Source organism: Hyperolius riggenbachi, chromosome 2 (genome assembly GCF_040937935.1).
Source record: "Hyperolius riggenbachi isolate aHypRig1 chromosome 2, aHypRig1.pri, whole genome shotgun sequence".
NCBI lineage: Eukaryota > Metazoa > Chordata > Amphibia > Anura > Hyperoliidae > Hyperolius > Hyperolius riggenbachi.
This window is the reverse complement of record NC_090647.1, coordinates 221618640-221906997: the sequence shown is the minus strand read 5'-3', so window position 1 is coordinate 221906997 and position 288358 is coordinate 221618640. Positions and strand designations below refer to the sequence as shown.

Sequence of the window (288358 nt, the reverse complement as noted above, 5' to 3'; positions counted from 1 at the left end):
GATTCACTAACCGACGCTAAGTGATAGCGCCGGAGTGAACAGCCGCTTAGTGCCCCCTAAGTAGCTTTGCGGGCACTAATAGTCCCGCAAATAGTCATCGCGCACAAGACCACCCACATCGCGTGCAGCGCAGCGGGACAGTAATAGTGTGCGGTGCGACAATAACGTCGCACCCACTGCCTTGTACGTCGCATCAGGTGCCCCCGCTTCAGGGGCACCCAATGCGTCGTTTTCGTCGCACCAGCTGCAACATTTACAAGGCAGCGGTTGCAACGTTATCGTTGCACCGCGCACTATTACTATCCCGCGATGTGGGTGGTCCTGTGGGCGCAAACACCTAACGCTGTGGTTTGCGCCCACTAACTGTTAAGGCCTCCTAACCGGCTTAGTGCCGGTTAGTGAATCAAGGCCATAGGATCTTGAAGCGGATTATGAAACGGATTTAGAGCCAGTGGAGGGAGTTTCATAGGGGAGTCGTGGAGACATAGCGGTGGGAGGAGTACATGAGTATGTCTGCTGCATTCATGATAGATTGTAGGGGGCAATGTGGTTCAGAGAGAGACTTGTTACAGTAGTTGGAGGGTGTTGTAGTAGTCTAGGTGGGAGATGATGAGGTCATTGACGAGACGTTTGGCAGTGTCCTGGGGACAGGAAAGGCTGGATCTTGGAGATGTTGCATAAATGGAAATTGCAGGCCTTAGTAATGATTGTATGAGGGAAGTAAAAAAGAGGACTAAGTCTAGAGTGACACCTAGGCAGCAGGTCTGTGTGGTCAGGTGGATGATTGTACTGTTGACAGTGAGATGCCCGCAGGGGGTGAGATTGCATGGGGTGGGAAAATTAGGAATTCTGTTTTTTTCCAGTTTTAATTTGATAAACCTGGTTGATATCCAGGATGAGAGGCAGGAGGATACCTTCTCCATGGTGGTGGTGTAGAGGTCCTTGGTATGTCGGTAGACGAGGATGTGGTCTGCGTATAGGTCCTAGTTGAAGCCCAGGGGGGAGATAAGTTTGCCGATGGTGGCATTGTAAGTGCCAAGAACAGAGCCTTGGGGGACCAGAACCGAGAGGGGGTGGAGATTTTGGAGGAGAGACTGAAGGGTGTATTTTAGGAACAATTTGACAGGTAGGATGAGAACCAGCCTAGGGCAAGGTCTTGGATGTGTGCAGATTGCAGGAATTGGAGGAGCATGGAGTATTTTTCTTCGTAAGCTGGATGAGAGTGAGGGGTCGAGTGAGGGATTTTTTTTTTAGCAGGGGAAGTATAGTGGCCTGTTTGAAGTCAGAGGGGAAGGTGCCAGTTAAGGAAGTTAAACAGAGAGGTGAGGACTGTGGCCGGGACGGAGAAGTGTGGATGGAGGATGTCGGATGGGACAGGGTCCAGGGGGCAGGAGCTGGCAGGGAGGTCACTAGGAGCAGGTTAACTTCATCTTCCGTGATGGGAGTAAAGGCAGTAATGGGAGGGTGGGATGGGGGAGATGTACGAGGGAGGACTTATTGGTGGAGTGAAGGCAAGAGATTTCACATCAATTGGTGGCCGGGACGGAGAAGTGTGGACGGAGGATGTCGGATGGGACAGGGTCCAGGGGGCAGGAGCTGGCAGGGAGGTCACTAGGAGCAGGTTAACTTCATCTTCCGTGATGGGAGTGAAGGCAGTAATGGGAGGGTGGGATGGGGGAGATGTACGAGGGAGGACTTATTGGTGTAGTGAAGGCTAGAGATTTCACATCAATTGGTGGCCGGGACAGAGAAGTGTGGACGGAGGATGTCGGATGGGACAGGGTCCAGGGGGCAGGAGCTAGCAGGGAGGTCACTAGGAGCAGGTTAACTTCATCTTCGGTGATGGGAGTGAAGGCAGTAATGGGAGGGTGGGATGGGGAGATGTATGCGGGAGGACTTATTGGTGGAGTGAAGGCAAGAGATTTCACGTCAATTGGTGGCTATTTTGTTGTTGAATTGGGTGAACAGATCTGTGGCTGAGAGGGTAGAGTTGGGAGGTGGAAGGGTGGCGAGAAAGAGGGAGTTGAAGGTAGCAAAGATTAGAGGCTTGGGAACCAATCAGGGCAGCAACGTATCTTTGTTTGGCATCAAATAATGTAAAAGTCCACAAGGTCGGAGTTGAGGCAGGATTTCCTCCATTTGCATTCAGAGGGATGTGTCTGTTTTTGGAGGTTGCGAGTGTGGGTGTTGTGCCAGGGTTCAGGATTGGTGGGATGGATGGGGCAGAAGAGGGAGGGGGGGCTGCAGTGTCTAGGGCCATTGAAAGAGCTTGATTGTATTGGGGGGCAGGTTCAGGCAGGTTAAATTGGGGAAGGTGGCAGTGAGGGAGTGGAGGAGGTTAGCTAGTACAGTCAGTTCAAGGTTACACAGAGAATCATGAGTGACTTCAGCATGTGTACAGCACCACTTGATGCCTGCTTAAGAACGAGCTTGCCGGATCTTCAATCCCTGATGCCAGAGCACTGCCCAATCGCATTGTTCTCTGTGCTCCCCTGCCTGCAGGAATCTGCTCCATTGTGCACTGCTCAAAACATGGTCCCAGGTGAAAAGCAACATGACAGAAGAAAGCATTAAAAAGCCACTTCAGAAAATAAGGCAAACTGTTACAATGCTCCCTGTATTTGATCCAGATGCCGTGTCCAGTTGCTTTTAGCAGTGTTGTTCATGGAATTGCTAACTTCATTATCATTTGCTGCCACAAAAGTTGTACATTTGCTCACAGTCTGTAAAAACACTTCCTGATGTGCAAAATCTTGGCAGTTCTTCCAGGATTTTGTACCTATTGCTCTGTCTGTCTGTTACCTAGATCCCTAGTGATCTGTTTGATATGACTCTGTGAGTAGTCATTCTTGTTCCCGATCCAGCTTGATTGACCTTAGCTTTTCTGAGATTGCATCACTGCGGTGAGAATGCTTCCATATGGATGCTTTACACCAGCTATTTGCCATCGCAGCACAATTGTCACATGTGAAAACAGTGCTTAGCCTTTGTCCAATTAGCTCTAACAAGTGCATTTATAGCCATTATTCAATACTAGTATGAAACATATTATTAACTACTAATAAATGTGTATACTTAGTTGTAGACACAGTGCTAGTCAAAAGTCAACTACAGTATATGTTGTGCTGAAAGCTTACTATACTGATAGCTAGTCCATAAATGGTATCAACCTGATTTAAAAATTTCTGCCTGAAACAATTTCTATATTTATACATTGCTGTATATTTGTATGTAACCCCGCCCTCCCAGCAGTGGTGCTTAGCCTAGGTGGTGATATCATGAAGTTTTCACCTCCCAATGCACTTTGGGATACCAGGGCCCATATGCAATTAACTTTTTCTCCTGCGTTTTATCCTAGATGGTATTTTTAAACTTGTCAATAAAATGCATTCTAAGCCACCAGCAAGCTAGAAAATACTCAAAATAATTTTTATAGTACTTTTTCACCAATTTTTCAGTACTTTTTCAGCTGCAAAGGGCTAAAAAGTTACTTTAAATCAGAGATGGAAATTATCAGTACTCATGAGAAATGTATGTTTTTAAACTTACATACAATTCTCAAAATCAAGATCCGAATCACAAAATATGTTTTCAGTTTTCAATCTCTGTTTATTCAATATATTGGATTTTCAGGTGTAAAGAAATAATCATTTCACATATAAAGTTGTATTACCAAGATTTTTATAAATCCAATTATTTTGAGTAAACCATGCATAACAATACTATTGACATACTGAGCGATTTTGCTGATGGTAAACTGCTGAAGCCTATGTCAGCAGAACCCTCTGGTGTTACACAGTGCCTACAATCCATCATGCATTATAATGATCCAGCTGCTACAGAAAATGCACAAGGGCAAAGTATTTTGTGTGCAGATAAATTACTTTCTCCACTTCCACTGTATAAATAAAATGCAATGCTTGAGCAATTTGAAAGAAATTACATTTATGTATGTTTCTATATTCATCTACTAATGTGGGTTAAATAAGTTGACAGTTTTATTTGACCACATACAATGTGGCTATAAACTATGCATTTTTATTAGCAAAAGCGATTAAAAATAGAATTAAGGTTCTCTTTGTCAGTTTTCACTATTTACACATTTATATACACTTGGGAATTCTAGCACAGTTGTTGTGACAAAATGAACAAAGGCTTGGAATATCTGTTCTATGCAATGCAGCCCCTTTAATCACCCTTGACAACCGTTCAATAAAACAAAAAATTACTAGGAGATAAAAATGTGGCCAGTGTAATGCAGTTATAGGCAACCATGCTAGTGGGTCTCGGCAGATTTAATTTGCTGCAGTGCTATTTCTGAACAGCAGCTGTGTTATAGAAAATGTGTCACACTACCAGCCAAAATACTGGCAGAGCAGGCTCTGCTGCCACTGGGTGCCGGGCCCACTAGACTTCCCTTCTGATGCTCCCTTGGTGGCCGCCATACAAAGTGTGGAAAGAAGTATGACTTTTATATTTACCCATCACTTGGCACTGCAGTCCTCTACCATACTTTAGCATGCTATGCTTATCACACGCCCCCTGGTGGCCGGACTGCACAATGCCTTCCAATCAGTTTCAGCACACAGACCATCCAATCTCGTGGACATAATCTATGAGCTGAAACCACTGGAATTTTGGCAGCAGACAGACTAGAAGGAGGTGTGCAAACTATAAAACCCAAAATACTAGGCTGCCGCCATCTCTTTTTAATGGGAAGAGCAGCCCCCTCTGACTGACTCTAAGACCTGTGGAAAAAAACGGTTAAAACACACTCTGTTCTGGCTAATAACAACACTTCTCAGTAGCGAATCTTCAGGAAGCTAGGATTTGTTCTGTGTGGCTGAATAGTAGGTGTAGCTGAGCAAATAAATGACTTTAGAGTCGTTTATTAATAAATGCAATATAAATAATTAATATATACAGAAAATCATTAAAAGTAACAATTAGATAATGATAACCCAGTGTAAAAAATAAAAAGGGAAGAAAATAAACCAATACTTAAGTCAGGTGAAAATGTCCACTTTGGAAAAGAAATGGCTAAGTCCTTGATTTCAGAGTCAGGGGACTCAGCGTCAAAGTCCAAACAAGACGGATGCCAGCATTTCCTCAAGATGGCAAGGATATAATCGGGATGATGTTTCAAAGTGTAGGACCCCTCCCCCCTGTCTGAAGCTTGGTTTTATGGAAGCCAATTTTGGGGTGGGACCAAGCCTGCCCCCCTCCTGTTTAAAACCAATCACAGTTCACCTCCTTGGAGAGAGATTTTTAGGTTTAACTTTGGACCACTGCAAGTCAGAAACGATAACTGCCATATTTGTGCCGATGACAGATTAATACAGAGTGGATCCGGGGGATCATACAGAGATCAAGAATCACGAGTCTAGCCCAATTGGTTGCTCCAAAATTAATAACTTAATAAATAAGGAAAGAGCTAGGAACTTCCACAATATCTTAAAACGTGCGCAATTTCAACTGCTCCTAAATGAGTTATTATCGTAGAGATAGTCAGTGGCATTCTGCTACAATCTTACCAAAAAATGACTGGCTATATTTTCACATTGTGCTGTGCATACTAGGGAGTCATGCTGGGCCGCTGCTGTGATTAGAGATGGCCCGAACCTCTGATTTTAAGTTCGCGAACTTCCGCAAAAAGTTTGGTTTGTGCGAACTTACGCGAACCGCAGTAGACTTCAATGGGGAGGCGAACTTGGAAAACTAGAAATATTTATGCTGGCCACAAAAGTAATGGAAAAGATGTTTCAAGGGGTCTAACATCTGAATTTTTGCATGGATGAGTGGGATAGACGCCAAAAGTCCTGGGGAAAAATCTGGATTTGACGCAAAGCAGCGTTTTAAGGGCAGAAATCACGTTGAATGCTAAATTGCAGGCCTAAAGTGCTTTAAAACATCTTGCATGTGTATACATCAATCAGGGAGTGAAATTAGAGTACTGCTTCACACTGACACACCAAACTCACTGTGTAACGCACCGCAAACAGCTGTTGGTGTTGTGATGACCGTGCTGGACTGGTGCGCACCATGGCGAGAGTGCAGGCGATAGCGGTTTTCAAGCTCATATGGTCGCCAGGCTGAGGTGATTGTCCAGCTGATCGAATTTGGTCTGTCCACAATGAAGTAACGACCTTATTATCTTGGGTGTGCCCCCCTTGAGACACTCATATAGCCGGCGGTCATTGCTTCATTGTGATATGCAAGCCCCTTCACCGAGGCAAGTTAATGATCACGAAGGGGAATTGGCACATGTACATGCCTTTTTGTTTTGTTGTTGCAGCCGCAGTGCAGCCAGAAAAATTAGGCAGGCATGTACACGCACCAGAAAAATTAGTATAGCGGCCGCTGCTAGCAGCGGCCTTAAAAACTCAGGAATCCGCCTGGAGTCCTGGACCCTGTTGGTGGTGGCGGAGAAGGCAGTCGAGCGGCCTGCAGGCTGAGATGCTGTGTGGGGAGCGACTTATGCTACGTACACACTTGAGATAAAAGTCTTTGGAAAAAGCAAAATCACAGACCAATTTTACCACCTTCCATGCAGTATGAGAGCCCTACTCTACACAGTCTATTCTATTGAGCTGAACTCCCCATCAGATAAAAATCTTTGCAAGATGCTGCACACAAAGATGCTGTACACATGCAACATATCAGTATCTGCCAAAGATCTGTTCCTGCAAAAGATCTGTTCCTGCAAAATGCATTCATAGTCTATGATATCTGCAGATCCTCATACACACCTTGTTTAACAGACATTCATCTGCATATCTGACAATCATCTGCAGATCTGAAGATCCATCCTGGTCGATCTGATCTGCAGATGATAGTCCATTAAACAAGGTGTGTATGAGGATCTGCATATATCATAGACTATGAATGCATTTTGCAAGAAAGGATCTTTTGCAGGAACAGATCTTTTGCAGATAGTGATCTGTTGAATGTGTGCAGCATCTTTGTGTGCAGCATCTTGCAAAGATTTTTATCTGATGGGGAGTTCAGCTCAATAGAATAGACTGTGTAGAGTATGGCTCTCATATTACATGAAATGGGGTAAAATTGGTCTGTGATCTTGCCTTTTCCAAAGACTTTTATCTCAAGTGTGTATGTAGCCATAGTCTATGATATCTGCAGATCCTCATACACACCTTGTTTAACAGACATTCATCTGCAGATCATCTGCAGATCAGATCCACAAGGATGAATTTTCAGATCTGCAGATGATTGTCTGATCTGCAGATGAAGCGTGTTAAACAAGGTGTGTATGAGGATCTGCAGATATCATAGACTATGAATGCATTTTGCAGGAATGGATCTTTTGCAGGAACAGATCTTTTGCAGATACTGATCTTTTGAATGTGTACAGCATCTGTGTGTGCAGCATCTTGCAGATTTTTATCTGATGGGGAGTTCAGCTCAATAGAATATACTGTGTAGGTGTGGCTCTCATACTACATGGAAGGGGGTAAAATTGGTCTGATATATTTCATTTATCTTTCAAGTGTGTACACACCATAACTATCCTGGCCGCAAAATTCCTGCCAGGCTTTCCCCTCTGTAAACTATGCATGCTAAAGTATGTCCTTTAAACGATGTCTTTCTATGTCCTTCCTCCTGGCTTTTTAGCAGTTTACATCTGTTTCACTAGTATTGGCAAACGCCCTAATCCAAATGAAAGACAGATAGTGTTGAGCTTGAATTTCACATTATTCTAATTTTACATCCAAATTTGCAATTACGCTGCAAATTCATAATGTGAAATTTTGCTTCTAACCATAATTATGATCCATAATTTCTCAATTGTGGGCAGCACAGTGGCATAGTGGTTAGCGCTCTTGCCTTGTCTGTATATATGTGCACATACACTACCCCGGGGTTCCCCAACATTTTTAAGCACGGGGACCGCTATCCAGACCAAACTTTTATCTGGGGAACGGGGGGGGGGGGGGGGGGTAGGGGAGGTATTTGGGGGAAGACACAATAAGGGAATGTATTGGTAGTTAGGTAGCCAGGTATAGGTACCCACTGTATCGGGTATCTAAGTACAGTTGGCCCCAGTATATGTAGCTAGTATCGTTGCCCCAGTATAGGTTAGCTAGGTAGGTGCCTCTAGTATAGGTAGCCAGTATAGTTGACCTCAGTATAGGTTAACTAGGTAGATTACTCCAGCATAGGTATTCATTATAGTTGCCCCCAGTGTAGGTTAGCTAGGTAGGTGCCTCTGGTATAGGTAGCCAGTATAGTTGACCTCAGTATAGGTTAGCTAGGTAGGTGCCTCCTTTATAATTAGTCAGTATAGTTGCCCCCAGTGTAGGTTAGCTAGGTAGGTGCCTCTAGTACAGGTAGCCAGTATAGTTGACCTCAGTATAGGTTAGCTAGGTAGGTTACTCCAGCATAGGTATTCAGTATAGTTGCCCCCAGTGTAGGTTAGCTAGGTAGGTGCCTCTAGTATAGGTAGCCAGTATAGTTGACCTCAGTATAGGTTAGCTAGGTAGGTTACTCCAGCATAGGTAGTCAGTATAGTTGCCCCCAGTGTAGGTTAACCAGGCAGCATAGGTGAAGTGGCAGGGAGAGCAGGCATAGCACACTCACCTTCCACGATCCTCACAGCCTCATTGTAGTGGCAGGGAGAGCAGGCATAGCACACTCACCTTCCACGATCCTCACAGCCTCATTGTACTTCTTCTCCTCGGGCCAAGCTCAGCTAATTGAGCAATAGAGGAGGGGGCCAAGTGCAGTGATGGAGGGGGTGAGACTGGAGGCTTCCGGGTAGCGCGATCACCGCGCACTGCACAGCAAACAGCCGCAGCTGCCAGTGAAGTTATTTAGAGCTGCGGCTGCACTACAATGAGGTAGGGGACCGGGCCCGGCACAACTTGTCCTGTGGCCCAGTTTTGGGCCGCGCACCGGTGGTTGGGGACCCCTGCACTACACGATAAATACATAGACTTAAAGAGACACTGAAGCAGAAAAAAAATTATGATATTATGATTTGTATGTGTAGTACAGCTAAGAAATAAAACATTAAGATCAGATACATCAGTCTAATTGTTTCCAGTACAGGAAGAGTTAAGAAACTCCAGTTGTTATCTCTATGCAAACAAGCCATTAAGCTCTACAACTTTCAAAGTCGTGGAGAGGGCTGTTATCTGACTTTTATTATCTCAACTGTTATTGAACTATTTACTTTTTCTCTGCCAGAGGAGAGGTCATTAGTTCACAGACTGCTCTGAAAGAATCATTTTGAATGCTGAGTGTTGTGTAATCTGCACATATTATAGAATGATGCAATGTTAGAAAAAACGCTATATACCTGAAAATAAAAATATGAGAATATTTTCTTTGCTGCTAATCTTCTAGTAATTATTCATAGTACACAACCAATTCACTATATCATATTTTTTTTTTCGCTTTAGTGTCTCTTTAAGACTATGGTAGGGATCAGATTGTGAGCCCCTCTGAGGTACAGTTAAGTGACAAGACAATTTATACTCTGTACATCGCTCCGTTAGATGTCAGCGCTGTATAAGTACTAAATAAATAATAATAGCAAATAACTAAATAATTACTCGCAATTATGTGAAAATGCAAAATTTGCTTCTTTGGGAAGTCAAAATTAAAAAAAAAAAAAAGAAATAAAAAGATAGAAAAAATTGTTCATTTTGCTGCAGTACACTTTTAATATATAGAGAGTTCCAAGTTCTGTATACACTTTGTACATTTATGAAAATGGACTGCATGTTGTCCCCCATCCCAAGCCTCTTTAAAGAGACACTGAAGCGAAAAAAAATTATGATATAATGATCTGTATGTGTGGTACTACAGCTAAGAAAAAAAAACATTAGCAGCAGAGACACGAGTGTAATATTGTTTTCAGTAAAGAAAGAGCTAAGAAACTCCAGTTGTCATCTATGCAAATTAGCCATTGAGCTCCACGACTTTCAAAGTCACAGAGAACTCTGCCAGACACTTGAGATAATAAGCTTTAAAAGACAATGGCCTCTATTCATAAAGCATTCCCCCATGCGGTAATGCTCAAAACAGCTGACTTTCCCGACCATTTAGCAAAGTGTCCATTCATAAAAGCTGTTTCCGCATGAAAAGCTACAATTCCTGAGCAGTGCGGGAAATTACCGCCTTGTGCGGAGATTATCACAACACATGTCACTGAAGGTTAATTCATAAAGATTAGAGCAGGGGGAATGGGAACGGAGAGCACAGACAAAAGGAGATACAAAAGGAGATAAGCCAGCGATAACAGGCAAGATAATAGGCAAGCTAATGTGGACAGACCTCCCAGGCAGTTGCACTGAGAGCAGAACAAAAAAGGTATCCTGGAATACCAAGGCTGTGTTTTTTAACCCTTGGGTACCTGTTTTCAGATAAATTTCACATCAGAAAGACGGCATATGTAACATTTCTTGAAGTTCTTCCAAACTGCAGCAATTAAATAGATTGCTTAGAAAGACTATTAGACAGATTCAGCGCAGATTCAGGGCAAGGAGAGCGGCAATTTTAAAAAAAATGCACATGTAAAGGGATGCTGGGGCTGCCTCCTTTATACTAACTGTCTGCACAGAGAAAATGTATCAACTCAGCAGCACCACCACTAGTTTAGTGCGGGAATTCCCAGACCTATTATTGCAAGTGTAAACTTTTTTATGAATTAGCACACAAAAGTCTAAAATACTGATGCAGTATTTTCCCTCCAAGATTTTTTTACTCCGCAAATGTTTTATGAATAGAGCCCAATGTATCTTTTTTTTTTCCTCTGCAGGGAAGATTTTGCAAAGCAGGCTAGTGAACTTTTGGACCCATTTAGAATGCTGAGTAGTGTCTAAACTGCAAATATTAGAGAATGATGCAATGTTATAAAAAACACTATATAACTGAAAATAAAAATATTACAATATTTTCTTTGCTACTAAAATTCTAGTAATTATCCGCATTACACAACCAATTCATTATATCATAATTTCTTTTTTTTCGCTTCAGTGTCTCTTCAACCCCTTGTTACCCATGCAGGCAGGTATAGCCAGAATTCGGATCCTAGACCTCATAGAGCTCTGCACCCTGAGCTTTACCAATGATGTGGGGGGGACTTTGGAAGAGAGGGGTGGCAAAGCCTCCCCCCTTTCCCCCAATAGCCCAAGGCTATTGAGGGAATAGGCAGCATTTCCCCATTCTAATATCTTTTAGGGAAACGCTGCGTATTCCGCAGCAGTAGAAATAGGCCCTCTTTATCAATTCATTCGAAGTGTGAATTTAGTGGTTTGGTTTAGTTGTTTAGTGGTTAAGGGAAAAAAGTCAACGATATGACTAATTAATTTATACATGGAAGCCTCTAGTTATTTTTGGTAAGTCTAAGTCATGTCTTGGCACAGCGTTACTCCATATATTTTTCTGGATAGACATTACATAGGAAACAAAAATAGCTCGGGCAGACTAAAATAATCCACAAGACCTGTGTACGGAATGTCTTCAAACTGCATAACTGCTGAGGGAATCTTTTTCACTATCGTATTGGATCTCAGGCCTTTTCAGGGGGCTGGACACCTGCTATACTCTTTATGTACTCTTCATTAAGTTGCAGATAGGCATATTTAACTTTAGGCGAGATGGGGAGTTGTATTGGGTTACACTGCGTGAACAGAGTAGTGTTACATCAATCACTTGCCTTCTCCTGTCAGGCAGGTACTTTTTCCCTGCCACTCCTGCAAACTATCAGTTAGTGCAGGTTATGAATGTTTTATGTCCATGAATCTTCTTGCGAGCTGCAAGGGAAGTGCTCAGAAATCTTCCCATTGTTCTTACCTAGGAGAGAGCAGGAAGGGAATGACAATGAGAATATCACTCTAACTGACAGCTAAGGCATAGTCTGATTTTAGACTCAATAACCACCTGTTTGCTTTTTTACAAAGGCTCTCCTGTATCCTTATCTTATATCGAAAATAAATAAGTCAAATCCAACTGTATATTTTGAGCATTTCAGAAGATGCGTACCCCCAGTCCAAGTAATGTCCTCAGTTCAAATGAGGGCAGGATTCCAGTTACATGTGATTATTTTCAGGTATATTTATCTTCTTCATTGATTTTGAAATCTCAATAAATGTTGCTTGTCAAGTTGTCAACAAAATAAACGTAAATATGGCAACAGCCCAGCATGCAGCAAAGTCAATGTACTGTAGTTAGTATCAATGTTTGAGGTACTTGCTATTAAAACTATACAGTTTTGTAGTCATTGCAAATAAAATGAGTTTTTGATTGATTGGACAAAATTAAAACCGCTCCATGCTATTCTTTTTTTTTTTTTATTCTTTTTTTAAGTTTTTTAGGAGTGTATACCTACTTAGAAGGGAGGAGGGGGGTTGGGTCAGGCATTCGGAAGGATTGTAGATTCGGAATGGGAGGGTTTGGCTAGGTATCTACGATTCACTACAAAGGGAGTACACAATGGCCCTGTATCTGGAGAGGCTACACCACTCTAAAGACAAGCAGACTGTGAGCAATAGCGGAGCCGCCGCCACGCAGGGCAGCGTGGCGGCGGCCTCCGCATCCCAGCCGGCGGTTTCCGAAACGCTCACGGAACCGCTGGCACAGAGCAGGGCGGGCGCCGCCGCGGCTGACAGGATGGTGGCGGGTCCCACTGCTCAGCCGGCAGACTTCCGTGTGCGGGCGTGCGCTGACCAGGGACCTGGCCTCTCAGTGATTCAGAGGCAGAGGGTCATGCGCACGCGTGCGAGGTGGCAGGAGCTTTATTCGCTGAGGAGACAGGTTAGCTGATCCGGCGATCAGCTGACCTTAGCCAGCCAATCACATGCTGACTTCAGCTCCAGCCCCCTGAGCGGGCTGGTGGAACTGGGCTTCAGCATTTAAGCCCACAGATGTCATTTGCTCACTGTCTGCTGTCGTGAATACTTAGGTGTAAACGCTCAGACCTTAGCTCAGTTCCCTGGTGTTGATATCAGGGACATCACACCTCAGTCTAGGATTGTATTGCATATTTATCTGTGTCTTGACTTTGGCTATCCCTGACTACTCTCTCCTCTTCTCGATTTTGTACCTTTGCCTATCTGATTCTTAGTTGCCGACCCTGGCTGTTTAACGGACTCTGAATCAGCCTTCTGTTCTTGTACTGCTACCGTCTCTCTGTTGCCGAACCTCTGCCTGTCTGACCTTTCTCTTTTCCCCAGTGGAACGTCTCCCACTGGTGGGATATCTCTGAGGCTTGCCTCTCCGAGACGCCTGCCGTAGCAGACGATTACTGCCAGGTGCTGAGATCCCAATCATCACTTGGGCCGAGGATCTCACACACGGGGTTCCCATTCAGAGGTAACCACATCTCTGAGGAATCAGTGTGGTGGATATTTCCACAGTCTTGTATATTGCATATGTTGATTGTTATTCCTTCTGCTACAGTATCCAGAGGTTAGTTACGCTTGCATTATTGGTGATTCTGCAGATCATCAATAATCGAGTGACATCTGCATTGTTGGTGATACTGCAGATCGCCAATAATCAGATTCTCTCTGCTTACTAACACCGATCATTACAGAACAGCAGACCACTAGTATGGATGCATTATGCCGTCAGATCGAGACTCTAACCACCTCACTTAATAACCTCATTGAGGTGGTTAATTCGCAACAGACTCAGATCAACCAATTGGCTGGGTCTGTACGGGTCTTGCAGACGACTGTGGCCACCGTGCAATCCCCTCCGGTCACAGATCTCCGTATGCCAGTGCCCGAGAAGTTTTCAGGGCAAAGATCTGACTTCCAGAACTTCCGCAACCGGGTTTTATCTTATTTTGAGTTACGGCCTACTCAGTCAGGTTCTGAGCAGCAAAGGGTAACCTTTATTAAGACCTTTTTGTCCGGGGATTCACAAACCTGGGCATATGGTCTTTTACCCGAGGATACGGCCCTGACGTCAATTGAGGAGTTTTTCAAAGCAAAGGCTATAATTTATGATGATCCGGATGCTTCGATCACTGCCGAGAGGAAGCTCAAAACTCTCAGGCAGGGTCGAGACACGGTTGAGGTTTATGCGGCAGAGTTCCGAAAGTGGGCTGTGTCATCTAGGTGGGGGTCTTACGCCTTATTAGACTGTTTTCTGTCAGGCCTATCAGATGCAGTCTCTGAACTAATGTTAGGGCACCCTGAATCAAAGTCCGTCGAAGACGCCATTTCCTTGGCGATTCGGGCGGACCGCAGGTTACGCTATCAGCGTCAGTCGAGGGGCAAGAATGCAGTAAGAGCTCTCTCTTTGCATCCTCGTCACCAACCCCTCCTACTGATGAGCCGATGCAAATCGGACATTCTCGGTTGACTCGGGCCGAGAAAGAGCGCAGAAGGGCTGAAAGACTTTGTCTATATTGCGCAGAGGAAGGCCATATTGCTCAAAATTGCCCCAAGAAATCGAGAAACGCTGCTGTCTAGGTGTAGTTAGAGGTAATACCCTAGACGCACAGAGCTTACCTCTCAATCAGAATAATCGGTTACTTCTCCCATGTTCCATTTCTTGGGGGAATTTGACTGTTTGCACTGAGGCTTTCATAGATTCTGGGTCTGCGGCTAATTTTATAGACTACGAGTTTGTGAAGAGGCTGGGTGTTCCTTTACAACTTTTAGACCGACAAGTAGTCGTTACCGCTGTGCAGAGCAGGGACAAGGTCCTCAGCACCCAAGGCTGAGACACCAAAGTGCGCCCCTCCATCCCTCCCACCCCAGCCGTCACACACTGATTGCTATTAGACTAAGAGGGCCACAGGGCCCACAACCTCCCCAACACCTTAATATCTAGTTATCTGGCTTGCAGTCACTGCCACGTATCCCCTTTTCTTATTTCTTTCTGTTTCATACACAATTAGGAATGACAACTGAATAAAATGTGCGCCCCCTCCTACACTGCGCCCTGAGGCTGGAGCCTCTCCAGCCTATGCCTCGGCCCGGCCCTGCCGCTGTGGATGATTCTCCTTTACAGTGCAGACAACCTCTCTCTCAGACACCCATGTTATCATGCACGATTGGGGTTTTACACTAAGAGAGTTTACAGTTTCTAGTTTTGCGCATGGCAACCTCCACCGTAATCCTCTGTATGCCCTGGTTACATCTCCACTCCCCACAGATAGACTGGGCATCAGGTCAGCTACTCAGTTGGTCACCTTACTGCCACAATCATTGTTTGGGGAAAATTGCCTGTTGTGCTGCCAAGGTAGAGGTTAAAGGGGTACCAGTGCAATACGCGGAGTTTGCGGATGTGTTTTGTCCCAGGTCCGCCGATAAACTCCCACCACATCTAAGTTTCGACTGCCCTATTGACTTAAGATCTGGTTGTATGCCCCCCAGAGGTCATCTCTATAATTTATCAGGACCAGAAAAGCTGGCAATGTGGGAATACATTAAGGACAACCTGGCAAAAGGATTCATCCGTCCTTTCCGGTCACCGGCCGGGGCAGGTGTTTTCTTTGTCCCAAAAAAAGATGGTGGTCTTAGACCTTGCATTGACTACCGAGGTCTAAACAAGATCACCATCAAGAATCACTATCCGATTCCTTTAATAGACGATCTCTTTGCCCAGATTACCAATGCCAGTATTTTTTCAAAATTAGACTTACGTGGGGCATACAACCTGGTGCGCATCAGGGATGGCGACGAGTGGAAGACGGCCTTCAATACGCCTGACGGGCATTACGAGTACCTCGTTATGCCCTTCGGGTTGTGTAATGCCCCGGCCGTCTTCCAAGAGTTAATAAACGACGTATTCAGGGAGGTGTTGGGGAGGTTTGTCTTGGTATACCTTGATGACATACAGATTTTCTCTCCAAACATTGAAGAGCATCGTAAACATGTTAAGTATGTGTTGAAGAAGTTGAGATAGAATTCACTGTATGCAAAACTAGAGAAGTGCCTCTTTGAGGTCACTCAGGTTCCTTTTCTGGGGTATATTATTTCTACTTCGGGTCTCTCTATGGATCCAGAAAAAGTTACGGCTGTCTTAGAGTGGCCACTATCAGTAGGTTTGAAGGCACTTTAGAGATTCCTTGGTTTTGCTAACTACTACCGGAGATTTATCAAGGGATTCTCTTCGGTAGTAGCACCTCTGACTAGTCTTACCAAAAAAGGGGCTGACCCATACCATTGGTCACCGGAGGCTCAGTCAGCCTTCGACATCCTAAAGAAATTGTTTTGCTCTGCACCTATATTAAGACATGTCGATGTCACCCTTCCCTTCATAGTGGAGGTGAATGCCTCGGAAATTGGGGTGGGGGCTGTCCTGTCTCAACATTCTGGTTTACAGGGCAAGTCCCATCCCTGTGCCTACTTCTCACGTAGATTTTCCCCTGCTGAAAGAAACTACGATGTGGGTAACAGGGAGCTCCTTGCCATCAAGTTGGCCTTTCAGGAGTGGCGTCATTGGCTGGAGGGGGCAGAGCATACTATTGTTGTGTATACTGACCATAAGAACCTGGAGTACATTGAGGGGGCAAAGAGACTTACCCCCAGACAGGCCCGTTGGTCCTTGTTCTTTTCTCGCTTCAGATTCATGATCACGTACACTCCAGGTTCTAAAAATGTCAAGGCAGATGCTCTTTCTAGATGTTTCGAGCCTGCGACAACTCAGTCAACATGTCCAGAGGGTATCCTACCCTCCAAGGTGGTGTTAGCTGCCATTGACACCTGGGAGGATTGGGCAGCTACACTAGCTACTTACCAGTTAGATACCCCGGAAGGGAAACCGGAAGGGGTCCTCTTCGTGCCACTTCCTTTCCGATTACAAATCATGCAGTTATTTCATACCCATAAGAACGCAGGTCACCCTGGGGTCGCTCACACTCTGGATCTGCTCACTAGGTGTGTGTGGTGGCCTTCATTGGCCTCAGATTGTAGGGAGTTTGTGAGGGAGTGTGTTGTCTGTGCCAGGAGTAAGCCATCCCGCCTGGCTCCGGTGGGCACCCTACAATCTTTTCCAGTGCCAAATGAACCATGGACCCATCTGTCCATGGACTTCATTGGCGAGCTCCCCAGGTCCGAGGGCATGACAGTCATTTGGGTAATCGTAGACAGATTCAGTAAAATGGCACACTTTGTTCCACTTAAAGGATTTCCCTCAGCCCAGGAATTGGCCGACCTCTTCATACAACATGTCTTCCGGTTACATGGTATCCCGGACGATGTGGTTTCAGATAGAGGAGTCCAATTTGTATCGAAATTTTGGAGGGCCTTTTGCCATAAGTTGGGGATGAACCTGTCTTTTTCATCAGGGTATCACCCACAAACCAACGGGCAGACCGAGAGGGTTAATCAAGCTCTGGAGCAGTTCCTGAGATGTTATGTAGCGGATGCACAAACCGAATGGGTTAGGTTTTTACCCTTCGCGGAGTTTGCACACAACAACCTGAAAAGTTCATCAACAGGGTTGTCCCCTTTTCTGGTTGTATCAGGAAAATCCCCTAAGTTTTCCCCATTTCCGGTGTTCCTCTCCCTTCCCGGCCCTGGAGGATTGGCAGAGGACTTTAAGGGAACTTTGGGGACAAGTGAAGAAGAATTTGGGAGTGGCCTTTCAGAGACAAAAAAGACAGGCCGACAAAAGACGCTCTGTCGAATGGCACTTTACTCCAGGAGACAAGGTGTGGGTGTCAACCAGACATTTGGCACTCAGACAACCGTCCACCAAATTGGATCCCAGGTTCATAGGGCCTTATCCGGTGGTCAAGAGGATCAATGATGTCTCTTATGTTATTGATCTTCCAGCCAGCATGAAATGTGGGAGATCATTCCAAGTCTCGCTACTAAAGCCGGCAGTGTATGTTGATTCCTCTCCACCCCCCTGTGGTAATAGACGGTCAGACGGAATATGAAGTTGAAAAGATCTTGGATTCTCGCCTAGTGCAGAATTCAGTGCAGTATTTGGTCCATTGGAAAGGGTATGGTGTGGAGGACAGGTCCTGGGTTCCAGAGGATCGCATGCATGCTGAGAGATTGAGGAAAAGATTTCATCAGTTACATCCTGAGAAACCGTGAAGGAAGTGTCCGGAGTCCACTCCTCAAAGGGGGGGGTACTGTGAGCAATAGCGTAGCCACCGCCGCGCAGCCTCGGCATCCCAGCCGGCGGTTTCCGAAGCGCTCAAGGATTCAAATCAGAAGGAACCCCATTGGTCTGCTAAGGACCAATGGGGCTCCTTGCAGCCCAAATACAAAGATGCTTTAGAGAGCTCTGAGCTATATAGCTCAGAGCTCTGTCGGGTGAAGGACGCTAAGTCCCCGCCGGCTCCGCTGCCCTCCCCGCCTCTCCCACATGTCACCTATATACATGCTGGCACCCATGGGTGCCAGCATGTATATGGGTGACAGGTGTGGGCGGAGTGGACGGCGGGAGCCGGCGGGGACTTAGAGTGTATGCGGCGGCCGGCGGGTGAGCGGCGAGTGACGTCGGGTGCGGTGGAGTTACAAAGTAACAAAGTTGTTACATTGTAACAACTTTGTTACATTGTAACTGATTAGTATATTTTCGAGGATATTGCGTGGGAACTGGTTTTTAAAGGGACAGGTAAGTATTAATGGTTAATTAAGAATATTAAAGGACTTTTTTCGTGGTTATGTTTTTTGTTCAATTAAAATACTTTTTCTATGTGTTTGTGTGTTTATTTACTTTTAACTCTTAAAGGAAATGGGTAAGGGGTACAAGTACCTCTATACTCATTTCTCCTGGGAGGGGGGGTGGGCATCTGGGGGACCCCTTTTTAAAGGGGACTCCCAGATGCCACCATGAACCCCCCCCCCCGGAAATCGCGGCCTCCACCTCCACCGCCCATCGGAGGTGGAGAAGAGCCCCTTGTCCTTGGATTGGACAAGGGCTCGGAGGGGGAGGGGAAAGCTTGGCTGCCCCTCCCCTTCCGAGACCCCCCAATCCATGGACCATGCGGGCTGGTATAGTCAGGGTGCGGAGCCCCACGCGGCCGGTGCTCCGCATTCTGGCTATCCCAGTCTGCATGGGGGACAAGGAACCCCTAAAGAGGTCTGGGAGGGGGGACCCCACGTCGTTTTTTTTTAATATTTCCCACACTCAGAACGAAGTAAGTAAAACTCTTCCCACTTGGGGGAATCTATGAAAATAAAACACTATTGTTACCTGTGCAAAAAAACCTGACATTTTCCGCATTTAAAAGACATTTTTGCCCTTGAAACTTAAAAATCGATTTTCTCAAAAACTATAAGGTCTTTTTGAAAAAAAATTTTTACCTCTTATTCCCACTGATCCCCTTAATATACCCTGTGAATTTGGTGAAATTTTTTTTCCCTCTTATTCCTTCTGATCTCCTTAATATATTCTCCAAATTTGAGGCTCTTAGCACTTAAGGGGGCTTTGCTATTAACCCTTAAAGTCGGCGGCTTTTTTATATTATACGGGAGCGTAATATTACGCGATTACGGCAGACTGTGTCATTTTAATGGGAGTTTACTGTCTTACGCGTAATTTGTTACGCGTAATAACGTAACCTACGGTCTACGCGTAATTAATTACGCTTAATACCGTAACCTTACACGTAACGCTTACGGTGCATTTGTAGTGGATTACGATGCGTATCTACGCTAATGCGTAATTTCGGCCCAGCACTGGTCTGACCTTTCTCTTTTCCCCAGTGGAACGTCTCCCACTGGTGGGATATCTCTGAGGCTTGCCTCTCCGAGACGCCTGCCGTAGCAGACGATTACTGCCAGGTGCTGAGATCCCAATCATCACTTGGGCCGAGGATCTCACACACGGGGTTCCCATTCAGAGGTAACCACACCTCTGAGGAATCAGTGGGGTGGATATTTCCACAGTCTTGTATATTGCATATGTTGATTGTTATTCCTTCTGCTACAGTATCCAGAGGTTAGTTACACTTGCATTATTGGTGATTCTGCAAATCATCAATAATCGAGTGACATCTGCATGGTTGGTGATACTGCAGATCGCCAATAATCAGATTCTCTCTGCTTACTAACACCGATCATTACAACACGGTTATTAGTTAGTGTACTCTTTTTTGTTTCTGCAATAGGCTTGCTGCTTAAAGAGAAACTCCAACCTAGAATTGAACTTTATCCCAATCAGTAGCTGATACCCCCTTTTACATGAGAAATATGATGATTTTCACGAACAGACCATCAGGGGGCACTGTGTGACTGATTTTGTGCTGAAACCCTTCCCACAAGAAGCTCTGAGTACCACGGTACTCTGGGCAAACTGCCACAATGTAACAATGTTCACAGACAGGAAATGGCTGTTTACAGCTGTCTCTAACAGCCAGAACAGCTAGAAACAGCTACATAATCTGCCCACAGTAACAATGTCACCATGTAATACATGTCAGAATGTGAATCTGGGAGAGGAAAGATTTTACAATGAGCAAACACTGACTAAATCATTTATACATAATTATGGTAAAAAATGAAGCACTTTTTTTACTACATTATTTTCACTGGAGTTCCTCTTTAAAGGGAAGGTTCAAGCAAAATAAAAAAATGAGTTTCACTTACCTGAAAAAAGGTAACCAGTAATGCGTAAAATGTATGTGTTAATGTTCCTGCACCAGCGGGAATGCGTAAAAATGTATGCAATGCCGGCCCGCCGACCTCCGAGGTCGGCAAGCTGCCAGCGGGGGACTGGAGCAGCAGTGAGTGACTACAAGGGCACAGGATGGCTGCATGGGGCTGGTAGAAGCCCCAGGTAAGTGAAACTCATTTTTTTATTTTGCTTGGAGATTCCCTTTAACAAATTTATGGACAATATACTTATGCCACTGATGGGCTGCTTTCTTTATTTTACTTTAGTTCTGCTTTACACCTGCCACTATAACTAAACAAAGTCATCTACTTAAAGTGGATCCGAGGAGAATTTTTACTCATTGCATAATTGTGTTCCTTTCCTATAGTTTATAGGGCATTCCTCAAGCCAAATCCTTTTTTGTTTTTGTTTTAATACTCTAATTCCCTATAAACTAAATACAATACAATAATACAATAACATTTCTATAGCGCTTTTCTCCCATAGGACTCAAAGCGCTTAAGCTCTCTCAGATTCAGTAGTTAGTAGGATGAAGTATTCACACAACAAAAGTTATATTTCTGCAAATGCCAGACTGAACAGGTGGGTTTTCAGTCTGGATTTAAACACATCCAGGGATGGGGCTGTCCTGATCTGTTGAGGTAAGGAGTTCCAAAACATAGGGGCAGCATGACAGAAGGCTCTGGGACCAAAAGTTTCCAAGTGGACTCTGGGTATGACTAGATTATTAGAACCTGTGGATCTGAGAATGCGGGGATTGCTACGCAGCTGTAACATATCTTTCAAGTATCCAGGGCCTAGATTATTCAGGGATTTAAATGTCAGTAGGCCGATCTTGAATAGGACCCTCCATTCTATAGGTAGCCAGTGAAGGGAATGCAGGACTGGCATTATGTGGCAGTGACGGGGTTGGTTGGTTAGCAGTCTGGCAGCAGTATTCTGTATCAGCTGTAGGCGGTACAAGACCTTTTTTGGAAGGCCAGTGTAGAGAGCATTGCAGTAGTCCAGTCGGGATGTGATGAAGGCGTGGACTAAGGTTGGCAGATCTTCTGGGGGTATGAGGTGCTTGATTTTTGCAATGTTCTTCAGGTTAAAATAGGATGATTTCACCACCGCAGAGATTTGAGTTCTGAAGTTTAAATCCCCATCAATTAGAACTCCCAGGCTACGCACATGATCAGAGCTGCGTAGATCCGTGCCTCCTATTCCCAGTGGTGAAGACTGCAAGTTAAGTTGTTTTGTTATCATGCTCTGCCCTCCAATCAGAAGGACTTCAGTTTTGTCTGCATTTAGTTTCAGCCAGTTGTCATTCATCCATTGCTGTAGTTCACGTAAGCAGGCGTTTATAGTTAGAGTTGGGTCTGTCACACCAGGCTTGAAGGAAAGATATAGTTGGGTGTCGTCTGCGTAGCAGTGGTATGTCAGGCCATGTTTTTGGATTAGTTTTCCCAACGGTAGCATGTAAATCGTGAAAAGCAGGGGAGAGAGGATTGAGCCCTGGGGCACCCCATACTTAAGTGATACAGGGGTGGACAGGAAGGGCCCCATAGACACTTTGTGGGTTCTGCCACTCAAGAAGGATTGGAACCACTGAAGAACTATGCCATCAATGCCGCAGTATTCCTGTAGCCTGTTTATCAAGATGTCATGGTCAACTGTATCAAAGGCTGCAGAAAGGTCTAGCAGTATGAGGATCGAGCACTCTCCTCTGTCTCTTGCCATGAGCAGGTGGTTGCATATTTGGATGAGGGCAGTTTCAGTGCTGTGGTGTTTCCTGAAGCCAGACTGGAATGGGTCATAACTGTTATTTTGTAGGATTCTGGCTTCTAGCTGGAGGTATACAGCTTTTTCAATTAGCTTGCCCAGAAAGGGGAGGTTAGAGACAGGTCTGTAGCTGGTCATTGCATCTGGGTCCAGGGAGGGTGTTTTGAGGAGAGGCCTGATGATTGCTTCCTTCAGTAAAGCAGGAAATATCCCTGATTGTAAGGAACAGTTAACAATTTTGAGGAATACCGGTACGAACAGGTCGGGGCAGTTCAACATGAACTGTGTTGGGCCAGGATCCAGGTCACAGGTAGTTAGGCGGACGTGAAGGAGGATGCTTGATGTGACTTCTTCATCAATTTCTTTGAAGTTTGACCAAGGTGTTACGTTGTCTCTGCTAATGGTCTTCGGCGCTATATTAGGCTCAGATGCTGTAAGTTGGATGGCGGACCTTATAGCGGAGACTTTGTCTGTGAAGAAATGGGCAAATTGGTCACAGAGGTCCTTTGAAGACTCGATATTAAGTTTTTGACATGCTGGTTTGCAGAGTTTTTCCACTGTGCGGAACAGTTGGGCTGGTTTGTTAACTGCATTTGCAATCTCTTGTGATAGAAAGGATGATTTTTTTCCCGTGATTACCTTTTGGTAGCTCTTCAAGTGGAAGATTAAGGCATGTTTGTCTTCTGGGGACTGAGATTTGCGCCACAGCCTCTCAAGTTTTCGGCCTTGTCTTTTCAGCTCTTTTATAGCGTTATCAAACCACTGTGCATGATGGTGTGGAGTAAGATATTTGGTGCGCAGAGGAGCAATGGTCTCAAAGGTGGAGGACACACATTTGTTGTATTTAAACACCAGAGTATCAGGGTCCAAGCTGGAGTCAGTCAATTCATCAAAGCTAAGGTTATCTCGGATATGTTGAGGTGTTAGCCCTTTTAAGCGGCGATATTTTATTTGATTCTTGACCTGGTGTTTGACAGCTGGTATTGAGAGGGAGAAGTGGATAGTGTGATGGTCTGACCAGGCAACAGGATTAATTTCCACATTGGCTATTGACAGCCCAGTATGGAATATAAGGTCCAGAGTGTGACCTTTCCTGTGAGTAGCAGAGCTGATTGATTGGAGGAACCACACCCACAGGTTTTCATAAAGCCTTGGCAGTAGCAAGGGCTCATGGGAGCTCAGTCTGGGCAGGAGGGGGAGGAGGTGTTACTAGCCATTGATTTCAGAGGCAGAGGAGAGGAGGGAGGAGGGGGGATTCGTTTTTTTTTTCACAGGCTTGTGGTGGGCATACACGGTGCGATCCGGTGGCTCGAATAGCCGCCGGATCGACTCCCGCCGCGTACCTGCACGTCCGCTCGTGCGCCCGAATCGATTACCACACGTCCCGCCGGCGCCGCTTATCTTCCTCTCGATTCCCTGCCATTGTCCGCGGGCGGGAATCGAGCGGGGAATCGATCCATTCGTGATCGGACCTGTCGGATATTATCAATCGAGCCCATCAGCAGCTCAATTGATAGGAAAGAAACGCACCGTGTATGCCCACCATTAGTGCTCAAGATACAGATAAGCCTGCCTCTGTGTAATGTTTACAAACAACATGGCTGCTGTCATTATATCACAGGAAGAAATAATAATTTTCTATTAAAGCTGTTTGCAGCTAGATTTACTGTGTAAACTATCTAAACTTTAGATATATAGACAAGTTACTTGTTATAGTTAGTTTTTCATCTCGGATCTGCTTTAAGTATTCATAGGTATTAATGTATTCATGTATGCATTATTGCTCGTTCCAATAGCTGTCTCGTGCACATGTGTATAAATTTGTTTATTGTTCGCCTTGGCTACATAATTTAATGTGGTCACAAACACAATCAAAAAACATACATTTAAAACCACTACCTGGCCAGGAGTGCCTGCTTTTTTTAATTAAAGGGACCAGACCCGTAATTCAGTGCAGAGTGATCGCCCAGCCTTGGCCTATGCAAAAAACGCTGCACCATATGGGTCAACTAGGTCCTCACCCACCACCGTGACACCATGCACACTGTGCGCTCGATAACCGCGCGCTGTTGCGTTCCTCCTAACGCTTGCCCGCAGTCAGGTCCTCACAGTTGAAATAGAGATGGATATCGGTTTGCATATGACCTCTCTGTCCCACATAGTACACAGCATCTGGCAAAACTCAGGCTTAGCAATATTACAGCGGCACTATGATGGCTTGGAGTACTTGCGTATTGTGATGGCTGCTCCGGTTTCCAGACCTGCAGTGCACTGGGTCACATTTGTTGTTGCGGTTTTCCGGGAAGGCCTCAGCCGTCTATACCTCCATAGTTCTTTGGCTTGGGATTCTACGGAAATGTGTCAAGACGGAAGGGGATCTCACATTGCGGAGTATCGCTCAGCGTGCCGGCGTTTTCACGTGGAGGGCCAGCGCGAGCACTCCGGTGGTAGCCACGCCTACCGACGCGTTTCGCCCTGCCCACGGGGCTTTCTCAAGGTAGCGAATAGCGGACGGTTCAGTTGTTCCTCCTCTTATACCTGATCTCAGCCGCTCCTCCTCCAGCTTGGGTTTGCCATGGTAACAATGCCTCCATATCCCCATACGTTTAGGTAGCGGTGGATTCAAACGGTAAAGAGGTTGTTAGCAATTTTAAACTCATTGATTTCTTCCTCATTTGTCCCAAGCTACATAAAAGCAATGGCACTGCTGATGCAGTTCTTTTTAAGTGGCTTTACACCAAGGTTTTTTCCACATTAGTGGGAATATTCTGGATAACTAGAGAAAGTAAGCCAAATTTAGATCTGTGTTCAATCCCCTGGGTATGAACGTCCCCAAGCGATAGATCCATGTCTGTTCGATCCTATACAGATCTTTTTCAATGTCTCCACCACGAAAAGGTACTCGTTGCTTTAATATGCCTTGGAAGGTTAAGCCATCAGGTTTCCCATCATGGTGATCTCTAAAATGTTTCCCCAAGGGGCTATCAATATCTTGGTTACGAATATTTCCCACATGGTCCCCAATCCGTTTGCTAAGCCTGTTTTTTGTTTTTCCTATGTATAGGAGGTTGCAAGGGCATTAGATGGCGTATATAACACGCGTTCAGTTACAATTTATGTTTTCACGTATATCAAAGGTCTTAGTCCCATTGAAATTGGTGAAGGTTTTTCCTCTTTCCACATATTTGCAGTTTACACATGACCCACAGGGGAACATCCCTTCCCTCATTGGATATCTATCCAGCCATGTCGCAGACGACGTGGAGTGGTACTCAGACCTCACCAAATGGTCTTTCAAATTCTTTGCTTTTCGTGCAGTCATAAAAGGTCTATCACCAACACGTTTTTTTATTTCACTATCCAACATGAGTATATGCCAATGCTTTTGAAACGACTTTTGTAAATCGAACCAATGTGGACCATAATCTGACACAAATCTTATTACATCATTAGAGCGAGAGGTATTTTTCTTTTTCTTATTTATCATTATTAGGGAATCCCTTTCTCTTTCAGCTACTGCTTCAAATGCCTCCTCAACTATTCGTTCAGGATATCCCCGTTGGCTGAAGCGGTTTTTTAGTTCATCCGCCTCTCTAAGATAATCCTTATTCAGGGAGCAGTTACGCTTGATTCTTACAAACTTACCCTTAGGGATTGCTCTTTTTTGTGATGGAAGATGGAAGCTTGAGTAATGTAGCAGAGTATTTCCTGCAGTGGGTTTGCGGAATGTACAGGTTGTTAACTTCCCGTCTTGTTTCCTAACCATCAGGTCCAGGAAGGACAAAGCCTCCCTGTCATACTGATAGGTTACACGTATATTTCCTGCATTGGATTGCAATCTGTCCACAAATTCAGTTAGCTGTCTTTCCGTGCCTCGCCAGACCAGGAGCACGTCATCTATGAACCTCAGCCAGAGCACAACATGGCTCTGGTAGAGGTCCATGGGGTAAACATCCCGCCGTTCCCAAAGCCCTAGATGTAGGCAGGCATATGCTGGGGCGCAAGATGCCCCCATCGACGTGCCCCTGATCTGGCGGTACACCCGACCATCAAAAGAGAAGCAGTTAAAGCTCAACACCAGGTCCAGAGCATCACAAATAAACTGATTATGCTGTGAGGATTCTGGAAAATGCTCATTCAAGAAGAATGCTGTGGCAGCAATCCCCACTTCATTGGGGATTGAGGTATAGAGTGATTCCACATCGATACTCACGATGTAGTCACTCTCACATATTTCAACTGTGCTTAATACTCGTAGGGCATCCCCAGTATCTCTTACATATGATGGCAATTTTTCTACCATACCTTTGAGCTTGAGGTCAAGATATCTCCCCAACCTCTCCAATGGTCCTTCATTACCCGATACGATGGGGCGACCGGGGGTGTGTGTAGGATTTTTATGAACCTTAGGTATTGTATAGAACACCGGTATACGGTATGTATCAACACAACAGTAATCATGTTCATTCTTGGACACTTTTGTGTTTGTGACCACATTAAATTATGTAGCCAAGGCGAACAATAAACAAATTTATACACATGTGCACGAGACGGCAATTGAAATAGATTTTGGAAGCATGAAACATAGTAGTTGGTTGCTGGCTCCTCATACAGTAGCACAAAATTGATGTGGTGGCTCTCCGGGATTTGTAATTTTTTGAATGCTCGTTCCAATAGTAGCTTAATTATATATTCGGACCCAATCAGGAAATTTGGGAAATAATCTACAGAGCTCAGGTTTTTCAGTTATATCATTATCCAGACACTAAAGAGTTAACTTTGCATCTGAGCTTCTCTGACAGGAGTTTGTTTACACTTGGGAAACAGAGTGAGGTCAAGCAGTTAGGCAGCACTGTCGACTCTGCACAGAACTCTTTAGTCATTCCAATAGAGACTCCTGAAAACAGCATACATATGTATGTGTAGAACTGTCACTGTGAGGTGAACCCATCCATACATTAGTTTGCAATTATGTGAGTTCATATATGCAGAAAGAACAGTATGGTATATTTAAACCTATTGCATTAAGACATAGTGTAAAAAGATATTTTGTTTCTCTCTCTGTCTTTCTCAGTACTGTCAGTGGTGATACTCAGAAATGCAGTAGCCCAGCCTCTGGAGTCTCCATCAAAGGGTCAAGCAGCAGCTCAAGTGAATCTGACACAAGCTCTGAATCAGACTCAGAGACTGAGAGCAGTTCCAGTGAGAGTGGAAGAAGTAAGCCATCCGCCTGCACCAGCCCTGAGGTAAGGAATTCTGTCACAAAGACGAGACAAATCTCTGTATACTTTTCCATTGTTGTGGTTTGGTATAAATCTGGAAGTCACAAGTGTGAATTCTTTCACTGTCATATGAAAATTGCTGATTTTTGAAGTTTAGCAGTGCTACGGGGAAACCATAGGGCTTAACTTCTGTGCCACATAACAGATTACTGAATAGCTGAACTGTCTCAGTGTCACTTCCATAATGCTGGGTACACACGATGAGATTTCCCGTTCGATTCCCGGATCGATTCGATTAAATCAAACATGTTCGATTGGATTTCGATCGTTTTTTCCGTCGATTTTGCATACCTATCATGAAAAAATCGATCGAAATCCAATCGAACATGTTTGATTTAATCGAATCGATCCGGGAATCGAACGGGAAATCTCATCGTGTGTACCCAGCATAAGACCTGACAAAAAGACTTCTACTGAGACCAGTACCAGGTTGTATTCCATTGCCTGTGCTGCTAAATGATCAAAAAATAACAACCCCACAATGCTAGCTTTCAAAAGAAAAGACAAAGTGGACATTATGGCATAGGACATAGGTCATACATATCGCATGTCTGGAGATTGCAGCAGTTATTCTTCACACTGTGATTCTGAATAATTTTATGTATCAGCTGCAACACGTTTTTTTTTATTTAAAGATATAAAATATGCAAGGTAAATCCCTACCAATAATTTAGCATACTTACTAGTTAATAACTAAAACAATGGGCCCGATCCAATTCACTTTTTCTCCTACAGGTGGCCACTAATCATCCAATTTCTAGCGATAAATTGTTCGAGCGATCAGATAATTCTGATCAGAAGAAAAGTCGTTCACTAAACCATCAACAAACCAATCTTTGCTTCCTATATATCACAACCAACAAGAAAATCCAAATTTTGGTTTGACGAAAATCCAATCAGACTACCATTTTTATAATTGTTTATAATCGATTGTATACTCGATCGAATACAATCAGAATTTCTGATGACTCTAACGATTTTTCGCTAGAAATTGGACCGTTAGTGGTCAGCTTTAGTCTTATCCTAGGAGATCATTTTTCATATTATGTTTAGAATAACTTTTCAGCACTCTGTAATTGAAAAAGTACCAAAACGGAGGTAAAAAAAAAAAAAGTGCTGTCAAAATTATTCTGAGGATTTTCTTGCTGTCTGGAGGTTTAAAAAGCATTTTATTTATAAGATGAGAAAATATCACATAGGAGAAAACTCAGTAGAAAAAGTGAAACGGATGAAGCCCAATATATCTACACGGGCTATGATCAGCCGTGCAGTAGTTACCTGTGCACCATCCCAGGAGAATATATTAGTTAACAGATTAAACTGCTAGGGAAGGGAGAGCATATGGAATTTTACATTAGGGTGAGTTTATTTTGGGGGACCAGTACAGTAATTTTGAGCCATTGTCAAAAACAGACTTCTGTCCACGTTTTCCTATTTCTCAAGTGGGCAATATTACAGTTTAGCAGTGTGCTGACCCGGAAGCTGTTACAAGGATGGAGAATTCCATCAATTACGGTGGACAAACAGGGAGGGGAGAAAGAGATTAATGAGTAGACTACATGGGAGGTAAGTATGACGTGTGTATGTTTATTTTGACTTTTAATTTTTAGTTCAGGTTAGTGTATTGACAGTTGTGTGATAGCAGTCACATGATCACACCCACAGCTATAATCACTTTAAATACAAGTACAGGTTTGTTAGGTTATGTGTACATGGCTGCAATTGCACAACTGCGACTTCACTAATATGTCAGTTGCAATCAACATGGCCCAATATGAGCTAGGGTCATGAACTCATGTCATCTATTAGGCCCAGATATGCCTTAGTAAATTGCACAACTGTGACTTCACTAATATGTCAGTTGCAATCAACATGGCCCAATATGAGCTAGGGTCATGAACTCATGTCATCTATTAGGCCCAGATAGGCCTTAGTAAATCAGGCTCATATTGTAATTCGTTTGGCCCTTTTGTATATTCAGCAATAGCAGTGCTCCACAATATGTTGACACTTTATATATAAAAAATAATAATAGATGCTATAGCAATTATTTTAATTGTCATGATACATTTGCTAACAAATGAGTTTTTCAGATGTTTTGTAGAACTATTTCCATATAGAGGTCGTTAGTATGTATGTTTGATAGTAAATTCTCACAGTGGTCACATTGGTATGATTTGATTTTCTTCTTTTTTTTTTTTTTTGCAGCCGGAACAGGCAACCTCAAACAAATGGCAGCTTGACAAGTGGTTGAATAAGGTCAACCCAAACAAGACTGCTGTTCTTAACCATACACAGAGCGTGAATCCCAGCAGGACACATGAGAATAAGCAGAGCTGCACAGAAGAGTCAAAAGACTGCTATTTAGATCCTGGTGGTTCAGATGACCAAAGCCCCAGCAGTAATAATCGGAGCCAGGAGACGGTTTGTTCAGTTCTTGGGATTCGAGGTGTAAATCTACAATCATCTCCACCCACTGCGCGTGCTGCTACAATTGTTGTTGCTCTTCCTGCTGAAAACACGTCTGCAAGTAGACCTGTATGCAGAAAACTGACAAGAAGGACAGAGAGGACATCTAGTGGTGATAATCTAAATTGCCACAAGTCAGATGGGACTCCCTTAAGTCAAGCAATTCTAGGGAACGAGATACTTGAACAAGCTAAAAATAGGTTAACTTGTAACAGCAAGGGGTCTCATAAGAAGGAACTGCGGCCTGGGCTTTTAGGTTGTGAAAATAGACGGACTCGGATTACAAGATCCGCTCCAAAATCTAAGGAACTCGTTGAGTACTCAGTTGAACCTCTGGAACATGGCTCAGAAACAGAATTAGATTTATTGCCTCTTTCTAAAATTTCTTCAGCTTCTCCATCTGAAAATAGCCACAGACTGAAGGAGTGCAGTAGTGACATCTACAGCACAAACAGCTGTGTTAATGCGAGGACTAGAAATCACATTGCATCAGAGTTGGAGGAGCAGCTTTACACATTAGTTCCCTTTGGAAGGAATGACAATGTTTGTTCTTTAAAGGGCAGTGAGGAGATTAAATCACTGTGGGTCCGGATTGATTTAAGCCTTTTGACAAGAATTCCACAAGGCATGCCCCAGGAAAACTACAGTATGAATTTCAACATGGACAAAACTCTGTTATCATCTCATAATGAAGGATCACATTCAACGACAGATAATGGTTTTTTGAAGATGCGGCGAAAGCGGAAGGTACGCACCAATTGCTGCTAATGACACTAAATAATATTACAGTATATAACACTGATATTTTCCACTGCACCTTACAGGGTACATCATATGTTACTGTCCAAGGAAAATGCAAAGGGTGGCCAGTGACCCTACCAGTTTATTTTTAGGGTACATTGAAAGGAAACTCTTGCAAACATGAGAACATATGGCCCATGTGCAACTGACTTTTTTCCTGAGTTTTCTCCTAGGTGATATTTTCACACCTTGTCATAAAATGTCTGTGAACCACCAGCAAGCAATAAATTGCTGAAAATAATTGTAATCGTACTTTTTAGGTAGCTTTTAAATTGTAAAATGCTAAAAAGTTAATTTAAAGCACAGGTGTTGAACTCTCCGAAGATCCATGCCAGTGTTTAGGATGGACTGAGAAAGAGAGGAATGTGTTGTTCCTGATTCAGACACATCATTCAATTTGTGCTCTGTCAAAAATATGTGTGGACCTCGGCCCTCAAAGGACCGCTTTGACAACCCTGTTCGAACCTCTTTAAGACCGCTCCATGCCAATTGGCATGAAGTCCTGGGGCAGGGTTTTGGAGGAGATTGCGCGCGTCGATGCGCTCCATCATCAGTTTCCCAGTGGTGATCACCGCTAGGAGACTGTTAGACACGAAACCGCTGTCTATTTACACTGTACAGTGCTGCGATCTATGGCAGAGCTGTACTGGGGACAGCCGTGTGACACGGCTGTCCCCCTGGGAGGCACAAAAGGGTACATTAATTTAAAAAAAACAACAAATAAATATATAAAAAAAATTAAACAAACATGCCGGCAGGGATCAGAGCCCACCAACAGAAATCTCTGTTGGTGGGCAAAAAATGGGGGGGGGTCACTTGTGTGCTGAGTTGTACGGCCCTGCAACGAACCCTTAAAGTTGCAGTGGCCTGAATTGTACAAAATAGCTTGGTCACTAGGGGAGTGTAAGGCTAGGGTCTTCAAATGCTTAAAATGTACCCGAGCCGAAGCAGGATCCTATTGAGGCTTCCCTTGCTACTGCATTGTTCCCGTTGCTGAGCGCGCCCCCTTCCCCCCTGAAGATTAGCGGCAAGGCTTTTTCGCTAATCACATAGGGGCCGCGCAGCTCCTCTTACTAGATTATGGCCCTTTATGTTTGGGACTTAATAGCTAACCGAGCCCGCCCACGAATGCACAGTAAACTGGAGCTGCGGGCTCTGTGCTACTGTGCATTCATAGGTGGGCTCACACGCCTAGTGCACGGCCATGATCCAGGAAGAGGAGCTGCGGGGCCCTGATGTGAAGGGGGCCGCACTCAGCAACGGTGGGCTTCTGACTACTGAGGGAAGCCTCAATAGGATCCTGAGGCTTCCCTCTCTTCTGATTTTTAACCCGAGCTTCGGCTCAGGTTCATTTTAAAGAGAAGATGAAAATTATCTCCTAGGAGATAACTCGATGGACGTATGTCTTTTTTCAACCCAAATAACTATGTAACTATGTAACTCAGGAGAAAAAGGTAATTCCATTTGGGCCCTTGTCATAAAGTGCCTTTTAACCACTTGAGGACTGCATTTTTTCCACAATTGACCACTGCAGCTTTAAGGCATAGCTGCAGGGTCGCACAACTCAGCACACAAGTGATTCCTCCCCCCCCCCTTTTTTTCTCCCCACTAACAGAGCTTCCTGTTGGTGGGGTCTGAATCATCCGAATCATTGAAAAGATCCGGACTTCCCAGGATAGCACCAAGAGCCTCATAATGCGGCTCAATCTGACGTCCAACTTCAACACCACCATGCGTTGCGTTAGGGGCACGTTACGCAACCTTAACATCCCCTAAAACGCAACGTCTTGGTGTGAAAGAGGCCTTAAATAGAATATAAATATAAAGAGAATATCTCGTAGAAGATAACTCAGGAGAAAAAAATTATTGCATATGGGCCCTGCTCAAAAAAAGACATAAAACCAATCTAAAATATAGACCATGGTGCTAGTATAATAGGCTCAGTTTGAAGGTTTTTGTGTAACAAACAACAATTTAACTAACTCAAGATAACTCGTACCAGACAGTTTTGTTTTGTTTTTTCATTTTTCAGCATTCTGTTATTTTCCTAAGATTCTCCTCCTCCTCCATGTTAAGCAAAGACCATATTTACTTATACAAATTCTACCAGTTAATGCAAATTTTGTGTAGCAAAATATACGTTATACTCTCTCTCTCTATATACTGTATATATATATATATATATATATATATATTCATAGCATTTTTAATGAAAGCGGAATTATGCTTTTTTTTTACGTAAATATTAAAAGCAATATAGTAGGAGACATACTGTATAAGGGAGACATCTGTATAGTCCTGCATTATTTAAACAGATATCTATGTTGTATAGTGTGAAAGTGAACAGTCACAGGAGACGAAGAAGACTCACATTGAAAATGGAGAAAAATTACTATTCTCAATGGACAGCTGTGACTTGACGAACTGTCACAGCACAGATCTCAGCAGGTATGAATCTTCCCTCGTCCATGTAAAGTATATACAGTATCTCCCAAAGTGAGTACTCTTCTCACATTTGTGTAAATATTTTTTATCTTTTTATGGTACAACACTGAAGGTATGACACTTTGACACAACGTAGTCAGTGAACTGCTTGTATAACAAATTTGCTGGGTGGGACAAATGACGCGCTCAAAACTCCACCTCCCAATCAAGTGGTGTGGAAACAAGATAGCAGATAAACTTCATGGAATGGAATCCACACTCTTGTGGCAAGAGAAAAGTCTAATTTTATTAAGGCACAAACATTGTAGCAAAAGATTAAAATTGGCTAACATGTTTCGGAGATGCAGTCTGAAACGTTGGCTGATTTAATTTTGTGCTACTCTGTAACTCAAAAAAAGTGAACTCCATTACTTGCAGTAAATTTGATGTCCCATCAAAATAACGGAACACACAGCCATTAATGTCTAAACCGTGTCAACAGTGAGTATTATAAGTGGATTATGCCAAAATTCTGCCCAATTAGACCTATTCCCTTCCCAGGGTCACGTTACTTGTTAGTGTTACAAGGTCTCAGGCGTGAATGGGGAGCAGGTGTTTTCAATTTGGTGTTATTGCTCTCATACTGGTCACTGGAAGTTAACATGGCACCTCGTGGCAGAGAACTCTCTAAGGATCTTATAAATAAGAATTGTTGCTCCACAGAAAGATGCCAGGCAAAATAAGAAGAGGTAGGCAATGCTGGCATTCCTTTAATTCAAAGTGTGTCACAAAAGAAAAGTTTGTGCTAATAAACTCATAATGGTGCAAGGGTACAGGATAAAGGTGGTGGGTGCAGGACACTAGTAGCCTGATGGCAGTTCCGCACGTTGGCCCTCACAGCCTTCATAGAAGCGCCAAGTGCAAAATATCTATCAGGTTACTAGTGCCCTACACCCATCACCTTTATCCTGTACCCCTGCACCAGTATGTGTTTATTGCCACAAAGTTGTAATGATATTTTGCTTTTGTGACACACTTTGAATAAAAGGCCGACCTCTTCTCCTTTTGCCTTGTACCTTGCATGTCATGCTTCAGGTCTGAACATGCTCCCTTTTGCAATCCAAGGTGTGGGACTACTACCTGACCACCTCAATATGACATAGTGCCAGCAGGCTTATTTCTCTCCTGAATCTCTACAAAAAGATGACCTAGGCTATAAGAAAATAATGGTGAACACACAAAATGTTCAAATCCAAACACACTGCGCTGACCAACTTGAGAGTGACTATATATATATATATATATATATATATATATATATATATATATATATATATATATACGGCGGTGCGCTCCTTAACATTAAAAAAACAACTAGATTTATTAAAGGAAATAGCGCTCCTGTTGTGTTCACAGTTCTAAATGTGGTATATTCAAAGACCTATCGTTCCACTTCAATGCCATACTTGTTTCCCAGATGCATATGGAATGACCACCACCACCTCACCCTCAGAAGTGGGCACTCACCCTTAGAAGTTGACCCTCAGCTGGGTCACACTCACCTCTGGGATATTTTCAGGTAATCCCCCACCGATATTGGCTCCTCTTGGTGGTACTTTGCCCAACAGTGTATCCACAGCAATCACCTCAAATAAAGCACATAGTCCTTCCCATAGCGTAAAACCATATGAAAATTTTAATTATATTAAAAATGCACACTCACATTCCAGTAGAGATTGTTGAGCATAGAGTTTTTTAGGGCTCTACCCCTTCACGTTGGCCACCTGGCTGGCTCTCCGTGCTCACGTATGAGGACAGTCTAACTGGACGGTGCCAGAATAAAATAATAGGGTGACCGGTTCTGCAAACATGCATATTTATTTTATCTTTTATAGTAATTTGATCTCGCAGCGCTATTACCCCATATGCGTGCTTGCAAGGAGAAGAGTACGTATAGGGATATAGTTGATTTGTTTGCGCTCCATGGTGGCTAGAATGCGGAAGCGGCAGGAGAGCCAATTATTTTTAGTGGGCGGGACGGGTACGCGGCTATAACTATGCATCGCGGAAGCATCTGCGCATGCTCTTGATGAATCCAATGGGACGAAACTAGTAGGGCGTGGCTGCAGATGCGGAAGTGAGCCGGCGTGGCGTGCGGGGAGACCGAGGAACAGACTTCATACGTGAGCACGGAGAGCCAGCCAGGTGGCCAACGTGAAGGGGTAGAGCCCTAAAAAACTCTATGGTCAACAATCTCTACTGGAATGTGAGTGTGCATTTTTAATATAATTAAACATTTTCATATGGTTTTACGCTATGGGATGGACTATGTGCTTTATTTGAGGTGATTGCTGTGGATACACTGTTGGGCAAAGTACCACCAAGAGGAGCCAGTATAGGCGGGGGATTGCCTAAAAATATCCCGGAGGCGAGTGTGACCCATCTAGCTGAGGGTCAACTTCTAAGGGTGAGTGCCCACTTCTAAGGGTGAGGTGGTGGTCATTCCATATGCATCTGGGAAACAAGTCTGGCATTGAAGTGGAACTATATGACTTTGAATATACCACATTTAGAACTGTGAACACAGCAGGAGCGCGATTTCCTTTCATAAATCTAACACACAAAATGTTGATGCTTTGGGTGCAATTTTCGTTTCAAGGGTGTTTATTAAAGTGAGAACGCTAGTACATGAACATTTCACAGCAACGAAAATTTCCCCACGCAGGGGGAATAGCTTAAGAAACAGCATCAAAGATAGCATAGTTATGAAACATTCATGAAAACAATAAGAGAAAACACATTTTGTGTAATATATGACTACAGGAAAGGAGGGAGGAAGGAAGGGGAAGATAACATAGAATTAAACAGGCATGGAAGACCCATGGGTGCAAAGCACAACATGCCAATGGGTCATTGGTGTGGGGGGGGGGAGGGATATGGGGAGGGGGAGGCTTTCTCATACATTACCTATAAAGTGAGTGTTCATCTCATGATGGAAAAGGAATATAATGAGAGGGACCTATATACCCCAGGCGGCCAACCTATGTATGCCATGTCATGCCAGAGGGTTACAGCTAAAAGGAATGAAGAACATAACTAAGGCCATTATTATCCTGCCATTCTATCCAGTCATTCCAGGTTTTGAAGAAAATTTGTAGGTTATCCTGAATCTTTGCCATGATATGAGCAGAAAGCATGGCAGAGTTCAGATCTGAAAATACAGTTTCCGGCGATAAAAAGGAAGACTTCCACTTAGAGGCTAAGTGCCGTTTCCCGAGAGCAAAGACATGCTGAAATAGTCTATGAGTGGTATGGTTAAACTGTGATGGTTTGTTCCCAAGCAGAACAACTGACGGGTCAATTGGTAAGGAAACTTTAGAAATAAGACACAGTTTAGACCAGATTGTAGACCAGTATGCCTGTGCTACCGGGCAAGTCCACCAGGTGTGCCAAAGATCACCCCGAGTCTGACAACCTCTAAGTGTAGCCTGAAAATCTCGAGAAACTGGTCCTTTGACTGCCTGGAGGTTGAGGATCTCCTGGAAGTCTGAGAGCGATCTATATCATCGCAAGGAGTGGAGTTGAAGTCTCCAGCCCAAATGATGGTATCATAAGTAAGTGTTATCAGAATGTCAGAGAACACTGAGAGAGAGGCCGAAATTTTTTCAGGAGGGATGTATACATTAACTATACATATAGTTTTGGTCATATAGGTCCCTAGTAATATTAAATATGTACCATCATCATCAGATAGCTGTGATTGCAGTTCAAATGGGAAAGAGTCAGAAAGAAGAGTTAAAACACCTCTATGCTTCTTCTTTGCTGATGACATGTAGAACCTTTTATAGCTTTTATGGAAGCTCTTGGGGATAAATGTGTTAAGGAAGTGGGTTTCTTGGATACACAATATTTCTGGTTTGTGTTTCGCATATTCAAAGAAGGCCTTATTTCTCTTCTGGGGCGAATTAAGGCCTCTGGCATTATGTGATAAGATTTTAACTAACTGAGTTGCCATGACATAAGGTAAAGAGTATTTTAATAAAGTACAAAGTGGCCACCCGGGGGGACAAGGTCCTAGAGTAATCAATCATTATTTTATATGAGAGAGTAGGTGATCGTGGAGAGAAAAGGAGAAAGCTATCCAGGGAAGGGGAAATAACCAGCAAAAAACATTGTGCTATGGGGTGACCCATTATTAGTTGGGTGACCAACAAGCACGAGGCGGGGTACCAACATGGTAACACCTCACCAATTGCCATGAGATAATAAAAGGAGATTCAGCCAGCCATGTAAACTACGCAATGGTAGACAGACAAAAATGCGAACAAATAATAGTAGAACCATTGTCAGCAGTTTTAACCTAAGATGTGCAAGGGGAGTACTATTATAAGCAATCAAGTGACGTGTGTAGGCACATCATAAGATTAAAGGTAGCAGAATGTAAAGCAGATGAGTGTGCATCTTACGAACTCGCGGAGTTATCCAAAAAACCTATAGGAGGCGAGAGGGATTAATTATATAAAAAAACAGGCTAAACATACTATTAAGCGTATCACAGTGGGCCTGCAAGTTCAAAACAGGCAAACTTAACACCCGATTAAAGGGTGTGCAGTGATGAGATCAGGAACCAGCAACTGTATTAAAGGTCTATAGAGGTGCAGGGTTCCTGGGTCCCAGGTATACGATACTAGGTCTGTCTGCATATAACTAAAGAACATATCATAGTGAATTCCAGGCCGTAGTGAAGATTAGTCCACCGTGGTAACAAAGAGGAGGACAGTAAACTGGAGTCCTACAAGGAGAAACATAAAGAAAAATACTGATCAGCATCATAAAGTGATCAGGGATTGAGTGACCGGGATGTGGCCTAAGAGTTGCAAGGGAGGATCCAGGTGTAAAAGAACAGTTTTTAAGTGGAAGATTGGGGTCTTCTTGTCGAAGACCATACTCTGCGTATGCCGTTGGCTGTGGGCAAGCCGGAATCTTGATGCGAGTCCACAGGGAGATCAAAGGCAATACCAGCATCGTTCAGCGCGTCCTCCATATCTTGAGTGGTCCTGCAGGTGTAATTCTTGTTGTTAAAGCGGAACGATAGCCTAAACGGGAATCCCCAACTATAGCGTATCGAGTCACGTTGAAGAGCCAAGGTGTATGGTCTGAAGGATCTTCGTTTTTGGATGGTAGTAGGTGCCAGATCGGGAAAGATCTGGACAGACTGCGACAGGCCTGGAAGAACAGAGAGGTCTCGGGCTGCCAGCAAAATCTTATCTCTTGCGTCTTCGGTACAGAGCTTTGCAATTACGTCTCTAGGTAGCTCAGGATTTCTCGGTCTCACCAGTGCTCTATGTATACGTATGATGCGTAACATGGCGGGATCAACTTGAGTAAGCAGTGCACAGAACAAGTTATTAGCCACAGGTTCCAGATCGATAACTGATTCTGGAAGTCCCTTGATTCTAACATTGGCTCGCCTGCTCCTATTTTCAAGATCCTCCAATTTAGATTCTACAGTGTCCAAACGAGAATCATGTTTCTGAACTATCTTTCTATCAGCTTTGATGGCAGTGGCCATGTTGTCAGACTGATTTTCAAGAGCAGAGACCCTCTCTCCCAAATCCGTAATTTGTCTAGTGAATTCAGCTACTGCCTCCTGTAATTCAGCCCTGAACATACCTCTGATGGTGTCAATCATCTCCCTGTTTGAGATCCTTTCTTCTTCTATTACTGAAGATGGGGTGGAAGCTCTCTGTTCCATGCTGTTATAGTGCAGATGCGGAGATCCGGATTCAGAGCGGAGAGATGCAGGGGATGCAGAATTTAGGGTTGCCTTCGCTCTCCTGCCGCTCCCCTTTGAAGAAGAGCTTCCAGCTGGCGACACCTCAGGCTTCGTTGGGCGAGGCTCTAAGGGCTGCTCCTTGATGGCGGAGGCTGAATGTGGAGAACTGGCCGGAGAAGAGCGGAGGGATGCTGGGGATGCCGTTTTTGAAATTTCCTCCGGTTTCTTGCCGCTCAGTCCCACCGGCGAACTTGAGGCAGAAGAAGTATCAGTGTTCGTAGGGCGGGCATCAGCACCTCTCGGAGATGTACTTGGGGCTGAGGAATCAGCGTGACAAGTCTTGTTACCACTGCGGGGACCGACAGAAGAGCTGGTGTGGGCGGAGCTAGCAGCCATCTTGTTGGAAGCTCTCGTGTATCCCTGGTGAGAACTTTTGATTAAAAGATGCTTTTTACTCCTCGTGTTGTAGTCACTAGTGCCTCTTCTCATTGCGCAGATGTTCCCCTTGTCAAATATGATCTCATGTCCAGCTGAAATCAATCATGAAGTTGGCAATTGGTGACGGTGGTGTGGAGCTCACAGAGCACACATCTGCTCCTAGTGGCTGCACGCATGCGCCCCTTTGGGTGCAATTTTGACATTCTTTCCTTAGGGGTGTACTTTTGTTGCCAGCTGTTTAGACATTAATGGCTGTGTGTAGTTAATTTGATGGGACAGAAAATTAGCACTTTTATACAAGCTGTACAATGACTACATTACATTGCATTCAAGTGTCATATCTTCAGTGTTGACCCATACAAAGATATCATAAAATATTTACAAAAATGTGAGTGGTATACTCACTTTTGTGAAATATTGTATAGTGGCTTATTGGATCCAAGTATTGTTAATTGTCTGGGGGAGATTTATTTGTTTCACGCTTTTAGCATTGTACAACATTGTGCAGCTTGATGAATAGCTCTCCACCTGCTGCTGGGCATTGTACCAAAACAGGCATCCTGGATTACAACAGTGTGCCGATGTCTACCCATCATGTCATGATAAATCTGCCTCAGACATTCACATTTGTTACGGTGAATTGCAGACAAGGGTATAACAAATTCAAAACACAATGCAAGACAACACAAATACATTGCTACATAAATAAGTAGAAACTTGATTTTAACTTGCTCATTATATCCCCTTTCTTTACTTATTAGCATGTACAACTTATTTATAAAACTATGAGCCGCAGTGTACCCCTCTGCTCCGGCTGGCATCTCCACTCCTACTGCCGCTCAGTTCCGGGTCGCGGCTTAATGACCTCATCAAGCCGGGACCCGGCACTGAAGTCAGAGAGAGCGGAGATGACGGTGTGGTGAATTTTTTTGCAACTTTATCAGATTTTGCAACCGGTTGCACTTATTTATAGGTATAGCTATCAAAAAATGCAACCTAACCATTGATTTCAACCTATCTGTATCAGAAAATGCAACCCAACCAAACCCTATTCTCACACAGAACCCTCCACTCTCCACCCTCCACTCTTGCTCAATAACCCCCCCCCCCTTGAGGGAACAATCCCCCCCCTTCTTTGTCAACTAATAACCCCAAGCCATACACGATGGCTGCTGATCAATGAGGGGAGATGTCAGCTGTCATATAGAACAGCCACAAGTGCAGCGTAGGATCTAATAGAGGCGGTCCGGAAAAGGTTACATAGTTACATAGTTACATAGTTATTTTGGTTGAAAAAAGACATACGTCCATCGAGTTCAACCAGTATAAAGTACAACACCAGCCTTCTCCCTCACATATCCCTGTTGATCCAGAGGAAGGCGAAAAAACCCTTACAAGGCATGGTCCAATTAGCCCCTAAAGGGAAAAATTCCTTCCCGACTCCAGATGGCAATCAGATAAAATCCCTGGATCAACATCATTAGGCATTACCTAGTAATTGTAGCCATGGATGTCTTTCAAAGGTTCATTTACTGACTCTTTTTCTATTGTTAAGGCTTGATCACAGTTGAAGATCAGTGTGTTGTGTTTCCAGGACGTATTGTGCTGCTTAGCCAGGAATGGAAAGGGTGATAATTCAAGGAGACTGCATGAGTAGAATGGTTAGCAAGTTGCTTAGGCACAAGGATTCAGCACACCATGCCAATGTTTTCAGCAGGACGTGCTTGGATTGGGCATTATATTATTGGTAACATCTGTGTTAGAATAATTTGTGGAATTTATTAGCGCTGTTATGGAAATGTGGGGCTATCATTAGTTCCATGACATTATTAGCTGTCCATGGGGATTAGTGATAGAGGGTTGGATAGGGGGAGGTTAACGTTAGTTGTTATGTTTAGATAATTAAACTTAGACATTAGGAAGGGTTGGCATTAAGAGGGAGGTTTGTGAAAGGTGTCTGGAAATGATAAGGGGGCAGGTTAATTAACTGGGGATGTTAGGGACGGGTTAGGCATTAAAAGGAAATTTTCATTAACAGGAACAGTAAGGACTAGTTTGCAATGCTCAGTTGCATTGCAGAATACTTCTGCATGCCAGTTCACTGCCCATACAATTCTATAGGCCTATTCACATAACACGTTCAGTTACTTGTTCTAACTTGCTGCATGCAGACTATGTCCAGTCTCCATTGCAGTTCCCACTCATTATAACATGTGAGTTATGTAACAGACCACTGTGAATCCAGCCTTAGGCCTCTTTTCCAAATGCAACTTATCTACAGTATCCATTTGTGTGCTATAATCCTAATAATTTATTTTTAGTAGAGTAGAACCGCAGGTCACAGGTTACATTATCAGTCATTTTCAGTGGTAAGGATCTGTTTCCACTACACGCGGATTCTGGATGCAGAAAAACTGACTCCAATGAATGCCTATGGGCCTGTTTCCCCTAAACGCGATTTTCTGAAGCAGAAAAATTTTGGATGGCATGTTTCAGATTTCTGCATCATATTCTGAATGCAAAAGAGCTGATACCAATGATTGCCTATGGGCCTGTTCCACTAATGTTTTCATTGTATTATAAATAATGGGAAATCTGCAAATTGTTTTTAGTGGAAACAGGCCCATAGGCATTCATTGGAGTCAGTTTTTCTGCATCCAGAATCAACATGTAGTGGAAACAGGCACTAATACAGCCACATCCAGAAAGCTGGATGCAGAAAAACTGATGCAGAACTAGTGGAAAAAGGCAAAAAAAAAGAAAAAACTATGTTTGCAATGCTCAGTCAGTTGCATTGCAGAATACTTCTGCATGCCAGTTCACTGCCCATACAATTCTATAGGCCTGTTCACATAACACGTTCAGTTACTTGTTCTAACTTGCTGCATGCAGACTATGTCCAGTCTCCATTGCAGTTCCCACTCATTATAACATGTGAGTTATGTGACAGACCACTGTGAATCCAGCCTTAGGCCTCTTTTCCAAATGCAACTTATCTACAGTATCCATTTGTGTGCTATAATACTAATAATTTATTTTTACACAATGTTAAGTAGAACCGCAGGTCACAGGTTACATTATCAGTCATTTTCAGGGGTAAGGGTCTGTTTCCACTACACGCGGATTCTGGATGCAGAAAAACTGACTCCAATGAATGCCTATGGGCCTGTTTCGCCTAAACGTGATTTTCTGAAGCTGAAATATGTTGGATGGCATGTTTCAGATTTCTGCATCATATTCTGAATGCAAAAGAGCTGACGCCAATGATTGCCTATGGGCCTGTTCCACTAATGTTTTCATTGTATTATAAATAATGGAAAATCTGCAAATTGTTTTTAGTGGAAACAGGCCCATAGGCATTCATTGGAGTCAGTTTTTTTGCATCCAGAATCAACATGTAGTGGAAACAGGCACTAATACAGCCACATCCAGAAAGCTGGATGCAGAAAAACTGATGCAGAACTAGTGAAAAAAGGCAAAAAAAAAAAAGCAAAAACTATGTCACCGAGTCACATAACATTTTTTGACAAGTATCTTTTTTTTTCAGTCTTGCCATGTGTCAGCAAGCAAGAAGTGAGAAATGCATGTCTCCTTTGCTGTGCCTTCTTGAAGAGCCAACTGATGGATTCAGAAGTAATGGGACCATCTTAAACTCTTATCCATCTTGCAACCAGCACCAAAGGTCTGAGAGCCTGACAAATATTCAGCAGGTAGGCATATTTCAACTGTGCATGTGATGTGAACAACATAAAAAGCAAGATTGTGAGAAAACGCGGAAAAGCCGCCGCGTGCGCTCAGAGTAAGGCGGCTGTTTCCGCGTCCAACACGGCGGTCTGCACGCGTGGGCCTACATCTGCTAGTATGGCCGAACGCGGAGAAACCGCTGCATGCCTTGATAGCGGTGCAGCGGTTTCCGCGTCCAGCGCGGCGGGTGGTACGCAAGACATGTCTGGTGTGGCTGGGACTGATAGTCCACACAGGTTCAGAAGGACGCGTGCGCGCGTTGAGAGGCAGAACTTTTATGACAGCCAGAAGGGTGTCAGCTGACCAAGCCGGTCAGCTGACGATTGTACCAGTTCCCATTGGTCCAGCACTTAGGGGAGGCGCTGGAGAGCGCTGGGCTTTATATACTGGGTGCTGGTCATTCTCTGGTGGTCTGCCATTGCGATCACTACGTGGAAGCACTCAGACTTTATTGTCAGAATCTGTGTTATCATTCTGTTATACTTCAGAATAGTCCCAGGGTGTTGATGATCAAGGACCTCACACCCAAAGATTAGGAATCTGTGTTATCATTCTGTTATACCTCAGATTAGTTCCAGGGTGTTGATGATCAAGGACCTCACACCCAAAGATTAGGGACTTGTGTTACCATTCTGTTATACTTCAGACTAGTTCCAGGGTGTTGATGATCACGGAGCTCACACCCAAGACTAGGCATTGTTTATTATCTGTTATGACCTTCTGCTTTCCTGACCACTCTTCTGTTCACTGATTTGGTACTTCGCTATATCTGATACTCTGTTGCCAAACCCTGCTTGCCTTAGGATTACCGAATCAGCCTTCTGTCTTTGTACTTTGTATGCCCGTGTGTTGCCGACCTGGCTTGTCCGACCTTGAGAGCTATCTCCTCAGTTAAGAGATAGTTCACAGACCAGTCAGTGACATCCTCCTATTGGTGTCACTCACGCTCTGGTCCTTCCTCTCCCAGTCTGACTCCTCCCTACGGGAGGTTCTCAGGCTGCTAAAGGTACTCATCCTCTAGCAGTATTCCTTACTGCCTTTGTACCTGTCCTCCTGATATTGTTCTCAGAGTATTACTGTTGCACCAAACACTCATATCTCTCAGGTGTCCAGAGGTTAGTAATATATCTGATTATTGGTGATACTGCAGATTGTCAATAATCAGGTATATATCTGTATTCTTGGTGATACTGCAGATCACCAATAATCAGACCCTCTCTGTGTTACACTGATCGTTACACAAGATGATCCCATATGAAGGAAAAGTACACTCATAAAGGGCCACATGAAGGTGGAGGATAGAGATGACTTATGAATTATGGAGACAAATAATAAAGGGTAGAAGTGGCAAATCTATGTGTTGGCATGCAGGCAAGTGTTGTATCAATATCAAACAAGCTCTAGCCTCAATTCAAAGTTTGGTTACACTTATGTGACAGACTTCAGTGATTTAAACACAGTTGCCAGCGGGCAGGATAGAGGTACGTCAAATGACATGCTGTTAGATCTCCAGTGAGTATGCCAACTAAATGCTACACTAAATAAGCTGGTGAGTACCTGAGTATTAATAGGAAATACATATAGAGATAATGTTTAATCTATTTATCATCATTATGAATATGGCTTTTGGTTGCTCCCAAAATATTGACAAATAATTAAGATTCTGTATGTATCATATCACGTCACACCTAATTTTGTGTAGCCCTGAGCTGCGTGACTGCAGAACGTACCATCCAGCGATGTGTGACATGATAGGACAAAGGAAACTCAGAGAACAAGCCGAAGGTGGAGTGGATTAAACAGGCACACCACAAATCACACAGACTGGCAGATACACCCAACGACTTGTCGCGACCCATTTGCAACAGCAAGTGACATCCAAAACAGCCTGCCACCATAAAAGATTGAACCTGTGTGCAACCACACCATTACGGGGAACGCCACTTGCCAGAATGTAACAACAAGCATCACACCAGCCCAGCATGGGGCATCATAGTTTGTAGGCACCCGTTGATGGTGACAGGCTGTTTTGGATTGCACTTGCCATCACAAATGGTTTCAACAAGCTATATGGGGACTCTGCCTGTTTGTGCACTCTGTCGTATGACTCTTCAATCCACTCCCACTTCTGATGTTCCTGTGTCCCTATGGTGTCCCACATTGCTGTAAGGTACTCACATCGCGCCCCACAGGTGTGGCAACTGCACAAATCTTCAGATTCAGGTCACGCAGCTCCAGAATACAGTCTCACCTGAAACTGGGTGTCATGAGACCTGATATGTATGAATACTTTTTCATTTGCATATGACTCTGTTTTTTACTGGTACTGTGATTGCATATGGCTATGTGCATTTCTTCACGGTGTTGCAATTTCACTTGTGAAGAGTGTAAAATATCATATCCTCACGGCGCCCCTGGTAAAGTGCTAAATGTTGCGTGAGCTAATCCCCACGGGGCAAAATTTTGTGTTGTAAGACCCTGCATATTCTGGCGAGAGATAGCAAATGCAAATTTGCATGAGCACTGCCTCTTGATTATAAAGACTCTGTATTAAAAATAAACTCCCCTGGGGGGTACTTACTTCGGGAGGGGGGAGCCTCAGGGTCCCAATGAGGCTTCCCCATCCCTGTAGCTGTAGGCAATCCAGTGCTGGCTCCCCCGAAACCTGTCTTAATCCTCCCCCGACAAGCCTGACAAGACTTGATATATTTACCTCGCCGGGATTCAGCGCAGGTGCAGTAGTGGCTCTTCCTTCAGGTTAGGCGTAAATAGCCGAGCCCGACTGTATCTGCTCTACTGCGTAAGCTTACCAGGGGAGGGACCACCTCCTAGTGTTTCTTATTCTGCTGTAAGTTATCATATGATTGTGTACCAGTTTTGGTGATGTATCAAATCACACATCACCTACGTATTTGTATTGCTGGATGTCCTGATTGTACAGAGTTTTGAACTTCTCATGTATCCAGGGCCGGATTTACCATAAGGCACTGTAGGCACATGCCTACAAACGCATGATGATGGAAAGGTGACTCAATTCCCTCCCAGAGCAGAGTGCCTCCCTCCCTCCTTCCCTATGCAGAGTCCTGATGAGAGTGTAAATGAGAGGTTACTCATGCAGCTCTCGGCATTCCACTGATGAGACCTCCCTTCAGCAAGGGGCACCTCTAGCTATATAATACTGAGGTTTTGCTAACTACCTAATACTTAGGGGCCCCTCTAGCTACTTAATATTGAGGGTACTTCTGGCTACCTAATACAAAGGGGCACTTGTAGCTACCTGTGATGGAAAGGGAAGTAAGGGAGAAGGGACAGCCAGCACACTTGTGGTGCGGTTTGGTGGGGATTTATAGGTTTATGAAAGACGAAGTCCAAGGTGCTAGGACATCTGTGCCTATAGGCTACTGTGAGGTAAATCCGGGCCTGCATGTATCTATGCTCCCCAATATTTGTTTTGCATTGTGTACAGTGCTACAGAAGATGTTGGCACTGTATAAATAAATATAACAATACACACGATTTGATGTCTTTGCGCATGCATTCTCTTTTACATCCACATACAATACAATGGATGTGAAAACATGTGCTGACTGTATAAATTCTGCATTCTTTCAGTAGTTTTAATACATACTCAAAAATGCAATAGATGTGAACCCATGTGGGTCCATTGACTAACTGTAATGATTCCTCCTGTGGGGTGTTCTGTCCAAACGAACAGTTCTGGTTTGTCAGCCTGCATTCAGTTGTGCATTCACAATGAGTCACATTGTCATTTGCAATTGCTCTGCAGTTCTGGGCAGCTCAGGATGCTGTCATCATTCCACCAATGGAAGCTACAGCTGAGCTGCGGCCAGATAGCCCTGGATTTCCTGCAGGCATGTTGTTACATAATACTGCATGTATTTCCTATGGGAGTCCTTTGCATTCACAACCAGCTAGAAAATGGTAATCAAGCCAGCTCAGGATTGAATGATTACCACTCAGCTGTGTGGAGATTTGCATGTTTGCTTCCATTGGCTCATGCCAGCATAAAAGTCTGCCTCCCCTTTTAGACCTCACCCATCATAGCGTTTTACTCTCTTGAGTTGTCGTTGGGTCTATGCTGTGAAAGTTGTTATTGTAAATGTATAATGCCTTGCTCTGTATTGTCATGTCTGCTGGATGTTTGCTGACCTGAAGGGGCTCAGTGAAATCCTTCTGATCCTGATAGTTAGATTCTGCCAGCACCACGTTGGTGAATGGTAGTATTCCTTCTAGCCTTGTTCTTGAGGACGACCTATAGCAGCAGTTGCCATTAGTTCGCTCCTACCTGTCGGTCTTGTCTATCTCAGTTTGAATGTCGCCGTCGCTGAAACAGCGACTAGATTGGCTGAGAATTCCGTCTGTCTGTCTTTAGTCTGTCTTGTTAATTACCATTACTTGTGCTTAGCTAGTTCTTGATAAATATATATGCAGAATTGCTAATATATATTGATCCATTAGTTGAGTCATTTGTTATTTTCTTTATTCGAGCTACGGAGATTTTTCAATTACTGTGTTAGCTAGTCAGTTTAGCACGTTTCGGTAGGTTGCGCTTATCGTGACCACCCGTGCTTAGCTAGCATAGTTGTGTTGTTATTAGTTACATTCTTTCCTGTAGTCTTGCCTGTGTGGATGTGTGCTGGTGACTTGTTAGCCTGCTTGCTCTGCTTCTGTGGACGTGACTGTGAGCTGCGGTTGCTACTAGTTACGCTCTAATCTATAGTCCTGTCTTGTAGCTGGCTGAATGCTTGCTATCGCAAGAGCAGCGCAACATCACACTGCGCTGACATTGCATCTTATTTGTAGTGATATCGGAAGCCCGGAGCTGCAGTTGCTCTGGTCAGCCTGTGTAGCCTCTTCCATTATCCAGCTCTTAGCCTTGTTGTGCTTGGTGGTCAGAAAGTATGACCCCCCAGCATTACACTAACATAGGCTGTCAATACTAATGCATTTTCTGCAACGCATTACAATTAACTGTATCACACATAGGCGCTGATTCCCCAAACTCTGGTAAGATTTTAACATTACTACTGCCAAAAGTGTAGTGCCCCGCTGCTAATTAGGCAAGGAGCCACTACACTGGTGGTCATAGTAACAGTAAAACTGCTGTGTCCTCTGTGCATACGGCAATCTTACCGTAGGTTGGTGAATCAAGGCCATAGTGTGTACGAGTCTTAGGGAATCGGTCAGCTGTATAGAAGATAACATTCTGTGGGCAAACAGTGGGCTACTAACTGGCTAAAATGGATTGGGTTACCATATATTATATAGGTACCTGAAAAGGAGAGTTAGTAGGTTGTGTTTGATTTTGAAGGTTGATGGATGTCACAAATCTTTAGGGACAAAATTTCAGGGTACTGAAGAAGCTACAATGGTTAAGTACACCTGTCATTTTCTAAAAGTTCCAAAACAAGGACACTTGCAGGAATAACACATAAGGAGTTGGGATGAGCTTGAAAGTCATTATTGCAATCAAATTTACATTTTCGCCTGTTTTGATGTTTTCACAAAAATATAATGGCTTATCACAAAGTGTATTCTCATGTCCATTGAGGTCAGTTAATTTGTCAAAATGTATTTTCACATGCCTGTGTTTGTTTGTGACTGAAGTTTTGAATCAGGATGATACCATTTATTGGCTAACTTTAACTTAAAATAATAAGAGTAAGCAAGCTTTTGGCTGTATAGTCTTCGTCTGGGCTTCAATCCTACAGACTGAGAAAGGTATTCCCTAACCTCCCCTCCTGTCATATTGGCAACCACCCACTCTAAGGGCCAGTTTCCACTACACGCAGATTGGATGCAGAAAAACTGACTCCAATTAAAGCCTATGGGCCTGTTTCCACTAAACGCAATTTTTCTGATGCAGATTTTCCCCTAGGCATTCATTGAAATCTGCATCTATTCTGCATATATTCTGCATCCAATCTGCATGAAGTGGAAACAGGCCCTCAAACAGAACATCACCCTGCTGACAAAAAAGGTGTGGGACCTTCAGACACATTTATTCCACTGACAGGTTACCGATACCAGGCTCACAACAGGAGTAAAGGGTTCAAGGCACATTTTCCTGTGAATTCACCAATCAGGCATATCTGATCATGTGTGCTAAATGCCACAAAGGTATGTACGTGGTAGAAACTGGACAAACTCTGCGCAAACGTATGAACGGACACAGGCACACTATTAACAATCCTGAATCTAAACTCCCAGTTGCTACACACTTTCGTTCCAACAGACACAGCATGAATGATTTTCGTGTCACTGCCCTGAAGGGTGGCTTCATATTGTCAAAAGATAGATTAAAAGCAGAAAGGAAATGTATAAATTGGTTCAAAGGCTTGAAGAAGGACAAAAGTTTTTATATTGGTATGAGGCTGAGGATATTTAATGCCATAACTCTTTTTCAGCCTATATTGCATCCACTCTGCATGTAGGTAAACCTGTGAACTCAGAATTTACGATGCCTTGTGATAGTCTTAGTCCTAATTCTGTGAGTATTGTGTAAACAAGGAGTCTTCTCTCAGCTAACAACCTTTCACCCCTTTTAGATGTTCTGTTTCACTTAAGGCATCTTAATGACATGTATGTATGCTTGAAGACAATCGATGTGTCCCCTTTTGATGCTGCATATATATAGATGTCTGTTTCAACATCTTGTAAGCAAACAGGATTAAAGAGGAACTCCAGTGAAAATAATGTAATAAAAAAGTGCTTCATTTTTACAATAATTATGTATAAATGATTTAGTCAGTGTTTGCCCATTGTAAAATCTTTTAAATCCCTGATTTACATTCTGACATTTATTACATGGTGACATTTTTACTGTTGGCAGGTGATGTATCTGCTGCATGCTTTTTTGGCAGTTGGAAACAGCTGAAAACAGCTATTTCCCACAATGCAGCAGGGTTCACAGAAAGGAAACTGCCAGGAGTACGTACTCAGAGTTTCTTGTGAGAGGGGTTTCACCACAATATCAGTCATACAGCGCCCCCTGATGGTCTATTTGTGAAAAGGAATAGATTTCTCATGTAAAAGGGGGTATCAGCTACTGATTGGGATAAAGTTCAATTCTTGGTCGGAGTTTCTCTTTAAAGCCCGACGAAGGCTATACAGCCGAAAGCTTGCTTACTCTTATTCTTTTAAAGTGTAACTGTCAGGCATAAAATCAAAAATCAATTCTTTATTTTTATCTGGTAAACAAGTAATAAGGATGCTAACCAGGCAATCCAAAAGTTAAAAATCACTATTACTTTTCTTGTTGATAAATGATCATTCCCCAGTTTATCTGACTCTTATTTGGTACATTACCGCACAAAGGATGTTGCAGGGCATGCTGGGTTGTCTTTTTTTGCTTCTTTACTTTCCTCTCGGACTTAACTAATACAGCCTGATTGGTTGAAGCCTCTTTCCCTCCTGTTTTCCGCTGCCACATCTCTGTTCCTCTCTGAATGGCCAATATTTCTCTTGCTGAGTCAATGCACTTTCTATTGCAGAGCAGGTTGGGAGTGCCTGAAGACTGGGAGGAGGGCGGCCATTGTATAAACAATTAGGCAGAGAAGAGAAAGGTAGGAAATGACATCAGGATTGGCTTCAAGATGGACACAGTTAAAATTGAGAATCCCAAGAAGGATTTTCTTTTTTTTACTACAGAAAAATCACTAAAATCAAAATGTGGACCGTGCAATACATATGTTATGTAAGTAGAGCAAGTATTTATCTACTTATATATGTGTGTTTTTTTCTGAGATAGTATGGCTGACAGCTCCGCTTTAAGTTAACCAATAAATGGTATCATCCCAATTCAAAACTTCTTGCTCTTACTGATAGCTAACACGTTACAATACCCTACTGCTTTTTATCCATGTGAAAACGTGTTATCTCCTGCCCATAGACTTCAATGCATTCAGCGAAAATTACTTTTCTCATGCCCGTCGACTTCAATGCATTAGATAGCCATATATTACCGTGACTATTCCCATATGTGCAAAAATGTGGAACTTTCACAAAGATTACGGTGAAAAGAAAACAGCCAAATTCGCTCATCACGAATCAGGAGTGTTTTCAGTGCAAGCGTTGATTACTGTAGAGTCTAGATAAAGAGATATGAAGAAAGTAAGCTAAACTTGTGCAAGTATGATTTTGCTTTATGGCGGTGTATCTTTTTCCTGATATTCCCTAAATACAAAAGTGCATCATATTTGAGTAGTAGCATGCTGGCGTCAAATCTCTTACTGCAACCGACATTTGTGCAGCCTACCACGTTTCTTCCTGACACCAGTCTGGGGCTTAGTATTGTGCATAGTACAGCATATTGTTACAATAAAGATTAAGTTGTATGTTGTAAATTACAGTACAGTAATCATATGTTTATTTTTAGAGGTCCATTCCTGTTCCCTCAGAGAGTTCCATCACTGTCAGTTACAGAGAAGATCTCCAGTCAGACATGTGGTCATCCGATTTCAATGGGCACAATGGTTCAAGGAAGACTAAGCAGTCTCTGGACAGCACAAAGTGAGAATAACTGCCACTATACATTTTTACCTGTTACTCAGATCTCAGTGTGGATGCTATAGGTTTGTGATACATTGTATCGGTAAAACATTTCATTAAAGAGGTACTGTAAGGATCTACAGTGCTCACCACCTGTGTGTAGCTAATGTCCACATTATAGGGGAAAACCTGGCTTTTATTAGCATTTGTATTGTATTTATTTAGATTTCCCCCCTTTAATGTTGAAGCCACGCCCACCAGATCCTCAGCTCCGCGGCAGCATATTAATTAGCCCTAGCCAGATTGCCTCATGGGTAGTGATGTATGGAGCTGTCATAAGAAGCTCTTGCCGAGTAGGGGGAAGGAAAAAAAAGCAGAGGAAGAACGGATCCCTGCACAGCTCAGAATGCTCGCTGTCTGTGTGATCAGCTGAGCTGATTACTATCTCTACTACATGACAGGCAGACTTGCCCAGACGCTCTCCCTTCCCCCTTACTGCTAATTTATGAGCATGTCCTCCGTTCCAGCACAGTTGGATGTCTTTGTCCACTCTCTCCTCCTGAAGCCTGCAGCAGCGTCTGTCTCCCTCCTGCTTGCAGAGTTCAGTGTATACTTCTGTATATTGTGTGTATAATGTGTCGTTTCTCCTCTGCTCTCTAGCTGTCATCAGCTGCCTGGTGTATTGTACTAAATGCAGCTATAAAGCATGTCATTTGAGGAACTCTGCAGCCAAGCAGATTAGGAGAGTACACCAGGCTGCTCTGATGACAGCAAGTGAGGAGAAACGCAGGGTATGCAGGAGTATACACTGCACTTTGCAAATAGGACATGAACAGATGCTGCAGGAGGGGGAGTGCAATTGCAATTAGCATTGGGCAAGTAGGAGGGATGCACAATGGCTGTTAGCTGTACTTTATACAAGGAAGGGGGGGGGGGGGGGGGGGTTAAACTGTGGCCACATACATATAGGGGGATGGATCTCTAGAGCACAGGAATAGTTAAAGAGAACCCGAGATGGAGTCATATTGTGTACTTTGGTCTTCCTCTAGCCCCATGAGGTGTGGGGGGTCCCTCTTCAGCCCCTCCATTCACTTGTAATAGCTTCTGGTAGTGTGACCACTCGTGGGGTTCTGCGCATGCGCGTCATGGTGCACCTGCATCCTCTGTCATGCTCCTGCAGCCGGAAACCTGTGCCTGCGCAGTAAGGCTGCACAGAATGTTCCTGCGCACAGGAGCCTGTTGTGGGGGGCAGGCGGCCATGCCGCACATGCGCTCTACCCCACAACTGCCAGATTACCAGGAGCTATTGCAAGTGAACGCAGAGGACGGCAAGGGACCCCCACATCTCATGGGGTGGAGGAAGACCTAGGAAAGTATAAACACACCATATGACTCCATCCTAGTTACTTTAAAAGGAAGCATCCAAGTACATTAAAAAAGGAGATCTACTTACCACTGTTTGGTCTTCTGCAAATTGTCAGTTAGGAAAAAAAAAAAAGAGGAGGGTGTAACAACCTTCACTGTGGGCGTGTTTTCAACTGCTAGAGTGAAGAGAAAAAAAACTTGCTAATCCTGCCAGAAGTAAACAGGGATCCTCCCACACTGTCTATGGCATTTTTACAGCACTTTGCTATCAGAGTTTAGGAGATTTATTAGTCGCTTCTTCTTATCTATATACCTCAATCACTCTCATATACCACTTTTAAGGGAATATTTTATTCTGCTTACAGTTCCTCTTTAAGTTACAAACTTGCAGAATACTGGTTGTTTTATGTGAAGCTTAAAGGGGTTCTTTTGCGAAAAAAGTAGGCAGTTAAAAAATGTGACAGATGACAGGTTTTGGGCCAGTCCATCTTTTTAAGGGGGATTCTCTGGGCTTTCTTTGTTTTCAACAGCATTTCCTGAGCAACAGTTGCAAAATCTAACTGACATAATAGTGTGCAAGTGATTAGGGAGGCCGGCTGGTATCTTGCTATTTTGGCAGTTAAACTGCTGTTCAGGAAATGCTGTTGAAAACAAAGAAAGCCCTGAGAATCCCCCTTAAAAAAATGGACTGGCCCAAAACCTGTCATCTGTCACATTTTTTTAACTGCCTACTTTTTTCGCGAAAGAACCCCTTTAACCATCATACGCTGGATTCAAGCTGAATTCTGACCAAAATGTTTCTTTGGTATTAATAAGAGTTATTATATCTCTTTGACCTTTCCATCTCTGTGATTGTAACAGAGAAGACAAGTGCTCGGCTATGCAGTGGTCAAATGCCTTCAACCAACCAAGTTGTTGGGTAGGGGGTGGGCATGCAGGGGGGTGGTTATGGTTCGGCGGGGGGGGGGGGGGGGGGGATGACAGGTAAAGTGAGCCATGGGGCCGGCTAAGGTTAGGTGTGGTGGGGGATGGTTGAGGTTAGCCCTGGTGGAGGTTAAGGTTAGGTATCATAAAGGCTTTTTGCAAAATACACTACACTACATGATACATTCATAGACATAAGACTATGGTAGGGATTCGATTGTGAGCCCCTCTGAGGGACAGTTAAGACAATATATACTCTGTACAGTGATGTGTAAGATGTTGGCGCTATATAAGTACTACTACTAATAATAATTATCATAGTGGGAGGGTTCTGTGTGAGAATAGGGTTAGGTTTTGCTGTAGAGGTTTGGTAAAATTACGATCTTCTGCTATCGGCTATTCTCACACGCCTATATTTTCCCGCGCCTCTATTTCATGCACGTGGTGAATATAGCTTTATCCTTAGGAGCTTTATATGTGCTCATGATCTTCTCAATTTCCTTAAAGAGACACTGAAGTGGAAAAAAAATTATGATATAATGATTTGTATGTGTAGTACAGCTAAGAAAAAAAACATAAAAACATTAGTAGCAGAGATAGGAGTCTAATATTGTTTCCAGTAAAGGAAGAGCTAAGAAAATCCAGTTGTTATCTATGCAAATTAGCCATTCAGCTCCACAAAGTCGCAGAGAACTCTGCCAGACACTTGAGATAATAAGCTTTAAAAGACAATGGGCCATATGCAATTCACTTTTTCTCCTTAAAGGACTTACGAGGCGAAACGCCGAAAAAAAGTTAATCACTTGCCTCATCTGTTAAGGCACGGAGGACGCCGTCCGTGCCCTCCGTGCCGATCCGCCGGGTCCCCCGCTCATTAGCCCCCCCCCCCGGGGCGGCTGCCGACCCCACGGCCCGGGCCGGGCTCTCTCGCCTCTCCCAAGATGGCCGCATCCTTTGCCCGCGGCTGCGCAGTCCGCATAGCCGCGAGTGCGGCTGCGCAGCTCTAGGGCCAACCCCCCCCCGATCCACGCTACGTAGCGTGGATCGGGGGGGTTGGCCCTAGAGCTGCGCAGCCGCACTCGCGGCTATGCGGACTGCGCAGCCGCGGGCAATGGATGTGGCCATCTTGGGAGAGGCGAGATAGCCCGACCCGGGCCGTGGGGTCGGCAGCCGGCCCAGGGGGCTAATGAGCGGGGGGACCCGGTGGATCGGCACGGAGGGCGCGGACGGCGTTCTCCGTGCCTTAACAGATGAGGCAAGTGATTAACTTTTTTTCGGCGTTTCGCCTCGTAAGTCCTTTAAGGGGCCCATACACTTACCGATTTTCCCGCCGATACACAGCCGATTCGATCACTGTAATTGAATCGGCTGTGAAATCGTCGCGCAAATGCTGATCGAACGATTGATTTCCGTCCGAATTTGATCGTTCTCGTTGATTCCCGTAGTTGCTCTCCGTGCGGAAGATTTTCCTCGATCGCCGAAGGGTCGGGAGTGCGTCGATAGTGACGTTCGAATGCTCGTCGACCGACGCAATACAGCGTAAATAAATTACCTGTTCCGCCGGATCAAGTCCCCTGGTCACCGCTGCTCCGTCTCCACGCTGGGCTCCGAGTCCGGCAGGCTTCACTTCTTCTTGTCCCGGCACCCTCTACTGTTTAAACTTCCCCCGGCAGGAGGTAAAGTGAAGCTGGAGGAGCCCAGACCAGAGAAGAGACAGCGGAGACTGGGGGACTCGCGCCGGCTGGAGCAGGTAATGTATAGCTGGCGGGGGGGGGGGGGGGGGGGGGGAGGGGGGCGGCGGCGGCAGCTCCACAGATGGCGAATCGATTTCATGCTGAAATCGATTCACAATCTGTTTGCAGTAAAGGCAGCCATACGATCTCTCTCTGATCAGATTTGATCAGAGAGGGATCTATCTGCTGGACGATATGATGGCAAAACGACCAGTGTATGGCCACCTTTACTTTTCTCTAAGCTGATATCTTTAAACTTGTACATAAAATGCCTTTTAAGCCACCAGAAAGCAAAAAAATACTCAAAGAATTTTTATAGTACATTTTCATTTACTTTTTGGTACCCATATATTCCGGCGTATAAGACGACTGGGCGTATAAGACGACCCCGCAACTTTTCCAGTTAAAATATAGAGTTTGGGATATACTCGCCGTATAAGACTACCCCTCTTCCAACGCACACCAAATTTAAATAAAAATAATAAAATCATGTACTGGTGCTGTGTATGAACAGATACTGGTGCTGTACTGTATGTGTTACCCAGTATATAACAGTATATAGTCAATTGACTTGTTGCATTGGTCAACTCTCCTTAAGTAGACTGGTCAGCTCTCCTTGTCTACCTGTTTATCAGAGCGGTATGGAAGAATAGATTGCGCTTCCTCAGCTGGGAGATCTGAGAGGCGGTAACAGGATAGGGCGTATCACCCGGCATCAATGACACCCGGCGTATAAGACTTTTCAGAAGATTTTCAAGGGTTAAAAAGTAGTCTTATACGCAGGAATATACAGTACTTTTTTAGTTGCAAAGTGCTGGAAAATTATTTTAACTTGAAGATTATCTCCTAGGAGAAAACTCAGGAAAAAAAGTTAATTGCATATGGCCTAATGTATCTTTTTTTCCCTCTGCAGGGAAGATTTTGCAGAGCAAGCAAGTGAACTTTTGAACCCATTTAGAATTCTGAGTAGTGTCTAAACTGTAAATATTAGAGAATGATGCAATGTTATAAAAAACACTATATAACTGAAAATACAAATATTAGAATATTTTCTTTGCTACTAAAATTCTAGTAATTATCCGTATTGCACAACCAATTCATTATATCATAATTTTTTTTTTCGCTTCAGTGTTTCTTTAAGAAGTATAGTCAAAAACATTCCCAGTGTTCTATTTTATTTGGTTATTTCTTTATACTAAATATATGAGTTATGTCACCAAGTATGTCCTTATTCTCCTCATGTAGACCTCGCAATGCAGATTACTTTATGCAGGAAGCTAAACGGATGAAGCATAAAGCAGATGCAATGGTAAGAACTCTTTCTTTTCAGATTCAGCATGTTAAATGAATTTTGTGCTATCATTTTATATGCATGAACTTATCATCAGCATAAGCCACCAAACATAATTATAAAACCCATTACAAGCATGACTGGCTTTGTTAAATTAAGAAATGCATGTATCATTGAGTAGTTTTGTCAAACAATGACTCTAAAAATAAGCAATTAAATAATCTCATGAAGAGACATTTATTTTTACTGAATTATATATTTCCTGAGAGAGTTGCTTAGTGGTAAAATTAACAATCATTTGCTGGACAACCAACCTCGTCCTCCATCAAAAGTATTACCGGTACATTGCTAATGGCTAACCAAGCAATTCACCCCTTTCCTTTTACATCCCCAAGTCCTCCCAGCTGCTAAACCCATTCAACCAGTAAGCTGAAGTATAGCTTCTTGTATCAATGAAGAGGGAGTCAGGTGTCCTATGCATTATTTACTGTATTTTAGTTCATTCAGTTAATTTCAGAGCTTCCTTATGCTAGGTACACACGATGCAATTTTCTGTTAGATTTACCTTTTTTCCAACATATCCAATCTCAATTGCAATCGATTTTTCCCATCGTTTTTCCGATCTTTTTCCATTTTACTTGTATGGAAATCAATCGAAAAATCGATCGAAATTAAGATCAGACATGTTGGAAAAAAATCTATCTGGCAGTTATATCTAACAGAAAATTGTATCGTGTGTAACTAGCATAAGAGATGTAAAATTAATTGTGAGGTAATCCATGCCGCAAAGGACCTCTCAACCTTCCATACAAAGTATCTCCCACGTTCAGGCAAACACAAGTTTTTACATGTCCAATCTTGGGGGAAAGCTAGTTGACTAAACCAAATGTATGTTTAGGTGTGAGAGGAAGTGCCAGGACCCCAAAACCTGCCTGGAAAAAAATACTGAGAGCATATAGATGCAATTTGATCAGTTTCCAAGTGCTCCAAGTAATTTTGTCCCCAGCTACCATTAAATGTTTCTGCGATGCATGACCATAAATGTATATATAATAATCTTTTTTTTTTTTTGACAGTAGAATATATAATAATTTTTATTTGCCATATGCCCAACCTGAAAACAACCTTCTGTAATATTAATATCCTGTGGAAAGAAAGTAAAGTAAAGAGACCATTGTTTTTAACATAAGGACAAAGGTGCTTTGCAAGGGGGAAGAATTTTTTAATTTTTTTTTTTTTTTTGAAGTTCATGGGTTGTTATTCAACTCACTTTTTCTCCTAAGTTTTCTCCTAGGAGACAATTTTTCATCTTCTGTTTAAAGTAAATATGTAATAAAAAAAAACAAATAAGCTTCCCCTGGTACTTACCTCAGGAGGGAGAAGCCTCTGAATCCTAATAAGGCTTACCCGACCTCTTCATCCTCCGGGATCCAGCACTGGCAGCCCCAGAACACCACGTGCAGCAATATTTACACTCTGCGCCCCTGTGCAGCCGCAGTGTCAGATTTTCGATTGGGTTCAGGCAGAAATAGACGAGCATGATCAGATACACTCTACTGTGCAGGCAGTAGAGTGGACCCAATATGGCTTGGCTATTTCTGCCTGAGCTGATACTGCACCTGCACAGGAGCGCAGATTGTAAATATTGCCGCTCGCTACTGCACCTCCACAGGTGAAATAGTACTATCAAAATTATTTTGAATATTTTCTTCCTTGATGTGAAAATAGCACCAAGGAGGAAACTTAGGAGAAAAAGTGAATTGGATCGGGCCCATGGTGTCATAAATTGCTCTAGTATGGATTATACATCCCAATGGTCCAAACTGCCATGGTTCAATGGTTTCACATAGCACTATATATTTGAGAGTTTTAGCACACATGCACTATCACCACTTCCAATGTTCTAAGTTTCCTGAAAAAAAAAACACTTCATTACAAATGATTACGGTATTTCAAAGTAAAAAAAAATGAGTAAAATAACAGATCATTCTTTTTTTCCTTACAAGGTGGACAAATTTGATAAAGTTCTGAACTACACAGAAGCTGCTTTGTCGTTCATTGAGTGTGGGAATGCAATGGAACATGGGCCAATGGAATCTAAATCTCCATACACAATGTACTCAGAAACTGTGGAGCTCATAAGGTAAGTTACCTCATATAATTGTTTAAAGCACACCTGAATCTGTATGTAGTGATTGTCATGTCTAAGACAACTCAATGAGACGCATGTGATTTGTTTTATCAGCTAATTTGCAAAGCTCTGATTTGCTGTGATCACATCCTGCTTTAGCACATGATCATGACTAGGGATGGGCTCACGAGTTATCACCTTAATTGCAGCAGCTGTGCAGCTGGATGATAAGGGGTTATTCACCCACAATTCTGCCATCCTGCCTGCGTTTCAAATAGCTTGCACGCTTTCTATTGGCATTGCAAGTCTCACCACGGCGCACTTCCTCTTTCCGGGCTTGAAGGAGGAAATGCACGTAGTGAGGCTTGCAACACGTCCAATAGGACGCGTGCAAGCTATTTCATCTTCTCATTTACAAAATAATTTATAAAATGAATCAATAAGTCATTGATTTCATAACTGCATTTTTAAACACACATATATGGAACTTGAGATAATTATTCTCTGTTCCTCTGTGGTTGTTTAAAACATGGTAGTATCTTGTGCTCTAGAGTAGAGTTCCCCAACCCTGTCCTCAAGGCCCACCAACAGTACATGTTTTGCAGGAAACCACACACAATCACAGGTGAGGTAATTAGTGTCTCAGCAGAGCTGATTAACTACTTCTGTGGATTTCCACAAAACATGCACTGTTGGTGGGCCTCGAGGACAGGGTTGGGGAATACTGCTAGAGAATAAACGTTTTATTCTTCTAAGGTGACTAACTTTAACATAAAAGTCAACTCATGCAGATTTGAAATTACAGGTAGGAAAATAAAAAAATGGAAAACATTCAGTGTAACAAAACTACATCTAAATAACAGTTATGTCTGGAAGAAGAAAATAAAACAAAGGGAAGAGAAAAAGTTAAGTTTTTGCGTAAGATCCTTACAGTAGTTTTACCAAGGTAACAGATTTTCTCAAGGAGCAGAATAATAGAGGGGTGCTAGAACTGTGTGCAGTGATTAATGAGAGAGACCATTAGAACTGCTGTTCCCTCTGACGAGTGACCTTTTTACAATCTCAGGGTGCAACTCCTACCAAAACTGGTAAGCTGGAACATTACAAAAATGAAAGATTTGTTTGAGAAAAAGTATACAAAAGTAAATGTTTAAAAATGAATGTAAGATGCAATTACTCAACACATGGTCTGGTTTACTGATTATATATATTTTTCTATTATTGAATATTATTGATAAAAAAAAATCTTGAGTTAAAAAAAAAAACTTTCGTTTTCAGAAGTGTTGCTGTGTGACAAGGTTATATACAATATAGATGGATACTTAGAAGCTGACATCAGGTCCATTATAAGTACTGAACCAGTGTGTTGCTAAACCTTTTTTTATTTGACTTTATGCCCGTAAGGAAAACAATAGTCTATGTATGCACATACAGTATGTGGTTGTAATACATACATAGTATAGCTTGATAAAACATGCATATAATTAATTACTGGTATGTATTAAATATTAATCACACTCCTTTAGATTTTAAAATACAGCTTACTAATAAAATCAAAGATACATTATACTGAATTTTTAACTGTGCTAACAAATGAGAAGTTTCCAAAATGTCCAGTAACATTGGCAGCGTAACCTCTCAACATATTGATATTAACAAGCGAGCACCTTTTACCATCTACTCATACCTACACAGATTGACGATATACCGTAATATGCTCTTGAACTTGCCATTAAATTGGAAGCTTGGCAACATCTTGCAATCTATGGATTTATATTTTAAGTCTCTAGGTATGTGAAAATTAGTTTTTATAATATTTAAAAATATTGGCTTCTGCAGAAGACCAAACATGCGATGTAAAAATAACCATATATTAAAATGTACATCTTTGTTTGTTTCCATAGATATGCTCTGAGGATAAAATCCCATTCAAGTCATAGTGGATCTGTGCTGGACAAGAAAATTACAGCACTATGGTTTGTAAATTTTACATGTGTTAAAATGATTGCAAGATTTTTGCCTAGCTTTACTGCAGACATAGATTTTCTGCAGCTACTGCATTTGGTTGGCTAATGGCCTATTTCAACTGGGTGCTGAATCTATTTCCATATCGGACGCTGCATCTGTGCTGCTGCAAAGCTGCATCCGAATCGCTATAGCTGGGCCATGCACGGCTATAGGGATTCTGATGCGTGCTACAGAAAACGGCAGCATATCATTGATTGCACCGGCAAGAAATTTGGATGGCATGCTGGTGTCTGAATAGCCAGCGTTTCCCCATCCAGCTTGCATGCAGCAAAATGCTGCGTAATCTGAGATAGTGGAAATGGGTTCTATGTTACAGAATGCATTCCATTCGCATACAAGCCTGAAATATTGGTATCGCATCCTTCCTTTTTTAATTTATACTCATCCTTCCTTTTTTAAATTATACACATAGCCAAATCTGACATGACTGATGGATATTTTAATTTTTCTGCCATTTTTACCTCAATTCTGTTCTTACAGTTACCGCTGTTTAGCGCTTCTGTACTGGAGAATGTTTCGTCTCAAGAGGGATCATGCAGTGAAATACTCCAAAGCACTCATTGACTATTTCAAGGTAGAAAGCAACATATGTAAAGGCTTTTATAATTATACTTATTTCTGTTTCTTAAATAATCAATGACAGATGCTAGTTATTATTTTATTTTTACCTTATTAAAGTGAGTCTGAAGCAAATTTAAAAGAAAACAAAAACAGATACTTATAGTGTCCGGCATAAAATAAAAAAAATCAATTGTTTATTTTTATGTGTTAAACAAGTAATAAGGATGTTACCCAGTCAATCCAAAAGTTAAACATCACTCTTACTTTTCTTTTCCATGAAACATCATTCCCAAGTTTCCCTGGCTCTTATTTGGTACATATGTCGCACAAAGAAATTTGCAGGGCATGTTGGGGCTTCTTTTTTTCTTCTTTACTTTCCCCTCAGACATAACTAATGCAGCCTGATTGGCTGACGCCTCTTTCCCTCACATTTTCTCCTCCCACACCTCTGTTCCTCTCTGGCCAATATTTCTCATGCTGAGACAATGCATTTTCTACTGCAGAGCTGGATTGGAGTGTCTGAAGACTGGGAGGAGGGCAGGCAATGATACACAAACAGAGTAAGGGAGGAAATTATGTCAGGATTGGCTTCAAGATAGGCACAGTCAAAATAAACTTTTTTACTATAGAAAAATCACTAAAATCGAAATGCGGACAATGCAATACATACTGTATGTTATGTAAGTAGAGCAAGTATTTATGTGAGGGTTTTTTTTTTCATGAGATAGTATGTCTGAGGGAAGGCTCTGGGTTCTAAATAACCTTCCTGTTCCTCTCGCGGCTACCTCGTTCCAGTGCCGGAAGATGGGTGGCTCCTTACTGCGTGAGCATGCTCTCTTGTGTACTCATGCATGCGTAGTAAGGAGCTGCCCATCTTCAGGAGCAATCTGGCTCCCGAAGACTTTCAAAGCCTCCCGTGGCAGGAGATTGGAATGGGGGTGACAGCGCTGGAATGAGGGGAAAGTTAGGGGAACGGGAAGGCTCTAAAGGACCAAGAGCCTTCCCTCTCTATAGGTAAGTATCTGTTTGTTTGTTTTTAAACTCGCTTCAGACTTGCTTTAAGAGGATAGATCACATACACATAACAGGGACTGATAGCTAACCATTTACTGCTAGCAAAAGGAAGGACACTAATGCACAAAATATATTAGAAGTTTATCCAACTACATTTAATGCAAATTATTTTCAGAAAATTCCTTAAAGGTTTGTGTTGGCACAGTAGAGCCTTCAGGTGCCTTAAAGTGGACCTGAACTCATGCACGGGACACAAGGAAAACACTGATTAATCCACCCTGTTAGTGTTTAGAGAGAAGAGCCTGTCTAATTCCTCTTCAGCAGCAAGTAATCACAATTGTAATTTCAGCTCTCAGCTGTGTAGCAGCACAGGAAACTTGGCAGCCTCAGCTAATTTGTAAACACAGGATGTTAACCCTTTGTCTGCTTCCATGAAAGCAGGAAGTAGACACACTGCTGATTTATTCTGTAAGCAGTAACAAAGAATTGCTTATATTTTAGGGCAGAGAGGAAGTTCTGAGTTCAGGTCCATATAACATTCCTTTACCTCCATTTTATTCTGTCAGATGACTCTCTTCCTTTCAATACAACCTACTCAGCCCAACGTGTTTTCTCTGTCTTCTCCACAACCTTTCTTCTGCTTTATCTAAACTGTTTATGAACTTAAAGCCCCGTCTACACGGGGAGATGTTGTGGCGATCCGGCGGCTCGATTAGCCGCCGGATCGCCCCTTCCGCGTCCCCGTGCGTACCCGCCGCGTCCCCGCTCGCCGCGCATGCGCCGGATTTCATTCCCCGCTCGTCCCCGCCGGCGCCGCTTATCTTCCGGTCGATTCCCTGCCATTGTCACGTCGCGGGGAGCGAGCAGGGAATCGGCGGAAGCAAGATCCATCCTGTCGGATCTTATCAATCGAGCCGCATCAGCGGCTCGATTGATAAGGAACATCGCGGCCGCATCTACGCGTGTAGATGCGGCTTTAGTCATATCCCACTGACTCTGCTTTCCAATGTCTTAAGTCATACTCAGTCAGAGCTAGTGCTTCGTAAAGCCCCGTCTACACGGGGAGATGTTGTGGCGATCCGGCAGCTCGATTAGCCCCAGGATCGCCTCTGCCGCGTCCCCGCTCGCCGCGCGTGTGCCGGATTCGATTCCCCACTCGTCCCCGCCGGCGCCGCTTATCTTCCGCTCGATTCCCTGCCATTGTCCTCTCGCGGGGAGCGAGCAGGGAATCGACAGAAGCAAGATCTGTCCTGACGGTTCTTATCAATCGAGCCGCATTAGCGGCTCGATTGATAAGGAACATCGCAGCCGCATCTACGCGTGTAGATGCGGCTTAAGGGACAATCTGAGGTCACAGGGCTTTGTGACCTCTGCAATCCCTAACTTGGGAGCTAATAGCAACTTTACTGTCAGTACAGTTCTAAGCTGTAAAGGGTCCCTTCTTCTTCTTTGCTAGGGCTTTATTTTACCTAAATGCGCTTCTGTACCCATCTCCTGTGTACGTTGTTTCACTCTCCTACTTCACTCTCTGTGATCAGTTCATGGAACACATTTATTTTGCTAGTCTCGGATTACTGCTTTTAGCTAGTTAATTACTTGATAATTATGCATCGCTAAATAACTTATTAGTGTTATAGTTCATAACTGTACTCAAGAATATAACTGTTTTTATAATGTTTTTTCTTTCAGAATTCTTCCAAAGCCCCTCGCATATCCTCATCATGGAGTGCCAAGGGAAAGTAAGTAGAACTTCAGAAAATGTCTCTACCACTTTATATAGTAAAAAAAAAAAAAAAAGTGAATGGAATTTTTTTTTAGTTAGTATATAGCATGTGGATACATACTGTATTTATACAATATAAGTGAGGATGAACTCTGTTAGTAGATGAAAAAAAAATACAACTATGTAAATGAGTGCACTTGTACACTGTTTAGTGGATAACATGCAAGAATATTTAAGTCATTTAAATCAATAAATACTGTTAGCACATATTTTATTTTTCCTTAAACTGATTTCAGTTTACATAGATCTGTGTTCACAAAGAGAAGATAGAAGCCAGCACTGTTGATGTCTGCTTTAAAGCAGTAGGATCAGCCATACTATGCCAGGGAAAAAACACACATATATAAGTAGGTAAATACTTGATCTACTTACATAACACATGTATTGTACTGTCCACGTTTTGATTTCAGTGAATGTTATATAGTAAATTACGAAAATTCTGTTCCTGGTGGGGGCCATGTCTTTTGCCCACAGTTAAGGCTAACTCGTGATGTCATTTCTGCCTTTTACTTTTTTTCTTGTCTCCTCCAATCGCTGAGTCGCCTAAGCCTTCCTTGTAAACACAAGTGATTAGGGCATTAGGTTTCAGATAAGAAGCTGGCAGGGAAATAAAGGGAAGAGGAGGAATAAATTATAGATAAAAAGAACCCTCAGCATGCAATTCTTTGGCACGACTACTAAAGGGCCAGTGTTCCTTAAGTATGTGATAACTCCAAATCATAACAGCAGAAAAAGTTTTGAACGTTTTGAATGCAGGATTAGCATCTTTATCACTTAATACACTCAGACCAGTTGCTGTTGAAATTTGATTTTTATGGTGACGATACCACTTTAATAAACATTTGCAAATACACTACAAACATCACAATGACTGTGTGATAGGCAGCCTCTGTAGAAGCGCAGCAAAATGGCTGATAGGCTTCAGTTCCCAGCACCCACCACCACTTGACATCTTGGTTTAATTCTGGTACGTGACAACTTTCACTTGAACACAGTCATTGTGATGTATGTAGTGTATTTGCAAGTGTTTATTAAAGCAGACATCAGCAATGCCGGCTTCTATCTTGTCTTTGTGAACACAGACTGCTTACTATAGCCAGAGCACGCAGGACCCTATTGCTGGAGTACCAGGTGGACAAATACCCCCTTATACCACCACCAATTCACCGTACACATCACTGTAGTGCAAGCATTTCCCTTTGAGCTTCTACCTGAAGTTACATATATCTGTACATCATAATAGGCTTTTTTGTGTTATGTATTTCTCAGGACCTCAACTACTTTATCGCCCATGTCTCCCAGTCCATCTCCTGTGAGCTCTAGCGGAAGCAACTCAAGTACAAGTACTTCCATCATCAGCATCCCTCAGCGCATACACCAGATGGCAGCCAATCATGTCAGTATTACCAATAGTATACTGCACAGCTACGACTACTGGGAGATTGCCGATAACCTCACCAAAGACAACACAGGTAGGTTATATTTAAATTCTTCCACAAACTATCTATGGGGTGAAATCTTCTTCAGAAACACAATGCAGTATTATCTGAAGACAATTCCTTTGAAGCTGCCCACTAACTTGCTGATTGGTCTGCTTAAGACTACTCAGCAGCAGGGATGCATACTGTATCTGCAGTGTTGACCATTCATACAGATGTTGGAAGCACAACAGCTCTGAGCAGACAGCCTAAATTATTATGGAGAATATAGAAAAATAATTGAATGATTGCATTTCCTAACCCTGAATTTTTTTCTCCCTTAATGTAAAAATTCTGATGTTTGAAACTTTTATCATGAGTTTTCTCTACTTATCTATTTCTCACCTTCTTTATAGAGTTCATTTTCAGCGCATAGAGTACAGAAGAAATAGTCAAAATAAGATCTCTCTGATTAAGTTTGATTTCACTTTTTCTGACCTTATTTGTACTAAATTTCATTTGCTGGGTGCTGAAAATCACATTTGCTGCAGGGGTTTGAGCACTGTGCTTGGAAATACAAGCGTTATCAATGGGTGATGTTGGTAAAGTAAAAAAAAAGTGCAAAAGATAGGTATATGAAGGACAGGATTATGCGTGGGTAAGGAGGTTAACATCAAGGGGCATCGCAGAGAGAAGTTACGTAGTCTTTTTAGCTACAGATAATAAGTTAATAAGGTTAATAATTAAAATAACAATAATAAGGTTGGCATTATTATGAGAAAGGATAGACAAAGGAAAACATCCACGGAATCCGTTCCTGACATATAATCCTTGGTGAAAGTGAAGAATACACTTTTATGGATTCCAGTGTCAGGCAATCACTAGCAGGGCTTTGGGCGGGAAGAATCTTTCAGTCCATTCCTCTACTGGTTACAGTCAGTATGGTCAGCTTACCTCCGGTAAGAAACTTGATAATGAGATATGCTGCAGAAAGAACAGCAGGCTTTATCTCATGCTGCATTTCGTCAGACACTGCCAACTTCTTCAGTTAAAAAAAAAAAAGTCTAGAAGAATCATTGTATTGGAAATATAAATAAACACAAATATATATATATATATATATATATATATATATATATATATATATATATATATATATATTATATATATATATATATATATACATACATTATACAAATCATCAGCAAACTATGAATAAAATATATAAACAAGTTTAAAATATATTACATAAAGCATATATAAATATGACATTATGAATTTCATATGAAGCTAATTAAGTTCTCCTGAACCATCTATATAAAATGCATTTGTAACTAATCAATATAAATATTTTCTATTTGATATGTAACCCCAATGATCATTACAAGATTATACACCATAAATATGGGTATTTGAGAGCATGGAATAATAAAAGCATATAATTTACCCCTTATTACTCACTACTAAAAATGATTGCTCAAACTGATCAGTAGAGTAGCAACAAGTTGGTACAAATCGTTTTTTGTATTACCCTTTCTTTTAAAACACTATTTGATGTAGCTCCGTTTTAAATGAAAACCATAATGTTACCATATACGGTAATTAAATAATTATGCTAATCTTCAAAAATAGGTGGCCACAATTTCTAATTTCTAAAGTGCTAATACATCACAGGGTACTCACAACTTTGTTTTTTTATTTTTGTACCTGATCTATGGTTGCAAAGAAAAAATAAGTATAGGATGTAAGCATTTTAGAAATTGTGTAGCCCGATTGTTTAACCACTTAAAGGATACCCAAAGTGACATGTGACATGATGAGAAAGACATGTGTATGTACAGTGCCTAGCACATAAATAACTATGTGTGTTTTTTTTCTTTCTCTGCCTGAAAGAGTTAAATATCAGGTATGTAAGTGGCTGACTCAGTCCTGACTCAGACAGGAAGTGACTACAGTGTGACCGTCACTGATAAGAAATTACAACTATAAAACACTTTCCTAGCAGAAAATGGCTTCTGTGAGCAAGACAGAGATAAAAAGGGGAATTTCTTATCAGTGATGGTCACACTGTAGTCACTTCCTGTCTGAGTCAGGACTGAGTCAGCCACTTACATACCTGATATATAACTCTTTCAGGCAGAGAAAGGAAAAAAGGAACACAGCATAGTTATTTGTGTGCTAGTCACTGTACATACTCATGTCTATCTCTTCATGTCACGTCACTTCGGGTATCCTTTAAGGGCGGTGGTGATTGAAATCTACGCCCTGTTTCGATCCCCCTAATACCTGCCAAGGTGTAGATCTTCATATCACTGCCTCCACGCGTTCTTGCCGCTCTTGTCGCACCCACTGATCACGTCGCTCTCTGCCCGCTGCAACTCACTCTGACAGCAGAGCCATGTGGCAAAAAGATAGTCTCCGGGCCTCAGTATAAACACTGTGATACGGGGAGTTCCACTGGTAGAGAGGGTCATCAAACCTCCGAAATCAACTCCAGTACAAAAAGCATTCCATAGGAACTCTACCCTCAGCGGAAACATTTCCAATGCTTAGCTTTATTAATGCTTCATTGCGGTGTGCTGGTTTGTTATACTGTATACACCGCAATGAAGCATTAATAAAGCTAAGCATTGGAAAAGTTTCCGCTGAGGGTAGAGTTCCTATGGAATGCTTTTTGTACTGGAGCAGAGCCATGTGAGCAGGTCAGGAGCCGATTCCATTTGCTCCTGACCCTGTCGATCTATGTAAGCAACTCCCATTGGCTTACATTGTTCACACGGGCAGGAGCCAATGGAAACGGTTCCTGACCAGCTCACAGAGTTCTGCCATCATAAAAATGGGTGGCCTGAATCGACAAGTGTGCAGCGTGGATGGTGGTTGCGGCGGGTATGTGCGGCGATTTGTTGGTATCAGCAGTCTCTGGTCCTTACGGAGGCAGAGACCGCTGGTACTTACATGGTCAATCTTTTAACATTTTCAGCATTTTTGCGATAATTTGATAACAACCTGATAAACAAATATTCTACATTAATTTCTAAAGTTTACGATTTTATTTAGCACTGAAGTGATAATTTGTTGAAGCAATCATTTTGTAACAAGATTGCATCTTCACATATTTGGCCAGCATAATGCACTTGTTTGCGTAGCAAGCAGAGACATTGGTAGGGTGTCTGCTTGCAATGCGGTACTGCTGTATCTATGTGCAGATCATCAAAGGTGAGTATATGGAGCTGCATGCAAGCCACTGGATGTGGGGCCACGTGCACAACTCATCTTCAAAATACAGCTCAATGACTGCTTAGCAGCTTGCATACAATGACCACCATAAATGTGCAATTACTCTTCAGCACATGCGTCCAAAACACAGCCACTTCCGTCAAGTAATCTCAGTGTCTGAAATCCTTAAATTAGCCATACATGGACCTATTATGATGACATATGCAAAGCAGATCGATCATTACGTGATTGGAATTCGACCAGACAATGATTGACTCCTTCCCTACATGGTATGCTCAGTTCCAAAAGATTTTGGCAGAAGTCTATAAGGCGTAAAAACCACAAGCAATATACTGATTAAAGCTGTATGGGTCTGGGAATTGAACAGGAAAAAATACATTATGTTTTAGCCAATCTTACACGTTCCCTCAGAGAACTGGCCATCAGCCGTCCATGCCCCTGGTGGTGTACTTCTTAAGGTCCTTGGTAAATGTTCCTGCTGGCATCATGATTTAGGCCCCTGGAAATGTCCTTGGAGCTCTGTGCATTAATGTTTCTGGTGACTGTTCTCAGCACTATCTCAAATGCTTCAGGTTATATTCCTTGGTATTTCAATATACTGCCAATCACTGTGCCACAAGGGATAGTTCCAGGACTCTACAAGGGACAGTTAATATCTACAGCACCAGGACATCATGTAGTATGCCGCCAGGGACAGTAATTGTGAAGCCACCAGGGACATTAACAGAAACACAAACTACTGTGATAGCAGAAACACTGTAAGCACATTTTCCAGTGAAATTTTAGAGGATGTCTCTAGGAAAAACCTCAAATGACATTTCCTAGGGTTTCTAACATTATGCTGCTATTAACAATGTGCTGCTATCAACCATAAAGCCAGCAGGTACATCCACCATTACCAGTACATAACAGGACAAATCAACATTAGAAACCAGGAATATCAACCAGAATATAAACATCCTCAAGCGTACTACCAGGGACATTTCCAGAAACATTGAAGGGTATCTGAGCTGACATGTGACATAATGAGATAAACATGTGTATTTACAGTGCCAAGCATACAAATATCTAGGCTGTACTTTTTTTTTTCTTTTTCTGCCTGAAAGAGTTAGACATTCAGGTAAGCAAGTAACAGTTTCTCTCTAGTTAGGACATAGTCAGACCGTGGCGTAATCCTTACTGATACGGAATGACAGCCATAAAATTCTTGCCTGAAAGAGAACAGCTTCTGAGTGGTAGTTCCTAGATTTTGGTTTAAGCTCCGTACACACACTAGAGGAAACTCATCCTAGGTGGCTAATAGTAATGAGCAACGGATGAATTCCGAATAGGTGTTTATTCGGAATATATCCAGGAAATTAGCACACCTGAGCGGGGGTGCAGAAGGGTTAAACTTACCCAGGAGCCTTTTGCTTTAATCCGTCCCACGCTGCGTTCCAATTCACGGTCACATGACCACCGCACTTCCTCCTTTCGGGTTGAAGCAGGAAGTGCGGTAGTCACATAACCGTGAATTGGAACACAGCGTGGGACGGATTAAAGTAGAAGGCTCCTGGGTAAGTTTAACCCTCCCACGCCCCATGCTCTGGTGTGCTAATTAACTGGATGAATTCCGAATAAAACCTATTCGGAATTCATCCGTTGCTCATCACTGGCTGCCAACAACAACTGACTCTACACTCACCATGTGCATGAGTTTTTAGAACTGTCTCAGACTGCAGGGGCAAACCCAGGATTTTGAAGGGGGGGGGGGGGGGGGTTCCTGAAAGGTCTCCCTCAGCCACGCACAATACAGTATAATAATATGGTAGGACATCATGTTGGGTAAAAATAATGCAATTTCCCGTCCTACTGACAGGATCTGACAATTATTTCCTAAATGTCCGATCTGTTCCCAATCGACAACGGGATCGATCAGGAGCAGTTTGGATACAGATAATAATGAGGACAGTTGACATTGCTAATGGAGGGGAAAGTGAAGCATTCATATAGCAGGAGCACAGGGCTGTGCTCATACCTGACTGTTAAGTTCCCCAGAGCTTCTCCATGCTCTGTACACAAGTTGCTGCTCCATGCTCTTTACACACGCTGCCACTCCATGCTCTGTACACACGCTGCTGCTCCATGCTCTGTACACACGCTGCTACTCCATGCTCAACACAATGCTGCTGCTCCATCAAAAGTCAGCTGTGGCAGGGAAAGAAAGGGGGCAGTGCTGTGAGCTGCAGGATACCTGCAGATATTCTGGTTTCTCAACTTGTGCCTGACACTGCACCGGCCATGGTCTTAAGAAGGATTCTGGGCAGCTTTAATCCCCCCTGCGTTTGCCAATCGACTGAGTGAAAGACCGTGTCATTCAGCTGAGACAAAACCTTCTTTTTCAGCTTGTAAATTGAAAAAAAACTGTGGGTTATTTTTATCTCATAAGTTTATTTTCAGCTCATGGTCACTTTATCCACAACATTAGCAACGATAGAAACCATAATGGCACAACTCAGAACACTGACTTATCACCAGAAACACTATCACACCATGAAGTACATTTCCTAGGGCATTACTACTATACCACCATTGCCATTTCAAGGAACACTAGCTATTATAACACAGTAACGTAAGACCAGGAGCATTACCAGGGTTCTTGTCACAATCACCTGTCTTACAGGCTGTCCATATGTCACTCAAATCACTGTGTGCTACCCTACCCCCTCAACCTTTTCATGGCTTACACATCATTCATGCCCCAGTGCTAGACCATTTGCAATGCCTAAGGGGCACTTATGTGCTAGTCTTGGTGTATAAAGGGTAGCCTGAAGTGACATGTTCTAATTATTAGCAGAAAAAGTCAAATATATGCATTCCATGGGTATCAAAACTTAAAACAGCATCCAAAAAAGTGTTGCTTTTATTGGCTCAATATGGCAAATGTATACAGCAATTTTTGATTAAAGTGAAAACAATCAAAGTTGTTAAACTCTAATGTGACGTCCTAAAAAACTTGAGAACTAGATGATTTAAAAAAGCTGTATGATGTAGAACATGGTTGAGGTATGTTATTGTTTTCTAAAGAATACATTTTTCTCCTTACAGAGTTCTTTAATGAGCTAGATACATTAGTGGGTCCCATCACACTGCACAGCTCAATGGAGCATCTGGTTCAATACACGCGACAAGGACTGTCCTGGATCCGGCAGAGTTCACATCATGTTTTGTAGCAGGTTCTGACCATTGCCTTCCTTTCCACTGAACTTTAATTCTAGGCAATGGGCTCTGTAACCTTTGTCAATCTGCACTTCTTTAAATGTCTGTAATCTTTCTTCAGCATTGGGCAAATCACTGAACTCATTGATAGGACACCCAGGTATTACTTGATATCATTTCCATGCAGGCTACAGAAAAATCTCTGCTCATTCTTAATATACGTCCGTTTGTTTTGTGAGTCCTAAGTTATGCTTATTTTATACACAATGCAATAATTATGTGAAAATTGTAAGGTACCCATAGATGAAAGAGAAAGCTTTTCCATGTAATGTATAACTGTTTAGAAGATACTTCTTGCAGCCAGTGAGACCAGAGATATGCTAGAAATATTGCTAGAGTTATGCATCTCTAAAATGTAAGCATAGCAATATGAATCATTCAGTGCTTATACTTTTACAAATGCCCTCACTGAAGGTTCTGCATGTGTGCAGTTCACAATAATAATTGTCTGCCATTCAGTCAAGTTCATATGACCATTCGCAATTCTTTAATGTAATGTGTCCAAAAATATACAATATTGATCAGTCTGTTTGCTCCCTCAGGGCCCTTTCACACTGATGGGTTGCGGTGGCCTGGTACACCAATGAATGTCTATGGGGGCTTTTATACCGACGCGTTGCATCACAATGCGACGGAACTGATGTTTTTGCCGCATCTTCAATGCAAGTGCATACCTACATCACCATGCAACCTCTGCAGCGACCTGCAGTGGACCCAAAGTCATTTAAGTCTATGGTGACACGTTTTTAAAAATGACTGCCGCAAGTTTTACGCAACGTGCATATTTTAGCAATTCCGCGCACGTCATTAATTTGGGCACAGGAAGCGAGTGTCACCTCCTGCTCGGCCTGGTGCCAGACGGAGATTACCACGTACTAATGCGGTAATCCCTGAAGGCTGTTTTTTCCGGTTTGGCTCCTGGGCTATAACGCACCGCTAACACCAATATGCAGTGTCAAACTGGCCTAAAAGTTCTCAACTCTTGCATGAATGTGTTTGAACTGCCAATTTCTATAGTTTCCTTTAAAGAAAATTTAAGTCAAAAATCTGTTTAAAACCCTAATCCAGGCTTGTGTTTTTTTAAAGCATATTGGGCTTAGTTCACTAGATGGCAGTAACATTACTGTGCACAGTTTTACCAGTATGTACACAAGTAACGTAGCACATATTGCATACAAAGTGCTTCTATAGCAGCAATGCAAACCTTGTATACATAACATGAGTTGTGTTATATGTGCAATGCACGCTACGTTACTTGCGTTAATTCCAGTAAAATTGCTATGCTCTGTCTGTGCACAGTCATTTTACCAGGGCTTAGTGACTTAACCCCAATGACTGATAACAAAGTCATTTTTACTATTTGTTTTTTTTATAGGTGGCTTGTAGATTTTCATATTCATGTTTTCAGTTTTGAATGCTTGCCAGGTGGGATGTGATCACATGCTGCCCAGAAAGGAATACTGAACTGTGAATGCTGTGCAGGACTGCGAACTCCTCTGGCTTATTGCTCACCAGCAGCGGTCATATTAAATGAACTGAGTCTTGCACTACAATATATGCACATTTCTTTATATTTTGGCAGGCATCACAGTTCCTGGCTGACTTGCTACATGCACCATTCATGATATAAGTGATAGGTGAGTAGCAGCACAGCAGTTTAATGCCCACTGAACACTTTCTTTAAAAAAACACTGAGCACGCATGTAGTATGCTTAGTAATGAAAACCCAATAATTAAAAATGAAAACCCAATAACTTTAATCTTTACCGTGCAGATTTGGTGGCGTAAGAATTAAGTAAAAGTGCATGGGACTCTGGCTTTTTAGCAATACCAACACACATGGCTTTTAACATTGGCAGTTATCTATCAAGGAGCGCCCTAAAAAACATTCCCCCTGTGCAAAATACCTTTGTCTGAGTGTAAAAAAAAACCAAAGACTTTTCCATCTGGTGCCCAGCAGGAGAGGATGTAGTAGCATTGGTGGCTTATGGTGCTTATTTGTGCTTTCCGAGATGTTTTATATTTTCCCTGAGAAAAGATGTATATTTAAGAAGTAGCATTGCCAGCTATTAGATAACATTCATGTGGCCATTGCCCAGGAATTCATGATGTCATTGTGTGTTACATGTTTGTCTGCCCATAGGCCATTCAGTTTATCAAGCCCACAATTGGAATTGTTTCCCAGTTGTCAGTTAGCAATGCATACCACAGTAAGTCACCTCATTATACCCTGAAAGCTTCCTTTCTGCTCAGTATGCACATGCATGTCAATCTGCTGCATTATAATCAATGTGGTGTCCATCTGAACTGTGTTCACCCAGTGTTACGTAGTTCTATCAAAAATATACAAATGTTGTCATAATTTGACTTGCCAGGCCCCTTGCACACTGCCCCGCACTGTGTTACTCTTCCCGGACGCTTCCCCACCGCAAGCGCCATGCAAGTCTATGGGGACCTGCACATTTCATGCAATGCGATGCGGTGCACCGGAAATATCCCAATCGCCCCAATGCCAACACTAGGCCTGCAGTGCGTTACCGCATGAGCCGTGACTACTGCACAGATTATGCAATAATGCAAGTCAATAGTCTAAGCAGGCAGTGTGCATGACGGGATCGCAGTGCAATGCAGGGTGCGATGCAGGGTGTACGTCACTGGGGGGGGGGGGGGGGGGGGGTTGGCGCTATGCATTTGACCTTAACATTGGTATTACCTTATTTTGTATTGTTGCTATTTCCACCTCAGGGTAAATGAATATGCACAAACTGTTATTTATTTGCATATGAGAGCCACGGAAGATGCTGGCGCTATATAACACAAAAATAATAATAATAATAATATGAGTCTTAAAGAAGAACTATAGTGAGAACAGTGCAATGATTAATTACTTTTAACAATATATTTTATAAACGATTTAGTCAGTGTTTGCCCACTGCAAAATCTTTCCTTTCCACAGTTTACATTATGAAATGTACCACAGGTGGTGACATCTTTAGTGCTGATATGTGTATCACTGCAGAATGTTTGTTTTTGACTGTTCTGCAGACACCAAGGCCCATATGCAATTAACTTTTTCTCCTGAGATATCTCCTTGGAGATAATATTCATATTCTTTTTAACTTGTTGCTGACCACGTCACGCCGGTGGGCGTGGCCACGGCAGCAGCCCCAGGACCACCTAACACCTCGGCATAAAGTCCTGGGGCGGGGATTTGCAGGAGACAGCGCGCGCCAATGTGCACGCCTCTCCGCTTGGATGATCACCATCTATTTACATAGTACAGTGCTGCGATCTACGGCAGCGTTGTACTGGGGACAGCCATGTGACACGGCTGCCTCCCTGGGCGGCAAAACAGCGATCCGCTGTTATAGTCTGAAGCCTATGACAGCCGATCGCATTGATTGGCTGACTGTGGGAGGGGGGATTAGAAATACTAAAAAAAAATAGGTTTATTTATTAAAAAAAAAGAAATAAATATTTGTATAAAAAAATAAACAACCTGTGAGCGATCAAACCCCACCAACAGAAAGCTCTGTTGGTGGGCAGAAAAGGGGGGAATCACTTGTGTGCTGAGTTGTGTGGCCCTGCAGCAAGGCCTTAGAGCTGCAGTGGCCCAATTTGTGAAAAATGGCCTGGTCTTTAGGGGGGTTTAACCACTTGCCGACCGCGCACTCATAACGCGCGTCGGCAAAGTGGCAGCTGCAGGACCAGCGACGCAGTATTGCGTCGCCAGCTGCAGGCTGATTAATCAGGAAGCAGCCGCTCGTGCGAGCGGCTGCTTCCTGTCAATTCACGGCGGGGGGCTCCGTGAATAGCCTGCGGGCCGCCGATGGCGGCTCGCAGGCTAAATGTAAACACAAGCGGAAATAATCCGCTTTGTTTACATTTGTACGGCGCTGCTGCGCAGCAGCGCCGTAAGGCAGATCGGCGATCCCCGGCCAATCAGCGGCCGGGGATCGCCGCCATGTGACAGGGGACGTCCCGTCACTGGCTGCACAGGACGGATAGCGTCCTGTGCAGCCCGGATCTCCAGGGGGGGGAGCAGGTAGGAGAGGGAGGGGGAGGATTTCGCCGCGGAGGGGGGCTTTGAGGTGCCCCCCCCCCCCCGCAACACCCGCAGGCAGGAGCGATCAGACCCCCCCTGCACATCATCCCCCTAGTGGGGAAAAAAAAAAAGGGGGGCGATCTGGTCGCTCTGCCTGCACGCTGATCTGTGCTGGGGGCTGCAGAGCCCACCCAGCACAGATCAGCTACAACAGCGCTGGTTGTTAAGGGGGGGTAAAGGGTGGGTCCTCAAGTGGTTAAGCCCGTGGTCCTTAAGTGGTTGAAATAACTTTTAAGCATTTTACAACTGAACCACTACCTGAAAATGTACTACCAAAGTATTTTCTTGCTTGCTGGTGATTTAAAAGGAATTTTATGACAAAGTGTGAAAATATCACCTAGGAAAAAACTCAGGTGAAAAGTGAATTGCATATGGGCCCAGGTCTCCTAGTATGCTCTGGGGAGAGTATTCTGCATAACTAAACAGACCAGGCTAAACATATCTGGGAGCGCTGGGTTATATACAATATACAGCTATACATATATATATATATATATATATATATATATATATATAATTGTGATTATAGCCTAATCTCTTACTAGCCATAGTTCCCAGTGAGAGTAATTAATGAGCAGCTTTAAGGTATATACACACACACAATCGCCTGTAGGGATTGATACTCCCTCCCTCAGGTGATAGTTCAGGGCAGACAGTTCAGGGCAGAGTACTGTACATATGCAGCCTTAGTCAACAGCCAAGTAGTGTGTTATGTTGCTATGGAGGGGAAGGAGAGAGGGCAGTGCAGTGCACAACACAGTAGCTTCTGGAGGGCAGGGTAAGCACGGGAACAATGGGCTCAGACCAAAATGGTCCGGCTCTAAGTATTTTTTGGCAATGGATTAGGTTAGCTGTTCACATGCTAAGTTCTCGGCAAAGAAGACCACAACCAGCTGCCTCTGACAAGCATGTGTGTGTGGCTTTAGTCAATTGCTCCTGTCTGTAAATTTGTTTTTCAGTAAAAAATAGACTAAGCATAATGTTAATGGAAATGGCAACCTGAAACATCCCAGTGGTAAACTAAAGGTAAATAGAATGTCAAACATCAAATCAAAGTGCATATATTATTGCTTTGCACCGCAATTCTGTGTTTTTATAAAGACATTGAGTTGCAATATACTATTTTAGTTCTATAAAATACAACCTTTGCATTGACTTAATTTAAAGCGGACCTAAAGAGATAAAAAAAAAATAGCGTTTCACTTACCTGGGGCTCCTGCCAGCCCCCTGCAGCCGTTCTGTGCCCACGCTGTCCTGGAATAATCCTTCATTCCCACGCCACAGCTCACTTTTGTTCAAGTCGACATGTAAGTTGACATCTACTGCGCCTGCACGGCCCTGGCTGCGCACGTCCTTGTACGCTCCCGTGGTCAGGAGCATCCTGCGCAGGCGCAGTATGAGAAAATCTCTACTGCGCAGTGAACGAGGACGTGCTAGCCAGGGCCGCGCAGGCACAGTGGACGGTGACTGCCAGAAGCAAAAGCAACCTGTGGGGTGGGAACGGAGGTTCTTTGTAACTTTGCGGGCGCAGGTAGGCTGCAGGGGGCTGGCAGAAGCCCCAGGTAAGTAAAACACATTTTTTTTTTTACTTTTCAGATCCGCTTTAACATGTTTTCTAGCACTACTGGCAATTCATATGAATTAAGCCTGCTAATAGTAGTGCTATTCTAAGGTGGTGCCATATAGTTGTGCATATTTACTGTATATTATAATGCATTACTATTTCATTGCATAGAGGTTTTACCATAAAGATGATATAAAATTAATATTTAAAAATGTTCAAGATTTGTATCTGTGTTTTACAGACCACCTTGTCATGATCATCATATTTTATATCCCAGCAGCTGTATATACCCTTTGTGTGTCTTGTATATGAGTACCAGTGATCAGACAATATACCATAGTGCTGATGAAAAGAGGACAGAGTGTTGCACTGTGCATTGGTGTTTTATTTGTAAAGGTAACTCAATGTAGCACATTTTTTTTAGAATTGTAATATAACAAAAAGGGCCTTAATTATTATTCTATCAAGAAGCACTTTTGTATCGGAGAAGTAACTGTTAATTGCTCTGTAACAGATACTTTTTTTAATGTGACTTTAAAAAAATAAAAGCTCTATAATGACAATTGTTGTACTGGTTATTTCTAGACCTGGAAAGGTAAAGGACCTGCCCACTTACAATGTATTCTGCTTATTGTATTATCTTGCTGTCTTTCTTTTATAAAGCACCAACCTTTGATGTAGAGCGGTACAATAGATAACGGGCAGTTAAAATTACACACCTGTGTAGAGCACCGTGGCATAGTGGTTAGCTCTCTTGCCTTGCTGCGCTGGGTCCCTGGTTCAAATCCCAGCCGGGGCACTATCTGCTCGAAGTTTGTATGTTCTCCCCGTGTCTGAGTGGGTTTTCCCCTGGCACTCCAGTTTTCTCCCACAATACCAAAAACGATACACGATATAGACATATATGGTAGGGATTGTAAGCGTCTTTGAAGGACAATATATATAGTCTGTTTTAACTATCATCTGTAAGCAGATGACACCCAGATGTACCTCCACACCCCTGATATATCCCCCACTACCATGGACAAGGTCTCCTCCTGCCTATCAGCCATCTCCTCCTGGATGTCCGCTAGGTTCCTGAAACTGAATCTAGACAAAACAGAATTTATGATCTTCCCACCCCAGCAATCCCTGAACCTCCCAGATGTGCATGTCACTGTTAACCACACTACCATTCGCCCTAACTCTCAAGCCCGCTGTCTGGGTGTCACCCTGGACTCCGCACTCTCCTTCACTCCCCACATCCAAAACCTCACAAAGTCCTGCAACTTCCACCTTCGTAACATCTGTAAGATTCACCCCTTCCTGACCTCTGCCACCACCAAACTCCTCATCCATGCCCTCATAATTTCCCGCCTTGACTACTGCAATGCCCTTCTGTCTGGTCTCCCTTGACTCGAATTGCCTCGCTGCCAGGAGCGCCTAAAGCCACTGGCACTAAAGGCAGCTGCTTGGAGCGGCATAAAGGGGGGGCACGCTGCTGCGGGGAGAAACTGCGGCTAATCGCCGCTATTGCAATCAGCTGCAACTGCACTTGTTTCCAATCGTGGTTTATTTACACTCTGCCGCCTGTATGCACGCCCCCTCGCCCAGGTCCAGCCAATAGACTTTTAGCCAGGAACCTCTCACTAGAGTCCCACCCACTCCACCTCCTCCTAATCCCCTGTCCCGCCCCTCTCCCTAGCAGCAGCCGCACGATTTGTTTACTGCTGAGTGCGGTGCCGCCTCTAACTCAGCCCCCTGCCAGCCAGAAGTTCGGGACCCTGGGCTTCCCGCTATCTGACCCATCCACCAAGCTTCTCCTGTGCCCCCCTGTGTGACAAGCAGGCAGAGGTGAGGGTGAGCTGCAGGGGGGGGAGACTGGAATCAGCGGCAGCCAGCAGTGCTGATCAGTGCAGTGCAGAGTGAGCTATACGATGCTGATATACACCGCTCTGAGTAGCTCATAGTACACAGCTGCCTGTCCGGAGACTGACACTCCCCTGCTCTAATCAGCTCTGCTGCCAGGAGATCTTCACTCCTGATAAAAACCATCATTGTCCGTCACCTGCTGGGGGGGGGGGGGGGGGGGGGGAAGGGGAAGCAATAAAAAGCAGGATACATGCTGACAGTGGGGGGAAGGGTGGAGAAGTTAAACATGGGCACACAAGTTAGAGCAGTGGCGTAGCTAAGGAGCTCTGGGCCCCGATGCAAGTTTTACATGGGCCCCCCCAAGCACTCTATACATAACAATTGATACGGCGCACCAAAACCTGCCAATGGCAACTACAGTGTCAGAGGTGCAGGAAGGGGATAGGGAACAGCTTGTTAGTGATTACCACTATTCAAAGTATCTATATAAGTAATTATTATTACCACAGGACCAACAGAGAGCTAATACTGTGATAGCGAGTGGACCCTTCGGGGCCCCGATGCGGTCGCTACCTCTGCACCCTCTGTTGCTACGCCCCTTAGAGCAACTATCTAGGACTTTGCTCTGGGTGCCCATACATCTAGCCATGATAGGTAGATCAACCAAGAGACAGATTTCTCTCTGAACGAATCTGATCAGAGAGAGATCTGTCAGCTGCCCATACACCACAGGCTGATTCCCAGTCAATTTCATGCTGAAACTGATCAGGAATTGGACTTGTGATGCCGCATCTGACCGCCCGGCGCTATCCCCTAATGTAAATTGTGTCCCCAAGTGCCCTGTGCAGTATAGGTTACCTGGCAGTGTCCGTCTCTGCTCTGCCTCACATACATGAGCCCTACGTGGTTGCCGGTGTATACGTGCGTGTGTATGTGACATCACACAGGCACCCACATATACGCTGGTAACCACCCGGGGCATGTGTATGTGAGGCAGTGCGGAGACGGAGCCATTGGCGGACACAGACAGTGAGACAAGTAACATATACTGCACGTTACCATTATTTTTTGGTGAAAGATTGCTGCATTAAGATTATTTTCTGCTGAAACATTGCAGCATTATCATTATTTTATGGTGAAACATTGCTGCATTAATGTACCCCTGATGCCAGTATTTTTAATATGATTTCCTCCCTGGTGTTGTGTGACTAGCAAACAGCATCATCCTCCCACCTCCAGCACTCCGGCCCCGTTCTGACATCACATATGGGCAGGGAGGAAGTGGCAGTTCTTCCTCCCTTTGCCAGTCCTCAACTCAGCCCCTTCCACCTGCCGCTTTAGTTCCCGTTATGATCTGCTGCATACAGCACGCAGGGGAGCTGCGCTGTGTGCGATCTTGTGGTGATTGAGGTTGGAAGGATATCCGACCTCAGTAATCACAAGTGCGCACACAGTCCAGCTCCGCAGCCCGCTGTGTGCAGTGGTTCATAAGTGGAACTAGAGCGGCAGGTGGAGGGGGCTGCATTATGAACGGGCAGAGGGGACAAAGAACTGCCACTTCCTATCTGACCATATTCAACGTTCTGCCTCAGTCAAAGATTACGACTGAGCAGAATGGGGTCTACAGGGGGCACATGAGGGGGAGGTTGGTGCTGTGTGCTAGTCGCACCGCACCAATAACGTAATCAATATTAAAAATATCGTGACCAAGGTCTAAGTCAGGGGTACTTTAAGACTATTGTCATGGGGGAAGGGGGGGCACCACAGGAAGGGGGGGGAGGGCGCCACAGGTTTTCTTGCCTGGAGTGACAAAATGGCTAGAGGCGCCCCTGCCCGCTGCAGTCCATCATGAATGCGGCAGCCAGAATTATCCACTCCTCCCATCGCTCCACCAGGGCGGCTCCCCTCCGTGAATCCCTCCACTGGCTTCCTATCCAGTCCAGAATCAGATTCAAGATACTACCTACAGATTCAGACTGTGTCTGACCTACAAATTCGTCCACAAAACTTTTTCAACCTACATTTCCGATCTTACTCAGAGGTACACACCTAGCCGCTCACTCCGCTCCACCAATGAACTTCGCCTGACCGCCCCCCACATCACCCAGTCCCATGCACGCCTCCAGGACTTCTCAAGAGCTGCTCCAACACTATGGAACTCCCTACCTCCACCCATTAGGGCAGCCCCCTCCTTCAACATATTCAAGAAGGCCCTCAAAACTCACTTTTTCACTCTGGCCTACCACCCCTCACAAGTGCTCCAAACCCACAGTTGAACTCTGGCCCCCTACCTTTCGTGTCCCTACCTCTCCCTCTAGATTGTAATCCTTTGGGCAGGGTACTCCTCTTTTTGTGTCCTACCTTATCATGCACCTCCATTACTGTGAACCCATGCTATGCATTTGAGTGAACCTAACTTGCCTAATCTCCATGCTCCCCTCCAGTGACTGACTAAGCATTACCTTGTACTCATACTGTGCTCAGTGATCTGGTCTTTCTTGCATTCCTGTATTGTCATATTGCTGTATGTCACCCCTAAATATTGTATGTAACCTAAACTAATGTCCAGCGCTGCGTAATATGTTGGCGCTTTATAAATACAATAAATAAATAAATGTACAGCGCTGTGGAAGATGTCAGCGCTATATAAATACTAGATGGTAATAATAATAATAATTGACTGTGCTCAGTCAAATGTAAGATGAGGGGTGAGCAGGATAGAAGAGACTGAGGAAATAGGGCTGTGGTTAATTCATAATAAAGGGTTATAAAAGAGGGAAAGGATGGGTAAGCAAGCTTGAAGAGGTGGGTTTTATATGGAGGAAGGTTGAATGGAGAGTTTTAGACAGTGGGAGCAGGCCTAAAGAAGTTTTGAAGATGTGCACTAGAAAAGATTATGAATAGTACATTATTAGTAGGTCATTTGGAAGAGTGAAGAAGTTAATTTTGCCACAGCTCATTAAATCCAGTCCTTGACAATAGGCAAGCATTGGCTTAAGTTTTCCCAATATTCCAGACACTGTTGCTTAGCTTGGATGCCGGTATCTGGATATACATATAGCTGAAGCACTGGCTGCTAAGAATGTCGCCCTTGGATTCCTTTATACCAAGCACAAGAAACTGCCCAACAACTCATGAAACACTTGGGCTGGTTCGCACTGCAAGAGTTTTTTTCTAAGCGCTTGTGATTTTAAAATATCTTGCTAATGCGAGTTTGTTCTCACTTGAGATACAGTGGAGGAAATAATTATTTGACCCCTCACTGATTTTGTAAGTTTTTCCAATGACAAAGAAATGAAAAGTCTCAGAACAGTATCATTTCAATGGTAGGTTTATTTTAACAGTGGCAGATAGCACATCAAAAGGAAAATCGAAAAAATAACCTTAAATAAAAGATAGCAACTGATTTGCATTTCATTGAGTGAAATAAGTTTTTGAACCCTCTAACAATAAAAGACTTAATACTTAGTGGAAAAACCCTTGTTTGCAAGCACAGAGGTCAAACGTTTCTTGTAATTGATGACCAAGTTTGTACACATTTTAGGAGGAATGTTGGTCCACTCCTCTTTGCAGATCATCTCTAAATCCCTAAGGTTTCGAGGCTGTCTCTGTGCAACTCTGAGCTTTTGCTCCCTCCATAGGTTTTCTATTGGATTAAGGTCCGGAGACTGACTAGGCCACTCCATGACCTTAATGTGCTTCTTCTTGAGCCACTCCTTTGTTGCCTTTGCTGTATGTTTTGGGTCATTGTCGTGCTGGAACACCTATCCACGACCTATTTTCAGTTTCCTGGCAGAGGGAAGGAGGTTGTCGTTCAGGATTTCACGATACATGGCTCCGTCCATTTTCCCGTTAATGCGATTAAGTTGTCCTGTGCCCTTAGCAGAAAAACATCCCCAAAGCAAAATGTTTCCACCCCCATGCTTGATGGTGGGGACAGTGTTTTGGGGGTCATAGGCAGCATTTTTCTTCCTCCAAACACAGCGAGTTGAGTTAATGCCAAAGAGCTCTATTTTGGTCTCATCAGACCACAGCACCTTCTCCCAGTCACTCACAGAATCATTCAGGTGTTCATTGGCAAACTTCAGACGGGCCTGCACATGTGCCTTCTTGAGCAGGGGGACCTTGCGAGCCCTGCAGGATTTTAATCCATTGCGGTGTAACGTGTTTCCAATGGTTTTCTTGGTGACTGTGGTCCCTGCTACTTTGAGGTCCGTGCATGACTAAAGCCTGGTATGGACATTATACTAAAGCCTGGTATGGACATTATACTAAAGCCTGGTATGGACATTATACTAAAGCCTGGTATGGGCATTATACTAAAGCCTGGTATGGGCATTATACTAAAGCCTGGTATGGACATTACACTAAAGCCTGGTATGGACATTATACTAAAGCCTGGTATGGACATTATACTAAAGCCTGGTATGGGCATTATACTAAAGCCTGGTATGGACTTTATATTATTCTCAGCCCCCAAAATATCACCCATCCATTCACCAGTGATGTCCATTCGGCTTGGCTGACTTGAATGCGCTGTACTGTATATATAGTGAAAGGGGGTAGAAGTAGCAGCCAGAAACAAAGCAGTCAGCTGAAAAATCCCACTGTGGCTGATTGCTTGTCTCCCATTCTTATAAAAGCAAAGAAATCAGCAACCTCATACAGATGTCAGACTGAAGACCAAAGTAATAATAAAAACAATTGTTTCAGTTGTCGTTTTAAGTCTGTAAAAACAATAATGGCAGCCATCTTTGATAAGCAAAAAATGATCCTGACATACAGATCTCCATGACCAGGAATTAGGATAAAGCCTCAAGCTGCTGGTTAATAATGCAGATAATTGATGGATGGCTACTGACTGTAAATTTGCATTTTAAGAACTTTTTTTGCTCATCACTACTGGCCACACATGCATTAAACATCGTCCAACCAACTTAACTATTATACTCCTGCAAATATGAACTATAACCTGGCTATCTCTTCTGTGTTCTCCTCCCCTCAACATTATGCTCACAAAATCTAACATGGATGTTCCATGTCGACACAATTTGGCCTCTTCCAGTCTTGTTGTCTAGGGTCCCTCAAAAGATGATAACATTGTAAGGTAAGGCAAGGCACATGCACTACTCATATTCTCCCCAGGGCTGTGGAGTCAGTACAAAAATCTTCCGACTCCTCAGTTTATGAAACCACCGACTCCAGGTACCTAAGATGGCTCCGAATCCTCGATTCCGACTTCTTAGTCTAATACTTACCAGGGCTGTGGATTTTGTGCAAAAATCATCCGACTCCGACTCCTCAGTTTATGAAATCACCGACTCCAACTCCAACTCCGGGAACCCAAAATTGCTCCGACTCAGACTCCACAGCCCCTTCAGTTTTTTGGCACAACAGACACCGAACCTCACCCTTCTGACATACTGTGCTATGGATGAGGGCATGGCTACAGCACAAGGCACTGCAGGTCATGGCTTGTAGCAACTGATCCATTTAAAGAGGAACTTTAAAATGCCTCTTTAAATGGACTACAGAATATAGCTTAATGAATAAAATTGCTTATCTTTTACAATACTACTTTATAAATTATTTAGGCAGTGTTTGCCTATAGTAAAATGTTTCCTTGTTCTGATTTATATTCTGAAATGTATCACATGTTGTAACTTCTTCACTGCTGGCAAGGTGCATCACTGCGGAAAGTTTGTTTTGTTGTTTGTAGAGATGGCCGAATGGTTCAAACACAACGCGAGTTCGCGTTCGCGGCAAAACGCGAACTTTATGCGAGTTCGACCCGCCACCTATACTACCTCATTGGGCTAAACTTTGACCCTCTACATCACAGTCAGCAGACACATGGCAGACAATCAGGCAGCACTCCCTCTTGGAGCCCCCCCCTCCCTTATAAAAGGCATTATCGTTGGCCATTTTCTCACTCTGTGTCGTGCTGTATTACTGAAAGAAGGGAGAGAGGTTGCTGCAGAGATAGGGAAAGCTTAGTTAGGTTCTTATTAGCTTGCTCCTTGCTGATATTTATTGCTGAAAAGCACCCCAAAACAGCTCTTTTGAGAGCTAATGTTCTTGTGATGTGTTTTTTTTGTGTGTGTGGCCCACTGACACTGCATATACAGCCCTGTCTGTCGCAGCTGGCCCTTGCTAATTGCTATACTGTGCTAGGCCTAGCACATTCAGTACCTACCTTTTCACTGCACCTGTGTGACTGCTGCACATTGTATTATAATACCAGTCACTGCATAACTTTCACTGCATCTGTGTGACTGCACGCTGTTTTATATACCAGCAGTCAGTGCATCCATTTTCACTGCACCTGTGTGACTGCACATTGTTATACCAGCAGTCACTGCATACGTTTTCACTGAACCTGTGTGACTGCACATTATTCGACCAGCAGTCACTGCATACCTTTCACTGCAACTGTGTGACTGCACATTGTTCTACCAGCAGTCACTGCATACCTTTCACTGCAACTGTGTGACTGCACATTGTTCTACCAGCAGTCACTGCAGTTTGTTTTGTTGTTTGTAGAGATGGCCGAATGGTTCAAACACAACGTGAGTTCGCGTTCGCGGCAAAACGCGAACTTTATGCGAGTTCGACCCGCCACCTATACTACCTCATTGGGCTAAACTTTGACCCTCTACATCACAGTCAGCATACACATGGCAGACAATCAGGCAGCACTCCCTCTTGGAGCCCCCCCCCCCCCTTATAAAAGGCATTATCGTTGGCCATTTTCTCACTCTGTGTCGTGCTGTATTACTGAAAGAAGGGAGAGAGGTTGCTGCAGAGATAGGGAAAGCTTAGTTAGGCTCTTATTAGCTTGCTCCTTGCTGATATTTATTGCTGAAAAGCACCCCAAAACAGCTCTTTTGAGAGCTAATGTTCTTGTGATGTGTTTTTTTTTGTGTGTGTGGCCCACTGACACTGCATATACAGCCCTGTCTGTCGCAGCTGGCCCTTGCTAATTGCTATACTGTGCTAGGCCTAGCACATTCAGTACCTACCTTTTCACTGCACCTGTGTGACTGCTGCACATTGTATTATAATACCAGTCACTGCATAACTTTCACTGCATCTGTGTGACTGCACGCTGTTTTATATACCAGCAGTCAGTGCATCCATTTTCACTGCACCTGTGTGACTGCACATTGTTATACCTGCAGTCACTGCATACGTTTTCACTGAACCTGTGTGACTGCACATTATTCGACCAGCAGTCACTGCATACCTTTCACTGCAACTGTGTGACTGCACATTGTTCTACCAGCAGTCACTGCATACCTTTCCTTGCATCTGTGTGACAGCATGCTGTTTTTTTACCAGCAGTTAGTGCATCCATTTTCACTGCACCTGTGTGACTGCACATTGTTCTACCAGAAGTCACTGCATACGTTTTCACTGCACCTGTGTGACTGCACATTGTTCTCCAAGCAGTCAATGCATACCTTTCACTGCACCTGTGTGACTGCACATTGTTCTACCAGCAGTCACTGCATACCTTTCATTGCACCTGTGTGACTGCACATTGTTCTACCAGCAGTCACTGCATACCTTTCACTGCATCTGTGTGACAGCACGCTGTTTTATATACCACCAGTCAATACTTCCATTTTCACTGCACCTGTGTGACTGCACATTATTATACCAGCAGTCACTGCATACCTTTCACTTCACCTGTGTGACTGCACCTGTGTGACTGCACATTGTTCTCCAAGCAGTCAATGCATACCTTTCACTGCACCTGTGTGACTGCACATTGTTCTACCAGCAGTCACTGCATACCTTTCACTGCATCTGTGTGACAGCACGCTGTTTTATATACCAGCAGTCAATGCATCCATTTTCACTGCACCTGTGTAACTGCACATTGTTATACCAGCAGTCACTGCATACCTTTCACTGCATCTGTGTGACTGCAAACTATTTTATATACCAGTCAGTGCATACCTTTCACTGCATCTGTAACTGCACATTGTATTAAACCAGAAGTCAGTGTATACCTTTCACTGCATCTGTGTGACTGCACATTGTATTAGTCAAGTCAGTGCATACCTTTCACTTCATCCCCCCCCCCCCCCCCCCCCAATATGGACAAGACAAAAGGCATAGGCAGAGCAAGAGGCAGGCCACCCGGCAGGTCTGTTCAAGGTCATGCTGACGTGATTTTGTGCGGCCCCGGACCAAAGTATAGTGTTCAGAAGGCACGTGCCATCAACTCCCAAGATTGTCAGGACGTAGTTGACTATTTAACACAGACCACCTGATCTTCCAGAGCTGCATGATATGTTGGCGCTTTATAAATACAATAAATAAATAAAATAATCTTCCACAGCCACCAGCGCTACTACTAGCACCACATCTGCCCCAGCTCGCCAGCTGTTACCATACCAGCTGGTGGACTTTGAGGCCTTCCGAAAATTTGTGGCAATTGGGACACCGCAGTGGAAAATACCAGGCCACAATTATTTCTCAAAAAAGGGGATACCCAAACTGTACCGTCATGTTGGAAGGCAAGTGGTGTCATCTCTGGCACACAGCGTTGGGTCAAGGGTCCATCTGACCACAGATGTCTGCTCTGCAAAGCACGGTCAGGGCAGGTACATTACTTATACGGCATATTGGGTCAACCTGGTGACTGCTGGCAAGCAGGGAGTACATGGCTGTGCAGCGGACCTAGTTGTGACACCTCCACGGCTTGCAGGCAGGCCTGCTGCTACCTCCTCTCCTTCTCCTCCTCATGCTACATCCTCTTTGCTGTCGTCCTCCTCCTCCTCAGCTGAGTGGCAGTGCTATTCTACTGGTGCTGCGATTTCCTCTCCAACTACACCCCCCCCCCAGCTCCCCAGGGCCTATGCTGCATGCCAGGTACGACGGTGTCACACCATCTTGCACATGTCTTGCCTCAAAGCCGAGAGTCACAGTAGAGCAGCTCTCCTGGCTGCTCTGAACAAACAGGTGGATCAGTGGCTGACCCCACACCAACGTGGTGTGTGACAACGGCAGCAATCTCATTTCGGCTTTGAGTTTGGGAAAGTTGACACGTGTATCATGCATGGCACATGTGCTGAATTTAATAATCCAAAGATTTGTGTGTAAGTACCCAGGCTTACAGGAGGTCCTGAAGAAGTCCAGGAAGGTGTGTGGGCATTTCAGGCGTTCCTACACGGCCATGGTGCGCTTGGCCGATATTCAGCAGAAAAACAACTTCCCGGTGAGGCGCTTGATTTGCGATAGCCTGACTCGCTGGAATTCAATGCTCCTCATGTTTAACCGCCTGCTACAACAAGAGAAAGCCATCAACAACTATCTGTACACCTACGGTCAAAAGTCAGGCTCCGGGGAGCTGGGGATTTTCTTGCCGAGGTACTGGACACTCATGCGTAATGCCTGCAGGCTCATGCGTCCTTTGAGGAGGTGACAACCTGGTGAGTCGCAGTAAAGGTGCCATCAGCAACTTGATCCCATATGCTTTCTTCCTGGAGCGTGTGTAGAGTGGTGGATCAAGCTGTAGAGCAGCATGAACAGGAAGAGGAGGAAGAGTTGAGGGAACCATCACAACCAGAACAAGATTTGTCATCAAACCCTGCAGCAGGACAGAGGAGGGGGGAGGAGGAAGAGTCGTCTGGGGAAGAGAAGTCAGATGAGGAAGGTGTTGTTTTTTTTTGAGGAGGCGGAAGAACAACTGCAGCAGGCGTAGCAGGGGGCTTGTGCTGCTCACCTTTCCCATGGTATTGTTCGTGGCTGGGGGGAGGAGGAGAACTTACCTGACATCACTGAGGAAGAGCAAGAGGAGATGGATAGTAGGTCGGCATCCAACTTTGTGCAGATGGGGTCTTTCATGCTGCCCAACCTGTTGAGGCGCCCCCGTATAAAAAAACTCAAGGGGAATGACCTGTACTGGGTGGCAATGCTACTAGACCCTCGGTATAAGCACAAAGTGGCGGAGATGTTACCAAATCTCGGGAAGGCAGAAAGGATGCAGCACTTGCACAACAAGCTGGCAACTATGCTTTACAGTAGAGATGGCCCGAACCTTCGATTTTCGGTTTGCAAACCTCCCGCAAAAGTTCGGTTCGCGCAAACTTTCGCGAACCGCAATAGACTTCAATGGGGAGGCGAACTTGGAAAATTAGAAAAATGTATGCTGGCCACAAAACTGATGGAAAAGATGTTTCAAGGGCTCTAACACCTGGAGGGGGGCATGGCGGAGTGGGATAGATGCCAAAAGTCCCGGGGAAAAATCTGGATTTGAAGCAAAGCAGCGTTTTAAGGGCCGAAATCACATTGAATGGTAAATTGCAGGCCTAAAGTGTATACATCAATCAGGGAGTGTAATTAGAGTGCTGCTTCACACTGACACACCAAACTCATTGTGTAGCGCGCCGCAAACAGCTGTTTGTGTAGTGACGGCCGTGCTGGACTGGTGCGCACCATGGCCAGAGTGCAGGCCGTGGCGGTTTTCAAGCCCATATGGTCGCCGGGCTGGGGTAGCTGAATTACAGAACAGTGACTGTCCAGCTGATCAAATTTGGTCTGTCCACAATGAAGTAACGACCTTATCTTTTGTGTTCCCCCCCCCCCCCCCCCGAGACACTCATATAGCCGACGGTCATTGCTTCATTGTGATACGCAAGCCCCTTCACCGCGCAAGGTAATGATCACGAAGGGGAATTGGCACACGTACATGCCTTTTGTTTTGTTGTTGCAGCCGCAATGCAGCCAGAAAAATTAGTCAGGCATGTACATGCACCAGAAAAATTATTATAGAGGCCACTGCTAGCAGCGGCCTTAAAAATTCAGGAATCCGCCTGGAGTCCTGGACCCTGTTGGTGGTGGCGGAGAAGGCAGTCAAGCGGCCTGCAGGCAGAGATGCTGTGTGGGCAGCAACTTAGTCTTGGGGCAGGCAGTCACACGGCGTGCAGGCAGAGATGCTGTGTGTGGGGACTGTCTTTGGGCAGGCCTGACCGTGCTTTGCAGACCACGTGGTCAGATAGTCCCTTGACCCAACGCTGTGTGCCAGAGATGACACCACTTGCCTTTCAACATCACGGTACAGTTTGGGTATCGCCTTTTTTGAGAAATAATTGCATATCTTCCACTGCCGTGTGTGGATTTGCTTTTGTGTGCTGCATTCCCTCAGGTGGTCATCCCATTGCAGGTTGTGCTTTGTAATCATGTGCCTTCGTAAGGTAGTTGTCCCTACGCGGGTCTTGGTCTTTCCACGGCTCAATTTTCGGTGGTAGAGAGTACAGATGGCATTGCTCTCATCTGAGGCAGACACACAAAAAAAATTCCACACCGCTGAGCCCTGGGGTGATGGCACTTTGGTGGTGGCAGCCGACTGAGTGTTAAGTGGGGTGCCAGAATCAGAGCAGGAGGAGGAAGATATGTCACGCTTCCATGCGGAAGCTGAGAAAGATAAGGTGTTCTGTGTTAAATAGTCAACTACATCCTGACAATATTAGGGGTTGATGGCACACGCCTTCTTCTGAACACTGTACTTTGGTCACGGGACGCACAAAATCACAACCTCAAACAGACCTGCTAGGTGGCCTGCCTCTGCCTTTTGTTTAGTCCATATGGGGGGGATGAAGTGAAAAGTATGCACTGACTTGACTAATACAATGTGCAGTCAGTCACACAGGTGCAGTTAACAGGTATGCACGGAGTGGTATATCACACTGCGTGCACTCACGTAGGTAGGTGGGTGGACTGAAGTGAACAACAGGTAGTAGGTATATGCAGAGACGGGTATTACATGTGCACCTGTCACACACAGACAGTTACCGGATAGGTACAGTGGACACTGCGTGCGCTCACGTACGTAGGTGGGTGCACTGAAGTGAACACAACAGGTAATAGGTATATGCAGTGATGGGTATTACATGTGCACCTGTCACACACAGACAGGCACAGTGACACTGACTGACAGGGCTGTATATGATGCAAGTGGGACGGACGGACGGACGGACGGACGCACGCACGCACACACACACACTCTGTGTGCATGCCCACACCTCCCTTTCCTTAAAGTGATCCTTAAAGGGAACCTAAACTGAGAAGGATATGGATTTTTTCCTTTTAACATAATACCTGTTGCCTGACTCTTCTGCTGATCCTGTGTTGCCAATACTTTCAGCCACAGCCCCTGAACAAGCATGCAGATCAGATGCTCTGACTGAAGTCAGACTGGATTGGCTGCATGCTTGTTTCAGGTCTGCGATTCAGCCCTACTTCAGCCAAAGGGATCAGGACTGCCAGGCAACTGGTATTGATTAAAAGGAAACATCCATATCGCTCTCAGTTTAGGTTCCCTTTAAGTCAAATGGAAAAAATGAGATTTACTCACCTGGAGCTTCCCTCAGCCCCCAGCAGCCGATCGGTGCCCTCGCAGCTCCGCTCCGATGTCCCAGGACCAGCCGGCGAGCACTTCCGGTTTGGCCGTCACCGGCCGACAGCCATGGGAACGCGAGTGATTGTTCGCGTTCCCAGCCTGTATATCGCCCCCTATGCTGCTGTTGCGACCTCCTGGCCGCAATAGCAGCATAGGGGGAGATATACAGGCTGGGAACGCAAACAATCACTCGCGTTCCCATGCCTGTCGGCCGGTGACGGCCAAACCGGAAGTGCTCGCCGGCGGGTCCTGGGACATCGGAGCTGCGAGGGCACCGATCGGCTGCTGGGGGCTGAGGGAAGCCCCAGGTGAGTAAATCTCATTTTTTCCATTTGACTTAAGGTTCACTTTAAATTACTTATTTAAATGTTCTAACTGGAGGCGATGTGCCTGGATTTATGTGTTTTTTTTCTTGTTATGGACCCTTGTGGCCAGGGTTTTAATCTAGTGCACTCCCTCCTTCCGATTTGTGTTTTTTGTCAGCATGCACACAGTTTATGATGGTGTATGTGCATTGTGCGCATGGATACATTACGTTAGCTCCCTTGTGCAATTGGTATGACGCGCTTATCTGTCCCATGAGAGGACATCAGGATGTGTGCTCCTAATCCCTAGATAGGTTTAATGCAATGAATGTTTGCATGTCTGCACTATGCATGTTACAGGGCCAGAGTTAGGACACCTACGTTTACCTGGGTAATTCTGCGCAGTGTAGGTGACTATGCAAAAGAATGCATTCCTTTGTGAACTAAGACCCCAGCTTTTAATTTAGCTGTAGGGATAACAGTGGTGCCTGGATGAGTGAATCTGTGCATGCATTTGTTTGAACATTTGCATGCAAAAGTGCAAAAGGGTTACTGATTTTTGCTATTTTCTGGCCACACCCCCTTTAGCACCTCCCTTTCCTTAAATTACTTATTTAAATGTCCTAACTAGAGGCGATGTGCCTGGATTTGTTTTGTTTTTTTTGCCCCAAAACTAAGTCGATCCCCATACAGCATCTCTGCCTGCAGGCCACTGGTCTGCCTTCTCCACCACCAACAACAGGGTCCAGGACGCCAGGTGGATTCCTGAATTTTTAAGGTTGCTGCTAGCAGCGGCCGCTAACAAAAAAAATAATTTTTCTGGTGCGTGTACATGCCTAATGTTTCTGGCTGCACTGCGGCTGCAACAACAAAAACAAAAGGCATGTACATGTGTCAATTCCCGTTCGTGATTGTTACCTTGCCGCGGTGAAGGGGCTTGCGTATCACAATGAAGCAATGACCGGCTATTTGAGTGTGTTGGGGGGCGCACCTAAGACAATAAGGTTGTTGCTTCATTGTGGACAGGCCAAATTCGATCAGCTGGACACTCAGTCACTGTTGTTCTGTCATTGAGCTACCTCAGCCGGACCATATAAGCTTTAAAACCGCCATCGCCTGCACTCTCGTCATTGTGCGCACCAGTCCAGCATGGCCATCACTACACAAACAGCTGTTTGGGGTGCGTTACACAGTGAGTTCGGTCTGTCAGTGTGAAGCAGTACACTAATTACACTACCTGGATTGATGTATACAAACGCAAGATGTTTTAAAGCACTTTATGCCTCCAATTTAGCAATGCAATGTGATTTCTGCCCTTAAAACCCTGCTGTGTTAAATTCATAATTTTCCCCGGGACTTTTGGTGTGTATCCCACTCCGCCATGCCCCCCTCCTTGAAACATCTTTTCCATCACTTTTGAGGCCAGAATTAGTGTTTGTAGTTTTGAAAGTTCGCCTGCCCATTGAAGTCTGTTGCGGTTCGCATGGTTTGTGTGAACGCAAACTTTTGCGGAGGTTCGCATTCGATGTTCGCGAACCTAAAATCGGAGGTTCGAGCCATCTCTAGTTGTTTGTTCCAAAGTTACAGACTACCCAGCAAGCTTATGGTGAACTAGAACTTCGTAAAGTGTGTAAGGTGCAAAAAAAAAAGGACCAAAAAGCCCTCTTACTAAAATGTTATGCAAAACAAAAGTTTGTCTTCTTAAAGGGAAGGTCCAGGGAATTTAAAAATAAAAAATCTACTTAGCTCGGGCTTCCTCCAACCCCTTGTAGCTGTCCTGTGCCCTCGCCGCAGCTCCGGTGGCTCCTAGTATCCTCCGGTGCAGATAACGACCTCGCTACGCACTCCTGCCCGTCATCAGTAACGTCCCCTGCACTCTCCGCTATTAGTTTCTATGTGCACAGCGTGCTGCGGTACTGAGGTAATATAGCTCAGCAAAATAGTGTACTAATACATCTCCAGTGCTGTGTAATATGTTGGCGCTTTATAAATGCAATAAACAAGCTATTTCATTTATTAGGATGAGTTATATAATCTGTTCATAGAGGAGATACGCTTTCACATGTGAAACACTTTTGCATCTGAATCGGGAAAAAAAAACCCAGAGCCTTTGTACATGCAGGTCGAGGAAGGCGGGTAACTCATCCTTGTCACCGCCTCTGGCTGCAGTGCTCCACACCACGTTCAATCACTGTGATACTTCCTACCTCGCAGTCAGAAGTAGAAAGGATCATTAGAATATAGAGGGGCGTGGAGCTCTGCATCCAGATGAAATGTGAAGGATGAGTTAACTTCCTCTGCCGCAGCCTGCATGTGCAAATGCTGTTTCTGTTCCAAATCAGGTGGAACACAGTTTTGCATTGGAAAGCTCATCACCAGTTCATAGTATTCAAAATCTGTTATCCCTCTTACTACATGGAAGGGTTAAATTGGCCAATAATGGTTGGATGTGTGTACTGGCCTTTAGGCATGGCATGAAGAACTCCTGAGCAAAAGACATTTAAATTTTTCACATCACCTTGATCTCTCTTCCACTACCTATCTTCCCTTTTTATTGGCATTTGGAGTTAAAGAGAACCCCGAGGTGGGTTTGAAGAATATTATCTGCATACAGAGGCTGGATCTGCCTATACAGCCCAGCCTCTGTTGCTATCCCAAAGCCCCCTAAGGTCCCCCTGCACTCTGCAATCCCTCATAAATCACAGCCACGCTGCTGACAAACAGCTTGTCAGAGCTGGCTGTGTTTATCTCTATAGTGTCAGTCTGCTGCTCTCCCCGCCTCCTGCAGAACTCCAGTCCCCGCCTGCATACCTTCCCTCCCTGCTTATTGGAGGGAAGGGACAGGGGCAGGGACCGGAGCTATGCAGGAGGCGGGGGAGCAGCTGAGACTGACACTACAGATGTAAACACAGCCTCACAGCACGGCTGTGATTTATGAGGGATTGCAGAGTGCAGGGGGACCTTAGTGGGGTTTGGGATAGCAACAGAGGCTGGGCTGTATAGGCAGATCCAGCCTCTGTATGCAGATAACATTTTTTAAACACACCTCGGGTTCTCTTTAAGCACGACTTTGCTCTAACATGTTACATCAAAAAGTGTAACATGTTGCATCAAAAAGTATAATTGCATAGCAAACGCGATTATATTGTAATGATATGGTCAGATCAGCGCTTTAACAGTGCAGCGTGTCAGATTTTGTCAAAATGACGCAATGCAAAGCATGCAAGATTAATTGCAGTAACATACTTTTTATGTAGCATATGTGTCATATTGTGTGCATATTAGTACAATGAAACCTTTCCCCTCCATACTGATGCTGTTTTTCCAAGGAGTGCAACACAATGAGCTCTATTTTCAAAGACTTCCCGCATGCGGTAAAGTACATGCGGAAAGTTTGTGACCAAAACACCGTCAAGTTGACATTCTCAAAATGTTCTGCATGTTTTTTCCGCATGCGGAAAAAGTGCGTGATTCATGCGGAAAAATTTCCGCAAAAGTCAGTATTTTCCGCAATAAAAAATCAATTCTCAAAAATGTTCAGGCGCATCATTTCGTCCTTATTTACCGATTTTTTATCACCTACAAATAGTAGGTGATATATTCCGCATTCCATTGACTTTAATGAAGTCTGGAGGCTTAAAGGGGAACTGAAGAGAGAGGTATATGGAGGCTGTCATGTTTATTTCCTTTTAAGCAATACCAGTTGCCTGGCAGCCCTGCTGGTCTATTTCTCTGCAGTAGTATCTGAATAAAACCAGAAACAAGCATGCAGCTAGTCTTGTCTGATCTGACTTTAAAGTCTGAGCCACTGAAATACCTGATCTGCTGAATGCTTGTTCAGGGGCTATGGCTAATAGTATTAGAGGCAGAGGATCAGCAGGGCTGACAGGCAACTGGTATTACTTAAAAGGAAATAAACATGACAGCCTCCATATCCCTCTCTCTTCAGTTCCCCTTTAAGGGCTGTGCTTGTTGGACTTTAATTTTTTTTTAAAACACTTTTTCATGCGACCTTTTTACCGCATGATTCCCGCATGAATAATGGCTGTTTCCGCCAGGGACGGATCTAGACCAAGTTGCCCCAAGTTGCGCCTGGGGCAAGGTCAGGTTTTGGCGCCTAAACTGCCATTCCCCATCCAAAATTTGCCGCCTTTTTAAGAATTCAACAAACTGCGCCTGGGGCAAGAGACCCGCTTGCTTCCAAAACCCCCGATCCGTCCCTGGTTTCCTCATCTTTTTTCCCAAATGCGGAAAATATTAGTGAATGTGGAAAAAATGCGGAGTTTACCGCTGGCGGAAATTTAGCGGTAAAATTCTGCGGTGTTTTTGCCTCTTAGTGAATAGAGCCCGGAGCTAGTCTACTTTAGGGGACCCACCGCAAATCCCCATAGACAATTTCAGCTGGGTTGCAAAACGGAACAAATGTCTTCCGTTTGCTTGTTTAAACCTCCACAAGCCTTATAGCCTCTGGTAGCTAAGCATGCCCTCTAACGAATTTTGCGGGTTTCGGTCCAAAAAAAGTTGTAACTGACTGTACAGGAGCCGCCGAACGGCCGCAATTTCGGGTCCGTCAGCCATCTTGGTTCTACTCTGCAGGTCGTTTCTTCCTCCTCATTGGAGGGATTGTTGGGTGGGGGGGGGGGCGTGCCAGCTTCTGTCAGCAGCTAACAAACCCTCCAATGAGGAGGAAGAAAGGACCTGCACAGCAGAACAAAGATGGCCGACGGAACCGAGATTAAGGCCGTTCGGCGGCTCCTACACAGCCAATTTCAACTCTATTTTGACCGAAAACCTCACAATTCGTTACAGGATATGCTTACCTATCCATAGGTATAAGGCTTGTGGGGGTTTAAACAAGGTGAAAGCGGACATTTGTTCCATTTCTGCAGCCCAGCTGAAAGTGTCTATGGGGATTTGCGGTGGGTCCCCTAAAGTAGACTAGCTCCTAGAGCCCAATGCAGCAAGTAGCCTTTTTTCGGATTGAATGTAAATCTAAGCAACTACTTTTATAGTACCTCAATAAAATATACAAATATGAACAACATGAAGCAACAAAGAGGGACATTAGAAGACTAGAGACTGCAATCCCATGTGCTCTGCACTTTCACACAGTTGAAGAAGGTTTCCTGTGCTTTGCAGGTATGTCCTGTATTCTAGCATATTATTATTGCAACGTCGACCAAAACAGCCTGTCAGCCTCCAAGCGGCGTATAGTACTGCTATGCTACTGTTGTCTGTGTTCGCAGTACGGCGTCGGAATAAAGCTAGATGAAGCCGTGCCGGAGAGGGAGGGAGAGGAGGCAGGGGCCGGGGAGGAGGTGCACACACAAGGCGGGAGAGACACAGTCAGTGACACACACAGGAAGCGCTGCCTGCCTGCCTGCCTGCAGGGGGACACACACCTCCCGGGACCGCACACAGGGAAAGCTGCAGGGTATTTCCTGCCTGACACAGGCCGCCAGGCATAGCATCACCAAGGGGACTTCTAGTGACAGCGGCTGCCGCACCGGGAATGCTGGTCACACACTGGGAGGGAGGTGAGAGCGCTGGAGCGGTGTAACCCTGTAGTGACCGACATGCCTGCCTATGCTCCTGTATAGCAGCCCGGTATGCACTGTAGCCGGAGCGCAGGGTACGCGTAGCACATGACATGTCTGCAGGCCGGTGTGTGTGGAGCACGTCTGCTCTACTGCGGGAGCTGGCCTGGGATAACCCCCTCTACCCTAACGCTGTGTGCTACAAGCACGGCTGGGGGGCTGACCCCTCGCCTGGCTCCTCCCACTGGGAATGCTGCAGGGCCAAAACAATGACAAGAGCAGCAGAGCTCCCAGGCCGCACAGTGCTGCGGTGACATCGGCATGCACTGCACGGACACCGAGCCGCCGCTGCACTCTGCATTATGTTTACTCACATACTGTCGCCATTGCCTAACTCATGACAGGAACGTTTTATTTGTAACTAAACCATGGTGTTTATTATTGCTATGGACCCATCTGCATTGTTTTCTTTGTTATGTTTTATCTCTTGTACAGTTAATATTATAATAATGTTATAAATACAATAGTTATTGTCAGCTTGTCAAATTGAAACTACCCCTCCCATTTTATCACACGGGGAAGTTCTTCAGACACAACACAAGTAGGAACACAGAAGGGTAATTATTCATAATTCATCCATTCTCTCTTCCTCCATTGCTCCAGCAGAACTGCTTGGGATTCAGAGCACATCTTTGCTTTTCGCTATAATATAGCTGCCAGAGGAATTTAAAGCTTTATTCATTTTTTATTGTAGTAAACCTTAAACACCGAGTGAATGTGTCTAGTTTGTAGCACATACAATTATATTTTGTATAGTGTTTGTAGATATTGAGATTTTTAGAAATCACATATAGTATGTACAGTCTATGCTGGGTCCTCAATACATGGTACGCATACCCCAGGGTTACTTTAGTTGGGCTCGGTGAGTACTGGAACTTGTCATAGTCAATATATTATATTCAATTTTGAAGTTGAAAAAAAGGTACTTATCCGTTAGCCGGGCGCATCCGGCAGGTGGCGCTAATTACTATTCCCCCTCCAGGCCGACATGGATAGTAGGGAAAGATGTAACTCTGGTGGAGTTTTGTCGCCACCTGCCGGATGCGCCCGGCTAACGGATAAGTACCGAAAAAAATAATAAACCCTATATAAATTAACAAAAATATATATTTGTAGTTAATAAATGTTGTGCAAATGTTTGAAAAGCATTTATACACAGTACGCCTAAGCAATATGTATGAGTTAAGGCGTCCTTTAGATAAGTACTCACAACAGGGGGTACTTGGCCAACACAGTCATTAAAGGAAACCTTTGGCCCCCTGCCGTGGCTCACTTTTACTGTCGGCAATAGCCTGTCGCCAGGTCACTGCGCTTGCGTGGCCCTGTGTGTGCACATCCTCATTCGTGCTCCCTTTGCCTGGAACGTCCTGCACAGGGGCAGTACAAGGTTTTCTCGTACTGTGACTACGTAGGATGCTCCCGGCAAAAGGAGTGTGGCCAGGGCCGTACAGGCACAGGGGACTTCGACTTGCACGGATCGTTCCCGGACGGCGCGGGCACAGGGCGGCTGCAGGGATCTGACAGAAGCCTCAGGTAAGTGAAACTTTTTTTTAAATTTTTTAACTCATTACAGGTTTTTTTAACCTTCTTGGTGGTAATCCCGAGCTGAGCTCGCGCTATGCTGCCGCGGAGGATTGCTCAGGCCCTGATGGGCCGATTTGCATAATTTTTTTCTTTTTCAAATTTTTTTTCCCATCGCCGCCGATCCGCCGCTACCCGCTGCGAAAGAGGGCCACCCCCGCAGACCCCTTGCGCAGCCCGGCCAATCACGGCCAGGCTGTGCTATGGGGTGGATCGGGTCTCCCCCTGACGTCGATGACATCATCGTGATCGCCGCCATGGCGACGGGGGAAGCCCAAACAGGAAATCCCGTTCAGAACGGGATTTCCTGTTGGGATTATGCGCCAGCGGCGATCGGAGGGGCTGGGCGGACGCCGCAGGGAGGGGGGGAAGCATGTAGTGTCAAAAAAAAAAACCTCTCCCGCGGCCGTGCGCCACAAATAATCATAACGCCAGGGAGGTTAATAATGAGATACATTCTGTAATAATGTTGAGAAACACTGATCTACATGATGTTTGTATGTTCTACTTGTGTTCTCTCCTATGAAATCTGCTGGATATTAATGTTATTGTGCATTTATATACTACAGACATCTTCCACATCACTTTACAGAATCCATAGTTATGTCCTTCAGAAAAGCTCACAATCTAATCCATATCATAGTCTAATTTCCCTAACATAGTATAAAGGTGGCCATTAATGAAAGCACTTTTGCAGAGCGATTTGTTTTTTCACTTCCTGCCACAAGTCAGGAAGTGAACTCTTTGACCCGAAAAAGAATAAATACAATGGCCTCGATCCATAAAAGTGAGTACGGTAGTTCAGAGAAGGGCGGGAAATTACAGCTAGCGGTAAATGAGGGTTTTTGCAGTGAACTTATAAAAAAAATTCCGAGTGCGAGGTGATTGCGATAGCAGACGGTAAGTGTGCAGTGTGGTGCGGAAAGCTGTCCGTATAAGTTGCTCAGTGCGGTAGTTTGCCGCTGACTTCCTAATGACACGGTGCATGCTGGGTAGAAGTGGGCAGTTTTAGACACACGTGACTTATTTATTATAAATTTTATATATATATATATCTTGGAAGAGAAAAAGAGGCAAGGATCCGGGCACCTTCCGTCCTATATTTATTATGCAGACATCCCTCAAAGCGGTACAATGGATATCAAACCAATAATGCGTCCATCAATGGTTGTGGTGATGTGGTGGGAGTGGGGCTTGCAACGGCCGTTCCGCGTCTCTCCAGATGCTTGGTCACGCTGTGCACAACCACCCTTCCTCCTCTGTATCCTTAAAAATTCCATAACATTAAATTGAAAGGGCTCCATTTGTCACCTAAAATGCTACTGCGTAGAACAAACTCGCCAGGTCTTTGTTGGCGATAACCACACGTTATTTATCATTTCCTTACTCCCCCCCCCTCCCCCCCTTTTTTATGAATTCACTTTAGTTTACCGACATAAACAACGTTTTCATTACCACGGTAAAACAGGCGTAACATTTTCTGAATCCACTATCAACAACATACCGTGCGGTAATTTACCGCTTTGGCGATAACGCATGCGGTAATCGTTTATGAATCGAGGCCAATGTATTTATTCTTAAAAGCACTGGGGAAATCGCTATACCAAGCACTTTTTCAAGCGTTTTGCGATTCCCCTATACCTGCCACTATAGGGAAATCACCCCAAAAATGGTACAGGCAGCGCTTTGGTGGGCGGATCGGAATCGAACCACTCAGATGTGAACACTCTCATAGGGAATCAATGCACAAAAGCTTTTATGGTGTTTTTCAAAATCGCCAGCGCTAAAAAAATAAAAAAGGCAAAAATGCCCTAGGTGTGAACAAGCCCTAATGCTGGAGATACACGGGTCGACCCGGCAGCTTGATTAGCCACCGGATCAACTCCCCGCGGGCGGCCGGATCGATTCCCACTCGTCCCCGCGGGCGGACAATAGCGGGGAATCGAGCGGAAGATAAGGAGCGCCCGCGGGGACAAGCGGGAAACGATCTGGCCGCCCGCGGGGAGTTGATCTGGGGATTGAGCGGGGAATCTATCCGGCGGGTCATCGGACCTGTCAGATATTATCAATCGAGCCATCAGCGGCTCGATTGATAAGGATTTGTCGACCCGTCCATGCCCAGCATCAAAGAGGCGTGGTAACGAAAGATTGAACTTCATCCCAATTAATAGCAGATACCCCTTTTCCCATGCAAAATCTTTACCTTTTCCTACAATAGATCATCGGGGGGCCTTGTATGGCTGATATTGTGCAACCCCTCCCCCCCCCTTCCCCACAGTGTGATGTCAGCACCTTGGTCCTGACAGTTTTATGTCTGTGAACCTTGTTGCATTGTGGGAAATAACAGCTGTTTCAAACTGCAAAGCAACCAGTATCTCCCCCTGTGCATATGTATATCTATAAAAAAAACACAGTTGAGCCTATAGCATTGTTAGAGGATGTGGTTATAGATTATGGCAGTTGGTGCTGTATGTGTTTTTCATATCTGCCAGTAGTAAAGATGATGTGAAAAGCAAAACTGTACCAGCTTGTGTCTGAGAAGGGGGCCACCGCACAGTGGTTTAATTTACTTGGGTGACTTCCTCTTGCCATGGCATGCCATGTTGTGCTCCATTCTCTCAATACTTCCTGTTTCACAACTGAAGTTTCATCTGCGAAGCAGGAAGTGTAGGGAGGATGGAGCGCAGTGTGGAGCTCTGAGGCAAGTGGATATTGTCCAAGTTAATTAACCCTCTCTGGGATGGTTGCCTTTTTGGACATGAGTAGGTACATTTTTGTATTTCTCACAAAACTGGGCTCACTAAGGGCCTGTTTCCACTAGATACTTTGCTATGCGGAAACCGCAACGCAAGGAAATCGCAACCAATTCATGTAAATGGAGTAGTTTCCATTGACGTGAATTTACCTACGCAATGCGACACTGGGGAAATTATGGATAGCGTGCTGCAGTTTTTCGCAGCATGCCTCCGAGTCCCCATAGCTGCCGACGGGTAGTCGCATGATGCCGCATCTGGTTGTACGGAAGACAACCGGAAGTACTTTCGGAGGGATGCCAGACGATGTGGCGATCGCGTAGGGAAATGGACCCTAAATCTTGATCTTTAATGCACTCACTGTATAGAGCCCTTTTTTAAACTGGTATGAAAATCCTTTTCCCCCCTTATTACAGTATTTATTAATATTTGTTTGCACTGTATTTGTGTAAAAGAGTAATATAATAATATTGTGTTTCATCAGGAGCTGCAGAATGCGTCGAGGAGGGTGGAGGAATCGTGCCAGCGACCATGATGGCTGGGGTGCTTGGGTATGTAATTGGTAGAAAATAAGTGTTGGTAAGAGCTATGGACTTTTAGTAAGTCTAGAAATCTAGGGATCTCTGATCTAAAAATCAGCATAATAGCTGAGTACAGTATATGGCATTGTTTAACAGATATTGATTTCTGCAAACTTTTTCATATTTACTGCATATTCATCCTAAGAGTCTGTTTATTCTCACCCTTACTTTGCAGCTCATTTTCATATATATATTTTAAGGATTATTAAACCCAGAAGAATGGAAAATGTAGTTAGCTTAGCTTAACCCATGCAGACCGCTTATTCTTCCTGAGGAAAATTATCATTTTCCTCATGCAACTGATTTTGTATTCCTTTGAATGGGCTATAAGCGGCCATGTCTAACTTGTGCTTCCTGTCTAGGCTTAATCAAAAAGCATATCCAAGACTTGATCAAATGATTAACTCTACAGAGACTCCCAAATCTGTTACCTGATCAACTTATTTAGCAGAATTTCTCCTTAGGAACATTCATGGAGAAGCATGTGATGGATTTAACAATCTCTACATCAGCATCTTAACAACCATCATACCCTGCTCTGAGACTCTGCAGTGGCGCAATGCATAATCAAAAGCCCTTTTCAAACTGCAGGCTTTAAATTGTGCACGAGGTGTGCCAGGTAAATTGGGTGCTGCCATAGGCCACACGGTAAATTGCAGCGATGGTTGTACACACTGTGTAGTTTCTGTGCTGGAGGCACTTATTGTATAGCCAAACTCTGACTAGGGGCAGGGACTGCAGTGGTGACTCCATATGGAGTTCGGCTATTGTATAGCAGAACTCCAACTAGCGGCAGGGACCCCGGCCAGCGTGGTGCTTTGGGTATGTGCAACTGAGTGCCTTTCATCTCCAGTGGTTTGCTTTTAGTAATAAGGTGCTCAGCTATACTATGTACTATAGCTGAATGTTGGGGAGTTAGTTTCTGATTTTGTCATCCGGGTTTAATTACATAGGGAAGAGGTTAGTGTTAGGCTTAGGGAGGAATGTTTTAGGCATAGGTAGGGGAAGGTTAATGTATGGTGAACCAGAGACGAAGCACCCTCATCTATTTTACCATATATATCAGTGGGAACATTAGAGAAACCACCTACCCTGCTCTCTGATTCATTCTTAACTGCTTAGCCTGCTTGTTACCAGCCCTGATAAAATCCTTGACTGAGCATTCAGTCTGGCTTTGCTCAGGAATCATTATAGCTGAGTCATTATAGCAGAGCCAGAAGGGGGCAGGCTTGGGCTTGAAAAGACATCAGAGAAGACAGACTCAGCTATAATGATTCCTGAGCAAAGCCAGACTGAATGCTCAGTCTGGGATTTTATCAGTGCTGATTTGAAGCAGGCTGAGCAGTGAAGAATGAAACAGAGCTGGTAGGTGTTTTCTCTAATGTTCCCACTGATATATATGGTGAGATACATGAAGGTGCTTCGTCTCTGGTTCACTTTAAGCAAGTTGATAGTAGATTATTGATAACTTTACTAATATTCTACTTTTGGCAATAATTGCTAACAACTAATAAGTACCTACAGATGAGTTATTATGCTGTTTTTTTTAATAATAATCAGACTAAACTAAAAGGACCAATAGTTTTGCAGTGGGACCCCACTCATAGATCTAATAACAAACCATGTATACATTTCAGAAGTTAGTATCATGGCAAAATCAGGTAGTTGTACTTTGCTTTACCTGTAATCTTAATCATTTGGCAGGGTGGATACATGCCAGCTAAGGTGCATAAATTAGATGAGCAGTTCCGGCTGGATGCCCCAGCGCACCAAAAGAAAGAAGGAACATCATCAAGCATTTTTAATGGGGTTTCTATTTATGTCAATGGTTATACAGGTATGTTTATTTCTCTTCTTTTTTCATCTAAGCACTCAGATGGCAGCAATACAAGAGTCACAATTCATCTGTATTTAGTTTTTAGGGACAACTATGCTTTGACTTGATCCATTACTGCACACAGTTTTGTAGATATGACTGTGCAGTATCGGAGTATTTTACAAATAATATGGTATTTAGCATATCCTAATAGCGCCAGAGCTGTAGTGTACAGGCTACAGTCATCAGCGCATTAAAACATGCTGTTACTTCTACTTTGGTATCTTGCAGTGCTGTTACTGTTTCTACTTTGGTATCTTGTAATGGTGAGCACAGTCAGTGATGATGTATTCATGCTTACATTTTAAAGTAAACCCAAGGTGACAAGATGAGATGAAAATGTGTATGTACAGTGCTAAACATATTAATAACTAGGTTGTGTTTTTTTTTCTGGCTGAAAGAATTAACAATCAGGCATGCAAGTGACAGTTTCCCTCTTGTCTGACTCTTGTTGGATTATAACCTAACCCTCACTAATAAGGTATTACAGCCATAAACCTTTTTTTCCTGCGGAGAACAACTTCTGAATACAGGGGATAGAAAAAAGTTCAAACAGTTCATGTATTTGAGGTCTGGGACACTTAGGCACCGTTTACAGTTGGTACGCGTTTTTTTCCCTTCTCCATAGCAATGAATTGTGAAAAAGATTTCAGTTAAAACGCGAGAAAAACTCTGATCAAGAATTGAACTTTATCCCAATCAGTAGCTGATATCCCCTTTTACATGAGAAATCTATTCCTTTTCACAAACAGACCATCAGAGGGTGCTGTATGACTGATATTGTGGTGAAATCCCTCCCACAAGAAACTCTGAGGACCATGGTAGTCCTGGCAGTTTCCTGTCTGTGAACCTTGCTACATTGTGGGAAATAGCTGTTTACAGCTGTTTCCAACTGCCAAAAAAGCATACAGCAGCTACATCGCCTGCCAACAGTAAAAATGTCACCATGTAATAAATGTCAGAATGTAAATCAGGGATTTAAAAGATTTTACAATGGGCAAACACTGACTAAATCATTTATACATAATTATTGTAAAAAATGAAGCACATTTTTATTACATTATTTTCACTGGAGTTCCTCTTTAAAGAGACTCTTTGAAGCGAGATTAAAAATTGCTTTTTACCTTATATTCAACATGGGCATGTTTGCCCCTGCTAAAACGCTACTATCCCGCGGCAGAACGAAGGGCAAAAATTTGCAACCCTTGCCTGGGTCACACCGCTGCTGTTGGCTACGGGAACCGCACACAATGTGCAATATTATGCTGCAGTACAGCAAGTCCCCTCCCCCCCCCCCCCCCCCCCCCCGTGGGGAACTACATTTAAGTGTGAACAAACCCATTTAGTAACATGTTTCTTGACCACTGTATTAAATGGACTGGCTTCTGATTTAAGATTTCACTTCTTCAATTTTTATGAAACAAAAAAAAATGATCATTCTGGTGAGGATGGAAGTTCATCTAAAATGCCCAGAGCTAGAACTGGAGTACTGTACATTCATTCACAATCTTCAAGGCTAGTGATTCAGTTTTTTAGTGTGTATTCTGCATGCATCCAGCATGTGGTTGCTTAGCAACATTCACAGCAGTGCTTCCTGTGTTATTGCTCTGTCACAGCAACCTTTGTATTCCATGTGCTGATTCTGGATCCTTGCCAGCTGTAGTACAAAAAAAAAAAAAAAATCACACCAGAGATATTAAAAATAATTGCATGAAAAAAAGTACATTACTATTTATAACCTAGTGTACAAAAGAATGAGTATTTTTCTGCAGAAATGGCACATTCTTGGATCCCAGATGAAAAGACAATACTGATACATGAATCTGTTGCCGTGAAATATTGCTAACATCAAATATGCGTGGTTTTATTTGAAGCGATTGGGGGCTAGAAAGCAGCAGTTCTATATTGAGAGACATTCTGTTTTCAAAAGGACTTTGGCCTCAATTCACTAAGCTTATCTCCTGTCTCTAATAACTCTTCCAGAGTTGTTACCATGGTGATAAGGCATGTAGTATTCAGGAAACATTTTACCTCAGGCAAACCTAAAGTTAACTCTTCTGTCTTTAAGTTAACTCTTTAATCCTTAAATAACTCCAGAGTTAAAGACAGGCTGTTCATTAACTGCGTGTGAAAATAACTACAGAGGAGGTAAATTAACTACAGAGGAGGTAAATTAACTACAGAGGCGGTAAATTAACTACAGAAGAGGTAACGGAAGGAATGAAGAGATAAGATAACTCTCTTACTCGCCTTATTATCTCCAGCATGATCTTAGTGAATTGAGGCCATTATCTGAATCGCCCTTCCTGGGGCTAATCTGTTCTTACTTGGTGCTGAGCACTTTGAATGTGTTGATTGTAGGCACGTTTGGAAGTTGTGAGCACTTTAACAATGTTATCCAACAAGAATGCTATTTGAATGTTATGTCTACATGCGGATGCAGATGCAATTGCTCATGATCTCATGATAGAAAGGTCACAGCACTTTGTTTGGATTGTGAGGTGATATTTGTGTGTCTAGCCTATGTTTTTTTGTTTGGGAAGCATCATCCCTGTCGAGTAGACTGTGATATCAGTCCAGCTAATACCTGTTTTAACCCTTACAGTAAAGTGTTCTCAAATGAAAATTGTTTTATTTAAATTTGATTTTTTTTCCCATGTGTTTTAGATCCCACTGCAGATCAGCTGAGACATCTAATGATGCTGCATGGTGGTCAATACCATGTTTATTATTCACGCTCTAAAACAACACATATTATTGCCACAAATCTCCCCAACAGCAAAATTAAAGAGTTGAAAGATGAGAAAGTTGTCCGTCCTGAGTGGATAACTGATAGGTAATTCCATAATCTAATTATGTTATGTGTATTGAACCTGTAAGTTTCCTTGTGCAGGTGGTCCTGCCATTGTGTAATTGTTATTCTTTCAATTAAAAATGGTACCGGTAGAGAAAACAGGTTCTATATAACCATGTACAGTGTGTGATCATTTTAAGTTTATAGCTTCTTGTAATTGTTGCAAATGCTCAAATATAAACCAAGATGTATATTTTTTTTTTTTTTTGTCCCCATACAATAATGTATATGAAATCTCTATTTATATTTGTGTTAATGGTCTCACACATTTTGCATTAGAGTTTGCACAGTAACTGACATGTAAAACCAGGAGTCACAGCCTAACACTAGTTTGTGCATCAATCTGTTTGCTACTTTTAACACCTTGATTCATCCATTCACTAGTGGCAAATGAAAACGATGTAATCAAGATCCTAAATATTACCATATATTCTTGCATCATAAAAGCTACAAAAGGCTGGGCAGCGCCCAAAATAAAAGCTGAAGTTGACGAGCACTGATTCTTACAGCATCTTGTGTCTGTATAATTCAATTCCATGTATGCATGCATTAAGTCTGGTAGACCATTTTCAATTCAAAACCATGAGATAAAATCTTAAGGAGCTATTTTCTCTGCATAAATAAATGCTTCTATCTATAAGGTCTCAGGTACACGTCATCAGTTAGCCATTAAAGGTATTACTCTTCCAAAACTTTGTTTTTTTTCTACCTACATTGCTCACATCACAAATTTAAAGGGAACCTGAACTGAGTACAATTATTTAAAGTAAACCCATGATGTAGCTGCAAATAAATATTACATGCTTACCTCACTGTCAGTTCCTCTCAAAAGCTCACCATTGTCTTCTTACAGTGATATCTTCCAGTTCTGACAACATTTTGTCAGAAATTAAATATACCAGTTGCTGTCAGTTACAACTGAATGTGCAAGGTAATGTCCATGCTTCCCTATGGCTCAAGTGGGCGATATTACAGTTTAACAGTGTGCTGACCAGGAAGCTGTTTTGGGGTGATGGTAATTTTCAAAATGGAGGACAGAGAATTCCATTGGTCACAGTGGACAAACAAGACGCAGGAGAGGAGAAAAAGATTGATGAGAAGACTACACAGGACATAAAGATGACCTGTATATGTTTATTTTGACTTTTAATTTTCAGTTCAGGTTCTCTTTAAGATACGATACACTACTTTATTATTTTAAAACCGTGGAAACCTGAACTTGTATTTAGCCATACATGGAAGATGAACATTTAACAATAAATTGTTAGTGTTTAAAAACCTATGGCACCAGTAGCCGCTTAGACTGAACATTCAAGATGCACTATACCTTTATTGTCACAGGGCAATACAATGACGTATTGTTTGGAGCAATAGTAGATGCTTTAGATCAGTGGTCCTCAAACTAAGGCCCGCGGGCTGAATGCGGCCCCCTGAGGCTTTTTTTACTGGTCCTCCACACAGAAAATGTATTACTTATAGATGCTGTCAGCTACATCTTTAAGTATTGATGGTCCACATCTAGAATAGCAGTGCTGGCACCACCCATCCACATGGAAGCCAGAAAGCAGTCATTCACTGGTTTCCAATTAAATTCCACTTCAGGTGACACTGCTTTCCAATTGGACTTCAGGTTGTCACCTGGGTATGCTTCACTGTCTGTCCCGCACAGACATCATTTTATGTATACTACGGCCCCCCAGCAGTCTGAAGTATTTTGACCTGGCCCTCAACCCAAAATGTTTGGGGACCCCTGCTTTAGATCGAGAAATAATAGATATAAACGTAACTAAAAATATTACTCTTGTGTTCAGCCTCATACAACACACTATCCACTATCCACAGACATCTTGGCCAAGAGTGTGGCATGAAGATGGACCGCAGTCTGTTGCCACTATGGAAAGTATTCACTAATCTACAGCACTACCTGTGCACAGAACAGCACATGGCAATTTTTAATGGTACTTACGCAAGTCCAATGCATGCCTTGTAATGTAACGTATGTTACACAAATGGCATAATGTCGCTATACTAGTATGTGTGCATTGTGCACAAAGCGTGGGATGTGCAATGAGCACTGCGATACTTGCATAAGTACTAGTAAAATTGCAGTGTGCTATCTGCGCATGGCGGTTTCACTGTAGATTAGAGAATATAGCTCTATTAGTGCACTTTCTGAGCTATAGTTTATTACTATGTGTGCTTAATTTAAAGTGCAGGATGAACTATAATTTATCTGTTTACATGCTGTAAATGCTTGGAGTTGAGCCATTCGCGTTTTTGTAGAAATAAGATTTTAAAGGATAATTAATAAACAAGATTGTTTTTATAAAACACAGTGGCGTAGTGGGCAGCACACTCTCGCCTTACAGCGGTGGGTCCCCGGTTTAAAGAGGAACTGTCGCGAAAATCTTAACATTTAAAACGCATACAAATAAGAAGTAAATTTCTCCCAGAGTAAAATGAGCCTTAAATTACTTCTCTCCTATATTGCTGTCACTCACAGTAGGTAGTAGAAATCTGACATTACCGACAGGTTTTGGGCTAGTCCATCTCTCCATAGGGGATTCTCAGCATGGCCTTTTATTCTTTATAAAGACATTCCCTGAAGAAGATTTATACGAAGATGCTGCCCAGCCTCCCTGCTCACCGTACACTATTTTGGCAATTGGACGGAGCAACTGCCATTCACTAAGTGCTTTTAATAATAAAACCCTGAGAACCCCCCTATGAGAAGATGGGCTAATCCAAAATCTTTCAGTAATGACAGATTTCTACTACTTACTGTAAGTGACAGCATCATAGGAGAAAAGTAATTTATGGCTCATTTTACTCTGGAAGAAATGTACTTCTTATTTGTATGTGTTTTAAATTTTAAGATTTTTGCGACAGTTCCTCTTTAAATCCCAGCCAGGACATTATCTGCATGGAGTTTGTATGTTCTTCCTGTGTCTGTGCAGGTTTCCTCTGGGCACTCTGGTTTCCTTACTTTGATGTATGATTATAATTTGTTTATATTTTTAAATTTACAGATTGGTGAGCCACTTGCTCTGTCTTTTGTGCAACAAAAATTTTCATTTATAGCTCTTTATTTTCCTCTTCACTTTATTGTAACAGTATAAAAGCTGGACGTCTCCTTTCCTACGTTCCCTACCAGCTTTACACAAAGCAGTCCAGTGTTCAGAAAGGTTTGAACTTCACATTGAAATTCAAGACAGAAGATTCACTCTGTGGGTCCAAAAATGTCACTCAAGATCTCCTCAGTAAAGCGTAAGTGTTATGGGAGTATAACAGAACTGTCTGGCTCTCATGTAGCTCATATTCTCTCACTACTCGCCTGTTCAAGTTGCTTTGAGAGTAAGCACTATGTTACTAAAGTACACTTCCCACAAGAATCAGTATGGACTCGGCCACAGTTGATCATTTTAGGCCTCTGACAGTAATACTGATCCTCTGACTAGAAAACGTGCTGCTGGAATGAGTATAGTAATAAAGTGGCAAAATCTTCAAAAAAATTTTTTAGAATGTTTAGAGATGATTGAAGTAGATAATTAGTATTACATGCTGAAAACTAGAGATAAATATTGCTTCTCCCGCAGTTCACTCATGGTTAGAGATGAGCTTTGCTAGTTTTGCTAAATGTAGCATTTTAAAATTGGCACAAGATGGAGAATTCTTCCCTTTTACAGTCTACATCCTCTATAATAATAGGCAACTGTCCCTGCGTAGCAGGGACAGTTGTCTCAGTGTACCTGGGTCCATGCTTTTTGCTACTGCGCATGTGCGCAGCACTGACCCAGCCTCACACAGGGAGGACGAGAGGGACACAGCCAGGCGTGCGAGCGGGTGTGCGCGTGCGGCGGGCAGGAGCGCGCACGCGCGTGGAAGGCACGCGGAGACAGACCTAGCCCCTTTTTAAACAGGCTAAGGTCACTAGTAATAATAATAATGATAATCTAAAGTTTGTTAGTTATTTTTATCATTTTTATCCTGGGTTGAGTGCTCAGACATTTTTACAGCAAAGGTCCTCTATTTACTTTATTTGGGATGTAGCAAATAGCACTCTCCTGGTACCCTTGTAGGATCCTTAGTCAGCTGAGATCTGATAGCAAACTAGCCATAAGAAAACCACCATAAGCTTCATCTGTCCTGACTGGTGCTTCCTTGCTTTGGGTTCTACAGGGAAACTCCAGGCTTACTGTTAAGTACAGCACTATATCATATAAAACTATTCATAGTTTGTGTTGCATTTGAAGGTCTATTAGACCAGTAAGCAACTTATTACAAAAAACATTTCATTTAAATCAAGCTTCAACTGAGAAACTATTGAAATTACTGATTGTATATGTAATAACAATAGTATATAGAACCTCCCTGCAGTCTCATATTCCCATTTTCAATTCAAGGGGTTTAATTTCATCTCTGAAGTTTGCACAGCAGCCATTTTAGTATGACCAGCAATGCTGGTTATTTCAACGCCCCCCCCCCCCTCCCCCCCCAAAAAAAAGAAATAATGAATATTTAAACGTTTCCGCTCTCTTGTGTTATCAGCAGTGTATGTTCACTCTGACAAAACTAATTTGCTTCTGTCTACTCTTCAGGTCAGCCATGGCTGCTGCTTAAACGATTTATTTGCATACAGATAACACACCTCTATTAATGGTTGGAATGCAAAAATAAAATAAGAAGTGGCCACAGGCTGGTACTCCTCATGTCTTTTCTTGATTTCAAAAGCCGTAGGTCTAGCTCATCTCTGTACTTCCGCTGGTGGAATACAGTGATAAAGTGTTTGGGCTTTTTCCTCTTTTATGACTTTTTTGTTGTTGTTGTTTTTGTTTTAGAAATGACTCACTGGCCAACACTGGTGAAGCCAATGGACTGGATAGATTGGATGATGATGAGGAGGATGAAGAAAACTGTGAACAGGGAAATGAGGATTTTCATCTTTGGGAGCAGGAGGAGAAAATGTGTGAATACCGCACCAATGGATTATATAACCACAAAGGCAATACTGCAGTATTTAATGGACACAGCTGTAGCTCTAAAGGTGCCTTAAAGTCACTGGATATGTCAGTGCAATCTAGTGACTCTTTAACAAACAGACTTCACTCATTGCAGCAGGAAAAGCCTAGTACAGGCACTAAAGACTGCACTTTAGAACAGTCACAACCAAACAGTGGGCATTCAGATGTTCCATGTGATCCTCATAGAACTGCTTTAAACTCAGCCTCACCATCATATTTGCACAATAATAACAGACTCAATGGTGCTCACCATTCTCTCCAGGGGCCTTCAAGCACAAAAAGCACTACCTTGCATTTGCCTACCAAGGCGGCCTCTCCACAGCTGCCTAAAACAGCTGACTCTAATTTTATTTCAGACTTTTATTCTCACTCTCGACTTCATCACATATCTACATGGAAGTGTGAATTCACTGAATTTGTCCGGGACCTGCAGAGTCAGAGCAATGGTACTTTTTCCGGCCGCGAGAGGTTAAAAAAGATGAAGAGTGGTATGTTACGGGTATAAAAAAAAATCGCGTTGCATAATTTTTAAACTGCCTCCTAACCTTACAACATTTTTACCGACCAGCCAGCTACATTTGCAGTGTCTCTCAGCATACTGAGTGTGTTGAGTTTTGAAAAGTACATTATTACAGTGTACCCCACATGCTATTCAAACATGCCCAGACTTCATGGCCTGTCTACATTAACACTGCAGTCCCTGGTCATTTCAAGAGCTCCTTCTGGTGTCCCTGTAACTGGGAAAATAGCCAGTGCGTAGATCACTATCTTTTAACAAGAGTATATCTCTATTGGCAAATTGACAAGCTAACAAGCCTTTTTCACACTATGCCTTGATTAGGGCTATAAGTAGAAATCTAATTTATAATACATGTTTGTGAGAAATTATCACAACAATACATGTAGTTTCTTTTTCAAATCTGTTGGTTAGTAGAATCTGGTTATAGTAAACTCTGCTATAGTAAACCTCAGGATATAGTAAACTCAGTCCTCAGGTCCCGACCATGCGCCTGCAATGAATATACAATTTATGACCAATTCTAATGTAGTACACTTCTTTGCCTGGTCCCTTGGAGTTTACTATAAAGGGATTCTACTGTACATCTGCCCAGAGCTCTGATTTTCCTTATGATTTGGGTTATTACTAATATTATTTGTGGTTGTACAAAAGCTAAAACTACTATATACTACAGCATAGGTAGTACATCAAATGATCAGACATGTTACTGTAGCCATGGAGATGGGATGCAGGACGTGCAGCTGGAAAGAGATCCCAGCGTAGAATGCCGAGAGCCATGAACAACTCCTCCTTTTATTCTCCTCTTGTGGCTCTGCATGGAAGAAGGGAGAGGAGGGGACAGTCGGGGAGGGGTGTGAGCCACCTCTCCACCATCGGGGACCTGTAGGCTCAAGCCTCAGTGCCTTCATAGTTGATCTGGGTTTGTTCTCAGGTTGCTTACATTTATTCTCTTATGTGTTGGGGTTTTCATGGCCAGTCATAGCCTATATATGTCAGGTAAAATATTACGTTTATTACAGAAATATTAAAAGAACAGTTACATTAACATGAGTTTAAAAAGTTTCCATAAGTCCCGTCAGCATACATGTGCAATGTGCAGCTTAAAGGGAACCTTAACGGAGAGGGATATGGATGTTTCCTTGTAAACAATACCAGTTGCTTGTCATTCCTGCTGATCTCTTTGGCTGCAGTAGTGGCTGAATCAAACACCTGAAACGGACGTACCTAGAAATCCCAGGGCCCCCCTGCAAAAAAAAAATCCGGAACCCCCCACCCCACCTCCCTAGGAACTTTTGTGGGGCAGGAGGAGTCGCAGCATAAGAGGAGAGCGTGGCCGCAGATCGGTGGGGAGGGGGGACATTTCCCTCCCCCCCCTTCTCACCTTGGGCTCTCCTCTCAGCGCTTTCCCTCCTGCAATCATTGGTGGTAGCAGCGGCAGGCAAGCTGAACACATACCTCGTTCTCGCCAGAGGTCTTCCGATCTCTAAGTGCTTCATGTAACTTCCTGTGAAAACAGGAAGTAACATGTAGCTCTTAGAGATCGGAAGACCTCTGGCGAGAAGGAGGTATGTGCTCAGCCTGCCGCCACTGCCCGCCCGCTGCCACTAATGTTTGCAGGAGGAAAAGCGCTGAGAGGAGAGCCCGAGGTGCGATCTGCGGCCACGCTCTCCTCTTATGCTGCGACCCCTCCTGCCCCACCAAAGCCCCCCCTGTGGCGGCAGGGGTCGCATCCCCTATTGTTACGCCAGTGACCTGAAACAAGCATGCAGCTAATCCAGTCTGACTTCAGTCAGAGCACCTGATCTGCATGCTTGTTGAGGGGCTGTGGCTAAAAGTGTTACAGACACAGGATCAGCAGGAGAGTCAGGCAACTGGTATTATTTTAAAAGGAAAAATCCATATCCTTCTCAGTTTAGGTTCCCTTTATGGCAAGTTTCCTAGCTCCATGTAGCCACTTCTTCAGAGGCATAATATTGCAATTTCAGCGTTCATGAGCGTTAGGCTGCACATTATACATGTATACTGACCTGACTTATGGAAACTTTTTATGCTGTTAATAATATAATAAATGTTACGTTTTAACTACTATGTAGACCATCACTGGCCTTGAAAACCCTAATTTGTGTTGTTGCGATTTGACTGCTGGTTACATGTGAGAGGGCGGCCTTTTTTTCTGTCATATCCTGAATTTTCCATTAATAATCCATTGTATAATGCCGGTAAGCCAAAGCTGGATTTAAGATATGGACTGCATTTTGTTGTTTCATGGCAATCTACAGTTAACTACTCAATTTACTTTATATAGCTTATAATTGTATTTTGGTTATGTAAATTTCCTGATGTTGTGATGCTGTTTACTTATGTTTTGGATTAGTCAAAAAATACACTAATAAGTTGTTAAGATATTCAGTGGTTTACTTTTCGTCAGTATCGCAGCAGGTGGATACTGCCTCAACGTTTCTTGTTTGTAGGAGTGGAAAGTAAAGCTTCTACAACACTGGCATATATGATTGCAGTCTGGCTGCTGTTATGTGGCATGGATGGGCCTAGTCCAGTGATGGCTAACCTTGGCACTCCAGCTGTGGTGGAACTACAAGTCCCATGAGGCATTGCAATACTCTGATAGCTCTAAGGGCCCTTTTCCACTAGCAGTCGCTAGCGTTCGCGCTGAACGCTAGCGATTGCTGAATCGCAATTCCGCCGTTTTCCCGACGTTTGCGGCCGCGATTTTGCTATGCTATGCACTGCATAGCAAAATCGCGGCAAAAGTCGCTCCGCGGCGCGATCGCGATCAAGTAAAAAACGAATCGCGGTAGTGGAAATGACCTACCGCGATTCCTATGTTAAAAAGCAAACCGTAGCGATTGTAAAATCGCTAGCGGTTTGCGGTTTTGCGATTCAGCTAGCGCAAACGCGCTAGTGGAAAAGGGCCCTAAGCATAACTCCAGGAGGCAGAGGCATGATGGGATTTGTAGGTTTGTCACAGCTGGAGTGCCAAGGTTAGCCATCACTGGCCTAGTCCATTGATGCTGTATCAATACCAGCAAGTCAAATATTGTTGCCCTTTGGCCATCTAGTTATTTCACTTCAAACTGATGGACCTGAAATTTGATTGTTGTCCTAATTCACTTTTTATGTACTGTTTATAAGCCAGCCCCACTGTATTGACTTGCACTCAAGATGACCATGTTATTGTGTACTAAAGCTGGAATGCAGTCGCCCCTTGATTGGTTGAAAGGTTTTTTTTTTTTGTTTTGTTTTTTATCCTCTCTATCCAGTTTGATACTTGAGAATTTTGATTTGTACAGTAATTTTAGATGAAAGATGTGTTGAATAGACAAGATGCACAAGATTTGTATTATGTTCTGCTGGGGGACTGAAAATGCTTAAGGGTTGCAGCCACTTAGGGTGCACTTCATGGTCGACCAGGAACATTAAGGATCCTTGCCCAAAGACTCCTTACTGTTTTCTGTACTGGCTTGATTAGAACCTTGATCAAAGGCTCAAATCCAGCATCAAAGGCAACATCCTTAACCAGTACACTGTCCAGCTGACCAGGATATGCATAAATTGAAACCCGTTTAAATAATTATTATAGAAAAACAATGAAAAGGTAACTTTGTTTCTGCGCTGCTCTGGTGTCTTACTTACAATTCTTACTTGGGCACAATGTACATACATTTTTGTTCACCTTCATTTTTCATTTTTTTTCCTTCAGCGGTCAAAAAATAACTTGTAATTATTTTTTTATTGCAGAAATATACAATAGAATTTCTGTGGGCATGATGTGGTGTTCTTTTAAGTTCACTGTGCATTACATTATAAACTGGATGGAGGAGTGATATTAAAGGGAATGTCCAAGCAAAATAAAAAGAGTTTCACTTACCTGGGGCTTCTACCAGCCCCATGCAGCCATCCTGTGCCCTTGTAGTCACTCACTGCTGCTCCAGTCCCCCGCTGGCAGCTTCCTGACCTCGGAGGTCGGCGGGACGCATTGCGTACATTTTTACGCATTCCCGCTGGTGCAGCAACATTAACACATACATTTTTACGCATTACTGGTTCAATGCGTAAAAATGTACGCATTGAACCAGTAACGCGTAAAAATGTATGTGTTAATGTTCCTGCACCAGCGGGAATGCGTAAAAATGTACGCAATGCGGTCCGCCAACCTCCGAGGTCGGCAAGCTGCCAGCGGGGGACTGGAGCAGCAGTGAGTGACTAGGAGGGCACAGGGTGGCTGAATGGGGCTGGTAGAAGCCCCAGGTAAGTGAAACTCATTTTTTTATTTTGCTTGAACCTTCCTTTTAATGGTTTATTGCTGCCTGTAAATCTGTGTACTTCGTTACAATGATCTAATGCAAAACGAGTCACATCAATATCCTTGCCTGTTTCCACATTAGGTATGTCTGCGTCAAGCCTTCCAAAGTGCCAGAAATGCATTATACATGTAGATATGGATTGCTTCTTTGTGTCTGTGGGTATACGTCATCGACCAGACCTGAAAGGTAGCCACAGTGTTATATATGTTATTAAGAAATGCTTTATGTGAGTTTTGCGAGTGGTGCAGCAATGCAGTGCAGGAAGTGTTACCATATCTTGCCTCTATTACAAATCCAAAATTTTAAGCTCAGTGGGACAGATTTATCAAAATCTGCCCCACTGGTTTTGATAAAACTGGTTGCATGGCCTCTTTTGCTAACAACAGTGTATTACACTGCACTCACATTATACTTGAGAATATATAGTAACACAGGGGATAGGTACCGGGTGCATTTTGCCCTCTGGGACAGACACAATACAACACATGTCTGGAGAGTTGGGGACAGATGTAATTGTCAGACTCGCCAGTGTTAAATACTGGTGACTGATAATTAGGTGATGATAACATTGCCCAATTCAATTACTCTTAACCCTAAAAGGTGTTCTTTATACCCTATCCTATTGCACTTTTCATGGTGTCTGGAAACGATGCTTCTTGTCAGACATGAGCATCAGCTTAGACCTGCAAAAAGCAGGTCTAAACACACTAACACATCTTCCGCTGCTGCATCTGGGTGCCTGCTTTACTAAGGGAAGCCCCAGAACTCCCCATTCGTCCATGCCCGTTGGTCCGCAGCGCTGAAACCCCCTCCCCCTACCCTCACAGCTCATCTGGCAATGAAGTTTTTCTTTGATCCAGACAGTGGACCAATGGGGAGCCCCTGTGGGAGCTTCAAAGATGCTTTTTTGGTGCTCAAAGTCAATTACAGCGACAGGAGTTGCGGCAAGGGGCTGTGGATGTTCGGTGGTAAGTGCTGGCTCTCATTACGAGTTCGTGCGCATCTCCTGGAGGAGCGAGGCAGCAGTGCTGTGGTGCTAAAGGATGGCATCACAGCACAAAACTGGCTCCCCATCGCCGGGATATGGCAGCATCACCTGAGTAATGCTCCCTTATAATCAGCCATCACACAAGTGAAACCGGCAATAGGATTTTTTGGTAATCCTCGTGCGGTGGCCACGTGATAAGTTATGTGCAAACTACTTATCACCTTAAACTGCATCAGGTCCATGGTCTCTGTGATTCACCAACACCTGCATTTATTTGTATTGTACCAACTATATATGCAGTATTTACCTTATGTACAGAAAACAGGCCTCAAAACATAAACAAGAACCTTGTATCTAAACTTTAAATTTTAAGAGACCTCTCTGCAGGGAGCAAACCTACTGTTTATCTTAACATCAAAACGAACAACTAAAAAAAAAAAGACAAGCTAATTATTACAGCGCTCAGGTACCTTAGTTTATCAGCCTAGCACAAACCAGGTGCTTCCCAGTGAAAGACTGATTTGAGCTGAATAATGAACCTTTTAATCTACCCTACAAACATCGTTTAGGGAGAACAGCAATTCCTGGTTGTGGATCTGTTCTCATCTGAGTGCCTATCTCAGGGAAGAGGCCAAATCCTTCAGTGGTTCGTAAGCCCCATCTACACAATACGATTCTTTGTGCAATTCGATTACGATTCTATTTACGATCCGATTAAATATGAAATGTCCGATCGGAATTTGGTTAGATTCAATTCGATTTGCCATTGTTTTGCAATGGTGAATCAAATCCCGATCGGACATGTCGGATTTAATCGGATCGTAAATAGAATCGTAATCGAATTGCACAAAGAATCGTATTGTGTAGATTGGGCTTTAAAATGCTTGTGCAATCTGGGACAAATATGACTGCCACTTTCGCTGACTCTCTCCCTGCAACTGCCCCAATTTCTAACCAGCAATGTTTAGAACAACTAGTTATTTGCAGAGGTGTGCTGTATTTTTTTTTCCAACTGTAATGAAACTTGCTTTGCAATATATGAGATTTTGGTAATGTTTAAATGTGCAGTAATAGTTTGTGTGTGCGTTTGGGTATGTCTATAGCACACTATAATAGCATATACCAGTATGTATTTTGTTTGGCTCTGTGCAGGAAAACCAGTTGCAGTTACAAGTAGTAGAGGGAGTGGAAAAGTGTCTTCCCGTGAAGGGGCTAATCCTCAGATGGAGATGGAGTACTATCAGAGCAGGATGGTGGACAGCAACACTGGTAAGATTGCTTTGGTACTGGTACATATCCGGCCTGGTGCTATTTGTGACATATGCAACACTACACTGCTATTTGTGACATCTGCCAACACAGCACTGTATGGTTCTAGGGTTTATTTTTACAATCTATAGCCAATGAATACATTTTGTACCAGTATTATGCCCCATCTCATTCATTTCATTTAATCCTGTGTCTCCCACTGGAGCAAAGGGCCTCAACAAATATGTGCCACCGGTTTCTGTCCTGGGCATTTTTTTTTTTTTTCTATTTCAGTCCATGATGCCACTGCCTTCTTTACTTCTTCTCCAAGTTATCTTTGCCCCATCTACATGTACAGAAACCTCTCCAAATGCACCATCAATGAGGTTTACAATGCGTCAGTAAAATCTCACTGCGCATCACAATATTATAAAGTGCAGCCTGACGCGTTTTGCGACCACAGTCACTACTTCAGAGGCGTATAGTGTAAATAACGATCTCTGTAGATGTATGCTATAAACAGGCATCCCCTCCAATGATGGACTATGAACTTCCACCTTTGTTGCTTTAGAGAAGGACTTAACACAAAAACACTGAGATGCAATCTTATGGTGCAAAAATTATTTAGGAAAACCTTTGACACGTAGCAAAAAATATTAAAAAGGATTTAGGTTAAGAGGCCTCTAAACACACGCCCATAAAGGTTACAACCATTCAGCCAAGCCAAACCATAGCTATTGTCAATTCTATTTACTGGTGTTTTTATATACACGGTGGATTGTATGAAGACTGACTTTTTGATATTGAAGAATCCTTTTTAATATTTTTTGCTACGTGTCAAAGGTTTTCCAAATAATTTTTGCACCATAAGATTGCATCTCAGTGTTTTTGTGTTAAGTCCTTCTCTAAAGCAACAAAGGTTCAAGTGGGCGAGGTGGACTGCCCGTTAAAAAGGACTGTGCTTTTGATCCTTCACTACATAAAGGATCTTTACCCAACTATATATATATCGACTATTTCCACCACAGATGGGATATTCAGAAGGAAGTCTGCAGATAGTGCTGCATTCAGAGGGGGAGAAGTGGGTTTGTCTGCTTGCCATGCCAGGGTATGGCTGCATGAACCTCCCTCCACCCCCACATGCACCAATATCTGCAGACTTTCATGGACATGTCCAGGATTCCAAGTGGAACAAGCACACTGGGACATTCATTTGACTCTTCCTATGGGGTATTTACCCTTTGAAATAGTCTTTGTGAAAATATCCACCTGTGGTGGGAGTTCGTAGTCCTTCATTGGAAGGGATCCCTGAATATAACATACATCTATGGAGATGGTTATTTAGACTATATGCCTCAGAAGAAGTGACCGTTTGTGGTACGGAACATGCCAAAGGCTGCGCTTTATAATAATATTGTAGTGTATTGTGAGGTTTTACTTGTGGATTTGTGATTGTGAAAAGTGGGTTTTTTTTGGGGAATATAGTACCAATTTAGTAGGATTTGTAACATTCTGTGGAGATGCAGCTGCGGGCAGACAGGATTCCCCCGCAGCTGCTTCGGTTTCCCTGTCGGGCGTTTCGCCTGTCTCCCCGGCGTCTAACATGCCGAGGGGATTGTCAGTGGCTCTAGAGTGGCTTTGTCGCACACGTGCACACAGACAGGACCTTCATGCGGGGAGGAGGCGCGTCAGCTGACCTGCCGGTCGGCTGACGTCAGGGAAGACTTTCGGCAGCTCGAATTGGCTGATGGGCGTGGCCGAGGGGTCTCCTCCGCTTCTTAAAGAGAATCTGTATTTTAAAAAATGCAGCATAAAAAAACATACCTATGTGTTCAGGGAAATCTCCTATTCCCCTCTGTCATAATTTCGGCCCTCCCTGTCGCATTAAACATCATAAAAAACTGTTTTATATAGTTTGTTTATAAACAAAAAAAATGGCCGCCAAAACAAGAAGTACGTCAGTCCACTGGACATCTCAGCACGAGAGGAGCGTAGGTTACAGCATGTGCAGTATGCCCTCTCCTGCTGGATCGTAATCAGCTGCCTTCTCTGAGCCAGCTGTTTACATTACACATCCTACCTTCACTTATGTGGAGAAGGGAGGGTTGCTGTGGAGACAGAGAGTGAGTGTGACAGGCTGGGAGAGCCTGTGTAACGATCTGCAGGCTCCGAAGAACTAGCCTGTCATGCTTCATTGGATCACAGCGGCAGGGGGACAGATACAAAGATTATTCATTGTAAACTCACACGTATTGCAGCCAGACGTATAGTGTGAAGTCAGTATTTACCTTCTGTCCCCCTGCCGCTGTGATCCAATGAAGCGTGACAGGCTAGTTCATCCTGCAGCTCGTTACACAGGTTGTCCCAGCCTCTGCTTGTCACACTCTCTGTCTCCGCAGCTCCCTCACTCATCTACCTCACAGAAACAAAGCTAATAGAACGGAGGAGGTGCAATATAAACACACCACACGGGAGGGCATGGAAGGGGCGTGCATAACATGTCCTCATTACTGAGGAGACAGCCCCTTCCAGATAGAAGGCGACAAATCAGACAGAATGAAGAAACATTGAGTTGTTTCACAGAGGGGGCATTTAAAAAAGGTTGCAGTAAGCCAGATCACATTAGAATAGGTATAGGAACTTGTAGGATAGAAGAACAAGGGATGAAAATTTTGTTACAGAGTCTCTTTAAGCCTCCGGGAATCACTTGCAAACTGTCTGCTGTTGCGAATGCGAGCACTGTGAGCACTCAGACCTTAGATAGTTCCGGTGTGCTTTGAGGAAACCAGGGATTTCACACAAGACTAGGAATTGTTATTACTACTGTTATTATTGCTTGATTATCTGTGTACGACTCTGGCTCTCTTCTGACTTCTCTTACGCTATAAGATTCTGTACCTTTGCCCATCTGATCCTGTTGCTGACTATACCTCTATCCTCTATCCTTCTGCCTGCCGATTTTGTACTGTATCCTCCTGTCTGTTGCTGAACCGATCTGTCTGACCTCTCTACTCACCAGTGAGCCCTTGTCACTGGTGAGGTTCCTTACTGATAGTACCCACCAACTCCTCTGGTGAGGTTCTGCCAAACTAATCAGTATTACTGTGGCACCAAGCACTGTACACTTGCTATTACCTTGTTAGCTATACTTGCATTATTGGTGATTCTGCAGATCACCATATAATCAGGTATAGTGTCTGATTTATTGGTGATACTGCAGATCACACAGTAACCAGACTTCTGTTTGCTACACCAATTGTTACAGGATTATTTTAAAATATCTCCAGTGTTTTGTTTAATGCATAACCAAATATGTTAGTCTCTGTAAGTTCATAATGTTCATGTTCTTGATTCCTCCAAAAACTAGAGCAATCTGCACAGGTCAATGTGAACTTTGCACAGCCAAATGGACTTGTTCAGGATAATTGTACACCAGAGAATACAAACTCTGTGCAGAAGAATGGGATGGACCTGGATACATCTCAGCTGTCGTTAGCAGAAATTGCATCTTGTAGTTATGAAGCAAGGTAAAACCACACTAGCCTTACATCACTGATCACAAAGCAGTTATTTGCTCATATTACTCTACTAAGTCTTAAAGAGAATCTGAAGTGAAAATAAACTTATGAGATAATGAACTGTATGTGTCATACACCTATGAAATAGAACATTAGTACAACTATGAAACAGAACATTAAAAGCAAAGAAATAAGTCCTATTGTTTTCAGTACAGGAAGAGTTAAAGAGGAACTCCAGTGAAAATAATGTAATAAAAAAAGTACTTAATTTTTACAATAATTATGTATAAATGATTTAGTCAGTGTTTGCCCATTGTAAAATCTTTTAAATCCCTGATTTACATTCTGACATTTATTACATGGTGACATTTTTACTGTGGACAGGTGATGTAGCTGCTGCATGCTTTTTTGGCAGTTGGAAACAGATGTAAACAGCCATTTCCCACAATGCAGCAGGGTTCACAGACAGGAAACTGCCAGGAGTACGTACTCAGAGTTTCTTGTGGGAGGGGTTTCACCACAATATCAGCCATACAGAGCCCCCTGATAATCTGTTTGTGAAAAGGAATAGCTTTCTCATGTAAACGGGGGTATCAGCTACTGATTGGGATAAAGTTCAATTCTTGGTCGAAGTTTCTCTTTAAGAAACTTGAGTTATCTATGCAAAAGAGCTTCTCGGAGCTCCACAACCCAATGGGTCACTGATTTCTGGAGCACTGTACAAAGAAACAGTGACAGACAGCTTTAGATAAGGTTCAGTGAGGAGAAGTTAAAGGGTCATTAGCTCTGCAAACCACACTCTGTATTTTAAACTATAAAACAAAGCAAACTGCAAACATGACAAAATGAATCAATGCTATAAAAAAGCTATATAACTGAAAATAAAAAAATGAGACTTATTTCTTTGCTACTGATCTATTCCTTATACATACTGCACATGCAATTCATTATAGCATAAGGTGTTTTTTTTTTTTTCGCTTCAGTGTCACTTTAAATGGGAATTTGGCAATGTCAGTCGGAATCCTACATTTAATAGTATTTTGGGATGTAGGTACAATAGAGTGCCTACATGTATCACTTATATCTCAGAAATTCTGCAGAAGGCCGATATGTCCTTTCTCTGGCTGTGCTGCAGACCCTGTAATTTCAGCTTTGATATACAGTACTTTCACTTCTTGGCTATGCTGGAGAGTTGGGCATGAAGCTTAGACAGGTCTGGAGTCTTTAGAGTTTAATTTCTGTCTTAGTGGGGGGTATTTCAGCTAAAGGCTATGATGGCTGGCCACCCGATTTTTTTGATAGCAATATTGAAGGCTATGATGCTATAAATTATTTGTAACATATTTATTCTCTTACCTCACACATGATGCACTAAAGCATTACAATGGTGTAATGTCAGGTGAAATCATTTTTCCATAGTATTGTTTCTTAATAACAGTAATTTTTGAGCTTGTGACATAGCCTCACCCTCTTGACATACTGCCTGTTGAATGCAGGCTTGCAGTTATCTGTAGCTATGACTGTGACCTGCTAATACTCTTTCTTGAGTTGAACAAGCAAGTAAGCTAGGATAATGTGGGAGGGAATCCACATAACACTGAATTCCACTGGCTGATGTTAGTTTGCAGCACTGCTGACCATAAGGGGACAGCTGAAATACCTGTAGACATGTAGCCATACTGATTATTTTCAGCAGCGTTTTTCTGGAGAAAAGAGAAGATAACAGAAAGCAAAAGTACAATAATATCAAGATTTATTTTTTTGTATATACGGGGTTTAGTATGTTCTCAAATCATAATGATAGGCTACCTGGCTTTCTGCCTAAATTAGTCTTAGACCCGTTATGGTGAACCTGTCAGTAAATGAAACCCAAACCCACATATTTATTGCAAAGTGCAGACTCAACAATTTAGCCTAATTACCTAGTATAGGTAGCCAAATGACCCGACCCCCTAGTATAGGCAGCCAGATGTCATTGTCCCCAGTATAACCTCATAGCATTGACAATCAGATGTCAACCCCCCCCAAAAAAAAGTACGGTGTACTAAAAGATTTTAAAAAATTGAGCTCCACAGATAATAGATCCTAGCAAGGGGATCGCAGCAATTCAAGAGTCACCTTACTCTCACACTTATAGCATAAATACCAATATAGCTGCGCCTCAGAGTCCTTATATCCTCCAGATACGACCACCCTATAAAAACAAATAAAATACTTGTTTCCATAAAAACACAAACACCTCACGTTGCAGTCCAGGGGGACGTGCCGCCACCTTATAGAGATCAGGTGTCCCACTCCGATCCCCCCCCCCCCCCCCCCTTCGTGAGTGCACTCACCGGACAACTACTTGTCACCCAGCATATCACAAGTATTACTGTAGGTTCATCAGACGACTCCCAGCTCATAGAGAATAAAAGGATTGTTTATTACCACGATAGGCAGCTTCACATAGACTCTTCTCCCTGGCCGCGGAACTCAGAGAGTCACGTCCACTCTCGGCTCGCCGCTACCTCCCACAGCGCCAGTGTGTTCTCCGGCTCCGCCCAACCCGTTTCGTTATACGCGACTCTTTCAGGAGCGTATGACGAAGCGCGTTGGACGGAGCCGGAGTACACGCTGACGTGTACACCCTCCCCACACACACTATGGACAAGTCAGATTCCCCCGCTCACCAGGTATAGATAGCCAGAGTACACACCCCTAATATAGTGGAATCCCTTTAAAGTAAGCTTCAAGGGAAAGTAGCTTTCTAGGCCAAGTAGTTTACTATATCAGGAGTCGTCATACATTGTATATTCATACATGTGCATGGTCAGCACCTGAGGACCAAGTTTACTATAGCCAGAGCATTTACTATAACAAGATTCTACTGTATAAGCGCATTGTGCATGATGCCATTTCTCACTCCTTTGCAACTTTACCCTGGTCGATTACCCGTACCTCAAAACTGGCCACAGCACGTGCCCACAGAAGGCTCTGAGTGCCCCTTCTGGCACACGTGCCATAGGTTCACCCACCACTGCCTTAGACTGTGGTATGGACATTACAACTAGGGGTGAGCAATGCGATGCAAATAGTTCAGAGTTGATGGATGATTATGAAGATTTATGCAGCTTGAAAATAAAGTGCAAGGTGGAATTTGATTGGTCAGTTTTTAAGCTGCAAATATTTGCATTATCCTGCATCAACTCAGAATAATTTGCATTTCATTAACCATCCCTAATTAGGACATTAACCTGTGAGCTCCTCTAAGCAACAGTTTGTTCAGTGTATTCTTTTACGTGCTGTAGAAAATGTCAGTGCTATGTCAATAAATAATAATAATATTTTTATGTCTTGCCTGGAGCTACCATGGAGCCCCTTCCCACTGGCCAAGTTCAAATTCTAAAATCAGATTGGACTTCATATTCCTGTGCTTCAGAAATGACAGGGGCACTTTAATGATCAATGTAATTGTGGTGCCTAGTTTCCACTACAGCAATTTTAACCTAAGCGGAAATGTAGTGCATACTGCGGTTTTCCTAAGTTTGCATGTGCACGAAAACTGCATAGCAAGAGCAGTACTATGATTGTCTTGCAATTTCCCTATGTTGTATAAAACTCCTCTTATTATCTTCAGGAAATACCAAGCGTTAATGAGGATGAAAAATGATGCTGCAACTCACAGAAAATCACATTTATAAAATGGCTGCAAATCAGGTTGCAGTGTGTTTGCAATCGTAATCACCATTTTCAGTGGAAAAGAGCTCTAAAGCTATGTGGTGTGGATTATTCACGGTGGCTTATCAGAAAGAAAAAAAATTGCTATACATGTCAACTTTAGTGTCTTATCAAATCAGTGTCTTGAAAACATTTTTTTTTTTCTTCTACTGAATTCTTCATTTAAAAATGCAGTTGTGGTTACTAGCTCTTAGTTGACATGTAAGGTCAATTGTTTTGTGCAGCTGTATAATCATCTTGTCTCCACTGTTCTCTAGGCAGGCTGGGGTGAGAAACGGAATGATGTTTGGGAAAGCTAAACAACTATGCCCAGATTTGCAAGTTGTGTCCTATGATTTTGATGCATACAAGGAAGTTGCCATGACATTGTACAGAACATTGGCAAGGTAATTACATCTTGGAGGGGTACATTTAATCATCTTTTTAAAGCCCAGCTCTAGCTGAATTTTTCACTTTCATTTGGGCTTTGATTTGTGTGATTTGGTTTAAAAAAAAAAAAAAAAAAAAATCTTCCCTGATATCCAGGACCATTTTTCTTCTGGCCACGCTGCTCTTTCTCTTCGTGGCCACACTCCACTCCATGTACAAGCGCAGTCGCTTTGTGCAGGCATACAAACGGTCGCCCTTACCTGTGCAGAACCATGGAGAGCCGCTCTTGCCTGGGGAAATAAGCCATGCACAAGCGGCTCTGTGATACTGTGCAGCATGTGTACAACGAGGGGAGGGGGGCCTGCAAGCAATAGTCAACATAAATGTTGAATATTACAAAAAGGGTCCCAATGCAGAAATTGAGGGAAAACCTCTTGGACCATTCAGTGACTTCAAGTACCCTTTAAATCTTTATCTTCTATGATATTAAATGGCTGGGGAGAAATAAGATAGTTGTAGCATGTCATTCCCTGGCTGGAAGTAAAGTAACAAAGCGCTATTAATAATGGGACTGTAAACCGGTTGGGAACATACAGCCCTTTGGAAGAGTAATTTTTGAATTTAGAGCAGTTTCAGGTTGGTCCACAGGGTAAAATACCTGACACAACACATTACACAGAAAGTGCATCTCATCCTTTGTGAATGAAGTCCTGTGTGAATTTGGTTTCCATGAGGGTCATATCCTTACTTACATCTCTGTAGCTGACCTGCTCTGGTGCTGACCCTTCCTCAAGCTATAGAATACAGTCTGCGTTAGTCTCAACATTGTTGGTTACCTAATAATGTTTCAGCATTGATTGTGCATTACTCTGAAACATACAAATCTTGCATCTTTTTTGTGTGCTGATTCCACCAAAATGGTGGTGATTTCAGAGGATAACATCCATACAACTGAAGGTGTCCACAGCTCTATTGGAGCCTCCCTTCCCACTCCTTATCTAACAAGGTTGAAGCCAAACCAGCAGGACACCATTTATTGCTGGATTCAAATATCTGTGACATTTATGAAGTGTCACATCCTAACAACCATTTAAGGTATTAGAATACCTCATCCTTGCCTAGATAATCACTTACTTGGAGGTCATGTGACCCCACCCACTGACCAGACTCCCTGACCCCAGTCCTGGGATGACATGGTTTCATCACTACCCTTGCCCACAGCCTCCTGTAGAACAATCCCATTCCTGATTGCCACACTTTCCTGCCACATGATCTTGTTGTCAACATATCCTTTCCAGTGCTGGCTGAATTCAAGGAGTCTTGATAGTGACAGAAACATTTGACTTCTTTATAATCTTCACTTTGGACCCAGTGAAGATACCATATTCCCACTTTTTATTATAAGCTCTAATTTTGTATGGTTCTGCCTAACATTGGATTCAGCTTCTGCCTTTTCTGGATACGTTCTTCCTGATGGTCCCTTAAAGGGACTCAGAGCTGAATGAAACAAAGTTTTATCATACCTGGGGCTTCCTACAGACCCATCCGCTCGGATCGCTCCCAGCCACTGGAGAGATACGTAGTGGGTGCCCTTCTCCTGCATAGATTGGCTCCGACTGACATTAGTGACGAGATCCGTTTCCCGAAGCGGAGGACAGCGGCGTGGGAGCGATCTGAGCGGATGGGGCTGGAGGAAGCCCCAGGTATGTATAAAACATTTTGTTTCATTCAGCTCTGGGTACAGGGTACTCACAACTTTGTTTTTTTTTATTTTTGTACCTGATCTATGGTTGCAAAGAAAAAATAATAATAAATAAGTATAGGATGTAAGCATTTTAGAAATTGTGTAGCCCGATTGTTTAACCACTTAAAGGATACCCGAAGTGACGTGTGACATGATGAGATAGACATGTGTATGTACAGTGTCTAGCACACAAAAACTATGCGGTGTTCCTTTTTTTTTTTTTCTCTGCCTGAAAGAGTTAAACATTAGGTATGTAAGTGGCAGTTCCTGTCTTAGTCAGGACTGGGTCAGACCACAGTGTGACCCTCACTGATAAGAAATTACAACTATAACACTTTCCTAGCAGAAAATCGCTTCTGAGAGCAGAAAGAGCTAAAAAGGGTCAAAAGTTCATAGATTTTAGCTCTGACATACTTCAATTAACGTGTCATTGAGCAAAAACAAAAAGAGTAAAAACTTAAAAAGTAGATTTAAGTATAAAATAAAACTGTGGAATATCTTAAGTCTTTTTTAGAAGGAGGGTAGATACAAGTGTTTCTTTCATCAGTTTAGTTTCACCTCAGGTGTCCTGTAAAGAATTCCACCTTTTTCTTGAAGCAGTGGTTTGTCAGCCAAGCCCTGATGCACAGAGCCATGATACACAGAGCCACTGTTTAATTTATAGATGTTAGTAATTAAAGTAAGGAGATACATTGCTGTCAGCCACAACCTTAAAACGGCTGGCAATTTGTGAAGCTGATGTGTTGGAAGCAGTAACAGTAGCGAGCTTAAGGATCTGAGTGACTTTGACAATGGCCAAATTGTGATGGCTAGATGACTAGGTCACAGCATCTCCGGAATAGGTCTTCTGGGGTGTTCTTGGTAAGCAGTAATTTGTACCTATAAGAGATTGTTAAGGAAGGACAGCCACTGATGGAGTCTTGCGTCCCCCAGGATCATTAATGCACATGGGGAGTAAAGGCTGCTCCATCTCTTCTGATCTCATAGAATAACTTCTGTGGCACAATGTTTTGGGTCCTCAGTTTTAGTTGGGATAGAAAGCTGTATAGGTTCACAGATAGATCTGTGCTGTAAAATCAGTAGCCCTGGCTGTACAACTTTCCAATGAGAATGCAAAGGAATGATTTGCATGTCTTGGCTCACTGTCCTGGATATAGGTTTAATATATTGTGTTGCAGATTTAAAATGGAAGCGATGACTAGTAATTAAGTTCTGTTTCAAGAAAGCAATTCTGTACTATAAACACTGCAATTATTTCTGTCATTTTTGTGTTCTGATTCATTAGTTATACTCATGACATCGAGGCTGTAAGTTGTGATGAAGCCCTTGCTGATATCTCAGAAATCCTTGCAGAAACCAAACTCACGCCTGATGAATTTGCTAGTGCTATTCGTGCTGAGATTAAAGAGAAAACTTTGTGTTCCGCATCGATTGGAATGGGTTTGTATATGTTGCTTTCTTATGTAAGCTAGGGGTCCAGGAAATGTACATGTCCTAAATGCTCACATAGAACAATTACCATATTTAAGGAAGACATATGCAGCCTGGAGAGCATCAATGAAGATCATTAGTGAGGCTAAAAAAACACATTGCATTACAATTTGCATACGGCATCAGTTTGCAAACCTTTCGTTAGTTATATCCGGAGAGGACTGCAGATTCCTGCCAGCTAAGAATAAACAAGTTTTAATAAATCCAGAGCAATATTTCAGAATTATCATTATAGACAAGACTTCAGCAGAACCATTCTTGAGCCTGCAGCTGCAGATTTTGTACTGCCCCGTACAGTACTATGCAGAGACTCAATCAGGCAGTGTGGCACTCGTGGCCACACGTTTATCACACAACAGTGAAAAAAAAATGGACCACCAGAGGAGCTGGATCCAGATATAAAGGTGGAACATACCACAGCACAGATGCCAAACTTTCCAGTCTTTCACAACTACTGCCACTGAACCTGCAGGATGGAATGGGGACCTCAAGGAAATGAAAGGAGCGACCATGGATATTGTAAAACTGCACAAAAACATATTTATTAAATGTATAAAATCACAGCTGTCATCAATGCATGCTCTGTTTTTTATCCTATAATAACTTGATTAGGTTTCCTGTGTTTACTTGCCTCTTTCATTTTCTGGGGATCCTGGTTTCAGTCTGCTGATGGAGTATCAGTGGTTATCCCAGCTTGGGGAACTTGAGAAGTACTGTGGGAGCAAGTACTGTATTAGAAACCTTGGTGTCTATGCTGTGGCATACTACACTGAACCATATTCTGACTGCTCTTTAATCCAAGTTCCTGCTGCTTTTGCACCAATGTAGTTTTAGTGTGGCTGGGTTTGATGCCTCATTCATTGAATGGAGTGCCTGCTACCAAAGACAGATCCTGCAATGGAATACTGTGGCATCAGAACCATGTATTTCGGATTTGTAGTAAAGTAAAGGATGACCGGCACTAGATGCTGGAATGGCAAACTCCTGGGGGTTCTTGGGTGATCACTCACTCTTCCTCCGGCCAAAGATTCTACTGTCCATGCATGAAGAGCGAGTTCTGGGCACCAGCTTAGTTGCAAAGGCTCACCATTTATTTCATCCCCACCAAAGACAGATACAAAGACCAAGGCAAAGGCCTGACAGCTGTTTCGCAAGCACAAGCGCTTGCTTCCTCAGAGACCTATCTGTCTTTGGTGGGGATGAAATAAATGGTGAACCTTTGCAACTCAGCTGGTGCCCTCACCTCTCTCTTCTTGCATGCCATGTACTTCAGAGCAGAGAGTGTCCTACCACAGTATTCAGAGGGAACTTCACCTGTACTCATACTAGAATTTTATTCGAAACTATCACAAATGCTTGTTTTGTGCAGTAGTGCATATGTGAAGCTTTAAACCATTTTAAAGCGCAATGAAAACCAGCATTTCTTCTTTGCTCTAAAAAATTATTACAGCATATTATATACAACCAGCATTTTTTTTTTACTAGAACAGCATTCAAAGTATTACACACAGGACTTGAAAGTTCAGTGCAGAGAAATCTGGACGCATCCAAACAGTAGATAATGTTATCTTGTGTTTACTTGCTTGTATCAAGTGAGGAATGTGACACATTCTCTGACTGTGCAGAAGCTCCTGGACACAGACAGACACTCAGAGCATTTCTGCCTTCAATACATAATGAATAAAACCAGTTATAAATAAAATGCAAAGTCCGCTCACAAAGCAAAAAATTGTACTTTTGGGAACTTGTAATTTCTAAATGAATAATAATACTTATGCACAAAAGCAAATATGATAACCGTATGGCATATAAAAAGTAGGAAAACATGTTTTTATTGAATATTATGTCAGGGTTTTATACCGCTTTAAGGACACCGTGAATTCCCAGACCCCCTTTCACTCAGAAAGAAAGCAAAGTGGAAGTGCTCTTTGGAAATGCAAATCCAAAAAGGTGAATACTGCTGGTCGACAGTTTCCTTTGTTATGCCTCAACATATATTGTGCATTTTATTCCACAAATGGTGCTTGGCTTGGCGTGTCTCACAGCTCTGGTTGTTATTTCATTGTGTATAAAGCATAAGTGAAAGTTTTTTTTTTTCAGATTTAAACTCTATTTTTCCTTGGTTGAAAAAAGGTTGATAGATACGTTTTTTTTTTTTGTTTTTTTAAAGGATCTAATATTCTTCTTGCCAGGATGGCAACTAGAAAAGCTAAACCTGAAGGACAGTATCACTTAAAACCGGAGGAAGTTGATGATTTTATTAGAGGTCAACTAGTGACAACTTTACCAGGTAAATATATTCTTGTATTTTCTTATCAGTATTAACGATTACCTTTGATTAAAAAGGTGTATCGATATTATAGAGAATGCACATTTACATAGATCCTTAGCACTTTTTCACTTGCCCCGGTTACGTGATGATCTTGACTAAGCTGAAGCCTTACACTGGAATAACTAAAACTTGGAGGTATGCAAATGCCCTTAAAAGTGGGTAGAATGAAGTCAGTAGGGTAAGTAGACCAGTCGTGGTCTGGTTCTAGTTCTGCCTTACGTGTCCACTTACCTTGGCTTTCATACCAGTGTGAATGTGCCCATTCACACTGGCATGATATGCTACAAAGTAAGTCCTGCCAGCAACAATTTGATGTGTCATATACTCAGCACCATTTAAACATTGAATGGGACTGTACTGCACAACTTAGCAGTGCAGCTAGCGGCAGTCTGACAAGTAGTGTGCAGTACCCACCAACATGCAGGGTTATTATTCATGAGTTGACACATTTCTTGCAGAACTTCAGAGTTCACTCAACATTTCATGTCACTTTTTTTTGTTAGCATGACTTACAACCCAGCGCCACCAAACCTGCCATCATTTTTTTAAGGTTTAAGAGGAAACTGGAATAAAGAAAACTCACACAAATATGTGGGGAACAGTATTTAAACTAGAATCCTAGAACTAAAAGATGAGCGTGCTACCCACTTAGCTATAACATCAGGGTTGTGTGTTCTCTATCCGGCTGCTGTATAAAACTCTGGCTTTAGCTGAAGTGTTTATCGTCCACCTTTGTTTAAAAATAAGCAATGGTATTTTCCCCCCAAACTGTTACCTTTTCAATACATGAATTTAAATGCTTAGCTACTCCACATTGAGTTACCACAACTGTGGAAAATAAGCAGCTGTGTGCAGCTTGTTATTCTTGCAGAAAGAGGATCATACCTTGGTTGTTTGAACTGAAAACTAGTGCTACACAAAGTATAGGTTCCAGGCTAGAAAATTAATGCAATGTGGGCTGATTGTCAGCTTTGGATAGCAATGGCATTAAATTGTAAACGCATTTGTGCAGCCCGATATGTTTTTTTTTTTTTTTTTTTTATAGAATTTTAACCAAAGTACTATTTCACTTTTAGGAAAAAAGGTATTCTCGACTTGTGTGTAATAAAATACTGTAATTAAAATTTTACATTTTATCTTAAGCACTAATGAATATTTCACTTTTCCTCCTTGACCAATTCCATATAGGTGTGGGCCGGTCTATGGAGTATAAATTGGCATCTTTGAATGTTAAAACATGTGGTGATCTTCAGAATCTCGCAATGTCAAAGCTCCAGAAAGAATTTGGGCCAAAGACAGGTCAGATGTTGTACCGATTTTGCAGAGGATTAGATGATCGACCCATTAGAAAGGAGAAAGAGAGAAAGTCTGTATCTGCAGATATTAACTATGGTATCCGTTTCACACAGGTACATGTTGCTGGTAGATCTTGTTGCCTTTTTACCTTTGCTTTGAATTAGTCAAATGTTGCATGCTGCTTGACAGATATTGCATTAGGCCTAACTCAATAGAGTAAAGATTGTTGTCTTCATAATAATGTTGCCTAATTGTGTATTTTGCTCTTTTTTCTCCATTTCAAATGTCTGTGTTCTGAGGGACTGAACTCTATATTTACTGATACTAATAATATTACTGAATACACTTGGAAGATATAGTAAATGTAATTGCAAGTGAAATTCATTGTTTCTGGCCTTACAGAAGTTCTTGTTTCAAACTGTGCGACTGATCATGGACATTTTATGGTCCTTTTACACTGCATCAGTTACGTAGCAGAATAATGCATGTCAACTCACTGCCCATACAATTCCATGGGCCTGTTCACATTTCTGCTTTGTAACGGATCATGGTTTTCTAACTTGCTGCATGCAGGCTCTGAATTAACATCTATGTCCAATCTCCATTGCAGTTCACACATATTAATAAAGCATGTATTACGCAATGCACACAGTGTGAATCCAGCATTAGAGAATACTGGAGCTATTTACCATCATGCATGACTACATTTTCACAATGGCAACCAGCAATCAAGCAAGCCTTACTACTTACTGTGTTAGGCTGAGTTCACACTCGGGTGCTTTTTGCCCTGTGCCAGCGATCAGCAAAGCACTGCTAGATGAGTAATCTTATGGGACTACTCACATTGCAGCGATTGCAGCACGTTTGCAATTTCTGATGATCTCAAACTTGATACATGTAGCATTTTCCTGGCGATTGCGCCATGATTCTCATTCACTGGAAACTCAATCGCCGAGAAATCACTGAACACCACAATGACTAATCGCATTGCTGAGCATGAACTGGGCCTTAATATTTCAGTTTGAAGGGCTTTTGTTTTTAGTATTTGTAAATTCTGTGAAATACAAGAATTTAACTTAGCAAGTGCATTAGCGGTGCATTTGTAATTTATCTTATTAGTTGTTCATTTGTAAAAGTGCATCCAAAAATGGTCATACTTTTGGTTCTAATGTGTGCTTATCCGGGTTTAACCAAAGACGTTTGTCCTTAGCCCAGTGATGCAGAGGCCTTTCTGGTGAACCTGTCAGAAGAGATACAGCGACGGCTAGAGTCTGTGAAAATGAAGGGAAGAAAGCTCACACTGAAGATCATGGTGAGAAAAGCTGGAGCACCTGTAGAACCTGCAAAATATGGGGGTCACGGAATCTGTGACAATGTAACAAGGTAAATACAAACAAAATAAAAATATTGTCATGTTCCTTTTAATGTTTTCTGCATGATCCAGTGTTACACTATTTATTTTAGGGAATTTGTTTCAACAAATGAATGAAAATATACGACAGCCGGGATCTCACTCACGTTAGCAGCACTTTTTAATTCAACTTTCATAAAGAGTCTGTGAAGTAGCTTGGCTTTTCAATGCCCATAAAACTACTTCAGCTTGCCATGATACTTCTTATAATTGAATGCTTTGTAGATTAGTTATAATCCCCAAAGTCTTTTATATAGTTTGCATGGAAAGCCATTAGCACAAGCATTTCTCTCAATCTGGTTTGGTTATTTGTGTGCAATACAAGAAGCTACAAGTATCTGTTTGCATTTACTTTTCAGCCCTGATACCTAAAAGCTATTCATCTTACAAATACTGGCTTTCTGTGAAAGGTTGTGGGTCAGGTCACTTTCTTCAGCCTCCTGAGTAGATGTTGGTCTACTCTATACCATTTACAGTGACAGTTCAATAGCAATCTTGTAAAAGTTTGAATTGAACCACAATCTTTAAAGGTAGGTCACTTTAGCTACTGGTAGAAAACTATCTCTCTGGACCATCTACATCCCTACATTATGCACATATTCTATTAAAGAGAGCATGTAGTTGTGCACATACACCGTATAAAACTCCATGCCACATAAATCCAATTATGGCAAAGAGGGCGGAAGCCTGCATAACTTCAAATACCACTATTTAGGGCAAGTAGTTCTAACACACAGGAGGAAATAAGAAAGAAAGAAAGAAAGAACAGAGCTGACTTTAGACCAATCAGAATCAGCGTGGGGTGGGAACTAAGTCTTACACTGATTCTCCTTTCTTGTTTAGTATAATGCCCACAGTACCAGCAAGAGTGCTGTGGTGTAGGATCACTGCTGCACTGTGCTTCCCAAAAGTTATTATTATTATTATTTTTTATTTATATAGCGCCAACATCTTCCGTAGCGCTGTACATAATACAAACAAATAATGGGGAACAAATATACATAAGAAATACAAGACACTGTACAGTCATGACATTGTATAGAATAAATATAGATAAATACATAGTTGATATGTAGTTGGTACATGTACATATGTTAAAATAACAGCAGTATGAGAAACTAGGAGGAGGTCCCTGCCCTTGCGGGCTTACAATTTAGAGGGTAGTGGGGAGGAAACAAAAGGGAAGGAAACACAAGGATTAGTGGGTGAGCCAGTGTGCCTTCAGTGCTGCATAGAGCAAATTATAGGCTTGTCTGAACAGGTGTGTTTTCAGAGTACGTTTCAAGGTTTCCAGACTCGTGACATAACGAACCGGCTGAGGGAGGGAGTTCCAAAGGAGAGGGACAGCCCGTGAGAAGTCTTGGATGCGAGAGTGAGAGGAGGTGACTAGGCTGGAGGACAAAAGGGTCTCCTGTGAGGAACGGAGGGTTCGGGCGGGGAGGTATCTGGAGATTAAAGAGGAAATGTATGGAGGTGATAGCTTGTGTAGAGCTTTGTATGCAAGTGTGAGAAGTTTAAACTGGATCCTTTGGGCAACTGGTAGCCAATGGAGGGATTGGCAGAGAGGGGCTGCCTCAGAGGATCTAGAAGAGAGGTGGATGAGACGGGCCGCAGAGTTTAGTAGGGATTGGAGAGGTGCCAGTCTGCTTTTTGGTAGACCACAGAGTAGGGTGTTACAGTAGTCAAGATGGGAGATGATTAGGGCATGCACAAGCATTTTAGTTGCTTCTTGTAAGAGGAAGGGATGGATTTTGAGATGGAAGTAGCAGGAGGTAGTCTATGTGTTGATATGCGGTATAAAGGAGAGCTCAAAGTCCAGAGTCCAGAGTTACCCCCAAACAACGAGCTTTGGAAGTTGAAGTTATTGGGGTGTTATCTACATTGATTGTGACTATGGGAGGTGGAACAGAGAGCGAAGGTGGAAATATCACAATCTCCGTTTTGCTCATATTGAGTTTAAGGAAGCGGGATGACATAAATGTAGATACAGCAGATAAAGTTGAGCAGGTTCTCATGCAGTTTATACAAGCCTGTGTGAGAAAACGCGGAAGCACCGCCGCATGCACCTCTAGCAGGGCGGCGGGTTCCGCGTCCAGCGCGGCAGCTGATGCAACTGCTCACTCGTCTTTGTGTCTGCCTGAACGCGGAGGAACCGCCGCATGTGCTGGTGGCATGGCGGCGGATTCCGCGTGCAGCGCAGCGGGCATTTCACAACAAAGTTCTGGTATGGCTGGGAGCTGTAATCCACATAGGTTTAGGTGGACGCGCGCGCTGGGAGGAAGAGCTTTATGTCAGTCAGTGGGGGATCAGCTGACCAGGCTGGTCAGCTGACGCCAGAAACATTTGCAATTGGTCCAGCACTTGGGGGAGGCGCTAAAGAGCGCTGAACTATATATACTGGTGGCTGGGCATTTGCTGGTTGTCTGCCATTGCGATCACTACGTGGTAGCACTCAGACCTTTTGTCAGTATCTGTGTTATTTGCTAGACCAGTTTCCAAGGTGTTGATGACCAAGGAGCTCACACCTTAGTCTAGGTATCCTGTTAACATCTGTGTTATATTCTAGACCAGTTCCGGGGTGTTGAAGATCTAGGAGCTCACACCCAAGTCTAGGCATTATCGATTATTTGTTATGACCTTCTGCTTTCCTGACCACTTTTCTGTTTACTGATTCGGTACTTCGCTATATCTGATACTCTGTTGCCAAACCCTGCTCGTTTTAGGACTACCGAATCAGTCTCCTGTCTATGTACCGTATCTGTCTGTGTGTTGTAGACCTGGCTTGCCCGACCTCGAGAACTATCTTCCCTGTTGGAAGATAGTTCACAGACCTGTCAGTGACACTTCACCTTTGGTGTCACTCACTCTCTGGTCCTTCCCACTCTCAGCCTGGCTCCGCCCCTTGGGGAGCATCAGACCTTTGGAAGGAACCAGATCTCTAAGCAGCATCTCGTACTGCCTAGCACCTTCTATACGGGTGCTCTCCTCAAAGTACTACTGTTGCACCAAACACTCATACTACTCAGGTGTCCAGAGGTTAGAGATATATCTGATTATCGGTGATACTGCAGATCATCAATAATCGGGTATATATCTGTATTCTCGGTGATACTGCAGATCACCGGTTATCAGATCCTCTCTGTGTTACAACGATCGTTACAGCCTGACATCCAAACTCCAGTATTGCTATGGGGACAATTTGGGATTCATTTTAACAAGTACTCATAACCTTAACTCTCCAGTGTAAATACAACACGCTGATCATTGTATTTTGGTTTAGTTTACTGTTTTTGTATAATGCTGACTAAAGCAAAATAATAAAGATCTGTTATCTTGTATCAATAGTTTATGTTCTCCTTTTATTTGGTTGTTTAGGACTGCTACTTTAGAGCAAGCAACAGATAATGCTCAGGTGATTGGAAAAGAAGCCCTAAAAATGTTTCACTCAATGAAGTTGAACATCTCAGACATGAGAGGGGTAAGCAGACGCAAGAACATTGTTTTGTGTTTTGGTTTCCACTTTTCCTTTCTATATATGGTTTTAGCTCATTACAAGCGGTCAAGTCACGTTATTGTAACCACCTGTTAATATCCAGGATACTTGCCTTTGGCAACACAGACAACAGCCAGAAGTCAGGGGTCTCTAGAGCCATGCATTAACACTTCTGACAAAGGCCTGGTGGTGGAATTTAGTCATCAGACTTGTCAATCAAGATGGTTTCAAATGTGCTTGACTGGGTTAAGGTTTAAGCAGTTTGCTTAGACCTTGGAGAATGCAACCCCCTGCTAGTTGGTGCAAGTCCATTATTAGTACTTCTGTACAAACTGCAGCCAATTTTGTGATGAACCCTTTTAACCACTTGCCGACCAAGTGATTTCCTATTGATCTGGGCTGGGTGGGCTCTTCAGCCCCCAGCACAGATCGTGTTGCAGGCAGGGCGATCAGACTCCCCCCCCCCCCCTGCAGCGCTATTCCCCCCTCCCTCTCCTTCCCTCCCTCTCCTTCCCTCCCTCTCCCGGCCTCTGTGTGCGGTACAGGACGGCGATACGTCCTGTACCGCCTCTGATAGGCTTCAGCCTATCAGACTCCGGCGATCCCCGGCCTATCAGAGGCCGGGGATCGCCGATCTCCTTTACGGCGCTACTGCAGCGCCGTGCAGTGTAAGCACCGGGGATTTCTTCCCAGCGTGTTTATATTTCGCCTGCGAGCCGCGATCGGAGGCTCGCAGGCAGTTCACGGAGACACCCTCCGTGAAATGACATGGAACGGCCGTTCGAACGAGTGGCCATTTCCATGGAAACCCGCAGACAACCAATTTACGTCAATCGGTGTTAGCTGGTCGTCAAGAGGTTAAAGCACAATTGAACTGAGAGGGATATGGAGACTGACATAACAGTGCACATTCCCCGTCTCTCTTGCTGATCCTCTGCCTATAACAATGCACATTGCCTGTCTCTCTTGCTGATCCTCTGCCTATAACCATGCATAATGCCTGTCTCTCTTGCTGATCCTCTGCCTATAACCATGCACATTGCCTGTTTCTCTTGCTGATCCTCTGCCTATAACCATGCACAATGCCTGTCTCTCTTGCTGATCCTCTGCCTATAACCATGCACATTTCCTGTCTCTCTTGCTGATCCTCTGCCTATAACCATGCACATTGCCTGTCTCTCTCTTGCTGATCCTCTGCCTATAACCATGCACAATGCCTGTCTCTCTTGCTGATCCTCTGCCTATAACCATGCACATTGCCTGTCTCTCTTGCTGATCCTCTGCCTATAACCATGCACATTGCCTGTCTCTCTTGCTGATCCTCTGCCTATAACCATGCACATTGCCTGTCTCTCTCTTGCTGATCCTCTGCCTATAACCATGCACATTGCCTGTCTCTCTCTTGCTGATCCTCTGCCTATAACAATGCACATTGCCTGTCTCTCTTGCTGATGCTCTGCCTATAACCATGCACATTGCCTGTCTCTCTCTTGCTGATCCTCTGCCTATAACCATGCACATTGCCTGTCTCTCTTGCTGATGCTCTGCCTATAACCATGCACATTTCCTGTCTCTCTCTTGCTGATCCTCTGCCTATAACCATGCACATTGCCTGTCTCTCTTGCTGATGCTCTGCCTATAACCATGTACATTGCCTGTCTTTCTTGCTGATCCTCTGCCTATAACCATGCACATTGCCTGTCTCTCTCTTGCTGATCCTCTGCCTATAACCATGTACATTGCCTGTCTTGCTGATCCTCTGCCTATAACCATGCACATTGCCTGTCTCTCTCTTGCTGATCCTCTGCCTATAACCATGCACATTGCCTGTCTCTCTCTTGCTGATCCTCTGCCTATAACCATGCACATTTCCTGTCTTTCTTGCTGATCCTCTGCCTATAACCATGTACATTGCCGGTCTCTCTTGCTGATCCTCTGCCTATAACCATGCACATTTCCTGTCTCTCTAGCTGGTCCACTGCCTATAACCATGCACATTGCCTGTCTCTCTTGCTGATCCTCTGCCTATAACCATGCACATTGCCTGTCTCTCTTGCTGATCCTCTGCCTATAACCATGCACATTGCCTGTTTCTCTTGCTGATCCTCTGCCTATAACCATGCACATTGCCTGTCTCTCTTGCTGATCCTCTGCCTATAACCATGCACATTTCCTGTCTCTCTCTTGCTGATCCTCTGCCTATAACCATGCACATTTCCTGTCTCTCTTGCTGATCCTCTGCCTATAACAATGCACATTGCCTGTCTCTCTCTTGCTGATCCTCTGCCTATAACCATGCACATTGCCTGTCTCTCTAGCTAGTCCACTGCCTATAACCATGCACATTGCCTGTCTCTCTTGCTGATCCTCTGCCTATAACCATGCACATTCCCGGTCTCTCTAGCTGGTCCACTGCCTATAACCATGCACATTGCCTGTCTCTCTTGCTGATGCTCTGCCTATAACCATGCACATTGCCTGTCTCTCTCTTGCTGATCCTCTGCCTATAACCATGCACATTGCCTGTCTCTCTCTTGCTGATCCTCTGCCTATAACCATGCACATTGCCTGTCTCTCTCTTGCTGATCCTCTGCCTATAACCATGCACATTGCCTGTCTCTCTTGCTGATCATCTGCCTATAACCATGCACATTTCCTGTCTCTCTTGCTGATGCTCTGCCTATAACCATGCACATTGCCTGTCTCTCTTGCTGATGCTCTGCCTATAACCATGCACATTTCCTGTCTCTCTTGCTGATCCTCTGCCTATAACCATGTACATTGCCTGTCTTTCTTGCTGATCCTCTGCCTATAACCATGCACATTGCCTGTCTCTCTTGCTGATCCTCTGCCTATAACCATGCACAATGCCTGTCTCTCTCTTGCTGATCCTCTACCTATAACCATGCACATTGCCTGTCTCTCTTGCTGATCATCTGCCTATAACCATGTACATTGCCTGTCTATCTTGCTGATCCTCTGCCTATAACCATGCACATTGCCTGTCTCTCTTGCTGATCCTCTACCTATAACCATGCACATTGCCTGTCTCTCTTGCTGATCCTCTGCCTATAACCATGCACATTGCCTGTCTCTCTTGCTGATCCTCTGCCTATAACCATGCACATTGCCTGTCTCTCTTGCTGATCCTCTGCCTATAACCATGCACATTGCCTGTCTCTCTTGCTGATCCTCTGCCTATAACCATGCACATTTCCTGTCTCTCTTGCTGATCCTCTGCCTATAACCATGCACATTTCCTGTCTCTCTTGCTGATGCTCTGCCTATAACCATGCACATTGCCTGTCTTTCTTGCTGATCCTCTGCCTATAACCATGTACATTGCCTGTCTCTCTTGCTGATCCTCTGCCTATAACCATGCACATTTCCTGTCTCTCTAGCTGGTCCACTGCCTATAACCATGCACATTTCCTGTCTCTCTTGCTGATCCTCTGCCTATAACCATGCACATTGCCTGTCTCTCTTGCTGATCCTCTGCCTATAACCATGCACATTGCCTGTCTCTCTCTTGCTGATCCTCTGCCTATAACCATGCACATTGCCTGTCTCTCTTGCTGATCCTCTGCCTATAACCATGTACATTGCCTGTCTCTCTTGCTGATCCTCTGCCTATAACCATGCACATTGCCTGTCTCTCTTGCTGATCCTCTGCCTTTAACCATGCACATTGCCTGTCTCTCTTGCTGATCCTCTGCCTATAACCATGCACAATGCCTGTCTCTCTTGCTGATCCTCTGCCTATAACCATGCACATTGCCTGTCTCTCTTGCTGATGCTCTGCCTATAACCATGTACATTGCCTGTCTTTCTTGCTGATCCTCTGCCTATAACCATGCACATTGCCTGTCTCTCTTGCTGATCCTCTGCCTATAACCATGCACATTGCCTGTCTCTCTTGCTGATCCTCTGCCTATAACCATGCATATTTCCTGTCTCTCTAGCTGGTCCACTGCCTATAACCATGCACATTGCCTGTCTCTCTTGCTGATCCTCTGCCTATAACCATGCACATTCCCGGTCTCTCTAGCTGGTCCACTGCCTATAACCATGCACATTGCCTGTCTCTCTTGCTGATCCTCTGCCTATAACCATGCACATTTCCTGTCTCTCTTGCTGATGCTCTGCCTATAACCATGCACATTGCCTGTCTCTCTTGCTGATCCTCTGCCTATAACAATGCACATTGCCTGTCTCTCTCTTGCTGATCCTCTGCCTATAACCATGCACATTGCCTGTCTCTCTAGCTGGTCCACTGCCTATAACCATGCACATTGCCTGTCTCTCTTGCTGATCCTCTGCCTATAACCATGCACATTGCCTGTCTCTCTAGCTGGTCCACTGCCTATAACCATGCACATTGCCTGTCTCTCTTGCTGATCCTCTGCCTATAACCATGCACATTGCCTGTCTCTCTTGCTGATCCTCTGCCTATAACAATGCACATTGCCTGTCTCTCTCTTGCTGATCCTCTGCCTATAACCATGCACATTGCCTGTCTCTCTAGCTGGTCCACTGCCTATATCCATGCACATTGCCTGTCTCTCTAGCTGGTCCACTGCCTATATCCATGCACATTGCCTGTCTCTCTTGCTGATCCTCTGCCTATAACCATGCACATTCCCGGTCTCTCTAGCTGGTCCACTGCCTATAACCATGCACATTGCCTGTCTCTCTAGCTGGTCCACTGCCTATATCCATGTACATTGCCTGTCTCTCTTGCTGATCCTCTGCCTATAACAATGCACTTTGCCTGTCTCTCTTGCAGATCCTCTGCCTATAACCATGTACATTGCCTGTCTCTCTTGCTGATCCTCTGCCTATAACCATGCACATTGCCTGTCTCTCTTGCTGATCCTCTGCCTATAACCATGCACATTGCCTGTCTCTCTTGCTGATCCAATGCCTATAACCATGCACATTCCCGGTCTCTCTAGCTGGTCCACTGCCTATAACCATGCACATTGCCTGTCTCTCTTGCTGATGCTCTGCCTATAACCATGCACATTTCCTGTCTCTCTTGCTGATCCTCTGCCTATAACCATGCACATTGCCTGTCTCTCTTGCTGATCCTCTGCCTATAACCATGCACATTTCCTGTCTCTCTCTTGCTGATCCTCTGCCTATAACCATGCACATTGCCTGTCTCTCTCTTGCTGATCCTCTGCCTATAACCATGCACATTGCCTGTCTCTCTTGCTGATCATCTGCCTATAACCATGCACATTTCCTGTCTCTCTTGCTGATGCTCTGCCTATAACCATGTACATTGCCTGTCTTTCTTGCTGATCCTCTGCCTATAACCATGCACATTGCCTGTCTCTCTTGCTGATCCTCTGCCTATAACCATGCACATTTCCTGTCTCTCTTGCTGATCCTCTGCCTATAACCATGCACATTGCCTGTCTCTCTTGCTGATGCTCTGCCTATAACCATGCACATTTCCTGTCTCTCTTGCTGATGCTCTGCCTATAACCATGCACATTGCCTGTCTCTCTTGCTGATCCTCTGCCTATAACCATGTACATTGCCTGTCTCTCTTGCTGATGCTCTGCCTATAACCATGCACATTTCCTGTCTCTCTAGCTGGTCCACTGCCTATAACCATGCACATTTCCTGTCTCTCTTGCTGATCCTCTGCCTATAACCATGCACATTGCCTGTCTCTCTTGCTGATCCTCTGCCTATAACCATGCACATTGCCTGTCTCTCTTGCTGATCCTCTGCCTATAACCATGCACATTGCCTGTCTCTCTTGCTGATCCTCTGCCTATAACCATGCACATTGCCTGTCTCTCTTGCTGATCCTCTGCCTATAACCATGCACATTGCCTGTCTCTCTTGCTGATCCTCTGCCTATAACCATGTACATTGCCTGTCTCTCTTGCTGATCCTCTGCCTATAACCATGCACATTGCCTGTCTCTCTTGCTGATCCTCTGCCTTTAACCATGCACATTGCCTGTCTCTCTTGCTGATCCTCTGCCTATAACCATGCACAATGCCTGTCTCTCTTGCTGATCCTCTGCCTATAACCATGCACATTGCCTGTCTCTCTTGCTGATGCTCTGCCTATAACCATGTACATTGCCTGTCTTTCTTGCTGATCCTCTGCCTATAACCATGCACATTGCCTGTCTCTCTTGCTGATCCTCTGCCTATAACCATGCACATTGCCTGTCTCTCTTGCTGATCCTCTGCCTATAACCATGCACATTGCCTGTCTCTCTAGCTGGTCCACTGCCTATAACCATGCACATTGCCTGTCTCTCTTGCTGATCCTCTGCCTATAACCATGCACATTCCCGGTCTCTCTAGCTGGTCCACTGCCTATAACCATGCACATTGCCTGTCTCTCTTGCTGATCCTCTGCCTATAACCATGCACATTTCCTGTCTCTCTTGCTGATCCTCTGCCTATAACCATGCACATTTCCTGTCTCTCTTGCTGATGCTCTGCCTATAACCATGCACATTGCCTGTCTCTCTTGCTGATCCTCTGCCTATAACAATGCACATTGCCTGTCTCTCTCTTGCTGATCCTCTGCCTATAACCATGCACATTGCCTGTCTCTCTAGCTGGTCCACTGCCTATAACCATGCACATTGCCTGTCTCTCTTGCTGATCCTCTGCCTATAACCATGCACATTGCCTGTCTCTCTAGCTGGTCCACTGCCTATAACCATGCACATTGCCTGTCTCTCTTGCTGATCCTCTGCCTATAACCATGCACATTGCCTGTCTCTCTTGCTGATCCTCTGCCTATAACAATGCACATTGCCTGTCTCTCTCTTGCTGATCCTCTGCCTATAACCATGCACATTGCCTGTCTCTCTAGCTGGTCCACTGCCTATATCCATGCACATTGCCTGTCTCTCTAGCTGGTCCACTGCCTATATCCATGCACATTGCCTGTCTCTCTTGCTGATCCTCTGCCTATAACCATGCACATTCCCGGTCTCTCTAGCTGGTCCACTGCCTATAACCATGCACATTGCCTGTCTCTCTAGCTGGTCCACTGCCTATATCCATGTACATTGCCTGTCTCTCTTGCTGATCCTCTGCCTATAACAATGCACTTTGCCTGTCTCTCTTGCAGATCCTCTGCCTATAACCATGTACATTGCCTGTCTCTCTTGCTGATCCTCTGCCTATAACCATGCACATTGCCTGTCTCTCTTGCTGATCCTCTGCCTATAACCATGCACATTGCCTGTCTCTCTTGCTGATCCTCTGCCTATAACCATGCACATTGCCTGTCTCTCTTGCTGATCCTCTGCCTATAACCATGCATATTGCCTGTCTCTCTTGCATAACCTCTGCCTATAACCATGCACATTGCCTGTCTCTCTTGCTGATCCAATGCCTATAACCATGCACATTCCCGGTCTCTCTAGCTGGTCCACTGCCTATAACCATGCACATTTCCTGTCTCTCTTGCTGATCCTCTGCCTATAACCATGCACATTGCCTGTCTCTCTTGCTGATCCTCTGCCTATACCCATGCACAATGCCTGTCTCTCTTGCTGATCCTCTGCCTATAACCATGCACATTCCCGGTCTCTCTAGCTGGTCCACTGCCTATAACCATGCACATTGCCTGTCTCTCTTGCTGATGCTCTGCCTATAACCATGCACATTGCCTGTCTCTCTCTTGCTGATCCTCTGCCTATAACCATGCACATTGCCTGTCTCTCTCTTGCTGATCCTCTGCCTATAACCATGCACATTGCCTGTCTCTCTTGCTGATCATCTGCCTATAACCATGCACATTTCCTGTCTCTCTTGCTGATGCTCTGCCTATAACCATGTACATTGCCTGTCTTTCTTGCTGATCCTCTGCCTATAACCATGCACATTGCCTGTCTCTCTTGCTGATCCTCTGCCTATAACCATGCACATTTCCTGTCTCTCTTGCTGATCCTCTGCCTATAACCATGCACATTTCCTGTCTCTCTTGCTGATGCTCTGCCTATAACCATGCACATTGCCTGTCTCTCTTGCTGATCCTCTGCCTATAACCATGTACATTGCCTGTCTCTCTTGCTGATGCTCTGCCTATAACCATGCACATTTCCTGTCTCTCTAGCTAGTCCACTGCCTATAACCATGCACATTTCCTGTCTCTCTTGCTGATCCTCTGCCTATAACCATGCACATTGCCTGTCTCTCTTGCTGATCCTCTGCCTATAACCATGCACATTGCCTGTCTCTCTTGCTGATCCTCTGCCTATAACCATGCACATTGCCTGTCTCTCTTGCTGATCCTCTGCCTATAACCATGCACATTGCCTGTCTCTCTTGCTGATCCTCTGCCTATAACCATGCACATTGCCTGTCTCTCTCTTGCTGATCCTCTGCCTATAACCATGCACATTGCCTGTCTCTCTTGCTGATCCTCTGCCTATAACCATGCACATTGCCTGTCTCTCTTGCTGATGCTCTGCCTATAACCATGTACATTGCCTGTCTTTCTTGCTGATCCTCTGCCTATAACCATTCACATTGCCTGTCTCTCTTGCTGATCCTCTGCCTATAACCATGCACATTGCCTGTCTCTCTTGCTGATCCTCTGCCTATAACCATGCACATTTCCTGTCTCTCTAGCTGGTCCACTGCCTATAACCATGCACATTGCCTGTCTCTCTTGCTGATCCTCTGCCTATAACCATGCACATTCCCGGTCTCTCTAGCTGGTCCACTGCCTATAACCATGCACATTGCCTGTCTCTCTTGCTGATCCTCTGCCTATAACCATGCACATTTCGTGTCTCTCTTGCTGATCCTCTGCCTATAACCATGCACATTTCCTGTCTCTCTTGCTGATCCTCTGCCTATAACCATGCACATTGCCTGTCTCTCTAGCTGGTCCACTGCCTATAACCATGCACATTGCCTGTCTCTTGCTGATCCTCTGCCTATAACCATGCACATTGCCTGTCTCTCTAGCTGGTCCACTGCCTATAACCATGCACATTGCCTGTCTCTCTTGCTGATCCTCTGCCTATAACAATGCACATTGCCTGTCTCTCTCTTGCTGATCCTCTGCCTATAACCATGCACATTGCCTGTCTCTCTAGCTGGTCCACTGCCTATAACCATGCACATTGCCTGTCTCTTGCTGATCCTCTGCCTATAACCATGCACATTGCCTGTCTCTCTAGCTGGTCCACTGCCTATAACCATGCACATTGCCTGTCTCTCTTGCTGATCCTCTGCCTATAACCATGCACATTGCCTGTCTCTCTTGCTGATCCTCTGCCTATAACCATGCACATTGCCTGTCTCTCTTGCTGATCCTCTGCCTATAACAATGCACATTGCCTGTCTCTCTAGCTGGTCCACTGCCTATATCCATGCACATTGCCTGTCTCTCTTGCTGATCCTCTGCCTATAACCATGCACATTGCCTGTCTCTCTAGCTGGTCCACTGCCTACATCCATGTACATTGCCTGTCTCTCTTGCTGATCCTCTGCCTTCAACAATGCACTTTGCCTGTCTCTCTTGCAGATCCTCTGCCTATAACCATGTACATTGCCTGTCTCTCTTGCTGATCCTCTGCCTATAACCATGCACATTGCCTGTCTCTCTTGCTGATCCTCTGCCTATAACCATGCATATTGCCTGTCTCTCTTGCATAACCTCTGCCTATAACCATGCACATTGCCTGTCTCTCTTGCTGATCCAATGCCTATAACCATGCACATTCCCGGTCTCTCTAGCTGGTCCACTGCCTATAACCATGCACATTGCCTGTCTCTCTTGCTGATCCTCTGCCTATAACCATGCACATTGCCTGTCTCTCTTGCTGATCCTCTGCCTATACCCATGCACAATGCCTGTCTCTCTTGCTGATCCTCTGCCTATAACCATGCACATTTCCTGTCTCTCTTGCTGATGCTCTGCCTATAACCATGCACATTGCCTGTCTCTCTTGCTGATCCTCTGCCTATAACCATGCACATTTCCTGTCTCTCTCTTGCTGATCCTCTGCCTATAACCATGCACATTGCCTGTCTCTCTCTTGCTGATCCTCTGCCTATAACCATGTACATTGCCTGTCTCTCTTGCTGATCCTCTGCCTATAACCATGTACATTGCCTGTCTCTCTTGCTGATCCTCTGCCTATAACCATGTACATTGCCTGTCTCTCTTGCTGATCCTCTGCCTATAACCATGCACATTGCCTGTCTCTCTCTTGCTGATCCTCTGCCTATAACCATGCACATTGCCTGTCTCTCTTGTTGATCATCTGCCTATAACCATGCACATTTCCTGTCTCTCTCTTGCTGATCCTCTGCCTATAACCATGCACATTGCCTGTCTCTCTTGCTAATCCTCTGCCTATAACCATGTACATTGCATGTCTCTCTTGCTGATCCTCTGCCTATAACCATGCACATTCCCGGTCTCTCTTGCTGATCCTCTGCCTATAACAATGCACATTTCCTGTCTCTCTCTTGCTGATCCTCTGCCTATAACCATGCACATTGCCTGTCTCTCTAGCTGGTCCACTGCCTATATCCATGTACATTGCCTGTCTCTCTTGCTGATCCTCTGCCTATAACCATGCACATTCCCGGTCTCTCTAGCTGGTCCACTGCCTATAACCATGCACATTGCCTGTCTCTCTTGCTGATCCTCTGCCTATAACAATGCACACTGCCTGTCTCTCTTGCTGATCCTCTGCCTATAACCATGCACAATGCCTGTCTCTCTTGCTGATCCTCTGCCTATAACCATGCACATTGCCTGTCTCTCTAGCTGGTCCACTGCCTATATCCATGTACATTGCCTGTCTCTCTTGCTGATCCTCTGCCTATAACCATGCACATTCCCGGTCTCTCTAGCTGGTCCACTGCCTATAACCATGCACATTGCCTGTCTCTCTTGCTGATCCTCTGCCTATAACCATGCACATTGCCTGTCTCTCTTGCTGATCCTCTGCCTATAACAATGCACATTGCCTGTCTCTCTTGCTGATCCTCTGCCTATAACCATGCACATTGCCTGTCTCTCTCTTGCTGATCCTCTGCCTATAACCATGCACATTGCCTGTCTCTCTTGCTGATCATCTGCCTATAACCATGCACATTTCCTGTCTCTCTCTTGCTGATCCTCTGCCTATAACCATGCACATTGCCTGTCTCTCTAGCTGGTCCACTGCCTATATCCATGCACATTGCCTGTCTCTCTTGCTGATCCTCTGCCTATAACCATGCACATTGCCTGTCTCTCTTGCTGATCCTCTGCCTATAACAATGCACATTGCCTGTCTCTCTTGCTGATCCTCTGCCTATAACCATGCACATTGCCTGTCTCTCTCTTGCTGATCCTCTGCCTATAACCATGCACATTGCCTGTCTCTCTTGCTGATCATCTGCCTATAACCATGCACATTGCCTGTCTCTCTCTTGCTGATCCTCTGCCTATAACCATGCACATTGCCTGTCTCTCTTGCTAATCCTCTGCCTATAACCATGTACATTGCCTGTCTCTCTTGCTGATCCTCTGCCTATAACCATGCACATTCCCGGTCTCTCTTGCTGATCCTCTGCCTATAACAATGCACATTTCCTGTCTCTCTCTTGCTGATCCTCTGCCTATAACCATGCACATTGCCTGTCTCTCTAGCTGGTCCACTGCCTATATCCATGTACATTGCCTGTCTCTCTTGCTGATCCTCTGCCTATAACCATGCACATTCCCGGTCTCTCTAGCTGGTCCACTGCCTATAACCATGCACATTGCCTGTCTCTCTTGCTGATCCTCTGCCTATAACAATGCACACTGCCTGTCTCTCTTGCTGATCCTCTGCCTATAACAATGCACATTGCCTGTCTCTCTTGCTGATCCTCTGCCTATAACCATGGACATTGCCTGTCTCTCTTGCTGATCCTCTGCCTATAACCATGCACATTTCCTGTCTCTCTCTTGCTGATCCTCTGCCTATAACCATGCACATTGCCTGTCTCTCTTGCTGATCCTCTGCCTATAACCATGTACATTGCCTGTCTCTCTTGCTGATCCTCTGCCTATAACCATGCACATTGCCTGTCTTTCTTGCTGATCCTCTGCCTATAACCATGCACATTGCCTGTCTCTCTTGCTAATCCTCTGCCTATAACAATGCACATTGCCTGTCTCTCTCTTGCTGATCCTCTGCCTATAACCATGCACATTGCCTGTCTCTCTTGCTGATCCTCTGCCTATAACCATGCACATTGCCTGTCTTTCTTGCTGATCCTCTGCCTATAACCATGCACATTGCCTGTCTCTCTTGCTGATCCTCTGCCTATAACCATGCACATTGCCTGTCTCTCTTGCTGATCCTCTGCCTATAACCATGTACATTGCCTGTCTCTCTTGCTGATCCTCTGCCTATACCCATGCACATTGCCTGTCTCTCTTGCTGATCATCTGCCTATAACCATGCACATTTCCTGTCTCTCTTGCTGATCCTCTGCCTATAACCATGCACATTGCCTGTCTCTCTTGCTGATCCTCTGCCTATAACCATGTACATTGCCTGTCTCTCTTGCTGATCCTCTGCCTATAACCATGCACATTGCCTGTCTTTCTTGCTGATCCTCTGCCTATAACCATGCACATTGCCTGTCTCTCTTGCTGATCCTCTGCCTATAACCATGCACATTGCCTGTCTCTCTTGCTGATCCTCTGCCTGTCTCTCTCTTGCTGATCCTCTGCCTATAACCATGCACATTTCCTGTCTCTCTCTTGCTGATCCTCTGCCTATAACCATGCACATTGCCTGTCTCTCTTGCTGATCCTCTGCCTATAACCATGCACATTTCCTGTCTCTCTCTTGCTGATCCTCTGCCTATAACCATGCACATTGCCTGTCTCTCTTGCTGATCCTCTGCCTATAACCATGCACATTTCCTGTCTCTCTTGCTGATCCTCTGCCTATAACCATGCACATTGCCTGTCTCTCTTGCTGATCCTCTGCCTATAACCATGTACATTGCCTGTCTCTCTTGCTGATCCTCTGCCTATAACCATGCACATTGCCTGTCTCTCTTGCTTATCCTCTGCCTATAACCATGCACATTGCCTGTCTCTCTTGCTGATCCTCTGCCTATAACCATGCACATTGCCTGTCTTTCTTGCTGATCCTCTGCCTATAACCATGCACATTGCCTGTCTCTCTCTTGCTAATCCTCTGCCTATAACAATGCACATTGCCTGTCTCTCTCTTGCTGATCCTCTGCCTATAACCATGCACATTGCCTGTCTCTCTTGCTGATCCTCTGCCTATAACCATGCACATTGCCTGTCTTTCTTGCTGATCCTCTGCCTATAACCATGCACATTGCCTGTCTCTCTTGCTGATCCTCTGCCTATAACCATGCACATTGCCTGTCTCTCTTGCTGATCCTCTGCCTATAACCATGCACATTTCCTGTCTCTCTCTTGCTGATCCTCTGCCTATAACCATGCACATTGCCTGTCTCTCTTGCTGATCCTCTGCCTATAACCATGCACATTTCCTGTCTCTCTCTTGCTGATCCTCTGCCTATAACCATGCACATTGCCTGTCTCTCTTGCTGATCCTCTGCCTATAACCATGCACATTGCCTGTCTCTCTTGCTGATCCTCTGCCTATAACCATGCACATTTCCTGTCTCTCTCTTGCTGATCCTCTGCCTATAACCATGCACATTGCCTGTCTCTCTCTTGCTGATCCTCTGCCTATAACCATGCACATTGCCTGTCTCTCTTGCTGATCCTCTGCCTATAACAATACACATTGCCTGTCTCTCTTGCTGGTCCTCTGCCTATAATACTTTTAGCCATAGACCCTGAACAAGCATGCAAATCAGGTGTTTGACTGACGTATGACTGGATTAGCTACATGCTTGTTTAAAACCCGTGAGTCAGACACTACAGCAACCATAGAGGTCAGCAAAACTGCCAGACAACTGGCATTGTTTAAAAGTAAAGAAATATGGCAGCTTCCATATCCCTCTCAGTTCAGGGGTACTTTAAGCATGGGTACAGTTACCAGAACACTACACTGGAGCTCCATTAGCAACAGGATCGACATACGGTAATCACTTCTTACATGCATCTGGAAGCACTTTGTTTATTTGGATGGTGGCTTCCTCAGTCATAGCATGTCGATCAACTCTCAAAGCTGGCAATCATCGGGTTCGTGCTGCCTCACTGTTGCCTTATAGAGTTGTCAAAAAGGTTCCTTTGTCCACTCACGGTACACTTTAACCACAGCAGCATGTGAGCAGTTCATAAACGCTGCCATTTCTGAAACGCTGCCACTCTTGGCCCTGTATCCAGGGACCATGGCCTTTCCCTGTTTGATAAATCACACTTTTTCCATGCCAGCCACTGCTGCAATATTGGCCACTTGCTGACATCCCACCTTGTATACCCTACGAAGGCTGTGGGTGACAGGGTGATATTCATTCATTGACTGTCCATCAATGATGCTAGAGATAGCGTGAGGAAGCGAACTTCTGCCACTAGCACTGTCTATTTGTAGCCATATAAGGATAGGTATTATAGACGGAGGGTTCTGTGTGAGAATATGGTTTAATTCTGTAATAATATGTTGGTAAATGGTATCAATATTTTACCAATAAAATATAGCACTGTAAAATAGTAGAATATCAGTAAAATACTAATATTCTACTATCCGCTGTTCTCAGGCGCCCAAAATTCCCAGAGCCTCTATATCCTGCACACAGTGAGGAGTGTCAGAGAGGTGAGGAGGCATAGAATGTGGGTAGCTAAGACTTGTATTTGGAGAGAAAGTAAACAGTGGGGTGGGCGGCTAGGTTATGCAGCAAGTGAAAGGGTAAATGAGGAATGGGCAGTCAGGCGCTGGTCAAGGGAGGTGAAATGGGTATAGAAGGTTTGGGTTGGTAGGTGAGGATCAAGATAGGTAGCATGGGAGGGGTATAAGGATGCAAAAGGGTTGGGTAGGCAGGTGAGGCACAGGAGGACTTGGAGAAAGAAAAAGTAGGACAGTGTGGTAGGTAGGTGAGGGGTGGGTGGACAGTTGTGAATCAGAAGGGGCGAAACAGTAGAGTTGTAGGGACAGTCAGGTGACTGGGAAAGGGGAGGCTGGATAATGGAGCGGATAAGAAGGTGAGAGGGAATTGTGGTTGCAAGGATAGATTAGGGGTGGGTGAGGACTTGGAGCATAGATGAGTGAGTGGTAAGTGGGTAGGATAGGTAAACTTGGAGGTAGAGATGAGGGATGAGTAAGGGATGGTCACAGTGGGGTTGGGTTTGTAGGACAGTGTTGCGTGTATAGTGTGCAGCAGCAGTATCATACTCTTGCTTTGGAATGAGAATTAATAGATTTGAGTCAGATGAGGATCATTTAGACCACACACCCTTTTGTATCAACCCCACCACACACACACACCATTCTGATGCCATATCTTTTCCCTGCGCATTTCACTCCAATACAGAACACACAGACAGAAGGAAGCTCCATGCTTACCACCTACCCTAGTAGTAGGGATTTTTTTGTTTAGCTTTGCAGCATGACAAATGATGAAGACCAGATCAGTGTTCTCCCCAGAAATTTTTTCCAGCAAGGTGGCATGAAAAAGTAGCCGGGTGGGGCAATATGGGAGAATGCAGGGTCTGTGCTTCTGTGTGCAACTCTGTTTATAGCATTGGAGGAGGTGAGCCGATGACAGCCGGGTGCTCTTCAAAACTAGCCGGGTGTAACATCCGGCTAAAATAGCCTTGGGAGAACACTGCAGATGAATGAACATGTGTAGGCAAAAAAGGTGGGGGAGGGGTCTGTATAACAGGTGAGAGTGGTAGCATGATTACATCCTATTCAGTATTTTTAATTATTACAAGAATTTGGCAGTAGCTAGCATAGCTAGTAGGTTTTAGTTTTTTTTTGATGGCACATTCAGTATATTTACAAGCTTGGTGTGTTTGACATATTGGCTATAGTTAATTTTGCTTGTTCTTTTTAAGGTTGGACTTCAGATGCACCAGCTGATTCCAGTTCATGTATCTAATTTTGGCTCCTTGCCTCTAAAATCCGGCCATTTACCAGGGGGATCTCGCTCGCTGATTGACATGTTTCAAGGGCAGAGAAAAAGGAAGACTGCAGAAGAAGATGAGAACACAAGAGGTAATTTCATTAGTCTTATCTGATGATTGAAATACTCCCACAGTTTGAATAACAGACTCCTCTCTTTAATAATTACCGACACAGCTTCTGTAGTTGATTAAGGCCTGGTTACAATAAAAGCGGCTTTTTTTTTTTTTACATTTGGATATAGAGATAAGGGTTAGACTCAGTTTGTCAGTCTTGGCTGTATCTCCACCAATGGAGCATTCCCCATATTTCCTAACCCACGATAACCAAGGTTTCTGTGTTCTCTGAACAGTAAAAACTTGTAAAAAAAAGATTCTCCCTTTCTCAACAAGAAGGTAGCAGAGTCTCTCACATTTTTTTAAAGTGATTTAGTACTTTACACTTTTCCATTCTAAGGGTGGGTGCACACCTAAGCGGTTTTTTAGAAGCAATTTTTTTTTCAAGTGATTGGCATGTGCCTAGCAATTTTCTAGTTATGCCTAGCTATTTTTGGAGCGTTTTGGTGTAGAGATTTGTTTTGTTTTTTTGTACAGTTTGAGCCAGACATGAACAGCTTTTGCAAAAAAAAAACGCTTGGTAAATCGCTCTGATCTAGCATTTTTAGAGCGATTTTCTACTTTTCCTATACTTAACATTGAGGTATAATCACCACAAAAATGCTGCAGGACCCGCATTTGCGTTTGGGAAAAAAAAATCACATTGCTCTGGTGGGATCCATCCCATACAAATACATTAGCCAAGCACTTTTCGAAGCACTAGGTTTTTCAAAAGCGCTGAGAAGCACCCTTGGTGTGCACCAACCCTGAGAGAAATCAGAAAACTGGCAGGCTGATTTGGGAACACAAGCATTAAAGCAGTTTCCCACAGTGGTTCTCTCTTTATAGCAAATATAAACTCCTTCACTGGTAAAAAAAACAAAAACAAATTGTATATACTATGTTTATTAACAGTACACAATCACTTTTAGGTATTGAAGAACACCTGAACTGAGCGGGCTATTAAGGCCGCCGTATTTATTTTAAACAATACCAGTTAACTGTCAGCTATGCTGATCTTTTTGGCTGCTGCAGTGTGAATTTCACACCTGAAACATGCATGTGCCTTATCCAGTCACACATCTGATCTTCATGCTTTTCAGGGCTTTTTATAGCTACAATTGTTCGAGGCAGTGGATCAGCCGGACAGGCAGGCAATCTGCATTTTTTTAAAAGGAAATACATTTGTCAGTCTCCATATCCTTCGCAGTTCCGGTATGCTTTAACCTCCTTGCGACCACCTTATGCAATTGGCGGTCGCAAGGTGGCAGCCCCAGGACCACTCAACGGCAATTGGTGTGAACTGCTGGGGGCGTGTTTTGCTGGGGATCGCGCAAGCCGATGTGCGCGCATCCCCATTTGAGTGATGGAGCTCTGCTCCGTCATCAGTCTACCAGCGGTGATTGCCGCTAGGAGACTGTTAGACGGCAAAACCGCTGTCTATTTACATTGTACAGTGATGCGATCTACAGCAGCGCTGTACTGGGGACAGCCGTGACACTCAGCTGTCCCCTAGAGAGGCTCAGGAGTGATCGGCTCTCATAGGCTGATGCCTATAAACAAATACATAAAAAACAAACATCGCAGGAGCGATCAGAGCCCACCAACAGAAAACTCTGTTGGTGGGCAGAAAAGGGGAGGGGAGAAGGGAATCACTTGTGTGTTGACTTGCATGGGCCTGCAGCAAGCCCTTAAAGCTGCAGTGGCCAAAAGTGTAAAAAGATAGCCTGTTCACTTGGAGTGTACCTATGATCATGAAGTGGTTAACTTGCCAACTTTGACATCTATAGAACAGGAACCTTAACAGACCGAGTAGAAATTTCTGCTAAGGTGTTTCCCCCGAAAATAAGCACTAGTTTATATTACAAGTATGCTTGAAATATATGTCTTTCCCCTAAAATAATCCCTAGCTGTAAAGAAAATCGGATGCTATGCTAGTGTGTGGGGAGGTGTGCAGTCTCCTACCACACCTCCCTTGTGGCTGCGTTCCCCCTCCGTTCACCTGCAAACAGCTGCAGTATCCTAAGATTGTCATCGCCCTTTGTCCTGGTCACCGCACATGCACTGTATGCTGCTCCTTCGTGACCGTTCTCCCCTCTCATCATAATCGTTGTGCGCATGTGCTGATGTGTCCCCGGCGTGTTCACAAAGGAGCCAACCCAGCATACAGCATGTGTGCGGTGACCGGGACAAAGACCATCTTGGGATACTGCAGCTGTTTATAGGCGAACGGAGGGGGGTGCAGCCACAAGGGAGGTGCGGCTAGAGACTGCACACCTCCCGATACACTAACATAGCGTCTCCCTAACATACTCCTCAAAATATGACATCCCTGAAAATAAACCCTAGCACATCTTTCGGGGAAAAAAAATAATATAAGACTGTATCTTATTTTCAGGGAAACATGGTTATCCTGATTCCGTATTACCTTTCAGAAGAGCAAAGCATGGTGATCCCAATTCAATATTACCTTACAGAAGAGCAATAAGTTAACATTTATTGATATTTCTTGAGTCTGTGCATCGCTCATCCTAGGTGATACTAGAGTCATGCTTATATTGTGTGATGCAAAGGAGTGCCTGGATTTGTAATACCTTTATGCCTGTGCTTCATGAATAAATCTGTACTCCTGTTATAATCTACTTTATCTACTGAAGAGCTCAGCTGTTTCTCATTTGTCACAGCTTTGTAAAGACTGAATACCCACAATGCTCAGCACTCATCTATTCTAATTAAAGGGGAACTATGGCGAAAAATTGTAAAATTGAAAATATGTGCAAACATAGAAAAATAAGTGCATTTTTTTCCAGAGTAAAATGAGCCATAAATTTACTTTTCTCCTATGTTGCTGTCACTTACAGTAGGTAGTAGAAATCTCACAGATGCGACAGGCTTTGGACTAGTCCATCAGGGAATTCTCAGCAAGGCTTTTATTCTTTATAAAGAGATTACCTAAAAAGCATTTAAACAATGATGCTGGCCAGCTTCCCTGCTCGCTACACAGTTTTTTGGCAGTTGGACGGAGCAACTGCCATTCACTAAGTGCTTTTGAAAATAAATAAATCCCTGAGAATCCCCTATGAAGAGATGGACTAGTCCAAAACCTGTCGCTTCTGTCAGATTTCTACTACCTACTGTAAGTGACAGCAACATAGGAGAAAAGTAATTTATGGCTCATTTTACTTTGGAAAAAAAAATCACTTTTTATTTGTATATGTTTGGACAGATTTTAAATTTTAAAATTTTTCGCCATAGTGCCCCTTTAAGTAAGCATGTATATGTTCACTGACAAATAAGATACTACTCTGAGACTGTCTGCATCATTTGTATGTTTTCATTTGGCACCGTTGTAGTTTTTGTTGCTGATCTGGATGTTGAGATTTCATCAGCATTGGGCACATGTGCTTCAGTGTCTATGCACAAGAGTGAATCATCCAGCCAAGAACCAAGTACCAGCAAAGCAAATTCTCCTATGAAAAAAAATGGCCTGCACACTCCTGCAAGGGTGAAATCAAGAGTTAATCTCACTATTGAAGTGCCATCTCCCTCCCAGGTTAGTTGTGTGCCATCTTTGCTTGGCGATATTGGTTTGTGTAATAGCAATTTCTGTTATTTTGGCATTTGTACAGCTTTAGGGCCGGTTCACCCGGACACTTGGGGGCGTTTACCGCCAAGCATCCGGGACTCGTTGGTTAAACGTTCCCATTCAAGTAAATGTGAACATTTAACATTGCGTGGTTACTGTTGATTGTGCAAAGTGGCGTTCCGGTCCCGATTTTCCCTGTTGTTTCAGGCGACCCTGGACGCCTAATGCGGCTTCTAGAGTTGATTCACTGCCGCGTCTTCATGTCCCCATGTGGGGACAAAAAAAGCCGATCGTGACGGACACCAAGGATCGCTGCAGAAATGCTCATAGGCTTGAAGGAGTGTTTATTTATCTTTGTGTCAGTGGTGCAACTAAATATTTTTAATTAAAAAATTTTTTCGTTTGGGTCTGCTTTAATTAAAATAGATAGGTAATAGAATCTCTTATCCAGCCTGTTTTAAAAGAACAGGCAAAGGTTTGTGGTATTATGAGGGCAGCCGTCATCTTTTTGGTTAAAGGGAGGTGACAGGGAGCATGAGCCACAGTTCCAACTGTCCTGTGTCCGGATCACCTCTCCCAGTTGCTAGGCAATGAGAACAACAGCATCAGAAATCCCATCATGCTTTGCACAGCATCAAGGGGAAAATGCCCGGGCAGATTTCTTTGATGGGGCAGAGCTTAGCTTCTAAGCAGCTAAAAATTGGGTTTGGGTATGAAAAACATTCTGTTTTGATGCTGTAAACCTGTTAAAGTAACACCAAGCCTTTTCAGTGCTGCTGAGTAGATTTTTTAGTCTGGAGGTTCACTTTAAGAATGCACTCTGATTCTAGAGATTTGGTGGGTGAGATTGGGAACAGGAAAGGGAGAAAGCCAAGGAGGTAGCACTTGTTAAAAAAAACTGGGCAGCTAAAAAAGAACAGCATCTGAGCTAAAAGGCTCTGGAATGAAAACAGCTGTATGACATAGCCCTTATATCTAATAAAAGTTGTTGTTAGGCCTGGAACCCACTAGCAGTGCTTTTCTAAACCTTTTGTAAGCACTTGTGATTTGAAAAGCTCTTGCTGATGTAATGCTATGGGTGTGATCCCACTTGAGGGATGTGACTTTAAAAAAAAAAAAAATCCTCTATAGCATTACATTAGCAAGAGCCTTACAAATCACAATCACTTTGAAAAGCGCTGCTAGTGGGTCCCAGGCCTTATAGAGTACTGGTGAAAATCTCATCACATTTCTTCAATAAAATCTTTGATGTTTAACATTTTTCATGTTAAAGCATTTCATTATGATTGTATTTCCAGCTACAATTTCAAGTTCTAAAAGCACATACATTGTACACCCATGGATAAGCACCCCCACACATATGCCACCCCCACTTTTGACCTGTTAAAAGCTATGACCTGCCAGTTGGCCAACAGCCCACCCCCCACATGCCGCCATTGCCCCTGTGTAATGTCTGCATTGCAGAGTGCAGGCTTCAACATGCACATATTACCTGTCCCCGCTGTAGTTGCATCCTCCAGTGTCCCGTGCAGCTTCTGAACTGGACAGTAGAGCTCCAGGCTCACTGTCATGTGACTGTAGTGAGCCTGGAGCTGTAGCGGACATCTCGGAAAGCTGCCGGGAACAGATGCAAGCCAGAGTGAGGACAGGTAGCTATACATAGTGAAGCACTTTGCATATGCCCACCCACCTAACATATCAACAGTGGGATGTCGCCCAAAGATAGGTTGACCCCAACTTGACACCCAAGATTTGGGTGTCAAAAAGCCAGCCTATCCGTGCTGATATATGTTACTTTTAATTTAACTTAAATCGATTGTCTAAAGGGTTTATTTTCTTTTTGCAGTCACTTTAACTTGTTGCCAGCAACATTTAGAGATTTTTTATGTAATTTTCCAGGTGGACCCATCTGTTCTGGAAGCTTTGCCTCCTGATATCAGGGAACAGGTGGAACAGACGTTTGCTGTACAGCACAGGCTAAGCACTGCTGAAAGCAGAGAGTCAGCAGATGGTGGAGGCACTAAACAGCCAGTAGCAACGGTCCTTTTACAGATTCCACAGCTGTCAGATCAAAGTGAAGAGACTGACATTAATGTCATTGCCTTACCAGCCTTTTCACAGGTGAGGACTCTATGCTTATTGTCGTGCATACACGTAAATTAATGGAAACTTGTAGTGAGAGATACAGTTATGCTCATAAGTTTAGATATTCTGGCAGAATTTGAAAAGTGTGTTCCATTCCGTTTTTTTTGTAAAGCTACCCATTCTCCTTAGCAAAACGCATTCATATCTTGTAAATTCTTTGGCTGTCTTGCATGAACTGCACATTTCCAAAATGGATCAATTATATTGAGGTCAGGAAACTCTGATGGCCAATCCAGAACCTTAACTTTTTTCTGCTATGACCAATGATGGGTCATCCGATTTGGCCTTGTGTTTGGGATCATTGTTCTGTTGAAAAGTTTAAGAGAACCATGCGCACCTTCCGGGCTGATAAGTGCAAATTGTCTCCAGTATTTGCTGATAACATACTACACTCATCTTGCCATCAACTCTGACCAAATTCCCTTGTATCGCTATAGTTCACTACCCCCAAATCATCAGTGATCCATCTCCATGCTTCACAGTAGGGATGGTGTACTTTTCGTCATAGGACTTGATGACTTCCATAAAATTCAATTTTGGTCTCATTATTCTAAAAAAAAAAGGCATTAACACTTTTTTTTTGGTTGTCTAAGTGCTGTTTTGCATAATGTAATTTGTTTTGTGACATTTGCACAATTTGTAATTATCTGGTTTATCATCGTATGCTCCTTTTTATATTGCCGAAGTAGTCGTTCATTGGTTAAAGACTAAATTTTTACAATCATTATATATGAATGAGTTAGTTAGTGTTTTCCCATTGTAAAATCTTTCCTCTCCCTGACTTACATTCTGACATTTATCACATGGTGACATTTTTACTGCTGGCAGGTGATATCAGTGGAAGGAGATGCTGCTTGCTTTTTTGGCAGTTGTAAACAACTGTTATTTCCCACAATGCAACAAGGCTCCCACAGTGTGATGTCAGAATCATGGTCCTGACATCACACTGTGGGAGGGGTTTCACCACAATATCAGCCATACAGAGCCCCCTGATGATCTGTTTGTGAAAAGGAAGATTTCTCATGGGAAAGGGGGTATCCGCTACTGATTGGGATGAAGTTCAATTCTTGGTTACGCTTTCTCTTTAAGGCTGGACTTTATATAGTGTGTTTTTTCATACCCTACTTGGATATTACCAGACTGTCTACTTGAATAGGAAGCTTGTATAATGTACAGCTGTGGGCACTGCCTGTAGAGAGATAGCTGTACTTATCTCCTTTATGGCTAACCAGATCCCGTGACATCTCCTGTCCCCATGATGTTGCTGCCATAAGTTTGTACAGCTTTATCTCCACATTTTTTAATTGTCCAGAGTCCCAGTTAAAGCAGAGCTCTTGTACGGTTACGCTTTGCCTACACAAAATCGTTTGTAGCACATTGTCACACATATTGTTGGGTTGATTATGCAGTACACTAATTATAACATTTTGCTGTTATAGATAGATCCAGAAGTGTTTGCTGCTCTGCCTGCTGATCTACAGGAGGAACTGAAAGCTGCATATGGTCAAAGGAGCAGGCAGCCAGAACCTAGCATGAATACCAACTTTGGTAAGCCATCATTACACATTTATATATTGTTGGTAGCATACAGGCATTTCAGCTGCACCGAGATTTGAGCTTTGGGTTCATTTCTTGGAAATCAGCCAATATATTATTCACATAGTTAAAGGGTACCTGAAGTGACTGATAAAACTTAAGGTGCCCATACACTCGTCAGATTAGCAGCATATAGATAAGAAATGCATCTGATGATCTATCTGATGTGTTTGTAGAACATTTTTACCAGGATAGAATTCCAATAGATTTCAGTTTGAAATCTATTGAAATTCGATCTGATGGCATTTTTTGCCATCAGATTTCCATTAGGGCCAATGCAAAATGATAAGCAATCTCATCAGATCGACCTAGATTTTCCACCCTGCCAGTTCGATGGAAATCCATCGAAATCGGCCGTCGATCGGCCAACCAATTTGCAATCGATCAATCGATTTTGATCGGTCGGCCAGAAAATCGGCTGAGTGTATGGGCCCCTTTACTTACCTTAGTAGTGGGAAGCGTGTGGATGGTCCAAAGCAAAGATGACGAGGTGAGATTCAGTTATCAGCATGTTAGTGGGCACAGCAGAGAAGATTAACTTACCTATTTTTGCCAATACAATCCAGGCTGCTCTCCATCTTTTTGACCCTACAGCCTACACAGCCTGAAGTTGGGCTGTGAAGACAGAAGTGTTGGATAAATAAAAAGCAGCACATTGGCAAGAGGTGGTGACATACAGTAGCTGAGTTAAAGGACAATTGTAGCTAGAGGGATATGGATGCTGCCATATTTATTTCCTTTTAAGCAATATCAGTTGCCTGGCTATCCTACTAATCCTCTGCCTTTAATACTTTTAGACCACACAATAGCCAAGAACCGTACCAGGGAAAAAGCTACAAACACTTTAGTCCATATGGACAAGCCCTATAGGTACATAGTTTGCAAGCTTATAACTTGCTGCCTATAACAGATAATTCTATGAGGGAGTGAGAACCGCCAGAGAATGATTCCCAAGTAGGGTACTGATTAGATTCAATAGTGAACACTATACAATGGAGGTCTTCGCTTATCCCCCACACTTCTTAGGTATAATAGAAGTTTGGTGTAGCTATTCCACACAGTGTGCACAGTCAGACCCTGCTCAAACCGAATGGTGTGTGCTTGAACAAACTCTTCAATTGGCTAAGTAGTCCAGACTCAGAGTTGTCAGTATACAGTATACAGCACAATCCATTCAGTATAAACATACAAGAGGTATATACAGTAGTAAAGTATTTACAGTGCACCCCCCACCCTTGTAGAATTATCTGTTATAGGCAGCAAGTTATAAGCTTGCAAACTATGTACCTATAGGGCTTGTCCATATGGACTAAGTGTTTGTGTTTAATACTTTTAGCCTTAGACCTTGATAAGGTGTTTCTGACTTTGTCAGATCTGACAAGATAAGGCTGCATGTTTGTTTCTGGTGTTATTCAGACACTGCTGCAGCCAAATAGATCAGCCAGGCAACTGGTATTGTTTAACTCCCTCCTGACTGCCTAACTCTGATCGGCGGCAGGAGGGTGGCAGCCCCAGGCCCACCTAACGCAGATCAGCGTCAAGTCCTGGGGAGATTAGCGGGGATCGTGCAATTTGATAGTAGAAAAACCAGCGCTGTGCACCAACTACATCTGCTTCCAGTGATTTATTGACAGAAATATATACAGAGATTAAGCCAAGGGAGTGGTAGGTCTAACAGCAGTTTCACGGATAGCCCACTTCCTCAGAGCCCAAAGGACCCAGTTACAATGCTCAGTACCACTTATATAGATAACTCTATGTAGCATATATACTCATCCACCGCTGGATTTGCAAGAAAGACGCCCACTGACTCGCAGCGTGCTCCGGCAGGTTAAGCCACGCCCCTTCTGGGTATGTCATGCTGCTCCATTCAGCCAATCAATGCGCAGGCCGGGTTGTCACATGGCCGCTTACGTAGGTGACGAATTGCGAGAGAGACGCCAGGGGAAGGTTGCTTAGTTACTGCTGCCTATAATAAAGGCATCCTTGCAGTTTTCTCAGTTTGCGTGTTAGCGCTCCAAATCATCCCTCCTGGACATTTCAGATTATGGGGGACTGAGCCTGGATAACAATTCCCGCTGAGTGACGGAGCGGAGCTCCAACATCAGCATGCCAGCCCGCAAATGCAGCTAGTGGGCTGACAGAAATAATAATAAAAAAAGTTTATTTTGGTTGTACAGCACTGCAGCTTAGTGACAAAGCTGTCCCCTTGAGTGCCTCACAATGTGATCCCTTCTCATAGGCTGATGCCTATGAGAGGTGATCGTTGATTGGATCTGGGGAGGGGGGGGGAGAGGGAGGGATAAAAATAAAAAGAAAATAGCGAAATGTATTTAAAAAAAATCGCAGCAGCAATCAGAAGCCACCAACAGAAAGCTATGTTGGTGGCAAGAAAAGTATTCATTTAGGTTGTGAGCTGTATGGCCGTGCAGCACACTGTTAAAGTTGCAGTGTGCTGAATTGTAAAAAAAAATCGCGTGGTCACTAGGGGGTGTAATCCTGTGGTCCTCAAGTGGTTAAAAGAAAATACATTTGGCAGTCTCCATATTCTTCTCACTTCAGTTGCCCTCTCTGCAGCCCATGGTTCACTCACAGAGGACAGTTTCGCTTTTCACAAAATTGTTTCCCCTCATCGAGAGTCTTTCTGGATCCTCCTACAGCTCAGCGCGGAGACCCTCTATACCTATTCAATTCAGCAAATCAAATAGGTTTCTTCTGGCTGCGAGCACGGACAAGGACAAAAACATCCAGACTGAGCATGTGAGAGTAAGGTGCATTAGAACAAAGCACTTGTGCACCGAGTAAAACAAGTTGGGCATGTGTAGACCTTACTCGTGTAGTCCCGGGCAGGATGCAATCATCCATGGCCAGGAGCACAAGCAGATAGGCCTAGTGCACACCAGAGCGGTTCGGCTTGCGGATGTGGAACTGCTTGGGTAATGTATTTCAATGGGCTGGTGCACACCAGAGAGGGAGGCGTTTAGCAGTAACGCATGCTCCCGGGCTGCTGCAGATTTTGAATTGCGGAGGCGTTTCTGCCTCCAATGTAAAGTATAGGAAAAACGCAAACCGCTCTGAAAAATGGCAGTTCAGAGCGGTTTTGCAGGCGTTTTTGTTACAGAAGCTGTTCAGTAACAGCTTTACTGTAACAATATAAGAAATCTACTACACCAAAAACGCTTCACAAAACCGCAAAATGCTGGGTGAAACGCTACAGAAAAAGAAGAAAAAAGCGTTTCAAAATCTGCTAGCATTTTGCGGATCTGCTAGCGGTTTTTGGTGTGCACCAGGCCATAAAGGGGGACCCTGTGCTTGTAACAGTGGGCTCTACACAGGATTTGGGAAGCCTCTGGACCAGTCAGAGACTTCCATCTACTGATGTATGTATTTGACACACTACCTCAAATCAAAGATGGCTTTATCGGCATGTCCAAGATTCATACAGACATTGCCAAAGTAGAGTGAAATGGGGGACATGGAAGGGGATGGGGTACAATGGATAAGTAGTTTGTGGACAGTTGTTAGGTTCACAGTTATTTATGCTCCTCTCTCCTACTTCAGGTGTGCTTTAATACCTAGGTTCTCAACATGCGGTACGCGTACCCCAGGGGGTACTTCTGATGGGTCCGGGGGGTACTCAGGCTTGATATACTTAACCAAGAATAACAGATTTAGAGTTTTAGAGAATTATAGATCTTATTTAAACAACACCAAATTAGTATTTTAGCTAATTGAAAGCAATAGTAAATGCTTGCACATTGTTTAGAAGCAATTATCATGTACTACGATTAAATATATATTTGTCAAGGGGTACTTGTGATAATGTTTACTATGCTGGGGGTACTTGGTGAGTACAGGGTTTTAAAAGGGGTACATACCAATAAAATGTTGAGAAACACTGCTTTAATAGACAACTCCACATTTCTAAAACTAATATTTTTGTTGTTGTTATTCTTTTTTATTTCAGTTTCAAAAAACCCTTTGCTACAGTTAAAACAGCCTACAGTGAAATCAAAGAAAAAAAGCAGAAAGAAAATTCTTAGTCCAATAAAAAAGATGCAGAGTCCTTTGAAGAATAAACTTTTTAATAGCCCAGTTAAGCCCACAGGATTTAATGGGAGTCCACAGAAAGGAAAAGACGGGCCCCTAAAACAAGAAGCCATAACTTCTGGGCAAGCTCAGGTAATCCAGATTGTGTGTGTCAGTGGCCAGATCTGCTATGTACAATAAAGGCAAGCGTTAAATGACACCTTTCTAGGATAAACAGTTTTTATTATTAGGTAGAAATTAGAAAATGGGCAACAGTAACATTGTTCCTCTTCTATTAAGGCCATTCCCTTTCACACTTCTTTTGTAGGATTAATTCTGTTTATGTGTTAACTTAGCCCCTGAAATTGTGTATTCTAATGCTGAGTGGCTTTTACTATGCTTAGTCTAAACTCGAAGTGCATGTGAAAAATGTAAAAAAATAAATTTAAGCACACCTTTCTGTATTTTACTTTCCAGGTTGAATTAGTTCCTTCAACGTCAACTGCCCAAGGATCCCTAGTTGAAGGGTGCAGTTCCTATAGAGCAAAAGCTCCCAATTTGGCTGGTGCTATTGAATTCAGTGATGTGAAAACATTGCTAAAAGAATGGATTACTACAATCTCTGGTATACTATTCAGTTGTTACAGTTCATACTATCTGTTGCATTTCCACAACCATTAAAGTCCAGTTCTAGTCCCACTACTAAATAAGCCATATATATATGTTACCATTTACACATCAAGGGGGAAAAGCTACTGGCCACATTGATTACCAGGGGGATATATACTCACTGCACTGATTAAATCTACCCAGGAAAGTTAATGGCTGCACTTCAGGACCGGGAAAAACTCATGGTTGAACTTAGGGACCATGTGGGGTTAATGATTGCACTTGGCAGCTAATTAGAGCTAATGGCTGCAGTCCTGTGCAGTTGAACTGGTAACTCCACCTGGTCGCCAAGAGCAGTTATTAACCACTTCCCGACCGCCGTATTGACAATTAGCGGCCGGGAAGTGGACCCCGCAAGGACCGCCGTATTGACAAATGGCGGCGGTCCTTGTAGGGGCATAGGCGGAGCGATCGCTTCATCCGTGACGAGATTCTCCGCCGGCGCCAGTCTCCACTCACCCGCCGCAACATCCCGCTGACCATACGGAAGCGCCGGCGGGATGTTAACCCGACGATCGCCGCATACAAAGTGTATAATACACTTTGTAATATTTACAAAGTGTATTATACAAAGTGTATAATACACTTTGTAATGTTTACAAAGTATTATACAGGCTGCCTCCTGCCCTGGTGGTCCGAGGGACCACCAGGGCAGGCTGCAGCCACCCTATGTCGCACCCATGCACACTGATTTCTCCCCCCCCCCTGCCCCAGATTGCCCACAGCACCCCTCAGACCCCCCCCCCTGCCCACCCCTCAGACCCCTGTTTGCACCCAATCACCCATCAATCACTCCTTGTCACTATCTGTCAACGCTATTTTTTTTTACCCCCCCCTGCCCCCTCCCGATCACCCCCCCACCCCTCAGGATCTCCCCAGACCCCCCCCCCCCCGTGTACTGTATGCATCTATCCCCCCTGATCACCTGTCAATCACCCCCTGTCACTGCCACCCATCAATCAGCCCCTAACCTGCCCCTTGCGGGCAATCTGATCACCCACCCACACCAATAGATCGCCCGCAGATCCGACATCAGATCACCACCCAAGCGCAGTGTTTACATCTATTGTCTCCTCTAAACACCCACTAATTACCCATCAATCACCCCCTATCACCACCTGTCACCCATCAGATCAGACCCTAATCTGCCCCTTGCGGGCACCCAATCACCCGCCTACACGCTCAGATTGCCCTCAGACCCCCCCTTATCAATTTGCCAGGGCATTATTTACATCTGTCCTTCCCTGTAATAACCCACTGATCACCCATCACCCCCTGTCACTGCCACCCATCAATCAGCCCCTAACCTGCCCCTTGCGGGCAATCTGATCACCCACCCACACTAATAGATCGCCCGCAGATCCAATATCAGATCACCTCCCAAGTGCAGGGTTTACATCTGTTCTCTCCTCCAAACACCCACTAATTACCCATCAATCACCCCCTGTCACTGCTACCCATCAGATTAGACCCCTATCTGCCCCTAGGGCACTCAATCACCCGCCCATACCCTCAGACCCCAGCCCTGATCACCTCGCCAGTGCATTGCTTGCATCTATTCCCCCCTCTAATCACACCTTGAGACACCCATCAATCACCTCCTGTCACCCCCTAGCACATCTACCCATCAGATCAGGCCCTAATTTTCCCCGTGTGGGCTCCTGATCACTCAGCCAAACCCTCAGATCCCCCTCAGACCCCCTTCCGATCACCTCCCCAGTGCATTGATTGCATCTATTTTCCCCTCTAACCACCCCCTGAGACCTCCTGTCCCATCAATCACCTCCTGTCACCCCCCCTAGCACTCCTATCCATCAGATCAGGCCCAATACAACCTGTCATCTAAAAGGCCACCCTGCTTATTACCGGTTCCACAAAATTCGCCCCCTCATAGACCACCTGTCATCAAAATTTTCAGATGCTTATACCCCTGAACAGTCATTTTGAGACATTTGGTTTCCAGACTACTCACGGTTTTGGGCCCGTAAAATGCCAGGGCAGTATAGGAATCCCACAAACTGACCCCATTTTAGAAAAAAAGACACCCCAATGTATTCTGTTAGGTGTATGACGAGTTCATAGAAGATTTTATTTTTTGTCAAAAGTTAGCGGAAATTGATTTTTGTTTTTTTTCACAAACTTGTGACAAAAAATAAAATCTTCTATGAACTCGCCATACACCTAACGGAATACCTTGGGGTGTCTTCTTTCTAAAATGGGGTCACTTGTGGGGTTCCTATACTGCCCTGGCATTTTAGGGGCCCTAAACCGTGAGGAGTAGTCTAGAAAACAAATGCCTCAAAATGACCTGTGATTAGGACGTTGGGCCCCTTAGCGCACCTAGGCTGCAAAAAAGTGTCACATGTGGTATCGCCATACTTAGGAGAAGTAGTATAATGTGTTTTGGGGTGTATTTTTACACATACCCATGCTGGGTGGGAGAAATCTCTTTGTAAATGGACAATTGTGTGTAAAAAAAAAAAATCAAACAATTGTCATTTACAGAGATATTTCTCCCACCCAGCATGGGTATGTGTAAAAATACACCCCAAAACACATTATACTACTTCTCCTGAGTACGGCGGTACCACATATGTGGCACTTTTTTGCAGCCTAACTGCGCTAAGGGGCCCAAAGTCCAATGAGCACCTTTAGGCTTTACAGGGGTGCTTACAAATTAGCACCCCCCAAAATGCGAGGATAGTACACACCCCACAAATGACCCCATTTTGGAAAGTAGACACTTCAAGGTATTCAGAGAGGGGCATGGTGAGTCCGTGGCAGATTTCACTTTTTTTCGCAAGTTAGAAGAAATGGAAAATTTTTTTTTTTTTTTTTTGTCACAAAGTGTCATTTTCCGCTTACTTGTGACAAAAATTAATATCTTCTATGAACTCACTATGCCTCTCAGTGAATACTTTGGGATGTCTTCTTTCCAAAATGGCGTCATTTGGGGGGTATTTATACTATCCTGGAATTCTAGCCCCTCATGAAACATGTCAGGTGGTCAGAAAAGTCATAGATGCTTGAAAATGGGAAAATTCACTTTTTGCACCATAGTTTGTAAACTCTATAACTTTTACCCAAACCAATAAATATACACTGAATGGGGTTTTTTTTTATCAAAAACATGTTTGTCCACATTTTTCGCGCTGCATGTATACAGAAATTTTACTTTATTTGAAAAATGTCAGCACAGAAAGTTAAAAAAACATTTTTTTGCCAAAATTCATGTCTTTTTTGATGAATATAATAAAAAGTAAAAATCGCAGGAGCAATCAAATAGCACCAAAAGAAAGCTTTATTAGTGACAAGAAAAGGAGCCAAAATTCATTTAGGTGGTAGGTTTTATGAGCGAGCAATAAACCGTGAAAGCTGCAGTGGTCTGAATGGAAAAAAAGTGGCCGGTCCTTAAAGAGACTCTGTAACGACAAAAAGATCCCCTGGGGGGTACTCACCTCGGGTGGGGGAAGCCTCAGGATCCTAATGAGGCTTCCCACGCCGTCCTCTGTCCCACGGAGGTCTCGCTGCAGCCCTCTGAACAGCCGGCGACTGTGCCGACTGTTCAATTCAATATTTACCTTTGCAGGCTCCAGCGGGGGCGCTGTGGCTGCTTTCGCTCCGAAGGAGGCGGAAATACCCGATCTCAGTCGGGTCCGCTCTACTGCGCAGGCGCCGGAGACTTGCGCCTGCGCAGTAGAGCGGACCCGACTGAGATCGGGTATTTCCGCCTCCTTCGGAGCGAAAGCAGCCAGAGCGCCTGCGCAGGAGCCTGCAAAGGTAAATATTACGTCACCGCTGTACGGAGGGCTACAGCGAGACCCCCGAGGGACGGCAGACGGCGTGGGAAGCCTCATTAGGATCCTGAGGCTTCCCCCATCCGAGGTGAGTACCCCCCCAGGGGACGTTTTAACGTTACAGATTCTCTTTAAGGGGGGTAAAGCCCACGGTCATCAAGTGGTTAACTTTTCTGGGTGGATACTTGTCATCAGAAAATTCCAGCTTAAGATTCAAATATTGGGCTTGACTTGTACACAGCTTATTGCTGAGAATATATAGTAATTATTTGCATCTTGCTGCCCATCCCTAGCAGGAGTTAACATGTCTTTGTCCTACCAACAGTTCTATGTACATGTAATACTTCCTAATGTGTTGCAGTATATAGCCAGTCAGAAGAATGGTCACCAATAAATGACTAAGCATCTAAATGAGCAGATATGATACCCAACCTTCTCTTCAAACTGTGCCTGTAGTTGCTGACTGCTATGAGCTTTATTCACAAATACAATAAAAACTGATTTTGCCAACCCTATTGGGCTGATAAAAAAATTGTCTTATACAACACTTTATAAATGTTATACCATTTAGAATGTTAGTGCTATTTGGTGATGTTTTGTGGAGTAATTAAATGTAATTGGGTTTAGGCAATTGTTACAATTTTTTTAGTTTGGTTTTCTGTTTCCTTAGATCCTATGGAAGAAGATATATTGCAGGTGGTGAAATATTGCACAGACTTAATAGAAGAAAAAGACTTGGAGAAATTAGACTTGGTCATAAAATATATGAAGAGGTGACTAATTTCTCTTTACTAAATTACTTTTGCATGCTGGAAGAACAATGTTGATAAAAAAAAAACACACAAAGTTTCTCAAACTTGCACACTTCACCCTTGTTAGCTTTTATGCAATAACCTTGTGTAACTGAAAAATAATCTTAGATGTGCAACATCTCCCTCTTCATGCTTGCCATGATGCTGGTCACACATGGTATCATCTGGTCAGCCAACAGTCATATTTTTGATGTGAAATGATCATACATTCAGGAAACTTAATAGGATTTCTCGTTTGTGCAGCAAACTTTACTGGACTCGAAGGGGTTGACTTGTGAAAATCCCTCTGAGTTCTCTTGCATCTGTTTTACAGATTTTGTGATTAAGTCTTACTAAATTGAAGCCATGGTCTATAACAGGGGTGTCCAAACTCTTTAGGCCAAGTGCTATATTGTTGTTCTTGAGGTTGTGAGAGAGTTGAACCAGTACAATTAAACACAATTTTTGCTGACAAAAGAGGGAGATGCAGAGCGGCAGCACAGGTTGACCCCTGCATGTGGTGCTGCAGCAGTGGCCTGTGGGGTGCATACAATTAACAACTGAAGAGAGCTTTGAGGGCCACTGGACAAGGTTAACCAGGCCAGACTTTGAACATGCCTGGTTTATGAGATGCTTATAATACTGATTTGCTTCGGAATTTAATTTATATTGTATGCATGCTAGAATGGGGCCAGCCTAATACTAAAGAAGTGCTTTTGGCTTGCCTAGTTAAAGTTGCATTACATTTGCATGCAAGCTAGAATTAATAGTCTTGGGATGTACAGTATATAGATCTGAAGTGAGGGGATTGTATTTCTAATCAATTAGGGCTCTTTCAGATGAATGGCTGACAGCAGAACACTGCTCCTCAGATACTTGTTTCTGTGCAGGGCCCTTGCAGCCGGCTGGAAGCATCCAGCATTAGCACCGGTCTCTTGCATGTGCATCTGAGCAGGTGGCAGTCAGCTCTTTACATTACATGCGGTTTTAACCCAGGGTCAACCTCTGACATGTTTGTTGTTATTAATGCTCCCATTCAGTTGCATTATTTTGCAACCCCAAGGCACTTAACCTTGGGCAACTGAGCAGCTAAATGGTGCGTTTAACCATTTGTCTGAAAGAGCCATAAGAGTGGATGGCTGGTATAATTTCCCATCAGATGTGGTGGTAATGTGCTGCCATCCCCTTTCTGGTGTAGAGACGTGACTATGCTAGTGGTATCAGACTAATGTTTCCCTCTCCTTTGTTGTAGGTTAATGCAGCAGTCTGTGGAATCTGTTTGGAATATGGCATTTGACTTCATTCTTGACAATGTTCAAGTGGTACTGCATCAGATATATGGAAGCACATTGAAAGTTGTTTGATCAGCATATGGCAGGAATCCTTGCCCAACTGTACCATAAGTGCTTGTGAAGTATGTGCAGAACGCATGGTTTTAAATTCAACCATTTTCATTTCTTTTAAGAATTTTTGTACATTTTCCTTTCTTAAGTGCCAAATTTCAGTATTGCATGTAAATATGTGTTCCAAATTCTTTTATTGTAGTATAGACTATTTACAAAATGTTTGTTTATAAGAGTTTTATGGATTTTTACAGTGAAGTGTTCACAGTTGTTTAATAAAGAAATACACAATTCAAACTATTTTGTTTAGTTTTGGATAGAGTATACAAAGGATGCAAATTGTCAAATCTTGTCATCACCATTGATAACATTATCAGATTTTGCACAGATGCTTAAAGGATACCACAACCGAACAGTTGTGGTAAAGATGATTGCAGCACTGTGTAGGTTGGTGTAATGGAGCGCACACGCAGCACAGAGGAGTCAGCATGCTTCTGAGCTTCGCACTATGCACCGGCCAGAAGTGAAGGGGAAAGAACATACTGCGCACACAAGGCGCAGTATGTCCGGGTCAAAGTTCGAGAAAGTCGACGCACACCGGGATGGATACAATAAGAACGGCGGCAGACGGAGGGGAGGGGGCGCGAAGGAACAGCTGGTATGTGCCGATTACAACCTACACAGTGTTGCAATCATTTTTACCACAACCTTTCAGTTGTGGTATCCTTTAAGTTTTCTTTACAATATCTTCAGACATCGGTATAAGTTTCACACTGGCAATTAACCTTGAAAATATTCCCGTTCTTGTATCATAAGCCACATTTTCTTTCAATATAACAAGGTGTGAGACACTAGGAAAAGTCTGTCAACGACAGCACGGCACATTTGGTAAGCAAATCTATGAACTTGTACCACCAACCCCAGTTCTAATGATGCAAGTTTATACATTAAGTACAGCGAAGATTCCGCTTATAAAGAAACATAATTGTTTAGACAACGCAGACACGGATAAGTCTACAAATGCATTCCTGTAAATCGCTCCAAACAGAATAATTATCAGGAGAGGGGAACCCAGAGAACATACAAACTCCATGCTGGTAGTTCTCTCAGATTTGAACTATGGACCCTGGTAAACCATCATGCTGCCCTAATGTTACCGCCAGGATTAGCGCAAAGAAAAAAAAAAAAAAAAAAGCTAGAACACTAGCAAAATAGTAGCTTTCATATTTCTCTCATGATAGGCATACTTTAAAGGGAACCTGAAGCGAGGACTCCCGAGGCTGCCATATTTATTTCCTTTTGAGCTATACCAGTTGCCTGGCTATCCTGCCGATCCTCTGCCTCTAATACTTTTCACTATAGGACCTGCACAAGCATGCAGAACAGGTGTTTCTGACATTATTGTCAGATTTGAGACGATTAGCTGCATGCTTGTTTCTGGTGTGATTCAGACACTACTGCAGCCAAATGGATCAGTAAGGCTGCCAGGCAACTGGTATTGTTTAAAAGGAAATAAATATAATAAACAACCAAAATGCGGGATATCACCATAGGTTTAAATCCTGTCTCACCTATACACTCACTAATTTAATCACCAAAATTCATAGGGAGCCTGGATATCAATATAACTTTAATTTATTAACAATTGTACAAAAAAACACAACATGATGAGGTTGTGGTTTTTTTGTACAATTGTTAATAAATTAAAGTTATATTGATATCCAGGCTTCCTATAAATTTTGGTGATTAAATAAATATAACAGCCACCATATGCCCCTCAGTTCAGGTGTCCTTCAAGGGCTAGTTCACTGTGCTCAGTTGTGTTGCAGTATAATTTTGCATGTTAGCTCACTGCCCATACAGTTCTATGGGGGCCTGTTCACAGTACTGCATTGTAACTGATCACGTTATTCTAACTGGCTGCATGCAGGCTTTGTATTGAAGTCTATGTGCAGTCTCCATTGCAGTTCACACTCATAATGCATGCGATATAACTGACCAATGTGAACATAGCCTTAGAATAATTACCCTCATACAATTTTATGATTTCTCTGACACAAAAAAACAAAAAACCTGTTAGGCTGAGCCACACTGCTGAGCGCTTTGCCATCTGTCTACACTGCTTTTGTCTTTTTAAAAATGCACTACCATTGACTTGCATTAGAATTGCGGGGATTGTACTGTGATTTAATAATAATCAATGGGAGGGCGGTTTTCAAAAGGAAACCGCAGCATGGACAGATCACAAATCAATATTTTCCTAAATATTTTCGAAAATACCTGTACCAAAAAAATGGAGCAGTGGAATAGCTTCCCATTTGTTACAACAGACCTTATTTACACCAAGGTAGGTATACTGACTACTTAGCATTGTAGAGGTGTATGCCAGGATCCTAGAGGACCTTAAAAGACCTGGTACATGTTTGCAAATTGCAAAACTATTTGGCAATGCCATTTTCCAAGCCCTTTGAAGAAATGTGCAAAAACATTTCTTCAAAAGCGAAATCTCTCAAATTGCTGCATGCAGTACTATCACCCGCATAGGGTTACATTGCATTAGCACTGCAGGTGCAAACCAGTCTCCCTTAAATGAAGTACTACTTTCTATTGCTACATTTAAGCTAGGTTCACACATTATAGAGTATGCTTTACTCTCACTAACATGTGTGCATTATGCTGCGTTGAGATACTGTATTTCATTGGATTGCATCACACTAGATGCACCCGAACATTACATACACTCTACAGTGTGGAGTTTCTGCATTAAAATGCCTGTTGAGTCGCAATGCCCCACTGAACATAGCCTAAAAATGAATGGCTTTTTGGTACTCCTCAGTACTAGAGATTGTCTTTTCATAACAAATATGGTTTCTATCAGAAGTAAAGTTATATAAATCTTTACTTTCACAGCTGAGTAAACTTATATCAATTAGCAATGCTCAGCATTTTGAGCACAGTTTGCCTGAACTTTGCACAAGTAACACAGTATATTTAATTACCAGACTGGCAGCTGCATCTAGTAGCTCCTTATTGCCAGATGGGTGGGAGTTCCTTATGCAGCACACAGCAAATCACCTGTTTCTGCCCACCCTTTCCCACAGTTAAGAGAACTTGTGACCATCACTGCAACTTCTGAAAATACATGCCTCTCATCATACTGGTCTGCCTGCAGTAAGAACCCATTTCTTGCTACTTTTATTTCCCTTTTTATTAACACAGTGGAAGGGGGCATGGAAGGGATAAATTGCTTTTTACACACTGAGCATAGAAGAGCTATACAGGAAAGTATTATGTGACACTGTGGCCAGTACTAGGGATGGTCAAGTAGATGCAAATAATTCCTAGTTGATGCAGGATTATGTAAATTGCATGTAGTTCAACAATGGCACAATTGAATCTTGCTTAGGTAGAATTTGGTCCATTTTTAAGCTACATAAATGTGCGTATTCCTGCAAGAACTCAGAAATATTTGTATCTCATTGACCATCTCTACCCAGCACTGACACACTACATTTCTGATAGGCCTGGTGCACACCAAAAACCGCTAGCAGATCCGCAAAATGCTAGCAGATTTTGAAACGCTTTTTCTGTAGCGTTTCAGCTAGCATTTTGTGGTTTTGTGAAGCGTTTTTGGTGTAGTAGATTTCATGTATTGTTACAGTAAAGCTGTTACTGACAGCTACTGTAACCAAAAACGCCTTGCAAACCGCTCTGAAGTGCAGCTTTTCAGAGCGGTTTGCGTTTTTCCTATACTTAACATTGAGGCAGAAACGCATCCGCAATCCAAAATCTGCAGCAGCCCGGGAGTATGCGTTTCTGCAAAACGCCTCCCGCTCTGGTGTGCACCAGCCCATTGAAATACATTACCCTAGCGGATCCGCACCCGCAAGCGGATCGCAATCCTCAGCAGAACCGCTCTGGTGTGCACTAGGCCAAAGAGTTGATCACTCTGACTTGGGCATGGTCAGGTGACAGAGTGGCTAATGAGGTGCTAATAATTCCAAGTTGATGCAAACTTTATGGTTATTTTATGCAATTTGGAAACAGATCAAATACAGAAGCAGTTCATTTTGATCATTAGGAATCTAGCACAACTATGACTGCCTAGAGAAAGTTGTCCCACAAAAATCATTGTGGATCATAGGAAACAGTCTGGCCTCTGCATTGGTACAGTGGGTATGGCAGAAGTACTAGCAGAGGACAGACATGGTGAAGGGATGCATGCATGTCATCAACAACAAAAGTGCAGCAGGTGACAGAAAGGCACCTCTACAGCAACCATAAAGAGGAGGTGAAACCTAGCAAAAAAAAATAGTTCTGCTGGAAAAGTAAACATTACCCAGTTCTGAAATTAGACATGCACATTCAGGTGAAAGAACTACTGTATAGTCCTGGTTATCCAGAACTCAACTAACCAGCAGTCTCAACCAACCAACACAAATTGTCTGCAGTATTCAGTGGTGAACAGGCCAACTTCTTAAGGCTGTGGGCTCTGTTGTGCTTAAAGGACTTCCAAGGCCAAAATCTACCCCCAAAACGTAAAAAAAGTGAACTACCTGCATGACTTTGTAAGGCACGGAGGACGCCGTCCGTGCCGTTCCGCCTGGTCCCCTCTGCTCAATAGCCCCCCGAAAGGCTGCGACCCCATGGTCCGGGTCAGTATCTGCAGCCTGCATGTTACATGGATCGGGGGGGTTGGCCCTAGAGCTGCGCAGTAGCGGCTATGTGGACTGCGCAGCCGTGGCCAGCTCTGGCGGCCATCTTTATGCAGGCTGCAGATACCGACCCGGACCGTGGGGTCGCAGCCTTTCGGGGGGCTATTGAGCAGAGGGGACCAGGCGGAACGGCACGGAGGGCGTCCTCCTTACCTTACAAAGTCATGCAGGTAGTTAACTTTTTTTACGTTTTGGGGGCAGATTTTGGCCTTGGAAGTCCTTTAACCACTTGCCGACCGCACACTCATAACGTGCGTCGGCAAAGTGGCAGCTGCAGGACCAGCGACGCAGTACTGCGTCGCCAGCTGCAGCCTAATTAATCAGGAAGCAGCCGCTCGTACGAGCGGCTGCTTCCTGTCAAATCACGGCGGGGGGCTCCGTGAATAGCCTGCGGGCCGCCGATGGCGGCTCGCAGGCTAGATGTAAACACAAGCGGAAATAATCCGCTTTGTTTACATTTGTACGGCGCTGCTGCGCAGCAGCGCCGTAAGGCAGATCGGCGATCCCCGGCCAATCAGCGGCCGGGGATCGCCACCATGTGACAGGAGACAGCCTGTCACTGGCTGCACAGGACGGATAGCGTCCTGTGCAGCCGGATCTCCAGGAGGGGGCCAGGTAGGAGAGGGAGGGGGAGGATTTCGCCGCGGAGGGGGGCTTTGAGGTGCCCCCCCCGCCACCCACAGCAGGCAGGAGAGATCAGACCCCCCCAGCACATCATCCCCCTAGTGGGGAAAAAAGGGGGGCAATCTGATCTCCCTGCCTGCACCCTGATCTGTGCTGGGGGCTGCAGAGCCCACCCAGCACAGATCACTCAAACGAGCGCTGGTCCTTAAGGGGGGGTAAAGGGTGGGTCCTCAAGTGGTTAAAGACCGGGATCCACACCTCCCCCAATGTTACTATACCTTCAATTACAGTATTTAAATATGTAATAAAGAGTTCATGGTATGTATATAGAGTGGGGTATAGAACTATATTAGCTTGGCCTATTGTCAACATTAAGTCAAACAACCAGAAAGCACCCCATACGTACTGCATAACCGAGACTCTACTGTATCCATAGCTAAGAGGAGAGAAACTACCCAAGACACCATTTCTCTACAAAGCTTTATAGAAAAAAAGAAAGTCACTAATGAAAGTGTATTTTAAATGCAATTTGGAAATTGATGGAAAGGGTTCCCTGGTCTGAGGATACCAGATCAGATCTTTTACTGCATTTTTACAAAACGCTATTATGTAGAAGCAAAACAAACAGATCCCTTCTACCAGCTCAGCCTAAGAAATTGATTTTGGACAAGATAGATGAAATCACATGCAATAATAAATGAGAGCACCCTATAACACCATATACAGAGAATACTGCCCTGGGCTGGTTTAATATCACAGGCCTGAATGTCTCAGCAATACAAAAATTAGGCATCAATTTGAAACAAAAACCTGTAGTAAGACTTGAAAATTACTATACATCATCCATACATCCAACTGCACACAAGATATGGATGCTTCTGTGACAGCCATATTATCTTGACCAGCGCTGCTGAATGCTGCCCAGGAGTCTGGACCCACCACAGAAATGAACACTACTGCAACTTCTGAACTGGAACACCTTCGCCAGCAGTGCCAGATGTCAGCAATCAGGATCCACAGCAGAGTCGGCCATCACCGCAGGTTTCTTTCATAAAGAACTGGGTCATCGCCGCTGAACCTTCACCTCCCTCTGTCCCCCTCCCTCCATATGTCTCCTTAGGGTTGACAGATGATTGCCAGGTGCGACAGGTGGCGCCGTACTATGGGAGCCTTGCCTCTTGGCTTTTGAACATTATCCCCCCCCCCCCCCATACTTCCAGAACCTGTATGAGCCAAAACCAATTCCACGTACAACCCCCATTTGTACTTGGTGAAATAAATGATTCTGATATACTAATTCTGCCAAGACCAAAGGGCAAATATTACAAGATTTGAATGTGTGCTGTTGGAAACTTAGATCAAAAAGCTCACAGAGACATAGCCAAAAAGTGTTTCTACCAAATGTTAACTGTGAGAATCACAGCAATCCTTATTAAGATCCATTTAAAGAGACTGAAGTACCTCTAAAATGAGGTTTTTATTTTAAAAACCTCATTAACATTATAGTCTCTCTTAATACGCCGCAGAACCACAGCTGAAAACCCCCTCGCTCACCCCAAACTCACAGGGGTACAGGGCAGGCAAAAACCACGACTGTCTTGGTTGTGGATTTTGCTGCTACCTCTATGCGCGTCAATCAGCGCATATCTCTGCCTCTCCCCCGCCCCTCTGTGAAGGAAGACTGAGGGGCGGGGCAGAGGCGACGATCCACGCTGATTGACGCTCTATGCGGAAGTTGCCTGCGTGTACCCCCGTGAGTTTGGGGTGATCGAGGGGGTTTTCAGCCGTGGTTCTGTGGCGTTTTAGGTGGGACAATAATGGTAATGAGGTTTTTAAACAAAAAAACTCATTTTAAGAAGACTTCAGATTCTCTTTAAGGATAGGCTGTAAGTGTCGCATTTCATGAACCACCACCAACAGGCCTCTATGTTGAGGGGCTTTTTATATACTAAACTGGAGCCGCATAAGCAGCAAACTCTAAGAATATACATTTTATCACAATTTGAAGTCAGCCCATGTAACTAAAAGATACCATTCATATAACAGTCCCCACACACAAATACAGTCTTGCCTTAGGTACCTGAAGTGATCAAAACATCTGCAAGCAGGGAACAAATGGGAGTGGGAGATCTGACTATATGGGAGCTAAACAACACTAATAAAGTACAATCATGTACCAGAGGGAGTCTAAACCTTGAGGCCCTTTTAACACTGACCACATGGCAGTACTCTCCCCCGAAGCTAGTCACAGTAGCCATTAAAGTCAATGAGCCATGACACATAGCCTACAGTGCAACATGGCAGAAGTGCTCTGGGCACTGCAGAAGTAAAACAGAACCTGCAGTGCATTACCCTGCCACTTCCAGAAATGACATTTTTTTCCTTCATACATGGGTATACAGCGCAGTGTGACTTATCGGTTGCAGTACGATTCTTCTGAATTGCACCGCTACCGCAGAATTATGAAAGGACTCTATATTATCAACTTTTTAAACCAAAATAAGACTACGGGATTCCAAAAAAGTCCTATTTAGGATTTAGGACTACAAGTACAATGGTTTATCTTACCACATTATTTTCACTTCAGGTTTGCTTTAATGATTATTCACATGCAAGTATTAGCTAGCATAAACATGGCATTGCTCATATAAAAATGAATTGGCTATGCTTACCCAACATAGACATAAAATAGTTTTATTGTAGCGTCACCACATATCAATGAACGCTGCACAGACAGGATTCCAAATTACATCAAATTACACCAAGACAAATAATATTGCCTTTTGACTTTATTTCTGGCTCTGTAAATGATGATTACAGTGGCGCTTGGTGGCATGAACCAAAATGCTGCTCAAAGCACAATTTACTTCATAATTTTACAGAAAGCAGATAAAGAGAAATTTAATTACTGATATTAATAGTCCGTAGGCACAAAGGAACAATGAAAACATACCGTGCCAGGGCAAAGAAACTGCATAAATAATGCTGTTCATTAATGGATTTCACATCAAAAACATACAAGTTTATACGCAGCAAGAGAGATCAAACGCTGCTGAAAGACTGAGCCAATTGTTTAAAACAGAAGCCAGAGTGGTGTGGATAGGTGGTGGGCAGGCACATTGGAACGGTGGGGGATGTGTAAAACTGAGCACTGTCAAACCAGTGTAAATTCTTGGTTTCCCATGGAAAACAATTTAAAACTACTTTTTCTTCCAAACCACAGGTTTAGTCTCCTTGGTTTATCCCCTCTCAAATGTTCACTTTATTTATTTTTTTACAAAATTGTATCATTGGCCAAAGCAAGTTCCAGCATTTAAAAGCATTATATGATTTCAAACACCTTTTTTAATTCAACTATGAGCTGCCAGTCTGATTTTTGCATTTCATCTCTAAACCAGTTTTTCAAAGCATCAATGGATTGCCGGGTGATCTGAAACAAGCAGAACAAGATGGATATGAAAAAACAGTTCGTCTACAACATACAACTACGATTGTAGTCTTCTTTGTACAGATGAAATACTCACCTTGCTTACGAGATGGTCTGTTGCCTCAAAATGTCTGCCATACATCTTTGGAGATTCTCCAGGGATAGGCTCTATTTTGATACAGACTTCTTGGCCCTTTCTAGCTACCTCTACGGATTTGTGGTTGATTTCAATACTGGTAACAATTCCAACTTCTACAAACTGAAAAAGGAAGACGCGTCATGTGAGATCAGGTCTACAGTATTCCACAAATTTACATATATAATGAGTCACAGTAAATCATATGTAATACAATGAACATCCATTAAAAGGATTTAACTTGGATGTTTAACCCACATGCAACAGACATTAATCATATTATTTAGGAGCTCTGGCCAAAGTAGTTAGTTGTGCCTGCCCCTTCCTCCCTTAATAAGCTGCTTCCATTGGTCAGCTATTACCACCTGTACACATGAAATACTGAACAGCAGGCTAATGGATGTGGCTAATGCTGGAGATACACGGTACGTTTCTGTACCGTGTATCGACCAGCTGATTGATCTGGCCAGCTGATAATATTCAGCTGGCCCGATCAAGCCGCTCGACCCCCCGACCGTTCGATTCCCGCCTGCGGACAATGGCAGGGAATCGAGCGTTGATAAGGAAGCGCCGGCGGGGGCGAGCGGTAATCGATCCGCGCGGACGAGCGGGGGCGCAGCTAGGGTCGATCCGGCGGCTAATCGAGCCGCCGGTCGACCCGTGTATCACCAGCATTAGAGAGGAAAGGACCAGCACAATTTACAATTGTAGCCTGAATCTCAGTTTAACACCAGGTGTTTTGCTGGGTTATCTGTACCACTTCACACGTGAATTTCAAGTGACCTTATTTCTTAGAATTTGTTGCACTTCTGATAAGAGCAGTGCATGGCTCCATTCAGGTAGGCCTTGTTCACATTACAAATCACTAGCACAAGCGCTGAGCGATTTGGTTAGCGCTTTTAAAAGAGATTTGTGCTTAGAAAAGCGCTTTTTACACTTCCTGACGAAATGAATAAATACCATGTATAATATTCATAAAAGCGCCTGGGAAATAGCTTGCGATTTCCATATACTTTCTACTGAATCACAAACGCTCAGAAAATGGTGCAGGAGCCGCGTTTGTGATTCAATAAAAAGCACATCGCTCATGTGAGAACGTTTGCATCATTGCACTAGCGCTTTTAGGCCCCCTGCACACTGCAAATCCGATTTGCGATTACGATTTGCAATTCCAATATTTCCTGGATTCTAACAATAGAAAAACGTAGCATGCAGTAACGATTAAAAATCGCAAATCAGAATCGCATGTAGTGCGCAAGAGGTCTTAAAGAGGAGCTGTTAGGTATAGGGTCTCAGAGAAAATAAACACATATCAGTAGCTAAAGATTGGCTGTACTTACTTTACATATGCATTTCACTGTCCACGTTTGGATTTCACAGAATCTTTATATAGTATTTGCAGAGAATGATGCTCCTGACAGCTCATGGCAGGTTCCATGTTTGTCTGTCTCCTATGAAGCCAAATGTGTCGTCATGTCCTGCCTGCTTCCTGATGATTCCACTCTCACAAACGCTGGTAATGAACAACAATACTGTGCAGTGAATATTGATTAGCCATGTGGCTAGGAACAATAGCGGACTCCTGCAGTGTACTCTGCGGAGAGTTTTTTCAGTGCTGTGGGCTGCTGCTTTTGTAACACGAGCCCTGTAACTTATCACTAGCAGCCGAGGGGAGGGCCCCAGAATGCTTTGCTGTATGGTATGCGGCTCTCGGCTTCTTAAGAGCTTGGGTCTAACAGCTTTGCTGATAAGCACACATCAAAACTAAGAGTGATTTTTAACTTCAGTAGTGCCTTTTTGGCTTCCTTCTAAACTGTTTAACACAGGAGAATAGAGGTTTAAATTAGCTTTTGCAGCCTGACAGTTACTCTTTAAGGCGATTTTTAAAGTCGCCAGAGCTTTAAAAAAAAAAAGAAGAGCGAAATTGCTCTTAGTGTGGACAAGCCCTTACAGCAGAGTGTTGTGTGCATTATATAGGGTAAATAAGCCTGTATTGTATTTCCAAACTTCATCTAAGTGCTGGCTTGGAAGTACTTTGCAGAGGCTGTATTTTATTGGCTGCCCTTGGTGCTTCTGTCTCTCCCCGTGTTAATAACAGTGACAAGATAAATGTGAAGTCAGTCTGCAGAAGGAACACTGTAGAAAAGCTAAATTGCAAGATTAAGATGGCAAGCTTATGCATTAAGCAGAGGATCCCAGCAGGAACAATCAATTCCATTTATAATGTTCCACTCCAGTCAGAAAAACTGCTTTAATCCTTTGTATTTTTATGATTTTTGCTTTAAGATTTGTCTTTTTTTCCCCAAGATGCCATAACATTGTTGAGATACTGTATATTTGATTCATTTAACGGTGTGAAAATAAACTGTGACAAAATGTTCTGCTTTTCCCTGGCAGTGTGGGAATCATGGCTTTATCAGGTGAATTCCTGAATGACTCATATTTAAAGTGGATCTGAGGTGAACTTTTACTCATTGCATAATTGTGTTCCTTTCCTATAGTTTATAGGGCATTCCTCAAGCCAAATATTTTTTTGTTTTCGTTTTAATTCTCTAATTCCCTATAAACTAAATAAACCACGCCCACAGGTTTTCAGAGAGCCTAGGCAGTAGCAAGGGCTCATGGGAGCTCAGTCTGGGCAGGAGGAGGAGGTGTTACTAGCCATTGATTTCAGAGGCAGAGGGGAGGAGGGGGGGGGATTAGGTTTTTTTCACAGGCTGAGTGCTCAAGATACAGATAAGACTGCCTCTGTAATGTTTACAAACAACATGGCTGCTGTCATTGTATCACAGGAAGAAATAATAATTTTCTATTAAAGCTGTTTGCAGCTAGATTTTCTGTGTAAACTATATAAACTTTTGATCAGATATATAGACAAGTTACTTGTTATAGTTCGTTTTTCATCTCGGATCCGCTTTAAGACAAAAGTGTGGGAAAAATCAGAGAATGAAAGTAGCAAGTGTGTTACTAGAAACTGAAAGTATTATGGTGATGAACAAGGCTAAATGCATGCATATGTAATTAAGGAGGGAACAAGTCCATTGGATTGAGTATAAACGTAGAAACTTAGATTGAGTAGGGGCTGCTTAACTACTTTACGACCGCCTCACGCCAACGGGCGTGACCGCGGCGGCAGCCCCAGGACCGTCTAACGCCAATTGGCGTCAAATCCTGGGGCTGCAGTTTTCCAGGGAACGGCCGCACGCATGCGCGATCGTTCCCTGCCGCTGAATAGCCTGCTAGCCACCAATCGCGGCTAGCAGGCTACTTGTAAACGTAAGGGGAAAGAAATCCCCTTTGTTTACAAGCGTACAGCGCTACCGGGGGCCGCAGCGCTCTACAGATCGGCGATGAGAGGCGGAACAGGACGGATCGCCGTCCTGTTCCTATCCTACTTCACGGAGGGGAGGAGGGAAGGGGACGGGGAGAGAGAGATGTGTAAAAAAAATAAAAATAAACAAAGCCTGCAGCGATCGGACCCCTCCGGCGGCATGTCCCCTATGGGACAAAAAAAATTTAAATGTCTTTAAAAAAAAAAAAAAAAAAAAAAATACTATTTTTTTCCACCAACCCCCCCAAATCCCGCGAGCTCCCCCCCTCCCCCCAGATCGAATCAGTGAAATAGTCTCTCATAGGCATCAGCCTGAGAGCGATCCTTTTTCTTGCCCCTTTGTTGATGGAGACTGTTGACGGAGCGGAGCTCAGTCATTCACGTGGGGATGTGTGCGATCCCCTGCAAAACACTACCCCAGGACTTGACGCCTTTCGGCGTTATGCAGTCTAGGGGAGGCAACTTTCGCACGCCAATCAGCGTTAGGTGGTCGTAAGGTGGTTAAATGACGATTATAACCCTTTTCTAAGTAGTTTTTGTATATACTATGTATGTAACTACAGGAATATATTTTTACATACACTGATTCTGCTCTAATAATTTTCTAATCATTTGAACGAGGGGTAACCGTTTACAAATCTATATTGTGGCTAACAGTGGTATTGTAACCCTGGCTCTGGGAGAATTAATGCTTTATTGAGTTAGGCTCCCTAAAATAAGTTAGTGGTAGTTGTCCTATATTGTATAGGTTCATCGCCCCTATAACCGTTATTTGACTATATAAATATGTCAATATCTTAGTCCCAAAGGCAAAAACATGCACACCAACCATTTTACAAAAAATAGGCCCACCCCCAAATAATAATGTATAGAGCAAATACTTTGAAAGTAAATAGTCTCCTCACTAGTAGGGGGGAAAGAAGAGAGATCGAGAACAAAAAAAAAAAAGTATCAGTGTTTGACACAGCCAAACATATCAATACAAAATCAATCATTCAATAAGCATGTGTGTGGTTATTACATTTTTACTTGGCACACATATTGGTGTTCCTTGCTTGACTTGACCAGCATCTATAATCACTCCCATGACAATGGGATCACGAGAATTAAAAATAAATTGAGGAAGAATTCTTATTTTACACGGGAATACAGCTATGTGTCTAGAAGAAAACAGAAAAGAAACAATAAAATTAGCTTTATGAACAGTAAATACTGGTATATTTTCACACTTTCAATCCACTATATGTATATAGATAGAAAAGAAAACAGGATTGTATGAAATAGGACAGTTTAAAAATATAGAGCGATAAGAAAAAACTGAGATACCTGTAAGCAGCAGGGAAGTTGTGTGGAGACAAAAAGCACCTGCTAGACTTACCGGTAGCGGTGTTTCTATCCTGAAGCTGGGACACGTCCTTCAGGAGTTTGGGCACGCCCAGACACCTGCTGAAACTCAACGAAAAGGATTAAAAGCTCCCGCCCTCCCTCTATCCTCAGTGTATAAAAAGTAAAAGACCAGACACACCAGGAAAGAAGAGAGGAGCGAAGCACCTCCTAGTGACCTCTAACAGAACAGACGTCAGGAAAGTGCGCAGAAGGGTAGGGTAGCGGACAGTGTCCCAGCTTCAGGATAGAAACACCGCTACCGGTAAGTCTAGCAGGTGCTTTCTCAAACCCTCAGCTGGGACACGTCCTTCAGGAGAGATGGAAAAGTAAAATGACCCACCTAGGGAGGGACTACAGCCTGTAGCACTTTCCTGCCAAACGACAAATCCTGTTGTGACAGCACATCCACTCTATAGTGTTTGATAAAGGTGGAAGGACTTGCCCAGGTCACCGCCTGACATATCTGCTGAACTGTAGCCCCCGCTCTCTCAGCCCATGATGTAGAGATGGATCGGGTCGAGTGTGCGTTAATACTGGTTGGTGGAGTAGAGTCTGAAATCTTGTAGGCCAACGAAATAACCTCACAGATGCATTTAGCCAGAGTCTGTCTAGAAGCCTGGAGACCTCTGTTTTTTGCACCATATAGAACAAATAAATGAGAGGTCTTTCTAAACTCCCTAGTTCTAGTCAAGTAGGCCAAAATAGCTCGCCTGACATCTAAACAATGAAATTCAGACTCCTTGGCACAAGAAGGCCTATCACAAAATGACGGAAGAACAATACTTTGAGATCTGTGAAACTCCGAAGAAACTTTCGGTAAATAGTTAGGATCTAACCGAAGAACAACCTTGTCCGGAAAAATTGCCAAAAACGGATCCTTAATAGATAAGGCTTGGAGATCACCCAGTCTCCTGGCCGACGTAATTGCAACTAAAAAGATAACTTTAAACGTCAAAAATTTTAGATCAATTTCCTCAATGGGCTCAAACGGGGTTTTAGTTAGCACATTGAGGACCAAGGAAAGATCCCACTGAGGCACAATCTTTTGTTTGATAGGTGTGGATCTTCGTACTGCACGAAAAAAATCTCTGATTAACCTTTCTTGTGCCAAGGGTCTATCCAATAGAATAGATAACGCTGAACACTGCACTTTGAGCGTACTGAGGGACAAATTCATTTCGAGACCCTCCTGGAGAAAGTCCAGAATGGTACCTAGTTCTGACTGACATCTATTATGAGAAATACACCATGACTCAAACACCCTCCACACCTTCCTATAGATCTTGTGCGTAATGGGTTTCCTGCACTTCAATAACGTATCAATCACTTTTTCGGATATCCCCTTGTTCCTAAGAATTAGCCTCTCAGGATCCAAGCCGATAGACTGAACAACTCCGGCCTGGGATGAAATACGGGCCCCTGTCGTAAAAGGTCTGACCTCAGCGGGAGAGGTAATGGAGATTGCACTGACAGACTCAAGAGCGTGGCAAACCAAACCCTCTTGGGCCAGGCTGGTGCAATCAGAATTAAATTTGCCTTTTCCCTTTGCACCTTCTCGAGAACTCGTGGAATTAACTTTAGGGGCGGAAAGGCATAGCCTAGACTGAATGTCCATGGTACCGATAGTGCGTCCAATCCCAGGGAGCTCGGACTGCCATGGAGAGAAAAAAATTGGGGTAACTTCGCGTTGGTCGGAGAAGCAAAGAGATCGATCTCTGGAGAGCCTAATCTTTCTGATATCCAGAGAAAAACCTCCTGATTCAATTCCCATTCCGCTTGATCGAGTTCGTGGCGGCTCAAATAATCCGCCTCCACATTCAGCGTTCCCTTTATGTGAATCGCTTCGACTGACAACAGATTTGCCTCTGCCCAGCAAAAAATCTCCGTCGACAAGAGGGAATAACTCACTGATCTGGTGCCCCCTTGCTTGTTGAGATACGCCACTGCGGAAACATTGTCGGAAAAAAACAGAACATGCTTGTCCTGTATCAATTCCTGAAAAGCAAAAAACGCCTCCAGAACTGCCCGAAGCTCCCTGAGATTGGACGAGCTTCTTGCCAGCCTCTTGAGCCATGTCCCCTGTGCCTGATAACCTAGGGTCGTGGCTCCCCAACCCCAAGCGCTTGCATCTGTGTGGATTCTCACTGGGTCTTCCTGTCTCCACACTCTGCCCTGAGTGAGATTGGAGGTGCCTAGCCACCAGTGTAAACTTTGCTTTACCTGACCCGGAATCTGAACTACGTTCTCCAGAGACTCCTGAGTCTTGTCCCAAATTGCTAACAACCACCTCTGCAGACCTCGACTGTGAAACTGTGCCCAAGAGACTGCCGGGAGTGCTGCTGTCATTAACCCCAAAACCTTCATTACGTTTCTGATGGATGTTTCTTGTAACAGTAAAAGGTTTCTCAACTCTGACTGTAATTTTTCTACTTTTACCATGGGAAGAAAAATCCTGCCTCTGACAGAATCGATCGTATAGCCCAAGAATACGATCGTCTGGGTTGGTATCAAATGGGATTTCTGATAATTTATTATCCATCCCAACTGCGTTAAGGTTTGAATTACCTGGTCTCTGTGCTGTATTAATGTCTGCTCTGTTTTGGCAAAAATTAGCAGGTCGTCTAAATAAGGAATTATCTCTATTCCTTGAAGTCTTATAAACTTCATGATCTCGGCCAGCACCTTTGTAAAAATTCGAGGGGCTGTCGCAATTCCGAAGGGAAGTGCTTGAAACTGGTAATGGAGACACTGTCCCTGTGATTGAATTGCGAACCTCAGAAACTTCTGATGCGAATGTGCAATGGGGATGTGTAAATATGTGTCCTGTAAATCTATTGACACAAAAAACTCCTCCCCCTGCAGTAGGGCCCTTACTGAGGAGATGTTCTCCATTCTGAACCTCCTGTAAATTAAAAAAGGGTTTAGAGACTTCAGGTTCAGAATGAATCTGAAGTCCCCTGTATTCTTTGTGACCAGAAATATGTGGGAATAATACCCCTGGTACTCTTCCTCTTGAGGCACCGGAAGTATTACCCGCTTTGAAATTAATTTTGAAATTTCTAACTGAAGTCCATCTGCCTTCCTCTGATCTAGAGGAAGACTGTTCACATAGACCCTGGAGGGAGGTGGAACAAAAAATTGCGGACGGTAACCATCCCTTATAATTTTTAAAATAAAAGGATCTGGATTTATTTGACCCCACTGGGAAACGAAAAAGCGAAGCCTCCCCCCCACTGGCCGAGAGTCATTTATTCTCTTTGGGGTTGTTGGGTTTAGCAAGAGCAAATCCGCCTTTCCCCTTGCCTGCTGGAAAAGACCATTTTTTCTGTTGGGAATGAGACTTGGGTTGATCCTCCCTACTTTGTCCAGGCCTTCTGAAATTCCCCTGTTTCTTAAATTGAAAGGGTTTACGTTTACTGGGAAACTGTTTTCCCCTCTCAGCTGATCGGGAAAGAATATTCTCTAATTCACTCCCGAAAAGTAAATTACCTTCAAAGGGTACCGAGCATAATTTGTTCTTTGATGTCAAGTCCCCATCCCAGGTCTTGAGCCAGACCGCTCTCCTGGCAGAATTGATAAGAGCCGTAGTACGGGCAGAAATTCTAATAATCTCTACCGCCGCGTCTGCCAAAAAAGCCACCGATCTCAAAACCACCGGCAGAGACTTGACATAAGTCTCCAAAGCTTTACCAGAAGTAATATGTGAAAATAAATTTTCCATCCACACTTTTAAATTCCTGGATATGCAAGTAGCTGCTACACTTGGTAAAAAGGCAAAAGATGCCGATTCCCATGCCTTTTTGAGCAATAAATCAATTCTTTTATCCATAGCGTCCTTTAGCATCCCTGCATCCTCAAAGGATAAGTCCGCATTTTTTGAATATTTAGATAAAGAAGCATCAATCTTTGGACACTTCGTAAATTTTTCCATATCTGACTGGGCAAACGGATATTTTCTCTTAGCCAACTTCGGGATAAACAAACGTCGCTCCGGCTCCTGCCATTGTGATGCAATAATGTCCTTAAGGGACTGGTGAAACGGAAAAACTCTACCCGTTTGCTGAGCCAAACCGGAATATACCTGATCCTGAACTGACAATTCCTTTTGAACTTCAGGAATTTGTTCCGTAGTGTATACAGCTTTAAGTAAATCATTAACCTCATCTGTATTAAACAAAAATCTTGCTGGTTTTTTAGACTCTTCATCCGAGTCTTCCTCTGAATGAACGGTCTCTCCCTCCTCAACTTCAGAGAAATTTCCGCTCTCTAAATCTTCCCTCTCCTCCTCCTCCTCTTCCTCCTCCTGCAGAGACCCTCTAAAATCAACTGGTAACTGGGAAGGGCCTGCAGGAGGATCCGACTCCAGATCGCCAGAGATAGGAGGAGGAATGGACTCAATAGGTGCAGAGGAAGGACCAGCCCCAGAAACCTCCGTGGAAACTGACAAAAGGGACTCTTTAAATTTACCCAAAGTTTCCGTCATATCCCTTTTAACTGAACGCATTACATTTTTAAAAATCGCTGATGACTCGGAAGCAATAACTGCATCAATACAATTCTGGCATAAACTTTTTGTATAACTAGAAGATAATTTAGCCAGACATTGGCAACATTTCTTAGATTTAGGCCTAACACTAGAGCCACCAGATTTAGACTCCACTTTGGCCTGAAAAGAAAAAACAGACACAGAGAAACCCCATTAATCACTTATCTTTATGGTCGGTTTCAGTAAGGGAGAGCATTCTCCCACTCACCCCACCATCCGACTGTTTGGCTGTGGAGGCTGACGCTGCGGACGCCGACACTGCTGCCGTTGATGCTGCTGCCGGTGCACTGCCCTGGGACGCAGAGGCCGCTGAAGCACTTGCTGACTCCATTGTGCGCCATAGCGGCCTCTCCCTGGCGTCCTTTCATACACACATCCTTCCGACGTCACTTCCGGTCGCTTCCCCTCTCCTCCCGGAAGTCCGTCATGCGCATCAGCCGGAACCTCTGCCCTTTTTTTCAAAAGCCGGCAGAAGGCTAGGCGCGCAGAAGGAAGGAAGCTGGACTGCCCTATTCCAACCGCGGGCGTCCAGCATAATGGCGGCGGCGGCACGTTCTTCCCGGATCCGACTCCAGATCGCCCCCATGGAGCACCCCCCGGCTAACTATAGGTACCACCGCCAAGACCAAACTCACCCTCCGGTGAGAGCAATAAAATAACAAATAGGAGCTACCTTTCCGTGTGTTCCCGGGCGGAAACACAAATACACTGGGGATAGAGGGAGGGCGGGAGCTTTTAATCCTTTTCGTTGTGTTTCAGCAGGTGTCTGGGCGTGCCCAAACTCCTGAAGGACGTGTCCCAGCTGAGGGTTTGAGAAAAGTGGTTACAGCAAGCAATCCACATTGAAGTTGTTTTTTGTTTCTGCTTACAGTGAAGGCATATTCACAGTGGGATGCTGCGGTTTAATGCGAAGTTAATGTTGCAACATGTCTGCGTTAAGCGGTAACGCACTGTAAGTAGTGCATTACCACAACGCAACATTTTCAATTTGACGACAACTTCGCACTGTGAACAGCCCATAGGATTATCATTGCAGTGCAGTAAGCTGCATTATAAGACTTTATAACGCAGCTCCGGAATGTGGCACTGTGAATGTGACCTAAACCAACAAGGAAGTCCTGATGGGTATATTAAAAACCATGTACGGTTTAGGGCTTCTGCGTCGGTTTCTGTAAAATGTTTTGTTATTCTAAGAGACAGAAGAACCTTCAGAGCCCGTCATTAAGGAGCTCTCTGGCTTATAGTAGATGTACAACGGAGCAGTGTCAACTCTGTCACACGCTGCACTGACCAAACTGGCAAACAATTTGGTGGAGGGAAGACCATGTTGCAGAAGGACTTACCAGGCACTTGTTCATTGGAGTGCTGGTTATTGGCAGTGGAAATATATAGCAACCCCTGGTTTTTGGTGTCCTGCAACACAGTTGACCACTCTCCAATCCTCCAGCCCATCCTAATAACCTCACCCTGCCTAGTGTCTAATGCTAATAGCTCCCTTTTCACATGCCCAGCCCCAAAATCCACTTCTTACCACTACCAACCTCAATTTACAGTCCCAATTGTCACCACTCCCCTCTGGCTAAACCCAACCTCTACATCAGTGTTTCTCAACATTTTATTGGCATGAACCCCTTTTAAAACCCTGTACTCACCAAGTACCCCCTAGCATAGTAAACATTATCACAAGTACCCCCTTTACAAATATATATTTAATCATAGTACGTGATAATTGGTTCTAAACAATTTCCAAGAATTTACGATTGTTTTTAATTAGCTAAAACACTAATTTGGGGTTGTTTACATAAGATTTATCATTTTCTAAAACTCTAAATTTGTTATTCTTGGTTAAGTATATCAAGCCCGAGTACCCCCTGGAACCATCAGAAGTACCCCCTGGGGTACGCATACCACACGTTGAGAACCTAGGCTCTACATGATGCCTAAATAATCTCCTTTCCCCTAACCCTAATAACTAACTTTCTCCTTACAAACTCTGAGATTGCTTCAACCTCCACTTTCCCCGACCTAGCTAACTGTATTAAACCTCTCAACTTACCTGTTGGTTGTGCTTTTCAACATGACAGCACCAGAAATAGCTGCTTCAGTATTATAGGAGGAGAATAATGCAACCAACAGTGAATATCATCAAGAAGTAAGGCAGAAGCGATGGTGCACATCCAGCTAAAATATCACTTTTATTTTTTCCATTTAAAAGGTTAACAACCACATGGCAAATGCTTACATAGAATGGAGAGAGGTCCTGATGATGAGCCACACTGTATACGGCGCGAAATGGCTGTAGACCCCTGGCTGCCTGTACCTCTCTCCATTCTACAGTGATGTGAAAAACTATTTGCCCCCTTCCTGATTTCCTATTCTTTTGCATGTTTGTCACATTTTTGTTTCTGCTCATCAAATACCGTTAACTATTAGTCAAAGATAACGTAATTGAACACAAAATGCAGTTTTAAATGATGGTTTTTATTATTTAGTGAGAAAAAAAACTCAAAACCTACATGGCCCTGTGTGAAAAAGTGATTGCCCCTCTTGTTAAAAAATAACTTAACTGTGATTTATCACACCTGAGTTCAATTTCTGTAGTCACCCCCAGGCCTGATTACTGCCACACCTGTTTCAATCAAGAAATCACTTAAATAGGAGCTATCTGACACAGAGAAGTAGACCAAAAGCACCTCAAAAGCTAGACATCATGCCAAGATCCAAAGAAATTCAGGAACACATGAGAACAAAAGTAATTGAGATCTATCAGTCTGGTAAAGGTTATAAAGCCATTTCTAAAGCTTTGGGACTCCAGCGAAACACAGTGAGAGCCATTATCCACAAATGGCAAAAACATGGAACAGTGATGAACCTTTCCAGGAGTGGCCGGCCGACCAAAATTACCCCAAGAGCGCAGAGAAAACTCATCTGAGAGGCCATAAAAGACCCCAGGACAACATCTAAAGAACTGCAGGCCTCACTTGCCTCAATTAATGTCAGTGTTCACGACTCCACCATAAGAAAGAGACTGGGCAAAAACGGCCTGCATGGCAGATATCCAAGGCGCAAACCACTTTTAAGCAAAAAGAACATTAAGGCTCGTCTCAATTTTGCTAAAAAAAACATCTCAATGATTGCCAAGACTTTTGGGAAAATACCTTGTGGACCGACGAGACAAAAGTTGAACCTTTTGGAAGGTGCGTGTCCCGTTACATCTGGCGTAGAAGTAACACAGCATTTCAGAAAAAGAACATCATACCAACAGTAAAATATGGTGGTGGTAGTGTGATGGTCTGGGGTTGTTTTGCTGCTTCAGGACCTGGAAGGCTTGCTGTGATAGATGGAACCATGAATTCTACTGTCTACCAAAAAATCCTGAAGGAGAATGTCCGGCCATCTGTTCGTCAACTCAAGCTGAAGCGATCTTGGGTGCTGCAGCAGGACAATGACCCAAAACACACCAGCAAATCCACCTCTGAATGGCTGAAGAAAAACAAAATGAAGACTTTGGAGTGGCCTAGTCAAAGTACTGACCTGAATCCTATTAAGATGTTGTGGCATGACCTTAAAAAGGCGGTTCATGCTAGAAAACCCTCAAATAAAGCTGAATTACAACAATTCTGCAAAGATGAGTGGGCCAAAATTCCTCCAGAGCGCTGTAAAAGACTCGTTGCAAGTTATCGCAAACACTTGATTGCAGTTATTGCTGCTGCTAAGGGTGGCCCAACCAGTTATTAGGTTCAGGGGGCAATTTCTTTTTCACACAGGGCCATGTAGGTTTTGAGGGTTTTTTTCTCACTAAATAATAAAAACCATCATTTAAAACTGCATTTTGTGTTCAATTATGTTATCTTTGACTAATAGTTAACGGTTTTTGATGAGCAGAAACATTTAAGTGTGACAAACATGCAAAAGAATAAGAAATCAGGAAGGGGGCAAATAGTTTTTCACATCACTGTATGTTTGCCATGTGGTTGTTAACCTTTTTAATGGAAGAAATAAAAGTGATATTTTAGCTGGATGTGCACCATCGCTTCTGCCTTCCTTCTTGATGACACAACCATTACTTTGGTGAGCTGAACTCCTATGCCTATCGGTATCCTGTGCATTGGCTTCCTCTGAGCTGGACAACAAACAGTGAATGTGAATCTAAGCTTCCTCTATGGAGTTGCATGAAGGGGGCTCAGTATGTTAAAGCACAACTTTGCAATACTCACTGGTCCATAAAAAGTTTCAATAGCAATATGTGAATAGCCCTTCATACAGCATGGGGCTATCAAACAATTGCTATCAATACCGTAAAGTCCATCCTTACGAAAAATACTTTTCCTATTTCCAACACTAGATTTTCATAATAAATGCATAGTAAGATACCACTTACTTGAATTCTTCCTGCTTCTGTTTCTTGTAATCCTGTCTGTACTTTGTGAAGGCATCAAACAAGTGGTAGATTATTTCAGCACTAAAGATCCGTACGCCTAAACTATCAGCCATTTCCTGAGCTTCTCTTTCAATCCTGACATCAAAGGCTAGAATCACAGCGTACCTAGACAGGGAAAACTGCATGTCAGTAGAGTACAACATTTCTGACCATTCCCATTACAGCAGAATGTACTTGTACTTATTTGCACCACAACATTAGTCAAGTACATTCATCTTTAATAAAATAACTAAATAAAAATAATAAGGCAATACGTCTATTTCGTAAAACAACTTAATTTTTTGTGTGATTATATATATATATATATATATATATATATATATATATATATATATATATATATATATATATATATATATATATATATATATACATACATACATACATATACATATATATATATATATATATATATATATATATATATATATATATATATATATATATACACACACACATATACATATATATACATATATATATATATATATATATATATATATATATATATATATATATATATATATATATATATATATATATATATATATATATGTGTGTGTGTGTGTGTGTGCGTGTGTGTGTGCGTGTGTGTGTGTGTATATAGCTAGAGATATATACACACACATATATAATACTTTTAAATCGAACCTGTGACAAAAAAAAAAAAGAAAAGTGAGAGTTACCTCAGTAGATCCTCCTGCACCCCACCGCTGCTCGCCAGGGCAGGCTGCTTCGTAGTCGTGCTTCCATCCGTTTACTAGCATGGCCGCCCACGCTTTTGCAGCAGCATAAGAGTTGCATATGCATGAGGAACAGTTTGGCTTTGAGTTACTGCGGCTGCAGTCGTGCATAGAGGGGAGTGCGGCCATGAAGTAGAGGGTCCCAGCGAGAAGCAGAGGGGTCGAGGACAGGAGAAGCCTCTGGATCATTCAGAGGCTTCCCTTTTACATTGGAAAGTATTTAACTTTTTTATTTTTAAATCAGAAGTTTGTTTTAATGTAAAAGTAAGTCAAACAATTAGGTTCATTTGGTTGTTAGTAACAGTGTTCTCCCCATGCTGTTTTAGCCGGGAGCTCCACCCTGCTAGTTTTGGTGAGCCCCCGACTGTCATCGGCTCACCGTCTCCTCCGCACCGGCACCTGCATTCCCTCATCTCGCCCCACCTGGCTACTTTTTCATGCCACCCGGCTACATATTCAAGCCACCCGGCTGGACAAAAAATTCTGGGGAGAACACTGTAGTAAATTAAATTACATGTGGTTTTCGAATATTTCCTGACAACACCGTTAATTCCAGCTGTACCACAACAGTGGAAATAACAAATCCGAATAATTGCTTTGCTTCAGTGGAAGGATTCTCTAACATGAATAAGCAAATTTGAGAATGGAGCTACAAAAAGCATGGCCAGTCTACTGCTCTGCTGCCGTTTAATGCAACACCCAGATATGGGCTGTAGAAATCTAGTGAGAGTACAGGTGTTCCTCCACATATGGGGCCTCTGTCTCAATGAACAAAGCTAGATCTGACTGTGGATTATTATTATTTTGGTTTCTGCTGCAATAAGGCACGGTTTGCTCCTTATACCTTCTCTCCTCTTCATACAACAGAACAGACTGCTTAGCAAAGAGCCAATCAGCTCTCCTGTACTCTAACTGGGAATAAGCAAACACCTGTAGTGCACGTTAGCCTCCGAGGAAGCAAGGCTCACCCCATTGCGAAACGGTCGTTAGGCCGTGCACCCTCTGGCACCCACAGCTGCCTCCCCACTTCAGCAGAGCACGATAAGTACCTTATTCCTTCACGTGAACACATGCCATTGTGTATTTATTGTGATTACTATTCACTGTACACTTGCTGCTTTCATTAAAGCTACGGTGCCAGACATCCATGCTCTCTTTTTTCTTCTTTAAGAATTGCAATGTACTGTTTACCCTTGTCTTGAGCACGTAGCTCCTGCTGAAGTTTTCTACCTGTAAACAGCCGTTTTTGACAGTACCCACAGCCCCTTCTGAGTGCCTGCCACCCCCTCTCTCTCAGGCTCCTATTCAACATTACACATGGTCAATGAGATGCCAATAATTCTGCCTTGCAAGCAAATTTATAGGTATGCAGCTTGGAATTTGGCCAATGAAAAACAGCAGGACGTGCATTTGATTGGCCCATTTTCAAGCTGCATACATTCTGTGTTAAATTTGCATGCAAGTCATTAGCAGTGTCTCTGACACAACAGATCAGCCCTTAAAAATGGAGCATTCCCCATCATGCTGTTGATCCACCCAGCCAATAATGTGCCACCTGGTGTTCTCCCTTCTATGCATGCATGCTCTACTACCAAAACTATGCAGACGCCAACTGTAGAAAGAAATATAGCATTCATTGAAAGGAGTTACTTACTGAGGATCATGCTCCAACATCACAGATGCCTTCATGACATCCCTTTTATGAACAGGTCCAATATTAATTCCAGCATACTAAAATGATAAGAAAAAACTCATTAGACAAGATAACACAGCCTCAGAAACTGTCCATACATTCTAACATGTCATTTACTACACTTTTGAAATGGTAACTGGATTCTGAATATCCTGACACTGTAACATAAAAGTGTTTTGCTAATAAAGAAATACTAAAAATTCCAACCTAAAATGTCCAAGGCCTCATTCAGTTTAAGAATATAAGAAATCCAGAAATTGTTTTATTCTAGACAGGCACTGGGTACTCTGCAGACGTTTGGTACCCTACAGAGATGCTGAAACATAGTAGTGTAGTTTGGGCCTGCAGCACATTACACAGAGCTTATCAGCATGATCTGACCTGTAATATGGCCAGTGTTTGAGGCAGACCTGAAATAGTGCTTGGTGGTTCCATCATTCCCATATGTAGAGGGGGAATAAAACCGCTTACAGTGTGTTGAATGGCAAATTATCATTAAAATCATGTGAAACCACTACAACGTTTGTTGAACTCAACCATAATTAAAACGGAGATCTCCATGTAGTAAATGAAATGACTAAATGGGGAACCGCCCTTAACACATCACAATTGTGGGATGCAATACTTACTGGCACTTCTGAGGTTTTTAAGAATTCAAGCAGTGCTTCTAAGGAGCCCAGTGTAGATGCTTGCACGTAAACACCCTTTTCTTCCAGCTTAATAGCATTTAAAGTCTGCTTCAATTCATGGATGAGCTCATCCTAAATAGAACATGAGTATGAGTATTAATACGTGATGGCATGCTAATACACATGCTATGAAACGATTTCCATTTATAGCTTACTCTCAGGACAGGGATCTCATCTTCCTTGTAAGCAACTAATAGGGGTAAACCTGCCAAGGTTTTCTCCAAGTCCTTCCCAAGGATCTTCACTCCCTGAGCTGCAAGCACTTCTTTGTGTTTCTCATACTGATTCTGAAATGTGCAAAAGAAAAATGTTCAGACATGCGGATCAGAATAGGTTTACGACATACCCAGCTGCATTACTGGCTCAGGTTCTAGGACAAATAGAAGGCTATTCAAATCAAGTACAAAACATCATTTTACCTTTACTCTTAACTCTTTCATGGGAGGGGGCAAAAGAAGGCCTCTGATTTGTGTTACAATTGGGCCTTCCACACCAGGAATAATAACAGTGTCTCCTTCTCTTAGTCGTCCATTGATAAGAATGACATCAATAGTGGTGCCCATGCCTGGCAATGCTTTAACCTACAGAAACACAAATTCATAAATTGAGAGCTCATCAAAACAAATTGTGCAGCTATGATCACAATGCATGGTTAGCTGTACATGTAAATAATGCACTGTGGGGAAAAACATCACAGAGAATAAGGGGAAATATCAGCAATTCCGAAGTCCCATTACCTCCATGACTTGAGCTCTCAGCTCCTCTGAATGAGCCAGCCTCTTGCTAAGCATGGTCTGTGTGAGATCCACAAGGAGACTGATCAGATTCCCCATACCATCTCCAGAGTGAGCAGAGGTAGGAACCAGCGATACAAATGTACGGGGGTCTTTATTTTCATAGAACAAAGCTGCATTCAATCCCTACAATAAAACACATCATGTAAGCAACATGTACACTAAAAGGCTCATCTAAAGCCGATTCCAAGAAAATCACAGCACTCACAAGGATAAAACCCCCCAAAACAACGTTACCTGCTGTGCAAATTCAACAATGATGGCTTTGGTGCGTTCCTCAAACTCATCTTTAGTGTTTTTCTTTTGTTTCTTTAATGTGGCACTGACATCAGTCTCTGGGCTCTTCTTCCAGTCGTACAATCTGTCAATCTGAGAGCATCAATAGGTGTTAAAAGGGTTATTATGTAGTAAGAGTATTGCTCTGCTTTACTGTGTGTATAATAACCTTGTAAAATAATAGTGATGGGAAAACTTACTTTGTTTAAAGCCACAATGAAAGGACACTTTTTAGTCTTCAATAAATTTAAAGATTCAATGGTCTGAGGCTCCAGCCCATGCATAATGTCCACCACAAGGATAGCAATGTCACACAGCGAACTTCCACGGTTCCTCAGATTACTAGGGAACAAGTTTATAGATTATATATACACAGTTAGACTGCATCAGATAGCATATCCCATCATTGGCATGTACATAAGCAAACACACTAATGCTAAGAAAACACCGCACAACTCAGGTAAATGATTGATATCCACCTTGCATCATTGTATATTAGATCATATTGCAACAAAGATCTGATCTAATTTTGTCGCCATTTCCTGATCCATATTCAATCGATTAACATTGCAAAACCATCAAGAAAGGCTTTACAAACAGCGCAACATGTGACATGATTAGATAAACGTGTATGTACAGTACAAAACATTAATAACCAAGCTGGTTTACTTTGAACTTTTTTTTTTTTTTTTTTTTATACTCTGGGACACTTATTAGGCTGCCACTGAGCAGGGGCGACAAAACATTTAATCTAGTGTTTAAAATAAAACCATGGGATATCTAAAGGTCATTTTTAGGAGGAGCAGGAGCATAAATACAATTGTTTAACTCCTCAGTTTGGGGAAGGGGGGTTATCTCAGGTTAACTTTAAAGGAAAACTGAGGTGAAAAGTGTTAATACATACTTAACCTGCTGATCTATAGGCCCTTCAGACCCCTCCAAGGTCCATACGGTGTCCGGCTATCCCTCAGAGTCTTACCGCTGCATGCCTTGTTTGGAACTCCGGTTGGATCTTCCGGGCGCATGTGCTGTCCATACATGCACCCTTCTCTGTATTTGTCCTGCATGGCTGTTCGTAGCAGCCGTCATTGGTAGCATCCTGGAAATCCAAACTGTGCATGGCCAGGATGCTTTCAATGTGGGAGAATGATACACGGAGGTGCAAGGGATGTACTGTGCATGCACTTGGCCACAACTGGTACCAGTCGCAGCTAGGAGCGACAAGACAGAGCAGAGGCCGGACACAGGAAGCAGCCGAGAGGAGGCCGGACACAGGAAGCAGCCTGGAGGGATCTGAAGAGCCTATAGAACTTTGAGGTGAGTACACCTTATTCACCTCAGCTACACTTTTTTCTATAAACTTTCATTAGATTTTTTTCATTAAATCTAACAACTAATCTATGAAAAATGTTGTGTGCCTTACTTTATTGCACAATTCTCTCAGCTGGAGCACGCCTCATGAAAGGTTCACCACTAACAGCAAGAACAGTTGAAGTATCAAACTCAGGATGAAAAGACAGACTCCACTTCCACAAAGCAGTTCCATGGAAAAATCTCAACCCATAATTATTAATTAAAACCAGTGTAATGAAGGAATAAGTCCATACTTGAGAACTAGGAAAAGATTTGCACCTAGGGATTGTTTTAAAGTGTAGAAAATTATGAATCAAGGAACATGCGCTAATATATGCTATTTTCTTTTATTCTAAATATACTTTTTCCATAAAATGACAATAAAACAGTATAAAATTCCTATAATCACCCTTACTAATTATGCATTATACACACTCTCATTCATACCATCCACATTCAAGAAATTCTCCAGATCTCGGAAAATTAACTAAAAAAGGATTAAGCAAATCCCAAATCTTGTGCAAAACTTTCAGATCCACAGTCAATATTGTGATCAGAAGAAAAGGGGATTAATTATCCAATATGCATAAAATAGATTGCAATCAATTGTGGGCGTAATCTAGGTTGCAAGACTCCCAACCGTTAAGTCTGTTACTGTGGGACCCGTCTTGTTGGTATACAACGGGTTTGGTGTAAGTCTTTTATACTTCTTCAAATAATAATTAGGTACATTGTCTCATCAAGGGATACCTTTAAACAGTCTGGTGTCACTCCGTTTGTACAGCTGCGTATACAGCTAAAAGACTTCTGAGCTCTGGCTCTCCGTGTAGCTGTTCTGCAGTATCTGTGGGCATACGTCAATTCCTACTGCTAGTTCCAGGACGACGCTCGCTCTTCCGGATCTCATTAACAGACGACTCCGGTGAAATGAGACTGTTCCTCCTGAAGAAGGCTAACGTTTATTAGCAGAAACGCGTTGAGGTGTAAATAAGATTATATTCTCCGTTTTATGAAGGATTCAGGAGTGTGGAAGGCTGTGGAAGTGCTCAGCGGCCAATCACATACACAAGCTCCTCTATATTTAAGGTGACGTCACCGAGAAGCAGCTGATAGCGGTGAGATCCGGAAGAGCGAGCGTCGTCCTGGAACTAGCAGTAGGAATTGACGTATGCCCACGGATACTGCAGAACAGCTACACGGAGAGCCAGAGCTCAGAAGTCTTTTAGCTGTATACGCAGCTGTACAAACGGAGTGACACCAGACTGTTTAAAGGTATCCCTTGATGAGACAATGTACCTAATTATTATTTGAAGAAGTATAAAAGACTTACACCAAACCCGTTGTATACTAACAAGACGGGTCCCACAGTAACAGACTTAACGGTTGGGAGTCTTGCAACCTAGATTACGCCCACAATTGATTGCAATCTATTTTATGCATATTGGATAATTAATCCCCTTTTCTTCTGATCACAATATTGACTGTGGATCTGAAAGTTTTGCACAAGATTTGGGATTTGCTTAATCCTTTTTTAGTTAATTTTCCGAGATCTGGAGAATTTCTTGAATGTGGATGGTATGAATGAGAGTGTGTATAATGCATAATTAGTAAGGGTGATTATAGGAATTTTATACTGTTTTATTGTCATTTTATGGAAAAAGTATATTTAGAATAAAAGAAAATAGCATATATTAGCGCATGTTCCTTGATTCATAATTTTCTGTATTTTATTTTAGGGGTTTTGGGAACCCCCTGTTTGGAACCTGCAGCTTAGTTAACCCCTAAAGCGCCGCTTCATTTACATTCTTTGATTGTTTTAAAGTGTACCTGAGATGGGGCCTCTTTAAAAATGTATACATACCTGGATGTTCCTCCAGTAGTACTGTGCAGGATGCGCCAGGCGACCTGAACACGTGTGTGGCCAGGCCGCAGAGTAGGCCCCGGACCAGAGGACTTTCCGGGGCCAATTGAAGATGAACGGGGAGTCGGAAGAGGATGGCGTGGGAGCAATCAGGCCGTAGGGGGCTGGAGGAAGCCCCAGGTATGTATATTTTGTTTTTATAAAGCCATCTCAGGTTCCCTTTAAAGCAAATCTGAAGTAAAGGGAATAAGGAAAGCAATCAAAGCATTACTTGCCTTGGTGTTTTGCTAAATTGTTTGCCTTTACTGGTTCTTCAATCACTGACTTGGGACACCTGATTGGCAGGCACCAACTACCCAGAGTCCACTAGTTGTACGAATGTTCCAAGTGTGTGACGCCACAAAAGCCAATAGATCAGCATGACAGAATGCTGGCATTTTTTTTTAAAAAAGGTAAAAGATAAGAACTGCCCTGTTCCTGCCAATTTAGATTTCCTTTAGTACATCAGTATAAATACATACTTTTAAGATCATCATAGAAAATGTGCTACAAGAGGTTTAAAAAGCGTGTAATGAATTACCTGAAAGACTCATGGCCAGGCGTGTCAATGATCAGCATTCCTGGAATCTTTATGCCCTCCTTGTCAAACTAAATACAAAAAGACCAATACTTCTATTAGCAGAATAATAAAGATACATATCTGATATTTCATTGCAGAATCTCAGTGCCACTGGCAGATTGTAACCAATAATCCTATTAGGCGCTGATATTACTTATGCAGAAATGCTTAACTATATATCCATTTGTAGCTGCAGTTTTAGCATGAGATTCTGTAAGAAATGTGTTCCTTCAAACCCTTGTCGTTCTACATTGTAACAAAAAAACATAACACCATTAGCACACCTAGACGTTATTGTAATACTTACATTTTTCACCATTTTAGTCTGTTCCTTTATAGCATCAAGTGGGACATTTGTTGCTCCAATTTGCTGAGTGATGCCACCAGCTTCACTGTCTTGTACATGAGTATGACGCAACTATGCACAGAAAAAATAAAATTAGTCTTACATAGACAGACATAATATGCAATTATCAATACATAATTCATATCAAAATATGCCAAAAGACCATGACTATAGTGTCTTAATGTTCACCTGAACTAATATGTGATGAGATGAACATGTATGTTGCGGCTTTGGTATGCGAATTTTCATGCGAAATCAATGGAAAAGCACACCGGCACTGCCATGGTTAAATTCGCATACAGCGTCATCCATGCGAATTTTCATGCGAATTCACATGAAAATTTGCATACAACCGCATGCGAAATTCGCATCCGCATGCAAATTTTTATCGCGGCGATTCGCACCGCACAAATGGAAACGGGCCCTGAGGGTCAGTTAGTGACATGACCAGGTAACTCTGTAAAGTGTTGCAAAATATGTCAATGATAAAGAACTGCATAACTACAATAGAGCTGCTTTAAAGTACACCTGTCAAAATCAAGCCTTTGTTGTCATTTAAATGCCAATGCTGAATTTGATAGTTTACCCCGTTTTTAATCAGACTGTAAGGTGACAGACTGTCTCCAGTGTAAACCAAAAAGTTCCATATAAGACTGTCTAAATGAAGCTTGAATTCAGTGCAGCACTGCATATCCCTCGACTTCCTAGTTTACCTACTTATTTTAAAAGCCTCTTCAAAATATCACCTAACAGCTGGACATTTTATAGCTATGCTCAACACACATTAAGGACAGAAGTATACTCTATCAGGGGTCCCCAACCTTTTTCGGCCCGGGCATAGCTAGCATAGTTGCCTCAGTATAGGGAGTTTATTCGCCCCAGTATAGCTAGTATAGTTACCCCAGTATAGCTAGTATAGTGCCCCAGTATGGGTAGTAAGTATAGTGCCCCAGTATAGCTAGAATAGTATCCCAGTATAGCTAGTAGAGTGCCCCAGTATAGCTAGTATAGTACCCCAGTATAGCTATTATAGTGTGCCAGTATAGTTGCCCCAGTACATATAGTATAGAGCCCCAGTATAGCTAGTATAGTGTCCCAGTATAGTGCCCCAGTATAGCTAGTATAGTTCCCCAGTATGGGTAGTATAGTTGCCCCAGTATACACTCCCCCGCTCCCCCTCCGCAGCCGCCGCTGGTGTCACCTTAGCTGGCGGCCGATTACTCTCTAATATTCCTCTCTCATGGGTGTTATTTTCCTTCCCGGCAGCGCGCCCTGCAGCTGCTGTGAAGAGGCAGGAAGCAGGAGAGCGGTTCCCCTGGTAACGGCGATACACATCGCCACTACAGGAAGCCGCTCTCCTGCTTCTGCCTCTTCACAGCAGCTGCGGGGCACACTGCTGTGAACGAAAATGGCACGCATGAGAGGGGAATATAAGAGAGGAAGCGGCCGCCAGCTAAGGTAACACCAGCGGCGGCCGCGGGGTGGAGGTGGGGCAAGACCCGCGGACCACCAGCACATGGCCTACAGAACGGCAGTGGGCCGCGGACCTGGGGTTGGGGACCCCTGCTCTATATACTGTGTGTCAAGAGACTCACTGAACTGATCAGAGGATCAATATAGGACTTGAGCCTTCACACAAAAGCAAAAGATCATAGTAAGCCTTGACAAGTTGTGAACATTATAAAGACTCATGAGAATTTTCATTTATGACAGTTATTTTAAATATAGAAAACATGAATACCTTGTCTAGAATTTTAGTCTTTCCAGTGTCTACATGACCAAGGACACATATGACCGGTGCGCGCAAGACTTGAAAATTGATAGTTTTCTGGTTTTCAATGCGCCGTTTCTGAAAGAAACAATGATGTGCATCAGTTAAAAACAAAGCTATATCTAGCCATTCACATAACATACATCGACTTGTTGTCCTGTGCATTGCTGTTCAAGAGTATGATGATAAAACTAAGAGATGGAAGTTAACAACTGGATTTAGAACTAGGCAGTGATGACTGAATCGTAAAGAGGAATTGTACTGAAAATAACAATGAATACAATTGCTTATTTTTTACAATCTTACTTTATAAATTAGGCGGCATCTGCCCATTGTAAGGGCTTGTTCACATCTAGGGCGTTTTCGGCCTTTATTCAAGCGCAGGCGATTTTCAAAATCGACCCACAAACCGCTTGTGCAACAAATCTTTATGGGAATGTTCACATCACGTTTCGTTCGCTTTGCGTTCCGCAAAGCGGCGCCTGGACCATTTTTGGGTCGATTTTGATCTAGAGAAAGGTATAGGAAGAGCGGTAAAACGCTCACAAAATCGCTTTGTGCAGCGACTGCGTATACATTGTATTTATTCTTCTCCCAGGTCAAAGAGTTCACTTCCTGACTTGCATCAGGGAGTGAATTAAAAAAAAATTGCTCTGCAAAAGCACTTTAGAAAAACCGCAGTGCGTGGGCAATCTCCGGGAGGCGCTTAAAAAAATTGTGCACAAAATCGCAAAACGCTTGCGATTTTGATTTTAGATGTGAACAAGGCCTAAAAGCTTCCCTTTTCCTGGTTTACATTCTAAAATTTACTACAGGTGGCAACATCTTTAGTGCTGTCAAGGTGCAGCTCTGCTGAATGTGTGCTGAAGCCAGTAGAAAAAAAAATTCCTGGTCTCCTAGAAAGCTCTGGGAGTAGAATTCCACATGGCTAAACAGCCTAGGCTGTGACATCAATAGGAAGGCAGGGCTATATACCAATAAACAGCAATCGTTAGATATAGAAAGTGTTTCTGATGCTGAAACCAGGAGAATCAAAGTAAAAATGGGTACATTCTACTATATGTCACTACAATGCCTCTTTAAAGTGTACTAGAGACGTTACCGTCTAAATATTTGATACTTACCCAGGGCTTCCTCCAGCCCCATAAGCTTGTCTGAGTCTCACGCCTTCCTTCCGTGATCACCCCCAGTAACTGGCTCAGTCGGGTCCAGTCTGGGTCTTCTACGCATGCGCGGATCTCCCACACATGCGCAGTAGACCTGGACAGATGCGACTGAGCCTGTTACCGGGTCTGATCGTGGCTGAACGGCAGACCACAGGAGGATGGCGTGGGACTCAGACGAGCTTATGGGGCTGGAGGAAGCCCTGGGTAAGTATCAAATCTTTAGAAGTTAACGTCCCTGGTTTCTTTTAACACTTCACAAATCTTAATGAAGAAGTGTACAGATCAGGTCAGAGACTGACTGATTGCAAAACAACCTGTAAGTAACTTCTGCAACTTGTCCAATATAATTAGTAAATAAACAGTACCTCAATTCTCCTCTTGGCTTTATCATACAATCGCTCTTCTTTGGTGCGATCATCATCAGAGTCTGACTCAGACTCTGAACTCAGCTCTTTAATAGTTTTCTTCTCTGCTGGTTTGGAAACCACAGGCCGAGAATCTGCTGGCTTTTCATCTGAAGACTTCTCATCTTCACTGCTTTCCCCCTCCTCATCCTCCTCCTCTTCCTCACTTTCACCCTCATCATCCTCATCCTCATCTTCTTCATCCTCCTCCTCCTCTTCTTCATTATTTTTTTCCTGGACTTCTATGTGTACAGTCTTTGTTACTGTAGAGCATAACAACAGTTACAGAACATGCCCCGTATTCAGGCAATCTATGCAATAATCAGACGTGTATCTTGCTTTACTGCTGTGTAATAAAGATATATGGTAAGTAAAAAAATGGCTTTTTCTTCCAATATATAAATTTAGTTGTGTCTGCTCAATGTAAAATCTTTCCTCACCCCAATTTACATTCAGGAATTTATCACAGGTGGTGACATCTTTACTGCTGGCAGGTGCATAATTGCGGAATGTTTGTTTTGTGTGTTCAGAAGCCAGCAGAAATAACACCTGGGCACCAAGAATGCTATAGGACATTGCTGTCCAACTGGTGGCCTGCATCCATCCCGCCAGCCGTTGCCTCTGTGCCGTGCAAGTGGTTTCCCCTTCCAAAGTCCCAGAAGGCAGAGCGGCAGCAAGGCGATCTAAGACCATGCTGGGCCAGTTGCAATGGGTGCAGAGATGATGCACAGTAATACACACTGTAATCTAATCACCCAGAACTCATCAGTATATTCTGAAACAAATGCCAAATTAGGTGCATTTTGCAGGGCCAGTTTTTGTGTATTTTGGCGGGAAACCGGCGTCGCTGCCAGTCTTCATGGAAACGGCTGCCAGATTTGTTTGTTTTCGGGGGTGGAGGACTAGCAGTAACCCTACTTAAGTGCCCCCCCCCCTGCCATGTAGTTATAATGTGGCCCTCCATACCTGTGAATTTGGACAGCCCTGCTCTAGGGGAATTCTGCATCACAGCCTTGACTAAGCATCATTGGTAGGGTGGGACTACATACTGTACCAATATACAGCAATATCAAGATATAGGAAGGGTTTCAGATGCTGAAACAAGGATTATTAACATAAAACTTTTCATCAGAAAAACGTAGCAATGTCTCTTCTTGTGAATTGTCAGAACTAATATATTTATTATCAATGTGCCATTGTTTTCAAGTTATCTCAAGTAGTTATATTATAATTAGATACAGTGTACATTCTCATATGATTTCTAGCTTGCATTCGGTAGTTTTAGCCATATTTGGGAAATGTGTACATCCGCTGTGACTCCTGTAACAGCTTAAACTCCTATACGATTCATGGTTTTCACACAGCTGTTAATCTTGAAACATGTGTACTTCAAAAAACAGAAGAGAGATAACCTAGAGGTCAAGGAGAGCTTATCTGCAGCTGTAATAAGGGCCTATTTCCACTAGCAGTGAATCATGGCTGTTTATTGCACATGATTTCAGATGAAATCTGATCCGATCGGGGTTGACTATTGTTGCTGAAACCTGAGTGGGAAGTCGCTATTGCAACTGAACGCACTGTTGCATGTAAATATTAATTGTGTGTGTCACTGCGGGGCAGCAAGCACTTGAAAGAGCTGGCTGTGGAGGATGGGGGGAGCCTCATTAGTATCCAGAGGTTCCCCCCTCCCGCGCTATGTACTCCCCACCCCTCGGGCACTTTTTCCCCTACAGGTTTTCTTTAAAGGGAATCTGTGACCAATATTAACTGACTTAAAATAAACATACTCTCTGTATGTCATCCTTCTTGTTTTCGCCGCTTGACCGCCGTATTTTAGTAATAAACCTTTTTAAATTAATCTTCCTCTCCCAAGATGGCCACAACCCCAGAAATACTTAAGAGTCATAGAGCGTTCATGTGCATAATTTCTCACTGCAAATTCAGTACAGGTGTACCCGCATAACGTTCTGTTAACTACCGTGCAACCTTACATCATGGTCGCTATGGTGCAGCACATAGAAGCCCTCCCCTCTTTGCGGTCAGCACTGCAACACGCAAGCACGATTCCTGTGCTGAACTAATAGCGAACTATGTGCTGAACACAGAGGGAGAAGCCTTGTGTAATGACGTACAGGGCTGGCAGTGGGCAGGAAAGGGACGGATCGGCATGTAAATCACTGCCTCATCCTCCTGCCAAATTGTTCGACTTCAAAGTATGAAAAATTATTGGGCAGCGTAGGAAGGGGAGTAGTGGTTGCAGGACAAGGAGCAGGTCATGAATGGGTATGTAGATTTAAAAGGCACATTCTTAAGAAGGGCTAAAGAACTCCTTTAAGTTGGCCAATAAATGGTATCATCCTGATTCAACACTTGCCTTTTCTGATGGCTAACATACTACAATACTCTACTGCTACTTTAAACCATACCTTTCTTCTTCTTCTCCTCCTCTTCATCACTGACTCTGGCTTCCCAGTCATCCACACCAGCTTCCTCTTCTGTTTCTGTAAGGGTTTAGGGACATGTTCAGATTATTAGTACATACCCAGTAAAACTAGTCAACTATTGGCAAAAGGAAAAATACATTTTAGCAAAATATATGCTACAGGAAGATTTTTTGTTACCAAAGATGGAATTTTGCTTTGTGCTCATAGCTTTACCTCTAACAAAATGAAACCAGCTATTCCTCTTTATCCTTGAAGGTAGCTTCAACTCAATTCAAGTTACTGCCCACAAAATAAAGCATGCAAGAAATAAAGTCTGAACTTCCATCTGCCATGTGTCCTCCAGGTCAGCGTCTGACTTGATCAGGAGGGTCCCAGTTTCCACCGTTATCAACATTTATAGCACTATTAAATTAGGTTTTTATCCTCACAATTTTATTTTAACCAAACTAGAAAAATAGGCACTATGCATAACAAACACAGGGCTGGCATTCCTAACATGGAACTTCATGCATTTCTTTTTTCAGGTTTTAATGATGGTGTGATACCTGTTGCTGAGATCTTCCTCTCACTATATGTAAGGAATACTATGACCAGGCAATCTGAGAACGCCACCCTGGAATGCAAGCATGAGGCAGTGGATTTTTGTGAAGCACCGGCAGCAACATCTGGAGAGGAGAATATTTACACCACTTGAAAGTCCTGCCCCTGTAGCATGGCTTCCATTGCCAAAGGACGATGTGCTGGAGTGAAAGAACTACTGTGGCTTTGGGATACTCCCGCCCACCATTAAAACCATTAACGGATGGGATGGATGACCCAAATTTCACCTGATGTGGAGAAGAGCTTGAGATGATGCAATTTTCTGAGTGTTCCACAGTCTGTGACCCTCTACAATCCAGTACCTTTTTGGATGACTATATGAAGCAAAGGACTCAAGAGGGCCAACATGCTCTTCCCATGCTGTTGAAGTGCCGGGTTAAATTGTCAGCAAGGACATCGGTTTCATGAACTCTCTGTGTGTGCATTAGGTTTCTTCTGGCCTCTTCGTTTCTGTACACATCCCAAAAACCATCTGGTAGATTAAGTAGCTTCCTCCCAAAACTGATCCTAGACTACAGTAGGAACTTTAGACGAGGACTATGCTAAGGACATTAGATTGTGAGCTCCACTGGGGGACAGCTGGTGACATGAATGGCTTAAAAGTACAGGACTGCAGAAAAATGAATTGGTGCTATGAAAATGCATAACAATATATAAGTAAGTAAGTATATAAGTAAGCGGAAGGTTATGATTTCACAGCAGACTCCACCTTGACATGCAGGAAGTCAAACCACCATATTAAAAACAGACAGTAATTTGCTGTGTCACTTTAAGATCAGCACAATTCATAAAGACATATTGATTGGGGGAAAAAACATGCAAATGTTAGAAATTAAATCTTACGAAAATCTGCAAATTAACTTTTGGGTTTATCCACATAGTTTGGTGACACTTTTAGGCACACACAGGAAAATTGTTTCGAAAAAATGGTCACCAAAATGCAGAAACCACCTATCACTATGCAGAACTTTTTCTTCTCAGGTACAAAATCAGTGGTATTCTCAGGTGAACATGTAAGTTACACAATCTTGGCATTTCATCTATTATAGAAAAAGGAACAGATTCAGGAAGTAATTGCAATAATTTATAATTCTACAAACAGGCTAATTCTCGACCTTTTGAAGCCTAAGAGACAGCAAACAGGTTCTTTAGTGATCCATTAAAAACTATTTAAAGAGACTAACAAAATGTTTAGCCTTATTTCTTCTAGCCTATAAGTTCCTATACCTGTTCTAATGTGGTCTGTCTTACTGCAGCCTCTCCTAGTTGGACAGTGGCTGTATTATCTCTGTTATATGATCTAATCTTCTTTCCTCTGACGGCTTTGTCGGGCTCAGGCAGGAATGTGCTGCTCTGCTTGTGATAGGATAGAAGTTATACACACCCTCTCCACGCCCCCTGCAGGCTTTGTGTGTGTCACAGCCTGAGCTCCTCTCAGCCTATCACAAGCTGGTTAGCAGCCATGTCTTGTTTGTAAAAACTGCCTAAAACTGGCAATTACAAGCCAGGATTGCAGCAGGGAGTGGCAGAAACAGCACAGAGGGGCCCAGGAGAACATAATGAATAGAATGGTATGCTTTTTATTGTAAGAATTATAGAGTACAGATTCTCTTTAAGATACACCATGCCTAGTAAGGCAACAGTTAAAGTCTAGCTATACAATTACTGTCACATTAATAGTTTACATGCTGCAAAAGACCATACTAATACACATGTAAAAAGGGGGCCAATCAGGAGGTATGACATCTTTCACAGCATTAGACCATTGCTGCTTTCGAAACAAATCATTTAGACAAACAGAGATGTTTTAAACGTGTAATAACTACAGTAGTTTGAAAGTAAAAACAAGATTAAAGAGGCACTTAAGTCTCCCCCAAAAAATGAGTTTTACTCACCTGGGGCTTCCCTCAGCCCCCTGCAGCCGATCGGTGCCCTCGCCGTGTCTCTGCGATCCTCCCTTCCCCGCCGGCGACCACTTTCGGTTTCGCCGTCAGGACCCGACAGGCTGGGAACGCGAGTGATTGTTCGCGTTCCCAGCCACAATATCACCCCCTATGCTGCTATTGTGGCCTTCCTTGCCGCAATAACAGCATAGGGGGCGATATTGTGGCCGGGAACACAAATAATCACTCGCGATCCCAGCCTGTCGGGTCCTGATGGCGAAACCGGAAGTGGTCGCCGGCGGGGACAGGAGGATTGCAGAGACACGGCGAGAGCACCGATCGGCTGCAGGGGGCTGAGGGAAGCCCCAGGTGAGTAAAACTCATTTTTTTGGGGAGACTTTAGGTTCACTTTAACAAATGTATATTACAGCATATCAACTTTCAAAAGCATAAACGGTGGGTGTATGGCTAAAGAGACCTAAAAAAATAAAACAATCAAATGCGCTGAAGGTGCAAAACTATTTACTACTTTACTACGTGATCTCGAAAAAAACAGTAAAAAAACGAATGCAGGCAAAGCTAACGGCAAATCCTTTCAGAATCTCTGCACAGCCATGCATCAAACTGTAACTCAATACCTTCTTTATCAGTCCCACTATCCTGATTTATGTCACTCGTACACAATGTGTCTGTAAAATTTGCAAAAAACACAGTAAGACTTCAGAAGTAGCTAAAAAGAAAAAAACAACGTAAAGTGGACCTGAACTCTTGCACATGACAGAAGGAATACAGATAAATGCACCCTGTATGTATTTAGAGAGTTTAACCAATCTAATTCCCCCTCATCTGTGACTAATCACAGCTGTAATTTGATCTCTTAGTTGTGTCAGCTGGCTCCCTCAGCAGAACAGATAATTTGTAAACACAAGATGTTAACCCTATGTCCACTGCAGATCTACTGCAGGATTTGTAACAGCTGTAACAAAGATTTTTTTTCTTTAAAGGTTATTATGCTGCTGCTTATGTTATAGAGCAGAAAGGAATTACTTCTGCACATGTGCGGAGGCCACGACTGATGCCACTGAGCCTGTTGCTGGGGCTGATCGTGGCTGAACGGCAGACCGTGGGAGGATGGCGCGGGACTCAGATGTGCTTATGGGGCTGGAGGAAGCCCCGGTTAAGTATCAATTCTTCATATTAACTCAGCTCTGGCACACTTTAAGACCTGTACACATGCTAGGTTAAAGACAGCTGAGGTGGCCGAGAACAACCGCCTCTGCCAATTGTGTCGCTCCATCAGCCCTCTGCCACCCTGCATTGTAACAGAATGTGTCGTCAGATATACAGCCTCAGCCCAGCGATGTTCCCAGAGGGATCAGGTCCTGATCCCTGTCAGGCGACATCAATCTAATGTGTGTACAGGGCTGTGGACAAGACTAACGATCCTTCCCACTACCCTTCCCTACCATACTATTCCCCAACTTCAAATATTATTTCTCTAATCTCTTTCATTCTTCTGTTGGCATCCACTTCTTCCCTGACCATACTATAACCTAGCTATCAAACTTTTACCCACAGAATATGCAATAAGCCCACAATTTGGGACTGAAGATATTTATGACTGTATAAAGAAAAACTAAGGCTTGTCCTATAGGCACAATGAGATAACCTCACCTTCTGGCTCAGCTGACAGCTGGATCTCCTCCTTCTCCAGAACTGGAGATTCAGGAACTTCATCTACTGGAGAACTCGCCTCCATTGGCTCTGAAAGGGATTAGGAGAGTAGCAGTATGAATATCATTCTTAGTCATAAAAAAAATGCAAATAAACATGAGAACAACTCACATGTGAGAGTTCTAAAGACTGGAGATGTGAAGTGTAAGGTATGTAATGGCAAGTTGGGGGCAGGGTAAGGAATTGTGGATAAGTGTGATAGCAGAGTCTTAAGCAATAGAGTTGCAAAGAAGAGAATAATTTAAACTACAGTAAAAGCACACAGGACTGGAAGACCAAAAATTATAAATAATAAACAAAAAAAACGAACTAATTGCATACCCATTATTGAAACAGAACCTTACCCTCCTTATTCTGGGTCGTCTGTTGTGGCTTCTTCTTCTTTTTGTCTTGATAAATAGGTTTCTTTTTGGGCATGGACTCCTTAGATGGCACTTCAATACCTGTTAAAACAAAGTATGTAAACCAGAAATGTCCTCATTCTTTTTTTATTTAAGGAAAGTCATCACTGCCGAAATAAATGGACATTGTTAAGATGGGTGATTGATGCCAATCTTAATTGTAAAATGTAACCACTTTCATGTAGCGTAAGATCTTACCTATACAATATTGTCAAAGCATCAGCAATCTGCATGCCCTTATACCACATAGATGGGGTAAGACTGTTCAATCAAGATTATATGGCAGCCTTAAGACATCTCTTGGCAACCCAGAGAAAAGCACAGAGTATTCAGTGCACACAGTTAGCCAATCAGCATCTTGGGATTTACCTACAGCAGATGTTGAAACCACTGGTTGTGTTGCAGCACCATATGATCTGCTCCACTCCTTAAGTGCTGTGCAAGCAGTAGTCATTGTTGCTTGAAATATCACCAGTGATTATTATAGGCAATGGTCTTTTTAAAAGCCTGTGACAGCCATACACACTTGGCTGAGTTGTATTGCAAGAAGAAAGGATGGGGAAGGAGGCTTTCTGCTATGACAAGACGATCAGCAAAAATATACTTCCCTGTCAATTCGTATTCACCTGAGAAGTGTCATGTGCTGTATTCTGCTAGGTGATCTGTACAGAACTTGTGTTACTGAGAGTTCTATGCATAGAGGGGGATACTGGTTGCTTCACAGTTGGAAAAAGCCATTATTTCCCACAATGCAACGAGGTTCACAGACCACAAACTGTCAGGACCTAGGTCCTGATATCACACTGTGCAAGTGGTTTCACCACAATATCAGCCCCCTGATAATCTATTGAGAAAAGGTAAAGATTTCTCATGGGGGGGGAAAAATCAGTTCTTATTGGAATTAAGTTCAATCCTTGTTTAAGGTTCCTCTTTGAACTGTCTCTAGGATATAACTGGACAGACATGCACCCTTAACATAGAACATGCTTTCTGAACCTGAAGAATGTATTTTAAGGAAATCAAACTGAGCACTTGCTGTACACATCAGTGTTTGTACATAGTGGGATTCCATTTTAAAGAACCACTATTGCAAAAAAATGCAAAATTTTATATATAACACATACAAATAAGTAGTATGTTTCTTCCAAAGTAAAATGGGCTATAAATTACTTTTCTCCTATGTTGCTGTTGCTTACAGGAGTTAGTAGAGATCTTATGGAACTGACAGATTTTTGACTAGTCCATCTCTTCTGGGGGATTCCCAGTATTTAATTTATTCTTTACAAAAGCACTCCCTGAAAAGGGTTTAAACAAGGAGACAGGCTACCCCTCCTACCTGTTTAAACTATTATGGCAGTTGGACTGAGAAACTGCCATTCCCTAAGTGGCTTTGAAAATAAAGAAAACCCTGAGAATCCCCCATGAGGAGATGGGCTAGTGCAAAACCTGTCGGTTCTGTCAGATTTCTTATATCTACTGTAAGTGACAGCAACATAGAAAAGTAATTTATAGCACATTTTACTTTTGGAGAAACGTACCTTTTATTTATGTATTTTAAATGTAAAAATGTTGCACAAATGTGGTCCTTTAAGTTCATCAATAAGCAAGCACACAAATGGATAAGCTCTATCTTCAAGGTTACATGTATATGTATGTATATATATATATATATATATATATATATATATATATATATATATATATATATATATATATATATATATATATATATGTGTGTATGTATATGTATATGTATATGTATATGTATATGTATATGTATATGTATATGTATATGTATATGTATATGTATATGTATATGTATATGTATATGTATATGTATGTATATATATATATATATATATATATATATATATATATATATATATATATATATATATATATATATATATATATATATACACACAGTGGAGGAAATAATTATTTGACCCCTCACTGATTTTGTAAGTTTGTACAATGACAAAGAAATGAAAAGTCTCAGAACAGTATCATTTCAATGGTAGGTTTATTTTAACAGTGGCAGATAGCACATCAAAAGGAAAATCGAAAAAATAACCTTAAATAAAAGATGGCAACTGATTTGCATTTCATTGAGTGAAATAAGTTTTTGAACCCTCTAACAATAAAAGACTTAATACTTAGTGGAAAAACCCTTGTTTGCAAGCACAGAGGTCAAACGTTTCTTGTAATTGATGACCAAGTTTGCACACATTTTAGGAGGAATGTTGGTCCACTCCTCTTTGCAGATCATCTCTAAATCCCTAAGGTTTCGAGGCTGTCTCTGTGCAACTCTGAGCTTGAGTTCCCTCCATAGGTTTTCTTTTGGATTAAGGTCCGGAGACTGACTAGGCCGCTCCATGACCTTAATGTGCTTCTTCTTGAGCCACTTCTTTGTTGCCTTTGCTGTATGTTTTGGGTCATTGTCGTGCTGGAACACCCATCCACGACCCATTTTCAGTTTCCTGGCAGAGGGAAGGAGGTTGTCGTTCAGGATTTCACGATACATGGCTCCGTCCATTTTCCCGTTAATGCGATTAAGATGTCCTGTGCCCTTAGCAGAAAAACACCCCCAAAGCAAAATGTTTCCACCCCCATGCTTGACGGTGGGGACGGTGTTTTGGGGGTCATAGGCAGCATTTTTCTTCCTCCAAACACAGCGAGTTGAGTTAATGCCAAAGAGCTCTATTTTGGTCTCATCAGACCACAGCACCTTCTCCCAGTCACTCACGGAATCATTCAGGTGTTCATTGGCAAACTTCAGACGGGCCTGCACATGTGCCTTCTTGAGCAGGGGGACCTTGCGAGCCCTGCAGGATTTTAATCCATTGCGGTGTAATGTGTTTCCAATGGTTTTCTTGGTGACTGTGGTCCCTGCTAATTTGAGGTCATTCACTAACTCCTCCCGTGTAGTTCTAGGATGCTTTTTCACCTTTCTCAGAACCATTGACACCCCACGAGGTGAGATCTTGCGTGGAGCCCCAGAGCCAGGTCGATTGATGGTCATTTTATGCTCCTTCCATTTTCAAACAATCGCACCAACAGTTGTCACCTTCTCTCCCAGCTTCTTGCTAATGGTTTTGTAGCCCATTCCAGCCTTGTGCAGGTCTACAATTTTGTCTCTGACATCCTTGGACAGCTCTTTGGTCTTTCCCATGTTGGAGAGTTTGGAGTCTGCTTGATTGATTGATTCTGTGGACAGGTGTCTTTTATACAGGTGACTAGTTAAGACAGGTGTCCTTAATGAGGGTGACTAATTGAGTAGAAGTGTCTAACCACTCTGTGGGAGCCAAAACTCTTAATGGTTGGTAGGGGTTCAAAAACTTATTTCACTCAATGAAATGCAAATCAGTTGCTATCTTTTATTTAAGGTTATTTTTTCGATTTTCCTTTTGATGTGCTATCTGCCACTGTTAAAATAAACCTACCATTGAAATGATACTGTTCTGAGACTTTTCATTTCTTTGTCATTGGACAAACTTACAAAATCAGTGAGGGGTCAAATAATTATTTCCTCCACTGTATATATATATATATATATATATTCCAATTAAAAGATGGACCGTGCTAGAAAGGACATAGTGGTCAGTTAAATACATATACTGGACACTAGTGGCTGTGTTTTCCTGCATTGTATAGCATACCCTGTGCTTTAAGGACATTGAGACTAGCTTCAGCACGGGCCCGAGCCTCCTTCTGAGCTTTAGTCAGTAGTTTCCCTTCTCTTTTCAAGCGCTCTTTCCTTTCCTTTTCCTTCTGCTTCCTCTTCTCTTTCCTTTCTTGCTCCAGGCGTTCCTAACAAGATTGACAGCAGGCTTTTATTGGGGTATGAAAAGCAAGATGACTATTCACATGGCTGTGCAAAAAGCAATGATAATGTGGCAAAGCTCATACAACCTTCACAACCAGATTTACCCATAACAGTTTAGACTGGCCACAACAATATAATGCTGCCTTTTATGCCAAACCACTTTCTTTTGCAGATACAGGCAGAACGAAAAAATATTTTGGCAGAAAAATAAAAGGGTTTTCATATATATATATATATATATATATATATATATATATATATATATATATATATATATATATATATATATATATATATATATATATATATATATATATATATATATATATATATATATATATATATATATATAAAATTTTTTTTTTTTTTTTTGTAGGCGTCAGGACACAGCTATCTACCAGGTAAATCGCGGCAGGGACGACCAAATGCCTGGCTCAGGACTATTTTTAAATATACATTTTATATTATTGTATATTATTGTATAAGAGATTAACACAGACAGGAAAAATGCAGATTTGACATTCCTGTACCTCTTCAAGACGTTGTGCTTCCAGTTCTTCTAGTCTTCTCAGTCGCTCCTCCTCTTCTCTCTTAAGCCTTTCCTCTTCTTCTTTCATTCTGGCCAGGGCCTCCTGCATGGCCTTCACTGTGGCTGAACTAGGACCCTTCTTCTTTTTATCCTTCTCTTTCTCCTCCTTCTCACCTTTTTTCTTCTTTTTGTCCTTTTTCTTCTTGTCGGCATCATCATCTGTGGAACATGCAATAGGTAAGTGACTTGTGTATGATGTTTCAACATTGCAGTCATGAAATGGGGGCTATTTACTAAAAGAAATGAGTGAAAGAGTGAAGAGCGCTGATGTATTAGTATGTATTAATTTTATAATCTTTCACATCTTTCTTGGAAATCATACACTATCTCGGGTGGTGTTGTGCTAAAACTTCTAAGACATACACAGAATAATAACCAGACAAAGGGAAAGCTAGGCTCAGTCCAAGTTAATTCAATGTTAAAACTTCAAGCATGGGAGGGATTCATTTTAAACACAACAGTAAAACCTGTAACCATCTCATACCATCTTCTACATCAGCCGCAGCCTCTACTTCAGGTGTGGCTTTCTTCTCCTGAGATGCTGCTTCATCCTCTGCTTTCTTATCAGGCTTTGCAGTGTCTTTCTTAGGAGCCTCAATCTCCTCTTTATCCTTCTGTTTCTTCTTGGCCTTTTCCTCCTCACGTTTCTTTCGCTCACGTTCCTTCTTTTCAGCCTTTTTTTGTGCTGCAGTCTTTATTTTAAACTCCCCTTCATCATCATCATCGCTTTCTAATTTAGCAGCAGTTTTAGGCTTCTGCTCTTTCTTTTTGCCCTTTTTCCTCTGACTGAACTCATCTGAATCTTCATCACTGTCTCCAGGGATGTCTGCTTTCTCCTTACTAGGATCTTTATCTTCTTGTTTTTTATTGGCTGGCTCATTTTTGCCCTTGCCTTTTTTAGTTGTCTTATTAAAGCTAGCATTATCATCATCACTTTCTGAAATACTTTGTGGTTTGTCCTGCTTTTTGGATTTTGTATTCTTGCTTTCCATGTCATCACTATTGTCACCATCGTCCTCATCAATGCTGCCCTTCTTGCCTTTCTGCCCTTTCTTTTTCTTTTCCTGTTTTACAGGAACAACTTCTAAATCTTCAGCCTCGTCCTAGAAAAGAGCAATTTTACACAAATGAGACAGTTCAAAATATTGGATAAAATATGTAAAAATTTGTAAAAAGTCATACTTTATAACTATTTTAAACTAACTAATAACTAACTAACTATTTTAGCCTGTGCATGGTTTACTATATGCATACAAATTCAGCATCAGGTTCCAAGCCACCACACACGTTATGTAGGATGACATTATTCAGCATGGAGGCACCAAGACACATGGGTACCAAAAGGTAGAATTCCCTTAAAGGTCTGGACTCACTAGCAGAGCTTTTCTAAATTCTACTGATGAGTAAAGCACTTGCTAATGTAATGTAACATAGCTCAAGTGGGATCACACACACATAGCATTACATTAGCAAGAGTATTTTAAATCACTAGCACTCAGAAAAGTGATGCTAGTGCGTCCCAAGCCTAAAGGGAAAAAGGGCAGGGGGAGAAAATGAAGCTGCTCAAGGGCAATCTTAGCTGCCGAACAGAATGGATTTTAATGGGCTGTTCTAACTACACTAATGTATTGTCAACATCAGGGTCTGTAACCTTGTGAAATCATGTGCGTTCTCTCTGTACAGATCTAATATATATGGCACAGAAGAGGTGCTTGGGATTGAATTTCATCTGATAAGAAGAGGAAAGTAATATAAAGAGAAAGTGGCTCTATACCTTAAGCAGCTAGTTCTATCTGCAAAGGGATTTCAGCAATAATACAAGAATTAAAATTGTGCTTAAAGAGACACTGAAGCGAAAAAAAAATTATGATATTATGATTTGTATGTGTAGTACAGCTAAGAAATAAAACATTAAGATCAGATACATCAGTCTAATTGTTTCCAGTACAGGAAGAGTTGAGAAACTCCAGTTATCTCTATGCAAACAAGCCATTAAGCTCTCCGACTAACTTAGTCGTGGAGAGGGCTGTTATCTGACTTTTATTATCTCAACTGTAAGTGAACTGTTTACTTTTTCTCTGCTAGAGGAGAGGTCATTACTTCACAGACTGCTCTGAAAGAATCATTTTGAATGCTGAGTGTTGTGTAATCTGCACATATTATAGAATAATGCAATGTTAGAAAAAACACTATATACCTGAAAATAAAAGTATGAGAATATTTTCTTTGCTGCTAATCTTCTAGAAATTATTCATAGTACACAACCAATTCATTATATATTTTTTTTTGCTTCAGTGTCTCTTTAAGCCACTGCCACGCTATGCATATGACCCTGTATGCGCACTCTTCCGCAAGATCATAGGTTTGTAATTTTTTGCGTTGCAGTTGGATGCGGCAGGATCATCGCACTCCCACTTTAACACTAAGGGCCCGTTCAGATCACAAATGCGGATGGCCATGCGTGCGGAACGCGTGCGGACCGCAACGCGTACGAACGCATGGCCATCCGCGTTTGTGTGCGTTGCGTGGCTGATCCCATCACTGAAAAGTGAATGGGACAGCCACGCGTTTTAGCAAAATCTGCGTGCAGCATGCGTTCCCGGACCGCACAGGTCCGGAACGCATGCAGTGTGAACATCAGACATTGCACTCTATGCAATGTCTGATGTCGTGCATATCGGCCACCTGCACGCGTTTCCAAAACGCGGCTGGAAACGCGTGCAGTGTGAACGGGCCCTAAAAATAATTGTACAACCGGCTTCATACTGATATATGTGTGACATATTTCACAAAGGCTACTCAAGGAGCTTCTAGGCATTCAATAGCGAAGGCAGTTCATACACCTGTCTAGGATGATGTTTTTGCCAAGAGTGAGGCATTGACAATAAGTGGAACTAAGCATTTCTGATCATAAGACTGTGCTGAAGAAGGGGATGGGACACAGCAAAGCAAGTGAGGGAGATGTAGGTAGGTAGGCGTGATATACAGTATATGGATGATGCTTTTAAAGGGAAGGTTCAGGGACTGTTAAAAAAAAATAAAAATCCGCATCCACTTACCTGGGGCTTCCTCCAGCCCGTGGCAGGCAGGAGGTGCCCTCGGCGCCGCTCCGCAGGCTCCCGGTGGTCTCCGGTGGCCGACCCGACCTGGCCAGGCCGGCGGCCAGGTCGGGCTCCTTCCGCGTTCCAAAATGCGCCTCACGGCGGCGCGCTGACGTCATCGGACGTCCTCCGGGCTTTACTGCGCAGGCTCAGTAGTTCTGAGCCTGCGCAGTAAAGCCCGGAGGATGTCCGATGACATCAGCGTGCTGCCGTGAGGCACATTTTGGAACGCGGAAGGAGCCCGACCTGGCCGCCGGCCTGGCCAGGTCGGGTCGGCCACCGGCAGCTTGCGGAGCGGCGCCGAGGGCACCTCCTGCCTGCCAGGGGCTGGAGGAAGCCCCAGGTAAGTTGATGCGGATTTTTTTTTTTTTTTTAACAGTCCCTGAACCTTCCCTTTAAGCAGAGAACCAAGACCTAGCATTTAACACAAGCAGAAAAGCCCAACTGGACTGCTATTAGGACTGAGCCACACTGAGCGCATTTTGATCCACTGCAGTTTTAAAAACATGCTCCAATTGACCTGCAATAAAAATCACTGTAAAATCGAGGCAAAATAGCAATTTAAAAAATTAATTGTGGCAATTTTGCAGCGATTTTAATCAGGGCTGTGGAGTCGGTACAAAAATCATCCGACTCCTCAGTTTATGAAACCTCCAACTCCAGATACCCAAAATTGTGCAGACTCCGACTACTCTCTCCACAGCCCTGATTTAATGTAAGTCAATGGGAGTGTGTTTTTAAAAATGCAAACGCATTGCTGACGGATTGAAAAAGTGCTCTGCAGTGTGGCTCAACCCTTAGATGGCAAAACACTGCAGGAGTGGCCTGGGTCACATCAGACCATAGTGAGGGTTGCTGGTTGGAGAATTAGCATTTCTCCTTTTGCATTTACATGCAAGGCCGTCTATTCTTTTATGCAATAATCTGCACTACCGACGCGCACACACACAATTCACTATCACTGATGTAGACAACTAGAGTTACAGAACTCAATAAAACAGCTTACTTTTACTACAGTGTCTTTATTGCTTTTTCCGCCTTGAGTTTCCAAAGATAGCTCTTCCAACTCTTTCAGAATATCCTCCTCACTGCAAAGAAATATTAGAAAAGACAATTTGGGTTAAGCACAACCAAATTTTAAAAATGTATAAAATTTTACCTATTTTTATGCAAATGGGACAAAAATGTTCTGAATACAAAAACAGCCTAATGTATGAAAAGTGACCGTGACCCTTTAACCACTTCAGAACCATAGTCTTACACCTCCCTAGTAACCAGGCTATTTTTTAAATTCAGGCCACTGCAGCTTTAAGGGATCACTGCAGGGCCGTACAACTCACCACCCCCCCCCCTTTTCTGCCCACCAACAAAGCTTTCTGTTGGTGGGCTCTGACAGCGGTTTCACCATCTAACAGTCTCCTAGCGCCTCTGTCTATTTACATTACACAGCATTGCGATCTACAGCAGCGCTGTACTGGGGACAGCCGTGTCACTCGGCTGCCGTTGGGAGACTGATTACGGAGCAGAGCTTCGTCATTCAAGTGGTGATGCGCGATCCCCTGAATCCTCCGCCCCCAGAACTTAACGCCAATTGCCGTTACGTGGTCCTGGAGGAGCCTTAGCGTTCACGCCAATTGGCGTGAGGCGGTCTTCAGGTAGTTAAGCTGAACAGAAACAAAAATGCCTCATATAAACGCTAGATGAAACTCAAACAAGGTCAGCGATAACTCCTCTACAAAGAAGCCAGCATGTGTACAGCAACCCCCAAGTGACTGCCAATAGCACTGCTCTCTCCGCTTACTCTGCCCGTAGGGTGACGTCACACAACCGTGCCACTCCTCCCCCCACCTCCGACAAAGGAACAGAACAGGTCTCTAGCCAGCAGGCTAGAGGTATGTCTGTTAGCCTCGGCCAGCCATGTCACCCAACCAACGCCATACACTGAATAAAAGCCAGCACTGACTGAAGCTTTTACAGGAGCTGCTTTGTAGTGAGTGGGGTCACTGGAAACATAAAATGTATGTTTAAGTGCATAGAAATTATATAAGAGTGGGATCTGAGTCTTTGAAATGTGCAGTTGAATTACTTACTCAAACTCTTGCTTTTTCTTGTCTTTCTTTTTTTTCCCTTTGGCCTTTTGGTCCTTGGAAGATCCAGCTCCCTCTATCTCTGCAGCAAGGGCATCAAGGTCAATGTCGTCCTTGCCACTTTTAAAAGGTAAAAAATAAACAGAATTTCAGTTTCAGGTATAATAATAATAATAATAATAATAATACAAAACATACAGCCAATTTACCTACTGACATTTCTTTCTCAAAATACATACAGGTAAATGCCTGTTCATAGCATCATATTAATAAGTTTAAATATGTATTGTCAGTTTTCAAAGATTTTTCTTATACAGTAGTACTGTACTATACGCTACATACGCACTCCCTGCATAGCTGTTGTGAATCCACTGAGAATGTTGTGCACATTGCATGCAGAGATGTTCTCTATCCCCTGTAAACCTGGTTCAGATTGTGCATAAAGAATGTTTGACAGAGGAAGATACCCTCATTCCCCTGCAGAGTACCTGCACATCACTCTTAGATGTACCCACAGTTAGACTGACTAGGGCCTGATCAATGTTCTTTGTTCCCATCTGTACATGTATTCCTACCAAAGGATAGCTTTGGCAGTGGCAGTGAAGAAATGCCTTTTATGTTACATACCTTCAATCAACAAAATTGCTATACACAAATTAGAGTAGTCAAAATAATCAGATGATTTTTGTACCGACTCCACAGCCCTGTTGGTACGGCAATTTGAAGAGGAACATTTTAAGATCTAATACAACCGCTATGACAACATGCTATTGGATTTCAGCTTTTTTTATGTAGAATACAATAAACTGTAAAGTGTAACTACTTTATAGACAATATTATAACCTATTAAAGTCATTGAGAATCATTCCAGAAAAAAAAAAAAAAAAAAAGAAAGATACCTACCTAACGAGAGGGAAGGGTCCTATAAAGCCTTCCATCACCGCCCCAGTGCCCTCGGTGCAGCCCTAGCTTCCAAGTTTGAATCCTACGCCGTGGGGTACTTCAGAAGTTTGCGGGAGACGAGTCACCCCGAAGACAGGCGGCTCCATACTGTGCACAAGCAAGAGAGGGCGATCGATCAGTATGGAGCCGCCCGTCTTCGGGTGCACTCAGGCTTCCGAAAGCCTCCCTTCGGTGGCGGCGACAGCAGCATTTGACCAAATTGGTCAAATACGTTGGGGGAGCCAGCGCTGGAACAGGGAACGGGAGAGGAGCTGGAAGGCTCTATAGGACCCAGAGCCTTTCCTACCCTTAGGTAAGCATCTGTTTTTTTATTTCCAGGAACGATTCCCATTGACTTTAAAAAAAAAGACAATGACGCTGGTGTGTTTTCAGATTATAATCACTGAATTCCTGCACTTGTCGCTATGTGATCTCTCTGGGCATCTACTGCTTACACTTTACAGACCTCTTTTATATATGTCTCTAGAGACAAGTTCAAATGAAATTAATATACATTGATAGAACTACTTAATTCAGTCTTTTTGTAGCAAAAAACAAAAAATATGGGTGGCATATTTATTATTTGGCAAACAAACTGATTTTGCTGTGATGTAAAACACGTTAAAGTATTATTAAAACACTAAACAGTCGGCTGAAATATATCCACTATAAAATTTCACATCTAAATACTAAACATTCTCATGTCAAAAGATAAACACACCGTGAGGTCAGTAACCTAGAACAGGCACACCACTCCTCCCACATTCAACAAAACGAACTGCAATCAATACCAGAAGATAGATTTGAATGCTCCCCAACCACAACATTTACAGTTTTTAACAAACTAAATATCAATAAGGAAGCAAAATTAAAATAAAAGAAATGAGAAAACATTACTAATTAACCAGTGGTAATAGCAGCTAGTAGTTACATAAAGAGGGAACCTCCTGTAGAGCCCTTCACAGAACTCCAGCTCCTGATCTGTCCTGTTCTTCTATCAGCCACTAAAACAAAGGACAGCCCATCTCCTCTCCTTATATAGCTTAGCAGAAGGTTGCAAGAGATTGAGTCAGCCACAGGGTACTTCCCAACCTACCAGTTTAACACATTGTTTGCTGTATTGCAAAGATATTTATCTGATTTTAGAAAAAATAGTTACAATAAAGTCCGATCGACACAATACGATTCTTTGTGCGATTCAATTACTATTCTATTTACGATCCGATTAAATCCGACATGTCCAATAGGGATTCGATTTGCCATTGCAAAACAATGGCAAATCGAATTGAATCAAATCCCGATCGGACATGTCGGATATAATCTGATCGTAAATAGAATCATAATCGAATCGCACAATGAATCGTATCGTGTAGATGGGGCTTTAAGAGTTTAAAATCTGATAAAAAACAGTTTATAATACTGTGACAGAATGACTTACTACATACTACTTTCAAAATTAAAGGTATACAGAAAAACAAACCCTAGACTAGTGCTGATCGCAATGGGTAATTTCATGACATTTAGCATCATTTTCGCAATTCCGATTCCATGGATATTCTTGATTTTGCGTAATTTTGGCAAGTTATGCAATATTGAGTGTGGATATTAAAAAAAACACAATATTTGCATGGATACATGCGAAAAAGCATTTTGCATAAATGCACTGAAGTCTATTGGCATGGGAAAGTTACGGTATATTCTTACAAAATTATGACTCATTGCAAAATTCCACATCATGATTACAAATTTGCGTGACCTCTGGTGCACATGTGCCACTAGTGCACAGGATCAGCTTGTATGGAGCCAGCAGTATGGAGGCCACGGCAGTTATGCACAGTGGTAAGCGGTCTGTGTCCCAGCTGCAACAGAAGAGGAGCGCAGTGCCAGGAGGAGAGGATCGCGGAGGATGCAGGACCCGGAGTCCGTGGCGGCAGGAGAAGGTATCGTATACCGGTAGCTTCCCTGCGCACTCTGCATAGCTATATTCCTCATCTTTGGAATATAAGACACTCCAACTTTTCTCCCCAAGTTTTGTGGGAGAAGTGGTGCATCTTATATTCTGAAAAATACGGTACTTAAAGGAAACCTGAGATTATTGAAGCATGAGCGTTTATACCAGGGCTGTGGAGTCGATAAAACTCCACAGACTCCAACTCCTCAGGTTAGGATTCCACCGACTCCGACTCCTCTAATTTGCATATTACAATCTTGTTGATTGAAAGTATGTAGCATGAAATGCATCTCTTAAAGGGGAACTTCAGCCTAAAAAAAACATACTGTCATTAAGTTACATTAGTTATGTTAATTAGAATTGATAGGTAATATAATCTCTTACCCACCCTGTTTTAAAAGAACAGGCACATGTTTGTGATTCATGGGGGCTGCCATCTTTGTCATGGGGGCAGCCATCTCTTTGGTTGAAAGGAGGTGACAGGGAGCAGGAGACACAGTTCCAACTGTCCTGTGTCCTGATCACCCCTCCCAGCTGCACACACTAGGCTTCAAATGTCAAATTCAAAATGTGAAAGAAATTTTTTGCACCAAAACAGCAGAACGAGAACAACAACATCAGAAATCCCATGATGCTTTGCACAGTATCAGGGGGAAAATGCCCGGGCAGTTTTCTTCTGTGCAGCTAAAAATGAGGCTTGTATAAGAGAAACAAAGTTCTGATGCTGTGAAACTGTTAAAGAAACACCAGGCCTTTTCAGTGCTGCTGAGTCGATTTTTAGTCTGGAGGTTCACTTTAACCTCCCTGGCAGTACGCAGTTTCAGAGGCTGTGTCCGCGGGAGGATTTTTTTAAAAATAAAAAGTAATTTATATGCTTTAGCTAGCACTTCGCTAGCTAACTATGCCCCCCAAGCCCCGCGGGCACCTAACTAAACTCCCCGATCGCCGGCGGCAATATTTACCCCTCTGCGATCCCGCGAGAACCGCAACGTCTCCATTCAGCTTCACTCGTCGCTATGGCGACGATCGGACATGACATCGAAGTCATGCGCAGTCCCGATCCTCCCCATAGCGAAGCCAGGAGCTGATTGGGAGGCTGCGCCATCGCATAATCCCTGGAGGGTACGTATTACGCCGGTGATCGGGGGAGAGCGGAGGGACTTGGGGGGGGCATAGTTAGCTAGCCAAGTGCTAGCTTAAGCATTTAAGTCACATTTTATTAAAAAAAAAATCCTCCCGGGGACATGTGATCCTCTCCGGCGGCTAGCCCGAACGTAGGTCTGGCTTACCGCCAGGGAGTTTAAACTGAACCAGAGATGAAGCACCCTCATGTATTTTACCATTTAGATCAGTGGGAACAAGAAAACACCAACCTTGCGCTCTGTTTCATTTTTCACTGCTCAGCCTGCTTCTAATCAGCCCTGATAAAATCCCAACTGAGCATTCAGTCTGGCTTTGCTCAGGAATCATTAAAGCTGAGTCATTATAGCAGAGCGACAAGGGGGCAGGCTTGGGCTTGAAAAGACATCAGAGAAGACAGCTATAATGATTCCTGAGCAAAGCCAGGCTGAATGCTCAGTCAGGGATTTATTCTTACAGCATAGATGTTATTTAGTGTATATATAAGAGATTCCTGTGTACACCTTATATATACAGTCACAATCAGATATGTATATCTGACTTTAAAAATATGGGGACTGCTTTATTGAAGCAGCAAAGTAACTATTTTTTTTATTGGTTTATTTCATTTTTGTGGACTAAGCAGAGCTTTTACTGTATATATACACATTATTTAAGATGACTATTATCTGAGAAATAGAACATTTTATCATTTCATCTATTTGTCATTTTATCTATTTTAAAGAGAACCCGAGGTGGGTTTGAAGAATATACAGAGGCTGGATCTGCCTATACAGCCCAGCCTCTGTTGCTATCCCAACCCCCCCTATAGTCCCCCTGCACTCTGCAATCCCTCATAAATCACAGCCATGCTGCTGACAAACAGCTTGTCAGAGCTGGCTGTGTTTATCTCTATAGTGTCAGTCTGCTGCTCTCCCCGCCTCCTGCAGAACTCCAGTCCCCGCCTGCATCCCTTCCCTCCATGCTGATTGGAGGGAAGGGACGGGGGCAGGGACCGGAGCTATGCAGGAGGCGGGGGAGCAGCTGAGACTGACACTACAGATGTAAACACAGCCTCACACCATGGCTGTGATTAATGAGGTATTGCAGAGTGCAGGGGGACCTTAGTGGGGTTTGGGATAGCAACAGAGGCTGGGCTGTATAGGCAGATCCAGCCTCTATATGCAGATAACATTCTTTAAACACACCTCGGGTTCTCTTTAATTACAGTTTAAATTCATTAGGAGTCGGAGCATTTTTTCCCGTCTCCAGGTACCCAAAAATTCCTCCGACTGACTCCAAAGCCCTGGTTTATACATACCAGAGGCTTCCTCAAGCCCCTTGTAGGCTGTGGGCTTCCTTGCCATTCTCCTGGGCAGGTCCGTTCTTCCATAAGTCAGTTCTGGTAGATGCAGACTACTGTGCATGCTTGGCTGTGGCCCTGTACGTCCTTGGTCATGCTCTCATGGCCGTAAGTGTCCTGCGACTGCCTCGTTACGGTGAACTGCACACAGGAGCATGATCGGGGTGGGGGGTATTTTTTGGGAGTGAGCGCGGGACCGCGCATGAGCAGTGGAGCAGAGCGCGACTGAGTAATTTTCCAGAGAAGACTGCAGTAGAAAAAAGCAGCCTGGGAGGACAGCAGGGGAGCCCATGGCCTGGAGGAAGCCCCAGGTATGTATAAATGATTGTGCTTTTATCATCTCAGGTACACTTTGAAAAGGTTAGTTAAAAAGTAACTGTTAGGCTAAAATAGCTAATTTATACCTCTATTCTCCTGTGTTAAACAGTTTAGAAGGAAGCCAAAAAGGCAATACTGAAGTAAAAAATCTCTCTTACTTTGTTGTTGGCTGAATAGCAATCCTCTTTATCCCCAAGCTCCTAAGGAGGCCGCATAACAGATACTGCAGAGCATGCTGGGGCTGCTTCTTCTCCCTACTGCCCTCCCTGGTCCTCCCCTCTCCCCTTCATTTCCCTATCCCGCCCTAATTATTTACTGCAGCCTACTTGGATGCTTACCTCCTTCCCCATCCACGCAATTGTTTTTATCTGCCTTTATTTTTGTATCTTTGGAGTGGATTGTAATGACACCACGATCGCATGCACCTCCCCCCCCGGTGAATGACATCACGATTGCCCGCACCAAAGACCCCCCACCCCCCCCCCCCCGCGGATGACAGCACGATCACACGAACCCCCCCCCCACGAATGACATCACGATCACCCGCCCCCCCCGAATGACATTGCGATCGCACGCAGCCCCCCCCTCCCGCGAATGACACCACGATTGCCCGCACAACCGACCCACCCGCAAATGACATCACGATCGCCTGCACCCTCCGACCCCCCCCCCCCCCCCGAATGACATCACGATCGCCCGCAGTCCCCCAATCACCCCCGCGGATGACATCACGATTGCCCGCACCCATCCCCCCTGCGAATGACATCACGATCGCCATCACCCCTCTTCCCACCCCCCCCCCCCCGCAAATGACATCACGATCGCCCACAGCCCCCCCAACGAATGACATCACGATCGCATGCACAACCCCCCCACACGAATGACATCACGATCGCCCGCAACACTGCCCCCCCCCCCGCGAATGACATCACGGTCAACACACCCCGCGAATGACAGCACGATCGCCCGCACGCCGTGCCCCACCCGCGGATGACATCACGATCGCCAGCACCCCCCCCCCCCCCGGATGACAGCCTGGTCGCACGCAAACCCCCCTCCGTGGCGGACAAGACGATCGCACGCAACCCCCCCGGGACAGCGCGATCGCCCGCACCAGTCCCCCACCCACACTGACAGCACGATCGCCCGCAAAACCACCCCCCCCCACCTGACGCACCCGCCCCCCACGAATGACAGCATGGTCGCACGCACGCACCCCCCCCCCCCACCGCCACTGACAACACGATCGACGCGACTGAGCGCAATTGCCCGCACCAGTCCCCCACCCACCCAGACTGACAGCACGATCGCCCGCAAACCCCCCCTTCCCCCCCACAGACTGACAACGTGATCGTCCGGGCCCCCGCCCCCCAAAATGACAGCGGGATCACACGCAACTCCCTACCTGACATGATCGCTCCACCCCCGCTGAGTGCCAGACAATATGCCCCTGTTAGACCAGAGGCAGGTGGGAGTGTCTGAGGGCTGGGACTTGGGAGGGCTAAAGAATATTCAATCAGGAAGCAGGGTAAGGGAAGATATTACATCACAATTGGCTTCAGACAAGACAGTCAAAGATAGAACCTGCCATGAACTGTCAGGAGCATCAATCTCTGCAAATACTATATAAAAATTCTGGGAAATCCAAACGTGGACAGTGAAATGCATATGTAATGTAAGTACAGCCAATATTTAGCTACTGATATATGTGTTTTTTTTTCTCTGAGACCTTATACCTAACAGCTCCTCTTTAAAGAGACACTGAAGCGAAAAAAAAACTATGATATTATGATTTGTATGTGTAGTACAGCTAAGAAATAAAACATTAAGATCAGATACAACACTCTAATTGTTTCCAGTACAGGAAGAGTTAAGAAACTCCAGTTGTTATCTCTATACAAAAAAGCCATAATCTCTACGACTTTCAAAGTCGTGGAGAGGGCTGTTTTCTGACTTTTATTATCTCAACTGTTAGTTAACTATTTTCTTTTTCCTCTGGCAGAGGAGAGGTCATTAGTTCACAGACTGCTCTGAAAGAATCATTTTGAATGCTGAGTGGTGTGTAATCTGCACATATTAGAGAATGATGCAATGTTAGAAAAAACACTATATATCTGAAAATAAAAATATGAGAATATTTTCTTTGCTGCTAATCTTCTAGTAATTATTCATAGTACACAACCAATTCATTATATCATATATTTTTTTTCGCATCAGTGTCTCTTTAACCAGATAATCATATTAGAGTTGTGTATAAAAACAGACCAGCATTAAGTCTTCCTATACATGGGATATTTAGGTTAGTGATCTCTCTATATACAGCAGAGTCTTAAACGCAAATCAATTAAAGCTGGCCACTAACGGTCCAATGTCTAGCAAAAAATCGTTCGAGCGATCAGAAATTCTGATCGGACGAAAAATCGTTCACTATACCATCAACTAACCAATCATTGCTTCCTATCACGACCACCAAGAAAATCCAAATTTTCGTTCAATGAAAATTCATTCGGGCGACATTTTTTTCACTCGTTCATAATCGATTGTGTCCACCAATGGAGATTATTTACAACCAATCCAATCAGAAATTCTGATCGCTCGAACGATTTTTCGCTAGAAATTGGACCGTTAGTGGCCAGCTTTAGCCTAATTTGGAGCATATGTTGAAGGCCAGACCCCTCTTGTGTTTGCCCTGTTTTGTATCACAATGTGGGATTTTTAGGAGGTTAGCATCCATTGAATCACATAATATGCCTACCACTTTAAAGAGAATCTGTATTGTTAAAATCGCACAAAAGTAAACATACCAGTGCGTTAGGGGATACCTCCTATTCCGCTCTGTCACAATTTCGCCGCTCCCCGCCGCTTTAAAAGTGGTCAAAAACAGTTTTAAAAAGTTTGTTTATAAACAAACTAAATGGCCACCAAAGATGGAAGTAGGTTGATGTACAGTATGTCCACACATAGAAAATACATCCATACACAAGCAGGCTGTATACAGCCTTCCTTTTGAATCTCAATAGATCATTTGTGTGTTTACCCCCTGCAGTTCTCATCCACTGAAGAGTGACAGGCTGATTGTTTCTTCCTGCAGACAGCTCTGCCCAATGTCTGTAATTCCTCAGCATGTAACAGCCCAGGCAGCTCCTTTCACAGCCTAACAGAGGATGATTTATCCAGCTTGTAAGAGCTAACAGATCAACAACACTGAAGAGTTGGCAGCCTTCCAGACACAGGGCGACAAATCCGACAGGGGAAAAATAAGTTCATTTATTACAGAGACGGTGATAGTAGAAAGTGCTGCAGTAAGCCAGAGCACATTAGAATAGGTTTAGGAACCTGTAGTATGGTAGAAAACAGGATGAAATTTTTGTTAGAGTCTCTTTAAAGAGAACCCGAGGACAGTTAAGAATGCTATTAGGACACAGAGGCTGGTTCTGCATGCAATGACCAGCCTCTGTTACTAGACTGACCAGCCTCTGTTACATAAATCATTGGTTTGTGTATAAAGCATCCATTTTTTGTTTTTAATGAAGAAAATAACTATCATCCATGTAATCCAAAAGAATGCTTCTGGTATACCAAAATCTAATTTATAATGGGAGTTAAAAAGGAAGGTTTACATACTACATAAAGTATTGTGTTGACTAAAGAAGCCGTGCAATAATTACACAGACCTCAGCAAAATCACCATTCACACACAGCATGCTGAGCAAGAAAAACAATAACTGCACACAATAAGGGTGGGCCTACAACAGGGAGAATGGCTTTCCCTTGTTGCACACATAATGATGTGACAAGCACACCTTACCACCCAAGCTATAACTATTAAAGACAATTATATATACCAAACTCTGCTAAAGGAAACTTGTCAGAACAGCTGAGGCTCTCATATGGCTCTGGAGAATACCACTAGCAGACTAGGCACTGATGAGCCAGATGTTGCTACTAAACCACAGTGCTTTAAATACAGTGACTGAAGCCCCTTTTCCACAGACAGCTGAACTGTGTGCTTGTTAGGCAGTACAGCCTCCACGCTGCCGGCCACGAGTGCCTTTTGGCTGCAGTACATGCAGCTGCATGGCACTTGTAACCAGGGCTGTGGAGTTGGGGCAATTTTGGGCACCCGGAGTCGGAGTCATTGATTTCATAAACTAAGGAGTCGGATGATTTATGTACAAAATTCACAGCCCTGTTACGTATTAGACTACGGAATCGGAGTAATTTTGGGTACCCGGAGTCGTCATTTCATAAACTGAGGAGTCGGAAGATTTTTGTACTGACTCCACAGCCCTGCTTTTAACACCACACATCATCTTTTGAAGCACAGTGGCAGCACAAAAATCATGACTTCTTGTATCTGAGCAGTGCCAGACATACTGAGCACAGATTTTCACACAGTGCAATGCTATGGGCCGGCAATCTACCACTACTCCTCTGCAGCTTCTAACCAGGGCTGTGGAGTTGAGGTTGGAGTCAGAGTCGAGGGGTCGGAGCAATTTTGGGTACCTGGAGTCGGAGTTGATGATTTCATAAACTGAGGAGTCGGGAGTCTGAGTCGGATGATTTTGTACAAAATCCACAGGCCTGGTAAGTATTAGACTAAGGAGTCGGAGTCGAGGAGTCGGAGCCTTTTTGGGTATCCGGAGTCGGAGGTTTCATAAACTGAGGAGTCGGAAGATTTTTGTACCAACTCCACAGCCCTGCTTCCAACTAACCAAAATTTTCTCTCCATTTGTAATTTCAAATGATTTGTTGGCAAAAATGATGATCGATGCAGCATGTTGTGCCAGAAGGTTTGATCAGTAATCAAGTCTGCCAGGGAAAAATTAGGGATGTATGGCTTACTGTATTTGACTGGCAGGAAACATAGCACCCTCACCAGCTTTCTAGAGAATCACTCAAAAGTTTGACTAAATGCTGCTTCACTTTATAATTCAGAAAAATCAAAGGACACAATACATGTTCTTGCTTTGATCCTCTCTATATGTAGGGAAGACAAAATTAGCTAAAGCAGTCCTCAGCAGCACAGCCGTGGCCACAATGGTAACAAGGCTGTGTAAATGGAAGGAAATTCATTATCTGTTCCATTTATGACAAGAAAACAGGCACAGCCCATCCCTAATCCCTATCTGTTGATCAGGCAAGCTAGGCACTATCTTGGAAGACCAGTAGTGGCAAATGGCACACACAAGCTGATTGTTTCATCACAGCTTAACCCTCCTGGCGGTTTGTCAAAATCCACCAGGGGGCAGCAAAGCCATTTAAAAAAAAAAAAAAAAATGTCTTTCATGTAGCGAGACAAGGTCTCCGATCCACCCCACAGCGCTGCCTGGCACTGATTGGCCAGGCAGCGCACGGGGTCTGGGGGGGCGGCTGCGGCGCGACGGATAGCGGCAGATCGGCGGCGATCAGATTGCACACGCAGCTAGCTAAGTGCTAGCTGCGTGTAGCAAAAAAAAAAAAAAATTATGCAAATCGGCCCAGCCGGGCCTTCCGGCGGCATAGCCCGAGCTCAGCTCGGGCTTACCGCCAGGAAGGTTAAACTAACCCTGAAACGGGTAAAAATTATTTAAAAATAAAATTATGATGTCCCTGCAAATGAAAACTATAATTGAATATCACTGTCAGTTCCTCTCAGAAGCTCACCATTTTCTTCTTACGATTCCTTCCAGTTTTTGGAGGTTTTGTCAGAACTGAAAGAAATCAGTTTCTGTCAGTTATAACTGAAAGGACAACTGATGAGCATGGTAATGTCTATGTTTCCCTATGGTTTAAGTGGGCTATATTATGGTTTAACGGTGTGCTGGCCAGGAAGCCGTTAAAGGGAACCTAAACTGAGAAGGATAGGGATTTTTCCTCTTAAAATAATACCAGTTGCCTGACTCCCCTGCTGATCCTGTGTCTCTAATACTTTCAGCCACAGCCCCTCAACAAGCATGGAGATCAGGTGATCTGACTGAAGTCAGACTGGATTAGCTGCATGCTTGTTTCAGGTGTGTGATTCAACCACCACTACGGCCAAAGAGATCAGCAGGAGTGCCAGGCAACTGGTATTGTTTAAAAGGAAACATCCATATCCCTCTCAGTTAAGGTTCCCTTTAAGGGGTACAGGCCATTTTCAGAATGGAGAATTCCACTGATCACAGACCATAATTCTCTTTACCCCTTCCGCTCTACACCAGTTCATCTTGTGCCACGCTGTCAGCCTCCCCCAATAGCAAGAGAAGGGCCACTAGCTTATAGGCTAGTGAAACATCTGCAACAGAGCTCTCCCCCAAACTATCACCCAAGGGAATGAGCCCTAACTCCTGTGGGCAGCCGGAATTGAATGTGTACGCACCTCCAGAACAATGCCAAAAGTAATAGCAGGAACCTAGTGAGCAGAACAAGCACCCAGTCATGAATATCTGAGTCACATTATCTCTGTGAGACTGACTCTCAAGGCTCTTACATACGTCCAACATGCACACAACCAACACAACAAACCACACAACCTGTATGTCCACACGACCTGTATGTTCACACGCCTAGATGACTAAACAACCAACTCAATTAACTGCACACGCAAGAAGAATGAAGGACTACACATTCAAAACAAGTACAAGTCTTTCAAGCAACTTGTATACACGCACCAACTGCATATTAGACCAACATAGATCCGACAGTTGGATCGGGCAAACCGCCTGTTATCAGTTGCTCGTCAAGCAACACATGTCCGTTTATCGTCCAACAGATTAAAGTCCAGTGATATTTAACCTGCAGGTTGGTCCGTATGTACTTAGCTTCAGTAAAACTGCATGTGAATGTCGCAGAGATTAGCAACAGATAGTGTTCCAAAGTAAGCATATACTGTGCAATGGTTCCTACAGATTAAAAGGATTCAATAAAAACAATGAAGAAAACACAAGTGAATAAAAAACTAGGAATTGCTCAATTTTTTAATATGATAAAAAATCGATTAAATACTGTCCTTACACAAATTTACCACAGTATATGCCCATAGCAGTGGAAGAAAACATCCATTGCCAGGGGCAACAGGAATACCAAAAAAATAGTAAAGAATGCATGCTATGGTCTGTTTGGATGGCATTACATTTCCTGCATTTTTGGCAGGTTGTGAGTTATATCTATGTGGGAGGTGGAGCTGTATTTCTGAATGGCCCTGTGGCAATGATAGGTTGGTATTTTGCTTATGGTCTTTGACCTGGCCAACGAGTCTTCCAGTCATCAGTTAGCTCCCTCTTGTTTTGGTAAAGATGAGGTAATTGGCTATGTGTTCCTTGGCCTGTGATTGGTCACTGCAATGTGGCAAATATTCTACTGCCGTAGTAATACCGTGTAGCAGACTTCTACGAAGGCGGCCGGAGGCAGCGGATGGACATCTGTTCAAAGCACCAGGTATTTGAAAAGTTTTTTGCTCTTGCTTGTTCAATAAAAGTTTTTTTTGTTTTCATTTTTTCATTAAAATACTGGTCATGGGGGAATGTAGGCAGAGTTTTCTCTGATTCTGCAGTTCACCATTCGGACCCGCAGTGACGTGTGTGACTGATTGGTCAGTTGCCTTACTTTAAACTGATTGGTTGTGTGTGTTATGCAGGGATACACGGTACGTTTCTGTACCGTGTATCGAGCAGCTGATCCGGCCAGCTGCTAATATTCAGCTGGTCCGATCACACTGCTCGACCCCCGCCCGCTCGATCCCTGCCGGCGGACAACGGCAGGGAATCGAGCAGCTGATAAGGAGCGCCGGCGGGGACGAGCGGTAATTGATCCGAGCGGGGATCGATCCGGCGGCTAATCGCCGGATTGACCCGTGTATTCCCAGCATAAGGCCTGAAACCCACTGGCAGCGCATTCCAAGCACCAGTGATTTATAAAGCTCTTGCTAATGCAATGCTATGGGAGATTTTTATAAAATCACATCGTTCAAGTGGGATCATACACATAGCATTACATTAGCAAGAGCTTTTCAAATAACAAGCGCTCAGGGCTCTTTCACATTCAAGGTCATTTCCAGCGTTTTCACGCAAACTCAATACTTTGCGTTAACCAAGGTAAGAAGGTAAGATGAAAGTCCATACTTTCACTTTAGCTTTCACACCCGACGCTGCGCTTCGGTCTGCTGCGGTTTGATGCACCCGGGAGCTTTTAATTGTCTGGAGCCGGTGGTTCCCCGTCAGGTGAATTGCTACCGCTGCTGACTGCATCGCACTGCAACATCCCAACGACAAGCCACAGGCCATATACTGCGTGCAGGAGAACGGCTCCTGCACACATTGTAAGATGTGAAAGAGCCCTCAGAAAAAGCTTAACAATGTGCTGCTAGTATGCCAGCATGGCTGTCTATTTAGATCAGTTTTTCAGCTTGACAGAGCATAGAGATAACAGGCTGTCACTGAGAAACTACTTCCAAATATACATTTGCCTTTCTACAAATGTTAGAACCTGTCCCACATTTGGTCAGGATTCCTGATTTCTACTCATGTGTATCAGACTACCAGCAATCTTCCATGTGAAATACAATTTCATGAATACAGTATTTACTTCTAAGGATGACGAGAAGCATGGACAGTAAAAATACACTTTCAGATTTCACCAAAATCTTACTAGCGGTCCTGCAATGTGCCCTGATGTATGCAACAAATCTTAGAGGAACCTGCATACACATGATCATTGATCAGTCTGTAACTAAATAAACCCTCCTTCATGAAGTCTGCTGGTATTAGGTGTGACACAGAACTTTATAAATATGAGGGTAAAACCTGTGAAGAGGCAACTGAGTTGGACCATCACACTGAATAGAGGTAAGTAGGAAGATCCAGGGAGAAGGGTGTGAGAACAGCTGCCACTCACGGCAGTCTAGGCCTCTCTGCCCTCTCTCACACACACTCCTCAGAGCATATGGAACACTAGCAATAAGGAATGCCTCGGCTCTTCTTACCTCTCCTCTGTCTTACTCTTCTGTTTCTTCCCCATGATGGTGCAGTATGGTCAGTACACTCAACCCGCCTGCTCTCGCTCACCTCGCTGCATACAGTGGCCACAAGCTGCTCTAGCTTTTCCTCGGCGCATGTGCGTGACCCGGCTACCTGCGTTACGTCATCAGTAACACGCCGAGCAGAGCCAATAATAAGCATTAACAGACGAGACTTGACGACGTCCCACCAAATACCGTGGGATGCATGGGTGAAGTGAACGCTTGTTGAGCTTTGCCAATAACAAAAATGGCGATGCACAGGGTGGGTTGGTGAATATTACGTGAGACGTCAGTTACGGGCCAGCGGATTACTACGTTATCGTTTGGTTGTCCTGACAGTGGTTCTGTGTTGGTGGGAGTGGCTGAAGAGACAGCAGCGGGGCTCTGGTGGTGAGTGACTGAGAAGGTATTAATGGTGCATGGAGATGGGGTACCGTGTAGGTGGAGGGCAGTGATTCGGGCTTTGGGATAATAGCGGCTCCGGGAAGGGAGGTTGTTGCGAGCTTAGCAGATCCATTGCTGTACAACAGAGGCCCGAACAGCTCGTGGCCCTGTGTCATCCTCGCTGCTGATAATGGAACAACCCAACCCTGCCCAATTTGGCCTGCATGTTGTAGAAGCAGTGACGGTGTGGTAGCCCTGTCTGTGACGGGGTCCTTTGTTTCCACACAGTGGTGGCTGCCTGAAGCATAAGTAATGCTGTTGCAATTCAGAGATGACACTGGCAGACTTTCGCCTAATGTGGCAAAAGCTAGATTTCTCACTGATCTACACCTGATCAAAGAGGGATTTATCACCGAGTAAATTCGTCGGGTGCCCAGAAAAGACGATGATAAAATTCTGCTAAAGCCTATTCTTATACTTAACCCTTCCTCTACCGATGCCTAGCCACCCACAGCTAACCTTAAAAGTGACCTGAAGGAGTAAAATGATTTAAAATAAACACATGAAGTAGCTGCAAATTAATATTCCATACTAACCTCACCGTCGAGCCTCTCCAGAAGCTCACCATTTTCTTCTTACAGAGATCCCTTCCAGTCCTGACAATATTTTGTCAGAACTAAAATATACCAGTTGCTTTCAGTTATATATCAGTAGCTGTCAGTTACAACTGAATATGCAAGATAAAGTCCATGTTTCCCTATGGCTCAAGTGGGTGATATTACAGTTTAACAGTGGCGTACATTTGAAATCGGCGCCGGTAGACTTGGGCGCAGGATACAGCCGGTATGGCTGATCCTGCTTCTGCACAAGTTGGGGCTGTGTTAATTACTATTCCCCCTCCAGGCCGCCATGGATGTTAGGGAATGATATAATTTGGCTTCCAGCTATTGCTGGAGGCCGAATTGTGTTTTTTTTTTTAAGCAAGTTCGGCTCCGTCTTCTGACGGCGCCGACGTTACTCACTGAGCGCGGTGTGATGTGATTCCTATAATGGTCTATGGTGGCGCCGGCTGCGCCCAAGTCTAGCAGCGCTGAAAAGCACTGCTCCGATTACAGTTTAACAGTGTGCTGACCAGGAAGCTGTTATGGGGTAATGGCCATTTTTAAAATGGAGGGTGTAGAATTTTATTGATTACAGTGGACAAATGGGATGCAGGCGAGGAGAAAGCGATTGAGAAGTAGACTACATAGGACTGCACATCCATGGGGGCTTATGCATGTCTCCATTTGGGACTATGTGAACGGGAGGAGGTATTCCCCAGCCCAGAATATGGTGCACAAGGAGCCCTCTGGATTAGATATTTGGATGATATACTGGTGGCGTGGACTGGCACAGCTGGGGAGCTTGAGAAATTCGTGGCCAAATTAAATCAGAACAGTGGGAATATTAGATTGACCTACACCTATGGCATGGAAATTTCCTTTTTGGATCTCATGCTAAGGGTGGAAGGAGAAACTGTGACGACCACATCTTTCCGCAAGCCCACAGCTGGAAATACTCTCTTGCATGCCACCAGTCACCATCCTGTGCCCTTAAAAAGAGGTAACCCTTATGGGTCAGTTCCTCCACTTGCGGAGGAACTGTGGTAGGGATGAGGATTTCAAAAAGGAATCCCGTCTGATGTATCAGCGATTCCGTGATAGGGGATACTGCCATTCTGTTTTACGTAAGGCACTCAGGAGAGCATGGGGCAAGGACTGACAGGAGTTGTTGGCCCCCGGGGGGATGCCGCAGAGGTGGAGGGACATATGCGGCTCATAATCGACTTTGGAGACCACTGGGATGAACTGAGAGGTTTACTCAGTAAATTTTGGCCTATTTTGACCTCTGATCAGGAGGTTGCTAAGGTTGTGGGACCACGCCCCCTTATGACTGCCAGAAGGGCACCGAATCTAAAGGACTATTTGGTACATAGTGAAATACAGAGAAACCCCTCGACTTGGTTAGATCGTAGGAGACTGGTGGGGATGTTTAAATGTTCAAAATGTAAGTTATGCCCCTATATAGAGCGTACTAATGTCTTTCATAGCAGTGATGGGAAAACAGAGTTTACAATTAGGTCCTTTATCAATTGTGAGACCACTAAAGTAATCTATATGATACAATGTCCATGCAAACTCAAATATGTGGCGAAAACAAAGAGATTACTAAAGGACCGTGTACTAGAGCACTTTTGTAAGATAACGGGAGGGAAGGCCAGACTGTTATTATGATATTCCCTGTAATGATCATATATTATTCCTGTGAAGGGCAGGACAGTGAAGGGGTTATATGGTTTAAAAATCTCAGGGAGGAGGGGTGATTTTGATGAGGTCCTGTATTGCAAGGAGACAATGTGGATATATAAGTTGGGTACTGTTGCCCCCTTTGGCCTCAATGCGGAACTGGACCTATCCCCCTTCCTGAGACCTAAAAGATATAAATAAACCTAATATAATTGTATAACATTGTTCAATACAGAGGAATATGTAATATTGGTAATGTATGTAGTATGTGTGGATCCGCAATGCATGTGACATTTATGTCATGAATAGAAGCAAGCATATTCAGTCTGACATATGAATGGTGCCTGAGTTTAAAATCTAAAGAACAACGTGAAATTGACTGTATGAGGTCTTTTTAAACAGGTAGAAACAAGATGCAATTGAAAGACTGACAACCCTGTATGCCTGGCCTTTTGGACTAATGTACTGCTAAGCTGACTGCATACCAACTGATTTAGTTTGATTGCGACGGGAAGTGATACCTATATATTGCTTATGCCTATGATCCAACGCAGCCCCCGTACAAGACAGCATAGAAGTTTGGTTGTTTCTATGGCAATGGGCGGAACGGAGGGACTGGTTTTAAATGAAGACGATGGCTGGTTTGGCCACACCCTGATGAAACGCCTAATGGGTGTGAACCGCGTTGGTGGGCGGAGCGATAGCCGACGGAGCTGATGCATGTCTCATGACGCATCGTCCAGGAGCCGCATGAACCCCGGGCAGATGACCAGCGTGTTTAGCGTGTAGGCGGAAATACACGCGGCGGTATACATACCGGCAGCCTGAGTGGTGATGGGCCCGCTACACTACTTGGAGTGTCAGCGGAGTTGCTGCGGCCTTAAAGGGGACATCTCTGCCGGTGAGATCCAACCATGTTATTTGATGTGCTATAATTTAGGCAAACATCTCCACAAGTTACCTGGAATTCTCTATCTTTGGAATTGGAACTTGGTGTCTATACATGGATACTCCCTTCCTGTTTGGAATAAAAGGAGAGGGGGGGTGGGGGGCCCGAGTTATAGAGACAGTGTGGCAGTATGGATGATGAATGCTTGCGCGGACAGATGTGAGTGATTCCATTACTCTCTGGCCAGAGATAAGTTATTGCCTCTATCTGCTCGACTTGTAGTGCTATGTTATGGCTAATTGCTCCGCCTTTGCTCTTTGTTTTTAATAGGTGGGAAGAATATGCTGTATAGATGGTTTTGTATACAGATGGTTTTGTATACAGGCTTTGTATTTTTGGAATTGATAAATTGATTATTGGTATAATTATAGTGGCCTTATGACCTGGGTGTATATATTTAGTAGATTCATTGTGTTGAGGTCGGCCCCACCCTTTTATCTTACAGGGTTTGTTAACCAATCATCCCATGTGGCACCATTGCATTCTTGCTATACTAACCTTAACCGTCCCTGCTGCTGCTGCTGCAAAATAAATGCAAATACGACTTAGGGGCCCATTGATTTACTGGTTAGTGGTAAATGTGAGGGCCCGTGCCACCCATTAAATCTATTGGCCCCTATGGCAGTGCCCAAACTTTCACCGTTAGTGTGTGGTCAGATTTCCTGCTTTCTTATCACTGACATACTCAAAGTCTATTTTAATAAACATGAGTATGTTGGGGCATCAATCCTCTGTGCATTCAAAACACAGTGATTAACCTCCCCGGGAATTAGTATGGTTGAGGTGAGCCAACGAGAAAGTCCATATGACACGGTTCTCTATTCACTGTAACATCTACAACTTGAAGCATTCTAATTGGCTAAATTATGTGGGCATATTATTACTAAAACCTATCTGAAACCTAGCTGTTAGCACAATTAAGTTACTGGAATTTCCCTATGCACTTAAGTCAAGGCTGTGGTCTTAAAACATTGGCACTTTTGACTCAATACAACAAAATTATACAATTTAACCAAGGAGGTGCCAGCTTATACTTTATTGGCTTTAGCTATGGACTTTCTCACTGGCTCACCTTAACTATATTGGCACCCTCCCCATAGGGGAAATTAATAATAGAGTAGGCCATTGGTGGGGGTAATCATCATAACTTACCTATTGGGGAGGGGGCTTCTCCCCCTTGGCCTCCCCCAGCTTCCTTGTATAGAGTTAGTTCTTGCAAGTTAGTTCTTGAGCTTTAGGGACTGTGGATGTGCTCTGCATGCATGCAGCTAATAATTAATTTACCCATGTTAATCAATCAGTGGCAGTTTATGCAAAGTTAATATGAAATACGTGTTTACTTATTTCCAGTGTTAAAAATAAAGTACTTACATGTTAACTAACGTTTATAGACTTGCAAAAAATGGCGGCTGACACTTCTGTGGAGATGTTCACAAAAGTTATGGAGAACCAGTTAATACAGACTGCCAAACTGATGGAAGAGCAACTGGATGCAGAGTTGGAAAAGTTTGATAAGATGGATGAAGATGAAATGGAGCGTCTGAAAGAAAAACGATTGGAAGCTTTAAAGAAAGCTCAGCAGCAAAAACAGGTATTGCTTGATGGAAAACCATATTAGCAGCCTGTACCTGTCTGTGCACTGAAATGTTAGCACAAACCTTTATTGAATATAAACTGAGGTAATTGAATGTGCATAGCGAGGAAATGAAAAGCGCTACTTAAAAACAGATGAGAGCCCTACCTGCAAAAGAGTGCAAGCCCCACTTATGGGATAAAATACACACTGAGCATACACATGACCTGTCTACCACTGGAGGATGTTGGTTTCCTGTAACAGCTTGCATGCAACTTGTTAAGTACTCGTCCCTCCCACTGCGAAGAAGTCAATCCTCCATGGGAGGGGACCTAACACTAACTAAAGCCTACCTATGCATATGCATAGCCTGGGCGCGCTACCAAGTAAAATTGAAAATTGCGCAAAAGTGGGATCAGCGCATCACCAGGCCGCCTCCGATCAGAGATGCGCTGAGCCCCCCCCCCCAGAGACTGCAAACGCACCTTGAACCCAAACAGAGGCTCTGCATATACACCAAAAGCAAAGCTGTTAAGTGGGAGCGGCTGACCAAAAATGACCAATCCATGGAGGATTGACTTCTTCGCAGTGGGAGGGACGAGTATTTAACAAGTTGCATGCAAGCTGTTACAGGAAACCAACATCCTCCAGTGGTAGACAGGTCATGTGTATGCTCAGTGTGTATTTTATCCCATAAGTGGGGCTTGCACTCTTTTGCAGGTAGGCACTCATCTGTTTTTAAGTAGCGCTGTTCATTTCCTTGCTATGTACTAATTTAATTCATTTTTGGTCCGCCGCTCCCACTTAACAGCTTTGCTTTTGGTGTATATGCAGAGCCTCTGTTGGGTTCAAGGTGCGTTTGCAGTCGCTGGGGGGGGTGGGGGGGGGAGGGGCTCAGCGCATCTCTGATCGGAGGCCATTCGGAGGCGGCCTGGCGATGCGCTGATCCCACTTTTTGCGTAATTGTATGTGCAGTAGTATATAGAACCACCCTGCAGTCGTGTATTCCAGTTTTCAATTTGAGGTTAAGTTTTAACTGACATCTGTAGAGCAACCATTTTAGTGTGATTTATGATCCTGTTCCTTCAGCTGCCAACAAAAAGAAATGATGAACATTTAAACTATTAATTTCCCTTTTGTTATAAGCAGTGTTTGCTCACCCAGATGTTATCCCATATTGTCATTGAAACCATAACTTAGCTCTACGGAGCGCTTTTGTACAACTACAATCAAAACACGTGTTAATCCTGTAGATTGATGTACAGAAAGTGTCTTTATTAACCATTTAACAGCATTCTGACTTATTAAAACAACCTGTTTGAGCCTGTTAACGGCAACAGGACGTTTTGATAAGTCGCGCGTTTCCGCCGCCGCTCCGCACGTGTGCGGGCCACTACCACCACCGTTTCTGTTCAGCGTTGGGGAAGAGGACCAAGCAGTCCTCTACCCAATCGCATTGCCTAGAATGAATGGACGTGACCACGAACAGCGGCCACATCCATTCACCAAAACAGGAAACAGTCACAGTAAAATGTAAAAAGTGAACACTTCCTATTACAGAAAGTGTTCACTGTCTTGTGGCCAAAAAGTAAAATTACACATAGTCACATACAAGCATATACAAATTAACTGACTCGTCTAGACACCCCCCCCCCCCCCCCCCCCCCAAAACGAAAACAAAACAAAAAACACTTGTTAAAAAATAAATCAGTTTCAGAAAAATACATAAATAGTTGCCTTGGGACTACGCTTTTTTTAATGTATATTTTATGAGGAAAAATTACTTTTACTTTACTATATAGGGGCTTGTACTTATGGAACAGACAAAAAAAAAAACTGAAAAATAATGCCTATACTTCCAAATAATATATTGTCGCCATACATTGTGATAGGGACATAATTTTAACAGTTTAAAAATCGGGACAACTGGGCAAATAAAATGTTTGTTTTATCCACACGAGAATGTTTAATTTTAAAACTATAATGGCCGAAGACTGAGAAATAATTCCATTATTTTCTTATTTTTCCCATTAAAACGCATTTAGAATAAAAAAAATTCTTAGCAAAATGTACTACCCACAGAAAGCCTAATTGGTGGCAAAAAAAAAAGGTATAGATCATTTTGTTGTGATAAGTAGTATTAAAGTTATTAGGGTATAAAAGGGAGGAACACTGACAGGTGAAAATTGCTCTGGTGCGTTAGGGTAAAAACCCTTGGGGGTGAACTGGTTAAAGAGGGATTGTCAACCACAAAATCAAATTCCATTTAAACAATTAGTATTATTATTATTATTATTATTATTATTATTAATTGTATTTATAAAGCGCCAACATATTACGCAGCGCTGGACAATAAATATATACAATGATACAAGGATGACATACATAGGGTTATACACATAGAACAAAGTTATACATACAAATTGTACAAAATACATGATCGTGCAATATGGGCTGGTTAGGTAGGCCCAGTAATACAAGTACAGGCTGTCATAGGACAGGAGCACATGATCCTGTAGATTACACTAGGGAGTGGAGGACCCTGCCAGAGGCTTACAATCTAAAGGGAGGGGTGGAAACACTAGGGGGGGGCTGTTAAATATTCCTTAGAGTTACTGTGTGGTAGGAGGTGGGTAGGCCATCATAAAGAGGTGGGTTTTGAGGGCTTGCTTGAATGTGTTGAAAGAGGGAGCAAGTCTGATGGGTGGTGGAAGGGCATTCCAGAGGGTGGGGGCAGCTCTTGAGAAATCCTGCAGGCGGGCATGGGAGTGTGAAATGCGCGGGGTGGGGAGGCGAAGGTCGTTGGAGGAACGGAGGGGGCGACCTGGTGTATACTTGTGAACAAGCTCCGAGATGTAGGTAGGGCATGTTTTGTGCACAGATTTATACACCAGGCATAGAATCTTGAAACTTATCCTGAGACGGATAGGGAGCCAGTGCAGGGATTCACAAAGGGGAGATGTGGATGCAGAGCGGTGCGAAGAATGGATGAGTCTTGCAGCCGCGTTCATCACTGATTGAAGGGGGGCAATGCGTTTCAGGGGGAGGCCAGAAAGGAGGGAGTTACAGTAATCAAGGCGGGAGATGATGAGGGCATGGATGAGCAGTTTGGTCGTGTCCGGGGTTAAGAATGGGCGGATCTTGGAGATATTACGGAGGTGGAAATTGCAGGCTCTGGTGATGTTTTGGATGTGTGGGATGAAGGAGAGGTCAGAGTCCAAGGTGACACCCAGGCAGCGGGCCTGGGAGGTAGGAAGAATGGTTGTGTTGTCGATTGTGAGGTGGAAATCTGGGATGGGTGCAGCAGCATGGGGTGGAAAGATCAGGAGCTCAGTTTTGTCTAGGTTAAGCTTTAGGGACCTAGCTGACATCCAGGAGGAAATTGCTGAGAGACACGAGGAGACCTTGTTTATGGTGGTGGATGAGAGATCGGGGGAATGGGGGTAAATCTGAGTGTCATCTGCATAAAGGTGGTAATTGAAGCCCAGGGAGGAGATAAGCTTGCCAATTGAGGCAGTGTATATGGAGAAAAGAAGGGGGCCTAGAACAGAGCCCTGGGGGACCCCAACTGAGAGGGGGGCAGGGGTTGAGGAGGAGCCATTGAAGGAAGTGGTGAAGGAGTGATTGGATAGGTAGGAGGAGATCCAGGCCAAGGCAAGACCATGGATGCCCATGGACTGTAGTGATTGGAGGAGGAGGGAGTGGTCAACAGTGTCAAATGCTGCAGAGAGGTCAAGGAGGAGCAGGATGGAATAACTGCCTTCGGCCCTGGCAAGGGTAAGGTCGTTGACCACCTTGGCGAGGGCTGTTTCAGTTGAGTGTGCAGGTCGGAATCCAGACTGTAGGGGGTCAAGTAGGGTATTGGTGTTGATGTATTGGGTAATGCGTTGGTGGACTAGGCGTTCGAGGAGTTTAGAAGCATAGGGAAGGAGGGAGATTGGGCGGTAGTTTGAGGTTAGGGATGGGTCGAGTGAGGGTTTTTTCAGCAGGGGAAGCACAGTGACCTGTTTGAATGCTTTGGGGAAGATGCCTGTGGAAAGGGAGAGATTGAACAAGGAGGTGAGGACTGGGGCCAGGTCAGGGAAGTGGGGACGAAGAGTATTCGCGGGTACCGGAGCACAGGGAGAGGATGTGGGGGGGGGGGGGAGCCACTAGCAGCAGGCTGACTTCATCAATGGTGGCAGGAGCAAAAGAGGCGAGGGGTGGATGAGACAGGGGAGCAGCTGGGAGGGAAGGCAAGGGGACAACCTGAGAGGCATTGGGAAGGGAGGGATGGAGGAGGGAAATTTCATTGCGTATTGTTGCAATTTTAGTGGTGAAGTGGTTGGCAAAGTCATTGGCTGAGAGGGAGGAGCTGGGAGGGGGAGGAGTGGGGTTGAGGAGGGAATTGAAGGTAGCAAAAAGCTGTCGAGGGTTGGAAGCTTGGGTTCCAATCAGTGCTGCAAAGTACCTTTGTTTAGCCTCAGAGAGGGTAGTGTGGAAGAGTAACAGTTTGGCCTTGTAATCTAGGAAGTCAGAATTGAGATGCGATTTCCTCCATTTCCGTTCGGCTGCTCGAGTTTCTTTCCTGAGGTTACGTGTGTGGGTGTTGTGCCAGGGTTGGGGGGCTTGATAGGGCGGAAGATTGAGGGGGCAGCTTGATCTAAAGCAGATGAGAGGGCAAGGTTATATTATGCGGCCGCTTCATTGGGGCATGTTAGGGTGGGTAGGTGGGAGGAGAGGGAGAGAAGGGGACTTGCTAGGACATTTGGGCTGAGATTACGTAGGTCTCTCTGCCATCGACCAGACTGAGGGGTGGGAAGAGAAGTTGTTGGTGGGGAGATAGTGAAGGTGAGGAGGTGATGGTCAGAGATAGGGAAAGGTGCGATGTCCAGGTTGCTGAGGGAGGTGGACTTTGAGAATATAAGGTCAAGAGTATGACCAGCGCGGTGGGTGGTGGAATTTGTGTGCTGAGAGACCAAGGAATTTGGTGAGGGAGAGTAGCTGCTTGGCAGCAGTGGAGATAGGCTCATCGATAGGCAAGTTGAAATCCCCGAGTATGATGGTGGGGAGGTCAGATGACAGGATGTGGGGGAGCCAGGAGGCCAGGTTGTCTAGGAAGGGTGAAGTTGGAGCAGATGGGGGGTGATATAGGACCGCAATGATGGCTGGGAGAGGTTGGTACAGGCGGATTACATGGGCCTCAGAGGATGAGAAGTGCAGGGAAGGGGGCGGTGATAGGACCCGGAAGGTGCAGGGTGCGGAGAGAAGCAGACCCACTTCTCCTCCAGACCTGTTGTCAGGTCTGGGGGTGTGACTGAGATGCAGTCCCCCATAGGAGAGAGCTCTGGCTGCGGTACAGTCAGAGGGGGTGAGCCATGTCTCTGTGAGGGCGAGGAAGGTGAGGGATTTGGAGAGGAAGAGCTCATGGATGGATGTGAGCTTGTTGCGGACAGATCTGGCATTCCATAGACCACAAAACAGAGGGAGAGAGTGCCTGGGGGTTGTATGGATGGGAATGAGATTATGTGTTTGTAATGCTGACAGGAATCTCACCCTGCGTTGCAAGCACTCCAATCTATTCAGAAATCTTTCTGCTGTCATAAATCTTATCTGTCAGCCTGGCTTTGTTCTCTTCCATTGCTCATGGAAAAAGCTCGTCATCTCCCCTCTCATTTTCCTGCTTCTCACTGATTGGTCTGAGCACACTTCAGAGTTACAGACTGAGGCTGCAACATCCTGTGATTCACACGTGTCTACAAGCAAGCCTGAGATGACTTAGCAGATTGAAGGAGAAAAGAAAAAAACTTAAGGGAGGAAAGGACATCAGGATTTAGGTTCACACTATGGGAAAAAGACATGGCCCCTGCCAGGAACAGAATTCTCTTCATATACTAAATAAAATTCACTGAAATCAAAATGTGGACAGACAGTACAATGCATCTGTTTTGTAAGTAGAATATGTGTGTGTGTGTGTGTGACACACACACACGCGCGCGCTTGCAAAAGTATTCGGCCCCCTTGAAGTTTTCCACATTTTGTCACATTACTGCCACAAACCTGCATCAATTTTATTGGAATTTCACGTGAAAGACCAATACAAAGTGGTGTACATGTGAGAAGTGGAACGAAAATCATGATTCCAAACATTTTTTACAAATCAATAACTGCAAAGTGGGGTGTGCGTAATTATTTAGCTCCCTGAGTCAATACTTTGTAGAACCACCTTTTGCTGCAATTACAGCTGCCAGTCTTTTAGGGTATGTCTCTACCAGCTTTGCACATCTAGAGACTGAAATCCTTGCCCATTCTTCTTTTCAAAACAGCTCCAGCTCAGTCAGATTAGATGGACAGCGTTTGTGAACAGCAGTTTTCAGATCTTGCCACAGATTCTCGATTGGATTTAGATCTGGACTTTGACTGGGCCATTCTAACATATATATGTTTTGTTTTAAACCATTCCATTGTTGCCCTGGCTTTATGTTTAGGGTCATTGTCCTGCTGGAAGGTGAACCTCCGCCCCAGTGACAAGTCTTTTGCAGACTCCAAGAGGTTTTCTTCCAAGATTGCCCTGTATTTGGCTCCATCCATCTTCCCATCAACTCTGACCAGCTTCCCTGTCCCTGCTGAAGAGATGCACCCCCCCCAAGCATGATGCTGCCACCACCATATTTGACTGTGGGGATGGTGTGTTCAGACTGATGTGCAGTGTTAGTTTTCCGCCACACATAGCGTTTTGCATTTTGTCCAAAAAGTTCAATTTTGGTCTCATCTGACCAGAGCACCTTCTTCCACATGGTTGCTGTGTCCCCCACATGGCTTGTGGCAAACTGCAAATGGGACTTCTTATGCTTTCTGTTAACAATGCCTTTCTTTTTGCCACTCTTCCATAAAGGCCAACTTTGTACAGTGCATGACTAATAGTTGTCCTATGGACAGAGTCTCCCACCTGAGCTGTAGATCTCTGCAGCTCATCCAGAGTCACCATGGGCATCTTGACTGCTTTTCTGATCAGCGCTCTCCTTGTTCGGCCTGTGAGTTTAGGTGGACGGCCTTGTCTTGGTAGGTTTACAGTTGTGCCATACTCCTTACATTTCTGAATGATCGCTTGAACAGTGCTCCGTGGGATGTTTAAGGCTTTGGAAATCTTTTTGTAGCCTAAGCCTGCTTTAAATTTCTCAATAACTTTATCCCTGACCTGTCTTGTGTGTTCTTTGGACTTCACGGTGTTGTTGCTCCCAATATTCTCTTAGACAACCGCTGAGGCCCTCACAGAGCAGCTGTATTTGTACTGACAGTAGATTACACAAAGGTGCACTCTATTTAGTCATTAGCACTCATCAGGCAATGTCTAAAGGCAACTGACTGCACTCAGATCAAAGGGGGCCGAATAATTACACACACTCACATTATTTTTTTTTCCCTGGCATAGTAAGGCTGTTTCTCCTCCTTTAAACCGGGTTTGATAAAGGTAAAGGTGTCATTCTAATAAAAGTGTTTATAACTGTAAAAGATAAATAGCACTGTTGTACCACACAAACCGTCTCACTCATTCCCCCTGGCTGTTGGAGTCAGATGGTCCCTTTGGGGTTGCAACCACATTGTACAACGTTGACTGGCTTAATTGCACATATGGTCCGAGAAGCTTAGATCTGTCTTAGCAAATTACATAAACTCGGTCAACAAACGCCAAGCATAAAGACTCGACACAAAAGCAGAGTTTGCAGTTGCACAGAGGCAAATGGCAAAACTCAACCTTGCAAAGCCGGCCGGTCGCACCTTGATTGCACTGAGCATTTTGCGCATGCACTGTTCGCTGAAATTGCTACTATGCATGTGCAGGACACTCCTGGCCGCAGGGGTGTGATCAGGGTGTGTTCGGCTAGGGGCATGCGCAGTAGCTGCCGACTCTCAGCAACCGGAGGGGCTCAGGAGGACACAGACACAGGACGAGTCCAGGGGGCTGGAAGAAGCCCCAGGTAAGTTAAAATTATTTTTATTTTTCGCTTAAGTATTCCTTTAATTAGTCATCTGAGAGATGTGAACGGGTTTATTGTTTTTAAATTGTTTACAATCTTTTTTAGATTTTTGTTATATTTTTTTGATGCCAATAAAATAAATTATTTTTGAGAAATTGAATAGCGCTGTTTCCATGGGCAATGTTACATTTCATGTACGTAAACCCAAGCTTTAACCAGGCAAATGTTGATAGCAATCAGGTTAAAGAGGCACTGTGGTGACATATAGTAGAATACAGTAAATTATTCTAGGTACCCATTTTTACAGTAATTTTTCAGCATCAGAAACACTTTCTATATCTTATATATTGCTATATATTTAATGTAGCACTGCCCTCATCATGATGTTTAGCCTAGGCTGATTAGTTATGCCAAATTCTCTGCAGTAGCCAACGCTTCACATTGCACTCTTCTATGTAAACGAATAGAGTAAAAAACAGCTGTTTGCAGTCCGCAAAAGAGTACGATGCAAGTAATGTCATTTTCAGAATTTGCAGAAAAGTAGATGGCAGTCAGTTGGATAATTTTAGCATTTAAAGGCAACTGAAGTGAGATGTATATGGAGGCTGTCATATTTACCAGTATTTCCTTTTAAGCAATACCAGTTCCCTGGCTATTCTGCTAATCCTCTGCCTCTACTACTTTTATCCATAAACCCTGAACAAGAATGCAGCAGAGCAAGTGTTTCTGACATTCTTGTCAGATCTGACAATTAGCTGCATGCTTGTTTCTGGCATTATTCAGACACTACTGCAGCCAAATAGACCAGCAGGACTGTCAGGCAACTGGCATTGTATAAAAGGAAATAAATATGTAAACCACCATGTATTTCTCACTTCAGTTGTCCTTTAAACATTGATTGTAAACGACTGCTTTTATCGAGCAAGCATGAAGGCAAGAGGTGATGCAGCATAAACCTGCTGGTGATCATTCAACAGCAGATCTCTGCTGATGGATGATCTAATATAAAATGGTTGAAGATGGTGGCAAGCCTCTAAATGCTTTCTCAGGCAGATGGGGAAAGAAGCCACTTTAAATGGGGAAAGAAGTCACCCCATCACAGTGTTCTCCCCAGAATTTTTTTCCAGCTGGGTGGCATGAAACAGTAGCCGGGTGGGGCGTGATGAGAGAATGCAGAGCCGTTGCTTCTTTTAGCAATTCTGCTAACGGCATAGGAGGAGGTGAGCTGATAACAGCCGGGTGCTCACCAACACTAGCCGGGAGGAGCACCCAGCTAAAACAGCCTGGGGAGAACACTGCATCAGTGCAAACATACAGTATACACTGGCTCACTGACACTGTGAAGGTAAAGGGGGACGGGGACCACCACCAACTACAAACAAATGCTCCCCTCAAGACCCGTTAGTCCTCCCTGCTCACCGTCATGTAGCAAGGTGAGAGAGTGGCAGGTTCAGTTTCACTAGTTGGATAACCACCAGTAGTTGCCCGTTCAATGTATAAGCCCATACAATGTATATGCCTCAAAACAAGCGCAATTGCCTCCAATGTGTAAAAACCAAAATGTAATAAACTCTTAAAATAGTAATGCACGTACATAATAAAATTTCCTTGTAAAGCATATCACAAGTATACTACCGATTCCCCTGGTCTAGGGCCACGGCACAGCTTGCTTCTCGTCGTCTACGTCCAGCGTCGTCCTCGCTGCCCTTAAGCCACGCCCTACAGGTTTCATCACAGTATGTGACTCATCAGGGGCTCATCGGCCATGATTGTAATTTTTCAAAAAAGCCTGATAGCAGGAATTTGCTGTGATTTATTTTCAGTTTTAATGCAAGTCAATGTGAGCATGTTTTTACAAGCGAAAAATGAAAAGCACTCTGCAGCATGTCTCTGTCCTGAAAGAGAACATGAGTTGACAGGAATACGGATGTTTCCATGTCATCACCTTCTCTAAGGCCTCTTTTGCATAGGCGATGGAACTACTTGTTTGTCGAGCAATTCAGGCTGCCGGCCACAAGCGCCTTTAACCTCCTGGGCGATAATCCCGAGCTGAGCTCGGGGTATATCGCGCAGGAGGATTTCTCAGGCCCTGGTGGGCCGATTTGCATAATTTTTTTTTTGTTACACGCAGCTAGCACTTTACTAGCTGCGTGTAACTTCCGCTCGCCGCCGATCCGCCGCTACCAGCCGTGCTGCGCAGACACCCCCCCCCCCCCCCCCCGCAGACCCCCTGCGCAGCTTGGTCAATCAGTGCCAGGCAGCGCTGAGGGGTGGATCGGGACTCCCTCTGACGTCACGACGTCCCGCCCCGTCGCCATGGCGACCGGAGAAGCCCAGCAGGAAATCCCGTTCTGAACGGGATTTCCTGCTTACTCTGATCGCCGAAGGCGATCGGAGTGGGTGGGGGGATGCCGCTGCGCAGCGGCTATCATGTAGCAAGCCCAGGGCTCGCTACATGATTTAAAAAATTAAAAATTAAAAAAAAAGTGCTGCGCCCCCTCCTGGGCGATGCAATTGTATCGCCCAGAGGGTTAAGCTGCAATCAGCACCTACCTGTAAAGGGCTAGTGACACACAAAATGCATGTTGTTCTTCTAACACAGCTCCAACTATTTTTATTCCATCATCTGACATACTAAAGTACTAGATAGTGCTGGTCTGTTGAGAGCTGACTGGCATAAATAGAGGAAGTAATTGGCCAATCATAATTAAAAGTATGTGCCAGGCTTTATGGTAAGAAACTGCTTGCAGTAAAGTTGTATACAGCTTTGATCATCAGTTTGATGCTTGTAAAGGAGTCTTCCGTCTAATCTACCCATCAGAACGCTCGTGACAAGCAGTTTACAATAGTGGACATTTTTGGCTAGTTGCTTTGTTCCTCTAGAGACACAAGGAGCTTTTCTGCCTATTGTGTCCCTCCTATCTGCCTAGGGGAAGTACAGTGCATGCTGCTTGGCCAAGCCAAATTTGCATATAATTTGTCAGGCACTGTCAGTTGATGCAATTAAATTCTTTTCAAGGCTTCAGCAATATTATTTTATTTTTATATATTCACACGCAACCTATTATTGTCATTTAATGTCTAATTTGTGCACTCAGGAATGGATTTCCAAAGGACATGGTGAATACAGAGAAATTCCCAGCGAGAGAGATTTCTTCCAAGAAGTGAAAGAAAGCAAGAATGTTGTATGTCATTTTTACAAGGACTCTACTTTCAGGTACTGATGCTTTTTAAGCTGCAAATATTCATGTACTGGGTTGTTTCTGCGGAAGCTATGGTAAGATCTGCATTGTGTGCCTATGAAAACGATAGAAGATTTCTACTTCCATAGGTCATGTGTTTATTGCCAACTGCTAAGCAGCTTGGTCTTACTAAACAAAGCAAGCAGTGTTGCTAGCTGTATTGTGTCTGCTATTATAAATAAGAGTTAGGCCTGGAACCCACTAGGAAACGCTGCAGTGCTTTAAAAATGTATGCAGCAATCCCTAGTGCTATTGCGCTCGCGATTCCCAACGCTTAGAAGCAATGTAAAGTCAACTGTACAGTGCTTCCGATTAGTAATTTGCACTTTTTCTTTTTTCAAAAACTTTATAATACCTAACAGATTTCCAGCTTCCGTCTGTATAGACGGAAGCCGGAAATACGAACACCCATTAAGTATTATAAACTTTATTTAAATTCCTAATCGCTCGCCCCCAAATCGCTGCAAAATCACCTTTCAAATCACCCCACCACTCACTTTCACTGGCAATGCATTTTTGCAAATTGGCGATCCCAGAATGCTGCCAAAATCGCCCTAGTGGGTCCTAACCCTAAGAGCCTTAGTTACATCTATGAAATGAAGAAGAGCCTCCATACAAAGCAAGATAGAATGCATAAACTCCATCTAGTCTGGGCCACATGGGTAGAGGCTAAAGGTTCCCATACTTAACTCTATTATCACTGTGCGATCAAGTGATTAATTTTATTGTGCGATCAGCAACAGTGTGGTTGATAGAAAATCGATTAGTAGCTCGCACACTGCAAGCGAGATCCTATGCAATTCTCCTTTACCAATTGAGCTACACTAAGTTGTGTCTCCATGCTCTGAAACCAAAAATCGATTCTGTGCCGATCAAAATAATGTGAAAAGTAGCTGATTCCTTTACGTTCGACCATTTTTTTCCTCCTGCCTGATTGAGTAAATTGGTAAATCTATCACCCAATTTCCATTGATCACGCAGAACGGAACATAATCGATTCACCCCCAATTCAATGAAATGATTAAATCGAATATTGCATGTACTCCTAGTTAACTACTACTGGTACCTTCATACCTTCCTAAAGGTATTAGAGGCAGAGGATCAGCAGGGCTGCCAGGCAACTGAAGTGATCCAGAGACGAAGCACCTTCATGTATTTTGCCATATACCGTATATATCAGTGGGAACATGACGGTAAACACCTACCCTGCTCTCTGTTTCATTCTTTTCTGCTAAATCTGCCTGTTATCAGCTCTGATAAGAATCCCCGACTGAGCATTCAGTCTAGCTTTCCCGAAATGATTATAGCTGAGTCAGTCTTCTGTGATGTCTTTTCAAGCCCAAGTCTGCCCCCTTGTGGCTCTGCTTTGCTGCTATTTATCCTTGAAGCAGAAAAGCAGAGGCACAAAGGGGCAGGCTTGGGCTTGAAAAGACATCACAGAAGATTGACTCAGCTATAATCTTTCAGGTGAAAGCTAGACCAAATGCTCAGTCGGGGATTCTTATCAGAGCTGATAACAGGCAGATTTAGCAGAAAAGAATGAAACAGAGAGCAGGGTAGGTGTTTACTGTCATGTTCCCCTTGATATATGTGGTAAATTACATGAGGGTGCTTCGTCTCTGGTTATTTTTAAAAAGAAAAAAAAATATGGCAGCCTCCATATCCCTCTCACTACAGTGTCCCTTTAAGCTAGTACTAAGTGTATTGTTATGCAGGGACAATGTGTTAAGACAGCTTCTGTTCAATTCAGCTACAGTTTTCTTCAATAAAAAAAACTGTCTATGACCATGTTTTTAGTTTTATCAGAATCTGTTAGTTTCATTAACGTATTACTGTAAATTATTACGATAGACTTTTTTTTTTTTTTTTTTAAACTTTACTTGCAGGTTTTTGCACCTGAACCCTCTTGTCACACATGTTAACATACATATATCTGCTAACCCCTTTTTTCTTGAATTGTGTGGTTGTTTGCTGGTGGAATATGTTTTCAATAAATCTTTTTCTTTAATTGAGAAAAAAAAAAGCGTTGGGTTCCTGCTTTGATATTTTGTATTTCTGATGAACAGGTGTAAAATCCTGGACAAACATCTTGCAGTGCTGGCTAAGAAGCACGTAGAAACCAAGTTCTTGAAGCTGAATGTGGAGAAGGCCCCTTTCCTGTGTGAAAGACTTCGCATAAAGGTGATCCCTACTCTTGCATTAGTAAAAGACGGGAAGACAAAGGATTATGTGGTTGGTTTTACTGATTTGGGCAATACCGATGAATTTTCTACAGAGACTTTAGAGTGGAGGCTTGGATGTGCTGGCATTATTAATTACAGGTAACTTTATGTTTATGTATTTTTTATTTATTGCAGTTATTCCTACAGCTGGTTATTCAGGCACAGGATATTTAGATTATATTAGTAACCCAAAAAGTTTCCCCTTTGTTTGACCTAGACTAGCACTAACTCCCCAAACTCAATCCCTTCATAAACACTAAGGCCTGGGATCCACTGGTGGCGGAAAGCACCGCCATTTTCCAAAGTCACGAAAGTCTGCAATTTTACTGCTATTCCCGGATTGATTGCAACTTGGCCATGCATCCTGTCTTTGTGGTCACTCCGGGATTGCTCCAGAATTGCTGTAGCCCAATCGCAGAGTGCAAGCGCTGCAAAGGAACCACTTTTATAGGTGTGCTTTGCTGATCGCTGGAAAAACGAAAACGCTACTAAAGCACTGCTAGTGGGTCTCAGGCCTAACTTTCACTGTTTCAGTGAACATGCCGCTGTATACAGTACAAAAGCAAGTAAATCTCTGGTAGTGGGCTATTTGAATAAAGGTATTTTGTTCAGGTTCCATAATCACATGCACAAGATGATGTTTTCTATATTTCCATAAAGAGATGCACTTAAAAAAAAAATGGAAATTCAGTACTTAGATTTGGTGTAGTCAGCTGGATAGCGTAACACTAAGGCTGTTGCCTTTGATGTGGATTTGAGCCCTTGACCGGCTCAGTATGTAAAACAGGAAAGAGTCTTTGGGCAAGGCTCCCTAATGATCCTTGTTGCATGTGGAGTGCCATGAGTAGCTGCAGCCCTGAAGCATTTTGAGTCTGCCTGGAGAACCACACTATAAATATTATGTGTCTAAATTTGCAGAGGATTCAGCTGAAGTAAAGGCATCTGTTTAGGGATGGATTACGATTAGTCCTCACTGAGATGAATAACAATGGACAATACAGCGGACAGTACTACTTTTTTCTCTTTCTCAAGATGTAAAGCATGTATACCATGGCACCTAAATTTGGTGCACAGAGTACAGGTAGCCACTGACTTACGAACGCCAGACTTATGAACGACCCACCGATATGAATGCCATGGATCATATGATTCTGTGGGAACAAGTCAAAAACATTTTTTTTTTCAAATTGGATTTGTACTTTTTGAGAAAATTGATTTTAAAAAATGCAAAGAAAAATGGCTTTTAAACTTGTATAAGCAGGTACAGGGGTCAGAGGTGACACAGAGGAAGACACTGGAGGCACAGAGAAGGTACAGGGGACAGAGATGGCACAGTGTTCCGACTTAAGAACAGATTCAGGTTAAGAATGAACCTACTGGCAGGGGTCACACTTATCGGCTTTCGTACGCGTTTTCTGCACAGAAAAACTGACTTCAACTGAGAACTCATGTTAATCAATAAGCAAGGTCACACTTTATTGCAGATTTCGTATGCAGAAAAAAAACTGACATCTTGCGCAATTTGTCAGTTTTCTCTATAAATTACATTAGCTGCTGTAAGGCAGGGATCACATTTGTCTTTCAGTTTTCTGCAAAGTGTAGAAACTGAAAGACAAGTGTGACCCCTGCCTGAGAGTCCCTATCTTATTCGTTAACCGGGGACTACCTGTGCCATATAAAATTTGAGCCTAACAAGCTGAATAGTTAAACTTCTATATTTATTTATAAAATGAATAATAATTTGTGATGTGTTAATAATTATTATTTTAATATGCTAATTCTGATTTGAAATGGAATTTGTGGGGGCTGACCCAGCACTTTGCAGTAGATGTGTCATATTTGCTCATGAAATCTTTTACAAGGCAACTGATTATAAATAACAATAATAATCCACCAGTTCATGACTGATTAGCCAGTTGTGGATTTCTAGTTCAACCCCTTCAAATGCTGTTTGCAGATTGATCATATTACTTATCTCCAGTGATTAGGTATTACAGTATTTGCAAATAACACTGCTACTGAGTAGTACCACCTAGAGGAAAGTAGTAAAATGTTTCTTCTCTGATTCACTGTTATGGAGCATAGTTACGAAGTAGATTTACATTATTCATTAATCAGCTCTTTGCATAAAGCATAGGCTCTGATTTACAATGTCTCTCAGTCTAGAGAAAAGAAGGTAAAGTTTCTGAAAGGCTAATGAATTGGCTGTGCAACTGCAGTTGAGTTTATGCTGACAGCCACCTAATTAGCAGACAATTTTGTAATCCATCCCATGTTTGCTGGATTGCATAGGTTCCAGGGCTGTGGAGTCGGTCCAAAAATCCACCGACTCCGACTCCTCAGTTTAGGATTCCTCCGACTCCTCGACTCCGACTCCTCCTCTAATTTGCATATTACAATTTTGTTGATTAACAGTATGTAACGTGAAATTCGTCTCTTAACTGCCAACGCTTAGGAATTTTACAAGACAACTGAAGTGAGAAGGATATGTAGACTACTATATTTATTCCCTTTAGGCTAAAAGTAGTCCTTGGTAAGAGTACTTGTAAAAGGTACAGACCGGAACAAAGAACATCTATCAGGCCCTAGGCAATGTAACTGTGGGTACTTGTAAGAGTGATGTGCAGGTACTCTGCAGGGGAATGAGGAGATTCTTCCTCTATTACACATTCTTCATGCACAATCTGAACAAGGTTTATGGGTGATAGACAACACCTCTGTGTTCAATGTGCACAACATTTTCAGTGGATTCCCTGCAGCTCTGTGGGGAGAGCATATGTAGAGTATAGTACTACTTTGTAACAAAGTAAACCTGAGACAGATGAAATTAAAGTTTTATACATACCTGGGGCTTACTCCAGCCCCCTTCAGGCTAATCAGTCCCTCGCTGTCCTCCTCCGCCACCTGGATCTTCTGCTATGAGTCCAGGTACTTGAGCCAGTCTGGTGTAGTGCGCATGCACACACTCCGCCGCCGGGAGCATACTACACCTGCGCAGCACTATTGTGCAGGTGGAGAACGCTCCTGGCTGTGGAAGCGGCACGTAGCCAGACTGCTCTGATTGGCTGAATTACCTGGACTCATAGCAGAAGATCCAGGTGGCTGAGGAGGACAGCGAAAGACCGAATGGCCTGAAGGGGGCTGGAGGAAGCCCCAGGTATGTATAAAGCTTTTCTTTTAATTCGCCTCAGGTACCCTTTAATTCATAGTCACCAAAACAAATTTTAACAACATATCAATTTATTTGATTTCATAAGCAAAGAGAGTGCATACATTTGCATAACCAGCATCAATGCAGAATTATTTCCATCTCATTGACCATCTCTATTAGGCCTAGTGCACACCGAGCGGTTTTTGGAGCGATCCGCCGGCCGCATCCGCCTGTAAAAACGCTTGGCTAATGTATTGCAATGGGATAGTGCACACCGGCGGTTTGAGGTTTTTGCCAAGCCGCAAACGTGCCTCCTGCTGCACGTTTGCGGTTTTCGGAAGCGTTTCGTCCTCGATGTAAAGTATAGGAAAAACGCAAACCGCTCTGAAAAACGCTACTTCAGAGCGGTTTGCCAGGCGTTTTTGTTACAGAAGCTGTTCAGTAACAGCTTTTACTGTAATAATATGTGTAATCTGCTACCCAAAAACGCACCCAAAACCGCTAGGTGTGTTTAGAAAACGTCTCTAAACATACCTGGAATCGCTCTGAAATCAGCTCCAAAAACCGCTAGCGTTTTGTGGATCTGCTAGCGGTTTTGGTGTGCACTGGGCCTGAGTGACACGGCTACACATTAGGCTTTATACTTACAGCATAGATGTTATTTCGTATATATAAGAGATTCCTGTGTACACATCATGTATACAGTCACAATCAGATGTGTATATCTGACTTTAAAAATATGGGGACTGCTTTATTGAAGCAGCACAAGTAACTCATTTTGATTGGTTTATTTCATTTTTGTGGACTGAACACAGCTATTACTGTATATATACATTATTTTTAATGACTATTATCTGAGAAATAGAACATTTTATCATATTTTCTATTTTAATTACAGTTACAAATTCATTAGGAGTCGGTGCATTTTTTTCCCGACTCCAGGCACCCAAAATTGCTCCTACTCCACAACTCCACAGCCCTGATAGGTTCCCCAGTGTTCTTCAGTGGTCCTCAGCCTGGGGTGACCTAAATAAACTGGTTTACAGCACAAGTCTTGTACAAACACTTTTTTTTTTCCCCGGTAGTGGTGAAGCATTTATTTAGTTCTGTGAGACGTACAAAAGGGAAAGCAGTTCCCACTGGGTGCACTGTCATCTGTAAAACCACATGGATGCTCAAACACTTTCTCACAGTGCTAAATAAAAGTGCTATTCTTATCGTCCGGGTTCTTTTAGCAGTTTCGCCTCACTTGCCATTTTCAGTGACTCAGTCACAGGAATTGAGGCAAAATTTCCCCATCCAGAACCCATTCTGGAATAAAAACCGTGTCGTGTTCTAACCTATCACTTGTTCTGTCCAAAACTACAATAAAGTTTTGACCTATGTTCCAGTTTAGCACGGGTTTGAATAAATTGTGTAGACTTCCCGAGGTTGATATACATACATACATACATACATACATACATACATACATACATACATACATACATACATACATACATACATACATACTGTTATAATTTTTATTATCATTATATACAAAGCTTGTCAGACCAGAGCTGCACAGGTGATAATAATCAAGAGAACTAACTCCTTATGGGAATTGGCTTTACTTTTAAATCCGTTATTTTTAAATGAGTTGGTTATTAACAAGCTAAACTTTTTTTTTAAAAAGGGGAAAAAAAAAAAAAAAGATTAATCGGGGTATCTAGTACAAGCTTAAAGCTTTCTGCGCACGCTAGGTGGTTCTTGGCAGAGGCTGGTAAGAGAACTGACGTGTAGGCCAAGGGAATTGTTCTCCTCCTTACCACTCTCACTCTGTCATGCATTGTCTCTCCTCCCCACGCAGTAGCAGTAGTCCTAGAGGCTAGCAAGTTGTCTGTACAGAACAGCTCTGAACGGTCATCTGAGGTATTATACTCACCAGTCTTTGGTTTCAGCAAATGTCAACAAATGTCACCCTGGCAGACTTCCAAGAATGGTGTGGATGCCGTCTTCAACCTGCAGCAGGGGACGCACACTCTAGGGAGCACGCGCTTCCTAGAGTCAGCTGTAGTTGCGGCGGGGGAGCAGGGCTTCGGCACTGGTGCAAAGGCCAGGGTATTTAAAGCCTGGCCAAACAGCGCCCAGTGCTTCATAGTTTAAGCAGCTGCAGCATGTTTTGTGACTCCAGTCACCCCCATCCCTGTCAAGCCAGCCTGTCATTGCTCATTCAGCTTGGTCTAGTTAGTCTGGCCTGTCCTGTCATTTCAGCCCAGTCAGTCATCAGCTTGTCCAGTCTGTCATCAGCTTGCCCTGTCACGCTATGTCCTGTCAGTCATCATTCTGTCCAGTCTTCCCTTCTTGCCTCACTGCAGGGTTTTCCCTTCCTATTCTTCTCATCACCAGTGGGGCAGTACTAGGGGTCGTGAACTGGTTAGCATCAAACAGCAATGGAGCCTGTTGCCCATTATGTGTGATGGCCCATCATCCCTTGTGAGGTGTGCTGCTGAAGACACATACCTACTTAGACTCCACACCCTGACAGGTATTGAGTCCCAGTACCTGTGGGCGATGGTACTCGTACATGTTTTCACACCCTAAAACTATGCTTCTGCCAAAGCAATGCTTGTGATCATTTCAGTTGAAAACATACCCAGCTTATGGGTGGTCCTCAGATATCTGCAGTCCCCCATCCGGACCCACAGACTGCTGAGTTGGATAATGCTCAGCTGACTGCTATTCTAGTTCTTGCAGTTGAACTCTTCCTGCTTTCTCTCCTTCCCCTCCCTAGTAGAGAAAATGGGCTACTCTCCAGAGAACGAAGCAGCACATCTGTGCACGTGCTGAACGTAAAAAGAACCCAGAGGCTGCATAACCATTTAAAAACCATTATGAAATGGAACTACTGATAGAAAAATAAGTAGCCTTATGTCCATTAACAATACATGATGCCATTCATTGGTCCACTTGCAATGATGGCAACACTACGCTCCATGGGCACCATGCGCGCAGCTGTACTTCAGGAGCCTGTTGAAAATGGTTTGGTTGTGCTCAGGTGCAATGGTTGATGGTGGCAGCCTTTTTCAGGTGTCACTTGATGTTACAGATGGGAATCAATGAGCTGTATAGCAAATCTGCTGGGTGCGCATTCTGTCATGTATCTATTTGATTCAGTACCTCTTCGACGTCTTCTCTGATGCCTGTTCTATTGTGTCACACATCGCTGGATCATACTTACACCGTGCCCAACACATGTGGCAACTGCACACATCGACAAATTCAGGTCACGTGGTTTCAGGATACAGTGTAGTTACCTGCTGGTATACAGCCCACTGACCTCTTTGAGGCATCGCTTCTTCACTTTTTTTGAAAGTTTGGCTGCTGCAAATCTTCGCTGATAGAATTTGAGACAATTCATCTTTTGGACTTTGTCACCTGAAACTGGGGCTTGCATGACCCGACTCATATGAAAACTTAATAACTTGCATGTGATTCTCAGATCAGTTCCGTGATTTGATTTTGTCAATGTGTATTGTTTTATGGTGTTGCAATTTCAATTGTGACAAGTGTATTTGCTTGTGCTCAAACTGCATTATTTTTATGTGTCTTGCATATTTACTGGGTTGTACTTGGTTTTTTGTGGTGCTTTTGGTTGTAAAATCTTACCACTGGCACCTTATATGAAATCCATGTTTCAGGTAGAAGACGGGGAATATCCCCTGATTCTTGGTCACAACTGGGCTGTCTACCTGATTTCTGCTACTCAGACGTAATACTTATGCATTGTTCTTATAAGACTGTGGCATTTTTGTTATGGTGCCCATACATGGTACAGTATTATAATTTTTTTTTTTTTACGATTAGATACTTTAGTTTGATTTTTCCATCAGATCGAATATAAAGATTTTTCCAGCATGTCCGATAGGATTTTCATTGAAAAAAAAAGATTCTTTTAACCACTTGCCGACCGCGCACTCATAATGCGCGTCGGCAAAGTGGCAGCTGCAGTGCAGGACCAGCGACGCAGATCTGCGTCGCCGGCTGCAGGCTAATTAATCAGGAAACAGCCGCTCGCGTGAGCGGCTGCTTCCTGTCAATTCATGGCGGGGGGCTCCGTGAATAGCCTGCAGGCCGCCGATCGCGGCTCGCAAGCTAAATGTAAACACAAGCGGAAATAATCCGCTTTGTTTACGTTTGTACAACGCTGCTAACAGTAGCAGCGTTGTACTAGATCAGCGATCCCCGGCCAATCAGCGGCTGGGGATCGCTGTCACATGACAGGCAGGAGCCTGTTAGAGGCTGCACAGGACAAATCCGTTCCTGTGCAGCCTCCGATCTCCGGGGCAGGGAGGGAGGAGAGGGAGAGGGGGAATCCTGCGGTGGTGGGGGCTTTGAGCCCCCCCCCCCCCCCCCCGCCAGCCACACGCAGGCAGGAGCGATCAGACCCCCCCCCCCAGCACATCATCCCCCTAGTGGGGAAAAAATCTGGTTGCTCTGCCTGGTGTTTGATCTGTGCTGGGGGCTGTAGAGCCCACCCAGCACAGATCAGCGAAATCAGCGCTGGTCCTTAAGGGGGGGTAAAGGCTGGGTCCTCAAGTGGTTAAACTTTAATTTGATTAGATTGTTTTGGTCGAATAAACTGGAAAAACTAACGTTTTTATTGTATCGTGTATGAGCACCATTAGAGATGTTTGGGGAAATGTGGGTTGAAATTCCTTTAAATGATGTGAGTAGAAATTGCTTTAAAAAGAAAGCCTTTATGATTATTGTTGAATGCTTGTGCAGCCTATAGGTTCTGATTACATTGCTGCATATTCTTTTAGTGTTTGACTGGCGCACATTGTTGGGTATAACATTTTTTTTTCTTTTGTGAATAACCTATCACATGAAGGAGTCATAACTGTGTGCTGTGAAGCATTTGTGGTTTTGATTTCCATGCTCTTTAACCTCTATCATCCATTTTTGTTTTTTTTAGTGGGAATCTGATGGAACCTCCTTTTCAAAGTCAAAAGAAATCTGGCACTAATTTCACAAAAGTGGAGAAGAAAACTATACGAGGAAAGAACTATGATTCAGACTCCGATGATGATGACTAAATTGTTAATGGCCCATGCCCGAGCCTTCTTCTGAATTCATACTTTATGTTAAGCTAGATAGAAGAGTACTACCCCATCACTGGAACTAAACACTTTTCTGTAGACCAATGTCACACACAGGCTGAAGCCATGCTTATCCTGACACAAACCTAGTAAGGAATCTTCTGAATGTAATCTGCATTACCAACATTGCTAACAAGAAAGCATTGCTCTGTTAGGCTGCTTTTCCACTTGCCAGCGCAATCACAATTGCGTTTGCGCTTGCAAAAGCTTTTTTCCACTTGCAGTGATTGCGATGTAAGGCGTTGGGTGAAAAATGTGATCGCACTAATTATCGTGCACCCCAACAATTGCAATTTGCGGAAAATCGAAACGTGCTAATGGAAAAGTGCATCGTTATTTAACATGTAAATCACGGTGCACTAACGATCGGCAAAATGCCGGCGATCCACTTTTTTAAGCGGATCGCAGCTAGTGAGAAAGGTGCCTAACTAGCAGCTGAATGTCTCCATATTGCGGCAGAGGCAGGCACTGCTTTTTTGGAGGCAGCACTGTTCAGTGAGCTAGGGATGGCCAGTGAGATGCAAATTATTCCAAGTTGAGGCAGGATTATGCTAATTTTTTATGCAAATAAATGCATCTTAAAGGGAACCTGAGCTGTGGATTTCAATTAAAAAAACAAGACCATGCTACCTGATCCGCGGGGCTGGGCGGAACAGGTAGCCGCCATCTCCACCACTCCTGTGGCCTCCAGTCTCCTGCTTTCGATTGTGTGACCCCCTGGGGTCACAATGCTGGAAGAGCTGCTCTGTTTGTATCGCACACAGAGCAGCGTGCAGGGGTGCGGCCAGGGAGAGACAGAGCTGACCAATGCCAACTGGAGAAGGCCTGCAGAAACACCCACAGCGGGCGTTTGAGTAGGGAATACCTCTCCTCCTTTCCCCTCGAGATTGCCGACAATTGCATGTCACCAATTTTGGGGGGTTATAGGGTGATGGAGGGGTGGCAGAGAGTGTCATGGGGTGAGCACAGAGGCATGTCCTACAGCAGAGAACATGCCTCTGTGTCCCATCTGCCCCCCCACCGCACCATCTCATGTACACTTTAAAGATGGACTAGTCTAATAAAGCTGCATATACTTGCATAGAACATTTACATATTTCTCCAACTCGGAATTATTTGCATGTTAACTATCCCTATTTTCAGCCAGTTCCTGCTTCAATCTCGTCATTACTATAGGGACTGCCATTGTGACATAGGCCTTACACTTTTTTGATTTGCTTTTTAAAATCTTACATAGCACTTTGAGAACAGCACTTGACAGTTCCAATGAAATTATACATCAAGCATCTAGTAAACAATTCTATACACAATTGGATGGTTGAAGTACATTGAGTGTAACATCATAAGACAGCTCCTTTGGTAATTCAGCCATAGAACTTGCTGCAAAGTTATTTGCAGTCTTTCAATGCAAGCCACCTTCTTACCGTATTTTTATTTTTATCCCCCCTTCACAGTTTTATGTAGTCATCATGTTTGTGTACAACAGGCCTACAATGCAGAGACATTGATAAAATGTGTATATTTAATAAGGATGGGGGTTATTGACGCAATTATTGGGTGTGGGTTTTCATTAATATATTTGTTTCATTACATTTTTGTATTTACATGTTTAAAGTACATAGCTGGAACATTTAAGAGGCATTGCAAGGATATACGTGAATAAAAAACAGGAGAATCCTTTGTTTTCTTCGCTGGGCTGTGTGAAGAAATAACTTCTCCATTCATTAAGCACTAGGGGCCATTGTCGCTTTCTAAGTAGAGTATCTATATCCTGGTACTCACAGCCAATCTTTCAAATCCTTCAAAATCTTTCAAAAGACTTTAAATACTTTGAGCAGATTGTGTAGGTAAGCTCTCATAGATGTGGTAAAATTTGCCAGTAAAGATTTGATGTGTGTGTACGCACCTTTAGGTGAGGATTTGCCTTTATTAACCAGTTTGTTTCTTATTTTGCTTTCCTGTGTTGCACAGGAGAAAGAGAAAAAAAACACGTGAATGGGGTGGAAAGACCTAATTAAGTGGTACAGAGGCTTGGGGTGCGTACACATTCAGTTTTGACTGGCCACTTTGATCACCTCCGTGTAGTATAAGTGCTTACCTACACAGTCTGCTCAATGCATTCAAAGTCTGTTGGCCCTCATACTACAAGGAAGTGGTAAAATTGGTAAATGCAAATTAGATGTGTGTACGCACATTTTATTTCACAAAACGGTCCATTAAGTGAAGAGGCTGAGTAGAGTACTGGTTTGGCTCACAAAATGTGTTTTAAACTTCTCGCCATCTCCCTGGTTACATCTTGAAAATTGTTCTGGTATCAGTTTAGGTGCAAGCTTGTGGATTTCCTGTAGAGTATTGGTAACTCTTCAGCAGGCCCTGTATTACTTCTGCTGTAGAAAGATCTGCCTGAGTAGCCTTTAGGTGTAATAGCTGTTTCTGACCTATCCCCTCTCCTCAGGATGCATATAAGCATCCATCATTCACCTGATGAGCCATTTATGGGGGGGCAGTCTTCCCAACATAAATGTAGCATTAGGACACTGCTTAACCTGCCTAGCGTTCTGGACGAGCTGAGGTCGTCCAAAGAAAACTTGCTGGAAATGTTCTGGACAAGCTCAGCTCGTCCTGCGCTTTCCCCTCTCACGCTGTGATCAGCATTCAGCAGCGCTGCAGCAGCCTCTGAAGGCTGCTGCATGCTTCTCCCTAGGCAATCCCTAGGGAGAGAATGTGCTAGGGCAAGCGGGGGGATCCCCCTTCTGTGCGGGGTATTTTGGGATGGGGATCCCCCTTTTGTGCGGCGTGCGGGTGGCTTCTACCCCTCCCCCCCCCCCCCATCCCCCCTCTGTGCGGGGTATTTTGGGATGGGGATCCCCCTCTGCGGGCGGGGGGATCCCCCTTCTGTGCTGCGTGATGGGTGGCCTCTACCCCTTCCCTGTCTAAGCCCTTTGAGCAAATAGAACTACTCACCCAGGAGCCCTCTCCAGCGCAGCACTTCTTCCTCCATCGCAAAGTCCCGTCTGTTTATAGTTACATTACGAGACTTGGTGACGTCGTCACCAAGTCTCGTAATGTAACTGTAAACAGACGGGACTTTGCGATGGAGGAAGAAGTGCTGCGCTGGAGAGGGCTCCTGGGTGAGTAGTTCTATTTGCAAAGGGCTTAGACAGGGAAGGGGGGGGGGGGAGCGAGGAAGGGGGTGAAGGGGTAGAGGCGACCCGCACGCAGCACAGAAGGGTGATTCCCCCGCCCGCAGAGGGGGATCCCCATCCCAAAATACCCCGCACAGAAGGGGGATCCCCCCCACCCGCAGAGGGGGATCCTCATCCCAAAATACCCCGCACAGAAGGGGGATCCCACCCGCAGAGGGGGATCCTCATCCCAAAATACCCCGCACAGAAGGGGGATCCCCCCGCCCGCAGAGGGGGATCCCCATTCCAAAAGTGAGGATCGAGGGGGGGGGGGGAGATTGGGAGGGAGGGGTCATCTGGCACCCTATATACCTGGCTCCCATATATACCTGGCTACACCTGGCACCCTATAACTGGCTACACCTACCTCCCTATAACTGGCTAAACCTGGCACCCTATATACCTGGCTACACACTTGGCTACCCATAACTGGCTACACTCCTGGCTACCCTGACATCTGGATCTGGCTACCCTGACATCTGGCTACACTCCTGGCTACCCTGACATCTGGCTACACTCCTGGCTACCCTGACCACTGGCTACCCTGACATCTGGCTACACTCCTGGCTACCCTGACATCTGGCTACACTCCTGGCTACCCTGACATCTGGCTACACTCCTGGCTACCCTGACATCTGGCTACACTCCTGGCTACCCTGACACCTGGCTACATGTGGCTCCCTATACACCTGCCTTCACATCTGGGTCTTATACTCACCATTGGCGTGCTGATCCCTCGTCACGTACCTCTGATAGCTTCCCCAGTGCTGTCTTCCATGTCCGTGTACGGATTTTGCTTCTCCCTCAGCGATGACATGTCCCCCGCCGATCGGCGTTGATGACACCAGGGTGACACAGCGTCATCTCACTGCAAAAAAAAATTTTTTTAAGTTGAATTCAATACAATAACCTGTATTGAATTCAATATTTAAAAAAAATTGATTGGGGAAAAAAAAAAAAAAAGGTTGAAAATTATTGGAAATTAATTGAACCACTTTTTGCACGGAAATCCTGGGGAATCAGAAGGCCAGGGAGGCTACACTATTCAAATGATATCTTTTGTACACTCATACCACACACTATATACAGAAATAGGTTGAAACAAATCCTCAGTCTTTCCAAGTTCTGTCCAGCCTGTTTAAACGCTACAGAGTTTGAGGTTGAAATACATTGAATACTTTTGAATACATTTGAATAGTTTTGTTGGGCCCTCAGTAAACAGTTGTGGAAACATGGCCCAAAGATTGCTTCACTAGTAGGGATGGTTAATGATGCAAATCTCCCTGAGTTGATGTGCGATTATGAAACTTTATATGGCTTAAAAATGCACCAATCAAATTCTACTAAGGCCTGGAAACCACTACAAAACGCTATCGCAATCGCTAGCATTTTTAATGAGCGGTTTGTGTGCGATTGCTGCCGATTTTGGTAGCTTTTTTAAAAAGTGTCTGCTTTTTGCCAGCGATTGTGTAGCGATTAGCGTTTTTAATTCTGATTGGTCCTTTCAATTAATTTTAATTTTTTATAGTGTGCAGTAATGTACAAACGCTAGCAAAATTGCTGTGTAGGTTTTGACGAGCGATTACGCCAGTGTTTCTATACTTAACATTGCAAAGACGCTAATGCTAATTGCTAAACGCTAAAAATGCTGCATGTCCTGCATTTGCGATTTTGGAAATCTCAATCGCTCCAGTGGAATTTGGCCCATCTATTAACATTAGCTGAGCGTTTAGGGAAATTGCTCCCTAAACGCTCAAAAAATCGATGTAGTGGGTTTGAGCCCTCAGGTGGAAATTGATTGGTTTATAGCTGCAAAAATTTGCATACAAAATTTTTATAATGCTTTATCAGTTTGGAATGATTTGCATCTCATTATGACTCACTATTCACTAGATTGCCATATGTATGGCCAGCTTCTTAGAAAGTTCAGCTTGTTCTATTTATTTATTGTATTTATAAAGCGCCAACATATTACACAGCTTGTTCTACTTATGTTTCCTTTCAAGACCGCCGGCAAAATACTTTAAAAAATAACCGGGTGTTAGAGGGTCCAGTAGAGTTCCTTACTGCTACTCCTGCATCTTATAATCCCCTAGTTTTGTTTTTAAAAAAATAGCCGCAACCCCGGGGTTACAACGCTACAGTGTCTGTGCAAAGCAAGGAGGGGAAGGGTTGTTCCTGAAGGGGCGGTATGCAGAGTGCCTTTCCTGCAAGAGATACCCCTCCCCTATTGTGTTACTAACAAGCTGCTGTTGATAGATTTGGGGGGGGGGGGGGGGGCAGTGAGCGGCACCGAGAGGACATAAAAGCATGTAAGAAGGATGTGTTGCTTACAAATGAAGTGTACCACCATTTTATATTCAGGACTTCCTGTGGGTTTCAATATGCTTTGATTTTACTGATTTACTGCAGCTTACCTAAAACTGTGGAGCCTTATTACTGCCATTATTAATGTCAGAATGCAAATCATTTTCATATTCAATTTTCTACTGAATTAAAATAAACTTTGAAAGTGAGAAATCAAATAAGGTCTTGGCCTTTCAGTTACTAGAACATGACTGTCACTATGTGTATTGAGTCATTCGTTTACATCTTCAGTTCTGGTGTCTGTTTAGATCATCTTGCTGGCTTTATTATAAGATATCTGATAAACTCCAAACTACATATTTGGAGAGAAATGCTTCATCCAGTACTAAAGTCAGTTGGCTATAATAGGAATTTTTGAAGGATTGTTCATACAGGCAGCATTGCACACAACTCTACACCTCTGCTGCTGCTCACAGAGCCCCATTCAGTATAAGTTAATGTATAGACTTGTCTCCACTGCTCAATCATACATTTTTTTTTTTAAGCTGTGCCACACTGAAGGCAATGGGAGAGATGGAAAGCTAATAGGAAGTCAGGCAACAATAGAAAATAGTGGTAATTTCTGTTCTGCATTTAGGCTACTTACACACTAAGACGTTGCGTTTTAGGGGACGTTATGGTCGCATAACGTGCCCCTAACGCAAGGTATGGTGGTGTTGAAGTTGGACGTCAGATTGAGCTGCGTTATGCAGCTCTCAAAGCAGCCGCTCCAGGTTAGTGATAAGAAGTCCGTATCTTTTTAAGAATTCGGATCATTTGAATCGGATCATTGAAAAGATCCGGATCTTTGAACCGAATCATTTGAATCATTTTACTAGGGAAGCAGACTGGGGGTGAAATGACTAGCAGGACAGGACTTTCCCTGCACTGTACATTCTGTATGTTCCTGTTTCTTCCAGACAGACATCCACTGTGAACCGAATCTTTCATTGTGATGATCCGGATCTTTTTTGTGAGTCGAATCATCTGGATCATCACAATGAAAGATTCGGTTCACAGTGGATGTCTGTCTGGAAGAAACAGGAACATACAGAATGTACAGTGCAGGGAAAGTCCTGTCCTGCTAGTCATTTCACCAAGTCTGCTTCCCTAGTAAAATGATTCAAATGATTCGGTTCAAAGATCCGGATCTTTTTTGTGAGTCGAATCATCTGGATCTTTGAACCGAATCATTTGAATCATTTTACTAGGGAAGCAGACTTGGTGAAATGACTAGCAGGACAGGACTTTCCCTGCACTGTACATTCTGTATGTTCCTGTTTCTTCCAGACAGACATCCACTGTGAACCGAATCTTTCATTGTGATGATCCAGATGATTCGACTCACAAAAAAGATCCGGATCAAATGAACAATTCGTTCATGATCCGGACAACACTAAAGTCCTACCAGGAGTCTCTGCAGTGCAGTGAATATTAATTAGCCATGTGGCTGGCCGCAGAGGAGGAGGGGAGACCTCCTCCTCCAACATTACTGAGCATGTGCAAGCAGTCTAACGCTGCTTAGCCCAGTATAACCTACAGCATGCATCACTTTGTTTAAACGTGCTGCGTTACTATGTAACGTAAGGTGGGCACTGTGAACAGCACATTGATTTTACAGTGTTGTGTTAGGCTGCCTTACTGGCTGCTGTAACGTGGGACTTTAATGTCCCACTGTGCAACCAGCCTTAGTGTACATTGACTCTTATTAAGGCCTCTTGCTCACTACATGCGATTCCAATTGAGATTTTTGATTTTACATCCGATTCCAGATTGCGATTTTTAATCGGTACTGCATACTGGGGTTTTTTTTTCCTTTTTTTCCTTCTTGTTTTGATAGCATCCAGGGAAAATCTGGATCGCAAATTGGATTTGCAGTGTGCAGGGGGCCTTACTGAGTTTTTCCAAGCTAGAAAACTTAACGCAAACCTGTGAGGTTTGCTACAGCCAATTTCTAATATTTATCATCGCCACGTGGTCCACGGCGCACTGTGCAAGCACAGAGCTACTGCGCCTGTGCAGTGCGCCGCGGAACACGTGGCAAAGATTGACAGTGGCGGTTCGCGCAGGTGCAGTAAGGCCGACCCCACAGTGCATGGTTGCCTGCATTTCAAGGTGATTGCACCTGGAATTCCAATCAATTTGATTGGAATTCCACATGAAAGACCAATACAAAGTGGTGTACACGTGAGAAGTGGAACGAAAATCATACATAATTCCAAACATTTTTTTTACAAATAAATAACTGCAAAGTGAGGTGTGCGTAATTATTCAGCCACCTTTGGTCTGAGTGCAGTCAGTTGCCCATATACATTGCCTGATGAGTGCTAATGACTAAATAGAGTGCACCTGTGTGTAATCTAATGTCAGTACAAATACAGCTGCTCTGTGACGGCCTGAGAGGTTGTCCAAGAGAATATTGGGAGCAACAACACCATGAAGTCCAAAGAAGACACCAGACAGGTCAGGGATCAAGTTATTGAGAAATTTAAAGTAGGCTTAGGCTACAAAAAGATTTCCAAAGCCTTGAACATCCCACTGAGCACTGTTCAAGCGCTCATTCATCTGTTTGCAAAGCACAATGGGTAAGGATTTCAGTCTCTAGATGTGCAAAGCTGGTAGAGACATACCCTAAAAGACTGGCAGCTATAATTGCAGCAAAAGGTGGTTCTACAAAGTATTGACTCGGGCTGAATAATTACGCTCACCCCACCTGCAGATATTTATTTTTTTTATGTTTGGAATCATGTATGATTTTTGTCCCACTTCTCATGTGTACACCACTTTGTATTGGTCTTTCACGTAGAATTCCAATAAAATTGATTCATGTTTGTGGCAGTAATGTGACAAAATGTGGAAAACTTGAAGGGAGCTAAATACTTTTGCAAGCCACTGTACATTTACAAAAAAAACATAATGGCAGACTGAACTAGGGCTTTATGTACTGACTGCCAAGGACATATGGAGGCAACCAGCTTCATGTGTTGAACAAACCACCAAATACATGTGGTATGTGAAGCTTACAGAATTGTGTACTAGTTGGATGAGAACAGCTTTCAGGAGAGCTGTGAGGATAGTGACTCTGTATATAAACTGATATATTGGAACAATGACTCTCTATGTGACCGCAATTTTGATAAATCCAGCCAGGGCACTATCTGCACAGAGTTTGTCTGACCTCCCCATGTCTGCGTAAGTTTCCACCAGGCACTCTGGTATCCTCCCACATCCCATAAACCTATATAAGATAATTGCCCCCCCCCCCCCCCCCCCCCCCTAAAATTGGCCCTAGGCCAAGATACATACACTCCACGATACATACATAGGCATATATGACTATGGTAGGGATTATTCTGGTGTGTGTTGCTAAAATAGTTTTTTCAGTTGTAGGGACTACCTGATACCAGGTAACTGTTCTTCCTGGTTGCTTGAGAGAGCTACCTTCCCAGCTATGCAGAACAGTGATTTACCACAGCACCAAGCACCATCCTCCTGTTTCCAGTAGTGCTGCTGCATCCTCTACAGGCTCCTGATGCAGCAGCAAAGCTGGTGGCAGTAAGAAGACAAAAGAACGACACCTGACACAGTGCTAAGTCGCTCTGTTGCTTGTTGCTCTGTATAGCTTAGAAAGAGACAGAGGCACATCCTCCCCTGGCATCTGTATGCTTAGGTGCCAGATAGCAGGTCTTTTACTGTATATTGGTATGTAACTCTGCCTTCCCAGTGATGCTTAGCTTAGGCTATGATGTCATGAAACCTCCTCTTACCAGTACACTGGAAAGCCAGGTGGTGTTTCCACTGACTTTGGAACACACAACAAACATACGTTCCACAGTGATGCCCCTTGCTCGCCATCTGTGATAAATGTAAGAATGAAAATGAGAGTAAAAAAAAATGTTTCAACATGCAAAGACTGATTAAACACTTAAAAGACAACAATCAATAAACATGGTTTTTAAACTGGGATGGGAATAATTTGTTTGTGTTCATAAGTACTGCTGTAAATTTTTCCCTGCTGATCTCTTCCTTCCCTGTTATAAAAGTGTCTCATTGATGGGAAAGGGGGGGGGAGGTGTCGGACCAGTAAATCATGAGGGGGGGGGGGGAATCCCTCTCCCTTCATCTGTTAACACTGTACGTTTTAGCTTTTTACAAATGACACGACTCACTAGCTGCTGAATTTCTCTCTGAATGAGCCCTCCAGATAACGTGAGGAGAACTGGTGTGCAGCACTAAGCAGTAAGAAATGTATGTCTTATCTGCTAGTAAACATTCTCTGTGAAAAACCTGCCTGTCAAAGCAAAATAGTCTATAGTTTTCTGAGAGATACAGAGACCCGCACGGGCTGTGATGTTACATTTCAAATAAAAAATAAAAACCTCTGCGAATGGATGCAGCTAAAATCTACACAAACCAAAGTACACCTTTTGGCTCCCATGTTTAACCACTTGAGGACCGTGGGCATCACACCCCTTAACCCTTTCTGGACCAGCACCCTCTGCCCCCTTAAGGACCAGAGGGTGCTGGTCCCGTAAATCGCCGCTTCCCGACGAATCGCCACAATGATCCGCCGCTCTGTCCCCGCCGCAGGCTGCTCTCTCTGCCGTCGGTATGACGGCAGAGCGCTGTGCGCCGGTCAGGAGCCGCTTTCATTGGCTCCTGACCCTGTAACTCCATGTAAGCCAATGAGAGCGGCTTACATGAATGACAGGGCCAGGAGCCAATGAAAACGGCTCCTGCCCGGCTCACAGTGCTCTGCCGTCATAGAGGCGGCAGGGCAGCAACGAGCGGCGGGGGCAGAGCGGACCGAGCGGCGGAGACGGGCAGGGGCGCGCGGTCAATGGGACGTAGAGTTTACGTCCTGTCAGGACCGCAGCGCCCCCTGCCCGACGTAGATTCGCACTCGCTCGGTCCGAAAGTAGTTAAGGACCAGGCACTTTTTTCCATTCATACCACTGCAGCTTTCACGGTTTATTGCTCGCTCATACAACCTACCACCTAAATGAATTTTGGCTCCTTTTCTTGTCACTAATAAAGCTTTCTTTTGGTGCTATTTGATTGCTGCTGTGATTTTTACTTTTTATTATATTCATCAAAAAAGACATGAATTTTGGCAAAAAAATGATTTTTTTTAACTTTCTGTGCTGACATTTTTCAAGTAAAGTAAAATTTCTGTATACATGCAGCGCGAAAAATGTGGACAAACATGTTTTTGATAAAAAAAACCCCATTCAGTGTATATTTATTGGTTTGGGTAAAAGTTATAGCGTTTACAAACTATGGTGCAAAAAGTGAATTTTCCCATTTTCAAGCATCTATGACTTTTCTGACCACCTGTCATGTTTCATGAGGGGCTAGAATTCCAGGATAGTATAAATACCCCCCAAATGACCCCATTTTGGAAAGAAGACATCCCAAAGTATTCACTGAGAGGCATAGTGAGTTCATAGAAGATATTATTTTTTGTCACAAGTAAGCGGAAAATGACACTTTGTGACAAAAAAAAAAAAAAAGTTTCCATTTCTTTTAACTTGGGACAAAAAAAAATGAAATCTGCCACGGACTCACCATGCCCCTCTCTGAATACCTTGAAGTGTCTACTTTCCAAAATGGGGTCATTTGTGGGGTGTGTTTACTGTCCTCACATTTTGGGGGGTGCTAATTTGTAAGCACCCCTGTAAAGCCTAAAGGTGCTCATTGGACTTTGGGCCCCTTAGCGCAGTTAGGCTGCAAAAAAGTGCCACACATGTGGTATCGCCGTACTCGGGAGAAGTAGTACAATGTGTTTTGGGGTGTATTTTTACACATACCCATGCTGGGTGGGAGAAATAACTCTGTAAATGGACAATTGTGTGTAAAAAAACATCCAAAGATTGTCATTTACAGAGGTATTTCTCCCACCCAGCATGGGTATGTGTAAAAATACACCCCAAAACACATTGTACTACTTCTCCCGAGTACGGCGATACCACATGTGTGGCACTTTTTTGCACCCTAACTGCGCTAAGGGGCCCAAAGTCCAGTGAGTACCTTTAGGATTTCACAGGTCATTTCGCGACATTTGGTTTCAAGACTACTCCTCATGGTTTAGGGCCCCTAAAATGCCAGGGCAGTATAGGAAACCCCACAAATGACCCCATTTTAGAAAGAAGACACCCCAAGGCATTCCGTTAGTAGTACGGTGAGTTCATAGAAGATTTTATTTTTTGTCACAAGTTAGCGGAAATTGATTTTTTATAGGTTTTTTTCACAAAGTGTCATTTTCCGCTAACTTGTGACAAAAAATAAAATCTTCTATGAACTCACTGTACTTCTAACGGAATACCTTGGGGTGTCTTCTTTCTAAAATGGGGTCATTTGTGGGGTTCCTATACTGCCCTGGCATTTTAGGGGCCCTAAACCATGAGGAGTAGTCTTGAAACCAAATGTCGCAAAATGACCTGTGAAATCCTAAAGGTACTCATTGGACTATGGGCCCCTTAGCGCAGTTAGGGTGCAAAAAAGTGCCACACATGTGGTATCGCCGTACTCGGGAGAAGTAGTACAATGTGTTTTGGGGTGTATTTTTACACATACCCATGCTGGGTGGGAGAAATACCTCTGTAAATGGACAATTGTGTGTAAAAAAAATCAAAAGATTGTCATTTACAGAGGTATTTCTCCCACCCAGCATGGGTATGTGTAAAAATACACCCCAAAACACATTGTACTACTTTTCCCGAGTACGGCGATACCACATGTGTGGCACTTTTTTGCACCCTAACTGCGCTAAGGGGCCCAGAGTCCAATGAGTACCTTTAGGCTTTACAGGGGTGCTCAAAATTTAGCACCCCACCCACTTGCCAGGACAGTTAACAAACCCCAAAAATGACCCCATTTTGGAAAGAATACACAACAAGGTATTCCATGAGGGGAATGGTGAGGTAATTGAAAATTTTATTTTTTGTCACAAGTTAACGGAAAATGACACTTTGTAAAAAAAAATAAAAAAAAATTCTGCTAACTTGTGACAAAAACTAAAATCTTCTATGAACTCACCGTGCACCTCGCATAATACTTTAGGGTGCCCTCTTTCCAAAATGGGGTCATTTGTGGAGTCTGTCCTGGCATTTTAGAGTCTCTGCAATCATTACATGTATGGCCAGTATTAGGAGTTTCTGCTATACTCCTTATATTGGGTATACGGGTAATGCACTCTGGGCTGAAAGGAAAAATGAACGGCAAACATACCTTGCTCCACATCAATGGCTGATCTTCCTCCACATCAATGGCAGTGATAACCTCAGGAGAGAGACACCCCGTGCCACCCTGCACTCAGGGTGAGCCACCAACTTATGTGACTGGGCCTCAGAACTTTAGTATACAGCGTTATGCCTGTAGGATACAGCAATATGCCTGCCAATAGAGATGACTCTGTGTGGCATTAAAGCATCATCATAGGCCCAAAGTAAATCACATATAAACCGGGGGTGTCCACACTCAAGGGAAATTCAAACATGCCGTCTTATATCGCCAACCCAGGACAGATTAGCAATATCAAGCATGGAAACCGATCCTTCTTCCGACTTTTATGCTTACCCGTTTGGTTTTCAAGCTTACCTCTCCTCTCCCTGCGACAATGTGCGAAAGACCACTGAGTGTGTGCCTACTCCTGTGTCTGGAGTTCCCTAGGTTCTAATAGTGTACCTGCTCGTGGTACCTCTCGAAGCACTCCCCTATGCATAGGCCAGGCTGGTCAGGACATTTGGGACAAAAATAAACGGTGTCAGTCCTTCTTCCAGCCCTGCTGCAGACACGACAACGTTTTCTTCGGATGCGTTGACCTGGGGCACACGGAAGCTGATAGGCGTAATGCCTTCCATGCAGTCGGCTAGTTACATCTGGGGGGGGGGGGGGGGGGGGGGGCCTGGCACCTCCTGGATACAGGATGTCCTGAATGATCTGTTCCTGAAATTGTAGGAAAGATCCAGTTCTCCCAGCCTTACTGTAGAGAACAAAGCTGTTGTAAACTGCCAATTGAATCAGATAAAAAGACACTTTCTTATACCAGCGTCTTGTTTTCCGGGTAACTAAATAGGGCGCTAACCTCTGGTCATTGAAGTCCACCCCTCCCATGTTGACATTATATTCGTGGACGACAAGGGGCTTTTCAATGACCGCAGTTGCCCGTTGAATTTGGACTGTCGTGTCTGTGTGAATGGTGGACAGAAAGTAAACGTCCCTCTTGTCCCTCCATTTCACCGCGAGCAGGTCGTCAGTACGCAAGGCGGCCCTCTGCCCCCGTTTAAGTCTGGTGGTAACGAGCCGTTGGGGGAAGCCCTGGCGACTAGGCCGCGCAGTGCCACAGCATCGGATTCCTTCTAACTTTAAGTGCTGAAAGAGGGCCACACTTGTGTAATAATTGTCCACAAAAAGATGGTACCCCTTCTGGAACAAGGGTGACACCAAGTCCCACACAACCTTTCCACTGCTCCCCAGGTAGTCAGGGCATCCGACCGGCTCCAATTTTGAGTCTTTTCCCTCATAGACCCTAAAACGACATGTATAGCCTGTGGCCCTTTCACAGAGCTTATACAGTTTCACCCCATACCGGGCGCGCTTGCTTGGGATGTACTGTTTGATGCCAAGGCGCCCGGTAAAGCGTAAGAGGGACTCGTCTATGCAGATGTTCTGTTCAGTGATATAAGCATCTGCAAATGTTGATGACAGGTGGTCTATGAGGGGCCGAATTTTGTGGAGCCGGTCATAAGCAGGGTGGCCCTTTTCATGACAGGTTTCGTCGTCGTTGAAGTGCAGGAAGCGCAGGATGGACTCAAATCGTGTCCTGGACATGGCAGCAGGGTACAAGGGAACATGATGTACTGGGTTCGTAGACCAATACGACCGCAATACATTCTGTTTCATTAGTCCCAAGTGAAGGATAAGGGCCAAAAAGATTTTAATGTCGGAAACTTGGACTGGTTTCCACCGGAAAGGCTGGGCATAGATGCTCTCCGGCAGTGGCGTTCCTACCGTCAAGCGGCAGGGGCGGCCCGCACCGGGTGTCTTGATGCTTAGGGGGTGACACCGGGAGTCCTGTGTTGCCGCCCCTGCCGCTGCAGTCAGTGCACATGTTGTGCAAATTTGGGATTTTACACCCCCCGTGGCCGTCCCCGCTGACAACCTATGTGTGTCCCCCCCCCCCCGGGGCCTTCCCCGGTGACAGGCAGGACTCAGGAGCAGCCCAGCTTCAGACCTCCGACCAGCCGGCGACCAGTATGCGGGCGCTAGGACCCAGCGGACACCGCACTGATATGCGGAAGTGACATCACTTCCGCATATACGGCGTGGTGTTCACTGAGTTCGGTGCGCCCGCATACTGGTCGCCGGCTGATACTGAGGTCTGAAGCTGGGCTGCTCCTGCCTGTCACCGGGGAAGGCCTTGTGAGGTGAGGTGAGGGGGGGGGGGGGGGTAGGTTGTCAGCGGGGACGGCCACGGGGGGTGTAAAATCCCAAATTTGCACAACGAGTGAAGGGCACCTGTCACTATCTAACCTGGGGGGGATCCCTATTACTATCTAACCTAGGGGGTCCCTGTCACTAACTGGGGGTCGCTGTCACTATCTTACCTGGGGCAGTGGGGGGTCCCTGTCACTATCTAACCTGGGGTGTCCCTGTCACTATCTAACCTGGGGTGTCCCTGTCACTATCTAACCTGGGGTGTCCCTGTCACTATCTAACCTGGGGTGTCCCTGTCACTATCTAACCTGGGGGGTCCCTGTCACTAACCTGGGGGTCGCTGTCACTATCTAACCTGGGGGGGGTCCCTGTCACTATCTAACCTGGGGGAGTCCCTGTCACTATCTAACCTGGGGGGGTCCCAGTCACTAACTAACCTGGGGGTCACTGTCACTATCTAACCTGGGGGTCGCTGTCACTATCTAACCTGGGGGTCGCTGTCACTATCTAACCTGGGGGGGTCCCTGTCACTATCTAACCGGGGGTCGCAGTCACTAACTAACCTGGGGGTCGCTGTCACTATCTAACCTGGGGGGTCCCTGTCACTATCTAACTGGGGGTCGCTGTCACTAACTAACCTGGGGGTCGCTGTCACTATCTAACCTGGGGGGTTGCCGTCGCTGTCACTATCTAACCTGGGGGGTCGCTGTCACTATCTAACCTGGGGGGTCGCTGTCACTATCTAACCTGGGGGGTCCCTGTCACTATCTAACCTGGGGGGTCCCTTTCACTAACCTGGGGGGTCGCTTTCACTATCTAACCTGGGGGGTCCCTGTCACTATCTAAACGGGGGTCGCTGTCACTAACCTGGGGGTCGCTGTCACTAACCTGGGGGGTCCCTGTCACTGCCTAACCTGGGGGGTCCCTGTCACTGCCTAACCTGGGGGGTCCCTGTCACTGCCTAACCTGGGGGGTCCCTGTCACTGCCTAACCGGGGGTTGCTGTCACTAACCTGGGGGTCGCTGTCACTATCTAACCTGGGGGGTCCCTGTCACTATCTAACCTGGGGGGTCCCTGTCACTATCTAACCTGGGGTCGCTGTCACTAACCTGGGGGTCCCTGTCACTATCTAACCTGGGGGGTCCCTGTCACTATCTAACCTGGGGGGTCCCTGTCACTATCTAACCTGGGGGGTCCCTGTCACTATCTAACCTGGGGGGTCCCTGTCACTATCTAACCGGGGGTCGCTGTCACTAACCTGGGGGTCGCTGTCACTAACCTGGGGGGTCCCTGTCACTATCTAACCTGGGGGGTCCCTGTCACTATCTAACCGGGGGTCGCTGTCACTATCTAACCTGGGGGTCCCTGTCACTATCTAACCTGGGGGGTCCCTGTCACTATCTAACCGGGGGTCGCTGTCACTATCTAACCTGGGGGGTCCCTGTCACTATCTAACCTGGGGGGGTCGCTGTCACTATCTAACCTGGGGGGGTCGCTGTCACTATCTAACCTGGGGGTCGCTGTCACTATCTAACCTGGGGGATCCCTGTCACTATCTAACTGGGGGGTCCCTGTCACTATCTAACCTGGGGGGTCCCTGTCACTATCTAACCTGGGGGTCGCTGTCACTATCTAACCTGGGGGGTCGCTGTCACTACCTAACCTGGGGTTTCCTGTCACTATCTAACCTGGGGGTCGCTGTCACTATCTAACCTGGGGGTCGCTGTCACTATCTAACCTGGGGGTCGCTGTCACTATCTAACCTGGGGGTCGCTGTCACTATCTAACCTGGGGGTCGCTGTCACTATCTAACCTGGGGGTCACTGTCACTATGTAACCTGGGGGGTCCCTGTCACTATCTAACCTGGGGGGTCCCTGTCACTATCTAACCTGGGGGGTCCCTGTCGCTGTCTAACCTGGGGGGGTCCCTGTCGCTGTCTAACCTGGGGGGGTCGCTGTCTCTGTCTAACCTGGGGGGGTCGCTGTCGCTGTCTAACCTGGGGGGGTCGCTGTCTAACCTGGGGGGGTCGCTGTCTAACCTGGGGGGGTCGCTGTCTAACCTGGGGGGTCGCTGTCTAAACTGGGGGTCCCTGTCGCTATCTAAACTGGGGGTCCCTGTCACTATCTAGAATTCAAATATACCAGCACTCCAGCTTTCTCAAAGAATCACGCTCTTTTATTGATATTGGTAACCACACACGCCTTGAGAAAGGGGGACCCTGCGAGGCCCCGAAACAATTGTCGGTCATTTCTGTGGATATGTTAGCTCAATAAAAGAGCGTGATTCTTTGAGAAAGCTGGAGTGCTGGTATATTTGAATTCTGGACTTATACTTTGGTGGTTTGCCTATACCACAATACCAAGCACCCTACCAAAGATGGTGTGCCCAGTCACAACTTTTCCTGTTCCTGTCACTATCTAAACTGGGGGTTCATGTCACTACACAAACTGGGGGGCACCAGTCACTAGCTGAACTGGGGGGCACCAGTCACTAGCTGAACTGGGGGGCACCAGTCACTAGCTAAACTGGGGGGCACCTGTCACTAGCTGAACTGGGGGGCACCTGTCACTAGCTGAACTGGGGGGCACCTGTCACTAACTGAACTGGGGGGCTCCAGTCACTAATTGAGCTGGGGGGCTCCTGTAACTACTTAAACTGGGGGGCTCCTGGCACTACCTAAACTGTGGGGCACCTCTCACTACCTAAACTATCTAGGCCAGCCAGCCCAACATAACCACCAGCCAACCAGCCCAGAATCACTGGCAAAAAGGCCACAGCATCACCACCAGTCAGGCCAGCATTTACTTCAACCAGCCAGTCCAGCCACAGCATCACCGCCAGCCAGCCCAGCCACAGCATCACCGCCAGTCAGGCCACAGCATCACTGCCAGGCCTTTCAGCTCACACATCATCGCCAATCCAGACAAAAATAGTATTGCCAGCCAGGCACAGCAGCCAGTAGAGGAGAATTCAGAAGCCAGGTGAGAGGTGTCTACCATATTAATGGGGCATTTTGCCTATTTATTTGAAATGCTGTCTATTTATGTGCCTCATGACTGCTGAATTTGTCTTGTTGGTGGCCTCATGGTTACTGGATTTGTCTTTTTGGGGGCCTCATGATTTGTTGTGGGCCTCAAGATTGCTGAATTTGTCTTGCTGGGGGCCTCATGATTGCTGAATTTGTCTTGTTGGGGGACTCATAATTTATTGGGGGCCTCATGATTGCTGAATTTGACTTGTTGGGGGCCTCATGATTTGTTGGGGGCCTCAAGATTGCTGAATTTGTCTTGTTGGGGGCCTCATGATTGCTAACTGCGAGACTATGGGAAAAGCGGAATCAACCTCATATGAGACAATAGCATTGAGGCCTGGAACCCACTGAAAACCGCAAACGCAAAACGCAACCGCTAGCGTTTTGTCTGAGCGGTTTGCAATCGGATTCATGCGCGTTTTTGGTCGTGTTTTGCAACATTGTATTTTTTTCCCCAGCGGGTGCCTAGCGTTTTGCGTTTTGCGTTTTTATCCTGATTGGTCCTGTGAATTATTTTTCATTTTGTTACAGTGTGCTGAACCGCAAAACGCTAGCAAAACCGCTCAGTTTAGGTTTTGCTGAGCGTTTCCGCTAGCGGTTCAATACTTTACATTGAAGCGCTAACGCTCCCAAAATGCTGCATGTCCTGCGTTTGCGTTTCTGAGAAACGCAAACGCTCCTGTGGAAGTTGCCCCATCCATTAACATTAGCCCAGCGTTTTGGCAAACTGCTAGCGTATCGCAGTGCTGCCAAAACGCTGCCAAAAGCGCTCCTGTGGGTTCCAGCCCTAAAGGAGTTATCCGGGCAGTTTTAATAAAATTAACCGGGGGCTTCCTCCAGCCCCAAGCTCCCAGGACCTCCCTCGCCGCATCTCTGCTCTCAGCCGTTCGCCGGAGCTCCGACCCGGTCCCCGGCGATGATGTCAGAGCGACCTGGAGGTTGCTCTGTACTGCGCCTGCGCGATCGGCGCTGTCAATCACCGCCACGTGGGCCGGAGCGGACTGCGCAGGTGGTAGTAGTTCTTAGCCTCCGGCGAACGGCTGAGAGCAGAGATGCGGCGAGGGAGGTCCTGGGAGCTTGGGGCGTTCATTTTATTAAAACTGCCCGGATAACTCCTTTAAACCTACTTTTTTTTTTTTTTTTTTTTTTTTTTTTAGCTTTTTAAAACAGAAAATAAAACTGGGGGGGTTTTAAAAAAAAAAAAAAATACATTTTTCAGGAGTAGGATGGATGAAATTGTTTATCTTCACAGTTTATTTTCAACTTGGATTTTCCATAATGTTCATGTATGAGTTAAAATGTTTGTATTTAGTTTAAATTGCTGTTGGCACTTTGCGATAGATAAGTGACTTTTCGCCACCACTGTCCTAATCTAATGTCCCACCATTGCTAAGTTCATGTAAACTAGTCTCCACCCGTGACCACACCCACATTTTGGTATATGACCACACACATTTTTTGCGCAACGTAGCCCCAATTACGGGGGGGGGGCAGGGCTGTGGAGTCTGAGTCGAAGAGTCGGAGTCTGGGCAATTTTGGGCACCTGGAGTTGGAGTTGGAGTCGGAGTCGTTGATTTCATAAACTGAGGAGTCGGGTGATTTTGGTACAAAATCCACAGCCCTGTTAAGTATTAAGACTAAGGAGTCGGAGTTGAAGCTATTTTGGGTACCCGGAGTCGGAGTTGGAGTCGTGGTTTCATAAACTGAGGAGTCGGAAGATTTTTGTACCGACTCCACAGCCCGGGGGGGGGGGGGGTGACTGTGGATAACCAGCACCGGGTGCCAAATACCCTAGGTACGCCACTGCAGGCAACCACTGTATAAGCAGGTGAGGAGATTAGACCTGTCCTCACTCAGGATTAAGAAGTCGCTCTCTGTAGATGAGAAAAAGGGGTAGATCACCCCTCCACCAGGGGTGGACACAATTTTGCAGTAGGAGAACAGAGGAGCCAGCAGAATAAAAGTGGATAAAAGCTTTAAAATTTGCTTGGAGGAAGTGGTGGACTTACCTCCATAAAGCAGACACGAAAGACTGTCTGAAAAGTAGCAATCACATTTATTATATGGTACCCCAAAAGTGCAACGCGTTTCGCAGGCCGAGCCCGCTTCATCAGGCAATAAAGTGGGGACAAAACAGAATTCCAGCGATACCACACGTGTGGTACTTTTTTGCACCCTACCTGCGCTAAGGGCAGAGCCGGATTAAGGCTAAATGGGGCCCTAAGCAAAGTAACTGATTTGGGCCCCCCCATCATGTCGTAATAGAATCAGAAGATGCAGCTGCACAGCAATATGTCGCACACACCGGGCAGCCGAGCTACTGGTTGCTATGGGCAACAGCACGCTTTCCTCTGTGGGTGCACAATGCAGGGAATAGCAGCGGCAAAATGCAGAGTGAGAGATGAATGGCTGGGACATTTGCACTCAGGGGCTGGGGCACCCCTGTGAAGAGGGCGCCAGATATCACAGCAGCAGCACTTTCCCCCTGCATCTCCAGCCTGGCAATAGCAGAAAGCTCTGGACACCGCCAAACCGGAAGCCGTTCCCCAGACAGAATTACATAACCACTCCCACCACCGAACAACCAATTTCCTCCCAAACTAGACAGCCACCATGCAGCCTCCATCCAGGGACGGATCTAGACCAAGTTGCGCCTGGGGCAAGGTCAGGTTTTGGCGCCTAAAGGTCAGGTTTTGGCACCTAAACTGCCATTCCCATCCAGTTTTGGCGCCTAAAGGTCAGGTTTTGGAGCCTAAGATCAGGTTTTGGCGCCTAAACTGCCATTCCCCATCCAAATTTTGCCGCCTTTTTAAGAATTCAAAAAACTGCGCCTAGGGCAAGAGACCCGTCTGCTCCCCCCTAGATCCGTCCCTGCCTCCATCCCAGTGAATACGATAGTCCAGCAGAGAAGGCAGCCGCAGTGGGGGAGAATGACAGCACCAGATGAATCACATTCACCTATTGCGATCCAAGCAATAGAGGTCCCGTCATCCGGAGCCCATCTGTCTCCTCTAGAGTGCTGCCGCTCTGTTACTACTACTATTACTACTTCCTACTTCATGTCTGATCTGAGAATCAGGAAGTTCAGAGCGAGCGGCTGCACTGTAGAAGAGGATCATGGATAGGCGAGTGAGCGTTTGCCATCTGCTGCTATCATTCTTGCTGCAGCTGTGGTTCTCTGTGGGAAGGGAGGTTGGAGTGGGCAGCGGCAGAGCGCACAGTAGCAGGAGGGGTACCTAGGAGGAGAGCCTGGCTCTGAAGACAATCAGCAGCGCACGGCATCATTTGACAAGACAAGACAAATAACATTTATATCGCGCTTTTCTCCTGGTGGACTCAAAGCGCCAGAGCTGCAGCCACTAGGATGCGCCCTATAGGCAGTAGCAGTGTTAGAGAGACTTGCCTGCGGTCTCCTACTGAATAGGTGCTGGCTTACTGAACAGGCAGAGCTGAGATTCGAACCCTGGTCTCCTGTGTCAGCGGCAGAGCCCTTAAAGGGACTCCAAGCAGTGCCTGTGGATATGCCTTTAAGCATACCCACAACTAATTCATTACATCCTCACACCTACCAGCATGATGTTTGTAATTATATCCCCCTGGGTTCCTTATATTTCATTGCATTGTGCTGAATCGAGCTGCCAACTTTGGAGAAAAGTCGTCCTGTGGCCGTGATTTCGATCGTGAAAATATCAAAAACTAAAAGGCATAGAGCAGCTGTTCCTTTGAAAGAGGAGAAAGAGAGCTTTAAAATGATATGAATCTTTCCATAGTTACTGCACTGCTCAGTCCCTTTAACCATTATACCATCCAGCCACCGCTGACTTTGGAGAAAAGTCGTCCTGTGGCTGCGATTTCAATCGCAAAAATATCGAAAACTAAAAGGCATAGAGCAGCTGCTTATATATCATTGGAAAGAGGAGAAAGAGAGCTTTAAAATGATATGAATCTTTCCATAGCTACTGCACTGCTCAGAGTCCCTTTAGCCATTATACCATCCAGCCACCGCTGACTTTGGAGAAAAGTCGTCCTGTGGCCGCGATTTCAATCGCGAAAATATCGAAAACTAAAAGGCATAGTGCAGCCGTTTGGATATCATTGGAAAGAGGAGAAAGAGAGCTTTAAAATGATATGCATCTTTCCATAGTTACTGCACTGCTCAGAGTCCCTTTTACCATTATACCATCCAACCACCGCTGACAGGATGGCAAGG

At 43.8% G+C, this 288358-nt stretch overlaps 4 protein-coding genes across 9 annotated transcripts in view; 3 read left to right on the top strand and 1 right to left on the bottom strand.

Annotated features, from left to right (window-relative positions):
- The window catches only part of AFF3 (ALF transcription elongation factor 3), a 352879-nt gene extending 277707 nt beyond the window's left edge, over nucleotides 1–75172 (top strand). For both annotated transcript variants that reach the window (XM_068268208.1, XM_068268209.1), the window contains exons 8-19: nucleotides 27401–27572; nucleotides 29817–30824; nucleotides 33211–33326; nucleotides 43064–43226; nucleotides 51659–51792; nucleotides 57039–57102; nucleotides 59091–59227; nucleotides 61120–61191; nucleotides 61724–61817; nucleotides 64508–64557; nucleotides 65871–66073; nucleotides 72344–75172. In XM_068268208.1, the coding sequence (XP_068124309.1) occupies nucleotides 27401–27572; nucleotides 29817–30824; nucleotides 33211–33326; nucleotides 43064–43226; nucleotides 51659–51792; nucleotides 57039–57102; nucleotides 59091–59227; nucleotides 61120–61191; nucleotides 61724–61817; nucleotides 64508–64557; nucleotides 65871–66073; nucleotides 72344–72468 (2338 nt within the window). In that variant the 3' untranslated portion in view covers nucleotides 72469–75172. The remainder of the gene's footprint in view (nucleotides 1–27400; nucleotides 27573–29816; nucleotides 30825–33210; nucleotides 33327–43063; nucleotides 43227–51658; nucleotides 51793–57038; nucleotides 57103–59090; nucleotides 59228–61119; nucleotides 61192–61723; nucleotides 61818–64507; nucleotides 64558–65870; nucleotides 66074–72343) is intronic.
- Nucleotides 75173–98025: 22853 nt separating this feature from the next.
- Nucleotides 98026–173883, top strand: REV1 (REV1 DNA directed polymerase). 2 transcript variants are annotated; one of them, XM_068268206.1, is made up of 23 exons: nucleotides 98026–98288; nucleotides 103167–103233; nucleotides 104968–105100; nucleotides 107807–107975; nucleotides 111108–111260; nucleotides 112832–113502; nucleotides 117938–118042; nucleotides 119997–120113; nucleotides 123460–123619; nucleotides 127588–127716; nucleotides 130729–130883; nucleotides 133105–133224; nucleotides 134455–134675; nucleotides 135773–135945; nucleotides 139349–139451; nucleotides 155469–155628; nucleotides 158984–159183; nucleotides 161116–161337; nucleotides 162801–162909; nucleotides 166925–167139; nucleotides 167464–167611; nucleotides 172123–172225; nucleotides 173496–173883. In XM_068268206.1, the coding sequence occupies exons 2-23, from the start codon at nucleotides 103177–103179 to the stop codon at nucleotides 173605–173607; spliced, it is 3735 nt and encodes a 1244-aa protein (XP_068124307.1). In that variant the 5' UTR covers nucleotides 98026–98288; nucleotides 103167–103176; the 3' UTR covers nucleotides 173608–173883. The 2 variants fall into 2 exon arrangements, with proteins under 2 accessions (XP_068124307.1, XP_068124308.1); XM_068268207.1 differs by lacking the exon at nucleotides 98026–98288 and adding an exon at nucleotides 99433–99881.
- A 7720-nt stretch (nucleotides 173884–181603) lies between these two features.
- Nucleotides 181604–240322, bottom strand: EIF5B (eukaryotic translation initiation factor 5B). 3 transcript variants are annotated; one of them, XM_068268202.1, is made up of 25 exons: nucleotides 240223–240322; nucleotides 224576–224692; nucleotides 223492–223573; nucleotides 219869–220487; nucleotides 219326–219543; nucleotides 218629–218779; nucleotides 214913–215011; nucleotides 214509–214598; nucleotides 213473–213523; nucleotides 210334–210408; nucleotides 207869–208170; nucleotides 206308–206415; nucleotides 204528–204638; nucleotides 204182–204249; nucleotides 200588–200729; nucleotides 200349–200480; nucleotides 200055–200237; nucleotides 199737–199898; nucleotides 199473–199604; nucleotides 199258–199389; nucleotides 198590–198666; nucleotides 196133–196297; nucleotides 186841–186979; nucleotides 182450–182611; nucleotides 181604–182355 (listed from the first exon to the last, which is right to left on the bottom strand). In XM_068268202.1, the coding sequence occupies exons 1-25, from the start codon at nucleotides 240252–240254 to the stop codon at nucleotides 182248–182250; spliced, it is 3657 nt and encodes a 1218-aa protein (XP_068124303.1). In that variant the 5' UTR covers nucleotides 240255–240322; the 3' UTR covers nucleotides 181604–182247. The 3 variants fall into 3 exon arrangements, with proteins under 3 accessions (XP_068124303.1, XP_068124302.1, XP_068124304.1); XM_068268201.1 differs by lacking the exon at nucleotides 240223–240322 and adding an exon at nucleotides 239207–239530; XM_068268203.1 differs by lacking the exons at nucleotides 213473–213523; nucleotides 240223–240322 and adding an exon at nucleotides 239207–239529.
- TXNDC9 (thioredoxin domain containing 9) lies at nucleotides 239377–266101 on the top strand. Of its 2 annotated transcripts, none has more exons than XM_068268205.1 (5): nucleotides 239377–239648; nucleotides 244252–244451; nucleotides 255490–255608; nucleotides 257700–257954; nucleotides 265964–266101. In XM_068268205.1, exons 2-5 carry the CDS (start codon nucleotides 244263–244265, stop codon nucleotides 266082–266084), a joined length of 684 nt encoding a protein of 227 aa, XP_068124306.1. In that variant the 5' UTR covers nucleotides 239377–239648; nucleotides 244252–244262; the 3' UTR covers nucleotides 266085–266101. The 2 variants fall into 2 exon arrangements, with proteins under 2 accessions (XP_068124306.1, XP_068124305.1); XM_068268204.1 differs by having other exon boundaries at nucleotides 239378–239632.
- The last annotated feature ends 22257 nt before the right edge of the window (nucleotides 266102–288358 follow it).

Excerpts from the sequence above, each read along its gene's own strand:
- REV1 (XM_068268206.1), top strand. The coding sequence starts at position 103,177 with ATGCGTCGAGGAGGGTGGAGGAATCGTGCCAGCGACCATGATGGCTGG. Across the intron at positions 118,043-119,996 it reads TCATCGACCAGACCTGAAAG|GAAAACCAGTTGCAGTTACA; the intron begins GTAGCCACAGTG and ends GGCTCTGTGCAG. Across the intron at positions 167,612-172,122 it reads ATGGATTACTACAATCTCTG|ATCCTATGGAAGAAGATATA; the intron begins GTATACTATTCA and ends CTGTTTCCTTAG.
- EIF5B (XM_068268201.1), bottom strand. The coding sequence starts at position 239,241 with ATGGGGAAGAAACAGAAGAGTAAGACAGAGGAGAG. Across the intron at positions 219,544-219,868 it reads TGCGGCTGATGTAGAAGATG|ATGATGATGCCGACAAGAAG; the intron begins GTATGAGATGGT and ends CATGTTCCACAG. Across the intron at positions 186,980-196,132 it reads CAGAAGCAGGAAGAATTCAA|ACACATAGCTGTATTCCCGT; the intron begins GTAAGTGGTATC and ends GTTTTCTTCTAG.
- TXNDC9 (XM_068268205.1), top strand. The coding sequence starts at position 244,263 with ATGGCGGCTGACACTTCTGTGGAGATGTTCACAAAAGTTATGGAGAAC. Across the intron at positions 244,452-255,489 it reads AAGCTCAGCAGCAAAAACAG|GAATGGATTTCCAAAGGACA; the intron begins GTATTGCTTGAT and ends TTGTGCACTCAG. Across the intron at positions 255,609-257,699 it reads TACAAGGACTCTACTTTCAG|GTGTAAAATCCTGGACAAAC; the intron begins GTACTGATGCTT and ends TCTGATGAACAG.